Source organism: Indicator indicator, chromosome 28 (genome assembly GCF_027791375.1).
Source record: "Indicator indicator isolate 239-I01 chromosome 28, UM_Iind_1.1, whole genome shotgun sequence".
Classification (NCBI taxonomy): domain Eukaryota; kingdom Metazoa; phylum Chordata; class Aves; order Piciformes; family Indicatoridae; genus Indicator; species Indicator indicator.
The window spans coordinates 10,396,388-10,642,107 of NC_072037.1; the positions used below are offsets into that span (position 1 = coordinate 10,396,388).

Here is a 245,720-nt window from a genome sequence, read left to right on the forward strand (position 1 = left end):
TAAAGCAAAGATGTTCCAGGAACAAGAAAACAAAATCCAAACAAACAGCAATGAGAGGAAAAAAAAAAAAAAAACAACTAAGGCAATATGAAGGCAATCCACTGTTCCATCCCCAAAACTCTGCCTTTCAGGCAGTGAGATTGCAATGCAGATGAAGAGCAGGGTGAGGATTTTCTAGCACCATTGCAGGCACTCTGTGTGTTTGACAGCTGAATTCCAGACTGAAATGAAACCACATGGCCAGTTTCAGTGCCCTGTGGTGGCCTGAAGCCTGGCTGGCTCTTCTTAAAGCATTCTGCAGCTTCTGCTCACCCCCACCAAAAAAAAAAAAAAAAAAAAATCATGTAAACATCTGCTTTAGTGTAAGAGCTTCCTCAAAACCAGCACTTTATGAGCAGGGACCTGTTTCACAAAGAGCACTACAAGGCTGCTGCCTTCCAAAGCTCTTATTAAGTGTCAGAATAAAATGGGTAAAACTTGCTGGTAAAGAGAGCCTGGCTGACAACACTGAAAAAAAGTGGTTTTTATTCTTCTCCTGAAGAGGTAATATTGAAAGTAAGCAGCAACAAAAGCTCTCTGCTTTTCCCTAGCCCAGCCCTGGAGGATGATGTGCAGAGACAGAGAGAGGAAGCTGAAGCTCCCACACTTGCCAACAAATCCATGCAGCTTACAATAAATAAATGATCCTCTCTCATTGATTATCTCTCGAGACCATCACCCAAGTGACTGCAGCAGGGGCTCAAAGGGGGAGAGCTGGCAGCTGCAGCTCAGCTGGGCTGAGGTGGGACTCCCAGCACTCAGGAATTTTTGTTAAGCCTCTCCCAGTTTAGGTTTGGCTTTGAGGCATTGCTGCAGAAACAAAAGGTTGTATTTCCAGGCTTCTTTACTGGGCCATTACATGGCAAAAGGGGATGGGTTTAAGCTTGAGAGAGGGAGATTTAGACTAGATAGAAAGAGGAAATTCTATACACTGAAAGAGGAGAGACCCTGGCCCAGGTCACCCAGAGAAGTGGTAAGTGTCCCCCATCCCTGGAAGCATTCCAGGTCAGGTTGTCTGGGGCTCTGAGCAACCAGCTGTAGTTGCAGATGCCCCTGCTGACTGCAGGGGAGTTGAACTGGAACCATAGAACCACTAAGGATGGGAAAGATCTCTAAGACCATCAAGTCCAACTGGCAACCCAACAATACCATGCCCACTAAAACCTTCAAAGGTCCTTTAAAAGTCCCTTCCAAGCCATAGAAGTTTTTTTACCACCTGGGTGGTAAGACATGGGAGTTGTGGATGCCTCATCCCTGCAGGTGTTTGAAAGCAGGTTGGATGGGGTCTTGAACAACCTGGTCTAGAGGGCTGTGTCCCTGTGATTGGCTGGGGGTTGGGAACTAGATGATCTTTAAGGCCCCTCCCAACTCAAGCCAGTCTTTGATTCTCTGATTCTGTTCTATTCTATGATTTCTGTGTCCCAAAGTTGCACATCTCACCAGTTTTATTGCATTTCTAGAAGAAGGGGGGAAAGGGTTAAAACAGAACCAGAAGACACAGAGGGCTTGGGGTTTTTTTTTTTCCTCTCCCCAGCTTTCCTCACCCCATGTTCTCAGGCACATCACAGAGCTAACACACCTTTTAAATTTCCAAATAAACAAGTTATTGCTGCACAAGTACTCCAGAGCCTTCCCTCATCTCCTCCCCTATTCTTTCTTCCTCAGCTGTGTTTCTCACCCACACGATGGGAGCCAGGGCAGAGCCAAGCAAAAGCAGCAGGAGGCTAAACAGGGAGAGGGAAGCAAATCTGTTCCCTGTGCCCATGGGAGAAAGCTCTCCTCCCATCTTATCCCTTCCCCATTTATGCTCACCCCCCATTCTCCTGCTGCTAACAATGCAGCACAGCTGCAATGACTCTGTAGGAGGAGAAACCCTGGATGGGGCTCACTAAGGAATCCTTTCTGCTGCTCACACACAAGAGGAGGAAATTGCTCCTTGTCACCAGCAGCACAGCAGACACCTCCAAGAGGACTCAGGATTTTTGCTTGTCAGCCTCCAAGCTCTTCACCAGCAACAAACAGCATCATGGCATGGAGCCTTTCCCTCCTAATGCAGGCCCCCATCATTGATAATGCTGTCAGAAGAGGTTTGGATGAAGGCAAGTGGACCAACAAGCCTTAAGTAGAGGCTTTTATTTATTCCAGCAAAGCCCTTGGGTGCATGACCCTGTGAATCAGCAGGATGGTCACATCTACACTTCAGATTTAATTTTGCTTAAATAATGTATTGTTAGAAAGGGATGAGAGCTGGGCAAGTGCTGCTGCTGGTGGGGTAGGGAAATCATCATCACTGCCACCCAGCTCTTCAGAGGACAGGGCAGATCATCAATCCAGATTCGAGCCCATGTGCAGGAACACATGGAGCAGGCTGTTCTGCAAACCCCCTCCACCTCCCTGCTGACAGTGATAAATATCCCTGGATTTTTCCCCAGCGAGTTAGAGGAGTGCCAGCCTTCACTCCAGGGAAAGCAGAGCCAGAGAGACAAGTAGGACAGCAGAGGAGGAGTGAAGTGGCTGGGTTGTTTTTTTTTTTTTTTTCCTTTTTTATTTGTCAAGCAAGGGAGGATCTAACCAAGTGGGGATGAAGTGTTTTGACAAAGCTCAAAACCTCCAGAGGGCTGGGAAGGCTCTGGGTGCTGCAGGCACAGGCTGAAGCGTGCTCTGGAAGCTCAGGATGGATGCAAACCCCTCCCCAGCCCCCAACACTGCAATATCCCAGTGCATGGAGACACTCATCACACCTTGGGAGGAATGAAGCAACTCCCCTCACCGTTTTTACAGCCAACAAAGAAACAAACAAGAGGAGCTAAACACCAAACCACATTCACATTTTCTTTCAGCAAGCAACCAGCTGCAAGCAGGAGCTATTCATCACTGTCTGAAAACGATTCTCTCAGACTCTTAGGCAGTTCAAAGGGTAAAACACAGAAGTGGGCATGCTCTGCTGCACCTGAGCTGGGTTTGGAATAGCTCTGCTCTTGTGTGCATGGTTAATTACCTGTGCTGAGAGCAGCTTGTTTGGCTAACCAGAAGAAGGAGGGGAGGATAAATACAAAGCCCTTGTGGGAGTCAGTTCCTACAGAAGCCAAGCCAAGGTTTGTGCACAGCTGCCCTGCTTTTATCCAGGCTTGAGAGAATCCAGATCCAGCACAGGGGCTCTACTGGTCCAGAAACACAGAATGAGAGGGGTTGGAAGGGACCTCTGGAGATCATTGAGTCCAACCTGCCCTGCCAGGGCAGATTTCCTCCAGAGCAGGTTGCACAGGAAGGTGTCCAGGTGGGATTTGAATGTCTCCAGAGATGGAGACTCAACCAGTTCACTGGGCAGCCTGTTCCAGTGTTCACAGGATCACAGGATGTTAGGGATTGGAAGGGACCTCCAGAGATCATTGAGTCCAAGCCCCCTACCAGAGCAGGATCATAGAATTTATCACAGGTCACACAGGAATGCACCCAGGGCTCTCAGTCTCTCTTCCCAGGGGAGATGCTCAAGTCCCCTGAGCATCCTCCTGGCTCTCCCTTGGATTCTCTCCAGCAGGTCTCTGTCTCTCTTGAACTGGGGAGCCCCAGACTGGACACAGGATTGCAGCTGTGGTCTCAGCAGGGCACCTCTGGTTTCAGGCCATGGGAGCCCTTTTTCTCAGGGTGACTGAATTTTCCTGTGCTGCTCCAGGCAGCTTCCAGAAAAATCAGAGTGGGCTGAGGAGGACATTGCCAGCCCACAGAGCTTTGCTTCTGGAGCTCAGGCAAACTGCCTGCTGCAGCTTTCTTCTTCCCAGATGGTTAACTCTCCTTGGTCCTTCAGAGGTCTTCTTCCCCAAACCTTTCAACTCTCCCATCTTTCCTCTTGAGGAAGGGGGTGAAGGTTGCTAGTGCAGCAGTTGATTTGCATTACAAGATGTGAATAAGACCTTGTCCCCAGGCTGCTGAAGTGCTGCCAGAAGACTGAATTAAACTACAACGCCCCAAGTCCCTTTTGGTTTGTGTTTAATTAAGGCCTTTCATTCATCATTTATCTCTGCATCCCATCATCTTTTGGTATCTTATGGAGAAAGAGGAAAAGGAGGTTTCCTTCTGACAAAGATGCTGAGGAGGGTTTTCTGAAGGCAATGAGCACATCTGGCATCTATAGCTCTGGTGGTGATTTCTTGAACCCATGTGCATTAGAGCCAGGAGGATGCTCAGGGGACTTGAGCATCTCCCCTGGGAAGAGAGACTGAGAGCCCTGGGGCTGTTTAGTCTGGAGAAGAGAAGGCTGAGAGGGATCTGATCAATGTCTATCAATAGCTGAGGGGTGGGGGTCAAGTGAAGGGGGCCAGGCTCTGTTGGGTGGTGCACAGTGATCAGACAGGGAACAATGAGTTCAAACTTGAACAGAGAAGATTTCAGCTCAACATGAGGAGAAACTTCTTTAGAGTGAGGGTGACAGAGCCCTGGAGCAGGCTGCCCAGGGGGGTTGTGGAGTCTCCTTCTCTGGAGACTTTCAAACCCCACCTGGATGCATTCCTGTGCAGGCTGCCCTCAGTGATGCTGCTCTGGCAGGAGGGGTGGACTGGATGGTCTCTGGAGGTCCCTTCCAACCTCTGATATACTGTGAGACTGTTGTGGGAGGAGACATCAGGGACCAGGGCTTTGTATGATCACCTATGAGCCCTTTCTGTTGGATCTAATCCAGAACTGGGCTCACATGGCTCTGAGCACGTTGGTCTCAAGCACACAGCACACCTGATGCTGTCAGAGCAGGTTCAGAGAGGTGGGAGATGTCCCATCCCTGGAACCAGTCCAGATCAGGATGTCTGGGGCTCTGAGCAACCTGTTGTGGTTGAAGATGTTCCTGCTGACTGCAGGGTGGGTGGACTAGATGAGCTTTAAAGACCCCTTCCAACTCAAAACGTTTTCTGATGATTCTATATGCACTGTCAGCCTGGGGATGATGCAGAAACTTGGTTGTTGCTTCCAAGGCAGAGAAGATCACCAACATTTAAGGTCACAAAAAAAAAAAAAAAAAAAACAACCAAACAAACCCAAAACACAATAAGAGTGGTAAGAAATCACTTAGCATAACAAAGTGCTAAGAATTGTCTTCCCAAATACTTTCAGAGCTTTTGAGAAGGTTCCAGGGAGACCTTGTAGCTACATTTCAATATCTGAAGGGGACCTACAGGAAGGCTGGGAAGGGACTGTTGAGAAGGGCTTAGAGTGATAGGACAAGGGGCAAAGGTTTGAAACTGGAGCAGGGGAGATCTAGGTTGGACCTCAGGAGGAAGTTCTACACAATGGAAGTGGTGAGATACTGGAACACGTTGCCCAGGGATGTGCTCAAGGGCCTGTCCCTGGAGACATTCAAGATCAGACTTGAAGTGGCCCAGGGGCAATCTGACCTAGCTGGAGGTGTCCCTGCTCACTGCAGGGGGGTTGCACAAGATGACCTTTGAAGGTCCCTTCCAACCCAATGCAATCTGTGACTCTCTAACCATAGCACTGAGTCTTTACACCCATCTGGGGCTGACTGGAAGAGGACCTGAGATGGCAAAGGCAAAAAGCAAAGCATTCAGCCCCTGGTGTGGGACAATTCTACCACAAACACACCATGGACAACTGAAATTTTCTCACCATAAATCTACAAAGGTGTCCTTAAGGGCAGACTTTCACCTCCAGTCCACATCACAGGAAAGGAACTGGAAAAAGTCACCCCCTCCATGAGCATTTGCTTTTCTTCCTCCCCTAGCCCTTCCAGATCTAATAAACAGGGCTAATAGACAGCTACAGCCCAAGATTTACTGCAGCTCAACCTGACACTGGGCTCCAGAAAGGGAGCCCTTAAGCAGTGATTTGTATTCAGCACTTGCTGCTAGCTCAGGGAGCAGAGCCAAGCCCCAGGCTGAAATTCCCCCTTTCACAGCACAAGGCTGAAAGGGCTGCAGGCACAATGTCATCAGAGGTGGTTTGAACTCATTCAGGAGTTTTTTAATAAGCCTTCCAAGCTCTCAGTTTGGGTTACAAGGCGATTTATGGGCTTGGAGAAGAGTGGTTCTCAATACATCTTAGCAGAAGTTCAAACAAGAGGATAATAACTCTCTGGGAGACAAATGACAGTGGCCAGCCAGGGTGACAAGGGAGCTGATGCCTGCAGCTGGATGGACTCCCATTCCCAAACTCCAAGCAAGTCTCCTGTTTCCCAGAGCCAAAGACAGGGCAGAGAGGCAGGATGCTCATTCACAACCCTTTTTGTGTTCTCATTGCCTCCAGCACCTTGAACCTTTAGACATTTCCAGACCCTAGAAGCATTTCCAAGCCTTTTTTCATCATCTGGAAGTGAAGCCTTTCTGCCATAAAACCCCAGGAGCTCACTCATTTAGTAGAGATAGAATCATAGAATGGTCTTGCTTGGAAGAAACCTCCAAAGGTCATCCAGTCCAACCCCCTCTGCAGTAAGCAGGGGCATCCTCAACCAGATGAGGTTGCCCAGAGCAAAATGGCACTTTGTGGTTTAATGGCCACAGTGGGGTTAGGGTCAATGGTTGGACTTGATCCTGGAGGCCTCTCCCAGCCCAAATGGTTGTGTGGTTCTATGATAAGTTTCACAGATGTCACAGAGAGTTGAAGTTGGGAAGGATCTCTGGGGGTCCAACTCAAGCAGAGCCACCAATAGCTGCTTGCCCAGAACTTTGTCCAGAGTCATTATCATAGGCAAAAAAAAAAAAAAAAAAGAAGGCAAAGCTATCATGAAAGTCTTTAAGAAGTGTTTAAGCTCACTTGCATTTTTTGAGGGAGTGTCTCACAGAGCAATCAACATCAGAAAGGTTTTACAGGGTCAGGTTCATACAATGTATTAAATCCAAGTCCCTGCTGAAGGAAGGGCAGGTACCACTTGCATCCCAGCTGGAGCCCTCAGAGGGCCCTTCAGAGGGCTGGAGCACCTCTCCTATCAGGACAGGCTGAAAGAATTTGGGTTGTTGAACCTGGAGAGGAGAAGGCTCCAGGGAGACCTTAGAGCTGCATTTCAATATCTGAAGGGGACTTGCAGGAAGGTTGAGGAAGGATTGCTTAGAAGAGCTTGGAGTGATAGGATGAGGAGCAATGGTTTGAAACTGGAGCAGGGGAGATTCAGGTTGGACATCAGGAGGAAGTTCTGCACAGGGAGGGTGAGGAAATACTGGAACAGGTTGGCCAGGGAGGTGGTGGAAGCCCTGGCAACATTCAAGATCAGACTCGATGTGGCCCTGTGCAGCCTGATCTAGTTGGAGGTGTCCCTGCTGACTGCACAAAATGACCTTAGAGGGTCCCTTCCAACCCAATGCTGTCTCTGAACCTGTGAGCCCATCTCACCCATCTACCTCGTGGCTGGGCAACTGGAGTTGCTGAAAAAGAAGGGAAAAAAAAAGAACAAAGAAAAAAAAAAAGAAAAAAAGGATGAAACCAGCAAACCAATCTGTCTTCAAGATTTTTAAGCCTTTGACCATAGATTTTTTTCCTGCATCCCAAGCCATCTAGAGCAGGGAGGGGGAGGGTGGTGAGGGTGAGACTTGTGCAGTTAAACAAATCAATTGATGAATTTTCTCCATGACATTCAGGAGCTGAGTCCTGGGCTAATCGTAAAAAAAGCACTGCCAAGGGATTTTAATAAATCCCTTTAATTAAGTGATATGTTTTAGAATTAAATTATGATGAAAACTATAAATCCTTGCCCAACAAATGGAGTTTGGTGTGCACAGAGGGAAAAGGGCATCCTTCTTTTATCTTGCTGGGTTTTTTTCTACCCCTTAAATACAAAAAGGATTCAAACAATTAATTAGCAAACAATACAGAAAGCCATGGTATTTATCATCCTCTGATCCTGCCTTTTAAACTGGTGGGATTTAACCTTGTAGTAACTAATCCTCTGCTAGCAGAATGGTTTCACTCATTTTTTTTCCACTTCCCATCCCTCTGAAGGGCTTTGCTCCAACCTAGGGCAGCTCTGCCACCACCGCTGGGTGCAGGTGGCCCAGCCTGGGACCCCTTCATGGGAGTCCTGAACACTTTTCCCTCTTCATTATGAGCAAAGTCTCTGCCCTATGCAGCATCACCTCCAAACCAGTGTTCAACCAGCCAGCCCCAAAACTATGCAAGTGATCCAAGTCGTTAAGCACAACAAAATACCTTTACACATGAGGGGTTTACACTGGGAGACTGCAATAAGCTGGCACAAAATGGATGGGCTGCTTGTCCTTGACCCCAAGAGGCTTCCCCCAAGCACCTCATTGTTGCACCAGCAGCAGCACCACCAAGACCTGCTCAGCCCCAGCTTTGGCAGGAACAGATCTGTGTCCTCCTCGTGCCCTTGCATGGATCCCCTGGCTTGCAGCAGGTGCTTGCCTGTTTCACAGTACATGGTTTCTTGAAGTGAGAAACATCCCTGTGGGACCAAGCTCAGCCCCTTGCAAAGTCCCCCAGGACCTGTCAAGCAGGAACATGCAGATACAGCAAGAAAAATAAAATCCCAGTTTGCTCATCTCTAACCCAAAGGCAGGGAGGAGAGGAGCATCTTGCTGTAGATAGGTGGTTAAGAAGGAGGCTGGTAGTGAGATGACAACTACAGGGGGATGCAGAGGAGGAAAAGGTGTGCACCAGTACAGGTCAGGGTTTGACCTGCTGGGAAGCAGCTCCACAGAGAAGGATTCTACCCTGGTGAGGCCACATCTGGAGTACTGAGTCCAGTTCTGGGCTCCCCAGTTCAAGAGGAACAGGGAAATACTGGAGAGAGTCCAGTGGAGATGATGAGGGAATTGGAACATCAATGTGAGGAGGAAAGGCTGAGAGATCTGGGGCTCCTTAGGCTGGAGAAGAGCAGCCTGAGAGGGCATCTGCTCAATGCTCAGCAAGAGCTAAAGGCTGGGGGGGCAAGAGGCTGGGGCCAGGCTCTTGTCAGTGATGCCAGTGACAGGACAAGGGGCAATGGGCACAGACTGGAACCCAGGAGGTTCCCTCTGAACAGAAGGAGAAATTTCCTTGGTGGGTGGGGGTGCTGAAACCCTGGAGCAGGCTGCCCAGAGAGGTCGTGGAGTCTCCTTCTGTGGAGAGCTTCCAACCCCCCCTGCCATTGTGATCCTGTGCAAGCTGCTGTGGGTGCCCTGCTTGAACAGGGGGGTTGGGCTGGATGATCTCCAGAAGTCCCTTCCAGCCCCTGCCATGCTGGGATTCTGTGTGCCTCGCTGTGATGTTCACACCGCCTCTCCCTTGCATCCATGCTGAGGTTGTCTCTCAATTACTGCCTTATCTTGTAGATTAGACACAGAGCTCACAGGGCTCAGCACAGGGAAACCTTGAACCAGGGCAGCTGAGAGCAGGGAAGAATGGAGCTGCATGACAACAGTTTGTGAATGAAAAAGAGGGGAGGGGGGAGGACAACCAAAGTGTATTCAGCACTGTGTCCAAAGCTGTACCTGCTGGAGGGGTTGCTTTATCCATCTCCATTTTGGCTGTGCAATGCAAGAGCTGTCTGAATGCAGCAGAGAGAGTCAATAAGGACAGGAGGGACACTTGACAACAAGAGAGATTGTTCCCCAAGATACAGCCTTGTGACAGCAGAGGCAAGCAGAGGCTTTTTGTTAGCATATTTACCTTGCTCAGCCATCATTACACTTGCTGCATAAATAGAACTGTTCATTTTCTCTTCCCAGCAAGCTCACCTCCTCCACTGGGATATCAGTGCAAACAGCTCAGGGTAGCAGCCCACTGCAATGTCCTTTTCCAGGGGGGGACTGATGGTAATTTCAGGGAGGAAGGAAGCAAAACAAGCACAAAGCAAACAAGCACAAAGCCAAGTGGAAGAGCTGCTGAAAGGTTGCCAGCAAGGTGAAGAAATACACAAGCAAAAGAGCACAGCACTGGGAAAACAAAGAGGCTAATCAGAGGAATTTTCTTAATATGAACTTCTCTGTTGCTATAGCAAGGCCAGTGGCCAGCTGCTGGGGCTGAAACCCACAGAGGCTGCAACCAACAGGACCAACAGCACCACTTTTGCAGCTGCATTAACCACACAGCTGCTGCTTTTGGTGTTAAAAAGGTCACTTCATCACCCACCAATTTACCCCCAGGCCCAGCAGCCTTGCAGCCAGTTGCATTTTCCTCATGAATCTTCTTCAGGCAGAAAATACTTGGGGGGAAGGGGGGAGAGGGTCTCTGAAATCACAGATTTTTTTTCACATTCATTTAAAAACACTTATTTACCCATTAAAAAACTAAACCAACGAACAACAAACCCCTCAACACACCAAAACACCCAAATCTTGACAAGATTTTTCACTGTCTCAATGCTGTCCACACTAAACCTTCAGGCTTACCTCCACTTGACTTCAGAGGAGAAAAAGCAAGGCATAAGTTCAGCTGCTTCTGAGCCTTTCTCAGCCTGCAGTTCTCTGGAGGTGTTCAAGGCCAGGTTGGATGAGACCCTGAGCAATCTGGGCTAGTGTGAGGACCAGAAAGTCCATGCCCATAGCAGGGGGGGAGGCTGGAACTATGTAATCTTCAAGGTCCCATCCCACCTAAACCATTCTGTGAATCCTCTGACTCCAGGTGCTGGCTTTTATAAGGGCCAAGCACTGAGGAACCTCACCTGCTGAAATCTTGGTTTGCCACCAGGTGCTTCAGAATGAACCCTCTCAGGTCTTGGTGAATGATGCAAGTCTGGCTGCTTTTGAAAAGGAAGCCACAAGCAGCCAGCCATGAGGATGTCCCACCCCAGAAACATTTTATGGGGCTCTCCATTTCCCTTTCTACAAACATCATCACCTTTGGACCAGGGGCACTTTGCACAGGGACCAAAGTCACCTCAGGGTGGCAAGGGGCATTACCCTGCACCTTTCCTTGTGTGCACTTATACCATCTTGGCTGCTAAATGACTTCTTTTATCATCTCTCCATGGTTTCTGGGACAATTTTCTCCAGCTGAAGCTGCAGAGCCAGATCCAGCACTGCTGACAAGGGCTGAGAGCACCCCAGCTTCCAGTCTTTTGGAGGAGAATTCCTCCAAGGACCATTTTAGACTGGATAGAGGAAGAAAATTTTTACCCTTTGAGCCATTTGGTGGAGAATTCCTCCAAGGACCATTTTAGACTGGGGAGAAGGAAGAAAGTTTTTACCCTTCGAGTCCTTTGCAGGAGAATTCCTCCAAGGACCATTTTAGACTGGAGAGAAGGAAGAAAGTTTTTACCCTTTGAGTCATTTGGTGGAGAACTCCTCCAAGGACCATTTTAGACTGGATAAAGGAAGGAAGTTTTAACTCTGAGGGTGATAAGACCCTGGCCCAGGTTGCCCATCCCTGGAACCATCCCAGGTCAGATTGTTTGGGGTTCTAGTTACAGATGTCCTTGCTCAGTGCAGAGGAGGTTGGACTAGATGACCTTTAAAGATCCTTCCAACCCAAACCATTCTATGATTCCAAGTACAAATCACCTCCTTATTGCCCAGCAGCACGTTGATCCTGAGCTTCTCTCTTGCTGTCAAGTTGCAAAACCCTACAGGCATCAGAAGAAACACTGAGGTGAGAGGAGGAGGAGAAGGACCAGAAGCTGCTGTTTACCCATCCTTTAGTGAAACAGAAGGTCATAAATCCCCCAATTAAAATTCCTTTGAAAGATGGCAATGGGTGTAACATAACTAACTGCTGGTAAAACACAATTGTTTTCAATAATTAATAGAGCAGGCACCTTTAAGGAAGGCAGAGGTCTTGGAGAGTGGAAGGTGTAATTATTGTTTCATTAAAGATTGATGACATGTGTGGCCAAGTCATTTGAATAATGGCTCTGCTGACACCTGAAATGGAATGATAAATGAGGTTGGGCCCACTGCTGTGACTTGATGTGTGCAAGGCTGGCTCCTGAAGGCTAGGCAGAAGCAGCAGCATCTTTCTCAAGCCTGAAAGGTCACCTGAAATATTAAAGAGCTGAAGATCAAGTAACACTGAACAAGGTCAAACAGAGTGTTCTGGGGACAGGGCTGGAATTAATTGAGTGATAATTGTCCTACATTTATGCATTCACTTTATTTTTTTTTTTTTTTTATTTGTGAGGAAGGGGATCCAAAGGGCTGGCCTCACTCAGAAGGGTTTGTAACCAGCCAAGGCAGAACACTTCACCTGCTCAGAGGGAGGAGGAAGGTGCCTGTTAGAAATGGCAAGGGCCATCTGCAGAAGGGTGATTGCCACCATTGTGGTGTCATCTGCTGGTGGGGAAGGTGCCATGAAATCTCTCAGGAAGGAGAGGAACAACCTCTTCTTGATGGCAAAGCCTGTGGGACACTCTCTGCTTGCCCTGCTTTTGGGGCAGGGCAGAAGTGTGGTGGCATTTCATAGAATTGTAAAAATCTGAACTGTTGAGGTGAGAAGAGACCTTTGGGACCATCAAGTCCAACTGCTCACCTGGAACTCACAATCTCACTCCCACTCCTAAGCCACCACCTCTAAATCATGTCCCTCAGCACCACATCCACTCATCTTTTCAATCCCTCCAGGACTGGATACTTCACCACCTCTCTGGGCAGTCTGTTCCAGTGCCTGAGAACCTTTTCTGGGAAGAAATTTTTCCTAATATCCAACTTATTTCTGAGGCTGCAGCAAGGCAGAACCTGGCAAAGGATCAGGATGGTAAACCCTGCCTGCAGTGCTCATTAGATCCTCCATGGGCAGGTCTTCCCATGCCCAAACGATGAGCCTGCTGGGATGCTCATCATTGCTGCTTGCTGAGCAAGGCAGATTCAACCCCCCCCGGTTGGAGATGGCAGCCTGAAGGTTTGCAGGAAGAGATGAAACCCTTGATATGCTTCCAGTAGCCATTGGCAGCCACCTACACAGTCATTGCATGCCTCTGTACCCCCAGCTCCCCTCAAACATGAAAGGAAAAGCATCCAAAGCACATCTTCTTGGGGAACTGGGAGGGGGAACATATTTGTTACTAGAAGAACAGCTAACAGTGGAGCCTGGAAAAGGGAAGTGATGCTCTGAGAGTCTGCACACCACATCCTGTGGCATGGATGGGAGGGAGAGCAGCCTGGGCTGCAGATTGCAGGCACACATGAAACATCACCCAATCTTCTCCAGACACCCCTCAGTCCTCCTCACAAGCCCTTATAGCTTCATAGAATGGTTTAAGTTGGAAAGGAGCCTTCAAGATCATCCAGCTCCAATCCCCCTGCCGTGGGCAGGGACATCTCCCACTAGAGCAGGTTGCTCAAAGCCTCCGCCAGCCTGGTCTTAAATGCTTCCAGGGATGAGGCATCCACAGCTTCTCTGGTCAACCTGTGGCAGTGTCTCACCACCCTCACAGTAAAGAACTTCTTCCTAATGTCCAATTTAAATCTACCCTGCTCCAGTTTAAAAGCCTTGCTCCTTGTCCTCTACAGTAGTCACAGAGTTCTAGCTCATAGAATGCCTGATTGTGCTCAAGACAAAATCATGATGCCCATGACAGTCTGATTGTAGCATCCTTGAGCTGTTCTGGCTGCCACAAGCCATATGGGGGTGAGGTGGTCACCTCATCTCACTGGCAAAGTGAGGAGCAGGTCACCACCACCATCCTTCTGCAGCCAGCAAGGTTTGCAAGGCAGCAGTTACAGCGAGCAAGAGCAAACGTTGGAAGTAAATGCCTTAATTATATTCATGATCAGTTTTGCCCTAGCCTGCAGTGTTAAGGAGACCCTCTTCTATCAAAGTCAATTAAATGGTTGCTGTTCTCCTAAAACCCAGCAATAAAAGCAGGGCTGCACAGAGCCATTAAGCTGCAGCACACATCCATTAAACTCGCCTTTCGCAGCTGCCGTTCATTTACTGCCTGCTTTGGACTTGATTCTGATCTCCTGTAGCTGGGTTTATCCCCTGGTGTAATAGCAGAGACTCCACAAAGTCAGTCCAGCTGATTTACTCCAGCCTGGTCCAGATACTGACACAGTCATAAAGAGGATGAGACAGACACTTTCATTTCCAAGACCTGCAAGCAATCTTTGTGCATCGATGAAGCCCAGAGATTAATGGTTTGCTAAACAGCCAGGTTATTCCAGACACACACAGACACAAATCTCCTGGAGCTGGGAAAGCTTCTTCCTGCAGGCACCTTTGGGAAGTTTTTGGAATGGTGTTTGCATGCTGCTCCTGTCCCCCCTGGATCCTGGGAAATTAAATGGAGCTGAAAACCAGAATGAAGACATTTCTGACACTGAGGGTGCTGAGACCCCAACCCAGGTTGCCCAGAGAGGAACAATTCCAGGTCAGGTTGTTTGGGGCTCTGAGCAACCTGCTCTGCTCACAGATGCCCCTGCTGACTGCAAGGGCTTTGGACTAGATGAGCTTTAAGATCCCTTCTAACTCTCTGATTCTGTAGTGCTGGGACTGGCTGGGCCACCTGCACACAGCTGCTGTCCCTGCACACAGCCAGCTCCATCCCCAGGTAAGCAGCAGAACAATCCTGAGCTGAGAACCTCCCAGCCCTCAGCTGCACTCAGTTTTCAAACTAAATGTCTGCAGAAGAGCAAAAGGGTTTTCTTACCCCTTGTATGAGACTTTTGGGGGGAGTTTTCTTGTGTCAAGTGTCCTCTTTAAATATGAGCCTGAGATTCTCCTCTGTGCCTTACCAGCCCCTGAGAGCTTTACTGGGTCTTATACTCTGCTCTTAGCCACAGAATCACAGAATGTCAGGGGTTGGAAGGGACCTCTGCAGGTCATCCAGAGCAGGATCACCCAGGGCAGGTCACACAGGAACACATCCAGGCTGGTTTTGAAAGTCTCCAGAGAAGGAGACTCCACAACCTCTCTGGGCAGCCTGCTCCAGGGCTCCAGCACCCTCACACTCACCCAGCAGAGCTCCAGCAGTGCCTTGGGCTCAGCAAACATTCCCTCTTGTCTGTTCAGCTTTTACCACACAGACAGTCTCAGGGATGATGCTGAGATGGCAGATGGAGCTCAGCCACCAAGCAGGGACCCAGAAAGTTGAACTTTTAATAGCTGCTGTTGGTATTTCAAAGTGCTGGTGGGGAATCTGCTCAGGCAGTGCAAGACAAGGGGGTGAAATTATCAGCACTTTAAAGATGCCTTTGCTGGCTTGGAGGTGTCCTTAAGAAGTCTGATGCTAGTTGTCTTGAAAGGAGCTGGAGATGAGAGGGAAATGGTGCAAAGGCAGAAAAGGGAGAGAAGAAATCAATGTTTCCTTGTAGGCAGACACAAGGGAAGCTGGGCAGGCTGGGGGACAGCACAGCAGCCTCTCATATGAAAAACTTGGGTCCCAGTGGCTTTCAGATGAAGCTGAGCAGATGCCTTTGAAAGGAAGCTCCAAACATCCCAGCAGGCACCAGCACCTCCATCTTTTTGCCACCCTGGACACTGTCCCCCATTAGCTGCCCTGTTTCTCACTCCCCTGCTCTGATGAGCTGTGGGTGCACAAAGAGAAATGGCCATGGGAAGGCAGAGACCCAGGTGGAGACTCAGTGGTGTCCAGTGACAGGACAAGGGGCAACAGACACAAACTGGAACCCAGGAGGCTCCATCTGAACAGAAAGAAAAAGCTTCTCACTCGGAGGGTGCAGAGCACTGGAGCAGGCTGCCCAAAGGGGTTGTGGAGTCTTCACCTCTGGAGGCATTCAAAACCCACCTGGACATATTCCTGTGTGATTTGCTCAGGGTGAGCCTGCTTTAGCAAGGAGGTTGGGCCAGATGATCTTCAGAGGTTCCTTCCAAACCTCACCACTCAGTTGGGGATGATTTGCTTGATGTGCCTTTGGGGTAACCCAGGGTCAGGACTTTCATCTTGCCTTGAGCACCAAGCTGTAAGGCTTGCTGGTAATGAACCTGGTGAGGAAGAAAAGAAAAGGTCACCACACTCTTCTCTATTAAGGTGGCCCTGCAGAAAGACCCAGTGACTAATTAAAACCTTGGGCTTCACAGCCAGGAATACTAATCCTCACATCTCTCCTGGCCTCAATTAGCTACCTCTGTGTGCCTCTTCAAGAAGGGAAAAAACAACCCAGAGTCAGTTTAATTGGCTTAATTTTTATCACTACCTTCCCTCATCTGAGCTCTATTTCTAAACCAATTTGGACTGGGCTTTCAATTTTATTTCTTTTTTTTTTTGTTGTTGTTGTTGTTCGTTCCTGGTATCCCTGATCACCTCATCCATTCTAATTTGGAATGGAAAAAAAGAAAAAAAAAAAGCCCCCAAGTTTCTTTTCTTCCATGTTGTACATGATGTGAATTTCCTGGCAGCAGTGCTGCTGGGTCTCCTCCTCAGCAATGCTTTAAGGTTTTAATTCCTGGCTTCGATTTAAAAACTCCATTTTTAAGGGTGGAGATTACAGTCTCACAGTCTCACAGTATATCAGAGGTTGGAAAGGAACTCCAGAGATCATCAGGTCCAATCCCCCTGCCAGAGCAGCATCACTGAGGGCAGTCTGCACAGGAATGCATCCAGGTGGGGTTGGAAAGTCTCCAGAGAAGGAGACTCCACAACCCCCTGGGCAGCCTGCTCCAGGGCTCTGTCACCCTCACTCTAAAGAAGTTTCTCCTCATGTTGAGCTGAAATCTTCTCTGTTCAAGTTTGAACTCATTGTTCCCTGTCTGATCACTGTGCACCACCCAACAGAGCCTGGCCCCCTCCACTTGCCCCCCACCCCTCAGCTATTGATAGACATTGATCAGATCCCTCTCAGCCTTCTCTTCTCCAGACTAAACAGCCCCAGGGCTCTCAGTCTCTCTTCCCAGGGGAGATGCTCAAGTCCCCTAAGCATCCTCCTGGCTCTCCCTTGGATTCTCTCCAGCAGGTCTCTGTCTCTCTTGAACTGGGGAGCCCAGAACTGGACACAGGATTGCAGCTGTGGTCTCAGCAGGGCAGAGTACAGAGGTAGAAGAACTTCCCCAGCCCTGCTGGACACCTTTCCTGCTGCACCCCAGGCTCCCATTGGTGATCCCAGGATCCACCCTCTCTTGGCCACAAGAGCACATTGTTTTTCCATGCAGAACTTGCTGCCCACCAGCACCCCAAGTTCTTTCTCTGTGGAGCTGCTCTCCAGCAGGGCAGCCTCTAACCTGTCCTGGTGCTGTTGTTGTTCCTCCCCAGCTGCAGGACCCTGCACTTGTCCTTATTAAACTCCATTTGGTTTGCCTGCAGCCAGTCCTCAGCCTGTCCAGGTCATGTTGGATAGCTGCACAGCCTGAGGGGTGTCAGCCAACCTTCCCCCCAGTTTTGTATCATCAGGAACTTGCTGAGGGTACTCTCAATCCCCTCAGCCAGGTGTTCATGATGAATAGCAGCAGCAGCAGCAGCAGCCCTCCAGTGTTTGTGGTGGAGTCTGCTTGGTTTTCACAGCAAGACAGGTGATTTTTTTTTTTTTTTTGTAAATGAGGAGCTCAGAGGAATGAATTTATTCACACACAGCTACCCCTGGGGCCAGCTCTGGGGTCCTCAGTGCAGGACAGACATGGAGCTATTGGAGCAGGGCCACAGGAGCATCACAAAAATGCCCCAAGGGCTGGAGCACCTCTGCTGTCAGGCCAGGCTGAGAGAGTTGGGATTGTTCAGCCTGGAGAAGACAAGGCACCAGGGAGACCTTCTGGTGGCCTTTCAGTACTTCAGGGAGCTGAGAAAAAAAGCTGAGGATAGACTTTTTAGCAGGGCCTGTGGTGGCAGGACAAGGGGGGATGGTTTGGAACTAAAAGAGGGAGATTCAGACTAGAGAAATTTTTGACCTGAGGGTGGTGAGCCCCTGGCCCAGGTTGCACAGAGTGTTGGGAGATGCTTCATGCCTGGAACCATTGCAGGTCAGGTTGTTTGGGGCTCTGAGCAACCTGCTCTGGTTGCAGATGTCTCTGCTGACTGCAGGGGGGTTGGACAAGCTGACCTTTAAAGGTCCCTTCCAATCCAAACCAGTCTGGGATTTTGTGATTCTGGGAGCTCTGACCAGTTTCTCCCAGCCTTCTACTCCCATTCTCTGATGACTCCAAACCCTCCAGAGGTACCCTCCTAAAACTCATGGAGTTTGCAAAGAGGTTTTCAGTCTTCTTCCTTCTCAGTTTGGACTTTAATTATTCAATAAGAAAAGAAAAAGGGGAAATAAAAAAAAAAAAAGAACCAGAAAAAGAAAAATAAAAATAAGGGATGAGAGCTCTGAGATTTATAGCCTCCAATAAAGGCTCCATACACAGTGATTTACACAGCCACAGCAGTGCTCCTTGATGCCAGGCAAGAAGAATGTGGAGGGCCATAAGATTTATGAACACCCACCTGGCATTTGCAAAACTCTTAGAGCAGCAAACTCTCAGGTCAAGAACTCTGTTAGTGCTCACCACTGGGTGCTGGGTCAGGTAGCAGTCCCACAGCATCCACTTCTGAGCCTCTTTGTTTACAGGTTTTCAAAGCACATCACCACCAACACTTAGCAAGGACGAGCTGTGGGCCAGGCTGTAGGGGCACTGGAGGGCTGGAGGAGGGGAGGGAGGTGTGGACTTGCTGATTCCTGATCATAGAATCATAGAAATGTTTTGGTTGGAAAAGTCCTCCAGGATCATTGAGTTCAACCCAACACCATCAAACCCTGTCCCCATGTGTGCCATGGCCACAGGTTTCTTGAGCACCTTCTGGGATGGGGACTCCACCACCTCCCTGGGCAGCCTCTTCCAATCCCTGACCACTCTTGCAGCAAAGAAATTGTTCCAAATCTCCATCCTAACCCTCCCCTGGCACCATTTCAGACCAATTCCTCTCCTTCCATCACCTGATTCTAGGGAGAAGAGACCAGCCCCCACCTCACCCCAACCTCCTTTCAGGGAGCTGTAGAAAGCAAGGAGGTCTCCCCTCAGCTTCCTTTTCTCCAGGCTAAACACCCCCAGTTCCCTCAGCTGTTCCTCCCCAGCCCTGTTCTCCAGACCCTTCCCCAGCTTCATTTTCCCTTTGTTTTCTGAGAGCACAGGAAGCTCTGCTGGTCCTGCCAGCACCAGCACACAGCAGAAGCTCACGGTGGGGCCAGATGGACCTGGCCATGAGTCATGGTGAGAAGGCAGAAGGCAAAAGGGAAAAAACAACTCCACAGCTTGGCAATCTGCCTGTCTCTACCATCCATGCCAGCAAAGCATGGGTGAAGCTGGGTAGGAGCAGCTCCCATGAGCTGTCTGTTCCCATTGCTAGCTGCAGCCCCCTGCCACCCAGCTTGGGATGCCCAGGAGAGGAGCTGGGTTAGGTCCTTGCATGGAATCATGGAAAGGTGTGGGTTGGAAGGGACCTTTAAAGGTCATCTAGTCCAAAATCCCTGCAGCCAGGGGGGACATCTGCAACTAGAGCAGGTTGCTCAGAGCCCCAAACAACCTGACCTGGAGTGGTTCCAGGGATGGGACATCTCCCACCTCCCTGGGCAACCTGGGCCAGGGTCTCATCACCCTCAGTGTCAAGAAAGTGTTGTTTCTACCTAGCCTAAAAAGGTTCTTGGAGGAATTCTCTTCCAGATGGCTGGAAGATGGACTGCTCTCAGCTTGTCTGCAGCTCTGGAGCCAGTCCTGGAGCTTCAGCTGGAGAAAATTGTCCCAGAAACCATGGGGAGATGACAAAAAGTCATTTAGTCCTAAGTGCACACCAGGGAAGGTGCAGGGGAAGAGGTAATCAGTCAGAAATGATTTTTAGCAGAAGTTTCTTGATCATTAGCATATTAATGAAGTTTTTAATAATATCTTAACCTTTCCTTGGTCTTCCACCCTGGAAAAAAAAAAAAAAATCACACCACTTCTTTGGTTCAGTGGAAAGGGCTGCCCTGGGGGGAGGGGGAGATGAGGTTCTTCCAGCTGATAGAATTCATTAGATGTAGCATAAGAAATAAGATGTAAAACACTTTTGGAGGATGATGCTCCCCCCTGAATGGCTCAGATCCTACCCACAGGGGCAATCCAGCCCTGTGCAGCTCAAGATGCAGCTCCCTGCTCAGCCTGCTTTCCCCCACACCTCTCTATTTTCTTTTGTCACTGGCATTTATTTATTGTTTGGTGGATTTTATTGGATTTTTTTTTTTCCCTGTAAGCAAACATGAGTGGGGGAAAAACTCAGCAGGGATAATAGGTACTTTATGGATGCCAGAAATAAAATACCAGCAGCTGCTACACAGGAACTAAAGGTGTTAAAAGAGCTTTCACTGCTCTCGTGCTTCTCAGAAGCATCATTCCCTTCCCTCTCTCCAAATCTCTATTTAGTGAATGGAAGTGGAGCTTTCTCCTGCAATATTTCATAGATGAGACTCCAGTTACTACCCAAAGATGTGCACCAAGGCAAAGGAGATCTCTTCCTCAGCCTCAGAGAAAAATAGCTTTGGATGAAATTGATTTCTCCACTCCTTAAAGCCTTTTATTTCACACAGGAGGCTTCTCCAGCCCTTCCTGAAGCAGAGCCAGTCCAGGCAGACACCAAAGATGATTACAGATTATTTCTCCTCACTACTATCACTGCTACAGGCTCAGAAATCACTCCTGCACGTAACAGCAGTTGTAAAGGGCTGGGCTGGAACCTGAACTCCAGGATATGCCACAGGATTGATGAATTCAGCATCATCCCCAGCCTGGTGGGTCTTGTAAGCTCCTGTAATCTCATTTTTTTTTTTTCCTGCTGTGATTTATGGCACAAGGTGGAAGGTCCTGCTTGTGTTATTTCAGAGGAAGGTGCTGGGGGGTGGGTGGGTTGCAGACACCTCTGCACTTTGGGGGCTGAGCTGACAGGGAGAAAGAAAATCACACTGAAAGAAGCAGCAGCAGCAGCAAATTGGGAGATGCCATGAAGCTCTGCAGAAAAGAAGGGGCATGGAAATTTCTCAGCAAGGATCTTCGAGCTGTTGGTGGCAATGAAAAACACTAATCTGTTCTTGATTGCCTGTCAGCCAAAATTATTCATCCTGGGCCAGCAGATACTTGCAAGGCTGCATTTCTTTGGTATTTAGACATGTGGGCAGAGGATCCATCACAGTGATAAATGAATCTCGACAGATTTAGAAAGCCAGCTACACCCCAAAGCTGCCCAGGGACTGGGGACTTTTCCCCATCTCTGTGGGAGCTGGAGCCTCCTCATTTCATCACATTGCAAGAGAAACCTGCCCTGCAGCAGGCACACGTGAGGCAGAGCCCATCCCAGGTGGGAGATGCAGCTTGGGCTCCACTGCCACAGCCAAAGTGGGCTGGGGACCACTGGGACCTGCAGGCTGGACAGCAGTGGGTAAGTAAACCAGCAAAGCCAGAGATGTTTCCCCTCCCTGTGGCATCCCACACAGCCTTGTCCCTGCTGGACCTCCTAAACATCCTCCTGCTTGATTAACTGGGAGGTGATTCACCTCCCTGGGCTCTGGTCCTGCAAAGCAAGGGGAGCAGGGAGAGCTCCATCACAGCCAGGAGCTGTGTGGCTGGAGACACCTGGGTGCCTCTCCCTGCACCCTTCCCATCATCCCCAATGAAGCCTGATACAAATCACAGAGTCCCAGACTGGGTTGGGTGGGAAGAAACCTTTAAAGTTCATCTGGTCCAATCCCTCTGCAGTCAGCAGGGACAGCTGCAACTAGAGCAGGTTGCTCAGAGCTCCAAACAGCCTGACCTGGAATGGTTCCAGGTTTGGGGCATCTCTGGGCAACCTGGGCCAGGGTCTTACCATCCTCAATGTCAAAAATTTCTTTCTTCTCTCTAGTCTAAATCTCCCCCTTTTGGTGTCAAACCCTCACCTCACATCCTGTCACCACAGGACCTGATAAAAACTCCATCCTCATCTGTCTTCTGGAGCCCTTTTAAGTACTGAAAGGCCACCACAAGACCTCCCTGAAGCCTTCTCTTCTCCAGGCTGAAGATGCATAAAAATGCCACTCTCCATCCTGCAGACAGCAAAGCAAGCCCCCAAGAGCTGATCCTCACCTGGGGCAAAGGGACACAGTGCTGCTGGCATCAACAGAGCTCTGCAGCTCCTGGGGCTGACATCCAAGACTGACTTCACTGAGTGCAGTCAAGAAAAACCTCTTTCTGCAATCCTCTATAAATCATCTCTGCAGCACCTACAAATCTCATCAGTCAAAGGAAGCAGTGCTCAATGATTTATATTTACAGCTGGCTGGATTGGGGTTTTTTTTGTTGTTGTTGTTTTTGGTTTTTTTTTTTCCTCAAAGCATCTCTTTTAGGAGCAAATGGCTTTTTAACAATATGGACATCTGGCAAAATTTCTCGTTTTGAGAAGTTTGTCAGCCAGGAAAGAGCCATTTCTGAAGATTGCTGAGACTTCACAGGAGGAAAAAAGAAAAAGAGAATGCTTTGGCCTAATCAGGTTTTCTTCCTCTTCCCCACAAGAAAAATAAAAGGAAAAAATGCATTTAAACCCTCCTTTCATTTGGCACCAGCAGTTGTGGTGAGGCTTCTACCACATCAGGGCATCCACAGCATCAAGGATACACAAAAATCTCTGCCCCAAGATGTGCACAGCCAGGCTGGAAATAAGAAGGAAGGAATTGTGAGGAAAGAAACCAGGTAGAAAAAGCTGCAGACCTAGACATGGCACTTCAGGGCATGGTGTAGTGGCCATAGAGGTGTGGGGTTGATGGTTTGGAAAAGGTGACAGGATGGGACCCAGCCATGCATTTAGTCCAATTCAAACTCCTTGTGCCCCTCTGCTCTGCCCCAGTGAGGACTCTTCACAGTATCACAGAATATCAGAGATTGGAAGGGACCTCCAGAGATCATCAGGTCCAACCCCCCTGCCAGAGCAGCATCACTGAGGGGAGTCTGCACAGGAATGCATCCAGGTGGGGTTGGAAGGTCTCCAGAGAAGGAGACTCCACAACCCCCCTGGGCAGCCTGCTCCAGGGCTCTGTCACCCTCACTCTAAAGAAGTTTCTCCTCATGGTGAGCTGAAGTCTTCTGTGTTCATCTGGAGTATTGTGTCCAGTTCTGGCCTCCCCAGTTCAAGAGGGACAGGAAAATACTGGAGAGACTCCAATGGAGGGCTACAAGGATGCTGAAGGGACTGGAACATCAGTGTGAGGAGGAAAGGCTGAGAGACCTGGGGCTGTTTAGCCTGGAGAAAAGCAGCTTGAGAGGGGATCTGCTCAATGTTTACATTTATCTGCAGGGTGGCTGTCAAAAAGAAGGGGCCAGGCTCTTTTCAGTGGCACCCAAGGGCCAACAGATACAGACTGGAGCACAGGAAATTCCACCTCAACATGAGGAAAAAGCTTTTTTCACTGTGAAGGTGCTGGAGCCCTGGAGCAGGCTGCCCAGAGAGGTCGTGGAGTCTCCTCTGGAGAAACTTCCAAACCTGCCCTAGTTGAACCTATGTTTGCAGAGGGGGTTGGACTGGATGACCTCCAGAGGTCCCTTCCAACGCCTGCCACTCTGTGATCCTCTCCCCAGCTGCTGTTGGAATGGGTCAGGCTGTAACTCAGGTCTGCTTAGACTCAGTCTTGCTCCTGTAGCTTCTGTCCCCTTGCCTGTGCCTTGCTCCCTACTTTCAGCCCAAGTCTTTTCAGGGCTGCTGCTGCAATAAATGATACCAGTATCTATCTAATGAGATTCCCACTTCCTCCCACCTTCCATTTTCTTTTCTTTTTTTTTTTTTTTCCTCCCCTAGCCTTGATTACTGAACTCATATTTCCTCCAGATAATTTACCCTGCCTTGGCTGCAAACAAATGGGCACTTCATTATCTGCAGTTGGCCTCTGCAAGAGGACTGTGGCTGGCTTGGAGCTCTGGGTGGGATTTTTATATATTATTTATTTTTTTATATATATATATATAATTTTTTTTCTACCTCTGAATGATATTTCTGAGCCCTTTCCCCAGTGAGGAGAGGGAGTGCATTTGTTACTGATAGAATTTCCATTTAAATTGGGGATGTTGCTCAGTGCAACACGTGTACCAGTTAAATGAGACTCTTTCCTCCAGCAAAAGGCAGCAAATTACATGAAGGAAATAAAAAAAAAAAAACAACCAAAACAACAACAACAACAAAAAAAACCCAACCTACCACAAAGCCACAGCTCACAACGTTGGGAAGAGGAGGAGGGAAGAGAGAAAAGGGAGAAATCACAAAACTTAATATGAAATCCAGCTGGATTTATGCTTGCAATAAAGTGTCTAGATCTTAATAAGGCTGTGGGTAAAGCTTGGATTACACCACCCAGCTTTATCTCCTAGCTGCTATTCAGCAGCTGCTTCTCCTGAAAGCTCTTTTCTCTGCCTTGCCAATCCGATTAGTGCTCTGGAAATTCAGAAAGGAAACGTGAAATCTTTGGCTTCTTTTAAAAACTAAAGAACAAAGCAGCTACCAGAAGGGCCTTGGATCAGCCCCAGAAAAGGCTTTGTCAAGTGGATAACGACTGCACGGGGCAGACCCTTCAGGTGGATTTCCTTTCAGTTACAAATTGGTATTTGCAGTGGGAATTGATGGGGAGGGGTCCAGAGAACAACGGGAAAATGCACCTTGATGGGGGCTTGGGAGTGTCCTTCAGTCCTTCTCCTGGGAAGCAGAAGGAAGGCTCTGGAACAGCAAGGGGAGGATGAGTCTCCTCCATCACCACACACCACCAGCTCTGGAGTGATGCCTGGGCTGGGCTGCCTCTTTCAAGCAGATTTAGGTGGTCCTAACCCACCCCCCACCCCTCCCCCAGCTTAGCTGAAGCCACCTGGGTTCTCCTCTAGGCTTAAAAAAAACCAACACAAACCACTGCACCCTTGCAACACTGCAACATCCCAGCAGGTGACAGCCCCCAGAATGGGTTTGGGCTAAGCCAGAGTTCAGGTCCAGGACACTGAGCCACTTTTCATTGCTGGAGCCCTGGAGCAGACTGCCCAGAGTCTCCTTCTCTGGAGAAGTTCCAAACCCACCTGGACTTTGTGATCCTGGGCAACCTGCTGTGGGTGTCCTGCTTTAGCAGGAGAGTTGGACTGGATGATGCCCAGAGGTCTCTTCCAAACCCCATTGCAGGGATTCTGTGGTACTTCAGCAAGGGTAAGCAGTGGCCTGAAGATGCTCCTGTCTCTCTGGACTGGTGGCCCTGGAGAACAGGCAGAGGTCATCCAGAGCACAGAGGCTGTAAGAGGCAGCTTGGTCTGCCATGGGTGATTTCTAGCCAGCAGGCCCCTGTGCTCCTCTCCTCCCACCCTCATCTGCTTTCTATTTCTCATCAGAGGATAATTAAATGCCTGGCAGAGAACCTGCCCTGACAACCACATCTTATCAGCACTGGGCACCTGGGGCAGAATCTGGTGCTCACCAGCCCAAGTGCCATCATCCTGCCACACAAACCACCTTCATCTCTGCAAAATGAGTGGCAACCATCCTGCACCTGCTCCAGAAATGCATTCAGCTGGCCCTGCCTGTAGCCCTCCATTGGACTGTCTCCAATGTATTTTCCTGTCCCTCTTGAACTGGGGAGCCCAGAGCTGGACATAATACTCCAGATAAGTCCTCACTAGGGCAGAGCAGATGGGCACAAGGAGTTTGAAGTCCCTTCTAGGTGCTGGGGACACAAAGGGATGCTGGAACCATCAGCTGCTTTCTAGGAGTAATGTGCTGAGCCATGTTTCTGGGCTGGGCTGGTTTGTTCCTTCAAGGATCCATGAGCTAGGCTCTTTTTTGTTGTTGGTTTTTTTTTTTTCAATGCCATTTGCAGGGTCACCTCCAAGCCTAAATCACAGGTGTGAAGGAATCTGCTCCATACTGCACGTTGGTGGTTGCTAGGGGGGAAGCAGTGATTAATTTATCACCCATTCCAAGATCTGAGGAAAGAAAGATAGAAAAGGAAAGGGAGAAGGAAAAGGAAGAAGTGGAAGGGCAAAACCCTTCAGAATAATCCTGCCCAGGAGCATTATTTACGGTCCAGGACTTCCACAGCCATCTGAATGTAAAGCAGAATCACATCACTGATAGCACCATGCCCCTGGTCAGAAGGAGAAAGCCATCTGAGAAGGAAGAGGAGGCAAAAGGCATCTTCTCAGCTAGCTGGGGAGATTGCAAAGGGGTTTTAATTCCAAAGATGCTGAACAAATTGCAGATGAGCCTAAGAGAATAGAGAGTGGCTGCTCAGGGATCAGCAAACTTGATTTTCTCCTCTTTACATGCAAAGGGATATCAATCTTTGGAAGGGAGGGAGTGGGGGAAGAGGGGGGGAATAATAAAAAAATCCAGGTGGCAGATGAATTATTCCTCAATACCTTTCTCCTTATGCAGGAGAGGGGGGAAAAAAAACCACTAAACCAAAACCAACAACCCCTTATATACTCTCACAGTGTGAACCAGTCATGCTGCTTTGCTGGGCAGACAGCTTCTGGCAGCTGAAAAAAGTGAAATGCAAAGCAGGAAGGCAAGCAGGGTGAGGAGGGAGGGTGGTGAAAAGAAAGGTATTTATATACAATAACTATTTAACACAGCTTAGTGGTTCCCCCTTAAAGAAACTCAGAGCAGGGATTAATTTGTCCAGGTGCTGCCTGCTCTGCCAAGGCCCTTCCCAAGGTTAATCTTTGCCCCGTGTGAGTTTTGAGGATTAAACCCACAGTGGTGCAGCAAGTTCCTTGTGTTAATTTGATTCAGTTCCTCTCCTTTGCCACCAAAATGATGAATGTATTTGGAATGCACAAAATGCTTCCTCTCAGAGCAGATAATTCATGGAGAGCTTCTCCCCTCCTTCCTTCGCCCCCTCTCTCCCTGTTGTGTGTCTTAATTAAGGCTCCACGTCTGGCAGCTCTTTGATTTCCATTTCAACAGGGTCTCTGATCAGCCTGCTTGAAAGGAAAACCTTCAAGGGGGACAAGTCTTTTCTGGTGGCTGCTCCTGCTTGTTCCTGCTTGCTCCTGAAATTCAGCTTCTTGGTGGTTGCAGCGAGGAGCAGCTTTGGGATGGGGTCTGAGCTGCAGTGGAGATGCTTCAGATCTGGAGGAAACTGGGGCTGAAGGGAAGGAATTTTTCAAGCCAAGGTTCTTTCTGGGGGCCCTCAGCAGCTGTTTGGACCTGAATTATCACGTAGTGTGAGAGGTGGGGCTGTTCAGTCTGGAGAAGAGAAGGCTGCAGGGAGACTTAGGCAGCCTTCCAGTAGCTGAAGGGAGCTGCAGAGGGACTTTTGACAAGGGAAGATGAGAGGCAAAGGCTTTGAGCTGGAAGAGGGGAGACTGAGACTGGAGATGAGGAAGAAATTCTTTCCAGTGAGGGTGGTGAGGCACTGGAACGGGCTGCCCAGAGAGGTGGTGGAGACACCATCCCTGGAGGTGGCCATGAAACCTGTGGCCATGGCCTTTAGGGACACGGTTTGGTGGCCATGGTGGTGTTGGGTTGGCAGATCCTGGAGGTCTTTTCCAACCAAAACAATTCAATGATTCCATGTCCTCAAGGTCAGGCTGGCAGCCAGTGCCAACATGCTGCCCACCCACCACAATTACTGCCTTGAGCACCCCATGGTGCTCAGGGAAGGGTCCCCCAGGTGCAACCCAGAGCTGACAAAATGCAGCACCCAGCAAAATCTGCCGAGTCGAGGAGCAGCTGAAACAAAGCCAAGCACAGAAGATTCTTTTCTGTTTTTCCTTCCCTCTGAGCAAAGAAGATCTCGTTGTCAAATTAACATATTAATAATTAGGCAGGATGAGAACGTTGAGTCCCACCACAGGCCCTGAAGGTGGCAAATTTGCTCTCTGCTCTCAAGCTGTGCAGAGCAGCAGTTCCAGAGGTGCCTCTGAGCGTGACAGCCTCTGCCTTACAAGATGTAATTTCAGTGCTTCAGAGCTCTCTTAGTTATGCATCTCTTCAAATAAAAAAAAAAAACAAAACAAAAAAAACACCCCACAAGCTTGTTGGTTTCTCTCTGAAGGAGAACAACAGCTTCTTCTGCAGGGTTTTCCTGTGTTTGATTTCTTTAGGGTGTTTGGGTTTGCTCTGGGCTATTTGAGCAAAGCCATTAAACACAAGCCTTAAACTGCTGAGTTTTGTTTGCTCTGAAGGTGGAAACATGCAGGGCCTTGTCTGAACTATTGAGTTTGTGCCTCTGGAGGAAAGCACTTTGCTGCCACGATGCCCCAGGATGGGATAAAAAAAAACATTAAAGCAAAAAAAATACATCTGCAGCCAGAGAAGTAACAAGAAACAAATAAAATGGCAGTAGGTGTCACAGATAAAACTACAGCACATTAACATTCCTCCCTGCTTGGGAGAGTCAAAGCAAAACCAGCTTTCAGTGTTGTGATTTGGGGAAAACTCAACAGGAACCCCAAATCTGGAGAAGAGGAGGCTCAGGGGAGACCTCATTGCTGTCTACAACTACCTGAAGGGAGGTTGCAGCCAGGTGGGGGTTGGGCTCTTCTCCCAGGGAACCAGCAGCAGAAGGAGGGGATACATTCTCAAGCTGTGCCAGGGGAGGTCTAGGCTGGGTGTTAGGAGGAAGTTCTTCACAGAGAGAGAGATTTGCCCATTGGAATGTGCTGCCCAGGGACGTGGTGGAGTCACCATCCCTGGAGATGTTCAAGGAAAGCCTGGATGAGGCACTTAGTGCCATGGTCTGCTTGATTGGATAGGGCTGGGTGATCGGTTGGACTGGATGAGCTTGGAGGTGTCTTCCAACCTGGCTGATTCTATGATTCCAGCAGCTTGATCATGGGCCCAAGAGAAGATGCTGGTCCTGAAGCTCTCCATGGTGCAAGAGGAGACCATGAGTCCCCTCCCAGCTGAAAGTGCCAAGGAAGGGATGAGTTAAGAGTGAATTACTTCCAAGGCTGTAAAGATCCAGAGGATTGCTCCATGGTGTTTTTTGCAGGATAATCCTGATGGCCCAGAGCTTGGTGCTGGTAATTGTGAAGTGATAACCCCCAGGGCTTCCTGCTCCTCTGATGGAGAGATAGAAACCAGCCCAGGAAGAAGCATCACAGACCTGGTTTGCATCCCAGTCCCTGGCTGTGACTGCTGGATGCCAAGGCTGGTATTCAATCTTGGTGTTTCCTTATCATTACTCCTGTCATGGAGCTGCTCTTTTGTACTCCCTGGTGTCAGCTGTGCCTCCTGATTGAAAGCAGAGCTTGGATTAAGCCTTGAGAAGCACCAAAGCTCTGTGGTTTTGGGCCATTGTGGAATGGCAGGAGAGCAGAGCTGATTAAAGAGCATCTGACAGGTGCTGAGAACATCAGCCCAGGGTGGCTTCGAAGGTTGCTCTTGCCTGAAAGTGAGAAAAGGCACAGAAAGAAAACAGAAAGGAAGAAAAAGCCAGCAGTGACATCCTGATGTATGGCTGCTGCTGACAAAACAAGGCTCTCCAGCTGCTGCTGCCACACTGTACAGCAGCACAAAGCAAGAGGGGAAGGTGGAGCAAGAAGGAAAGGCAGAAGAGGTGCCCCTGTGCCAGAGGAGCTCATCTTCAGTTCTCAGCAGCAACAGGCAGCCTCAGGGCCAGATCCTGCCCCACCATCCACTGCTGCACTGGGCAGAGCCTGTGCATGGGCTGGGTGAAAAGAAGAGCCCCAACAGAAACCATCCTACAGAACCACAGAATCAACCAGGTTGGAAAAGACCTCAGAGATCATCAAGTCCAACCTATCACCTAACACCTCCTGACAACTACACCCTGGCTCCAAGTGCCACAACCAATCTCTTTTTGAACACCTCCAGGGATGGTGACTCCACCACCTCCCTGGGCAGCACATTCCAGTGCCCAATTACTCTTTCTGGGAAGAACTTTCTCCTCACCTCCAGCCTAAACCTCCCCTGGTGCAGCTTGAGACTGTGTCCTCTCCTTCTGTCACTGCTTGCCTGGCACAAGAGCCCAACCCCCACCTGGCTACAACCTCCCTTCAGGGAGTTGTAGAGAGCAACAAGGCCTCCCCTGAGCCTCCTCTTCTCCAGGCTGAATCACCCCAGGTCCCTCAACTTCTCCTCACAGGGCTGTGCTCCAGACCTCTCCCCAGCCTCGTTGCCCTGGAGCAACTCTGGGCTGCCCACACTCTGTCTTGATGATCTGCTGCTAGTTTCTGTTGTGGATCTTTCTTTCCTCTGGAGAGAAGGGGCTGGGTGGCACAGCACTGGCAGGAGCAGGATTGTGGAGTATTGATGGTTGGACTCAATGACCTTAGAGGTCTTTTCCAACCAAAGCTCTTCTGTGATTCTATAGATACAGAGACTGAGCACAGCTGGCAGCCCTCGCTGCTGCAAGATGAAACATCTCAGAGCATTTCCAGCCATGCCATGGATGAAGGTACTGGCACTGGTGCTGCTCCAGCCTTCACCTGAACCTCAGCAGAGCATAGGACATGATGCATTTGGCCAGATTGGAGTTCTTGGTGCCAAGTGACACAGGGATCAGCCTGCTGTGACTCTCTGCTCCAACACTGAGCTGTCCTGTTAAGAAAATAGTAAAGTAGCTGGCAATTGCCTGTCTGGTGGCACATCTGAGTGACAGGAGAGTGAATTTGCAGTGGCCCAGTTCCTGTTCAGGGTGTTAAGAGAGAGTGGGACACATTTGACTCACACTGCATTGGCTTTTGCTGGAGCCTCTGCAGCTTAATTTACAGATTGTGGTGAACTGCCAGGAGGCTTCTTCAGCTCACTTGCTCTCTCTCATCTGAAGTCATGGAAAGGTGTTTGTTTTTATTTTTTTTCCCCCTCAGAGCTTTGGGTCAGGTCAGTTCTTGTCTTTTGATTGAGATATTAATAACAAACCACCAAGTCAATCCAGGCTTGGCTGGGGAGAAGCTGCTGGACAAAAAAAGCAACTGAACAATGAAAATAGCTCTGGTTTGCCTTTGTGTGCTGGGAGCCTCACTCTGCTCAATGCTTTGTTCTCTTCACATTAAGGCACATTCCTCCTGGCTTCTCGTTACAGCCTCCCACCTCATCTTGCTGCTTCTCTCTTTTTTTTCCAGGAGAGCTGTATTCACACCAAGGGAGCCCAATACTTTCTATAAAACACCCATTCACAGTTTTTCTTCTAGCTTGTTTGCTCAGACTCACCTAGACCACAGCAAAGAAGTGCCCAGGATCTGCTCTCCAAATTTAATCATAGCCAACACCTCCTTTTTAGCCCTTTTTATTTTTACCAGTCTCTTGTAAGTGTGGTATTTAAAGAGCTGGGGAGGGGGAAGGCATAGCTGTGAGATAAGAATAGAGCTGGGAGCATCCCAACCAGAGCTGGTGTGTGTCTTGCAGAGACCTAACTGGGTGTGATCACAGCCTGGTCCTGCATGGCACAGACTGGGCTAGGATCAGCACGTGGCAGAGCTGTGTCTCCCCCAGTGTGCTGTATCCCCATCCCCTTCCCCTCCAAGCATCCCCATCCCCATCCCCTTCCCACTCCCAGGGTGAGCAGGAACATGTCCACCATCAGCAGCACAGCCTCAGGGTCAAAGCACTTTGACTAAAGGGAGCTGAAAGTCACTTTCATAGAATCACAGAATTGTCAGGGTTGGAAGGGACCTCAAAGGCTCAGCCAGTTCCAACCCCCCTGCCATGGGCAGGGACACCTCACACTAGATCAGGTTGCTCACAGCCACATCCAGCCTGGCTGCAAACACCTCCAGGGATGAGGCTTCCACCACCTCCCTGGGCAGCCTGTGCCAGTGTCTCACCACCCTCCTGGGGAAGAACTTCTTCCTAACATCCAATCTGAATCCACCCACTTCCAGTTTTACTCCATTCCCCTCCAGTCCTATCACTCCCTGCCACCCTAAAAAGTCCCTCCCCAGCTTTCTTGGAGCCCCCTTCAGATACTGGAAAGCCACAAGAAGGTCACCTCAGAGCTTTCTCTTCTCCAGACTGAAGAGCCCCAACTCTCTCAGTCCTCTTAGCAGAGCAGCTCCAGCCCTCTGCTCATCCTCATGGCCCTTCTCTGGACACCTTCCAGCACCTCCAGATCCTTCTTGTAATAGAAGCTCCAGAACTGGACACAGTACTCCAGGTGTGGTCTCACCAGAGTGGAACAGAGGGGGAGAATCACCTCCCTCACCCTTCTGGCCACACTTCTCCTGATGCAGCTCAGGATCTGCATCTGGTTTGCTTTCTGGGCTGATAAGTGCTCACCGACAGCTCCTGCTGAGCTTCTCATCCACCAGCACCCCAAGTCCCTTTCTTCAGGGCTGTTCTCAAGCCCTCAAGCTATGCCAGGTAGGTGCTGCCTGGCAGATGGTGAGCACAGCAGACACTAGGAGCCCTACAGCTCCATCCTCCTCCTGCCCAGTCTGGCTCAGCTGCTTTTAAATGCTGTTGGGAGCACAACTGGGCTCAGCTGCACTGGGTTAGCCTGGGGGACAGGATCTTCTCTGCTCCACCCTGGGCTAGGGTGGCTGCTGAGCTTGGTGCTCTCACTCACCAAGGTCTGAGGTGCTGCCCTTCTGCACCAGCCCCAAGGCTGGAGGCAGGCACTGTGCAGGGGCCACCCCTGAGCAAATCCCCTGGGATGTGTAGGAGTTTGGATTGAGCAGTCTTGTTCTCACCCCATCCCAAGAGCAAGTCTGAGCTGCCTGGGCTGCTCACACTCTGTTTTGATGATCTGCTGCTGGTTTCTGTGGTGGATCTTACCAAAGTCACCCTCCCATACTTCAGCTGGCAGAGTTGCTCTGTTGTAGCTCTTGCTCAGGGACTTTCTGCTACATGGAAAGAGGAGAAAATTCTGCCATGGTTTCTGCATCTGGTAGCACCAGACACAGTCAAACCTGAGGCATTTGCTAGAAGTGTTGGCTGCAGCCAGCAACCATCCAGTGCAAGGCATAACTGGCCAGGCAAGGTTAGTGTCACCTTGAGGCACCATCAGGATGCAACTTAAGACTTTCTTAGACAGGTTTAAGTGACTCAAGCTGTTTTCTCTTCCCTAGTTTCTTTCTCTGTGTTTCTGGAGTCCATCTGGATGAAGATTTGGCCACAATACCCCAGGATTTCCCAAAGCTACCCCTGAGAGCTAATTCCACCCTCAGACCAAAGGACTTTGGCTCTTTATCTGAACATCTCTCAGAGATCCACCACTAACTGCAGACAAAGAACAAAGGAGCAAGGCTGATGGGACACACAGCTTGGCGTGGGCATTGCAAAGCTTTGTGCAGAGGCAGGTTTGTGCCCAGGAGTGTGTGTTTGTCCCATACATACCTGCTGTGTTGCAGATAAGGACACATTTTCAAGGTGCAGGCATCTCCTCCAACCTGCCAACCAGCAGCACCAATCAAATGGTCTTTGTGAGAAGCCCCTGAGCCAGGGGGGTGCAAATCCAGCAGCAGCTGCCTGTGATTTCTTCTTTCCAGAGCAGCTGTGGTCTTCTTGTCCATCCCTGGAAGGAAACCCACAGCAGGTAAGGAAGAGAGGATGAGCCAAATGTCCTCTTTGTTGTTTTCCCCATCACATCCATGGAGCAGTGTCCTGGGGCTGAGACATGAGCCTGGGAGTTGAGGAGCTCAGCAAGAAGGTGGAGAAATGGTTTGTGCCCTGAAGTCATTTTGAGGTGAGATCATCAGCAAGAGCAAAGGCTGCAGTGCCAGGGAAAGGCTCCTTGGGTGCTGTTGCCACTGGGGTGGAGAAGGTGGAGAGCTGGTGGCCACTGGATCTTCTCACCCAGATCCCCAGCCAACTGAAATCCCTAGGCTGGAGTTTTTTGCACCATTGGGTCAGTTGGAGTTTCACAGTGAGAATAAAACCAAAGATTCCAGGCCTGGAAGTCCTCTCTCTGCTAGGTTTGGGTTATCATGTCCCAGATTTTATTCTCTTCTAGGCAGCTTCACTGCTCCTCTGCTGAACTCTTCAGGCTCCACCAAACAGAGGAGGTCATGGAGGGGGTAGGTAGTGGGAGGGGAGGGAGAAAGGAGCAGGGAGAGGAAAACTCAGGCTGCAATCAACTTGAAGAAGACATTCACATCAGGTTGGTTTAGGTGGAAACAGTAAACTTGATTTATTGAACCAAAAAAAAAAAAAAAAAAAGAAAATTAAGAGAAAAAGAATCTATTACATTTATTCCTTTATTACACAGGTTTAAAATATTTAAAAATAGCCCTTATGGGCATTACACTTAAATTTTAGGACACTTTTATTGGCCTTGGAAGAAATGTACAAGATGCCATTAGACATAGAAAGGGCCTCATGTACTAGAAGAGGTTTTTGTTTTCTTCTTATTCTTATTATTTATTTTTTCCCCCCCCATAGGTTTTTATTATTTTGGTTGTTTGGGGGGGGGGGGGAGTGTTTGCTTTTTTTTCTTTGTTTTTTTTTGTTTTTTTTTTTTACTTCTTATCAACATTTGTTCAAGTCAAAAATATATTAAAGGAGGGGGAAGGGAAGGGAGGGAAAATAAAATTACACAAAAAAGAATGTCTGCAAATACAAGTAGTAATTTTATTGCAATATACCGTAGAGCTAAAGTGGTCTGGGGTTGGGGAGGGTAGGGGGAAAGAAATTGGAACAGTTTGGAGCTCAAGTTACAATTACAACACTGTGGAAAAGTCGACAGAGGGATTATTTATTATTTAGTTGTTCCTTTAATTACGATGAGGATTTTATTTTTGTTGTTGTTGTTGTTCTTTCTTAAAAGCAAAGAAAATAAAAAGGAAAAGGTAAAATTAAATCATCATAATAATTAAAAAAAAAACAACAAAGGGGGAAGGAAAAAAAATAAATTTAAAAAAAAAAAAAAGTTCCCCTCGAGGAAAATTTCTAACAGAACCACATGACCTAGACAGACACACACGTGTGTAAATACATCCATTTATGGCTTTTTTGTTGTTGTTGTTGTTGCAAAGAGAAAATAAAAAAGAGCAACATTTTCCTGACCTTCCCACTCTGGTCCCCAAAGGGACCAAGCAGCTGAATTCTCCTCTGTGTTCTGCTCTCCTCCCTTGCGCTGCTTTGCTGCCGGAGTCTGCAGTTTTTAGGGTAGCACCTTGGTTTATTTTCCCCCTCCCATGTGGGAAAAAAAAAAACAACAAAAACCCAAACAAACTAAACCAAAACCAAAAGAAAGTAAAAAAAAAAAAAAAAAAAACCCAAACCCTAAAAATCCAAGAGAACACAGCAAGGAGAAGGGAGATGGATGGACGTGGCTCTCCCAGACCAAATAAAGCACCGCGCGGCATCGCCGCTCCCTCCAGCACGGCTTCAACTCCCTTCCTCGGCTGCTGCTGCTCTCTGCTTGGGAAGGAAGAGGGGGGAAAAGACATCATAGATCAGCTTTTCTTCACAGTAAATGTGATGTCTTTTCCTCTCTGGTGGATGACCCCCACTTGGCTCAAGCGTTGCTGTAATACTCCAGGTCAAACAACTATTAAGAGCCACCCTGCAACATCTACTTGGCAGCCAAGATGACCCCAGCCAAGGGAGACAACCAAGGAACAAGAGAGAGAAAAAGGAGATGGTGTCAGCAGGTTTGGAGCCAGAAATGCTGCATGGTATAAAAAAAACAAAACCAAAAAAACTCCTAAACCACCCTGGCAGAGGCAGCGTGGGAAGAGCCAAGAGAAGTGCAGGGTCCCAGGAGTGCTCAGCCAGGTGGGTGGGCACCCACCAGCCACCCAACTTCAGCAGCACGTCAGGACATCCAGCAAAGACATAAATTAGCACCACAAACACTCAGAGACTGAGGACAATCTGGAAACCACTGGGGGGGGAAAAAAAATAAATGTGGGATAAGAGGCTTGGGACAGAAATAAAAGGCAATGGAAAAGCTGGAAGCACATTTAATACTTTTTCTACACAGACCACATACAGTGAAGGGAAGGTCTTCTACATCAGGAACAGGGAGGTGGCATGCACTTGGAAACCCAAGATGGGAGGCAAGAAACCCTTCAGTCTGGGTGGAAAGTGGCTAAAAAAAGGAAAAAAGGAAAGCTGGTGGAAGATTGGACAGTGGCAGGGTATCCCCAGTGTTGTATTAAAGTTCTTCAACAAGATAGCACCACAGAGATGTATAAAAAAAAAGCACCTTTTTTTACATTTCCTTTTTTTGGCATGTTTTTCCTTTTTTTTTTTTTTTCCTCCACGCTTCACAATTCAGAGAGGACAAATGGATTTCCTCTGCCACTGCAACCTGCCACTGGAAAGTGATTTTTTTTTATATTATGATCTTTTTTTTAGTTTAATCATTGTGATTTCTTTTGAAAGAACGCTGAAGGAATTAATTTAAAACATACATTAAGGTAAGCAAGTGGATTAAAAAAAAAAAACAAAACAAAACCAAACAAGGCAGAGGCTTGAAGCAGATCCTGCTTTTAGATCAGGGTGTTGTAGAAATCTTGAGTAAAAAAAAAAAAAGTGGCTTGAAATTCCTTATTTTGAAGCAAATCATTCCTAAAGGCATCTGTGGCTCAAGGGGGCTGGTTTGTCACTCATGGGGCTGCAAAGATTCATGCCTGAGCATGACTGAACCCTCCCCCAGATCCAGGCTTGAGGTTGGGATGAGGGAGGAGAAGTGGGGCCATGGGTTGTTGCCTTCAGTCCTAGGTGGATGCTTGGCTGGGAGGGGGGAGGCTTTGATCCAGCCAGGCTCACAGGCACATTTTGAAGCCAGAAACATTCAAAGGTGTCAAACAACATCCAAGACAAATATTTACTTACAACACATACAAAAACCAGGAGCACCTTTAAGACATGGCAAAGAGAGGCCCCGCGGGGGGCTTTAAGCACTCAAAATTCGTGGGGTGCAATCTTGTGGCATGAAAAGATTTCAACAGGGCTCTTAAATATCGTGGAAGTGGCCACAAAGTCTTAAGTAGAGCTGATCCAAATCTTGTGGAGGTCAATAAAATGCCTCCAATAAGCTTGGGCAAGGCTTGGGTAGGAACCAGGACCTGCTTGGACTTCATCAAGCTTGGACACTTGGAGGAGTTTCAAGTTGTTCCATTTAGCCTTAGAAACAACCAACAACACACAGAAAGTGCTAAGTGTCCTTCATGGCAAGGAGAAGAAGAAGAGGAAGAGGAAGAAGAAGCCATTGCTGGTGGTGGGGTCTGCTGGGTGGCTGTGGAGCAGCAGTGGTGGCAGCGGTGCAGGGAGAGGTCTCCAGGCCACGCGTGTGGGGCGGTCGGTCACGAGATTCTGCCTCTGTGGTGGGAATGCTCCTCTCAGTCGGTGCTTGGGGCAGGGGGGGGATGATGTGTGGTGTGGGTGTAGAAGAACTTGGGCAAAAAAAAGAAACAAAACAAAACAAAAAAAACCAAAGAGAAAAAATGAGGAATAAACCAAAACAGCAAAAAAGAAAACCCAAAAAAAACAAAAAAAAACAAAACCAAGAACCCATCGCTGTCCAGTTTCAGAACGTGCATGTGATGAGGAATTTTTTTCCTTCTCTTTTCTTTCTTCTTCTTTTTTTTTTTTTCTTTTTTTCCTTTTCTTTCTTTTTTTTTTCCTTTTCTTTCTTTCTTTTTTTTCCTTTTCTTTTTGTTTTTGTTTTTTTTTTTTTTTCTTTTCCTCCTCTTTCATTAAGGAAATGGCGCAATGAGGTTACGAGGTTGCTCATTTGGAGACTAGTTTTCAGGTGGCTCCCTTAGCCCATGAAGCAAGCTGGTCCCACCTCGAATCCAAATTTCTGTGATGCCTCTCCGAAGTCATTGAACATGATGTCAACTATAGGAACTTGCTCTACTTTGGGTGTGTTGATTTCCAGGATGGTCTTCTGGTAGCCCTTCTTTGCCTGATGGGGAGAAGAGAAAGAGAGAGAGAGGAGCTCTGATGATGCCTTGGATCCAATGGCAGCAAGTTGGTGTGAAGCACAGAACCTGCCACGTGGAACTGATCACAGAAACATTCAGGTTGGAAAAGAACGTTTAGCCTGGAGAAGAGGAGGCTAAGGGGGGGACCTCATTGCTGTCTACAACTCCCTGAAGGGAGGTTGTAGCCAGGTGGGGGTTGGGCTCTTCTCCCAGGCAAGTAGCACCAGAACAAGAGGACACAGTCTCAAGCTGTGCAGGGGGAAGTGTAGGCTCGAGGTGAGGAGAAAGTTGTTAGCTGTTGGAATGTGCTGCCCAGGGAGGTGCTGGAGTCACCATCCCTGGAGGTGCTCAAGAGGGGATTGGATGTGGCACTTGGTGCCATGGTTCAGTAGTCATGAGGTCTTGGGTGACAGGTTGGACTTGATGATCCTTGAGGTCTTTTCCAACCTTATCGATTCTGTGATGATTCTATAACCAAGTCCAACCAATAACCCTACAAAGTTCACCCCTAAACCATGTCCCCAAGCACCACATCTAGGTGACCTTTAAACACATCCAGGCTTGGTGACTCAACCACCTCCCTGGGCAGCACATTTCAATGCCAACCCACTCTGGCTGGGAAAAGTTTTCTCCTAATGTCCAGTCTAAACCTATCCAGTCACAGCTTTAGGCCATTCCCTTTTGTTCTATCACTCCTTACCTTGTGAGATGAGACCAGCACCACCCTCTCCACAACCTCCTTTCAGGTAATTGTACAGAACAATGAGGTCTCCCCTCAGCCTTCTCTTTTCCAAACCAAACAGCCCCAAAGCTTAGGCTTCATTGCACAATTACTTAAAAGACACTGTGCAGGATCAGTATCATGCAGCATTTTGTCTTAAACTCAAAGCTATAAGGCTCCTGTTTCAAACAAATTGTTCTGGTATGACTTGCTTGCAGAGAACTGGGAAGAAGCCAGCTGGGAATATGGTGGTGGTCTTGCCCATCATGAAGAACTATTTCCTATGAGGGTGGTGAGACACTGAAACAGGTTGCCCAGAGAGTTGTAGATGCTTCATCCCTGGAAGTGTTTAAGACCAGGTTGGATGAGGCTTTAAGCAATCTGGGTGAGTGAGTGATGTCCTTACCCATGGCAGGGGGGTTGGAAGTAGATGGTCTTGAAGGTCTCTTCCAACCCAAACCATTCCATGATTCTATGAATGAGCATTCACCCCTCAGCTGGGAATACAGCAATAATCTTTCCCAGGCATCTCCTGAGCTGGATTAGAAGAACCCAACACCTCAACACCCTACAATTACCCTGCAGATACAGCAACATGTCCTCAAGAGGGATGGTGGCCACAGGACAGACCCCTGGGAAATAACTTGTCCTTTAGACTGGATATTAGGAACAATTTCTTTCCTGCAAGAGTGGTTAGGGATTGGAACAGGCTGTCCAGGGAGGGGGAGGAGAGTCACCATTCCTGGAGGTGTTCAAGAAACAGCAAAAATGCTGTCAAGAGGGATGTTTGCAGAGAGTCCAGAGGAGAATCATGAAGATGATCCAAGGGCTGGAGCACCTCTGCTACGAGGACAGGCTGAGGGAGCTGGGGGTGGAGAGGAGAAGACTCCAAGGGGACCTTAGAGCTACCTTCCAGTACCTGAAGGGATCCTCCAGGAAGGCTGCAGAAGGACTTTTCATGAGGGTGTCTAGAGACAGGACAAGGGGGAATGGGTTGAAGCTGAGGCAGAGCAGGGTTAGAGTGGAGCTGAGGAAGAAGTTCTTCAGCATGAGGGTGGTGAGACTCTGAAATAGGCTGCCCAGGAGGTGTTCACAGCCAGGCTGGATGAAGCCTTGAGCAGCCAAGCCTAGTTGAGAGATTTCCCTGCCCACGGTGGGGAGGTTGGAGTAGATGCTCTCTGAGGTCCCTTCCAACCTAAGCCATTCTGTGATGACCACAGAACAAAGCCCTGGGAGCTAACTTGTCCTGAGCCCAGGCTTTGGAACAAAACCCAGCTGCTGCCACACAAATCAGAGGACACTAAGCCTGCTGTCAGCACATGTCAGAGCTGGAGCAGGAGCCTGGTAACAAATTGTTGTGGCTGTGGTGGAGCTGTTTTGCCTCCCCGAGGACACGCATGGGCTGTTGAGCAAATGTGAGCTGTTTAATTTGAATATATTACTTTGGCTATTATCTGAGAGCTCCCCAAAAGATCACAGTTAAAGTTGGATGGAATTCACAAGGTGATGCTGTCTTCTTTTATTATTATATTTTTTTTTCTTTATGGTGCCTGGTAGCCATCCAGTCAGCTCTGAAATATAAATAATTATTAGAGGAGCAGAAGTGCCCCCCAGGGTGTACAAAGCTGCACAAACAAGGGAATTTATGGAGCAGCTTTCAGCTCTACCCCTGCCCTCTGATTTGTGTGTCTCTGAAGAACAGGCTGCAGCACAGCTGCTGTTAAGATCAGGCAAAGACACTCAGCCAATGGCCTGACCATTAGCACACTGCTGCTGGTTGCAAGCAGCCTCCATCCAGCAGGACCTCTGCACCAATGCTGTGTTGGGGCAGCCCAAGCTCATTTTTCACAAGGGAGGGCTGAAGCTTAAATCTCCCTCCTGGTGTTCACAGAGGATGATCTATCAGGGTACCAGAGCTGCTACAGGAGATGCAAAGTCTCTTTCTGCAAGGCTGCAATAAGCACCCTTGGGATGTTTTACCTCCTTCTTACAGTCTGCAAGAACAGCTGCAGAGAGGAACGTCTGGGGCACGTTGGTTTGGAAACAATGCCCAAAGTCTGAGCCAGGAGACATTTCTGTGGCCCACCATGGCACTGGGGCTTGTTGAGCCTCTCCTGGTGCTTCCACACCACTCATGCCTGCTCCTTCAGCTGCTTTAGTTCTTGCCACAGTCTTTTACTTGCAGCACTGGGACTGGCTGTGCTAAAAACTGCCTGGGAGAAGCACCCAAGGAGCCATAGCCCTTGTTCATGCAAATGTCCCTCATTAGGAAGAGGGGGGAGGAATGCAGGGCATCAGAGCCCAGCAATTCAAACTGAAAGGGTCTTTACCAGGCACAACAGCCTTAAAATCTGTCTTAAACGGTGCAATGTGTGATCCTGCAGCACCCCTGAGACTTGAGAAGGGAAAGAGGGGGGCAGGCACTTCTCACCAAGGTCACAATCACTTTGGCAGGAGATGACTCCCTGAAAGGTTTGAGAGGTGAGTGTTCAACTGTTCTACCTACTAACAAGTGATAGGACAAGAGGAAATGACCTCAGGTTGCACCAGGGAAGCTCTAGGTTGGATATTAGAAGAAACTTCTTCATTGAAAGGGTTCTTTAAGACTGGAACAAGCTGGCTGGAGAGGTGGTTGAATCCCCATCCCTGGAGGCATTTTAAAGCTGCAGAGATGCCCTGCTGAGGGCCATGGTTTAGCCCCAGCCTTGGGAGAGTTAGAGAATGGTTGGACTCAGTGATCTTCCAGGTTTTTTGCCAACCAAAACGTTTGATTCTGTGAAGTACTCGAGGACAAGCTTCCCCACACTGGCTTCTGAGCAGTTCCAGAAGCAGGCTGGATGCTGTCCTTTCCCTCTCTGTGAGAGTGTTAAGAGAAGTGGTGATTCTAAACTGATTTTTCTCATTGCTCCTACAGTTAAAAGAAAAAAAAAAAAAGTGTGTGTGGCAGAGCAGACCCACTTCCATCTCAAATCATGCAGAAGGCTTTTTCTGTCAAACATTTCAATCTTTCTGTCCTGTGGGCTTCAAGCTCTGCAGTTGCAGAGGGTGAGAATTATGCACACGCTTGCACCAGCAAGCTGGGTCCCCAAAATAAACGCAGGCAGCACCTGCTTTGCCAAATCTTTAGCTCCTGAGAGCATATTTTGCAGAGTTTAATCCCAAACCAAGCATCTAACAGGAGGCAGAAGCAAAGGGAGGATGCTGGGCCCCTTGGGAAAGTTTGGTTGTTGCTTATGGGCAAAGTGAGGAGCATGGGGAGAAAAGGGCTGCAGCATGATGCCCTCTTCTGCACTCTGGGCAAAAGAGAAGCCACATGGAACAGAGGTGAAGATGCTGAAGGCCAGATCTGAAATGTGAGCAAGGATGTGAGCCTCTGTCTCCTGCACTCCATGCCCATGACTGCTTGTCTGACTTGCTTTGGTCTTTGACAGAGCTGCACAGACAGCTCCTGTGAGGAGCAGGGGCTTGCAAACACAGAGCAACCCAAAGTGCTGTGCTGGAGCTCCTCTGGCAGCTCAGGGGATGCCAGGCCAGAGTTGGAAACTGCAGCCAGCCTTGGGGTGTCGAGGTGATGCACCTCCATGCCCAGCACAGCCCACAACCAAAGCCAGCTAACCCCATGTGTGTCACCACTCAACTCTCCCTGTGACAGAGTGAGAGAAGGGGACATTTAAAAGCTAGCAGTGGTTTTAGTCAGGTTCCTTCCTTCACCTTCTTTTGATCTCCAGAGGTCCCTTCCAGCCTCTACCATGCTATGACCCATGCAGAGCCAAAAATGAACAACCTGCTCTAGTAGAGAGCCAACCTCATGAGGTTCAACAAGACCAAGTGCAGGGTCCTGCAGCTGGGTCAAGGCAATCCCAAGCACAAATCCAGGCTGGGCAGGGACTGGCTGGAAAGCAGCCCTGAGGAGAGGGACTTGGGGGTGCTGGTGGAGGAGAAGCTCAACAGGAGCTGTCAATGTGCACTTGCAGCCCAGAAAGCCAACCAGAGCCTGGGCTGCATCAGGAGAAGTGTGGCCAGCAGGGCAAGGGAGGTGATTCTCCCTCTCTGCTCTGCTCTGCTGAGACCCCACCTGGAGTACTGCATCCAGTTCTGGAGCCTCTATTACAAGAGGGATCTGGACATGCTGGAAGGTGTCCAGAGAAGGGCCAGGAGGATGAGCAGAGGGCTGGAGCTGCTCTGCCATGAGGAGAGACTGAGAGTTGGAGCTGTTCAGTCTGGAGAAGAGAAGGCTCTGAGGTGACCTTCTTGTGGCCTTCCAGTATCTGAAGGGGGCTACAAGAAAGCTGGGGAGGGACTTTTTAGGATATCAGGTAGTGATAGGACTGGGGGGAATGGAATAAAGCTGGAAGTAGGGAGATTCAGGCTGGATGTGAGGAAGAAGTTCTTCCCCATGAGGGTGGTGAGAGCCTGGAATGGGTTGTGCAGGGAGGTGGTTGAGGCTCCATCCCTGGAGGTGTTTGCAGCCAGGCTGGATGAGGCTCTGGCCAGCCTGATGTAGTGTGAGGTGTCCCTGCCCATGGCAGGGGGGTTGGAACTGGATGATCCTTGTGGTCCCTTCCAACCCTGACTGATTCTATGATTCGATATTCTACCTATGGCCATGGGGTTGGAACTGGATGATCTTTAAGATTCCTTCCAACCTAACCCATTCCCTGATTCTACGAATCTGCTTCCTAGAGCTGCAGCAGCTTCCCCTCGAGCAGAACCACACACTCCAAGTGGAGGGAACGGCAAGCTGGGGACCACCCTCAAGCCAACTACAACAGGTTAAGGGAACTGGGAGGCAATTTGATGCGAGGGAGATGGTGCTGGCTGAGGCTGGGAGGGGGCCAGCCAGCTGCAGGCCAGCTGTGCCCACGTACCGCGCAGCCGTCGAGGGCGGCTCGGATGTAGGGGTTGTTGTCGTAGGACATCTCCTCGTCGTTGGAGCCCAGGAAACGGATGGCCTTGTCGTAGCTGTTGGTGCTGGCATCGTGCCAGGCCACGGACTGGTAGCAGTTGTAAGTGAAGTTCTGGTGGGCTGAGGCGCTCAGCAGCCGGAGGAAAGTCATCTGCACCACCCCGATGGGGTTCCCGTCCGAATCCACGTAGGAGAGCTGGGAGGAGGAGAGAAGAGCACACGCGGGGCGGTGAGGGGCACCAGCCTCACCCAGCTTTATTACCCTGTGTGTGGGGCTCAGGCTCACCCCCCCAGCAGGCTGTAGTCCTGCCTGCTACAGGATGGAGCTGCTCTGGTCCTCCAGTGGCCAGGGCATGGCTACCATGGCAGGGGGGTTGGAACTGGATGATCCTTGAGTCATCTTCCAACCCGAACAATTCTATGATTGGAATTGATTTCTCTTGCTGGTTGTGAGCTAGAAAAATAAAGCTAATAGAGGGCAGGGGAAAAAGGGGAGAGGGATTTCAGCCCTAGCTGCAATAAGGTGACAATTTGGGGCTATTTCTCTCAAGTTTAAGCCAATACTGATCATACTTCTCCAGCTTCTGAAGAGGAGAAAGTAGATTTCTGGTAAGGGGTTGGTCCTTTTTCTGCCTTCTTTGACCACTGTGAGTATTTTGTTCTGCACACACTGGGGTCTGTCCCATTCATTTCACCTGGACACCAGCACCTTGGCTTTGAAGGAATCTATGAACTTAATCTGCAGCAATTCTACTCCTGCTGCTAAGGACTCTGTGGTGCCCTGGTCCTGGTCCTCCAGGCTACACTGAGCTAAAGAGAGAATTCACTTTGGTGTCCTTGGGGCATGTCATGGAAACACAGAGCTCCACCAGCAGAGGGATTTGCTCCATTCTGCACACCAGGCTCCTTTTCTCCTTGGAAAAATGGTCTCTGGGAATCTCTTGCTGCAAGGCACAGTTGATTGACACCACACCTAAGGCACTCAGGACTTCTTCCTCTCACAGCCCACCAAGGAAGCAAATGAAACACAGCTTGCACGTAGACATGAGCTGTACTTCAGGTGGCATCTCCAGGCACGGCCCAGCTGCCAGAGCTGCTGTCCACAACTGCCCTCTGCAGACAGGGGGTTGCTTTAGAAACAACCAGGAATGGAACAGAGGCACACACAAAGAGCTTGGCTGTTCCTCGAGGGCTCCTGAACCATCGCTGCACGCTGCAAACAGTAGGAGAGGTTCATAACCAGACAATAAAATCATGAGTAGAAAGGTCATAAAAAATAAGGAAATGTACCAACCTGTTGTCAGGATACCATTGCACTGTCCTCCTGAGAGTGAAATATGACTGACCAGGAGAAGAGAGCCACACATGCCAGAGGAGCTACCAGAAAACCACCAGGACGTGGAAGGGAAGGGACACAAAGTGCTGAGTGCTTAGCACACACCCAGTGACAAGTGGCACTACCAGTCTGCAGGACTCACTTCTCTTGGGTTTTTTCCTCTTATTTGTTCTAATTTCAGCTCACTGCTTGCTTTGGGAGCTTGACTGCATGTTGTGGTTCTGCCTCTGAGGAATGCATGAAGCCCTGTCCCAGGTTTGCTGGAACTGGAGCTACAGGGAGCTGGTTGTGAGCAGAAGGCTTGCTCATGGGGAGGTGGTTTTGTAAAAATCAACCCTTTCCTGGTTTTTCTGAGGTAGTATTGCCCTGTGGCTGATGCCACATGGCCATGAAGGATCAGGACAAGATGGGTGGCAGAGCTACAGGGAATTGCTACACAAAGGAAAGCAGAGTCCAGAAGAAACCATCTGCAGCTCTTTGATTCCTCTGCATCATGAGGAATGATAAATCAGCTCCAAGCACTCTGTCTCACTGATTAGTGATGGTGTGGAAGCACCAAATCAAGACAGTTTCTTTCTAGTTCATGTTCATGTGCCCTTACTTTAGGTAGGCCCAGAAGAAAGGCAGCAGCTTCATAGCTGCACACCTCATGCAGGTGCTGAGAAGGCAGCAAATGGTCTCCTGGGGTGCACTAAGAGCATGACCAGAAGGTCAAGGGAGGCTCTCCTCCTCCTTTACTCTGCCCTAGTGAGGCCACATCTGGAGTACTGTGTCCAGCTCTGGGCTCCCTAGTACAAGAGAGACAGGGAACTGCTGGAGAGCATCCAGCAGAGGCTACAGAGATGCTGAGGGGGAAAGGCTGAGAGCCCTGAAGCTGGGGAGCCTGGAGAAGAGCAGCCCCAGAGGGGATCTGATCAATGCTCAGCAAGAGCTAAAAGGTGGGGGGCAAGAGGCTGGGGCCAGGCTCTTGGCAGTGGTGTCCAGCAACAGGACAAGTGCCAACAGACACAAAGTGGAAGCCAGGAGGTTCCATCTGAACAGGAGGATGCAATACTGAGCAGCCACATGGAAATCTTCCCCTTAGCTTTGGGGATGCCCATGGGCTCAGCCCCCTTAGAGACCACACTCAGGCTGTAGGAAAAGGCACCAGGGACCTTCATCATGGAGTAAGAGGAGCAATGCTGAACCTAGAAGGGGACTCAGACTCATCCACCCCACCCATCTACACTCAGATTTCAACCCATCTTGGGTGCAGGTAGCTGGATTTTTGCCAATTTACGAATCTGATGGTACTGACTGGGAATAAAATAAATCAAACTTGAGATCTACTAAAATAAATCAAACTTGGCATCTAAGGCTTGTGTGTTGAACAGCTTTGAGGTTTGCTCAGGCAGGTCTTCTACGTGCTGGTGGCTTCTTTTCTTTCCAAAAGGAAAATGCAGGAGAGGTAAAGCAAGGAAATGGCAACACTGCAAGGTTGGACAAAGGGGCTCCAAGTAGCACTGAAAGTCCTATTTTTAAAAAGATGGGTCCTAAGCTCTAGGTTGGCAATTCAGCCTCTAAAGTATCAGCATGAAGAGACTGGAGAAAAGAAAGAAAAGCAGACGAGATGGAGGTGATGGAGGAGATGGAGGGGATGGAGGGGGTGGAGGGGGTGGAGGGGGTGGAGGGGGTGGAGGGGGTGGAGGGGGTGGAGGGGGTGGAAGTGATGGAGGAGATGGAAGTGATGGAGGAGATGGAAGAGATGGAGGAGATGGAAGAGATGGAGGAGATGGAAGAGATGGAGGAGATGGAAGTGATGGAGGAGATGGAAGTGATGGAGGAGATGGAAGTGATGGAGGAGATGGAAGTGATGGAGGAGATGGAGGAGATGGAGGAGATGGAGGAGATGGAGGAGATGGAGGAGATGGAGGAGATGGAGGAGATGGAGGAGATGGAGGAGATGGAGGAGATGGAGGAGATGGAGGAGATGGAAGTGATGGAGGAGATGTAACTCATAGTATTAACTGCTGAAGTGCTCTGTGATTAAGCTATGAGTAGGTGCCCTCAAGGAGCCACGAGGAGCTGCAGAAGCCATGTCCTTCTTGTGGGCAGAGTCTGAGCCAAATGTGTTTAGTGGCAATGAGTGCAGCTTAGGAAAGCAAAGTGGAGATTTTCTTTGGTGTCTGCCTTTTAAGGTGGAAGTCTGGGGTGCTGCAGGAGACCTCAGCCCTGGAGGAGGGAGATGCTGGAGCAGCTCAGAGTGGTAGGTCAGAGCATCTCCTGCTTTCAGGGGCAGGTTGGTTTTACTCACTGAGTGCTTCCTTCCTCCCCAGCTCTCCTGGTTTGGTTGAGCTCATTGTCTGCATCCTGCTAATCCTACAGGAACTGAAGGAGATCTGCTGGAGATCTGTGCTGCTTAAAGGAGCTCTGCCTTACCCTGAGCAGCAGCTGCTCTGGGGAATTAGCTCCCCAGGGAAGTGGTGGATCCTCCAACATTGTACACAGTGAGGATTCAGCTGGACAGGTTGCTGACCCAGCTTGTGGAGGCTGTGATTTTGCCAGGAAAGGCTGGATGAGGCTTTGAGCTACCTGGGCTAGTGGGGAGGTGTCCCTGCCCTTGGCAGGAGGGTTGGGACTAGATGGTCTTTAAGGTCCCTTCCAGCTCAAACCATTCTATGATTATGGAAGTTCCTTCCAGCCTGGGATTCTGAGAGTCTCTTGACTTCCCTGAGCAGGGCTCTGGATCTGTGGGACTGATCTATCCACAACACAAATGTCCAGAGCTCTCTCTGCTTTTTGTGTTGCTGCCTTGCTTGCTGACATCAAACATTAACCTTATGACAGTTCTCCTCCCTTGAAAAAATCCTTGACTGGGACCAAGTCAAACTCCTGTCCCCCACACTTGGTCAATGCACATGGCTTGAAATCTTCCTTTAAACCAGAGCCTTCCTATCTCCCAGGCGCTGGGGGTGACATGGGAGCCCTCAGTGTGGTTCATCTCCAGTGTGGGAGATGAAATCCATCCTTTGGGGAAAACCTGTCCCACAGCAGAGATGCACAGATTCACCACCTCAGCCTGGGTACTAGTGAGCATGGGCTGTGACAGCAGTGTGTCCAGCCCAGGGATGAAGAATCACCTTAGGGGTGTTTCAGCTGCTGGGACAAGGCTCCACTGCTGGGGAACAGCAGCACAAGAATGTTCACTTTGCCACTGATGTGCTAGGAATTGCTTAGGAAGCAGCAAGAGCACTCCAGAAGGAGGTGTGCCCAAAGAAGGGCAGCGAAGGATCTGGAGAACAGCTGTGGTGAGGAGCAGCTGAGGGAACTGGGGGTGTTTAGCCTGGAGTAAAGCAGGCTGAGAGGAGACCTCATTGCTCTCTACAACTCCCTGAAAGGAGGTTGGAGCCAGGTGGGGACCATTCTTTTCTCTCAAGGGACAAGCAATAGAACAAGAGGAAACAGCCTCAAGTTGCCCTAGGGGAGGTCTAGGTTGGACATGAGGAACAATTTCTTCCCCAAAAGGGTTGTCAAGCCCTGGAACAGGCTGTCCAGGGCAGTGATGGAGTCGATGTGGTGCTGAGGGACAAGGTTTAGTGGTTAACAGTTGGGCTGATCTTGAAGGTCTCTTCCAACCAAAATGATCTCATGATTGTACAACTCTCTGCAGCTCTGCAGAGACAGACCAGCTCCACCTCTGCAGGGTCCCCCATCCTCTCAGTGTGTCCTCTTTTAACAGGCAAAGGCTCATCACCTGCTCTAAGCTTTCACAGTCTCACAGTATATGAGAGATTGGAAGGGACCTCAAGAGATCATCAGGTCCAACCTCCCTGCCAGAGCAGGAGCACCGAGGGCAGTCTGCACAGGAATGCATCCAGGTGGGGTTGGAAAGTCTCCAGAGAAGGACACTCCACAACCTCCCTGGGCAGCCTGTTCCAGGGCTCTGTCACCCTCACTCTAAAGAAGTTTCTCCTCATATTGAGGTGAAATCTTCTATGTTCTAGTTTGAATCCATTGTTCCTTGTCTGATCACTGTGTACCACCCAAAAGAGCCTGGCCCCCTCCACTTGATCCCTACTCCTCAGTTATTGATAGACATTGATCAGATCCCCTCTCAGCCTTCTCTTCTCCAGACTAAACAGCCCCAGGGATCTCAAGCAGACTGGAATAAAAAACATCCCCATTGGGGATTTGGTTTCTTTTTCATCATTCCACCTTAAATTTTGTTTGGAGGGTTTTTTTGGGTTGGTGTTTTTGGTGTATTTTATAGAATCATAGAATCAGCCAGGTTGGAAGAGACCTCCAAGCTCATCCAGTCCAACCGATCACCCAGACCATGGCACCAAGTGCCTCATCCAGGCTTTTCTTGAACATCTCCAGGGATGGTGACTCCACCACCTCCCTGGGCAGCACATTCCAATGTGCAATCCCTCTCTCTGTGAAGAACTTCCTCCTAACACCCAGCCTACACCTCCCCTGACACAACTCAAGACTTGTGTCCCCTTCTTCTGCTGCTGGTTGCTTGGGAGAAGAGACCAACCCCCACCTGGCACCAACCTCCCTTCAAGGTAGCTGTAGACAGCGATTTTTTTTTTTTCTTTGTTCAGGGCTGATCTCATTGCTACTTGTGACAGGTATTAGTCTGGCATGCAGAGTGCAGCAGGCCTGGCCATACCAAAGCAGATGAGGAGGCTTCTGATGGAGACTGAGAGGGGCCAAGGTCAGGGTTAGCCACTTACCAAAGACCCCCGCTTGTATTGACTATACCATGTGGCAGGCTGCTCTTTGGGCCACCGAGCCATTTTACTCTGTAAAATATGACATGGGTTAAAGGCAACTGAAAGCACCCAGCTGGATCTTACCAGTTTACCCCGCTTGAATTCACTGAACCAGGAGCCTGGGTTTTCCTTTGGCCAAGAAGTGATTCTAGCCTAGTTCGTGGAGGGGGAGGAGGAAAGAGACAAAGGAGAAAGAAAGAAAGAAAAAAAAAAAAGAAAGAAAGTTACATTCAGTTCCACCAGCAGCATCTGCATGTCTTATTGAAATTGCCAGTTGCCTTTAAAATGCTCTCTTAAGCTTTATACACCAGTAACAAGATCGTTTGGCACAGCCCTAAGGTGCCAATGGCTTCTGAAGCAGAAAGGAGTGGGGTGGTGCTGCCCTGGTTGCCCAGCACTGCCTTGGTACCAGCCCTGGTTGCCCAGCACTGCCTTGGTACCAGCCTCTTCTGCTCAGGGCTGATGGTTTTCACCTCCTAGATACTTCGGATGCAAAACCAGCAGTGCAGTCTATGGGCAGGAGAGACCAAAGGAAAGGTAAAGAGGGAAAAAAAAAAAAAAAAACAGGAAATGTCAACAGTGAAAGATGTGTGGATCTTCATGGGAGGGCTGGGCTGGAGGAGCAGTGGTGGTAAGGGAGAAGGCTGCTGTCACTCCGTCACCAAATCCAGACACTGTGGGGCTGGGAAAGGCAAGGAATGGGATTAAGGAGAAGCCTCTGCCTGCCTCCTGCATTTGTGAAGCACTAAGGTGCAGCACCAGCAGTGCATCCTCCTGAGTCAGTGCTGGACCCTGACATGTGATGGAGCTTCAGCTACCTGGGGTGATGCAGAGGGTGACCTTGAGAAGAAATAAGCTGTCAGAGCATCCTTTCTGGCAGCCCCATCGAGCAGCTGAATCACTTGTTTTGAGTCAGAGCCCAAGCAGGACGCGTGGCTGCCGCCTGCTCCCTCGCCCTCCCACCAGCTCCTTTGCTTCTGCCATAAATCTCCCCCCCCAAAACCAACAGCCAGGCTGCCTGCAGGTGGCTTGGGATTGTCCTTTCCTTCCCAGGACGTGACCCACAAAGCAAGTCAGCTCCTTTCTGCTGCAAAAAGGGTGGACTGGAAGGGGACAGGGCTCACACTCTGCTGTGGCTTAGAATAAATCCCCTCAGCCAATCTGAACGCTGGTGTGGTAGAAGCTTTCGTTCCTCTGCGTGGAGAGAGGGGAGGCAAAAAAAGGCAGGCTGAAGATTTTTTTTCTTTATTTACAACAGCACTGCAGAAGTGGAGCACAATTTGCATTTGAGGAGCATCACAGTGGTCAGAAGAGCAGCTCCACGGTGGGTGAGATGGGGGCCAAAGAGCCACTTGCAGAGTCAGAGTGGCAGGAGTCTGAGCAATGGGAAGATCTGGGCAGCCTCTGCCTTGGTTTGGGTGGTTTGTTTGTTTTTTTTTTTTTTTCCCTTTTTTTCTCAGCTGCCAACATTCTGAGGAGTTAATGCAAAGGAGAAGAAATCCATCTCCCCATTCAAACAGCCCTAACAACAACTCAAGGAAGATTTATGCTGTGTGTTGCTTCCCCTGTGCTGGCACATAATTTTGGTGGATGAAACTCAGGGAGCAAACCACTTTTGCTGGAGGAAACAGCTTCAGCCTGCACCTTAACCCAGCTGGAGCACAACTGGGACACTGGGAGAGCTCCCCTAGGCTGCTGGGCAAGGAGTTTCTGCTTGGCCAGTGCCAGGCACTGGGGAGGGCAGCTCCAGGAAACAGAGGGCATGGATAGGGGATAAAAAAAAATGTGAGTGTGGTTGAGCTAAGCACATCATGACACAGATAACTTCATCAGCCTTGTGCAGCAAGGGCCAGGCAGAGCACTGAAGGTAGCTGCAATCATTTTTAGATCATTTACACACAAGAAACACCAAGAAAAATGGCAGGAGATAAACATTCATCTGCTACACTCTGCCTAAAGATAGAGAGAGGGCAAGGGAATAAGTGGTGCTTGTGGGTGGAGAGAGAAGAGCAGCAGCCCAGCTGCAGGAGGGGGGAGATGAGGAATGAGTTAATTGGAGCTGATGAGGAGCTGCAGTTTCTGCACTAACACATTTTGGCTTTTGTAGGAAAAGGGAAAAAAAAAAATCAGAATCACAGAATAAAATAAAATAAAAAAACTTAAAATAAAATAATGAAAACATACGATGAAATGCAATGCAATAAAATAATATGCAATGCAATGAAATAAAATGCAATAAAATAAAATACAATGCAATAAAATGAAATCAAATACAGTAAAATGAAATCAAATACAGTAAAATGAAATCAAACACAATAAAATAAAATGCAATATCATAAAATAAAATTAAAAATACAATAAAAATAAAATGCAATAAAGTAATAAAATGAAATAAAATACAATAATATAAAGAAAAGTAAAATAAAATAAAGTAAAATTAAATTAAATGAAGTAAAATAAAGTAAAATAAAATAAAGAAAATAAAGATAAAGTAAGTAAAGTAAAATAAAATAAAGAAAATAAAGATAAAGTAAGTAAAGTAAAATAAAATAAAGAAAATAAAGAAAAGTAAAGTAAAATAAAATAAAGTAAATTAAATAAAATAAAGTAAAATAAAATAAAGTAAAATAAAATAAATAAAATTACTTTATTTTATTTTATTTTACTTTACTTTTCTTTAAGTAAAATAAAATACAGTAAAATAAAATAAAGTAAAATAAAATAAAATAAATAAAGTAAAATAAAAAATAAAATAAAATAAAATAAAATAAAATAAAGTAAAATAAAGTAAAATAAAATAAAGTACAGTAAAGTAAAATAAAATAAAATAAAATATGAAATAAAATAAAGGGTTTAGCATTTATTATGCCTGGGAAATCACCAAAGACTTGTCCCAAAATCTGGTTTAAATCTGACTTGAAGAAATTCACCTTGTAAACATACTCTTTGTGGTTTTAGAAGCCAACACAGTGCAACAAGCAACTGTTCTGGAACTTTAATCTTCACTTGCTGTTGTTGACTTCTCCTGAAAATTGACTCTCTATGAATGTTCATATTAGGAAACAGTCTCTTACCACTATGATACAGAGAGAGGAGGAAAAAAAAATAAAATAAGAGTTGTCTGGACTTACTCCTTCAGATTTCTTGTCAGGGAAGATGCAAGTCTCTCCACCAGCTGTGAAATTACAGTAAACTTTGAAAGAGTCCCTGGAACATCCTTGGTTGGGATCAACCCAGTATTCACCTGGATGCATGAGAGGGAAGAGAAGGGAGGAAAGAATCAGCACTGGGAAGGAAGGATGAAGGGCACTTCAGCAACCACCTTCCCAGGGGTGGGTTTTGCAGCATTTTGTGTAACTGGTTGTGCTCCGATTCCTCCCAAGATTGTGGCACCTTGCAGAATCATAGAGACAAGAAGGTTGGAAGAGACCTCAAGGATCATCCAAGTCCAACCTGTCACCCTACACCTCATGCCTATCTAAACCATGGCACCAAGTGCCACGTCCAATCCCCTCTTGAACACCTCCAGGGATGGAGACTCCACCACCTCCCTGGGCAGCACATTCCAATGGCCAACCACTCTCTCTGGGAAGAACTTTCTCCTCACCTCCAGCCTAAACCTCCCCTGGTGCAGCTTGAGACTATGTCCTCTTGTTCTGGTGCTGGTTGTCTGGGAGCAGAGCCCAACCCCCTCCTGGCTACAACCTCCCTTCAGATGGTTGTAGACAGCAATGAGGTCTCCCCTGAGCCTCCTCTTCTCCAGGCTAAACACCCCCAGCTCCCTCAGCCTCTCCTCATAGGGCTTGTGCTCAAGGCCTCTCACCAGCTGCTGGTTTTCTTCATCTGTCCCCATTCTTAGAGCAGAACAGAATGGTTCCAACTGGAAGGGTCCTACAAAGACCATCCAGCCCAACTCCTCTCTAAGTATCCTTTCTTTGTCAGCCACATCACAGAATTGATTGGGTTGGAAAAGGTCTCTAAGACCATCCAGTCCAACCATCAACCCAACCCCATCATGGCCATCAAGCTCTGGCCCCAGGTGCCATGGCCACAGGTTTCTTGAACACCTCCAGGGACAGGGACTCCACCACCTCCAGGGATGGGGACTCCACCACCTCCCTGGGCAGCCTGTTCCAATCCCTGACCACACTTTCAGTAAAGAAATTAATTCCCCAAGGGGCACCAAGGACTTCCCAAATTCCTTCCTTTCCTTCACTCTCTTTGTATTCCCTGTGTGGAGCTTGGAAACCCAGAGTGTTTGCCCCACATCCCCTCTGTCCCAGGACACACCATCTGGGAAATCAGGGTGACAGAGCTGCAGATCCTTGCAGGTTCTTGCTGGGTTATGTTGAGTGCCCAAGGGATGCTTCATTTGTTCAATTTCCAGTTTCAGGGAATTCAGAGAGCCGAAAATCTCCTCCATGCCATCTGCATAATCCATGTAGTTGTCAGCATTTCCATCATCCACCAGCTGGCTGGCATCAATGTTTCTCCTGGTCCTCTTGGAAGACTGGATGGGCAGTGGCTGGATGACTTCTCCAGGAGGACCCTGATTCGTGGGGAAAGAAGATTCAACTTCTCATTGCCTTGGCAGTGGGAAAGAGGCAGCAGAGGTGGCCAAAGCAGCCACCAATGCTGACAAGCAGCAGCACAAGATGCAGCCCAGACATGTAAACCACCCATGAAGGGACTGACAACAACCCTGCCCACCAGGCCTCAGTGCTGGGTCCATCTTCTCTTGTCATCTTCACAGAATCACAGAATCAACAAGGTTGGAAGAGACCTCAAGGATCATCAAAGTCCAACCTGTCACCCAAGACCTCATTTAAGTTTTCCCATCAGTAGCATCTTTCACACACCCTGCTTTCTTCCCCAGCACCTCCAAGAGATGCCAATCCACTGCTAGGACTCCTCACATACTGAACCTTTGTCCAGAAATCTGCTCTTTAACATCACAAAACCCACTCAATCCCATTAAACCTGCACCTCCTTCCACACTTCAGGTACTGGAGTCTACTTACAGGAGGACCTGGGGGCCCAGGAAGACCTGATTCACCCTTTGGACCTGTTGGACCCTGGGTGGAAAAAAGAAAAAGAAGGGGGAAATGTATGAGTGACTCAGGGACAAGCAATTGGCACTGATACCCCACCCCAAACCTCATTTCTATGAACAGTCTCTTCTTCCTGTCCCTTCAGGTAGACAAGAGGAGAGTCCTTGCACCCCTCCACCAGGAAAATGTTTTGTTTTGGTTCATTTTGATGTTTCAGTCCAAAAAAAAAAAAAAAAAGAGGCTCAAGCAGTCAAATTTCGCTCAGGTTTCCTACAGAAAAGGAGCTTCCAGTGCATGAAAAAGTGAACTCCCCAAAGCAATTCAACACTTTAAGAAATCAAATAAAAGAAGAATCTTAAAATTAATAAAACATTGAATTCTACAGTGGGAATGAGGGGGGGGGGGGGGAGGGAAGACATCAGGTAGTTGCCCAAAGAGGATTTTTCAGTTGCCTGCACAGATTTGCAACATGAAGCTTGCCTCAGTCTCACATTTCTCAGTGAGTCCTTCCCTCCTCAGCTTGTCACCTCCTGCTTCAGTCTATTTTTACCAGCCTCTGCTTTCCAGTGGGTTTTGTCCTCAGGACTATGCACTGGATTCCTCCTCCTGCTCTTTGCTGCACTGATGTTCAGTGAGGTGCAGCATGAGCCACAGAAACCTTCCCCAGCCTGGGCATAGACAACCTGCAAAGGGCTGCATTTGCCACAGTCCTCTTTAGCTAATTTAATGCCACTGGGGGAGTCACAGCAGGTTATGGACTTAGTAAGGGCTCTCTAGCAACTCCATTTAGCAATGGTTATACTCACTGATGATCCTTTAGCACCTTTGGGACCAGGTGGACCCTGTGTAGAGAGAAAGACAGGAAGGGGTCAGTGTGTTTCCCAGCAGAGAAGTCATCAAGTCTCTGCTTGGAGGGAGCCAGAGCAGTGCTGGACAAGGTGGTTCTTGTGACTGACTCCTTTTCTGCTTCCACTTTTCACATCCACTTGAGTTTGGAGTTGCTTTTATTTGTCAACATACAAAAGGGATCTGTGTCAGACCAATCTGTGCCACAACTCCATGATCCTGCCTGGATGGGGGTGGGAAAAGCAGCTGTGTGGTAACCAAAACCTGGGCTGATCCTGGCTCCATGTGTGATAACCACAGCCCAAGGCTGATCCTGACTCCATGTATGGTAACCCAAGGCTGATCCTGGCTCCATGTGTGATAACCACAACCCAAGGCTGAGCCTGGCTCCATGTGTGATAACCACAACCCAGGGCTGAGCCTGGCTCCATGTGTGATAACCACAACCCAAGGCTGATCCTGGCTCCATGTGTGATAACCACAACCCAAGGCTGATCCTGGCTCCATGTGTGATAACCACAACCCAGGGCTGAGCCTGGCTCCATGTGTGATAACCACAACCCAAGGCTGAGCCTGGCTCCATGTGTGATAACCACAACCCAAGGCTGAGCCTGGCTCCATGTGTGATAACCACAACCCAGGGCTGAGCCTGGCTCCATGTGTGATAAACACAGCTCAAGGCTGATCCTGGCTCCATGTGTGATAACCACAACCCAGGTCTGATCCTGGCTCCATGTGTGATATCCACATCCCAGGGCTGATCCTGGCTCCATGTGTGATAACCACAACCCAGGTCTGATCCTGGCTCCATGTGTGATAACCACAACCCAGGTCTGATCCTGGCTCCATGTGTGATAACCACAACCCAGGGCTGATCCTGGCTCCATGTGTGATAACCACAACCCAGGGCTGATCCTGGCTCCATGTGTGATAACCACAACCCAGGGCTGAGCCTGGCTCCATGTGTGATAACCACAACCCAAGGCTGATCCTGGCTCCATGTGTGATAAACACAGCTCAAGGCTGATCCTGGCTCCATGTGTGATAACCACAACCCAGGTCTGATCCTGGCTCCATGTGTGATAACCACAACCCAGGGCTGATCCTGGCTCCATGTGTGATAACCACAACCCAAGGCTGAGCCTGGCTCCATGTGTGATAACCACAACCCAGGTCTGATCCTGGCTCCATGTGTGATATCCACATCCCAGGGCTGAGCCTGGCTCCATGTGTGATAACCACAACCCAAGGCTGAGCCTGGCTCCATGTGTGATAACCACAACCCAGGGCTGAGCCTGGCTCCATGTGTGATAACCACAACCCAAGGCTGAGCCTGGCTCCATGTGTGATAACCACAACCCAAGGCTGAGCCTGGCTCCATGTGTGATAACCACAACCCAGGGCTGAGCCTGGCTCCATGTGTGATAACCACAACCCAAGGCTGATCCTGGCTCCATGTGTGATAAACACAGCTCAAGGCTGATCCTGGCTCCATGTGTGATAACCACAACCCAGGTCTGATCCTGGCTCCATGTGTGATAACCACAACCCAGGTCTGATCCTGGCTCCATGTGTGATAACCACAACCCAGGTCTGATCCTGGCTCCATGTGTGATAACCACAACCCAGGGCTGATCCTGGCTCCATGTGTGATAACCACAACCCAGGGCTGATCCTGGCTCCATGTGTGATAACCACAACCCAGGGCTGAGCCTGGCTCCATGTGTGATAACCACAACCCAAGGCTGATCCTGGCTCCATGTGTGATAAACACAGCTCAAGGCTGATCCTGGCTCCATGTGTGATAACCACAACCCAGGTCTGATCCTGGCTCCATGTGTGATATCCACATCCCAGGGCTGAGCCTGGCTCCATGTGTGATAACCACAACCCAAGGCTGATCCTGGCTCCATGTGTGATAACCACAACCCAAGGCTGATCCTGGCTCCATGTGTGATAACCACAACCCAGGGCTGAGCCTGGCTCCATGTGTGATAACCACAACCCAAGGCTGAGCCTGGCTCCATGTGTGATAACCACAACCCAAGGCTGAGCCTGGCTCCATGTGTGATAACCACAACCCAGGGCTGAGCCTGGCTCCATGTGTGATAACCACAACCCAAGGCTGATCCTGGCTCCATGTGTGATAAACACAGCTCAAGGCTGATCCTGGCTCCATGTGTGATAACCACAACCCAGGTCTGATCCTGGCTCCATGTGTGATAACCACAACCCAGGTCTGATCCTGGCTCCATGTGTGATAACCACAACCCAGGGCTGATCCTGGCTCCATGTGTGATAACCACAACCCAGGGCTGAGCCTGGCTCCATGTGTGATAACCACAACCCAGGGCTGATCCTGGCTCCATGTGTGATAACCACAACCCAAGGCTGATCCTGGCTCCATGTGTGATAACCACAGCTCAAGGCTGATCCTGGCTCCATGTGTGATAACCACATCCCAGGGCTGATCCTGGCTCCATGTGTGATAACCACAACCCAAGGCTGAGCCTGGCTCCATGTGTGATAAACACAGCTCAAGGCTGATCCTGGCTCCATGTGTGATAACCACAACCCAGGGCTGATCCTGGCTCCATGTGTGATAACCACAACCCAAGGCTGAGCCTGGCTCCATGTGTGATAACCACATCCCAGGGCTGAGCCTGGCTCCATGTGTGATAACCACAGCTCAAGGCTGATCCTGACTCCATGTGTGATAACCACAGCCCAAGGCTGATCCTGGCTCCATGTGTGATAACCACAACCCAAGGCTGAGCCTGGCTCCATGTGTGATAAACACAGCTCAAGGCTGATCCTGGCTCCATGTGTGATAACCACAACCCAGGGCTGATCCTGGCTCCATGTGTGATAACCACAGCTCAAGGCTGATCCTGACTCCATGTGTGGTAACCCAGGGCTGATCCTGGCTCCATGTGTGATGACCACAACCCAGGTCTGATCCTGGCTCCATGTGTGATAACCACATCCCAGGGCTGATCCTGGCTCCATGTGTGATAACCACATCCCAGGGCTGAGCCTGGCTCCATGTGTGATAACCACAGCTCAAGGCTGATCCTGACTCCATGTGTGATAACCACAGCTCAAGGCTGATCCTGGCTCCATGTGTGATAACCACATCCCAGGGCTGATCCTGACTCCATGTGTGATAACCCAAGGCTGATCCTGGCTCCATGTGTGATAACCACATCCCAGGGCTGAGCCTGGCTCCATGTGTGATAACCACAGCTCAAGGCTGATCCTGACTCCATGTGTGGTAACCCAAGGCTGATCCTGGCTCCATGTGTGATGACCACAACCCAGGTCTGATCCTGGCTCCACGTGTGAGAGCCACAACCCAAGGCTGATCCTGGCTCCATGCTAAGGACTCCCAGCAGCAGCAAATGCTGGTCACCCAAGGGTGTAGGCTGCAGCCTTTGGGCATCCAGTGTGAAAAAACTGCAAATAGCAAAAAGTACTCCCCAAAAAAATCACCATGTGATAATCCAAAAGAAAGAGGGAGAGAAACAGAGTGAGCTCATCTCCATCACACCATGTCCCCTGTGCCCATCTCTCAGCTCAAGCATCACTCCTGTGACTCATTCAAGAGCTCGTCATGGGCTCAGCTGGGGTAAACCCATTCCCAGCAGCACCCTCAGACAAGATCAGGCCAGAAGGACTGGGCTGGGTGTATCTGGGAGCAGCAAGGTGACCCCAGGAACGCTGTGTAGCTCCTGAGGTTTTCCAAGCCAGTGACTTGTCACATACCGGTAATCCTGGTGGCCCTGGAGGTCCAATTGGCCCAGAGGGACCTGTGATACCCTGAAAAACAGAAGCACAGCAGCAGTGGTTTGCATGCAGTGATACTGGTGTAGAGCTACACAACTAAGATGTGCTCAGAGATGCCCACTCAGGTTTGGATGGCTCTGTTCAAATCTGGAGCTTGAACTGGTTTGGAAGGGTGTGCACGACCCAGGCAAGGATCATGAGCAGGGATTCTGGTGCCTCCTTCAGGCACACAGCTCTAAAAGCCACTCCTTTGGATGCATGTTTAATGTCACCAGCCCTCCATGTTTCTTGAACCCTTTCCAGACCACCCTTGAGAATCTGCTTGCCTTTAAACTGGGTCACTTGGGAGCTTCTCTGCATTTCACAGGTAGGAGAAATTCCATGAATGCAGAAAATACTCCTCACAACTTAGCAGGAGTCTCCTGCTGCTGCTGACCATTTCTTCTAGGCCAGACCTGCTAGAAGTCAGCAACCCCCACAGCTCAAACCCACATTTAAGTCAAGTCTCCTGGAATATTTACCTGCTCTCCCTTGGGTCCTGCTGAGCCTTGGGGGCCTGGGAGGCCTCTGTCACCCTTTTCTCCTTGCTCTCCTGGTGGGCCAATAAGACCAATTAAACCTGGATGACCCTAGGGGAGAAGAGCAGATGTCAACTGTGATCTCCCACTGGAGGTAAGTGACCACAATGTTATCTTTTAACAAATTAATCTTTGATTCTGAATGCTGGTAACTATTACTCTGGAAGCTTTGGGTCCTTACTGTTAGGTTCTTCCTGATGTGCAAACCTCTCTTGAAGTTTGATGAGGCTCTTCTGCAGCCCATCCCAAGTGTGCAGTGTAGACACGTTGTGAGGAGCACGAGCTGCTCCACACATTTCAGTCAGGGATGTGGGGATGGGAAACTTGGTCTTGGATCCAGATGGGCAGCAGCACAGCCTCACCCACGTCACAATCTAGCACATCCCTTGAGCAGCACTCACAACTCTCCATCTCTCTTCTAAACCACAGCATTTTGGAAGATCATCAAGTCCACCCATTACCCAACTCTACCAGGACCATCTACACCATCTCCTTCAGCTCCATATCTAGACAGCTTTTAAACACATCCAGGGATGGGGATTCAACCACATCCCTGGGCAGCCTCTTCCAGGGCTTGACAACCCTTTTAGTATACATTTTTTTCCACAAGCCCAACCTAAACCTCCCCTGGTTCAACTTGAGGCCATTTCCTTTTGTCCTATCAGTTGTGACTTGTAAGAAGAGATCAACACCCACCTCAAACCTCCTTTCAGGGAGTTGTAGAGAGCAAGGAGGTCTCCCTTCAGCCTCTTTTTCTTCAGACTGAACAACCCCAGCTCCCTCAGCTGCTCCTCATAAGATTTATTCTCAAGACCTCTCACCATCTTGGTTGCCCCTCTGATAAAGATAGGTCCAATGCTTCCAGAGCATGAGAGACAGCACATGGGGCTGGGCTGGTGGCACTCCTTGGCTTTGTCCTGCCAGCTGCCTGACCCCTCTACAATGCCATTTTTTACCCCACACCAGGCATCATGCAGGAAGATCATGTGTGCCATTCTCACCTTCTCCCCTTTGGGACCAGAGTCTCCTTTAAGACCAGGCAAACCAGGTGGACCCTTTTGGGAGGCAGGAAAAGAAACAAAAAAGGAGAATTAATTGATTGATGGAAAAGGCGTTCCCTCATTTCAAAAACTCATGGAATCTGAAGGTCTGGACCTACCAGTGGGCCTGGAGGACCATCGGGGCCAGGGGATCCTGGGAGACCTTGTTCACCCTGTAAAACAGTGCAGTTCCCTCAGAAGAGTCTTTCATGACAGCAGTGCTCTCACCTGGGATTATTCAGATCATTCACTCATCCTCCTCTGGTCTCTGCACCAGGGAACCTTTGCCCTAGCTTCTCACAGATGCAAAAGGGTTTCTGTTCCTCTCCAGCTCAGCTCTCTACTGGAAAAGGGACTCTGGAGCTCACGGAAATTCTCACCCATGGAGGGTGAGTGAGCAGCCCCAAGACTGAAGTAAAACATGCTGGGAGATGATAGAATCATAGACTCATAGAATCAGTCATGGTTGGAAGGGACCACAAGGCTCAGCCAGTTCCAACCCCCCTGCCATGGGCAGGGACACCTCACACTACATCAGGCTGGCCAGAGCCTCATCCAGCCTGGCTGCAAACACCTCCAGGGATGGAGCCTCAACCACCTCCCTGGGCAACCCATTCCAGGCTCTCACCACTCTCATGGGGAAGAACTTCTTCCTCACCTCCAGCCTGAATCTCCCCACTTCCAGCTTTATTCCATTCCCCCCAGTCCTATCACTACCTGATATCCTAAAATGTCCCTCCCCAAGATGATCTTCACTGCTATGTTATTCTCACTGGTGAGGTTTTATCAGGCACTCAAGCCCAGCCAGAACATTCCACTGGGAGAAAGATATCTCCCAAGTCAGGTGGGTCCCAGCAAAGCACCAGGAGCAGCCCTGCCCAGAAGCTTTCTCAGACTTGGCTGAGTTTAGGAACACTCACGACTGGACCAGGGATCCCTCGAAGGCCATCAGGGCCAGGCTTCCCTGGAGCTCCTTGGGGACCAATGGGGCCAGTCTTCCCAGGAGGTCCTTCCAAACCAGCTTCACCCTAGAGGCAAGAGGCAGCATGGTTTAATGTGCATTGGGGCATCAGATGATCTTCTCAGATATGCTGTGGCTGCTGCCAGGGTGCCACAGGGAGAATGCAGATGTGTGCAAAGCAGGCAAAGCCTCCTGTCTGTTGGCTTTCCTGATGCTTCCTACCCCTCAGGCACTGAGGGCAAGCCTCTAAGCTCCATCACTTTTCAGCTTTGACCACTTCTGCTGGTTTCCAGCAGGAAGAGCCCTTTAGCTGTGAGCTCTTTGGGAGCAGAAAGCTTCCTTGTGTTTGGTCCTTGGAGATGAGCTAGCAGATGACATCCTTCACCAGCAGCCACAACAACTGGACCTCTAATTTGCAATCCCACCCTCCATCTCCCCACCACCTCCCCTCAAGAGCCAATAATGGTGTGTTTGCCCTGGGGAAGGGCATGGGGCTGTGCACACCATATTATTTACAGCACAATAAAATTGCCAAATATGGCACTTGGTCATTCCCAAACAAGAAAACAAAAACATTCCCACGACCTTCCCCAAGCCCTCATTATCTCTTCAGAGTTTGTCAAAAGATGAGGCACAAGCTCAGATTTCAAATCCAGGTTAATGTGCTGCAAAATCCAATCACTGTCTCCCAAACACTGCTGTGGGCAGAGGCTGATCCCCTGGGCACACAAAAGGCTGTGGGCAGGAGTGAAATCCCATTCACCTCTTACCTTGGCTCCTTTCTCTCCCTGCCTTCCTTCAGGCCCAGCAGGACCAGGAGGACCCTAGAGAGAGCACAAACCAGATGCAAAACACAATTAGATCCCACTGAGCTGAAATGGTCCTTTGGAATTAGCAAAACGATGCTGCAAGCCCCAGGGAAGATGACAAAATGGAGACAAACATCTCTGAAAAGCTTTGCAAATTAGCTTCTTGCTAAATGAATCCCTGGGCTCTGCCAGCAAGGCAAGAGGAGCAGCAGCACCTCATGCTTGTGTTTTCTTTTGGGTGTTAAAACAAACAAACAAACAAAAAAAAAATCCCAGAAGCAATCCTCGGGATTTAGTTGACAGCTCCTCATCAATTTCCAGTGGCTGTGGAAGGCACATCAATATTTTTTTTTTATTTTTATTATGATGATTTGTTTTGCATTGTTACTGACTGCAGACTGGGGAAGAACATCCTTCACACCAAGCCGTTCAGAGGAATCACAGAATCAGCCAAGGGGTGGAAGGGGCCACAAGGATCATAGAATCATGGAATCATAGAATCATGGAGGTTGGAAGAACCCTCCAAGATCATCCAGTCCAACCTATCACCCAGCCCTATCCAATCAACTAGACAATCACAGTCTTTTTCAGGTTGGAAAAGACCCTCAGGATCACCAAGTCCAACCAGTAACCCTACTCTACAAAGTTCAGCCCTAAACCATTATCATCCAGTTCCAAACCCCCTGGCCTGACTGAAATATTGGGGGGGGGGAATGCTTCCTATGTCCCAAACTGGCCACTCAGCTCTTTCTTGATGATCATAGAATCATAGAATCAGTCAGGGTTGGAAGGGACCACAAGGCTCAGCCAGTTCCAACCCCCCTGCCATGGGCAGGGACACCTCACACTACAGCAGGCTGGCCAGAGCCTCATCCAGCCTGGCTGCAAACACCTCCAGGGATGGAGCCTCAACCACCTCCCTGGACAACCCATTCCAGGCTCTCCTCACTCTCATGGAATCCTCCTACAGAACCAGCTTACCCTTTTTCCTGGAGGTCCAGAGGGGCCTGGCTCTCCCGTGGGACCAGGGGAACCCTAGATGGAGAGGGGAGGAGAACAAGAAGCCATGAGTGCAGCAGGAGATGTGGGAAGGAGAAAGCAACTGTGGAAAACTCCAGTTGAGAGCTGGAGTTGTGTGCTGAGCTGAGGCTGTGGGTGGCCAGCCCAGCTCCTGACACCTCCTCGGGGTGCAGGTGGTTGCTTGTTTTATCCCTTCCCACCACGAGACACCAGAAGGCATGACAAAGTTAACATGAGAGACTCAGGGTTTGTTTTGCCTCAAGTTAATTTTTGCTTGGAGGGATGAGTGGCTGAGCAGCCTGGAGGGATGGCAGCAGTCAGGCTGACACAGGCAGGAGGGACAGGCAGGCAGCAGGGGAGCAGAACAGCAGAAGCAGGGTGGAGGGAATTAGGTGTTAAAGGTCCTTGGACCTGCACACAGAAACCATGGGGACTGCTGGGGAGCAGCAGATCTCATCTATCCAGTTACTCACAGTTTGTCCAGGTTCACCATCATCACCTTTGTCACCAGGAGGACCATCTTGACCCTGAAAAAGAACCAGGCAGGTGGATTTAGGTTATGAACAGAGCCTTAGCAGCAGATGTGGTTCAACCAAGCTCCATGCCACCCAGCACCATCCCTTTCCACCTCCTGCTGAGAACATTTGGCAAATGTCCTGGGCCAAATACTGCAGACAGGAGCATTCCTGTAGCTGCTGTCCCAAAGGCTGTAGCATGGTCAGACAAATGATCTCATAGGATCACAGGATGTTAGGGGCTGGAAGGGACCTTCAAAGATCATCCAGTCCAACCCTGCTGCTAGAGCAGGACCATGGAATCCAGCACAGGTCACAAAGGAACACATCCAGATGGGGTTTAAAAGTCTCCAGAGGAGGAGACTCCACAACCTCTCTGGGCAGCCTGCTCCAGTGCTTTATGACCCTCCCAGTGCAGAAGTTCCTCCTCATGTTGAGGTGGAACCTCTTGTGCTGCAGTTTCCATCCATTGCCCCTTGTCCTATCCCAGGGTGCAGCTGAGCAGAGCCTGACCCTTCCTTCTTGACCCTCAGCTCTCAGGTATTTATAAACATTAAATCCCCTCTCAGTCTTCTCTTCTCCAGACTAAAAAGCCCCAGAGGGCCTCTTCAGAGGGCACATTCTCCAGCCCCTTCATCATCACAATCTCATGGTGGAACTTCCTGCTCTGCTTCCCCAAGTAAAGGAAGAGTAAATGCCAGGGGAGCTGCTGGTGAATGAACAGCACATGGTTGTATTTCACTCAACCAAGAGAGGGAACCTAGGTGTCCTTCTGGGAGACAAACACTTACAGCTGGGCCAGGTTCTCCAGGAGGACCAGGATCACCAGGGAAACCAACTGGACCCTGTAAAGAGAGAAGAAGGATATCCCCCAGTCAGAGATCCTGCATCTGGACACTTGCAGAGCACTGGTGCTTGCTACCCCAGTGCCAACATGGGAGCCAGCCCACCAAGCAAAACCCAACTTCTCTTCCCTCAAACACAATCCCAGGCCACAGCCCATCTTTGCATCTTTCATCCCATTACAGCCACCACTTCATCTCTGCATCCAGACCATGCAAAGCTCCAGAGGCTACTCTGGGAGCTCCATCTGGTTTTTCAGAAATGCATCACAGAATCATCACAGAATGGCTTAGGTTGGAAGGGACCTCAGAGATCATCTACTTAACCTCCCAGCATGGGCAGGGATGCCTCTCAACTATACCTCATCTAACCTGGCCCTGAGCACCTCCAGGGAGGGGATATCAGAAGTACAGATGAGAAGAGTTTGCTTTTGCTTGTAGGATGTTTCACATGAATCATAGAATCATTAAGGTCAGAAAAGTCCTCAAAGATCATCGAGTCCAACCATCAACCCAGCACTACCATGGCCACTAAACCACATCATCAGTCTATGATTTTGTATCCCAAAGTGCCACATCCTCAAGTTTTTTGAGCACCCCCAGGGATAAAGACTCCACCACCTCCCTGGCAGCCTGTTCCAACACCTGATCACTCTTGCATGAAAGAAATTGTTCCTACTACCCAACCTAAACCTCCCTCTCAAGGCATTTAATGACTAAAACATTTGACCATTCTTCCCTGTACAATGTCTATTGTGAACTTCAGATGGGTCTGAGCCCAGTGGGCACAGATGCACAGATTGCATCAGGTTGGAAAGGATCCTCAAAGGTCATCTTGTCCAACTCCCCTGCAGTCAGCAGGGACACCTCCAACTAGATCAGGCTGCCCAGGGCCACATCAAGTCTGATCTTGAATGTTTCCAGGGATGAGGCCTCAACCTCCACCTCCCTGGGCAACCTGCTGCAGTATTTCCCCAACCTCACTGTGCAGAACTTCCTCCTGATGTCCAACCTCAATCTCCCCTGCTCCAGCTTCAAACCATTGCTCCTCATCCTATCACTCCAAGCCCTTCTAAACAGCCCCTCCCCAGACCTGCTCTAAGGTCTTCCTGGAGCCTTCTCTTCTCCAGGCTGAACAGCTCCAATTCTTTCAGCCTGTCTTCACAGGAGAGATGCTCCAGCTCCCTGCTCACCAACAATAGGCTTCAACCAATAAAGCCACATCCCAAAGTCCCAACTGTTGAGAGCTGACTAACTCCCCTGCCTCCTCTGCTGTTCCCTGCCATCTTTGCTTATCACATAATCAATCTCTTCAGCCAGCAAGCATCAAAGAAGCCAGCAAGATAAATACAGTGCCATTATCATCTGCTATAAATCAGTGTAGCTCTACTGGCTTCAAGGGAACTACAGCAATTAGCATCAGCAGGGATCCAACCCTAGAGGTGCAACTCCCACGTCCTCATAAATCTCCTCTGTGTTAGTTTGGTGCAGTGGACCTTGGCAACACACAAGCTCAAGAGCAAAACAAACCTACTGCAGACCCTCTCCATAGGGGTGAGGCTTCTGATAGCCTGCAAAAAGGACTGATAAGCATTGCTGGAAGGCAGGATAGAGTTGGGTCCTTTCCTCATTAACACTCTAAAGAATCATTGAATGGGTTGGGTTGGAAGGGACCTTGAAGATCATCCAGTTCCAGTCCCCCTGCCATGTGCAGGGACACCTCCCACCAGCCCAGGTTGCTCAAGGCCTCATCCAACCTGGCCTTGAACACCTCCAGGGAGGGGGCAGCCACAACCTCCCTGGGCAACCTCTTCCAGTGTCTCTTCAGCCTCACTGGAAAGAATTTCTTCCTCATCTCCAGTCTCAAACTCCCTTCTTCCAGCTGGAAACCATTGTCCCTTGTGTTGGCACTCCAAGCCCTTGTCAAAAGTCCCTCCCCAGCTCTCCTGCAGCTCTCTTCAGGTACTGGAAGGCTGCTCTAAGGTCTCCCTGAAGCCTTCTCTTCTCCAGGCTGAACAGCCCCAACTGTCTCAGCCTGTCCCCATAGAGGAGGTGCTCCAGCCCTCTGATCATCTTCATGGCCCTTCTCTGGACTCCCTCCAACAGTTCCATGTCCTTCCCACGTTGGGGGCACCACAACTGGATGCAGCACCCCTGATGGCTCTCACCAGAGCAGAGCAGGGAGGGATTAATGTCACATATCATTGCAGGAGTAACTCTGGCTGGTAAATTATTCTAAATTTCCACAAAAATCCCTGAAAAATATATTTTTCATGTAGAAATCTCTGCTGGACAAGACAAGGAAGCACTTCTTGGCCAGGAGGAGGTACTTACAGGGCTGCCTTTGGGACCATCATCACCTGGTGGACCTTTGGGGCCAGGTGGACCAGCAGCACCAGAGGGACCTGCTTCCCCCTTTTCACCTCTTTCCCCTTTAGGACCCTGTAGAGGATAAAAAGGTGTTTCCATTAACCAGGAAAAGAGCTGACCAGTCTCCAATTACCCTTCAATCCATCCTGGGAAAGAAGTTGTCCCTGGCTCTCAGCACGCAAGGAGATGACTCCTTCCCAGGAGGACTAAGTGGTGCTCGTGTTGCTCAGCCGTGGGTAGCCCCCAGCTGATGACTCAATGCCATGCTATAAATACCCAGGACAGGCTGATTTGCCTCCTGATAGCCAAACCAAGCACACAGCTGGTTCAGTCCCTGCAGCCCCATCCACACCCACGCTCCCCTGACACCCCTTCCACCAGCCCCGCAGAGGACACCGCCGACGAAAAGCTCTCCTCCACCAGAGCAAGAGCCATCCCATAATGTACTCACCGGGAGCCCAACCTCACCAGGCAGACCAGGCTCACCAGATTCACCAGGCTCACCCTGCAGAGGAGAAGAAGAGGGTGGTCACAGTTACCATCTCTGCAGGGTGTTTTCTGCTGGGGTAGCAAAGCCCTTTCCCAAGCGCTGCAGCTAACTCCTGCAGCCTTCCGCCAGGTTTCCCTGGGTGCTTTACCTTCTCTCCTACTGCACCAGGATTGCCTATTCCCCCAGGAGGACCCTGTGGACCGTCTGCTCCTGGTGGTCCAGATGGACCTCGGGGTCCAGGAGGGCCTGGTGGGCCCTAGGAGAAAAAGAGAAACAAGTTTAAGAGATGTTTCTTGGGCCAGGGTCTGCGTCGGTGATGACCAAAGGAAGTCTGGAAGCCTCTTACCATCTGCCCAACGTCTCCTGTTTCTCCCTTCTCACCAGGGGGGCCAGGCAAGCCCTGTGGAGGTGGAGGAGAGAAGGTGTTAGCTGTGGACATCTCAGGTGGAACGTCAGCTCTCATTACTCCAAGGTGCTACAAATTACCTGCAAGCCCACTGGGCCAGGGGGACCAGGGAAACCTCGGGGTCCTTCATCACCTTTCTGACCAAAGAGGCCTTGCTGTCCTCGGGGCCCTGGCTCTCCATCAGCACCCTAGGAGGAAAGAGTCTAACAGAGCTTAGCAAAGACATGAGGTGGATGCAAAGCCTCATCCCCACCACCACTGCCCTGCTCATGAGGTTCAACAAGACCAAGTGCAGGGTCCTGCAGCTGGGTCAAGGCAATCCCAAGCACAAATCCAGGCTGGGCAGGGACTGGCTGGAAAGCAGCCCTGAGGAGAGGGACTTGGGGGTGCTGGTGGAGGAGAAGCTCAACAGGAGCTGTCAATGTGCACTTGCAGCCCAGAAAGCCAACCAGAGCCTGGGCTGCATCAGGAGAAGTGTGGCCAGCAGGGCAAGGGAGGTGATTCTCCCTCTCTGCTCAGCTCTGCTGAGACCCCACCTGGAGTACTGCATCCAGTTCTGGAGCCTCTATTGCAAGAGGGATCTGGACATGCTGGAACATATCCAGAGAAGGGCCAGGAGGATGAGCAGAGGGCTGGAGCTGCTCTGCTATGAGGACAGACTGAAAGAGTTGGGGCTGTTCAGTCTGGAGAAGAGAAGGCTCTGAGGTGACCTTCTTGTGTCCTTCCAGGATCTGAAGGGGGCTCCAAGAAAGCTGGGGAGGGACTTTTTAGGATATCAGGTAGTGATAGGACTGGGGGGAATGGAATAAAGCTGGAAGTGGGAAGATTCAGGCTGGATGTGAGGAAGAAGTTCTTCCCCTTGAGAGTGGTGAGAGCCTGGAATGGGTTGTCCAGGGAGGTGGTTGAGGTCCCATCCCTGGAGGTGTTTGCAGCCAGGCTGGATGAGGCTCTGGCCAGCCTGCTGTAGTGTGAGGTGTCCCTGCCCATGGCAGGGGGGTTGGAACTGGCTGATCCTTGTGGTCCCTTCCAACCCTGACTGATTCTATGATTCTAAGTGTTGGGCTTCAGCAGTGCCAGGCAGAAACTGCCAAATCTTGCTTCTCAGGAGATTTTAGGGCAAGCAAAGGGAATTTCTGCTAACAGGGGATAATACTCACAGCTGGGCCAGGCTGACCAATTGAACCCTGTGGGCCAGTAGGACCTGGTGGACCCTGCCATGAAACAGAAGTGTAATGTCTTAGGATCAGAGATTACATCTCACCTGGAAGAGGTGATGCTCTTCCACAAAGCCTCCATTAAACACAACACACATATGGATTCCCAAAACAGAGAGGGAGAATGGGATCAAGTGTCCCTGGACACAGCAGCACCCCTCAGTGGCACAACAGACAGGTCTAAAGCCATTGCTGCTCCAGCAAAGCAACATCACACACACACACCACCCCACTCAGCTCTGTCTGGATGCTTCTGTGCAATTCACCTCCCTCAGGCTCTGAGCAGCACATAAAAGGTGCTCCAACTCCAAAAGCAACCACAGCTCAACACCCAACTTTAATGGCAAAGGCTGCTGATGTCCCACAGGTATTTACACACTACACAGGTGACAGGGAAACATCTCAGCACGGTCCTGGGAGCTGGAGGAGAACCATGCCTCAGGCACTGACTCATTTTTACATTGTGGGGATAGCAGATGAAGATAGGGAGAAGAGGAGGCAATGATAGAAAGGGTATTGCTCTCTGTTTCCACCAAGTCACACAACATCACCCTGCTCCTCTGAGGAAGCAGCTGCCACAACCTTCCCCCCACTCACCTGCTCTCCTTTGTCCCCCTTGCTGCCCTTCTGGCCAGGCTCCCCAATCTCACCCTGCCAGGGACAAAGGGGCACAGTTAGTCCACTTGGTGACACCACCTCCACATCTCAGCATTCAAGCCATGGTCCTGCATGGTGTCTGCAGCCTCACCCCAAAGATGCCAATTGCCACAGAGATACCCCAGGAAGTTCTGACACAGGATGGAGTTTTGGCCACTCCAGGTGTAACCAAACCCTTTCACATCCTAGAACTTTCCTCAGCTGCCATGTGCTGCAAGAAGCATTTTGCAGACCTCACCAGCAGTGATGAGTTTCCCAAGATTCCTCCAGTCCAGAGGGGCTTAAGGAGAGAGTAAGGAAGGGTAATTAATTTGGCAAGACCATGCCCCCATGGGCAGGCCACCTACTATAGGCTTCAGGGGAGGCTAGATGGATTGCAGCAAGTGGTTTGGCTGGCAGAGGGTGCCCACTGCTGACCTCATGGGAGTGCAAACACCACAGAATATCCAACCCAACACAGTGGCACAGCATGGTGGCAATGGGGCACACTGCCCAGTTCCTTCCCAGAGTGACCCTGCACAGCAGGGAACAGCTCCCACCTTGTCTCCATCCTCTCCAGGAGGGCCAACAGGACCTGCTGGACCTGGCAGTCCCACTGGGCCCTGGATGCCATCTCGACCAGCTGGTCCTTGAGGACCTTTCTCACCCTGGAAGAACAAGCAGGTAGGTCACACAGGGCTCTCCTCCACCCTTCCAACCAACCCCTTACATCCCATTAAGGTTTTCTTCAGCTGCTAATGACCCCAGACTGATCCCTGGGTATGCACAGCCAAACTGGTTTCCAGCTGATATTTCACCAGGCTCTTTGTGCTCACTCTCTGAACCCTGACAGAATTTCTGTCTCAGGAGATAAAGGAAGAACAAACAACTCTAAAGGGTGAATACCCAGAACACAGCTGCAATTTCACTGCCATAGCAATAAAAGCAGATTTAATCTGAACTTCCTGCCATCTCTCTCTGGGTGACAAACAAGACACCCAACTAATTTCCACTCCCACAAGTCAGTTTCTACTGATGCTGGTCCTGGCTCCCTGCCTCATCCCCAACTACAAAGGGTTTCCCAGGGGGCTCTGAGCTTCTGGATGAAGAAAAACACCCAAAGTATTCTCAAAGCCATCTCCTGCACTCACCCCCAACTAAATGTCTCTCAGGAAGCTCTCAGTTCCTTCTTGAGCTTCCAGAATCTGAAGGGGGCTACAAGAAAGCTGGGGAGGGACTTTTTAGGGTGTCAGGGAGTGATAGGACTAGAGGGAATGGGTCCAAGCTTGAGGAGGGGAAATTTAGATTAGATGTTAGGAAGAAGTTCTTCCCCAGGAGGGTGGTGAGACACTGGCACAGGTTGCCCAGGGAGGTGGTGGAAGCCTCATCCCTGGAGGTTTTTGCAGCCAGGCTGGATGTGGCTCTGAGCAACCTGCTGTGGTGTGAGGGACTTGATGATCTTGAAGGTCTTTTCCAACCTGGCTAATTCTGTGATTCTGTGTCCCTGCCCACTGCAGGGGGGTTGGAACTGGACAGTCCTTGGGGTCCCTTCCAATGCTGACAATTGTGTGACTATCTGATTCTGTGTGACTGTCAGGGTGCTGTGCTTTCAGAGGGACAGAACCAGGGCAGCCCAGCCCAGCCCAGGCTCTCCTGGCCACACATGAGAGCTGTTCTGTGTGCCTGGGGAGTCACAGCTGTGCCAGGGCTGCCTGCTGAAGAAGGCTCCTGAGAAGGACCAGATGGCAGGGCTCAGCCAGGGCTCCTGCTGAGAACAGCAGCCAGCAGGAGTGGGGAAGTGATTGTGCCACTCTGCTCAGCCACACCTCCAATGCTGGGTTCAGGTAGGCACCACTCACACTGAGGGGCTGGAGGGTGTCCAGGGAAAGGCAACCAAGCTGGTGAAGGGTCTGGAGAACAGGGCTGGGGAGGAGCAGAAACAAAGCTGCTGGTGAAGGGTCTGGAGAAAAAGTCTTATGAGGAGCAGCTGAAGGAATTGGGGTTGTTTAGTGTGGAGAAAGGAGGCTGAGGGGAGACCTCATTGCCCTCTACAACTCCCTGAAAGGAGGTTGGAGTGAGGTAGGGTTGGGTCTCTTCTCCTTAGTATCAGGTGATGGAAGGGGAGGAAATGGCCTGGAACTGTGCCAGGGGAGGGTTAGGTTGGAGATTAGGAAAAATTTCTTTGCTGCAAGAGTGGTCAGGGATTGGATAAGGCTGCCCAGGGAGGTGGTGGAGTCTCCTTCTCTAGAGACTTTGAAAACCTGCCTGGGTGTGTTCCTGTGTGACCTGCCCTAAGTGATCCTGCTCTGGCAGAACTTAATGATCTCCAGAGACCCCTTCCAACCCCTGACACTGTGATTCTGTGATTTGGGCTCAGTGGAAACTGCTGCTGCTGTTGTGTCCCAGTAAGTGGTGCTGGGGTTGGATCACCGTCCTGCCCAGAGGCTTGTCCTGTGGCTGCTGTCACCAGGAGGTCACATCTGCTGTCATTTCCCCTGTTCAGTTCTCATCTCTTCTTGTTGCCTGAAGACATCTTGGTCCCTGGGACCTTGCCCATTTTTGAGGGCACAGTGTCAAGGACAGTTGAGCAGCCAACCTTAGGTGGTTTGATGCACCCAAGATGAGAAAATTCCTTCCTAACTGAACCTTCCTTACCCCCACCCCAGGGAACACCTCCATGCTCAGCTGCCTACTGCACACATTTCTATGTGCTCCCACAGCTGTTCCTCTTTGGGCTGGTACTTACTGGAGCTCCCTTTTCACCAGCAGGTCCTGCAGGGCCCTGGGGGCCAGGTCGCCCTGGCAAGCCTATGGGGCCAGCTGCTCCCGCAGGACCACGCTCACCAGGAGAGCCCTGTTGGGAGAAGAAGGAAGGAAGCATTAACTGCAGCACTTAGCTCCATCTCCATACAGACAGAAAGCAATCCAGCAGGAGGATGCTGCTGGCACATCCTCAGGAAGTGAGGGCATTTGAAGGGGTGTCTACCACATCCTGCTTTGGTACCATCAGCCTAAGAGGTCACGCAGAACTTTTCTTAATTAAAACCCCTGGAAGGGATGGATGCTCCCCTGGGTGGTGCAAAGGAGCTCAGTTCCTGGGGGGGTCATTATCAGCTTGAAACAAGAGCATGAGCCACTCCATGGCCAGTGCAGCAGGGGGGTTGGGTGATGGCTATTTCCTTCCAAGGAAGGCTGCACTAAGCAACGAATCTCAAGCAAAGACAACTTTTAGCAGGGGGCTTAGAAGCAAAACACTCAGTGTTCACAGTCACTCTGGTTCCTTCAAGCTTGTCATGCCTGTTCCCAGCTGACACCAGAAAAAGGCTGAGCTGCTACACCCATATCTGGTAAAAGAAAGCAACAGCCAGCAGGTCCTTGGTGAGAGCAAAGGAAACAACAGCTCAAGCACCGAGCACTGACTAACCCTCCAGGCTGCCTTGCCAAGCTTGTAAATGTCTTAGGTGGTGCCTGTAAGGGCAAAGATACTCACTGCTGGACCTGGAGGGCCTGGAGGACCTTCATTGCCTTTCAGCCCTGGAGAACCCTGGAAGGAGGAGAACAAAGTTATGGTGGGAGGTGAGCGCTGCACCACCTGAGCATCCTTCTCGCTGGAAGGACGGAGCAGGCTCTACTCACAATGGGGCCAGGGAGACCTCTCTCTCCAGGGAAACCTCGCAAGCCAGGGGGACCATCCTTCCCTGGGAGGCCAGCAGGACCTGGGTCACCCTGCAATGACAGTGAGAAAGAGCTGAGGAGCTGCAGACTCCAGAGAGACCCAGCTCCTCCCTCTGGGCTCAAGTCGTGGTGAGATGCTGTGCCTGCTCTGACCCATCCCTCTCCAGCTCTGGGAGAGGGGCAGGTGGCCAGGCTTGCACAGCAGTAGGCTGCTGGTCCCTACCTTTGTCCCTTCTTTTCCAGTGAGGCCAGGAAGACCTTGTTCACCTGGGGGACCTGGAGGGCCAGGATGGCCCCGTTCACCCATTGGCCCAGTCTCACCAGTCGGACCCTGAAGAAAGAGATGGAGGATATCAGCCCAACCACCAAAGTGCAGTCTATCAGTTCAGCCCTTCAGGCTGCAATGGGATGGAAGATGCTGCTTCTCCTAGCTGTCCCTTGCAGTGCCACCAGGAATCCCTGCACAGATATCTCCTTTGGTATCTTTGAGAAGGGATCTGATCAATGCTGATCAATAGCTAAAGGGTGAGGAGCAAGAGGATAGGGACCAGACTCTCCTCAGTAGAGTCCAGCAACAGGAGAAGGGGCAACAGGCACAAACTGCAACCCAGGAGGTGCTGCATGAACACGAGGAGAAACTCCTTTGGTGTGAGGGTGCCAAAGCCCTGGAGCAGGCTGCCCAGAGAGGTTGTGGAGTCTCCTCCTCTGGAGAGATTCCAAACCCAGCTGGACATTGAGATCCTGGGCAAGCTGCTGTGGGTGCCCCTGCTTTAGCAGGAGGGTTTGCCTGGACAATCTCCAGAAGTCCTTCCACCCTCCCCACCATGCTGGGATGCTTTGATCTAAAGGAACCTTTGTTTGGAAGTGAGCAACATTGCCCTTGACAGAGCAGAGGCCCTGGGAACCCCTGGAATGAAAATGTTCACATAGAGGAGATATTATTACTACAATTATTATGCTTAGGCTTGCCTTTTTTTTTTCTTTTTTTAATTGAAGACTTCCCAAGCACTCTACAACAGTGATAATTCTCCCTTATATGGCCCATAAATAATGGATGAGGCCATTACTCCACCACAGTTACTGCCTGCCTCTGTGCCACATGCAGGCACTAAGGGTGCTGAGTCTCACAGAAGCACAGAAGGTTCCCAAGTGGCCTATTTTGGAGGAGATGGGGGGAAGAAAAATCCCAAATAACCCAGATGCACAAGCCTAGAACATCCCAGCACGCTGGTGTTCACTGGGATGGTGGTTGGGACTCATGTCCTTAGTGCAAGCACAACCACAGCATCACCAACCACAGAGCAGGGGAACCTCTGCAGCACAGCCAAAGAAAACTGCCAGAGAACCTAATTTGCACTTGAGAAGACAAGACACAGGGCAGGGAATTGCCCTTAATCAGGGAGTTTACAAACCAGGGACCTTACACTTTCATTAAAGAGGACAAATTAATTGCATTCTAATTAAAGAGTAACCTCCCAAGCAGTTCAGGAAAGAAGACTCAACCCAAAGCCTGCTCCTGCTCACTCCAGGGCTCTGCCTACAAAGTTGATCCACGAGCTTTGTGGGCTTGTGCCTAGGGGGCACAGATTCTGCTTGTGCAGTTACTACTTCCAGACTGCAGAAGGGGTTTTTGGTTTTCTTTTTTGGTGACTAAAAGAGAACCAGCCCAGCTCTGACAGAATCTGGCAGCACTTTACACTGAAGAGGGATGGATTTCCTCCCCATGACAGGCAAGAGCAGCCTTGCATCAGGCTTACACTGCCCTCAATGCCCCAGCAGCTGTACAGCCCTCTGAGATCTCCTTCATCTCTCTGCCTGCTTAAAGTCTTTTGCTCAGCTTGTGTGCAGCTGGGCTCTCTCTCATCCTACACCAATTTGACACCAATGTAGCTCTCCTGAGCTCACAGGAGCCACCTGATGTACAGCAGCTTTCTAAATGCCACCCTACCCCCTCAAAACAAGGTAGGCTGGGACCCACTGGGGGAGTTCACAGCCTGCTCAGGAATTTCAAAGCCATGGAGCTTGCTTCAATGTGACTTTGCCTTCCCTGGAAGAGGGGCCTCTGTGCTGCACAACTTGTGGTCCCCATCAGCTCCAGGTGAGTCACCAGAGCTGTGAGAGCCCCCTGAGCCAAACCAGTGGAGATGAGTTGGTCTAAGCAAGAGTATTTGTTTCTTACCTGAGGGCCTACAACACCAGGAGGTCCTGGAGGGCCAGTCTTGCCTTGGAAACCCTGTTAGAGAAAGGGAAAAGGAAAAGAGATGAGACTTGTGCCAAGAAGTGCTCCAGTGAGGGTCAGAGACTGCCACCCAACTGTTCTTCTTCTGTGGAACTGCTGACCAGGAATGGATGGAGAAAAGGAAAAGAAAGAGATGAGACTTGTGCCAAGAAGTGCTCCAGTGAGGGTCACAGAGTGCCACCCAACTGTTCTTCTGTGGAACTGCTGACCAGGAATGGATGGACACCCAAAGAGAAAAGAAACAAGAACTCAAACAGAAGGTGGAAGGTCTTTGTAGATCTCTACAGGGGTGAAACAGAGGAAGGAAAAGGAATTCTCCAAGCTCAGCTCTGCTGTGGTTTGGCTGAAGGACTGGCCATATATATATATATATATATATAATATATATATATATATAAACATTTGCTGTGCTCATAAAGCCTACAGAGGAAAGGGCTGGTGGAAAGTCAGAGTGGAAAGTGCTGAGAAACTCTTAAAAGCCATTTATTTCCCTTCTGCTCCCTGTTCTGGCACTGCTTGTGGCTTAGCTTTGCTGTGAGGCTTAGCTTTACTTTAAGGCTTAGCTTCCAGGAGCTCAGAGGCTGGGTAACCATCTTAGAATCATAGAATCAGTCAGGGTTGGAAGGGACCACAAGGATCAGCCAGTTCCAACCCCCCTGCCATGGGCAGGGACACCTCACACTACAGCAGGCTGGCCAGAGCCTCATCCAGCCTGGCTGCAAACACCTCCAGGGATGGAGCCTCAACCACCTCCCTGGACAACCCATTCAGGCTCTCCCCACTCTCATGGGGAAGAACTTCTTCCTTATGTCCAGCCTGAATCTCCCCACTTCCAGCTTTGTTCCATTCCCCCCAGTCCTATCACTACCTGATATCCTAAAAAGTCCCTCCCCAGCTTTCTTGTAGCCCTCTTCAGATCCTGGAAGGCCACAAGAAGGTCACCTTGGAGCCTTCTTCTCTCCAGACTGGACAGCCCCAACTCCCTCAGTCTCTCCTCATCAGAGATGTGCTCCCACTTTTGGCACTGGCAGCACCAATCTCCAGCCCCACTGAAGCCCACAGCCCACCAGCCTTGGGGATCAGTGCTGCATGAAGCTTTGATTTCCTCCATCAACACTTGCTGAAAGAGATTCCCAAATGTGGCTCTCTTCAGCTGCTGAGGAGCAGCAAAGTCCCCAGGACAGCTTCCTCTGAGGCCATTTTGAAGAGTGACAATAAGGAACTCTCAGCACTGCCATTGTTTAGCTCTCCTAAGCCTCTCCTGTTAAAAGCACATTAATTACCATTCTAGCTCAGGCTGACAAGCTTGAGAAACGTCACTTAGGGCACTTAGAGGCTATTTTCTCACTGCCACAAAAGAGGATCAGATAAATCCCAAGCCAAGAGGGAATGTGTCATGTTGGAAAAAAAAAAAAAAGAAAAAAAAAACCCCAAACCCCAAAACCCTACACTCAATGCTATTTGAGCTGTCTGCAGATGACAGAAAAGATTCTGTCATCGAGGGGTTGGGTAGGGGAGAAAAGAAAAAAAAAAATCATCTGGGTGAAATAAATGTAGAATTGAAGCTCTTCTTGTTGAAAAAGATCTCAGCCAGTTCTGTGCAGGACTTTTCTTATTAAGCTGAAAGAGAAGAGGGTGGAGGGGTGGGGAGGGAAGAGGTGAGGGGGGTTCAGTTTTATCCTGTTTGAGCCTTGGGCACAAGGGGTTTGAGTATTTTTCATGGGGTTTGGGGTGTTTTGGTTTGTTTTTTTTAGATCTAATCTTTGTAAATCTAATATGGGCAAACATTTCAGCATCCTTCAGCATGCTGGCAAATGAAAAGGCAAATGAAAAAGGGAGGCATTTGACACACAGATTTCAGGTCTAGCTTTTTTTTTTCTGAGGCAGCTGATATGGGCATAGTTTTTAATGTGGGTTTGTGTTTCTTTACTCATCTGGGTTGTTTTTTTTTTTTTGGCATTGGGTAAGGAAAGGGGGACAAAAAAAGAAATAAAAAAGGGGGGGGGCTTCTGCTAGCTGGGTCTGTCCCCCAAGGGGATGCAGGGGAAAGTGATCTGTGCAAGCTTGTAGATGGCACAAATTAACAGAGAGTTTGTCTGCTGGAGGGATTTTCAGAGATTGCACTGGGTTGGAAGGGACCTTCAAAGGTCATCTTGTCAGGTTGAAGGGGCAGCTCCAACTAGAGCAAGCTGCACAGGGCCACATCAAGTCTGATCTTGAATGTCTCCAGGGATGGGGTCTCAACCATCTTCCTGGGCAGCCTGTTCCAGTATTTCACCACTCTCATGGTGAAGAACTTCCTCCTGATGTCCAGCCTAAAACCACCCTGGCTGTAGTTCCAAACCACTGCCCTCATCCTATCGCTGTAAGTCCTTCTGTGCTTGTGATAAGCAAACCACTGCTGCAATGGCTCAAGAGAGACATTAGAAAGTACTTCCAGGACCCCAAATAACTGAAAGTCCATTCCCCATTCCTGTCCAAGCAGACTTGGAGTTTGATGTTTTATTTCAGTCTCAAAAGTTGCTCACAGCAGCTGCAAGCAGAGTTTTCACTGCTCCTCCCAATCTGCATGGAGGTCTCCTGGCTGCTGTAAGAGAACGAAGACTTTGAAAGGTGAAAACTCTCTCTTCATCTCTAAGTTAATGCTGGCCTGAGAACTTTGAGAAGGGGAGGCTGAGGGGAAACCTTCTGGCTCTCCACAGCTCCCTGAAAGGAGGTTGGAGTGAGGTGGGAGTTGGCCTCTCCTCCCTAGTAACAAGGAAATGGCCTCAAGATGTGCCAGGGTAGGGTTAGGTTGGATATTAGGAACCATTTCTTTGCTGCAAGAGTGGTCAGGCATTAGAACAGGCTGCCCAGAGAGGTGGTGGAGTCCCCATCCCTGGAGGTGTTCAAAAATACGTGGCCATGGCACTTTGGGACATGGTTTAGTGGCCATGGTGGTGTTGGGTCAAGAAACTCAAGGATCTTGGATGTCTTTTCTATGACTGTATGTTCAAAAATACCACAACCACTGCCTTCAAGTCAGTCTTATGCTGTATAAATAACTAGCTGGTGTTGTGCTGAGCAGTATTTGCATTGCCTGGCATAGCAAATGCCAGACAAGTTAATTAAACTGTTCTGTGATGTGTTATAGAGGGGGGAAAAATGCATCATGTGCAAAGCCTTTGTAATGCTCCTTTGCTGGGGAAGGCAGTGGAGACAAAAAGCAAAGCTGAGCAGAGGAAATTTGGAGGTTTTCTCTTGTAAAATAAACACAGAACAAAAAAAAAAAAAATCTGCCTGCATGCAGTGTCGGGGAGAGGGACAAACCAACCACAGCCAATGAGCCAAGGAAACAGAATAAATAGCCCCAAAAATGCCTAAGAGAAAGACAGTAATTACTGGATGCAGAGGGCTGCATGGCAGAAGGTTCATTTCTGTCCAGGGTGTATCCTTCAAGCAATAAAAGGTGCAGGAAACAGACCACCAGAGACACAGGGTTTCATCCTTTCCACGTGCCTCATCCTCCTCCTCTGGTGTGAAACAAGGATTGTGTTGGTGCAAGAAAACTTTTGGCAGTGGACAAAGCAGAATGGGGACAACACAGGAGGTACCTCCACAGCCAAGGGCTGCTCCCTGGGATTATTACTTAAGCAAAACTTAGTGAGGCTCTTGTGCATAGCTTGGACCAAAAGGCAGCATCAGCAGAGATGTTTTTCTTCCTGGGATGCTAAGAGAATGACTGAGTTCTCTGCAAGACCCAGTGTGGATAGAAAGAACAGAGCAAAACCATTGCACCCTGAGCTTTGGCCAGGAATTGCCTTCCTCTCAAAACAAGCACTGGCAAAACAGAGCTGTAACTCATTCCTCCTGTGCCACACTTCTTGGCATTGCCCACAAGGTGCATCCAGAAGTGGAAAGTGCTCATTTCTCCCCATTGCAGGCTCCAGAGAAAATAAAACTGCCCCTGACCTAATGCAGCTGGGTGTGGAAAGCTCAGTGAGGGATGGAGCCTGGCTTGCATGAAAAATTTCTGCTGTCACAGCCCCAGAGCTGTGTCTCTGGAAGAGAAAAACCTAAACCCTGCACACCTCCAAAGGACAGAGTGAGAAAGAAAACAGAGATTTGACTTGTAAAGCTCCAAAGAGCAGAGGCACAGCCTTCCCCTCTGGGAGGCCAAAGGGATGAGTGCTTCAGGGAGTCCTTAGGGTACAGAGCCCTTCCAGAAATCATCCCCCCACTGCTTCTCCACCTCACCAGTGCAAGAGCCACACCAAGTGCTGGTGCTGACCCACCCAACATCCTCCCACCTCACAAGATGCTGCATCTGCTGCAGCCACCACGGCAGAAACTGCCTCCAGTGCTGGTCACTACACCTCCATCCCTGTTCTCTCTCTGTGCATGGCATTGTGTTGACCTCCACAACCTACTAAAGGGACAGAAAGAGAGGAGCTAGTGGAGAACCTCCACATGAACCATCACCACAGCAACCTGTCCTGCTCAGAAGAGGGCTGCTTCTCACAGACCCTCCCTGGGGAAGCTGGGGAGACACAGACCTCCAGGGGAACCAAACATGTGGCCACATCTCCCCAGCTGCACAGGAGGGTTTAGAAAAACTCAATAGCAAGGCAAGACTCAGGACTAGTGAGCTGCCCACAATATTTTGGCTACTTACAGTTTCTCCTCTCTGCCCAGGGTGACCAGGCAATCCATCCTTCCCAGGAGGACCCTGCAGCAGAAAAACAAGTTGAGAAAGAACATCACCAAGTGCTCAGCAGTAAAACAGTGATAAGGACTGAATCAAACCTGTCTGCCTTCTTGCACTAGGTCCCATCCATTTTACAGTGAAATGGTGTTGCTCAGAACCCTACAAGATGTGTCCCTCTTCCCACACATCTCCCAAAGGAAAGATTTATCTTGCAGGTTTACAGTGGGAGCAAGCTGCTCACCCCTGGGAAAGAAATCACTCCAAAGGAAAGGTTTCTGAGGTCTCCCACCAGTGGATAATCATTGCAGAGACACAGGAGGTACTCTGCTGTGCTGTCCTCCCAGGGGAGGGAGGGGAAAGAAAGAACAGAGCAAGAATGAAAGATCCCAGAGATATTGAGTCATTAGGAAGTGAGCATTTAGAATCAGCTGCAATTTACTTGGCTATTTAAAAGCTGGAACTGTGGGGTTATTATCAAGATGTCTCAGTAAAGCCTTTTTTATTGGGCATGTTCCTGCTTGTCAGGGAAGCAGCTAAGACTGAGCTGGCAGAGGCAGCCCACAGCTGGGTGGGGAAAGCTTTCTCTATCCCTTTGCAGTGTTCTAGAAAGAGAGTTACTTACAGGGGGGCCTTTTGGTCCTGGAAATCCAGTTGGTCCTTGAGGCCCTGGTGGTCCCTGGGATGTAAAGCAAGCCAAAGAAACAAACCAAAACAAAACCCAAGGTGGTTAGGGAACATTAAATGCTTTACTCTGCCACACTAGCTCTGTGTGAACAGCAGATGAGCACAAAGAGCATAGAATGCATTGGGTTGGAAGGGACCTTTAAGGGTCATTAGTCCAACCCCACTGCTGTGAGCAAGGACAGTCCCAGCCAGGGGAAACTGCAGCAGATGAGGCTGAGCTCATGCAAGTCCCAAGGTTTCAATGCTTTCCACCTGGTGTGCTGTGATCTAGGACAAGCAGCCTGAGGTCCCAGAGGTGGTCCTCCAGAAAAGCTCTGCTTGTCTGCCCAAGCCCCATGGGTGGCTTTTCCCATGGAGTGAGGCTTACACAGCACACCCAAGGTCCCCTTTGAGCCTTCCTTGGAGAGCTCAGCAAGAACCTAAGTGGTATAGGTGACCTGTGAGACTTCTCTCCACACAAGCACCTTCCACCTCCTATCTCCAAACTGCTTTGTCCTTTTTGCTGCCCAAGAGATGTGCTAAGCTGCATCCTGGCTCCCACTCTCTGCCCACCCAATGTGGGACTTGATAGGGGCTTGCTTGCCCTAAGCACCATCCCATGGCAGGGAGGTTGAAGCAGATGATCCTCAAGGCCCCTTCCAACCTAAACCATTCTCTGAATCTATGAATCTCAGCCCTGCAAAGCCTCCCTGTCTGCCCTGTTAAACCAACAGGCGTGGACCAAGCCCTGCTTTATCCCCACTGAATCTCCTTACCCTTTCACCAGGAGGTCCAGGGGGGCCATCACCACCAGAGTTGCCCTTTTAGGAGGAAGAAACAAAACAACACACCATTAAAAACAGATCTATACCTGCTGCTGCACACAAAGACTTCAAATGGCACCAAGCCCCATGGTGACACCACATCCCACCAGCTCCCCTGGGCCCTCTTGATTAATAATTCTGCCTGAGGAGCAGCACCCAGTGACAAATGAGCAGCTGCTCCTTTCTCCCCCCACCCCCCACCTTGCTTAATAAAAATCCAGGAAAGGTAAGATCAGAGAGCTCAGGATATCTCCAGCACATCAGGATACCTCCCCTCTGAGAGATAAATGCCACCACAGAGCCCCAGGTATTTATCAAAACTTGATGCCAACACAAAGCTGGGACATTTATTTTTAATGCCAGCAGCTTGCTGGTGACAACAACTCACTACAAAAGCTTTGTTCCCAGCATGACCAGAGATTGATGGTCACTTAATGGAGCTCTGCAGCAGGTTCTGAAGCTGAGTGTGGCTGGTAGAAAAAGACTTCTTTTGCCCAGTGACCAATCCTGGGCACAGAGTGTGCAGCTCAGCAAGGTGCAAGGTTCTGGAGTCCAGAAGCAATACACAGCCCTGTGCCCAGGGCACAGCTTGAGGCCTCCAAGGTGCTTCAAGTGCTGCTTGAACACCAAGAAAAAGGGCCTGGGGGAAGTGTCAGAGGATGGCAGGGTTGTGCTGGTTCCTGAGGTGGGAGTGCTCCTTCTGGTTGCCACCTCCCTTCCTTCCTGCAGGCATTTGATGTCCTGCTGAGGCATGGGCCAACACATTTTTAGGACCTGTGCCTATACTTCAGGGGTGGGTTAGGAGCCATCTGGCTGGACAATGAAGATCAGGGGAGAAGGGTCTCTTAGCAGAGGGTCTCTTATACCAACACTTCTTCAGAGAGATCCATCCAACAGGCTCCCCAAAACTCACCTTTGGGCCAGGTTTCCCAGTGCTTCCCCTAGGGCCTCTTTCCCCACGTGGACCCTTAAAAAGACACAGAAGATGACATTTTAGGGTCCTCTTGCTCCCCACTTTGTGACCAGGCAAAGCAGCCAAGCTACACCAGGTCACCACAAGCAGTCCCACCAGCAGCAGGGAGAGGATAGGAGCCTTTGGCACTGCCTCTAAAAGGTCTGAAGACTTCAAACTGTGTTTGTTGGTGACCCCAGCCCCAAATCACTCTGCCCCCTCTGCTTAGCTTAAGCTGCTGAAGGCCAGGTCCTCCCCAGTGAGGACACAAATCAGATCACCCTTTCCCCCCTGGCCTGAGGAAGCTTTCAAAATGCACAAGGGTGAGGAAAAGGCTCAGTACCGTTGGACCTCGCTGCCCCCTTGGACCTGGTTTGCCAGGTGTGCCCTGCAAGGAGAAAGAAGCAGAGAGTTAGTGGTCAGCACCACAAGGTGAGCTCACAGCAGATGAACCTGCAAAGGACCCTACTGCACACAAACTGTCCCCAAAACCTCTCCAGTTTGGCAGTTCCCATTTGCAATGAAAAAGGCAAGAGAGGGTTGGACTTTTGTCTCCTGATTCTTGGATTTATTTTCATTCATCCTCCTTGGGAGAGGTCTGGATGGTAAATCCCAATGCCTAGGTGATGTAGAATGGCAGAATCCTTTTGGCTGGAAGAAAGCTTTCAGCTCATCAAGTCCAACCATTTGCTCAGCACTGCCAAAGCACCACTAAAGCACGTCCCTCAGCACCACATCTCCACGGCTTTGAAACCCCTCCAGGGATGGGGACTCCACCACTGCCCTGGTTCAAGGCAGTTCCTGTTCCGGGCCTTGAGAACCCTAGTGAGGAAGAAATTATTCCTCATGTCCAACCTAATCCTCCCCTGGCACAACCTGAGGCCACTTCCTCTCTTTCTATCACTTTTTACCTGGGCTGAGACCAACCCCTGCCTTGTTCCAAGCTCCTTTCAGGGAGGTGTAGAGAGCAATGAGGTCTCCCTTCAGCCTCCTCTTCCCCAGGCTGAACAACCCCAGGTCCCTCAGCTGCTCTTCACAAGACCTGTTCTGCAGACCCTTCACCAGCTTCTTTGCCCTTCTGATAAAGGCACAGGACGAGGCACAGCACAGTGGAGTTGGTGGCACTGGTCCTTGGGGAAGGGCTGGTGCCTAGGGAAGGGCTGATGCCTAGGGAAGGGCTGGTCCTTGGGGAAGGGCTAAAGCCACACAGGACTGTGCCTGTGGGTGAATATAGAATCAGTCAGGGTTGAGGACCTCAAGGGACCTCAAGGATCATCTAGTTCCAACCCCCCTGCCATGGGCAGGGACACCTCACACTAGGTCAGGCTGGTCCTTGAGGAAGGGCTGGTGCCTAGGGAAGGGCTGGTCATGGAATCATAGAATTGTAGGGGTGGAAGGGACCTCAAGGATCATCTAGTTCCAACCCCCCTGCCATGGACAGGGACAACTCATACTAGATCAGGCTGGTCCTTGGGGAAGGGCTGGTCCTTGGGGAAGGACTGGTCCTTAGGGAAGGGGTGGTCCTTAGGGAAGGGCTAAAGCCACACAGGACTGTGCCTGTGGGTGAATATAGAATCATAGAATCATAGAATCAGTCAGGGTTGGAAGGGACCTCAAGGATCATCTAATTCCAACACCCCTGCCATGGACAGGGACACCTCAAGCTAGATCAGGCTGGTCCTTGGGCAAGGACTGGTCATAGAATCATAGAATTGTTAGGGGTGGAAGGGACCTCAAGGATCATCTAATTCCAACCCCCCTGCCATGGACAGGGACACCTCACGCTAGGTCAGGCTGGTCCTTGGATAAGGGTTGGTCCTGACACCACCACACACACATGTTCCAAGCCCTGTGCTGATGAGCGTCTGAGGAGGGCCAGCAGCAGAGCAGGGCTCCTGCTCCCAGCAGTTGTTTTCCACCACACCAGTCAATTAAGCTGCCCCACATGTTTACAAATCTGCCTTCATCTCCCTGAACTTGGAGCTCCCCAAGTAATTGAGGACATTGTTTTGCAGCAGCGCCCCAGCAGCAGGCTCATCAGAGCTGACAGATGTGCCTGGCTGCCCGGAATGGGGGACTGTGATTAATCCTGACAGCAGGGAGACAGAGATGGCTGGGGCCTAAAGCTGGCAGCATGTTAAGCTCCATTACCCTGAGCCTCACAGAAAACCAATGGCCCAGAGTCTGCTCCCTGGAAATGCTGCTTCGGGGAGTGCCAAGGTGCTGAAATCATTCCCACGGCTTCAACTTTCTCCTTTGGGTTCTGCTGGCCACTACTGCTAGTCAGCATCTGGGGAAAGGGAGGGAAGGAGGGATGGGGAGAGGGAAGAGGGGAAGGGAAGGGGGGAACGGGGAAGGGGGAAGGGGGAAGAGGGAAGGGGGAAGGGGGAAGGGGGAAGGGGGAAGGGGGAAGGGGGAAGGGGGAAGGGGGAAGGGGGAAGGGGGAAGGGGGAAGGGGGAAGGGGGAAGGGGGAAGGGGGAAGGGGGAAGGGGAAGGGGAAAGAGGGAATTGGGAAGGGAAGAGGGAAGGGAAGAGGGAAGGGAAGAGGGAAGGGAAGAGGGAAGGGAAGAGGGAAGGGAAGAGGGAAGGGAAGAGGGAAGGGAAGAGGGAAGGGAAGAGGGAAGGGAAGAGGGAAGGGAAGAGGGAAGGGAAGTGGAATGGGGAAGAGGAATGGGGAAGCGGAATGGGGAAGAGGAATGGGGAAGAGGAATGGGGAAGAGGAATGGGGAAGAGGAATGGGGAAGAAAGAGGGATGGAGAAAGGGACAAGGGAAGGAAGAGGGAGACAGGGTGAAGGGGGAGGAAGGGGACTTGCTTTCTGTTTCTATGTAAGGAACACAGGCTGCTTAAAATATCACTTGCCATTTTCTGCCCCAAATCCATCATCTCACAACATTGCCTCCTCCTAGTTGGAGCTCATTAACCAGGCAAACATAAAACAGGAGCTGGAAAACTTTACAATCAACTTTCCATAACCTACTAAAATTAGTCCTGCTGAATCCTCCCCTTGTTCTGTGGCTCCATTTAACAAACCCTGCTGGCTTACCCTCTTCTTTTCCTTAATTTTAATTAATTACAAAAATCAGTTTCAAGTGCTCCAGCTGCTTTTCCTTGAGCTACAGGAGGCTAAATCCAGAGCAGGTGGAGAGGAGTGTGTGCCTCCTCCCTGCAGGTACCCCCCTACGCTCTTCTCCTTCTTCCTCAATTCTATTTTTAAGCAGATTTTTTTTTTCTTCCCCAACCTCCTCCCCCCCTCCTGCTTATTGCTATCATTAATCATGCATACAGCACTGTGTACTGTTGCAAAGAATTTATGTAGCACTATAAATGTGCACAGCCCTATATTTTTCAAACAGGGAGGTGGGGGGAAGGCATCTACATTCAGATTCTTTTCCTAGGCACCCAAATAAATGGTTGGATTTTGGTTCCTCCACACACCCCTCAGGCTCTGTCAGAGCAGGGAGATCTATTACCCCATGCTAATGGCTGGGGTCTATTAGCTCTAAAAATAAGATCACTTATTCATGTCTAACTATTGATTTCATGATCAGCTTCTGAAAAAAACATCTCAAGCAGGCTCACCCCAGCTGCAGGCAGCTGGGTGAGAAGAGGCATGGGACCACCAGCTGCTCACCAACACTATCATCACAACTAATAGGTCACACTTCTCCAAATGCACTCAATGACTTCTTTCGGGGTTTTTTTGGGGGTGTTTGTTGTTTGTTTTTTTTTTTTTTTTCTACCCCTTTCCATTTTTAACTCTGCCAGATGTTCTGTGCAACTGAACAGCCAGGAGCTGCAGTCCCAGCTTTGAGGAACTTCAGCGCTGCAGCACCAAAACTGAGCTGCCCACACTGGTGCTGGTAGGATTCATAGATTCAGAGAATGGGTTGGGTTGGAAAGGACCTTAAAGATCATCTGGTTCCAACCCCACCTTCCACTAGCCCAGGGTGCTCAAGTCCTCATCCAACCTGGCCTTCAACACCTCTGGGGAGGGAGCATCCACAACCTCCCAGGGTAACCTGTTGGCAGCATCTCCCCACCCTCACTGTGAATGATTTCTTCCTAATCTCCCCTCTTCCAGCTCCAATCCATTCCCCTCTCATCCTATCCCTACAAGCCCTTGCAAAAAGTCCCTCCCTGGCTTTCTTGCAAAGCCACTTTCAGGTGGAGGAAGGCTGCTCCAAGACTCCCCTGGTGCTGCTTTTCTGCTTTTGTGTTTCGTTTTTGTTATTATTTAAAGGCTTGGGAAGCCTGTTTAGGCTGCTGAAATAATGAGCTGGAAAGCCTTCCTTCCATCCTGAGCTGAAAAGCCTTCCTTCCACCCTGAGCTGATGAGAAGCATAAGAGAAATGTGTGATCCATATTAGTTTGGACACATAAACAACAGCAGCAGAGTAGCAGAGCAGTGATGCCATGTTAAAAAAAAAAAAGAAAAAAGAAAAAAAAAGGAAAGGCAAACAAATGATATTTTTTTTTTTTTTTTTTTAGGGAGGGAGGAAGGGGGGAGTTGTTTCAACTGCAAATTGTCTTATTCCACAATGCACTGGAGAAGCAAATCTTAGAAACTCTCTTTCTTGGCTCTATGGTGAACGTGCTCATAAAGAAAGAGCAAATTGAGTGGGCAGGGGAGAAGCAGGGGGGTTATCAATCAGCCTCCAGGAGGCTTCCATTAAGCTGATGGCCTCTGTTTGGGTTTGGTATGCTGGGATCCCAGCTCAGTCTTACTGGTCTGGAGGGAATTGGTTTGCACTTGTTTAAAGTCAGGAGGGGCAAAAAAAAAAAAAAGGGGGAAAAAAAGAGAGGGGGGGAAAGGAGAGGGGGGGGGAAAGGAGAGGGGGGGGAAAGGAGAGGGGGGGAAAGGAGAGGGGGGGAAAGGAGAGGGGGGGAAAGGAGAGGGGGGGAAAGGAGAGGGGGGGAAAGGAGAGGGGGGGAAAGGAGAGGGGGGGAAAGGAGAGGGGGGGAAAGGAGAGGGGGGGAAAGGAGAGGGGGGGAAAGGAGAGGGGGGGAAAGGAGAGGGGGGAAAGGAGAGGGGGGGAAAGGAGAGGGGGGGAAAGGAGAGGGGGGAAAGGAGAGGGGGGGAAAGGAGAGGGGGGGAAAGGAGTGCTGATCCCTGTCTCTGCTCCTCACACACAAAATCTACCCAATTTTTCCCGAAATTCCTGTCTCCTTCCTTCACACCAAAGGTTTTGGGGATGGCAGCTGCACTGTTGCCCAATCCAGAGCTCACCATGGCCAAGGAGAGGGACAGTGGCCAACAGGCACTTCTCAACCCATGAGCCAGACCAGTAGAGCTTCTGAACTTGAAACACAAAAATGCCTTTTTAGTTCAAACTGAAGGAGTGTGTGACATGGAAAAACATCCTCATTGCCTCCTCCTAGGAGCACAAACCTCATTTAGGATCCAAGTGAGCAAACTGCTGATTTTCTGTCTCATTACTTGATCCTGATGTTGGGCCCCATCCCAGCACACCTGCTCCCTCCTCAACCTCTTTCAGGCTGGACATTGCCAACATTCAACCAACCTAACCCCTGGGGGGGGTTCCCATCTTATAAATGACCAGCCCCTGATCCCTGAAAGGATTCACATCCCAGTGAATGGCTTGAGTTGGAAGGGACCTTAAAGATCATCTAGCTCCAACCCCTCTGCATTGGCCAGGGACACCTCCCTCTAGAGCAGGTTGCTCAAAGCCTCATCCAGGCTGGTCTTAAACACTTGCAGGGATGAGGCATCTACAGATTCCCTGGGGCAACTCATTCCAGTGTTCTACCACCCTCAGACTAAAGATCTTTCCAAATGTCCAATCTAAATCTGCCCTGCTCTCATTTCAAACCATTGCCCCTTGTCCTGTCTCTAGGACCTCCGCTCTCCTATGAGGACAGACTGAGAGAGTTGGGGCTGTTCAGTCTGGAGAGGAGAAGGCTCTGAGGTGACCTTCTTGTGGCCTTCCAGGATCTGAAGGGGGCTCCAAGAAAGCTGGGGAGGGACTTTTTAGGATATCAGGGAGTAACAGGACTGGGGGGAATGGAATAAAGCTGGGAGTGAAGAGATTCAGACTGGAGGTGAGGAAGAAGTTCTTCCCCATGAGAGTGGTGAGAGCCTGGAATGGGTTGTCCAGGGAGGTGGTTGAGGCTCCATCCCTGGAGGTGTTTGCAGCCAGGCTGGATGAGGCTCTGGCCAGCCTGATGTAGTGTGAGGTGTCCCTGCCCATGGCAGGGGGTTGGAACTGGATGATCCTTGTGGTCCCTTCCAACCTTGACTGATTCTATGATTCCATGATTCTGTGACAAGTTCTCCTGTCCTGTCTCTAGGACAAGTTCTCCATCCCACCAGAATAAAATGAGTGGAGCAAGAAGGGATGCAAAGCAGCACATCCCTTCCCTGCTTGTGGTGCTGGTGCTCTGCTTCACACCACTCAAAAACTCAGCCCAAGGATTTTCCTGCTGTGTATGTGATAAGGTGGGTGGTAATTACAGGGCTAGACTGAATTCAAGGCTGTGGTGGCAGCTGCCTTATTCATGGCCACCCTTCTGCCTGGCCAGAGCAGAAGGAGAGGAGGAGATGCTGCATTTGTAGTTCAGAATGAAATGAAAATTACTCAGTAAGAAAAAAAAAAAAACAAAACAACAACAAACAAAAAATCAAAATCCACAACCAGAGGGATGGATATAAACCAAATTTCAGTGGCATGATATTAACGCAGCAGAAAATGATTTGTATTTTCTGGGCTCCTATCAAACACAAAGTCATTTCTATTTAAATGAGAGAAAAAAAAAAAAAAAAACAAAACCACCCTAATTCATAGATTGGGTTGGGTTGGAAGGAGCCTTAAAGATCATTTAGTTTCAACTAGACTAGCCATGGGCAGGGGCACCTTCCACTTCCACCCTGAGCCCAGGGTGCTCAAGGCTTCATCCAGCCTGGCCTTGAACACCTCCAGGGAGGGGACATCCACAACCTCCCTGAGCAACCTGTTCCAGTGTCTCCCCACCCTCACTGTGAATGTTTTCTTCCTAATCTCCAGTCTGAATCTCCTCTCCTCAAGCTTCAATCCATCCCCCCTCATCCTATCACTACAAGCCCTCATAAAAAATTCCCTTCCTGGCTTTCTTGTAGGCATCCTTCAGGTACCAGAAAGCTCTCCTCAATCCCCACTATATTTTTTTTTTTTATATATGTCTTTGTGACCAGAGCTGGTGCAGAAGTTTGGACTCTGAATCCCCTAATTCAAACATATCTTCCATGACATGAAAAAAAAGGGAAAAAAAATAATAAAATAAATCAAAACCAGTGCATTGAGACAATTCCAACTCAGGAGCAAACCCTGTGGGGGTGGGATGAGAGGCAGAGGGAAGTCTGGAGGAGGAATCCCCCACATTTTAAAGGTGCTGATGAATTCAGAACAGCTTTACTGATTCAAAAGTGAAGCTTGTAGGAGGGTTTTTTTTTTTTTTTGGTTGTTTTTTTTTTTAAGCTATGTTTTTTGAATCCCAAGTTAGGCTAAAGATGGTTCTTGCTGCTTCTGAACAGATTCACCCATCTCTAATAATTAGTGTTAATTAAAAAGCTCTTCGTGCCCCCGAGCAAAGTCTGACAGCGCAGGAAGGATTTGGGTTTAGAGAAACCTCTTAAAATGTCTGGAGGGAAAAATTGCCACTGCTTAATTGGAAAGCTGCAGAGCTGCCTCTGCTCTCACTGCCATCCTCCTCCCCCAGCAGCTGGCACCAGGAGCTTCTTGCTGGTCCCTGGGCTGGGGATCTCATCCCAAGCTGAGAGCCGCTCGGGTGACCCTCTTTGGGCATCCCCTTAGAATCATAGAGCTGTTGAGGCTGGGAGAGACCTTGGAGGTAGAATCACAGAATCACACACTTGGAGAAGACCTTAAGGTCATCAAGGATAACCATAACCTAACCCTGTACACAACTGTTAGACCATGCCCCTAAGCTCCTCATCCAAATGACCCTGAAACACCTCCAGGTATGCTGACTCCACCACCTCCCTGGGCAGCCTGGGCCAGTGCCTGAGAACGTTTTCTGTGAATAAATGTTTCCTAATCTCCAGCCTGAACCTCCTCTGGCACAACCTGAGGCCATTTGCTCTTCTCCTGGTGCATTTCACAAGAGGCCAGCCCCCACCTATCTCCAACCTCCTTTCAGGGAGTTGTAGAGAGCAATGAGGTCTCTCCTAAGCCTCTTTTGAAGGCTAAACAACCCCTCAGCCATTCCTCATGAGACCTGTGTTCAAAAAGATTTTATTGGCAGCAAAAGCAACCAGAGCACCAGCCCAGCAGTTGCCTGAGATGGAGCATTCCCCACATCCTGCCCAAGGACCTTTTTTTGGAGAGGAAAGAGAAAAAAAACACTCAGCAAAGTGTCCAGATGAAAGCAGCTCTTACCCTTGTGCCCTTCTCACCGTTGGCACCTGGAAATCCTGGGAAGCCAATTGAGCCCTTGGGGAAAGAGCAAAGAGAAGAAAAAGGACTTCAAGACACAGAGAGGCACAACTCACTCCATCCACCCAGCCACCTTCTGGCCTGGAATAACCCCAATAAGAGCCCACTGACATCTACAGCTCCCAAAGCTTTTTTGGTTTGTTTTCTAAGCATCCTTTAATAAAAACAAACCCAAAGACAGACCTGAAATAACCCCCAGAAACTAGAATTCATCCCAAAATAACAAAACAACAACCAAAAATCCTCTCCATGCCTCATTAGGAGGCCTTGCAAATGTCCAAGCCCATAGGTGCCTGGGGAACAAGCAGCCTTTTGGGATATTTTTTTAGCTCCTAAGTCACTACATTGCACATGAAAATTTAACTCCTGGCTTGTTCTTTTCTGCTGGGAGTGCCTGGAGAACAGCTGCTGCTGCTGCTGCTTTTAAAACATGAATTAGTCAAAGAAATGCCATTAAAAACAAAAAAAAAGAAAAGCCAAAACTAACCTCAACCCAACCAACAACCCAACCCTTCCCCCAGATATAAAATGCATATTAAAAACCAACCCAACACCACCACAAGCAGGAAATGAGATAATGAGATAATGAGGTCTCTCCAGTGCTAAACAACCTCTGGTGAGGTTGGGGTTTGGCCTTTTTCTTTTCATCCCAAGTGATGAAAATGAATAATAAGAGAAGGCTTTTGCAAGTAATTAAATAAATAAACAAAGGAATAAATAAGAAAAATCTCAGTCCCCAAAGGCTTCAGGGAAATGGAGAAACTGGGCTGGAGCCTCAGTGTATGGAGGGGAATTCCCAGCTTTGATTTCAAGAGAAGATCTGAGCATGGCCCAAAGGAAGGTGGGTGTCTAGAGAAGGTACCAAGGATGGCTGCAAACCTGCAAATGGCAGCTTTGGTTGAATTTGAATTTTAAACCACCACAGGGGGAAAACCCTGAGTCATTAGGGTATTGTCCTCAATTAATTACTTAACACCAGCTCAGTTCTTCGAAGATACAGAACATAACACATGGAGATGAGACCATTCCACCTATCATGAGGTGTGAACAAGCTCACTTGCAGCCTGTTTATTTTATCCCCATCACCAAAGCAGCCTTGCCCACCCTCTGCCCCACTGCACCTACTTTGCAGGAGACTGAAGTGATGCAGAACCAGTCCCTAAGGGCTGGGAGCTGTTTTTACCCCTCAATAAAACCATCCTGCACGGGTGGGAAGGAAGGACCATGCAATGGGAACTGCTGGTTCCACCTCATCCTACCAGCAGGGGATTGAGTTGGTTGCATGACCCCAGCAGCAGAGCTTAGTGGGTGTCCATGGGGCTCCCCAGCACACCCCAGACCTCCTCAGGGCTGAACCCCTCTGAGTTACCTTTGGGCCCTGCCTGCCTGGGTAGCCGGGCAGTCCTGGCACGCCGAGTTTGCCCTGCAACACACCAGAAAAAAAAAAAAAAGCTGTGTTAGAAGTGGGCAGGAGAGACCTTGCCAGCAGCTTCAGGCTTGGAGATGCCAAGTGCAGAGAAGTCAAGAGCAAAGCAGATGTGACATGGGGGGGAATAAAGCTGTTGGGGCACTGACAGCCCTTTCCTGGGGGAGCCCAGGAGGGTTGAAGCAGGGTGAGCACTGGAAATGTGCTGGGGATCTAGTAGGGAATGGTTATTTTTTGCTACCTTTTTGGGTTTTTCCCAACTGGGAGCACCTAGAAGCTCTACTGGAGCTCATGATACTTCCCATTTCTCCATTTTTGTCCCCTGATATCTTTTTTCTCTCCCCCAAGACATTGAACCCAAGCAGATAACCCCAAAGAGAGCACTGCCTCAACACACTCCAGTCACACCACTGCAGTAAAACCATCCCACTTGGGTCTCCTCTGGTCTTTGTGTTGAACACCACAGGGCAGCCTTCACACAAAGCTCCCACAGCTCCTCTTCATCCTTTTGCCCTTAAAGTGACTGATTACTGCCCTGGCCACCCACCTGAGACACCCAAGTGGGTTTGGTTGTAAAACATCCATCCTCAAGACTCACCTTCTCTCCAGCAGGTCCAAGAGGACCAGGATCTCCATTAGGGCCAGAGCGACCTTTGGGACCTTCAGGACCATCCTCACCACGGGGACCAGGAGGTCCAATTTCCCCCTGTTCATCACAAGAGAAGGGTTGAGGAGCCAGGCACGTCCCAGCCCCCCATGTTTGCTGACAGCAATGCCCTCACAGCTGCAATCAGATACTCCATGGAGTTGCTGATACAACCCTTGGAGGAAGTTGGGCTTCACCAAGAGGCTCAGATGAGACTGTAAATTGCAGAGCATTATCAGAGCACCAAGTTTTCATTCATCCAGCCTGGCCATTATCTCCAACAACAGCCAGCCCTTCCTGCAGCCCAATTATCTCATCTCCATGCAGCACCTCTCCATCAAAACAACCTTCATTAGCTCTGATAGCAACTCACCCTTTTCCCCACCTCCCCCAAGCTCCCAAAGTGCAGTTGGATGTGCAAGCAAAGCCTGGGAAGTGTTTAATTGAGGGTGGAACCAAGCAACTGGAGAAGAAAGCCTGGGCTGGAGTTTTTGTGCTGAAAATCATTAGGAAATCTGAGAGCAGGCAGGACCAAGCTATTAATGTGGATTGCTGTGCCACAGGCTGGCTTGGCACACAAACCAGCAGTTGTCATTTGGTCCCACAGGGTAACAGGAGATGCTGTTTCCATGCTGCAAACACAGGCAGCCTTCTTCTGGCTGCCCAGGAGCTAGGGGGGATGAAGGTTTCGCCGTGAGGCTCTTGAGAACCTCTCGTCCCTTTCGTTGCTCAGCACAAAGCACAGAGAGCTTGCTGGTGGCAGCTGGAGTCCTGAGCTTGGTTTGAAGGAGCTTGGCTCTGCCTGCATTTGGTGAGGACAAGGATGTCCCCTTTGGGCCTTCTTCCTGGGTGAGGGAGTGGGGGTTGGGGAAGTTTCCAGTGATTTTCACTGTTCAGTCATGCAGCTGAACAGAAGAACAGCAGAAAAGGAGGATTTGATGTCTGCTTTTACAAGCCTTCACACAAGGCACTCATCATTCCTTTAAACACAGGGAGGAATGCTGACAAAGCTCTCCTGATCCCTGTGAGGGCTTCAGAGCTTGGAGGGGCACCAAACTCCAGGCCATGCATCACTTGGAGAAGGGACAAGGATAGGATCCTGTCCCTCTGGCAGACACAGTCCTCTGTTGTAATCACACAGTTTTGGTTTTACCTGCAAGGTGGGATTAGCAAATGTAGGGATTTACAAGGTCAACACGAAATTCCTGCACTCCTGCCTCTAGGTCAGACACAGCAGAGGAGCTGGGATGGGAGCCCACCTTGCTGCTCTCCCCAAGCTGGGTTTGCATGATGGGCTTCCAAGGCAAAGCACTACAAGATCACATTGGCCACAGAGTCTTACCCGGTCTCCTTTGATGCCCATGTCACCTTTGAAGCCAGGGAAGCCATCTTCACCCTGAATAAAGGAGAGGGGGGGAAAAACAGACAAGGTGTAGAGATGGAAATATAGAAACAAGGCTCCTCTAGCCTGACAGTCCCCCTGGCTTCCCACTGCCTCTCACGCTGGCTTCTCTGCCTTTGGTGTGCACAAATAGCCACTGAGACCCTGCCACGGTGCCCAAGGGATCCCTGCAAGTATTCCCTACATCCCAACCTGGCTGCCAGTCAGGATCACAAGCCAAGCCCAAGGTAAGAGCACCCCACCAGTACAGGGAACCAATTATTTCTGAAGTAGCTTCAGGGAGGATATTCCTGGCAACCTCCAGGCCAGTGGCAATATTTCTCTCAAGCAAGCAGGTTTGATTGCAGAGCTCAAATCAATCATGCATTGCTTCCTACAGCAAAGCCCTCACAGGCAGTCAACTCCCTGAAGGACTTTTCAACTTGGGAAGGTCCCTGCCAGGTTTCTCTGGGATTGCTGGCTTTGCTGCTGAGTTGCTGAGGGTGGGAACAAAGGAACATGGATCTGCTGCTGGGACCAGGAATAAAGGAACATGGATCTGCTGCTGGGACCAGGAATAGAGTAATATGGATCTGATGGTGGGATCAGGAATAGAGGAATATGGATCTGTTGATGGCATCAGGAATAAAGGAATATGGATCTGCTAGTGGGATCAGGAATAGAGGAACATGTATCTGTTGGGACCTCCTGCTCTCTCTCCTGCTTTTCTTTTGGGAGAAACCAGTTGAATCTTTGAGACAGGCAGAGACAGACTGCATTGACTTTCTGACTGCTCTGGGTCTCACAAGCTGCTCTGATGAGCAGGCTGGGCAGCACATCCTCTGCACCAGCTGCACCACAACACAAACCCTTCACAGCTCCACTCAATCACTCCAGCTGCAAATGGAGGAGGAAATGATCCTGGGACCCTGGGATCCTGATCTAGCAGTAACAGCTGGACCAGCAAAACAGCTCAGACCTGAGCACACCATGGAGGCTCAATTATTTCCAGGTCTGAGCCAAGATATGGTAAACATCCTGGCAGGTACCCAGCCTACACCCACCCCACAAATAAAGAGGTTCCAAGGTCCTTTGGGTGCTTCACCCCCAGCTCATCTAAGAGAAATCCCTGTGCAGCAGAAAATGTCACAGGAAAGCATCCTGTGGATGGGGCTCTAAAAACGCTGAGAGGCTGTAGAAAAAACATCAATCCAAACAAATAATATCAACTCACCTTTTCACCTTTGGTGCCCTTCAACCCACGAACACCATCTGCTCCCTGGCAGGAGATAAGCCAAGACGTTACAAGGGTATAGGCAAAGCTTAAGAGTGAAGAATCATTAACTGTGGTGGGGTTTGCTTCCTCCCATGTTGACTGTGGCATCTGCACACTGTGATGCTCCCAGACACATTGCTAATCAAACATGAGCCACTGGTATCTGGCTTTTGGGTCACCACTGAGTGCCTCATAGCCACAAAGCTCTGCTGACTTGATCTGAGAGGGGAGATTGGTGCTTTATGCCCATTCTCTGCCCAGCAGCTGCGTTTCCAGGGATAAAACTATGGAAAGTACATTTTCCACAAACCCATTTCCACGCCCTGAGTTCACCTGAGTGTTCACAGACAGCCCTGTGCATGGACACTGGGGAAGAGAATCCATTTGAGAACCTCTGAGCACACAGCCAGGGCTTTCCACACTGCTCTGCTGTAGGCAGCAGCACCATGCCCAACATCCCAAAGGTTTCATTTGGCTCTTTCTGACCGTGGGGCTCACCTCTGTGCATGCATTTTCTTCTTTAAAGTACATTTAGGCACCAAAAGGTGGGGGACAAAAACCAAACCCCAACCCGGTAACACAACTGGTGTGGGCATTTGTGACATGGTGCAGGAGCCCTGCAAAGCTTCACCAAGGTGATCAGTCATAGAATCATCACAGAATGGTTTAGGCTGGAAGGGATCTCAGAGATCATCCACTCCAAGCCCTCCACCATGGGCAGGGACACCTCTCAGCTAGACTCAGCTGCTCAAGGCCTCATCCAACCTGTCCTTCAACACCCACAGTGCTCAGCTTGGAAGTCCTGAGAGTGGTCAGGATCTGTCCCTTGCTATGCCACCAGCTCAAACCTTTGGGCCACCACACTTCTCACCTATAAACCACCACCCTTGGGTACCCACACCAGCTGTACTCTGCAGTGCAGCTCTTGCAGTGAAAACCAGAAGCTTGTTTGCTTTCAGCAGTACCATTCTGCTTGGGGTGTTTTACATTTTTCTTCCCTTTAGCACATCAGGAAGAAATATAATTAAAAGTACATCAACAACAGGGCAGCAGGACAGGGTTCTGGTAAATGAGGCAACATTTAAAAGTCATTTATAGCTGCAAACCCAGGCAGATGCTTTTTTTCCCCTCTCCCCTCACTGAACTGGAGGTTTGTGCAGTTAACAGAAGGCTGCTGAGAGGAAGCAAAACCTTGTCTGCACATAGCAAGGCTTTGGTGTATGACACACCTTTCCTAGCTCACTCTAATGTGGAACAGTTCCACTTTAGTGGTAAACACAACAACAAACCATTCCCTAATGGACCTCTACATCTCAATCTGCAGCCTTGCAAATAGCAAGATGCAAGCTGGCTCTGGCTAAACACATCCGGCCTACATTTGGAAGGCAGAACAGCAAATGGGTTTTTGCTGTTGGAAAAGAAAAGAGGAAAAAGGGGGAAAAGGGGGAAAAAGGGGGAAAAAGGGGAAAAAGAAAGGGGAAAGGGGAAAGGGGAAAGGGGAAAGGAGAAGGGGAAGGGGAAGGGGAAGGGGAAGGGGAAGGGGAAGGGGAAGGGGAAGGGGAAGGGGAAGGGGAAGGGGAAGGGGAAGGGGAAGGGGAAGGGGAAGGGGAAGGGGAAGGGGAAGGGGAAGGGGAAGGGGAAGGGGAAGGGGAAGGGGAAGAAGGGGAAGGGGAAGGGAAGGGGAAAGGAAGGGAAAGGGGAAGGGAAGGAAAGGAAAGGAAAGGAAAGGAAAGGAAAGGAAAGGAAAGGAAAGGAAAGGAAAGGAAAGGAAAGGAAAGGAAAGGAAAGGAAAGGAAAGGAAAGGAAAGGAAAGGAAAGGAAAGGAAAGGAAAGGAAAGGAAAGGAAAGGAAAGGAAAGGAAAGGAAAGGAAAGGAAAGGAAAGGAAAGGAAAGGAAAGGAAAGGAAAGGAAAGGAAAGGAAAGGAAAGGAAAGGAGGGGAGAGGGGAGAGGGGAGAGGGGAGAGGGGAGAGGGGAGAGGGGAGAGGGGAGAGGGGAGAGGGGGAGAGGGGAGAGGGGAGAGGGGAGAGGGGAGAGGGGAGAGGGGAGAGGGGAGAGGGAGAGGGAAGGAAAGGGAAAAGGGGAGAGGGGAGGGGGAAGGGGGGAGGGGGAGGGGGGAGGGAAGGAAAGGGAAAAGGGGAGAGGGGAGGGGGAAGGGGGGAGGGGGAGGGGGAAGGGGAGGGGGAGGGGGAGGGGGAGGGGGAGGGGGAGGGGGAAGGGGGAGGGGGAGGGGGAGGAAAAGGAAAAGGAAAAGGAAAAGGAAAAGGAAAAGGAAAAGGAAAAGGAAAAGGAAAAGGAAAAGGAAAAGGAAAAGGAAAAGGAAAAGGAAAAGGAAAAGGAAAAGGAAAAGGAAAAGGAAAAGGAAAAGGAAAAGGAAAAGGAAAAGGAAAAGGAAAAGGAAAGAGAAAAAAGAAAATAAAAAAGAGAATAGATATGCAGGGGTTTAACTTCACCTGGAGTCAGTCCCTCAGCTGTGTTTGTATCTGCTGGCACAAACCCCTGGCACAAGAGAGATGTGGAACTGCTGGAGTGGCTCCAGAGGAAGGCCACAAATCAGGGAGCCTGAGCACTTCTCCCTGTGAAGACTGGCTGAAAGAACTGGGGCTGTGTAGCCTGGACAGAAGGCTCCAGTGAGACCTTAGAGCAGCATTTCAGTATCTGAAGGGGACCTACAAGAAGGCTGGAGAGGGACTGTTGAGAAGAGCTTGGAGTCATAGGATGAGAGGCAATGGTTTGAAACTGGAGCAGGGGAGATTCAGGTTGGACATGAGGAGGAAGTTCTGCACAATGAGGGTGGGGAAATACTGGAACAGGATGCCCAGGGATGTGGTTGAGGCCCCATCCTTGAAGACATTCAAGGTCAGATTTGATGTGGCCTGGGCAGCCTGATCTAATTGGAGGTGTCCCTTCTAGGTGGAGGATGACCTTCAAGGGTCCCTTCCCACCCAATGCAATCTGTGACTCTGGGTGAATCTATGAACCCCTGCAGACTCACTGGACTTTGGGATGCAGGATACACCTGCACCTGAACTAACACATCTTGATGGGCACAGCAGCCAGAGCTGAATGAGGGAAAAAACCCACCCAAATAAATAAATCCCTACTGCCATCTTATCAGCATGCAGGAGCTGCAGGAGCGAGGAAAGAGCTGGAATCCAGTCCATTGCTGAGCTGTGAAAGCTTCATCTCACAAGGTTTTGGATCAGGAGCATGAAAAGCTTGCTTTGTTTGGGTAATAGGCTGTTTTGTTTTATTAACAAGCCTTGTTAAAGTCTCCACATTCTGGCTGAGATTTACTTTGGTTGTAAACTGGAAACGATTGGAATGGGACTGAGCCAAGCTCACAAAGCATTAAAAGAGAAAGCTCTCTCCAAAGAGCTGAGCAGTGCCAGCAGGGGTTATTGGACAGCAGAGGACTTGCAAGCCTCAGAGAATCACAGGATGAATTGGGTTGGAAGGGACCTTTAAAGGGCATCTAGTCCAACCCCCCACCTTCCTGCAGTGGTGAGCCCAGCTAGATCAGGCTGCTCAGAGCCTCATCAAGCCTGACCTTGAATGTCTTCAGGGATGGGGCCTCCACCAGCAGCCCTCTGGGCAATTTGTTCCAGCAGCCTCATAGTAAAGAACTTCTGAATCCTAATATCATGGCCTGTGAGAAGATGCTGGAGCAAGGCTCACTCAAGCAGTAAATCTGATTGGTCACTGAGGTGGTCCTAAGTGCCCTGGTAGGGCATCTCTGCCCACAGGCAGTGTTCATCTCCAGCACAAGACCAAGAACTCAACTTGAAGAAGCAACACCATGGACACCACTTCTGCGTCCTTACCTTGACTCCACGTGGTCCTGGATAACCGATAGGGCCCTGAGGACCTGGTGGACCCTGGGGGGAAAGAAATGCAAACAAGAAAAAAAGCCATCAAAAACCCACAGGAAGTGGCAGCAATCAGGGGAAGGTGTGGAAACCAAATATCCCACCCAGCTTCTGCTCCAGACCAGGTGGAAATGGCAGCAGCCATCTGAAAACAGCTCACAGTAACACAGAGAGCTCCAATGGCATCACCTTGAGCAGGTGCATTGAGCTGAGCCACCAGCCAAGGTCCATGTGGTAGGAAAGGAGGAAGAGAAGAGACAAGACAGCAACAGCTTGTTAGAAAGGGGATTTATACACAGGATTGGTGAGCTGGGTTTGGGATCAAGGCACAAGTTCTCTGAGAGAGGAAGGACATGCTCTGTTGTCTCCTCCTTTCTAACCCATCCTGGGTTTGCTGTAATGCAGCAGAGCTTGTGATGAAGATGATCAGAGAGAGAAGTTACTGCTTGAGGCACTTGAGGGTGAGGTCCTTTAGCCCCATCTGTGTGGAAGAAGAGATGCTCAAAGAGCTCCTTTCTGGCACCAAAAGCTGCAAATCCCCACAGACACCAGGAGCTGTGCTGGACACCATGTCTGACACATGCCCTGCAAACCTCTCCTTCCCACCCTCACTACCTGGTGGAGGGTTGGAAAGGACCTCTGGAGATCATTCAGTCCAACCCCCTTGCTAAATCAGGGGCACCCACAGCAGCTTGCCCAGGATCACAATGGCCAGGTGGGGTTGGAATCTCCCCAGAGAGAGAGACTCCAGGATGGATCCATGAAGATCTTAGTTAACACTTACCTGACTCCCCTTCTCTCCAGGAGGACCTTCCTTGCCAGGATGCCCCTGTTGATAAAATAAACAAAGGAATGAGGGGAATGGCTTTAGTGCACACCTAATGCTTCAGAAGCCACTGAGCTTGCTCAGGCAGCTAAGATTTATCTGTGAGAGAACAGCTGCTCCCCAGGAAGCTCTTCCTGACACAAGTAGCCCCCCACAAAGCCAATTTGCAAGGGTAAGCTTTCTCCAAAAGGAACAGAGCTGCATTTGGGGCCTTGGTGGTACTCAGCCTGGTTCTTTTACACTGGCAGTCTTCAGCACCTCTCAGCAGAGAAGCACAAACCATTTTGCACTCCTCTTCACATATTAGAACACCTCAGTGGGTTCAGCAGCAAGCAGCATTGAAATTTTGCAGATAGGGAAGCAGATAAAATGAACTCCATGTGTCAGCAAACTTGTGAAGGTCACAAGATGCCCAGACTGGTCAGAGCCTCTCATTAATTCCCTAATTCCTAGAGTCTGTTACAAGATCTCATGACAAACACTCAGCTAACCTGCATCCCGGTTAGGAGCCAGCTGGCTGGATGCTGGCCAGCATTCCTCTTGGGATTTGATGCTGAATAACTCAACATCCAGGAGTTTCCAACACATTCTCATCATTCATAGCCTTTAGAAGCTTTTTGCTTCTGGGGTTGCAGTCAGTTTAAAACAAGTATGAATTGCCTCAGCTATAGCTTGGAGGATTAGGGAGAGGTGGGAGAAGTCCATTGAAGTGGTTTTTAGTGATGAGTTCCCTCCTGTTGGAATCCAAACAGAGGCAGGATGAAGATGAGCCCTTGGTTGGCAATGTCTGTGCAAGAAAAACTAAGCCCCTGCAAGGGCACTGACAGCTCACCCAGGGACTTTTAGTCTTATAAAGCTGATGAAAGCACATCTCCAGCCACTAAGACCTTCTGCACTCCACAGCTTCTTTACTTATGAACTCTCCTCCTAACACACAGCTGATTGCCTACCAGTAGAAGAAGGAAAACCCTAGGAGTGCTTTCCATCATCAGGCTGCAGAATGTGGGTGTCAGAGGAGCTGGATTTCAGCAAACAAGCTGCTTTAATAAAGAAGCAAAACCAGAGCTGCCATTTTCCCCAGCCACAAAAGGCAGGAGAAAACACAACCTGGATTTGTCCCGAGAGTTTAAATGGCACCAAGAGCATCCCTGCATGCAATAAGGTGATAGCACTTCAGCCCCTGATCTCTCTCTGCACCCCAGGGGTGGTGAAATGGAAGTGCAGTGAGATTTTCAAAAGCTTTTGTGTGCTCTGCACTAAACCATCACTGTTTGCAGAATGCTCATTTCCATCACTGCTACTGATGAGCAGCTTGGTTGGGTTTCATAGCGAGAAGCTTCAAGCCTCAGGGACTTTCAGGTATTTCTTAAGACCAATTTCTACATGGAGAACATGGCTGGGGTTTTGTCCTTGGAAAGAGCAAGCCACATGCATGCAAACCTCCAAACTGCCTGCAAGCTCCCTGACTGCTCATGGCACAGGACCTGTGTCCATGCAGACCCAGACGTGCTCAGCTTGCAGGTCTCACACAAAGCCTTCAGTCTGCATAAAAATAGATCCCTGCCTGTGTCTGCTCTAGCTGAGCTTCCCTGAGGGTTGCTGCAGGAATTTCACATGGAAAGCTACAGCTTGAGAGATGTCCTGGGCTTTGCTTGAGCTGCTCTGTTGACTCAGCTAACAATGGTACGAATGTTCCAAGTGCCCTCCCTAGGAATGATAATCCCAGGGTGGGAGATGGAATTTTTTTTTTCCTTGGCTACACTCTTGCATTAGCATTGGTGCAATGTAACTGGTTCCCATTTGTCACTCTTAAAACCAGGCACCTCTGAGGTGTGTGGAAATGAGATCAGGCTTTAACAGGCAGAGCTTTTGAAGACCAATTTCCAGAGCAAGAAGCAAATGATGTTTAAAGTAGGATTAGGAGGCAGCTGCAAGAATACGACGACGACAAACAAATTCAACCTGTCCTTATCACTGCTCTGCAGCAGTGCCCAGCAGCCCCAAGTGACATGAGGACAACCCTGTGCTGCTGCTGTGGTATGCATAACCACACAGGCACAGGCAGTCCTCCTGAGCTGCCAACCTGCCTGAAACAGAGGAGAGAAACAGGAGGAGAAGAACGAGAGGCCCCAAGAGATGATGCCAAGCACCTAGTGCTGCACTGGGAGCTTGGAGCTTGGAGCTGGGGCAGGGCTTCTTAAACTCGACCCCTTCAAGCCAGCCCTGCAGGCTGATGTGCTTCACAGTGCACCCCAGGGTTAGAGCCCTGGGGCAAAGCAGAGACCCAGGAGAAGATGACTTACCGGGGGACCATCTGCACCAGGCATGCCAGGCAGGCCAGGTTTGCCCAGTGGGCCCTAAAAACAAAGAGAAAACCAACAGCTGCAATGGTCACAGGCTCCAGAGCATCACAGGATGGGGCTCTTCAGGCACATTTCCTGCTTCTCCTAGCTGTGAAAGGCTGTGGGGAGGTGAGTCTGTTGGGAAAGCTGCCATGACTTGCAGGGACTCTGCTTTATTTCTGCAGGCAGAGTTGTTCCAGCATCTTGGATGCTGCAGTGTTGTGTTGGCACCTCGCCCATACAGACGTGGTACTGAAACCAGAGCTCAGGGGGTGAAGCTGGGGCATGAGGCACCAAGCTGGTGTCCTGCTGAAAGGACAGGATGCTGCACATGTGTGTGAGCCTTCCACTGCCTGAATGAGGCCCAAAGGGAAGATGGGGAGGGACTTTATCAGGGGACTGTAGGGACAGGACGAGGGGCAACAGTTTGAAACTAAAAGAGGGGAGGTTTAGATTTGACACAAGGCAGAAAATCTTCATTGTGAGGGTGGTGAGGCACTGGAACAGGCTGCCCAGAGGAGTTGTGGATGCCCCTTCCCTGGTAGTGTTGACAGCCAGGTTGGATGAAGCCTTGAGCAGCCTGGGCTGGTGGAAGGTTGGAACTAAGGGCTTGGAACTAAGTGATCTTTCAGGTTCCTTCCAACCCAGAGTTGGAGGATATCAAACTTTGAGGCTCACTGGACCAAGAAGCACCCATTCTGTGGTGACAAATGGCAAAGCAATTAACTGCAAAGGGAAGACTGGAGCTGCCCCACTGACTGTGTGGTGCTTTGCCACCATCCAACGTTTGCCTTTTTAATTAAGCAACTCCCTGATTTCCCACCCTGTGAGGAGTGCCTCTGCTGTCACCAGTGTGTGACTCAGCACTGCCACCTGAGAGCCCTTTATCTGGCAGAACTGCTCCTGTGCTCCTTCGCAGGGGAATCATGGAATCACAGATTTGTCAGGGTTGGAAGGAACCTCAGGGATCACCTAGTTCCAACCCCCCTGCCATGGGCAGGGACACCTCACACTGGATCAGGTTGCCCAGAGCCCCATCCAGCCTGGCCTTAAAAACTTCCCAGGGATCATGTGAATTCTGGATCATCTGAATCCACTCTGTGTTGCCAACACAAGGGAGGAATTCTCCTGGGTCACACTCTGGGACACAGGCTGTGTCCCACTCAAGGGCAGCTGAGCAAACACCCAGAGAACTCCTGCTCTGCTGGGAAAGCTCTTCCCATGGCTTACATCCTGCCTGGGGGAATCAAGGTGAGCATCTCCCCCACCTCAACAGCACGGAAAAACCTGAGAGAGCTGGTGGGGAGCCGGGAGGAGGCAAAGGGAGGGGGGATCTTGGTTGACTGAGCCAAACCCATGGGCTTTTCCTATTACCATCCCACTCAGACTTCCAGGCATTTAGCCTACAGATAAAGGCAATCTTGGGCCCTCTCCTTATGTTTTACCATAGGCTGCCTTCAAAATACTTCTCTGAAGAGGGGAAATGAATGCAAATATTATGAATTAGAGGTAAACCATTGCTTTCTTGTCTCCCTTCTGTCTGGTATGAGAGGCATTAGACTTTCATAGGCACGGCTGCAAACAGATGTTGCATATGGGGCAAAGGAGCAGCTGAAGTAGCAAATGCATATTAATGGCAACAGTTGTTTTAAGGCAAAGCTGCAATATTCAAACCTACTTTCTCTCCTGGGGGACCAATTGCTCCTTGTGGACCTGGAAGACCCTGTGAAAAGGAAAAAAAAAAACAAAAACAAAAAGACCAAGCTAGAATCATTAAGGAACAAGTTATTCCTTCCAGCTGCAGTTTGGCAAAGCCTCAGCTGAGCATCATTCTGGTGCCTGCAGTGGCTGGGGATTTCCCCAGCTCCATTCATTCTCACAATGCCTTGCAAGAGACCATCAAATTTCATCTGTGCACAGCATGCCCACCCCAGAGAGCTGCACTGCTCTGCTGTGCACAGCCAGGCTCACCCCCAGCATGGAGACAGAGAGGCTCAGAGGAGCAAGACCTGCTGAGAGTCATGGGGAAGGCTGACAGCAAGGCTTGGGCATCTCTAATTCCCCATCTGGCTTCAGAGCAAGTGACTTGGGGGATGCTGAAAGCCAGACCTGGGGTACAAGATGTGGCTCAGCTGGAGAGACTGCTTGGACCTGGGTTTGGCTTTGCACCATGGCAGCAACAGCCAGGTGAGAACTGGAGGGAGCCTTTTCAGGAAGCTTTTGGGCCAGTGATGTATCCTCAAGCTAATTCCCAGCAAAGCTCCATCTTGCTGGTCCCATCTGGGATGGAGGAGCCAAGCTTGTTCAAAAGGACCATTCCTTTTTCTTCCCCATGGCAAAAGAGTTTTCCTCTTACCTGAGCACCTGGGTTACCCTGCTGTCCTGGGGGACCTGGTTCACCTTGAGGACCCTACGAGGAGACAAGGGCAGAGCTGCAGGCAGGAAAGGTGAGAGTGGAGCTGGTGCTTCCTTGGGCACCATGGCTCCTGGCCCTGAACAACCTTTCATCCTCCCACAGCACATCAACCCCATCTCCAACCCAAGAGCTCCTGGGAAAGGCAACACCAGCTTCCGTCCGTGGTGGGAAAAGGAGGGGTGAAGTGATTCCAGGGTTCACTCACAGCTCTGCATGGATGTGCAGCCCAAATGAGCTGAGCAGAGCAGAGCTTTAACGCTGCCTGGCTTGGCTCTTCTGCAGGGAGCCCATTTCACCCCCTGAGCACAAAGTGTGAGGCACAGGAAGATTTTTCTTTCCTCCCCCTTTCAGCCAAAGGACTGAAACACACATCTGGCTGAAAATGTTTGATCTTTCAAGGGGAAAAAATGTGTAATCCCACCAGAAATTACAATAAATTAACATCCATTTGCTGCAGGAAGATACTCTCCCTGTTTTTTATTCCCACAGGCTCTGATAGGAATCTAGACCAAGCTAAAAAAAGCAATTAGCATATCCAATTTCAATCGAGTCCATTTTCCATTTCACTTTCTGTAATACCAGGACTGCCTGGAAAAGCTGCAGTGAAAAACTTACCTGATTCCCCTTGGGACCTGTTTGTCCATCCATCCCAGCCACACCCTAAGAAAGGATGGGGGGAAAAAAAAAAAAAAAAGGCACTGTGAGAAAATAAAATAAAATAAATTAAAAAATAAAATAAATAAAATAAAAAAATAAAATAAAATAAATAAAAATAAAATAAATAAAATAAAACATTAAAATAAAAATAAATAAAAAATATAAAGCGAAATAAAATAAAGAAATAAAATAAAATAAAGCAAAATAAAATAAAATAAAGCAAAATAAAACAGACTAAAGCAAAATAAAATAGAAGAAAATAAAACAAAATAAAATAAAACAAAATAAAATAAAATATAAAATCTCATTCTTTCTTACCACCCCCATCAGAAAAAAAGCACTAAGAGAAAAAAAAAATCGTTCTTTTTTACCATCCCCCCAAAAAAGCATCAAGAGAAAAGAAATAAAATAGAATCTCATTCTTTCTCATCACCCAAAAAAATAGCACTAAGAGAAAAAAAATAAATAAAATCTCATTCTTTCTTCTCACCAAAAAAACACATTAAGAGAAAAAAAAATAAAATAGAATCTCATTCTTTCTCACCAACCCCCCCAAAAAAGGCACTAAGAGAAAAAAAAAAAAATCTCATTCTTCCTCACCACCCAAAAAAAGCACTAGGAGAAAAAAAATAAAATAGAATCTCATTCTTTCTCACCACCCCAGGAAAAAAAAGCACTAACAGAAAAAAAAAATAATAAAATCTCATTCTTTCTCACCACCCAAAGAGAAGCACTAAGAGGAAAAAAAAAAATCTCATTCTTTCTCATCACCCAAAAAAAAACACTAAGAGAAAAAAAAAAAATTGAATCTCATTCTTTCTCATCCCCCCCCCAAAAAGCACTAAGAGAAAAAAAAAATCTCATTCTTTCTTACCACCCAAAATAAAGAAAAAAAAAAAAAGCAAAGAGATTGCCATAGAAATAACAAAGCATCAGAAGATCCTTTGGGACCATGTGGAACAGCTTTCTAAAGGAGTTCCAGGAATCCAGGCAACACTTTAAGAAGTCATTTCAGCCTTTCCCCCACTGGTTGAACCTGTGAGGCAGAATCAGCAGCAGGTTGGGGAAATCTTGGCTGGGGAGCTGCTGGATCATCTCTGACAGTAGCAAAGGAAAAGGAGGAACTGGACTGAAGACCTCACTGGGGACACAAAGGAATCGTTCACCAAGGCAGAGGGTGAAGGCAGCAGGGTTGTGCTGCCTCATGACAAAACAAAGCTGTGGTCAGACATTCCCTGAGCATCTTAGAGAGCCCTGGAGTCACAGGATTGCCTGGTTGGAACAGACCTTAAGATCACAGAGTCCAACCATAACCTGTACACAGCTGTTAGACCATGTCCCTGAGCTCCTCTTCCAAATGTCTTTCAACATCTCCAGGGATGGGGACTCCATCACCTCCCTGGGCAGCCTGTTCCTGGGCTTGACAACCCTTTCTGTGAAGAAATTTCTCCTAATATCCAAAGTGAACCTCCTCTGGTGCAACTTGAGGCCATTTCCTCTTGTCCCGTTGTTAGCTACTTGGGAGAAGAAACCAACACCAGCCTCACTCCAACCTCCTTTCAGGTGGCTGTAGAGAGCAATGAGGTCTCTTCTCAGCCTCCACTTCTCAAGGCCAATCAATCCCAGGTCTCTCAGCCTCTCCTCACAAGAAATGCTCTCCAAACCCTCAGCATCTTCCTTGTCCATCTCTGTACCTGCTCCAGCACCTCAGTGTCTGTCTTGTACTGGGGTGCCCACAACTGAGCACAGTACTCCAGGTGCCATCTCAGCAGTGATGAGCACGGGGGCACAATCACTTCCTTCTGGTACAGGCCAGGGTGCTGCTGCCCTTCAGGAGGACTAGACTCAGAGAATCATACAATGGTCTGGGTTGGAAGGGGCCATCCAGTTCCAACTCCCCCACCACAGACAGGGACACCTTCCACTAGATCAGGTTGCTTGAGGCCTCATCCAACCTGGCCTTCCAAGACCTCCAGGGAAGACACAATCACTGTGGGCAACCTGTTCCAGTGTCTCCCCACCCTCACTCTAAAGAATTTCTTCCTGATCTCCAGTCTAAATCTGCCCTCCTCAAGCTTCAATCCATCCCCTCTCATCCCATTGCTACTTGTAAAAAGGCCCTTCAAGTGCCCAGCAGGACTAAGCTCAAAGATGTCTTTGCACCCCAGGAAGGGTTAAGGACTTCCCAACTCTCACCACTAAATGCTGACCCCCTCCAGCTCTAGCAGCAGCCCAGGTTTTGCTTTTAACACTGTGAGCCTTGAGCGAGCTGCAGTGATTTAGGGAGCGAGCTCCTGCATCAGCACTTCCAGCAGAGCAGGACAGATAAGGTGAGTGCCTCCTGAATCCAAACCAGCTTGTTCTTCCCTTGGCTTTCACCCCAAATATGAACAAGCTGCTTGAAAGTCTCACCAGCCCTCAGGCAAAAGTTAATAGCAAAGCCACTCACTGTGCTAATAACTCTCATTCTTCCCTTTCAGCCTGAGCCAGGCATTAATATTTACTCAGACCCAATCTTGAGCTGCCCTAACCAGACGTGACACCACTGAAAATGGGGGAGAAGACAGATTTGGAGCCAGAAGTTGTGGGGTTTTTGAACACCAGTTTGTTGCACTGCACTGATGTGTGAGGTTCTGCAGCTCTGTTGTCTGCTTGACTGATTAATGTGGGCTCAGCTGAGGATGACAGCAGCCCCAGAAACTCACCGGTGGCCCTGGGGGTCCTGGGGGTCCCTTTGGTCCCAGCAATCCTCGGGGGCCCTGTTGGGGGGAAAAGAAGTGGGGTTAGTGTTCCCAGTGCCCCTCAGTGCTGCCATGAGCATGGATCAGGGTGAGCATCACCCTGCCCAAGGAAGCCCCAGGGCTGGCACGGCAATGACCCTGCTGGTTTGGCAGCACCAGCAGCTATCATAGCATCACAGAATGGCTCAGGTTGGAAATGCACCTCAGAGCTCATCTACTCCAACTTTCCTCCCATGGGCAGGGACACCTCCCTACTAGACTCAGCTTCTGAAGGCTTCATCCAGTCTGGCCTTGAGCACCCCCAGGGATGAGGCATCCACAACCTCCCTGGGCAGCCTATTCCTATTCCACGCTCATACTGAAGAATTCCTAAGCAGCTTTCTTGGTGTACAAACCAGTAATGGAAATCCTGTGTGCACATCTCCTTGAGCTACAAAGATAAATAATAGAGGCACAGACATTGAGTCTTTGGATTGGAAGAATTCCCACTGAAATATTTTTTTTTTCCTCCCTCCCCTATTAATTGAATGACATTCCTGGGATTTCCCTGTAATGTACATGGTGATGTAGACCACTTTGCAGCCAAATCAAGGCCACAAGAAGACCTCCCCAAAAGAAGTTTCCTCTCCTTAAAACCACTCAGTTTTAAACCTGTTTTCAAACCACTGTTTTCAACCACTTTTACTCTGGCCAGCAGAGAGATTTTTCACTTGTTTTGCTGCAAGAAAACCAAACCTCCCTGCATGCATTATCATCATTTGAGTCCCTCTTTCCTTACTGTGTTACCTGAGCACATAAAAGCTTTTAAGAAGTTAATAACCCATAAGTTATTGCTTAGACATGTGCTAAGGAGATAGCTGAGTTGATTAATCTTTCCCAGAAGTTAATCAGACATCTCGTCTATAATTGAGTCCCAGCGAGTCCCTAAATGCCAACCCTTCCCTTGCTCACATGAAGTGTGTCCAACACTTCTCATCAATTACTCTCAGGCCACCATGCTGGGCCTTCAAACAACAAAATGAGCCATCCTGAAAGCCAAGCTGATGGTAAATGATAGATAATGGTCTTTTCAGAACAAAAGGAAATGCATTTTGGATTAAATAAGCAGCCGGCAGCTAACTGCACTGCAGAGCGAAACCTACAGCCAGGCAGCAGCAGGCTTCAGCCTGCCAATAGAGTGAGAAAAGAGACTGGAATACTGGGGGGGAATGCTTCCTATGTCCCAAACTGGCCACTCAGCTCCTTCTTGATGATCATAGAATCATAGAATCAGTCAGGGTTGGAAGGGACCACAAGGCTCAGCCAGTTCCAACTCCCCTGCCATGGGCAGGGACACCTCACACTACAGCAGGCTGGCCAGAGCCTCATCCAGCCTGGCCTTAAACACCTCCAGGGATGGAGCCTCAACCACCTCCCTGGACAACCCATTCCAGGCTCTCACCACTCTCACTCTCATGGGGAAGAACTTCTTCTTCATGTCCAGTCTGAATCTCCCCACTTCCAGCTTTATTCCATTCCCCCCAGTCCTATCACTACCTGATAGCCTAAAAAGTCCCTCCCCAGCATTCTTGGAGCCCCTTTCAGATACTGGAAGGCCACAAGAAGGTCACCTCAGAGCCTTCTTTTCTCCAGACTGATGCCTGAAAGCAGTTCTCTGGGTTAGTCAGGAGATTTTTTGTTCACACCACTCGCTTCTGTTTAACCTTATCAGTACTGGGAACATAGAATCACAGAACACCAGGTTGGAAGGGCCCCTAAGGATCATCTGAGACAACCTTTCTAGGCTGAAATGAGCTGGCCCAGCACCCTGGCAGGCTGACTCTTCAAACTGTCCAGTGCAGGGGAATCCACTGCTTCCCTTGGAGGATGATTCCAGTGTCCAACTCTTCTCATGGGGAACAACTTTCTTCTGGAATGCAACTGGCATCTCCCCTGCAGTGACTTGTCTCCATCACCCCTTGTCTTCTCCATGGGACTCCTTTGTAGAAAGGGAGTCTCTCCATCCTCCTGGTAGCCACCCTTTATGGACTGGTCCATGGTAATCAGGTCTCCCCTAAGCTTTCTCTTCTCAAGGCTAAGCAAACCCAGCTCTCTCAGCCTTTTCTCACAGATCTGAGCAGGCAGATCTTCCTTAGGAGACCTTATCAAGACCTTGAGCAAAGCAGTGCTGCTGTACATCAAGCCAAAGGAAGAGGTACTCACAGGTTCTCCAGGAAGACCTCTGGGTCCAACTTCTCCATCATCTCCCTGATCATCAGCAAAAGAGAGGGGAGAAATCAGTTCTATTTCAGTCACATCCCAGGTGTTTCGTTCTTGTTAGACAATAATCACACACAAAGCCAGCTCCCCTGGAGTAATGAAGGGGTAGCCATGCATGAGAAAGACCTCATAAGCCTGCAACACTAATATTGTATGGCAGAATTTACCTGAGATTAGCATTGCTGGGAGCCTGCTCCATAATTCATCTCCCATGTTTGTAAAGAGGGATTTTGCTAATAGAGAAGATGTGGTAGAAACCATTCAGGGCATGTGAGGCAATAATTGCAAGGGTTAGGACCAATGTGAATGGGAAACCAGCATGGGAGCTGCCCTGGCAATGTGATTTAGCCAAACTGGGGGTTCTCAGGTAAACCTGAGGCAGAATCATAGAATGCATCAGGTTGGAAGGGACTTTCAAGGATCACCTTGTCCAACCCTGCTGCAGGAAGCAGGGACATCCCCAACCAGAGCCCCATCAAGCCTGAGCTTGAATGTCTCCAGGGATGGAGCTTCCTCCAGCTCCCTGTGCAACCTGTTCCAGAGAAGGGCTAAATCTTCATCCCTCCTCTCCCCTCTCCTGATGATGCCCTACTAATGTGCCAGGAATACTGGATGGTGCCCCAGGTGTACAGGATGGTACCCTAGGAGGACTGAATGGTGCCCCAGGAGGATTGAATGGTGCCCCAGATGTACTGGATGGTGCCCCAGGAGGAGAGAATGGTGCCCCAGGAGTATTAAATGTTTGGTTTCTTTTTTTTTCCCCCTTTGAGTTGCCTTTAAATCACCCAAAACCTGAGGCTCCCTCTTAAAAAAGTCAATTCCTCCTTCCCCAGCCCCTGCAGAGCCTCCTCTTCTGCTGATAAAATCCATGTTCCTCTACCCAGTTATCCCCTCCAAGCTTCTCTCCCTGCACACCTTGCATGGTTTCTTTTTCTCCCTGGGATTAAAGTTCTCCAGACACAGGTTTGGTCTTTCCCTCTTCAAAGCACTTTCTAGCTGCAACTAATTAATCCTCACAGCCCACAGGGGTGTGGAAGGTGTCAGAGTCTGTGCTTCACAGAGGAAACAAACAGCCCAAGGTGGAAAGAAAACATTGCAGAGGAAGGATTAGAGCCTGGCAAATCCATACTTGCTCCTCTGATTAAACCAAGAGGCACCTGACAGCCACAGGTTCAGCAGCTTCAATCTTTCCTCTCAACACAGCCCTGCCAGGGCTGCAGTCACTTGGTTGGAGCTTTGCTAAAGGTCTTTGCCTGTTGACTAAAGAGTGTGGAGGGAGAAGTGAACAATTTAATCTCCATTGCCCACCTCTGGCTGGAATTTCTCTTCCCCAAGCTTTGCTGGATCTTAGCAAAGCAGGAGTGAGAGCTGGAAAATTCATTTTTTTTTCCTTGTCTGTGAGGTTTTGTTGGCTTTTTTTTTTTAATTTGTTTTTTTTTGGGGGTGGTTTTTTTTGAGTGGGTTTTTTGCTATTGATTGGTTTGGTTGGGTTGGGTTTGGGGTTTTTTTTGGGTTTGGGTTTTGGGATTTGTTTGTTTTATTTGGTTGGGGTTTTTTCTTTGGTTGGTTTGGTTCTTCAGGGTTTTGTTTGGTTGGTTGTTGGTTTGGTTGGTTGGTTTTGGGGGGGTTTTGTTTGGGGTTTTTTGTTGTTTTTTTGTTGGTTGGTTTTGGGGGAGGTTTGGGTTTTTTTGTTGTTTTGGTTGGTTGGTTGGTTGTTTTAGGGGGGGCTTGTTTTGGTTTGTTGGGGTTTGGGGGGATTGGTTTTGGAGGGTTTTGGTTTGGTTTTAGGGGTTTTGTCTTTTTTAAAACAAAACCCAGAGTTTTCTGATCACAGTCTCACAGTGTATCAGAGGTTGGAAGGGGCCTCAAGAGATCATCAGGTCCAACCCCCCTGCCAGAGCAGGAGCACTGAGGGGAGTCTGCACAGAAAGGCATCCAGGTGGGGTTGGAAAGGCTCCAGAGAAGGAGACTCCACAACCCCCCTGGGCAGCCTGCTCCAGGGCTCTGTCACCCTCACTCTAAAGAAGTTTCTCCTCATGTTGAGCTGAAATCTTCTCTGTTCAAGTTTGAACTCATTGTTCCTTGTCTGATCACTGTGCACCACCCAACAGAGCCTGGCCCCCTCCCCTTGACCCCCACCCCTCAGCTATTGATAGACATTGATCAGATCCCTCTCAGCCTTCTCTTCTCCACACTAAACAGCCCCAGGGCTCTCAGTCTCTCTTCCCAGGGGAGATGCTCAAAGTCCCCTAAGCATCCTCCTGGCTCTCCCTTGGATTCTCTCCAGCAGGTCTCTGTCTCTCTTGAACTGGGGAGCCCAGAACTGGACACAGGATTGCAGCTGTGGTCTCAGCAGGGCAGAGTAGAGAGGCAGAAGAACTTCCCCAGCCCTGCTGGACACCTTTCTTGATGCATCCCAGGATCCCATTGGCTCTCTTGGCCACAAGGGCACATTGCTGTCCCATGCAGAACTTGCTGCCCACCAGATCTATTAAACAAATTCTTGCCACTTTCATTCCCATCCCCTTGGCTCTGTTTTCTGTTTCCCTCTCACCATAGCCACCTGCAGCATTCTCAGCACACAAGGTCAGGGTGGATGATGCTGCTGCTGACCAGCACCAGATGCCATGCCTGGTGCTGGCTGCTCTGGCCACATCTCTGGTTGGCTCTACATCTGCTTCTCCTTTACAGGGCTTAGTTATGAATTCAAAGGACTGCTGTAACCAGAGATGGACTTACCCTCTCTCCATCCTCTCCAGGTGCCCCTGGGGGTCCGTGGGGGCCTGGCTCACCCTACAGAGAAACAACAGAAAAGCTTTAAAGGAAGCAGAGACACTCTGGGCACCAGAAAGTGGTGGGTAACGTTGAGAGGCCAAAGCTTGATGTTTGTCTGCACCATGTGGAGGAACTCACACCCTCATGGCTCCTGTGCTTTCTGAAGCAGCAGCTCCTCTCTGCCTACTCACACACAGGCTCCAGCACTGACAAATTGCTGTTCTCCAGGGATTAGAGCTCATGGGATTTACTGGGGACACTTTGCAGCGAGGTCTGGCAACCCAGCAGGTGCTGCAGCTCCTTCAGGAGAGGGAACCTGGGCTCTGCACACAGTTCTTGCCTTACCCAGGCCATGCTATTCCATTTCTGGCTGATTAAGCATCTCTCTCAGGCACTGTCTTCCCTCTCCTGTGCAGCTTGTAATCATGATGCCATCTCTGCTGTTCAAACACTCCCTTTGCTTTATAAAGCAATAGCTGCACTCCCCAGGGAGGGGAGGCACGAACAGCCTGCCAAAATAACTGCCTGCTTGCATATTTCCCCTCCCCCCCACCCCCCAGTTTAATTATAAAGCAAAGAGAAGGATCCCATTATAATTTTGGGCCATTTCCATCCACAGCTTGCACTGTCTAGAAGCAGGTTTTGCTTCTTGCTTCCTCCCCCACCCCCCCTTTTTTTTTTTTTTTTTTTGTTTTAATCTGCATTTCATTAAGGCAATTTCCCCCTCTCCCTTCTTTCCAATTTCAAGCAGGCCCAGAAGGGTCTTGTAGCTTCCTGGGATGTGGATGCTGTGCCTGGGAGGGATGCTGTGACATCTCACATGCTGTTATGGGACATTCTCATCCTCTCCTAATTGTGGCTTATCCACATAGATATAGTAATAGAATCATAGAATAATTTGGCTGGGAAGGGACCTTTAAAGCACACCCAGTCCAACCCCACTGCAGTCAGCAGGGACATCTGCAACCAGAGCAGGTTGCTCAGAGCCCCAAACATCTTGATCTGGAATGGTTCCAGGGATGGGGCAGCTCCCACCTCTCTGGGCAACCTGGGCCAGGGTCTCACCACCCTCAGAATAAAAAATATCTCTTCCATCTCTTCTAGTCAAACCCATCAACCCTTGCCTTGCTGCAACAGGCCCTGCTAAAAAGATTGTCCCTACCTTTCTCATAAGCCCCTTTAAGCAGAGCAGCTTCCCAACTCCCTGAAACCCCTTCCTGTCAAGGTTTCATCACAGACCCTGGCCAGAGGACAAGTGGAACATTACTTACTCTATTTCCCTTCTCACCAGGCAAACCAGCCAAGCCATCAAACCCTCGGTCACCCTGAAAGAAAAAACCAGTTTAGTTCCCATTTCCACCTGCTCTGGAGTTATCTTTCCCCAATTTGTTTCCTTTCTGTGTCAGGAGGGATCAAATTTTCTCCCTCAGACATTCAGCCTTCACCTCCCATCAGACCAGTGATGATTTCAAAGTTAGAGATTAAAACCACACACACACAAAACCCCCTCAAAGTTATTTCACTTCCTCCCTCTTCCCCCAGAACCTTCACTTTTCACTTTTTTTTTTTTCCATGGGGGTTTCAGGGATTCTCCAGGATCTAAACCATCTCCACTTCAGGTTGAGTTCTTCCAGTCCAATTGTTTGTTTATTCTTATTGATTTATTTGTACTGCCATGGAATTACAAACAGCAACCCACTGGTGAGCAAAGTGCACACCTGGGGACAGGAATAGTCCCATGGCTGCCAACAGGTCCCCAGACACCTCCCTGAGCTTCACTGGAATCCATCCCACACATCCCTCTAACCCTCCTGAACAACTCCAAGGAAACAAATATTTACACAATCTTCTTCCTGGCCTCCTCTGCACCCCCCCTCCAACAGCAGTTCACAGAATCAACCAGGCTGGAAAAGACCTGAGAGATCATCAAGTCCAACCTATTACCACCTAACCCCTCCTGACAGCTAAACCATGGCTCCAAGTGCCACATCCAAGCTGTTTTTGAACACCTCCAGGGATGGTGACTCCACCACCTCCCTGGGCAGCACATTCCACTGTCCTTCTTGTGTTGGGGGCCCCAGAAGAAGGCCATTGAACTGTTGGAGCAGGTCCAGAGGAGAGCCACAAAGGTGCTCAGAGTCATTACACCTGAGCAGAGCAGAGGCCAGAGCAGTCTGGCTGAGGGGCATGCAGGGTGACCAACAGCTCTTTCCTTGGGGCAGGTCCTGGAGCATCACTCCAGCTCTGCTCACAGCAACTTCCCTCCTCCTTTCCAGCACTGCTCATTACTCTGTTTTCCTTCTTCCCTGGCATCCTTGGAGGGCAGTTGATGCTCATTAAAGCACTTTACTGGATAAATGATTTGCAGTCTCCTGTCTCTGTATCAAAACCCCTTCATCTATTCCAGCTTTAAGTAGCTACATAGTAAAGTACTTAAACCTTCTCATACATGATTCCCTGAGCAAACTTTCCCTGCATTTAATTTCAGAGCTGCTGCTTCTTTTCTTGCCTGGTAATTCCACAGCTGAATGAAAGGATTTGGGTCTCAAATGAAAAAAAAAAAAAAAAAAAGAAGAATGAAAAATAAAAATCAGGGCATTAAAATTCTTCACCATACCTTTTACATTTCCTCACCCAGTTAATAGGTAATTTTTTTTTTTTGTCTCTCTCTCTCTCTGTGTTAGTTATATTTTAGGATGTTTCCAACAGCTCATTCATGTTTGTTTTTCATAATTGGGATTCCAAAGTATTTGTTCTACAACTGCAGCCAAGGGAGCAGATTTCATTCTTGAGAGGATGCAGTGAATTAAAAAAAAAAAAATTGCATCCATAAAAAAAGATTAAAAAAAAAATAAAAAAGGAGAAGAAAAGATTGTGACTGTGCCTTCTAGGTGTGTGTTTAACTCCCCACTCTCAAACAGGGAGCCAACAACTTCACAGGGGTTGCTGGACTACTTCAACAACCTCCTCCAAGCAAGGTGGGCTCCTCTTGCCAAGGGTTCCTCACCTCATGCTTGCTAGAAAGGAGCTGAAGAGTCCAAAAGCAGATAAAGAAGATTCCAAAAGCAGATAAAGAAGATTCCAAAAGCAGATAGATATGATTCCAAAAGCAGGTAAATACTATTTTAAAGTAGATAAACATGATTCCAAAAACTGATAAACACATGGCACTACCTTTGGTCCTGTCTGGCCTGGCATCCCCCGGGCACCATCGCTGCCAGCTCGGCCCTGCAACAGAGGAAAACAATACCAAAGGGTAAGGCAGGCCCACAGGGACATCTGCTCCTTGCTCTGTGGTTGAGTGAAGCCTGATTCAAGCCAGAGCTCCCTGGATGAGGAGCAGGGAAAAAAAACCTGCTGCTCTTGTTCTGATGCTGCTCTTGTTCTATTGCTGCTCTTGTTCTCATGCTGCCCTGGTTCTGATGCTGCTCTTGTTCTGATGCTGCTCTTGTTCTCATGCTGCCCTGGTTCTGATGCTGCTCTTGTTCTGATGCTGCTCTTGTTCTATTGCTGCTCTTGTTCTCATGCTGCCCTGGTTCTGATGCTGCTCTTGTTCTCATGCTGCCCTGGTTCTGATGCTGCTCTTGTTCTCATGCTGCCCTGGTTCTGATGCTGCTCTTGTTCTCATGCTGCCCTGGTTCTGATGCTGCTCTTGTTCTCATGCTGCCCTGGTTCTGATGCTGCTCTTGTTCTCATGCTGCCCTGGTTCTGATGCTGCTCTTGTTCTGATGCTGCCCTGGTTCTCATGCTGCTCTTGTTCTGATGCTGCTCTTGTTCTCATGCTGCCCTGGTTCTGATGCTGCTCTGGTTCTGATGCTGCTCTTGTTCTGATGCTGCTCTTGTTCTCATGCTGCCCTGGTTCTGATGCTGCTCTTGTTCTCATGCTGCCCTGGTTCTGATGCTGCTCTTGTTCTCATGCTGCCCTGGTTCTGATGCTGCTCTTGTTCTCATGCTGCCCTGGTTCTGATGCTGCTCTTGTTCTCATGCTGCCCTGGTTCTCATGCTGCTCTTGTTCTGATGCTGCTCTGGTTCTGATGCTGCCCTGGTTCTGATGCTGCTCTTGTTCTCATGCTGCCCTGGTTCTGATGCTGCTCTTGTTCTCATGCTGCCCTGGTTCTGATGCTGCTCTTGTTCTGATGCTGCCCTGGTTCTGATGCTGCTCTTGTTCTCATGCTGCTCTTGTTCTCATGCTGCCCTGGTTCTGATGCTGCTCTTGTTCTCATGCTGCCCTGGTTCTGATGCTGCTCTTGTTCTCATGCTGCCCTGGTTCTGATGCTGCTCTTGTTCTCATGCTGCCCTGGTTCTGATGCTGCTCTTGTTCTCATGCTGCCCTGGTTCTGATGCTGCTCTTGTTCTCATGCTGCCCTGATTCTGATGCTGCTCTTGATCTCATGCTGCCCTGGTTCTGATGCTGCTCTTGTTCTCATGCTGCCCTGGTTCTGATGCTGCTCTTGTTCTCATGCTGCCCTGGTTCTGATGCTGCTCTTGTTCTCATGCTGCCCTGGTTCTGATCCTGCTCTTGTTCTCATGCTGCCCTGGTTCTGATGCTGCTCTTGTTCTCATGCTGCCCTGGTTCTCATGCTGCTCTTGTTCTCATGCTGCCCTGGTTCTCATGCTGCCCTGGTTCTCATGCTGCTCTGGTTCTGATGCTGCTCTTGTTCTCATGCTGCCCTGATTCTGATGCTGCTCTTGTTCTCATGCTGCCCTGATTCTGATGCTGCTCTTGTTCTGATGCTGCCCTGGTTCTCATGCTGCTCTTGTTCTCATGCTGCCCTGGTTCTGATGCTGCTCTTGTTCTGATGCTGCTCTTGTTCTCATGCTGCTCTGGTTCTGATGCTGCCCTGGTTCTGATGCTGCTCTTGTTCTCATGCTGCCCTGGTTCTGATGCTGCTCTTGTTCTCATGCTGCCCTGGTTCTCATGCTGCTCTTGTTCTGATGCTGCCCTGGTTCTCATGCTGCTCTTGTTCTCATGCTGCCCTGGTTCTGATGCTGCTCTGGTTCTGATGCTGCCCTGGTTCTGATGCTGCTCTTGTTCTCATGCTGCCCTGGTTCTGATGCTGCTCTTGTTCTCATGCTGCCCTGGTTCTGATGCTGCTCTTGTTCTCATGCTGCCCTGGTTCTGATGCTGCTCTTGTTCTCATGCTGCCCTGGTTCTGATCCTGCTCTTGTTCTCATGCTGCCCTGGTTCTGATCCTGCTCTTGTTCTCATGCTGCCCTGGTTCTGATGCTGCTCTTGTTCTCATGCTGCTCTTGTTCTCATGCTGCCCTGGTTCTGATGCTGCTCTTGTTCTCATGCTGCCCTGGTTCTGATGCTGCTCTTGTTCTCATGCTGCCCTGGTTCTGATGCTGCTCTTGTTCTGATGCTGCCCTGGTTCTGCAGCAGCATCCTGGGCTCTGCCTGCTGCTAATGAGGGGTGTGAGACAAATGGCAGTGAAGTTGCTGCACTCCATGGGCTGCTGGGACAAGGTTATTCATTTTAAGTTGCCATAATTCTCTCCCAGCACATTTTAAGATCCGCTGATGGTTGATGGCTGCAAATTGAAATGAGACAGTTCTGTTTTAAGAAAGCCAGAAGTAGGTCACACAAAAGACTCTCTTGTTTCTTCCCCTGGCAAGCTGAATCATGACTCCAGAGGATGGAGTGAAATAAAAATCAGCATCAGGGATGTGGACAGAGCAAGTGAGCAGCAGTTACAGCAGCTCCAGCAAGCCTCTGGGGACTGGATTCTCCTCGTGCACTCCCAAGGCTTGGGGATGGTCCAAGCCAGCCTGGAGTGTTTATGCAGCTACAACCTCAATACCACCAAAAAAAAAAAAAAAAAAAACCAAAACCACCACAAAAACCCACCCACAAATGAAGATAAACCAGGAGGAAGTGTGGACTTGCAGTGTCCCCACACCACCCAGCTTTTAATTCCCATCCTCATTTGTGTCTGCGCAGATGGACGGAGAGGTCCTGGACAAGCCACCAGCTGGCCACCAGCCTGCTCTTGTGCAATGCTTTTGGCTCTCAAGAGCTAATTGGCAGCAGAGGCAATTTCTAGCAGAAACTGTAGTTAATGAGGTCATCAGTGCAGCTCCCAGGACACTCACCCTGCGGCCTGGTTTTCCTGCTGGACCGGGAGGACCCTGGATGCCTCGTGGACCCTGCAAGGATTCAAGGAGAGAGGAAGAAATGGCATCACTCAAAGGCACGACAGATGGACCCAGAGTTCAGATCAGGTGCTGCTGGGGCTGTCAAGGTCACCAAGCTACAACATGGGAGATGAATCCCTCGAGCAGAGCCCAAGGTTCAAAATACAGAGGGGAGAGCCAGGACTGAGCATCCCTGAACGCGGGTTGCATGTGATTATCCATGGTGGAAGTAAATCACTTCCTCTGTCATTAGAAAAATGGGAATTTTCCCTTCATCCAGGGTTTGCAGCTTGGAAGAACAATTTCCTGAGCATCAGGAACTCCCCACACTCTGACCTATCTCCCATTTACAGGACTCTTCCACAGATGTCTTTGCAGGCAAGAACAACCACCTGCAGAACTCTGTGCTGCTGGTGTAAAGTTGCAGCTTGAGTCTGCATTTGGAGAGCTGAGGGGACATTGTCAAGCCAAACAGATGTTCCCACACCTTCCTGCTTTCAGCTGGCACTGGGTCACTGAATCTCTCCCTTCACAACAGTCTCTAAAGCAGGACTGGCTGCTCCATGCCTGCCTTTCCCCCAGATCCTCCCTGGTCTCACCCACTTTGCCCATACTCACCTGAGGTCCCATTTCTCCAGCTTCTCCCTTCAGTCCTCCACTGCCAGGGGGTCCCTTTGGACAAAGAAGACAATTCAATACATTTTTCCACCAAAGAGCCAGGAGGATGATTCATACCATGTTAAGGAAGAGCCATTCCTGGGAACCCAGGAGCACCCATGGAGCTGGTGCCAACTGGGGCTGCTCCATCCTTGGTTGCCCATTCACTTACCATGGGGCCTGGGCGTCCTGTCAGACCCATTGGACCTGCTGGTCCTCTCAGTGCCAGCTGCAACAGAAAGAGAAATGTTGCTCAGTTGGTGTCTCTGAGAGTTAAAGCCACCCTTGTGCCACCAGCCATGTAGAATCATAGGATACCAGGTCGGAAAGCACCTCAAGAATCATCTAGTCCAACCTTTCTGGGCAAAACACAGAATCCCAGCATGGTAGGGCTTAGAAGGGACCTCTGGAGATCATTGAGTCCAACCCCCCCTGCTAAAGCAGGGTCACCTAGATCAGCTTGCACAGGAGCATGTCCAGAAGGGGGTTGAAAGTCTCCAGAGAAGGAGACTCCACAACTTCTCCAGGCAGCCTGCTCCAGGGCTCCAGCACCTTCACTGCAAAGAAGTTTCTCCTTGTGTTGAGGTGGAACTTCCTGTGCTGTAGTCTGTACCCATTGCTCCTTGTCCTATCACTGGGCACCACCAAAAAGAGCCTGGTCCCTTCACCTTGACAGCCACCCCTCAGATCTTCATAGACATTCATCAGGTGCCCTCTCAGCCTTCCCTTCTCCACTCTAAACAGTCTCAGTCTTTTCTCACAGGCGTGATGTTCAAGTTCCCCAAACATCATTGTAGCCTCTGTTGGGACTCTCTCCAGCAGGTCTCTGTCTCTCTTGAACTGGGGAGCCCCAAACTGGACACAGTATTCCAGGTGTGGTCTCACCAGGGCAGAGCAGAGAGGGAGAAGAACCTCCCTAGCCCTGCTGGCCACACTTTTCTTGCTGCACCCCAGGATGCCATTGGCCCTGTTGGCCCCAAGGGCTCATTGCTGTCCCATGGAGGACTTGCTGCCCACTAGGACCCCAGGGTCTTTCTCCATGGAGCTGCTTTCCAGCAGGACAACCTCTGGTCTGTACTGGTGCCTGTATCCCACTAACAGAACTCCATAATTCAGGAGTCCCCTAACCATGCATCAAGCCACTGATCTCCATGGTGGGTAATGGGGCAGGTCCACACTTCCAGACATCTCTTGGACAATTTGTTCTTCTGGTGACTTTCCCAGGGTGGTAATTATCTGTGTACTCCAGTAATTAAACCCCCCCTGTGACTGCACTTGGAAGGCCATAAATCTTGCCCAAATGCTATGTTCTAATGGCAGCATTTTTACAGCCCCCCCATTAAAAGGGAAGGCTGCTGCCTGGGACAATGCTGAGTGCCTCCTGAAAACCAAATTTGAAGGGAATAAATCAACCTAATAATGCAATTAACAATAATGGTGACAAGAAAAACAACCCCCACAGAAGGAAAGAAGATCTCCTCCCTCTAGGGCTCCTTTTCTATTCTTGCCATGCTTCTATCCTTGCCATATCCTTCAGTTCTTTCCATAATTCTCCATCCTTTCCATATCTTTCCATCCTTGCCATATCTCTCCATCCTTTCCACATTTTCCCATCCTTGCCATATCTCTCCATCCTTTCCACATTTTCCCATCCTTACCATACCTTTCCACCCTTTCCATATCTTTCCATCCTTGCCATATCTTTCCACCCTTTCCATATCTTTCCATCCTTTCCACATCTCTCCATCCTTGCCATATCTCTCCATCCTTTCCACATCTCTCCATCCTTGCCATATCTTTCCACCCTTTCCATATCTTTCCATCCTTTCCACATCTCTCCATCCTTGCCATATCTCTCCATCCTTTCCACATCTCTCCATCCTTGCCATATCTTTCCACCCTTTCCATATCTTTCCATCCTTTCCACATTTTCCCATCCTTGCCATACCTTTCCACCCTTTCCATATCTTTCCATCCTTGCCATCTTCCATCTTTCCATTCCACCTGCTTTCCCATATCTCTCTCCATCCTTTCCCCATTCCCTTGCCATATTTCCCCTTCCATATCTTCCATCTTGCATATCTTCCATCTTCCTTGCCATCCTTGCCATAACTTTCCATCCTTTCCATGTATTTCCACCCTTTCCATATCTTTCCATCCTTGCCATCTCTCCCCATCCTTTCCACATTTTCCCTTCCTTGCCATACCTTTCCACCCTTTCCATATCTTTCCATCCTTGCCATCTCTCTCCATCCTTTCCCCTTTAAATTTGACCTTGAATGTCTCCAGCAATGGAACCTCAACCACCCCTGAAGACATTGTCCCTGCTCATTGCAGGGGGTTTGGACTAGATGACCTTGAAAGGTCCCTTCCAACCCAAACCATTCCATGATATATTTCCCTTTCTGCTGTGCCTTCAGGGGGGGGTCAGCTGAAATTGTCTGCCCACAGCTTCAAGTTAAAAAAAAAAAAAAAATTGATGCTTTTCCTTCAGCTTCTCATCCACAGCCCAAAAGTCACCCAGAGCTTATTTAGTGTTTAATTTCTTTCCCCTCAAAATGAAAAAATAATGGGAAAACTGAGAAAAGAGACTTGGAAGAAAGGGAAAGGTTCATAGTTTGTTTGTTTGTTTTTGTCATACTTTTCAACAGGACAGAAAAGGAGAAAAAAAAAAAAGAACAAAAATAGAGAGGTTGGGAAAGCAGAATGCTTCTCATGAAGTGTTCATCTGGTCAGAACCTCTATTTCCCAACAAAATAAAATGCTGATGAAAAAAAAAAACAAACAACCCAACCCTGTAGGCAGCCTTGAAATTAAGACTGACAAGGTAACACCAGTAACATAATTCACCAATATTCTTCTCAGAGCAAGGTTAATGGCCAGGAAAACGCAGTGCCTGGTGGCACCTGGGACCTGAATATGTATAAAATCCAACTCCTTTGTAAAAGGGGAGTTGGATGGAAACCAGAACAGCCCCAGCTATGCCAAACTCCTCATTAGAAACCTAAACAGGGCATGTGCCACCCAGCTGGGTGAAGACCCCTGATGGATTTTATCACAGTCAGAGGTGAAATCAAATGGGATTCAGCTGATTGCATCAGGGCAGCCCAAAATGTCTGTGGGAAAGCAGCTGCCAAGAGCTCAGAATGACAAACTCTGGCTAAGGCCAAGCCACGCATCCCAGCTGCAGACAAATGTGGACTTCAGACCTGAGGAGCACAGTAAGCTCCATCTCTGGATGATTGCACTTGGCAGGGAGAGGAGCAATGCCCCCAAAGTTCTGTCCCTTTCTCAGCTGCTTCCTTCTCTTGTCCCCTTGGATAGAATCATCATTTTAGTTGGAAAAGATCAGTTGGGTCCAGCCATCATGCAAGGGTGTGCTAACAGCCAGAATTTGGTCCCTGCTGGGCACTTGTGAGGTCCCTTCTGCTGCAGTGGTGCCTCCTGCACCTCTGCTCTTAGTACATCAATGATCAAATGGAGCTTCACACAAGCACTCATGGAAGGAAAACTTCCAAGCTGTGCTGGCTAGGAATTATTTTGAACAGGTGAGTATGAAGCCTCATCATGGAATGTTTTGGGTTGGAAGGGACCTTCCAAGGTCATCTAGTCCAACCTTATAGACTCATCTAAGCAGGCAACAGGAGCTGTACTGGGAATGTGCATGGTTGATCTTCTTTCAGCAGGGAACCTACCTAACAAACACTGCCAGGGTTGATCTGATCATCAGCCAGTGAGGGCAACCAAGGGAAAAAAAGGTTGCATAGTTGGACATCATGGGTTTCTAAATCTATTAAAGAAAATTGCAGTCTGCCTGCTGAGATTGGCAGAGCTAGGGACAGCTTCTGTCTGTGATGTAGATTTAGATTGGATGTCAGGAACAAGTTCTTTACCATGAGGGTAGAGGAACACTGCAACAGGTTGTCCAGGGAGGTAGTTGAGGCCCACCAATCCCTGGAGATATTCAAGGTAAGGCTCTGGGCAACTTGATCCAGTTGAGGATGCCTCTGCTTACTGCAGAGGGGGTTGGACTGAGTGGACTTTGGGACTTCCAACCCAAACCATTCTATGATTCTATGCACGTTTAGTTATGATTTACTTGGGAAAAACAACCAACCAACCAACCAACCAACCCCCAAATCAAAAGAAAGCAACCCCCTGCAGCACACAGCACAGCTGCTCACAGGCACTCTCCAAACTGTCACCACCAACTCTACTGAAGCCCACAGGTCTATGTCATCTGGCACCAGCAAAAGGTCTGCCCCAAGGCCTGTAGGTAATTAAAATCCTTGTTTCTAGGGGCTGGCCCTAAGTAAAAGGCTAAGTCACTCAGATGTCATCACCTCAAGCCACACAACCAGCTCTGGCTTGGAGGAGAGGCTGTTACCAGCAGCAGCTCCAGGGATGGTACAAGCAGCAAGACATCTCCTCTGACATTTCTTCTGGTCCTCTCCTGCTTCCTTGGGCACCTGCTAGAAGAAAACAACCCCCCCACCCTTCACCTACCCTGGCCTGCTGCAGGATGGCTTGGGCTTGGGCCTCCTGGGCTGAAACAAGAGGTCCTTTCGAGCCAGCATCTCCTCCTCCACTAAAGCGGAACTGATGGGAGCAAGACAGAGAAGCAGGTCACAGGGTTGCTGTCCCTCCACCCTCACTCTAGCCTGACTTCTAAACAATTCTGTTCAGCCTGGCTGACCCCACTCCATCACTGTCCTTCCAGAGCATCCCATTAACCCTCATGCTCTCAGGACACCCTGGCACAAGCTGGCTGTTTCCCACGTCCCTGCCCACACAGCAAATTCTGCCAGCTGAAAGCCAGGCACAATGAGGGGGATTGTAGGCTCAGGATTGTAAGGACCTCACACACCATCATTCAAACCCAAATGCAGAGTTCTCACAGGGCTGAGAGTCCCCTGTGTGGATGCTGTTGGCCAGGAGATCCCTGGAGCTGGGGCTGCATCAGGTCCTTTGGCTCTGGGCACCCCAGACACAGGCTGTGTTCCTCAGGTGAGGCTCTGGGTGCCCCAGACACAGGCTGTGTTCCTCAGGTGAGGCTCTGGGTACCCCAGACACAGGCTGTGTTCCTCAGGTGAGGCTCTGGGCACCCCAGACACAGGCTGTGTTCCTCAGGTGAGGCTCTGGGCACCCCAGACACAGGCTGTGTTCCTCAGGTGAGGCTCTGGGCACCCCAGACACAGGCTGTGTTCCTCAGGTGAGGCTCTGGGTACCCCAGACACAGGCTGTGTTCCTCAGGTGAGGCTCTGGGCACCCCAGACACAGGCTGTGTTCCTCAGGTGAGGCTCTGGGTACCCCAGACACAGGCTGTGTTCCTCAGGTGAGGCTCTGGGCACCCCAGACACAGGCTGTGTTCCTCAGGTGAGGCTCTGGGTACCCCAGACACAGGCTGTGTTCCTCAGGTGAGGCTCTGGGCACCCCAGACACAGGCTGTGTTCCTCAGGTGAGGCTCTGGGCACCCCAGACACAGGCTGTGTTCCTCAGGTGAGGCTCTGGGTGTCCCAGACACAGGCTGTGTTCCTCAGGTGAGGCTCTGGGCACCCCAGACACAGGCTGTGTTCCTCAGGTGAGGCTCTGGGCACCCCAGACACAGGCTGTGTTCCTCAGGTGAGGCTCTGGGTACCCCAGACACAGGCTGTGTTCCTCAGGTGAGGCTCTGGGTGTCCCAGACACAGGCTGTGTTCCTCAGGTGAGGCTCTGGGTGTCCCAGACACAGGCTGTGTGGATGCTGTTGGCCAGGAGATCCCTGGAGCTGGGCTTGCATCAGGTCCTTTGGCTCTGGGTGCCCCAGACAAAGGCAGCATGCCTCGAAGAGCAGACTTTGGCCAACTGTTCAAGCCAGGATCCTTCAGCACACAAAGGATTTAACACACCCCTCCCACCCCCCAAGCATTCATATTGGTTTGTTTTTTTGGTTCCCCCCCCCCCAATCTTGAAAGTGAAGGATTTTAATGTTTTCTTCTGCCTCTCCCACCCCCAACAGCTCCCAGCCCCCTTGCCAGGACATCCAGCCTTCTCCTGCATGTGTGTCTGGGCTTCTGCAAGAAGGACTTTCCAGTCCAACCTTCTTGGATGGCTCTTTCCCCTCCTTTTCACCTCTGTGTTTCACTTGGTTGGGGCAAGCTATGACCACAGGGACTTGGCAAGGAGATTCCAAGGGATGCAATTTATAGGCCTGTGGTTGGTTATTGTAGGGGACAACAAATGCATTGTCATGGCCAACTGAGCTCCATTTAGGTCCAGACTTGTCCTAAGCACCTTGCCAAGAGCCTACCCAAGTATCAGCCAGCCACTTGGAGCCTGTACAAGAGTGCTGTGGCTCTGCACTAAAGGCTCTTTCCCTTTGGTACTCAACCATTGATTTTCAGCAGCTGGTGTCCTCAGGGCTTGCTCACATCAAAGCAGACCCAAAATAAAACCTATCATCCCAGGACCTAGAAGGCTGCCTTGCTGCCTGCTCTCTTCATGGAGGAGGGAAAAAAAAAAAAATCAATGCAAATTAACCAGTGGGTCACCAAAAGAGATCAATTCCTTCAGGTGCTTACAGTTTTGGCACCTGCTTTGAAGAGCTGTTGGAGCTTCCTCACTGCAGGAGGGGAGACTCTGCCTGGAAATTAGATCTTTGGGGGTTGCTTCTTAGTGACTCTCACCCTCCAATATTATGGCCAGTGAGAAGCCATAAAGTTCATCCACCACTTGTGGGAAGAATTTTAACCTCCCTGCCCCGTGCTTTTGACCAGTGCAAGGAGTAGTACATTTACAAAAGGAATAACCCAGATCCAGCTTGTCTACCAAGGAAGATGTGTCCTTGGTGTAAAGGAGATGGGAGAGGTCTGCAGGAAGAGGAGCAGCAGCAAAGCCAAGAAGCTTTTCTCAGTTACACTTCACTTCTACTCACAGGCAACATGAGCATTGTCCCTGGTGGTCCTGGTAAGCCATCTGCTCCTGGAAGACCTGGGCGACCAGGTGGGCCCTAGGGAAAACAAGGGAGGAAACAAAAATAAGCTTCTACAGCATCACAGAATCATCACAGGATGGCTTAGGGTGGAAGGGACCTCAGAGATCACCTACTCCAACCTCCCCATCATAGCCAGGGATGCCTCTCAACCAGACTCAGCTGCTCAAGGCCTCGTCCAACCTGGCCTTGAACACCTCCAGGCAGGAGTTTTGATTTGCAAAGGCATATGTCACGATTCAAAAGGCTTCCTGTCTTGACAGAGAGGCATTGACCATGAGGAGACACCCCAAAGCCATGGCAAATGTTGTGCAAGCACACCTGTAGGCTTTCTTACACCCAATAGTGACTTATTTACATTCTTTAACTTTCTCTGCTTGAACTTTGCAGGGAAAAATTAAAAAGACAGTTTCAAACCATCACATCTTCTTTCTCCATCCTGCCCTCCCCTTCCCCCTGTTTGCAGGGTCTGCCAGGTGCAGTATTCCATTGAGCAATCCAAGTCTCCAGAAGGTCCCCAGTGAATGGAATCAGTGCTTGGTGGGGCTCTGTTAAAACCTATTCAACCCAAAATAGGAAGCTCCATAGCTCAGATCAAGGAGAGAGAAATGTAGGAAGACAAACACATCTCCATCCCTGTTCAGTCATCTGGGTCATCCCATTTTTCTCTCTTCTGCCTCTTTGTTTTTCAGCCCTAGGAGATTGCTTCCATCTAGAATGGAGTGATACCTGTCAGCAGCTGTAAATCAGCAAAGCTCTGAGGATCTCAGTGGAGCTCTGCTGATTAACACCAGTTGAGCAGCTCTCACTTGTCCTAAAGAAAGGAGCATGCAGTGAAAAGAATAAAAAAAAAAAATCTATTGATGAAGCTATAAATAATCAAATATGGCCAATTTTCCTAAGGCAGCCCATGGATTGGTGGTATTCCCAACTGTGTCCTTGGCAAGAAGCTGCAGTTAACCCAAATCTGCACATCCAGCCAGCAACCCTCCATGGAAATGAAGACAACATCCAGCTCTACCCAGTGTGCATGCCCAACTGCAACCTTCACACCAGCTGTAAGGCAAGAGTGACTTGAGCATGCCCCAGTGAGGCCAAGAGCAGCCCTGCTGCTCATTTCATGGCATGATGCCAAGCCTGCCTGGGCACAGCTTGAGCTGGAAGACTTGGCACTCCCCTGGTTAGCAAACACCAATAACAAACCCATCTGTGGGGAAATAAAGCAAGCACTGAACATCTATGTTAGCTCTCTCTGTGTTAGGGGCTGTGGAGTCTCCTCCTCTGGAGAGAATCCAAACCTGCTTGGACACAATCCTAGGCTCTGGGCAAACCTGCTTTAGCAGGTGGGTTGGCCTAGATGATCTCCAGAGGTCCCTTCCAGCCCCTACCATTCTGTCATTCTCACTCTCTTCAGCCTGCCTGAAGGCCTCCAGTCCATGTAGTCACCAAACAAATGTTCAACTCAGCCCCTGCCACAAATCACAGATGTGGGAGGTGTCCCTGCACAGGGAACTAGATGATCCTTGAGCTCCCTTCCAAGCCTAACAATTCCATGATTCCATGGATAGGGACAGAGAAGAGCCAGACCTTGCCCCAGAACATCACACACTCACCCCACAAAGGGTGAGGGAGGTGAATAAAGAAAGGAAAGGGAGAAAGGAAAGAGAAATAAATAATGAAGCCCCAAACCAACCAACCAACCCAATCCATGATGTGTTATCCCTGCCCACTGTCTTCCAGCAAGACGTTGCTGCACCCCTTTGCATCTCTCACATCCCTTTGTTCCTTCTTCTTCCGTTCCCTCTGCACTACATTCAACTTTTTCCTTCATCCTCTCCTTTTTCCAAAGCAACCCAAACCATCCCAGCCAAAGTTTCAAGCACTAAATTAGAGCCCAGCCCCAGGGTGGAGGTGAAGAGCTGCTGCTACTCCACCCTGCCCATGGCTTGGGCTGGTCCTGCACCACAATTACAGGGCAGAGGTGGAGCAGGAGCTGAGCTCTGCACCACAGCTGGTCCAGAATAACAACACTGCTCCCAGCACTGCAGCAGACACCACTGCAGCCACTTTGTCAGCAAGAAACCCCAAGCCCAGTCCAAGCCCAGCAGCTCCCTCAGCACCAAAGGGAGCCTACAAACCACCCCAGCCCAGCCATCTGTCACAGCAGGCTCAGCATCTTGCATTCATGGAATCACAGAGCTGCACTGAGCTGGAAGGGACCTCCAGAGGTCATCTTGTCCTACCCTCCCACAGTCAGCACGAATGTCCTCAACTAGATCAGGGTGCTCAGAGCCCCACCAAGCCTGACCTTGAATGGATGGAGCCTCCACAGCCTCCCTGGGCAACCTGTTCCAGTGTCTCCCCACCCTCACTGGAAAGAATTTCTTCCTAATCTCCACTCCCCATCTCCCTTCTTCCAGCTTCACTCCATTGCCCCTTGTCCCATGTCAAAAGTCCCTCCCCACTCTCCTCCAGGCACTGGAAGGGCTCTGGTTTGATCCATAACCCCCTCTTTATGTTTCAGGCTGGGAGTGTGAAGTCTTATCCTTGTTGGGTAGAGCAGCAAGGGCAATGATCTGGAGATTAAAAATAAATAAATAAATAAACAAATCCCCAAACCCCATAAAGCACTTTGCAAATTTAAATTCATGAATGCCTTGCAGAGATGCAGCATCCCAGCACCTCTGCTGGTGTAAATCTGTGTCACTCTTGTTATGTAAATAGAGATTTGCTGATCTATAGCAGCCAGGGATGGGGACTTCAACTTCCATTTGGTGCAGTGCTAGAAAATGCCATGCTGAGTGCAAACAGCAATGCAATATTTCAAAGGGATGTTGAAACTGAAACCTCAGTGTGCTCAAGCTCAGGCTCCTCGAGCAGCAGACAGTGACAGAGTGGTGCCCAGCAGTCCACAGTGTTGAGCCTCCAAATTTCCTTTAAGTCTCTCTCTCTCGCTCTCTAGGATTATTTTTCTGTCATTTTTCAGCCCTGGTCAGAAAATTATGCAACAGAAGAGCTTTCTGGCAGTGTTTGAGGTCTTCCAGGGAAAGCAGAGCTTGCTGTCTGATGGGGAAAAAAAAAAAAAAAAAAGGGGCAGGCTGAAAGCCTTTGAGAACCCCAGTACAGAGGGACACAAAAATAGTGAGAAGGCTGGAACCCTTCTGCTGTGAGCACAGAGTTGGGGTTGTTCAGCCTGGAGAAGAGAAGGCTCCAGGGAGACCTTCTGGTGGCTTTTCAGTGCTTAAATGGGATCTATAAGAAAGACGAGGACAGACTTTTAAGCAGGGTTTATGTGGCAGGGTAAGAAGTGATGGCTTTCAATTAAAAGAGAGGACTTTTAGATGAGTGAGAAGGAAGAAAATTTGACACTGAGTCTGGTGAGACTCTGGTCCAGGTTGCCCAGAGAGGTGGTAGATGTCCCATCCCTGGAACCATTCCAGGTCAGGTTGTTTGGGGCTCTGAGCAGCCTGGGGAAGTCCCTTCCAACCTGTGTGATCTCCTGCTCTAAGTGAACCTTCTCTGGCAGGAGTGTTGGACTCACCCTCCAGAGCTCCCTTCCAACCCCTATCCTTCTGTGATTCTGTGACCTCATTCCAAGGAGCACATCTTGCCCACTTCATTCCAGCCTTGAGTAGCCATAAAATAGCTCTCAGCTCTCCTAAGTTCCACATTTTCCTCCTTCCCACTTCTTGAAGAAACCTAAATCACCCTAAACCACCCTCACCCTTCAACCAAGTCCTCTGAAACCTCCCACCACCAGGCTGCTCTGCAGCTTTGCCACTGACATCAGCTGCAGAAATAAACCCCCCCCCCCAAAACCCCACTCAACCAAAACTGGGCTAAACCAAGCAAGTGAGGTGCTGAAGAGAGCAGAGCTAAAGGAGTGCTGGCCAATATCTGGAGGTGCTCAAGAGGGGATTGGATGTGGCACTTGGTGCCATGGTTTAGTAGTCGTGAGGTCTTGGGTGACAGGTTGGACTTTGATGATCCTTGAGGTCTTTTCCAACCTTATTGATTCTGTGATTCTGTGATATTAGCAGAGCTGGATATTGAGGGAGGGAGTGTATTAATTCAGTGCAACCTGCCTGGTTGCAGATAAAAAGTCATTCCATCAGCTGCAGGCATTCTGGCTGCACTCTCAGAAGTGTGATGTGAATTCCTGAGCTCTGTGTGCAGGGTTAACAATCAACAAATTAAAAGAGGAGCTGCCCTAATTGCAAAGGAGTCTTTCAAGAGAGTTGCAGACCCTGGCTCTGCCAGTTCATCACTTCTCTCTGCACAAGATGTTGTATCACATTCTGTTCTGGACACTTGGGATGTGCTAGAATGCAAATGATGCTTTTCAGTTCAGGGTGTGGAGCAACATCAGCCAGGGACACTGTGTCTGCTGCTGATTGGCTTTGCATGGCTGTTCAAGAGGAGCTTGGCCAGCAAATGTCTGCATCTGCCTGGACAACTGGCAGAGATCCAGGCTGCCTCATCACCAGGGTCAGCATCCACCCTGCCAGGCAACTGAATTCTCTGGAGCAGAAGCAAGGAAGAAGAAGAGAAAGCTGAGCCACACAGAGTTATAGAATTGTTTTGGTTGGAAAAGACCTCTAAGATCAGCAAGTCCAACCATCAACCTGAGACCACCATGGCTGAGAGGAAGAAGTTCCCCATGAGAGTGGTGAGAGCCTGGAATGGGTTGTCCAGGGAGGTGGTTGAGGCTCCATCCCTGGAGGTGTTTGCAGCCAGGCTGGATGAGGCTCTGGCCAGCCTGCTGTAGTGTGAGGTGTCCCTGCCCATGGCAGGGGGGTTGGAACTGGCTGAGCCTTGTGGTCCCTTCCCACCCTGACTGATTCTATGGTTCTATGCAGAGTCCTCTCTTGGTCCTTCTGCTGGAGGAGTGCAGGAGGACCCAGGCTCATGGTGTCTGAGGAGTTAAGCCAACCTCTCTGAGCAGTGGCTCTGGCTGCCAGCTGGGGGCTGAGCCCCCAGGTGCCTACTGACTTTGTGAGCAATCCATGGAGCACAGTCAGGGCTTCTCATTCCCAAGTCATGTCACCACCACAAGAAATGTCATCACTGTTCCATCAAAACCCAATAAATACACCAAGAATGTAAAAGAGGGGGGAAGTGTCTTTACAGCAATACCCCAGTGAGGATGCAGGGGGCCAGGGCACTCCCACCAAGTCCCCAAGGACCAACAAGGCAACAAAGAGCTCTGAAAGTTGGACCAGGAAGGACTTAGAGAAAAATATTCATCCTCTCTAAGTGGTGGTTTCATATTTTGACACATCCCTTCCTGTGTCCTGCCTACCACTTCCAGAAGTACCTCAGCTGGTGCTGCCATGCCTGTAGCCAGGCTGAGAATAAGAAGAAATAAAAGCCAGAGGGTTTGAGAGACAACTCATGGTGACCACAGAGGAAGCTGCTAGCATCACTCCAGCATCAAAAATGAGTCTAAGGTGAGATCCTTGTTGGGCAGGGATCCCAGCCTGCAAATGGAATGAATTCTCCCTCCTGTTCTGTCTGAGCCTGCTGGGACACACATCAGAACAGGACAACATCTCTTCTTTATCCAGACCTTCCCAGTTGAACCTGGGCATCAGCTTTCCCCACCTTGTCCATGCAGAATTCCATGAAAACCTGCCTTAGGAGTGTGAATCCTCATGAACAGAGAGAGCTTCACCCCAGCTCATCCTTCCTGGGCACCCAGGAGGCAAATGGGGTGCAGATCTCCATCTGGAAACCAACTGCTGGGTCAGTAGAGGATGCTGCAGTGCACACAAGTAGCAGGCTGCCTTATCAGCCAGAAAAAGCTGCTCAGGGCCTTGCTGATCAGATTAGAGAAGTGTTTGCTGATAAGAGCTCCCTTCCTCTGCAAGGTGTTTTGCATTCTCTGGGTGACAGCAGTGGGATGTTGTGTGTTGGGTGCATCTCCTCCTGTGATCTGTGTCACTGCTGCTCTCCTGCCTCCTGAGCTTTCCAGGAGAAACTCTGGGCACACAGCCCTCCAACCCAGCCTGCCTATAGGCACACTTTTTGCCAACAGGGCTGTTGGGATGCCTCAGGCCACACTAAATCATGAGTGGAGGCTGAAGTTAGAGCTGTTGGGAGCCTCATTCCCCAGATGAATGTGTGCCAGAAACTGTTTTGAAAGCATCTTTGTGACTGCACTCAACATCAAGATGCTCTGAGGCACCAAAGTGCTGTCAAGCTCCAAGCTCCATTTGTTTTGCCCACACAGACCTGCTGAAATCAATGAATTTACTCATGCAAGACAACTGCTGCTGGTACACAGGTCCCCTGTGCCACTGCTGCATCAACCTGCAGCCCCACATCCTGCTCTGCTGGGCTGCATTGAGGCAGGAACCTCTCTTCTCCTGCCAGCACAGCCCCCATGCTGGTGATCCATCATCCAAACCACAGAATGGTAGCAAGGGACCTCTGGAGGTCATCCAGCCCAACCTCCCTGGCTGCTCCCCAGTCTTTCGATCCTGGATGGAAAGGTCTGCCCTGTCCCCTGTCATAAGCTCCTTTTGGAGCTGACTCAGAGGAGATTTCTGTTAAAGGATGAGAAGCATTTTAAGTGCTCCAGAGACACGCCACAGCCCCATTCTCCACACATAAAATGACCTGAGGCTTTAAAGAGAAATAAAACCAGGAATACTCACTCTTTCCCCAGGGTCACCCATTAAGCCCACAGGTCCAGTTGGTCCTGGAGGTCCTGGAAGACCCTAGCAGAGAAGAGACAGGGAGGGGGGAAGGGAAAAATCAGCCAGTAAAGGAAAATGTGTTCTTATTTATAACATTTGTACAATGAGCAGGAAGAGAATGAGAGCTTTCTGTTTATTTTTGCACCAGAAAATCCACCCTGAAGCACTCTGTCCACATGCTTGGCATATGGAAGAGAAGGAGCCCAGGAACAGCTGTGTGCTGCTGAGCCCTCCAGGAGCCTCCAGCACCCCACAGCAAAGGCTGAAAGGAGTAGACAAAGTGCCACTTACTGCTGGACCTTCAGGACCAGGTGGGCCTTCCACCAGCATACCCTAAGAGGAAGAAAGAAGAAGTGGTTAGCAAGGCAGATCCTCAGAGTCACTTTGACTGCAGTGTTTAGTTGGAAGAGACCATCCAGTCCAACCCTTAACCCAGCACTAAACCATGGCCCTCAGCACCACATCTCCAAGGCTCTTCAATCCCTCCAGGGATGGGGACTCCACCACTGCCCTGAGCAGCCTGTCCAGGGTTTGACAACCCTTTTGGGGAAGAAATTCTTCCTCATGTACAACTTAGACATCCCTTGGTGCAACTTGAGGCTGTTTCCTCTCATCCTGTTGCTTGCTCCTTGGGAGAAGAGAGCAACTTTCACCTCGCACCAACCTCTTTTCAGGGAGTTGTAGAGAGCAAAGAGGTCTCCCCCTCAGCCCCCTCTTCTCCAGACTAAACACCACCAGTTCCCTCAGCTGTTCTCCAGCCCCCTCAGCACCTTTGTTGTCCTTCTCTGGACACCCTCCAGCCCCTCAATGTCCTTCTTAGAGCGAGGGGTCCAAAACTGAAGCCAGTATTCAAGGTGTGACCTCAGCAGTGCTGAGTACAAGGAGACAATCCCTACCTCATCTAAATATATATATTGAAGCTCTTGCTGCTAGGTCTAAGTATCCCACACCTGCAGAGCTTCCACTCTCTCTGGATGACATCTCCTATGTCACTGCCCACTGGGAACCCCAATATTTTCTATTTGAATCATACAGGGCAAAAGCAAAACAACTTTTTCCCCAGGGTCACTACAACCCTTCTCTCTTTAGCTCCTGGCCAAGGAAAGGCCAAACCCTGGGGCACATCCAGCTTCAGTGGTGCTGGAGCAGGAGGAAAGCTTTTCTTCAGGCAAAAACTGTAGACCCAGGCAGCTTCAAAAAAAAAAAAAAAAAAAAAACAAAAAAAAAAGGAAAAAAGGCACAAACCCCTCTTAACAATCAAATTGCAAGGAGGTGGTTGGTTGTTGGTTTTTTTTTTTTCCTCCCCTTTAAATTACTTTCCCAGCAGACTGCATGCTGTGATTTACTCTGTGTACCTAGGAAATCACTGTGTGGGCAAAATGCAGGAATAATGTTGTTCCATTCCTTTTAATCTAAATATTTTGTCATAACTTTAAATCAGCTCTATCATAGATTCAGGAGAATTGAGCTGCCTCTTTTTTTTTTTTTTTTCTTTTTTTTTTCTTTTTCTTTTTTTTTTTCCCTCTTCTTCTTCCCCAACCCCTTTTTTTTTAAAAAGGGTTTGTAAAAAGCAGGAAAGAAATCTCCCAAGAAACCTGGCAAATACTTTCCAGAAGGGATCAGGACTGGGAAGAAGCCCACAGTGAGCACTGTCCCAGTGGCCCCAGGAGCACCCAAAGCAGTCCCAGCTCTTGCCAGCTCAGCTGGAGCCAACAGGGGATGTTGGCTCAGATGGGAGAAGCCCAGAGGAAGCAAGTGCAAGGGCTGGTCTCAGGTCTGGTGTCCTGCACTGAGGACCAAAAGCCTCATCTGACCCCACAGCAGTGACTACCACAGACAGAGCTGAGCGGAACCAAGCTCGAATGTGGAAAGGAAAATCCAAGCATTCCTGCCTCCAAACCCACAGTCCCCAAGGCCAGAAGAGCCAAACCCAGGGTGAAACGTTCTGCCACGGACCATCCCTGCTTCCATGAGTGAGCTGCATGTTCCTGCACCACTAGTGCATGGCCAGCACTGTTTGCTGTCTTTCCCAGCATCCACACTACTCATTAGCACCTCATTTAAAATCTGGCTCCTGCTTCACTTGGATGAGTTAAAGGACATTTGCTGCTGCTGTGCAGTCTTCTTCAGCACTCTTTAGGAGATGGCCTTTGCCCAGTGCCCATTCTGGCAGCAGTTTTGTTGTGTGCCATGGAGAAACTGGGTGGGAATCAAAGGTGAACCCTCCACCACATTCCTCGAACCTGTGCTGAGCAGGAGCTGTTTGCTGTTGGAGGCTACCAAGAAGAGGTGAAATATGATGCTGGAGGTGTCCTCCATGACATTCCACTAAGCACTGGATCCTTTCCAGGCATGGAATGAGGACATTGCAGATGAAGCTCCAGAGGCCCCAGCAAAGCTTTCACCATATGGACAGCTCAAGGTCCATCCTTGCTGAGACCAATGGCACGTTTTGGTGCAGCAGGCTCCAAACCAGACAGTAAGGATTGTCTCTGGGCTGGTGCAGAGATCCATGGCTCACATACATCTCCCCAGGACTTTCCTGGGCTGCTGGATACCAGCATTCCCATGGCCTGAGCACGCAGAGCACTGAAGCTCTGCTTCCCATGGCTGGCTGCAGAGCCTGGGGACGCTCCTCTGCACGGGAAGAGCCTGGGCTAATTAGCCAATTTGCAATGCAAACACCCTTGGCATCTTCCCCTAGTTATCTGTTGGGTTCTGTTGAGCTCTGGGTTTAGGGACATCTGGAGATTCTCTTCAGTGAGAAACCTTCACTGTTTATATGAGTGAACAACATCGACAAGGGTGATGGAAACTTGGGAGGGTTTGGGTATCAAGCCCAGTGGGAGGGAAGCCACCAAGGGCGATTGCCTTGGGGACAGCAAACAAATCCTGGGTTTGGGACTGTCCCAGGGGGAAACAAGGGCTTGCTTCCACGCAATCAACACCCAGATGCAAAGCAGAACTTGAAGCTGATAGCACAGAAACAGCCCAGAAGGTGGCTGCAGCACACAAAGCTGCCACAAAAGGTTGAGCAAACCCTCCCCAAGGGCAGGTCCCCCTCAACAACAAAGGCCAGAGGGTTTTGAGGAGGGGAAGGAAGCTTAGAGCTGGCATGTGGAAGGGTCCCAGCCGTCCCCTGGCTGCACCCTGAATCCCTCCTGCGCTGCTCAGCTGCCTCCAGCGAGTGTCAGCACCGAGCAAGGATTGAAGGTTTGAAGGAAAAGGAGAGAAAAGGCAGCAGAATCCAACTTCAGGGCTTGACGTAGCTGACATCAGGATTAAAAAAAATTACAAAAAAAAAAAAAAAAGAGCTAAAGAGTGCAGCAAATCTGAATTTGTCTCTGCTGAAGAGGAAAAGCATTTGGTCTTGTTTACTTTCTGGCAAAAGCTATACGTGCTCCAGTGTTTTGAAATAGCAAAGGCAGCCAAATTCTTTCTGGATGATTAAACTTAACTATTTTGTTGGCTCTAGCTGCAGTTCAGATTGGTTCTGGACAAGGCAAGCTGAGTTTTGTGCTGTTGCTTTTGTGGGGTTCAGCTGCCCACCCCCCAAATCTTTCCCATACCTTCCAAATGAAGGCAAAGCAACTCCTCTGGGTTGGGGGGTGAGAGTGAGACCCAGAAAGGAAGGCAAGGTCAGGAATGCTTCTGTAAGGTCCTCAGTTCAGGCTTTTCATGCCCTCCTGCTGCACCCCAGCTTCTCTTAGACTCCCTTCTTCCCTCCCCCTGCTATCTGCAAGTGTCAGGAGGAAGGAAAAGAGGATTTAAAAGAAAAACAATGGCCTCTGAGTGAAGGGAAGTGCCACCTCGAGGCTGGGTGCTGGGCTGGCCCTCTGCCAAGCAAAATTAGGTTAATTGAGTTGCTGGTGTGCAGTGAGTGTGTGTGGAGGGGTGGTTGCAAGGACCTGAAGCCCTGTTTCCAGCCCCTGGAAGGGGAGGCATGGGGGTACCTTAGCATCCTGACATGTGATGAGGGACAGACACACAGCCATCAGTCAAGAGGCACTCTGGGCAAGCACCATTGTGAGGACAACTGGAGAGGGAGTCCAGCCTCATCTAAGGGGGTGCTCCATGTTTTTTTGCAGGCTACAAAGGGCACAGGCACTCTGTAACTGTTCTTCAGAATGAAAAGCAACCTCAGAAGCAGGGCAGGGCAGAATGGTAAAGAGAGAGAGAGAGCACCAGGTCCCACTCCCAGCACAACAGAGGGCTGGAAGGAGAAGGCTGCTGGGACCCTGGAGCAGGCACAGGAGCAAACCTCTCCCCTCCCACAGCTGTGTGCAGGGAGAACCCTTTTATTTCCACAGAGATGAATCCATTAGTTGTACAATTAAAGCCAGCCCCAAGCTGCAAGTTCAGGTCAGGATATGACCTGGCCACCAGCTGCAGGCACTCGGGGAGAGGGTTCAGCACCGAGCTGGGGACACATCGAATCCCCTGAAGAGAGAGAGAGAGAGAGACAGAGAGAAGCAGCCCTGCCCTCTGCCTAAGGCTGCAGTTCTGAAAGGTTTAGGTTTTCATTTGGAAAACGAGAGATTTCATGGGAAATTTTGCACTTCCTTCAGAACTGAGGTCACTTCTTGAAGTCGAAAGGAAAGAAAAAACTAAAATTACAGCGTTTTATGTTTCCAAGTGTGCAAATGAACCAAGTCATTCCTCCCTGGGGAGATTTTCCTGCCAGCTGCACCACTGAGAGCACCAAGCCATACCAAACATACCTCCCCCTGGTACTTTTTTTTTCCCTTGGGGAAAGAACCAAACCAAACCACCCAAATCCCAGCTGGTTCTTACCGGCTCGATAATGGCAGGCTCCCCCTTCTGCCCCTTCTCACCCCGTGGGCCACCAATCTGCAGCACACAAGGGAAAGACAAAGTCATACAAAGAGGACATCACCTGCATCAGCATCACCACTCCAAGCAGGAATCACAGAATCATTCCAGTTGGAAAAGTCCTTTAAGATCATTGAGTCCAACCATTCTCTAACTCTACCAAGGCTGGGGCTAAACCATGGCCCTCAGCACCACAGCTCTGTGCCTTTGAAACAGCTCCAGGGATGGGGATTCAACCACCTCCCTGGGCAGCCTGTTGCAGGGTTTGAGAACCCTTTCAGTGAAGAAGTTTCTTCTAATATTCAGTCTAAGGAACTGGAGATCCTGCACAACCTCTGCAGCCAAAGGGCTGCTGATGTTCACAGACAGAACCATAGAACCATTCAGGTTGGAAAAGACCTTCAAGATCATCCAGTCCAACACAACCTCTGCAGCCAAAGGACTGCAGAGGTTCCCAGACAGAATCATAGAACCATTCATGTTGGAAAAGACTTTCAAGATCATCCAGTCCAACCATTCTCTAACTCCACCAAGGTTGGTGCCAAGCCATGGCCCTCAGCACCATATCCCTGCCTCCTTGAAACACTTCCAGGGACAGGGCAATAAAGTAAATGAGGCATCCTGTGATCTCCTCCTCACCTTGTGCAAGGCACAAGGTTTGCAGGTGGATGAATCCAAGGGAGGTGCCTGGCCTGGGGTTTCCATTGCTCATCTGCAAGCTCTAAAGCATGGGATGACAAACATGGATTCCTAGATGGAAAATCAACTCTCTTACCCCTTCATAGACAGTGTCCTGGTTAGCAGGCATGCCAGGGCCAATATCAGGAGAGACTGTTCTGTCATAATAGCTGTCATAATAATTCCCATCATATTCTTTTATTGTTTCCTCAGTGAAATCTTTATCCAGATCCTCTCCTCCTTGAGTATCCTGAAAGGCAAAGAGCAGCAACGTGTCAGGATGCAAACCCCTTGAGGATGCAAGCACTGCAAAAGGAAAGGGAAACTTTGTGGGCTCTGCAAGTCAGGAGGATTTATGATAACAGTCGCAAAGGAAGAGCACAAGAAAAGTTAATTTCTGGAGTTTTAAGGTCTCCAGTGACCTCCAAGAGCAAGCAGGGAGGATGGGAGGATCTTTCTGTCAAAGCACACACCCTGGCCTTCCCCAGGAGTTCTCTGCTGAACTCTTGAAATATCACTGAGTGTAAAACTCTGAGTGAGGAAAGCAAAGCACAGCACAAAGCAACAGCTCACGGCAGGAGGACCCCTCAAAGGCTGAAAGTCTGAAGAACCAAGGGATGGAAGGCTCAAACTCCAAGCCCCACTCATCACTGACTGCCTCAGTATTTGAGAGACTGGATTCTGAAGCATAAAAGAAAGTCACACATCCAGCTGTACATTTGAAATGCACATCAAAACCACATCAAAATCTCCTGAGCAACCAATGAAGGGAGAAAATGTGGAAAAATTTGAGTTTGCTTCTAGAAAAACCTTCTGTTTGTTTAGTCTGGGATCCAAACTGGGATTGTCCAAAGAGCAGAAGCAGAAATTCTTCACAGAACTGATGCATTAATCCCTGAACCCTCTCTGAATTCTTACAGCAACAGATGTTACAGACCACAGGCAAAGGCTTCTAGACAAGTATCAGAATTTCCTTGCTTCTCTCACACCCCTGGGCTTTCTGCAGCAGCCTGGCAGGCAACCAGCTCTTGACATCCTTCAGTCTGCACAGCACAGTGAAGAAGAACATGTGCTGATAATATTTTTTTTTTTTTTTGCTTCTTTCCCATCCAGGTAATGACTAAAATACTCCATAAATTGATTTTTTCCTTCCTTTTTTTTTTTTTTTTGTTCTTTTTTCAGTGCTTCCCAGAGAATTATTTCCTAACTACTAGAAATTCAAAATCACTTCAATGCCATTACTACTCCTGGACCTTACTGCTGTGCCAGCACTGCTCAGAAGCAAAGGACAGCTCAGTTAACTGTTTTAAAGGAAGGATGAGCCTAGTGCTAAGGCCATCATCATAAAACCACAGAAATGAGTTAGAAGAGACCTCCAGGATCATCAACCTAAGACCACCATGGCCATTAAACCACATCCCCAAGTGCCATGGCCACACACTTCTTGAACACCTTCTGGGATGAGGACTCCACCACCTTCCTGGGCAGCCTGTTCCAATCCCTGACCAATCTTGCAGCAAAGAAATTTCTCCTAATCTCCAATCTAAAGCTCCCCTGGCACAATTCCAGGTAATTTCTTCTCATTCTGTCACCTGATACTCAGGAGAAGAGACCAAGCTCCACCTCATTGCAGCCTCCTCTCAGGGAGTTGTAGACAGCACTGAGGTCCCCCCTCAGCCTCCTCTTCTCCAGACTAAACAGTCTCATTTCCTTCCACACTAGGCCTGTTCTCCAGACCTTTCACAAACTTCATTGACATCCTCTGGACTGGCTCCAGCTCCTCAATGTCCTCCTTGGAGTGAGGGCCCCCAAACTGAACCCAGTATTGTGCTGAGCACAGGGGGACAATCAGTTCCCTACTACTGGCCACACTATTCCCAATCCAGGCCAGGATGCTGTTGGCCTTCTTGGCCACCTGAGCACACTGCTGGCTCATGTTCAGATGGCCACTCCTCCATCCTCTTCTACCTCTGCAAATGCCAACTGGTCTGGTTGGAGATGACTCAATTAGAACACTTGGAGAAGTTCACATTGTTTTTCCTTTCAAGTGGACCTAAAGCAACCGCAGACATCATTTATCCTCAGAATCTTTTAGCTTGGTTTGTGCTCTGAAACCTTAAAAATCTCTTTCTCTTGCTCTAAAGTTTTCTTTGGGGGAGGCTAACAGAAGAAGGTTTGTTCCAACTGCATCTCTTGAAATGAACCTCCCAAATGTCTGCTTTGATATGGGGATGGAGAAGGAAAAGTTCTCCACACCGACATTTGCAGGTGCTTTGGAGCCAAACCAAACCAAAAGCCTAAAAATAATCTCCTGAACAATTGCTGTTAGATAACCTGAAGCAGAAAACAGTCCACAAAGAAAAGAGGAGGTGCAAAAAGCAGTGTGCAAAAGCACTGTGGCTCTCCTTTGCTGCTAACAGCTTCATTTCCATCACCTTTCAGTCCTCCCTCTGGAGAAAGCGATGCAGGTCTGAAGCCCTTCTAGATGCACCTGGACAAGCAAAGCAAACTGCCTGATGGATGGCAGGCAATGAACAGAATCTATCTGTCCCCAGCTCCTCCTCTTCACATTTAGCATTGCTGTCTCCTAAACCTTGGACTTGCTTCACTGGCATCCATCACAGAGTTATTAACCAGAGCGAGACCCAAGCCCAGGAGAGCTCTGTGCCTGCAACTGCATCCCAAAACCTCTCCCTCTAGCCCCAAGAGGTTTCACTTGTGTAAAAACTAAACTCTTTGAAAGGCCCCCTGTAGGGATTGCTGAAAGCAGACAGAGGAACTTCAGCAGGGATGGTCACCTCCTGCTCTTACAAGGAATCTGTGAAGGGATACTAAAAATTACCCTCCTGCACCAGGCTGACATTATCCTGCTTGATCCCATGACCTACACTGGGCAGTGCCAGGGCTGGCACCTCTGGCAGCCCAGGAGATGCCTGTCCCAGCTCACTTCTGTCCCACCACATGCCTGCATCCAGGCTCTGGCTGCAGACAGAAGCCTGGGACTACTGGAAATGATGTCATGCTTACTCATGACCACAAGCACTATTATGTTTCCTAAACTAGCCCCAAAAATCTGAGGAGAATTGTTAGATCTGTTTTCCTAAGAGCAAATGGACCTCCCCAACCACTTTAGCAGGCTGTGTCTCCTGCTCAAGCCCTGTTTCTCAGGCCAGGTCTGAGCCAGGCACTTACAGCAGGAGATCCTGATGCTCACTGCCATGTCACTCAGAGAGCAGCCTGCTCTGCTGCTGGCTTAAAGGATTCAGTTTCCCCAGGAGTTCACAGCTGCAGGCAGGGCCCTCAGCTTCCTCTCCAAGGTGCTAATTTGAAATCCATACCCTCTTGGGCATCTATCCCTTGGGCTGGCACTGCCGGGGAGTCTTCCTCACGTCAGTGCTGCGTTGGCCTTCACCTCAGTGCACAGGAACCTCCTCCAGCCATTCAAAATTGTGTCCTTTACTCTGCTCATCAGCTACAAGATTCAACCTCCCACTCCAGGAGCAGTCCTGCAGCTCTGCCCAGCCCCATGCTGTCTCCTCTGGAGCTGCTGGAGGTGGACAGTTTGCACTCTCTCCCCGGGAGATGCTCTGCTGAGAGCAGGCAGAGCTTTCACAGAGGAAAGTGTTTCCTTGCCTGATCTTTCCTCCTCTTGTAGTTCCTTTCCCTAACAACTAAAGTAGCCTTGAGCCTCTTGTTTCCTCTTCCAGCTTTTTTAAGGTCATGCTCTCCAATCTCTAATTCCTCTCTATTAGAAAGTTCAAGCTTGGCCAAAGATTTCTGGCTTTTTGTCAGGAAGCAGGAAAATTTCCCACCCATGGGCTCCCTCAGGTTGGCACTGGCTTCATGGAGCCTTTCCTGTTTCTCTCTGTGTATCACTTTGGGCTGTTGACCCTCCTCCTCCTTCTCCTTCCCATTTTTGATGCCCAGTTGGCTGAACTCAATCCCTGCTGTGCCACCAGCCCTCAGGGCAGCTGGCTCCCTCCTGCCTTGCTCCAGCTCCTCAGCTCTTTGCTTGGACACTTTCCCTGACACCTTTCCATTCAAGCTTCCAACTCCAACACCAGAGAGGTTGGCCAACTTCTGCTGTCTCTTGTGCCACCCTCCAACACCTCCCTGAAAGCCTTGAGCTTTAACAGTCCCATAGCAGAGTAGTTCTGCTCCATTTGAGGAGGAACCACAAAACTCTGCCAAGTCCCATTCTAGGAAACATGATCCCACTATCAACCCCCCTTGCTGATGCTCCTGGATAACAAAGGATTTGGCTCTTTTGGTGCAGTTATTGCCTTGCACAGAGCTCTGCACCACACAGCTGCACCACAGCTTAGCTCGATCTCACCTGAGAGTCAGAGCAACATTCATCTCTTTGAGCATCAATTAAAAAAGGCAAAGAACTTGGCAAAGAAGGTTAGAGGAGTATTTAAACATATTTAAAGCGTGGGTAACTCCACCAGAATCCTTGGCTGGGGGCTGTGGACTGATCTCATCTTTGAGCATGGGGACAACCACCTCTCCTCTGCTCTCAGTGCTATGAAATAGCAGAATTAGCAAAAAAAAAAAAAGCACCCAAAGAGAAAGGGGGGGGGGGAAAATGAATGAAAATTACATCAGTCTCATTGTAGGTGATGACAGCACTTGTGGGGAGCTCAGCTTCCACTGTGTTCTCAGTCAGTCCTCCCTGAGGGTCTACCCCTTCGTTGTAGTTGACATCTTCATAGGGGAGAGGGGTGAAGTACTCTTCATTGATGGTCTCATAGTTGTACTCATCTACAAGGGGATCATCTATCGTTGTATCTTCTTTTGTTGGCTTGCTAGGGTTCCCTCTGTCAGGTGCTGGGGTAGGGGCAGTGTAGTCCTATTGCAGAGAGAGGAAAAAAAAAAAAAAGAAAAAGAAGCCAGAATTAGAGAAATAGAAAGAAAATTGTGCATCCTCCTCCTTCTCCTCCCCCTCTGTCCCGGTGCTGTTTAGCAACCACATCACTGCCAGGCCCCCTCCTCGGTACCAGCTTGGTTTCAGGTCTTGCTCCAGCAGGCACTTCAGGAGTGATGGGTTTGGTGGTTGGTGCTTCTGGTTTTACTGCCTCCTCCACATCTTCATAGTAGGGGTACTCGTAGTAGTAGGTGTCACCTTCCCCCTCCCCATCGGTGTACTGCAAAGAGAAGGGGAGAAGCAGAAAATCAGCTGGCAGCACCTGAGGGTGTTGCTACCAGCTCTTGTAGACAACATTTCATGTCAGTGGAGCCATGCCATGCCATGCCACAAACAGGCAGTGAGGAGGTCTTTGCCTTCCTCTTGCTCATCAGCTTCTGTGGAACCTTCAGCAGGAGCCTGCCTTTGGGCTGGTTTGGCAGGGAGTGTGATTTGAGAAGGCTCCTGATCATCTCGGTCCTGGGGCAGGTTCTCTCTGATCATAGACTCATAGAACTGTTTCAGCTGGAAAAGATCCCTAAGATCATCCAGTCCAACTGCCAGCTTAGACCACCATAGCTGTTAAACCTGAACTGCCATGGCCACAGGTTTCTTGAACACCTTCAGGGATGGTGACTCCACCACCCTCCTTGGCAGCCTGTTCCAATGCCTGACCAGCAAAGAAATTTTTCCTCATGTCCAACCTAAACCTCCCCTGGCACAATTCCAGGCAATTTCCTCTCATTCTATCACTTGATACTAGGGAGAAGAGACCAACTCCCACCTCATTCCAACCTCCTTTAGGGATCTGTAGGGAGCCAGAAGGTCTCCCCTCAGCCTCTTCTTCTCCAGGCTGAACAACCCCAGCTGCTCCTCACCAGCCCTGTTCCCCACACCCTTCACCAGCTTTGTTGCCCTTCTCTGGACCCACTCCAGCCCTTCAATGTCCTCCTTGGAGTGAGGGGCCCCAAAACTGAACCCAGTATTCGAGGTGCAGCCTCCCCAGTGCTGAGCACATGGGCACAATCAGTTTCCCACTCCTGCTGGCCACAGGAGGCCATTCCCAATCCAGGCCAGGATGCTGTTGACCCAGTCAGAGAGGGGAAGCAAACCCTTGAGGCACTCAGCTGCTGTGAGAGCCCAGGATGCTTTGACATCCATCTGCCTGCACCAACAGCATCCCTGTGACTCCCCAGCCACCCGCAGCCCACAGGGCATTCCAGATGAGATCTTTCCAGCTGTTTGCACAGGGCATCAGTCACTCTGCAATCCCAAATGCAAATTCCAGCTGTTTGCACAGGGCATCAGTCACTCTGCAACCCCAACTGCAAACCAAACCCTTTGGTGACAGCAGGGCATGGCCAAGCTCTTCACCAGTCCCTCGCTCTCTCCCTGGCAGCAGACGTGGCTGAGTTGTTCCTACATGCAGCAGCACAGCCCCAAGACAAGCCAGCCCTTGTTGAACTCCTGGCTCCAAAAGAGGAGCTTTATTTTCCTCCTACCACCTATTTTGATCACACCAAAGTTTATTTTGCATTGATTGTTTCTCCAGAAGTGCTGGCAAGGCTGGGTGGCTGTGCCTTGCCTGCCAGCATCGCTCTGTGCCCCGCAGTGCTGCCAGGCACAGGTTTTAATTCAGTCCTAAAGCTAAGTCTGAGTGGGCTGAGGATTCATAGAATGGGTTGGGTGGGAAGGGACCTTAAAGATCATCTAGTTCCAACCCCCTGCCATGGGCAGAGACACCTCCTGCTAGACCAGGTTGCTCCACAACTCATCCAGCCTGGCTGTGAAGACATCCAGGCATCCATGACCTCCTCAGGCAACCTGCTCCTGTGGCTCCCCACTCTCACTGTAAAGAATTTCTTTCTAATCACCAGTCTAAACCTACCCTCCTCAAGCTTCAATTTGGCAGGATTCAGCAGGAGCCTGCAGATCTCAGACCAGCTGAAAGCAACAGAGTGCGTGGACCAGGAAAACAGACCAAGAGAGCAGCCAAGATGCTGGGAAGGAACTGAGGACTCCAGGCATGCTAATTGCTATGAGCTGAGCTAAGACCTCTTAAAAATGTGTAAAAATCAGGTGATGCTCTCCTGGACATCATCCACATATTTCTAATGGAGCAGTAGAAATGAAAAGGTATTTTGTATCAGCATTCTTTTAAAAAAACATCAAAGAAAGGGAAAAAAAAATCTGAGACTAACTCTTAGTAGGAAAAAAAAAAAACCAAAACACTGAGGATAGCAGCTGAGACAGATTTCTGCCAAAATGAAATTCAAATGTCAAATACATGGGCAAAAAAAAATTGCTTCCCTGCTCCTCCAGCACCTGTTGATTCAAAGAATACTGAAAGGACTGCTTCAGCTTTTGACAAGTTCCACAGTAAAATCTGAAGTGTGGAAAGCAGGTGCCTGCTTTGGACAGAATTGGACCCATCAGGGAAGGTCAGGATTTCACACTCAGCTCAAGTTGTCCCTCCTGCATGCAAGTTTTGGAACTCTAAGCAAATATTCATTTCAGTCTCTGGAAATGGGAGGAGTACAGGGGGGAAAAAAAGGGCAACTCCCGGGGGCAAGAACCAAGCCCAGAACCTGCAAATCCTACAAACAGCCTCTCTTGGCCATTACAGATGAGTCATGAGGAAGCTGAACGAGAGGAAGAAGCCAAGTGTGCTTGCAACTGCAACGTGGAGCTCCCCAAAGCATCCCCAAACCCTTGCCAAGAGACTTACATATTCATCCTGGTTGGGGTCCTGGGACTGGGGGGAGTCGGGGACGGCGGTGTCACAGTCGGGGCTGTAGTGTTCACAGTAGTCGTGGGCTGCTCGGGGGTCTGCCACGATCAGGAGCTGCTGGATGTCACCCTGGGAGGAAGGAAAGACAAGAGGGGTCAGGAGGACAGATAGTGCACATGGAGCCACCAGCCCAAGCCTTCAGTCAGACGGATAAACACCACCAAGAAAAGCAAAGCAAAAACCCTTGGCAGGCTGCCTCGCTGTCATGGGGATGCTGCCCGAGAGGAGCCAGGTCAGACAGCCTCTTGTCTCTGGCTGCTCTGAGAGCTGTGAAGCCACAGTGCTTCACACCTGGTTCCAAATGCACCTTCCCACAAGATAAGCAGAGAGGTCACCCCCACACCTATTGTACAACAGCACTCACAGCCCCGAGCGAGGCAGGTGCAGTAAAAAGAAGAGGAAAGGGCACTTTGCACCTCAAATCAGCAGTGGCCTGGGGAATCACAGAATCACAGGTTGGAAAAGACCTTTAAGATTGAGTCCAACCATCAGCCTAAGACCACCACAGCCATTAAACCAAGTCCCAAAGTGCCATGGCCACAGGTTTCTTGAACACCTCCAGGGATGTGACTCCACCACCACCCCCAGGCAGCCTATTCTAATCCCTGACCACTCCTTCTGTAAAGAAACTTCTCCTAATATCCAATCTAATAAAAGCCTCCATTCCTACTCTGTCCCATGCAGCTCTGCAACTGTCCTGCACAGCCCAGAAAGCTGTTTATTGGCCTCAAAAACTTCTCTGCTTCTTCCACATCACCATTTGGTATCATGAAAAGGCATCACCCTCCTCTTTGAACAACTTGCCTCACCTCTATTTCCCACCCACAGCTGTGCAGACATGGAAAGAGATTAGAAATGCATCTGATCATCAGAAAAGGAGAAAAGAGAAGGGGAGGTTTGTGGTGGATTATTGAATTCCAAGTGCAGAATGAGCTCAGCAGGCACCAAGGGTGTTTAATGGACCATAGATAGGGATACATAGGGAAGAAAGCATGGCACAATCCAAAGGTCAGAGCAGGAATTCCTCTTTAGTTTCCTAAAGCACCACCACACTGCTTAACCACAATGCCAAAACCCCAGCTTGTTCAGTAGACAGTTACATAAGAGAAGCCTTCACTACTTGGATTATTGGAGCTGATACTTTAATTAGGGAGGGAAAAAAAAGAGTCTTATTTAATAATAGAAAAACATATCTAAGGCACGAGGGAAGTCAAAAAAAAAAAAAACAGCATTGCAGCTAAACTGGGAGGATGACTTGGGTACATAATAGGAACCAGAAGCTCTGATCAGTGTCTGGCCAGATGGGCAAGCAGCCCCATGGAAAACCAAAGGATATTTATGGAATGATGGGCCAAGTGCTTGTGCATGCAAGCTGCTCATGGTCCAGCCACGGGTGCTGCTGGATCCATGTGGAGCTGAGCCCCATGGAAAACCAAAGGATATTTATGGAATGATGGGCCAAGTGCTTGTGCATGCAAGCTGCTCATGGTCCAGCCATGGGTGCTGCTGGATCCATGTGGAGCCGAGCCTCCCACAAACACACACCATGGCCTCACTCAAAATAAGGGCAGAGATCCACCAGGAAAGAAGGTTGCAAGGGCCAGGAGATGGGACAAAAGGAAACAGCCTCAAGTTGCACCAGGGGAGGGTCAGGTTGGACATGAGCAACAATTTCTCCTCCAGAAGGGTTGTCAAGCCCTGGAAGAGGTTGCCCAGAGCAGTGGTGGGATCCCCATCCCTGCAGGGGCTTCAAAGCTGTGGAGGTGTGGTGCTGAGGGCCATGGTTTAGTGGTGACCTGGCTGTGCCAGATCAATGGTTGGACTTGATGATCTGAAAGGTTTCTTCCAACTAAAATGATTCTGTGATGCTATTCCACGATTCTGTGCAGAAATGGCCACATCCTGCCCAGCTCTGAGGGGCAGGGGCACCTTAGGACTGCCTGAGGTTTCCCTCCTCGATTTTCAGGTGATCACATCCATCCCTGCTGCAGCTCCCCATGACCCCTGGGCACCTCTCAGATGCTCCACAGCTTAGCCTCAAGCTGAGCATTGATCTAAGCTTATTAGCCTCTGTTTCCTGCGAATAACCTTTACAAAACTAAGAGAGATGTCTGCAAATTTGGTTTCAGTTTTCTGTTTTTAATAAAGAGCAAAAGTCTTTCCTTCCCTTTCTTCCACAGAACAGCTCTGTCAGTACCCTTCCAGCTTTTTGGTTTTCAATGTAACCACCAAAAATATAGCTACAGTCCTGGGAAGCCAGGAAATGTGAAGTTTTTGTCTCATAGAACATTTCCCATTTCCAGCCAGCTCTGACAACGTGACCTGCACTGAGTAACTCAGTTGTGGTGTGAGCTAGAGGACATTGCCCAGCCCTGAGCAGAGCCTTGAAGGAGCTGGGAGGTGTTATGGAGTTGTTCACACCACATATTTTATCAGCCCTATCTTCAAAGGCAAACCAAGCTGCTCCTTCAGACCTTCTTCCAGTGGAGGATTTCCAACCTGGCCAAGGAAATGTGCTTAAAGTAGATGATGTGAAGATCCTTCCAGCTGCTATTTCTGCACACAGCCCCTCAGCCACTCCTGCCCCTCACTGACACCTGAGTTAAGCCATTTATGCCCTTCCCTCACTTCTGTGGTCAAAGCTTCCCAGTTTCCACAGGGTTACAGGAGTGTCCAGCACTGTTGGGATAAGCTGAAATAAACCAGCCCCAAACAGACTTGGTATTTGTCTCTGAGAGGCAAGGAAGGAAGGCTGAAAGCTTTTTCTTCCTGATAAGGTTGGATTTACACCTCAAGGAGAGCTGATAGCCTGCATCCTTTAAGTGAGCAGGACTCTAACTGTGTTTCCTCCAGGAACAGATAAAGCAAGGAAAGGCATCTTGGCTGAAAAGGTTAAGGGGGAGAGAATTTGCTAAAGCTGGGCTTGCTTTTAGTCTCAGCTGATGGCAGCTGGGGAGAAATCCTGGCTTGAGCCCACTCTGCCTCCCTGCAGCACAACAGGAGCTGAGCATCCTCTGGGGCTGATGGCTCAAGGCACTGGCAGCATCTTTGAGTACAGGAAAAGGCATCACCTGCAAGTCCCAGGAGCCACAGATTCAAGCCTTGAGGCCATGGCAGACACCTCAACCTCACTCAGCACACCAAAGGGCAGTGGTGGTGTGCCTGCTGCTGCTGCTGGATGAGTGGAGGAGGATATAAATACTTCAAGGGTGGATGTCAGGAGAATGAGACCAGTCTTTGTTTCAGTAATGCCCAGTGGCAGGACAAGGGGTAATGGGCACAAACTTGGACAGAAGAATTTCCATCTAAACATGAGGAGAAACCTCTTTAAGGGTGATGGAGTACTGGAACAGGCTGCCCAGAGAGGTGGTGGAGTCTCCATGTCTGGACACACTCCAACCCCACCTGGACATGTTCCTGTGTGACCTTCTCTGAGTGACCCTGCCTCTGCAGGGGGGTTGGAATTGATGTTCTCCCCAGGTCCTTTCCACCCCCTGCAATTCTAGGAACAAGGAGAAGCTTTCTGCTAGTTGTAGGTTGAGAACCTGGGAGAACCAGTGCGGAACTGAAGGCATTTGGTACGTGAAGGGTGCTGGGGAAAAGCAGGAGCCGCAGCAGACAGCTCCTTCAGAGCTCACCACGCTTCAGGAGCACCATTCAACGTGCCTATTTCCCCACTTCCTTTCCAAACCCAATCAATCACCCTGCCCGACAAAGTTCATCCTTTTTCTCCCTGTTCCAGCAGCAGCAGCAGCAGCAGGCAAGCAAGCAAGCATGCAAAATCAGAAGGGAAACCAACTCAGCTCCTCTGATTTTGGAGGCATGAAAACCCCGGGGAGCATCTGAGCTCAAGAACACCGACGTGGGCTGAGCAGCTCCGTGGTGGGGAGGGGGGGAAGGAGAAGGTTGCTCCAGACCATTCATCTTTGTTTCATTAGCAGCAAGTGCAGGGCGCTGGTGGATACTCCACGTTAACACTTGCGGGAAGCAGACAGGAGTAAAAACCTTGTTAGCAAGATTCTCAGTCAACTGACCTCATCCCTCAGCACAAAACAATCAACTGGGCTAATTTGGGCTGTAATAAAGAACCTCCCTCCCCGGCTCCCAAGCTCCACAAAAGCCGCACAAAGCTCTGCTGTCAAGAGCCCCATTTCTTTGATTTAAAAAGCCGACTCTAAATAGAGCGAACCAGGCTGGGAGGTTCCTGAACCTTTTGTGTCCTCTCAAGTGTGTTGCTGTTAATAAATGTCACCAGGAGATCGCTGCCCCCCAGCCCCGGCGGGGGCTGACAAAGGCGGCAGCCAGCCCCGCTCCGCTCCGCTCCCTTTCCTCGCTCAAGTGTCTCATTTGTTTCACTCTTACGGTTACACAAAACACCCAAAGCCTTCCCTCCTCCTCCTCCCCATGGCGGCCGTCTGCTGTTTGCAGCCAGAGCCCTGCTAATGAAGGTGCCGCTGATTTCCACACAGCTCCCTTCCGCGCACAGGCAGCAGCGATGGATTTTCCGGGAAGAGTTTGTAAGAGAGATCTCGCAAGGATGCTGAGAGATGGGTTAAAGACTTTCTACCCGAGGCGTTTTGGGGCTTTAAGACTTCGTTTCAAGTAAAGAAGTCCAGGAGTGAGTCAGTAACACCCTGATAGTGCTTTGGAGGAGAGGTCACCAGCAGGGTGTCCTCCAGCCACCCATGGAGATGCTGAGCAAAGTCCTCTTTCAGAGAGCCACAGAATTGCCTGGTTGGAAGATCATCAAGTCCAACCATAACCTAACACCTCCCTGCACACAGCTCTTAGAGCACATCCCTAAGCTCCTCATCCAGACTTCCTCTGAACGCCTGCAGGGATGCTGACTCCACCACTTTCCTGGGGCAGCCTGCTCCAGTGCCCGACCACCCTTTCAGTGAAGAAACTTCTCCTAATAACCAACCTAACCCTTCCCTGGGGTAAGCTAAGTCCATCTCCTCTCATCCTACTAACTGGAAGAAGCAGCTGGCCCCCACTTTGCCACACATCTGGGCATCCAGGACTGAAGAAAGCACCCCAGGAACCAAGGTAACTTCTTAAAATGCAGAGGCAAGGCACAGTTGTACTTTGCTGGTTTGACAAAAAAAAAAAAAAAAAAAGACAATTTTGAAGTAGAGGAGGAAAAAAAAAAAAAAGAGGAGGGCACCTTTTGCCTGCAAATAACCAATATTTCATCCATCAGAAGAAAGAGTTTAGGGGAAAAAAATGGAAAGAAGAATAAATCACATTTTGACCTTTATTCCTACAGCTTCCCATGGAGAAGAATGGGCAGGGCAGCACATTTCTGAAAATGATTGTGAATTGTGAGGCTTTTATTTGCTCCACCAGATGGAAGTGCTAAGTGTCAGGGACCAGTAAGAATCTCCCTGACATTTATGGTGAAGCCATTTCTGCCTGATGACTCACATTTTGCTTTATGGATTAAGTTCCATCAAGGCCAGTTTAATTCAACTCCCCAGGCAAGACTGGAAAAGGTCTTCAGGAGCTTTTTTTTTTTTTTTTTTTTTTAAAAAACACTTATTCTATATGTGTGCAAAAAAAAAACCCCAAAAACCCAAGGAAAAAAAAAAAGTCACATCACTTCCAATGACATCAACTTCAGTAACTTGGAGAGCTCACTGTGGTTCAACAAAACAAACAGCTGGGTGAGGAGGACTGGAGTGACTTCATCTGGCACATTGGCAGCAGCTCCAGGAGTCCTGGGATTCTTCAGGTCTCTCACTCCACTGCACCAGTAATTAACTGGACTTGTTCTAGTGCACTACCCCAGGAGCCTCAGAGACTCTAAACATCTTCAGGCCATGGTTTAATGGCCATGGTGGTGTCAGGCTGATGGTTGACTTGATCTTAAAAGTCTTTTCCAGCTGAACCAATTCTATCCATAGATGCTTGATGTGCAGCCTGAACATCCCCTAAGATGCTTGATGTGCTTTTTTTGAACTCCCACATTTAAACTGGATAACCACAGGCCCAGGATGGACAATTGTAACACACCACTCCCACCCCCCACCCCAAAAAAAAAAAAAAAAGTCACTAATTGGAAGCATTTAGGATGTTGTTGGAGTTTGACTACAACAAACTCACTCCATAAATGCAAACCCACTTGAGGGGCTTAAGTGTGGCAGAGGTTCAGTGCTGCTCTCTGATGAGGTGAAAGCTTTGGGATCCCAGCCACCAGTGAGCTTCCAAAAAAACCTAATCCCTGTCTTGGAGACAGTCTGCCAGCCTGCAGATGTTCCACTTGATAAAAGCTGTCATCAGCACTTGCCCATGGATGGAGGCTCTCTGCTAAGGACACAGTGGCTGCCCTGACCCAGCCTCTGAGCTGCTCCTTGTCTGCACAGTACTGGAGAAGTCATAGCACAGAATCATTCAGGTTGGAAAAGACCTTCAAGATCATCAAGTCTTCAACAATTGAAGAAGGGAAGCAAGGAATGATCAAGTTCTCACCATGCTGCCAGCATTGTGAAACCCCAAGTCAGGGGTAGAGAACCCCTCAGAGCATCAGTGTGTCCTTTGTTGTACTGGCATCATCCCAGCATCCCTCATTTAAAGACAGCTGCTCCAGGAAAGAAGCCAAACTGCAGGAATGGGGTCAGACAAAGTTTCATCACCCTGACCAGCCCCAGCACCCATGTCCTGAATCCCTCTTGCTGACCACAAACAGGAGCAAGCTCACCAGACAGAGCAACCTGTACCTAAAGGGCACCCTTTGGGCTCCCTCAAAAAATTTACACTACAAAAAGGGAAAGGAATTATTGGAAATATGGCTTTAAAAAAGCCAAAAATATGGCTTTAAAAAGCAGCAACAAAAGCCACAAAGAGCCTTGACTCACAGAGTCATGAGTCAGCTACAAATAGTTGGTGGTTTGGACAAATCCAACCCGGATGTTTCCTTCCCCATCCTGCACAGAGGGGCTGCAGGAATGGACAGGGCAGCTTTGCCTCAAGACCTCTGCTCCTTCCCCTTCTCAGGTTTCTGTTACCACAAGAAAGGCTCCCTCTGGCTTTTGGCACTCAGAGAAGAGCCTCTTCTGAGCCCTCTTTAGAAAAAAAAAATACAAAACAAAAAACAAAGCAACAAAACAACCCACCCAGGTTTAATTAAGCAGAAAAGGGACAGAAGTTTTGCTAAAAGCAAAAATGGCTTCAAGGAAAAAAAATCTCTCTCAGGGGCTAAGAGTTTCCCTTCCTCACTGCATCTCCACCTGGAAGAGGAGGTACCCTAAGGACCTCTCATGACACATCAGCCCAGTCTTGCATCCCCACCCCAAAGCTAAGCTTTTAACATTTCCAGTATTAAACTTACCCTAGTCTGTGTGCTGAAATTATTTGGCCAACCCACGTGCCTCTTTCCCTGACCACAGCAATGAGAGGAAAATAAGCCCTGGGGCTCAAAGGTAATCAACTTCCCCAGTAATTTTCAACCCTTGCATTTTAGAATTCCAGAGAGGAACCCAATTTCCTATCACAGGAGAATCCATTAACTCACTCTTAGCCCTGGCTGCTGCCTTTGAAGGAGCAGGGCAGGGAATTAGCGTGTCTGTGCCTCTTCCCTTTCCATGAATCCCACTTCCCCCAATTCTGAGCTGCCCTCACTCTGCTTTGATGGCTGGAAACACAGTCAGGCAATGCCACATCATACTTCACCCATCCATAACTTCCCCTTCCTGAAGCCAACTCTCCTGCTCCCTCATCACCTAAGCCCTGCTCTGATGGATAAGAAACGTGGCTGGGCAATGCCACATCCCTAGCCCTGCTCTGATGAGTGGAACCATGGTCAGGCAACACCACATCAACACAGCTTTGGGTTCCTCAGGTCAACTGCTCCATGGCTGCTGCTTCTTGGAGCAAGGGGCTGTGTTTTGGCTGGGCTTGCAGAGCCCACAGCAGGCTGTGGGGCTGCGGTTGTGATATCACAACACAAACTCCAAGTGTTTAGCAAAGGCTCCTTAACTGGAGGGGAAGGACAAGTGGCTGTCTAAGGGAAGAACAAAAGCCAGATGGCTTTGCTAATTCTGGAAGGCTCTCCTGAAGAAGCTGTCCCTCTGCCAATACCCAAACACCACTCAAGGACTCAAGTCATCAGCAGAGCAGGAGACACTAACACAAGGCTCATTGGCAGGCAGCTGCTTCCACCCCCATCTCTGATAACCATGCAAAGTTGATAACCCTCTATGCTAACACAAACACCCCTCCAGCAGCAGCCACCAACCCCACACCAAGCACCTTCTGAGCAACACTCAGCATGCCTTGTGCTCAGAGGAGCACTTGTGAAGCCAGAGTTCATGCCCAAGTCCTTTGCAAGTGACAACACAGAGCTGATCCCCAAGGGAAGCACTCAGGGTGTTTGTCAGCAGGATGGATTATTTCCCCAGGGGCTGGACAGACTCATCCTCCATGCCTGTTTCCCCAGCAGGTGAAGGATTTCCTTGCCTTTCCAACTGGCTGAGTTTGTCCAACCCATTAATCTTTGCTGACTTCTTCCTGCTGCTTTCCCTGGGGAATCCTCACCAAATCCTGAGCCCCTTTGCTCTCTCCAGTCTCAAGATGCAGAGATGTGCTGAGGGACATGGCTTAGCACCAAATTTGGGAGAGTTAGGATCATTAAATCACTTGATTGGAAAAGATCATTGAGTTCAACCATAACCTAGCAGCTCCCCACACACAACTGTTAGACCCCCGAGCACCTCACCCAAAGGCCTTTGAAACACCTCCAGGGATGGTGACTCTTCCCTGGGCAGCCTGTCCCAATGCCTGATGACCCTTTTGGTGCAGAAAATTTTCCTCATGTCCAACCTAAGCCTCTGCTGGTGCCACTTGAGGCCATTTCCTCTCATCCTGTCACCTATTACCTGGGAGAAGAGGCTGATTCCCACCTCCCTTCACATAGCTGGAGAGATCCTCCTCTTCTCCAGGCTGAACATCCCCAGCTCCCTCAGTTGCTCCTTACAGGGCTTGTGTTCAAAGCCCCTCACCATTCTTGCTGCCCTTCTCTGGACATGCTCCAGCACCTCAATGTCCTGGTTGGACTTCAGGTGCTGGGATTTCATCTTACAGGTATCTTTCAACCAAAACAATTCTATCGTCCTATGAAACATCTCCACAGCCACCCTTTCCTCAGCCCTCTGTCACCCCAGGCCACTTAACCATCCTGTCATAGAATCATTAAGGCTGGAAAAGACCTTTCAAATCATCAAATCTAACCACATGGCCTGCATTGAAAGCTTCTCATGTAGGGGCTGACAATGATGCCCTGGAGAGAACAGAAAAGGGACAAGATGAGGAAAAAAAAAAGAAAAAAAACAAACCTGACCAAGCTCAAATGGGACATTTAATGATGGGGCAAGAGCCCAAGCCAAGCTCCAGACAGACCACCCAGTCCCACCCTCCCTGCACCAGCTCCCCATCTGCCAGCACTGATTCATTCCCAGGCACTTTGCCTAATTGAAGCCTCCATCCTTTCACAAGAGACATCTAATCACCAGCTTAAAGATTCCCCCAGAAGCTCTGGGGCTGCTTTATGCTTTGAGACAATTGAACTTCCCCTCATTCAGCCCCTGACCCTGCCTGACTGATGGGGCCACAGCACTGGCATGGAGCTTGATGAACATGCTCATTGCACAGTTTGCCACCCTCTGCCTCCTGCCATCAGCCATAAGTGAGCATCACTTCCAGTGGGTGAAGTGTCTTTCCTAGCTCAAAGCTGATGCCCAGACCTTGGAGGACAGTCTTCTGTTCAAAAAAATTCACCAAACAGGTGGGAAAAAAACAAAACAAAACAAAAAAAAAAAAAACCAAACCAAAACATCACAGATAAGGCAAATTAGCAACCTGTCATTTAATTAAGATCCAAGAACTTAGGGGATGCAGGGCAGAGAGGAAAAAAAGAAAAACATCCTTAAGAAAGAGGCAGCTTGGAAAACAGGTGGTGTTGGCAAGAGCACAGAAAGCATCACATCCACAAGGGATTTACTGCAAGGCTAGATCACAGCAATGTGCTTCCTCAGGGGGGTTTCATCTGTTTCAGAGCTGGGAAAGTCACTGTGGGGACAGAGCAGAACAAACAAACGATAGAATGGTTTGGGTTGGAAGGGACCTTGAAGGTCATCTAGTTCCAAACCTCCTGCCATAGAGGCAGGGACACCTTCCACCAGCCCAGGTTGCTCAAGGCCTCATCAGAACTGCTTCAAGTTGGAAAAAATTTCTAAGATCAAGTCCAACTGCCAACCTAAGACCACCATGACCATTAAACTGTGTCCCCAGGTGCCAGGGCCACACATTTCTTGAACACCTCCAGGGAGGAGGCATCCACAGGCTCACAGGATGTGAAGTCTTGGAAGGGACCTCTGGAGATCATCAAATCCAACCCCCCTGCCAGAGCAGGACCACAGAATCATATAATGTAGTGCAGGTCACACAGGAATGCATCCAGACAGGTCTTGAAACTCTCCAGAGAAGGAGACTCCACAACTTCCCTGGGCAACGTGTTTCAGTGTCTCACCACCATGACTGGAAAGAATTTCTTCCTTATCTGCCCTCCTCAAGCTTCAATCCCTTCCCTCTCATCCTGTCACCCCCAGCCCTTGTCAAAAGTCCCTCCCCAGCTCTTCTGTAGCCCCCTTCAGGTACTGAGAGGCTCTGAAGGTCTCCCCAGAACCTTCTTGCCCTCAAGCTGAACAGCCTCAATTCTCTCAGCCTGTCCTCCTAGGGGAGTTGCTCCAGCTCACTGATCATCTTTCTGACCTCCTCTGGACCTGCTGCAACAGAGCTTCAATCCCTTCCCCCTCATCCTATCACTCCCAGCCCTTGTCCGAAGTCCCTCCCCAGCTCTCCTGTAGCCCCCTTCAGGTACTGAGAGGCTCTGAAGGTCTCCCCAGAACCTTCTTGTCCTTAAGCTGAGCAGACTCAATTCTCTCAGCCTGTCCTCCTAGGGGAGCTGCTCCAGCTCACTGATCATCTTTCTGACCTCCTCTGGACCCACTGCAACAGCTGATGTCATCCTCCAGCCCTCCTGGGACTGGTGGGACAGGACTTGCAGAGCTGGGCTGCAGAGCTGCTGCTAGCCAGGAGGGGTTTCTCCAGTAAATAGTAAAATTCAAGACAGGGGAAGAAAAAAAAAAAAAAAAAAACACCACAATCTAAAACCAAAACCAACAGAAAAAAAAGAAAAACAAAAACCCAAACCAACCAAAAAAAAAAAAACCCAAAACCCTGAGGTAGATGTGGCCAAGAGAGCAGCAAGTGGGCTGTGGGTAAAGCTCCTGTCCTTACAATGCTGGCTGAGAGGCTCCTGCAGGAGCATCCCAGGTCAGGCAGCAGGCAGCAGCCGTCCCACGCACGTAGCAGAGGCCACGTCCAGCTTTCCCTTGACTCATGTCTGGTGCTGCAACCCAGCAGACAGAGGCTGCCTGCTCCACAGCCTGCCCTGCAGAGCTGACAAGCACTTCTACTCACAGTTGCAGCTAACTGCACAAGGGAGCAGGACCCACCCAGAGGAGAAATGACTCCTCCCGGCTTCTGTTTCTCTTCATGCCTTGCAGCTGGGGAGGGCAGGCAGCCTTGCATCAGCTGCTGCCAACGTGGTGGCATCACCATCCCACTGCAGGCCTTTGGAACAGAGGATCTGCAAGATTTTTTCTTTTTTTTTTTTTTCCTCCTTTGGAATAGGTTGCCCAAGAAGGTGGTGGAGTCACCACCCCCAGAGGTGTTTCAGAAACCTGTGGACATGGCACTTGGGGATGTGGTTTGATGGCCATGGTGGTCTTAGGTTGGTGTTTGGGCTGGATCTTAGGAATCTTTTCCAGCTGAAACAATTCTATGCTTTTTCTGCGAGTTCTCCTTCAAGCTCCCTGCTCCTCTGCCAACCCAGGTCCCTCCTGAAACTGCTGCCCTCCATGGGGCCAGCTCTCCATCGCTGACCCCTCTGCTTTCCTCCTCCTCTGAGCGAGCACAAACAACCCTAACTCTTTTGATGGGATGGGAAGGTACAGAGCCAGGGCAAAAGCAGGAGCCAAGCAGTGGGGACTGCAGGAAGGGAAAAGGCAGCCAAGATGCCTTTAAAAAAAAAAAACAAAAAAAAAAACACCCTCAAGCAAATACAAAGAACCAGGCTAAAAAACACCCAAGGAGACAGATCTGCTTAGACCAACAAGCGTCATGCTCAGACGTTCAGCTCCACTGGCTGTTTTGATGTCTGCTCAAACAACCACAACCTATCTGCTAGGCTTTTTGGGTGTAAAACAATCAGTTAATGGGCACAGAAAAGGGGATGTGCCTCAACAGCTTCTCCTACCCCTTGGCCCCAACCTGGAAGGATGGGTGGATAGGGAGAGGGATTGCATAGACTGGTGCGACAAAAGGCTGCTTTATATTCCTTCCTTCTCTCCAGCCTGGCCAAGAGCTGTGGTAAGAGAGGCAAAAAAACAATACCAGAGGTTTCTGCAGCTATTTTGCAAAGAGGGGGGAAAAATAATAGTGTACAGTTCAGGTTAAGAAAGAAGGAGAGGGAGGGAGGCAAGGAGAGGGAGGGAGGCAAGGAGAGGGAGGGAGGCAAGGAGAGGGAGGGAGGCAAGGAGAGGGAGGGAGGCAAGGAGAGGGAGGGAGGCAGGAGGGAGGGAGGCAAGGAGGGAGGGGCAAGGAGAGGGAGGGAGGCAAGGAGAGGGAGGGAGGCAAGGAGAGGGAGGGAGCAAGGAGAGGGAGGGAGGCAAGGAGAGGGAGGGAGGCAAGGAGAGGGAGGGAGGCAAGGAGAGGGAGGGAGGCAAGGAGAGGGAGGGAGGCAAGGAGAGGGAGGGAGGCAAGGAGAGGGAGGGAGGCAAGGAGAGGGAGGGAGGCAAGGAGAGGGAGGGAGGCAAAGACAGAAGAACCCCCTGACAGCATCACCTCTCTGCACACAATACAGAGGGGCCACAACCCTCACATTTCATTTTCCTATTCTAAAGTCAGTCTTCAGCTTTGCAAAATGAGTATTTTTCAACCTTTTTTCCTAATTTTTTTTTTTCTTTTAAATTGTGCATTCTGGGCAGATGGTCTGAACTAACCACCCTCCCCACCCCCTGCCAAGCAGATTGGAAACATATGTGAAGAACAAGGAATCTAAACCACATGGGTGTAGGAAGCTGCAGGACTCCTAGTTCAGATTTCACCACACTCAAGTAAATATTTGCTCTCTAAAGCTGCAGCTGCAAGTTGTGCTACCCAGAAGAGATGTGCCCTGCGTGCACACACGTGTGCAGGTGTCCAGCCAGGGATGTCTCCCATGCCTCCTGATGAAACTTTATGGAAGTTCATGAGAGACTATCTGGCTCAAGCTGATTTTGAAGGGTTTTTTTTTCCTTTCAAAAACCTGCCTCAGCAAACACAAGTCAAAAAAAAAAAAATCAGTGGTGCATTCAGGAGGTCAAGGGAGGTTCTCCTCCTCCTCTACTCTGCCCTAGTGAGGCCACAGCTGGAGTACTCAGTCCAGTTCCAGGGTCCCCAGTTCAAGAAAGACTGGGAACTGCTGGAGAGAGTCCAGCAAAGCCTACAGTGATACTGAGAGACCTGAAGCATCTTTCTGATGAGGAGGGACTGAGAGACTTGGGGCTCTTTAGTCTGGAGAAGAGCAGCCTGAGAGGGGATCTGATCAGTGGTCAGCAAGAGATGAAGGGTGGAAAGAATTTCTTTCTAATCTCCAGTCTAAATCCACCCTCCTAAGTCATGCTCTAAGAATTTTGTGGTTTCCCATCACCTGCAGATGCAAAGCCAAGCCACAGGCCTACTGATGGCACTCATCAGTGCTCTTATTTCAGCCCCAGCAGTACAAAACTAGAAGTGGGTAGATTCAGATTGGATGTTAGGAAGAAATTCTTCCCCAGGAGGGTGGGGAGACACTGGCACAGGTTGCCCAGGGAGGTGGTGGAAGCCTCATCCCTGGAGTTTTTTGCAGCCAGGCTGGATGTGGTTGTGAGCAACCTGATGTAGTGTGAGGTGTCCCTGCCCATGGCAGGGGGGTTGGAAGTGGCTGAGCCTTGAGGTCCCTTCCAACCCTGACAATTCTGTGACTCTAAGAAGCCCAAACCTTCAGCTGGTGGACACCAGCTCCAGTGGGACCTTAGGGGTAGAAGATGAACTGCATCTATCTACAAAAAGCAGCCTGCTGGGTCTCTCCTGGCCAGCTGGGGACCATCCTCAGCTGACACTTTTCCTCTTGAGGAACCATTTACAGCTCTCCTGTGGTAACACCTTCCCCAGGAACAGAAAATGGGACAGGAGCTGGAGTCCTTTGGCTCACCAGGACTGAGCCATCAAAGGCCCCAGAGGTTGTCACAGCTGTAGGATGGAAACCTTGCAATGTGATCTATCTAGACCAGGCTATTAACCAGGCTTGACTGGAAGAAATCACTCCTTTGATGGCTTATTTTTGAACTGCTGGCTGGGCAAAGGTGTTCCTTCTAGTTCAGGGAAAGAGTGAGAAAAAAGAGAAAAAAAGAAAAGGAAAAAAAAGGGGGGGGGGAAGGAAAAAAAGGGGGAAAAAGGTGAACAAGGGGAAAAAGGGGAAAGAAAAAAGGGAAAAGAGAGGGGAGAGGGGAGAGGGGAGAGGGAGAGGGGAGAGGGGAGAGGGGAGAGGGGAGAGGGAGAGGGGAGAGGGAGAGGGGAGAGGGGAGAGGGAGAGGGGAGAGGGGAGAGGGGAGAGGGGAGAGGGAGAGGGGAGAGGGGAGAGGGGAGAGGGGAGAGGGAGAGGGGAGAGGGGAGAGGGGAGAGGGGAGAGGGGAGAGGGGAGAGAGGAGAGAGGAGAGAGGAGAGAGGAGAGAGGAGAGAGGAGAGAGGAGAGAGGAGAGAGGAGAGAGGAGAGAGGAGAGAGGAGAGAGGAGAGAGGAGAGAGGAGAGAGGAGAGAGGAAGAAAGAAGAAGCAAAAAAAAAAAAAAAAGAAAAAAAGAAGGGGGAAGGGAAAAAAGGGGGGAAAAAAGGAGAAAAAAAAAAAAAAGGTAAAAACCTGCCTGCAGAGAACCCTTCCAAAGTGACTCAGTTTGCTTTGGCTGCTCCAAAACTCCCATGAACATGGTCAATAGTCTGACTCTCTTTCCTCCTCTCCAGTTTTGACTGAAAAATAGGAAATAATTCTGAGAAGAGCTGGAAGGAGAGAAAAGCAGGTTTAGAACTCTGCTGGCAGGGCCAGTTTGGCAGAAGGATTTGGCACACTTGCACCAGCTCCTAAGCAATGTGTGAGATGTTAAGGTCAGGCCTGGTGTAGGTCCTTACCAGCCCTGATCTGTGCATGCTCCTTAGGTGGGATCTTAGATGTTGCCCCCAATCAGCTTGGCAGAACCAGTGCTTGCTTTTTTTTTTTTGCCAGCACAGGGAGCTCAAACACAGCTGGGGCTCTCTCTACAAGGATTCCTCTTCCTGAAGGGTGGCTGGAAGAAGGATGGAGTCAACCTCTTTTCAGTGATACCCAAGAGCAATGGATGTGAACTCAGTCACAGGAGATTCCATCTCAACATGATGCATCCTAATAGCAGCCTTCCAGGACCTGAAGGGGGCTACAAGAAGGCTGCAGAGGGACTGTTTCCCAAGGCCTGCAGTGATAGGATGAGGGGTTGGAATGGTTAGAAATTGGAGAAAAGCAGATTTAGGTTGGATGTTGGGAGGAAGATCTTTACCATGAGGGTGGTGGAACACTGCAACAGGTTGCCCAGGGAGGTAGTTGAAGCCCCATCCCTGAAGGTATTCAAGGTCAGGCTGGACAATGCTCTGAGCAACCTGCTCTAGCTGGGGATGGCCCTGCTGACTGCAGTGGGGTTGGACTGGATGACCTTTGGAGGTCCCTTCCAACCCAACCCATTCTATGAAGAGAAGCTTCTTTACTGCAAGGGTGACAGAGCCCTGGAACAGGCTGCCCAGAGAGGTTATGGAGTCTCCTTCCCTGAAGATCTTCAAAGCCCACCTGGATGTGTCCCTGTAGGACCTACTCTCCTGCTTTGCTGGGGGGGTTGGACTCCACCTCTGGAGGTCCCTTCCAACCCAACCCATTCTATGATCCCAGCAAACATCTGGGGCAGAGCTGCTGTCTGTACAGCAGGCATGCTAGAGGGAACCACCTTCACCAAAGAAACCACCCAGCCTTCTGGGCCACCTCTGTAATCACCACTGCTAGCAACTAAATCTCCATTTCTCTCTTCTTGTCTACCAGAAACCACATGGAGAGTTAAATTGAAGGTTTCAAGCAGCACACCACGAGGAAGCATTCTTCTCTAATGAAGTCATTAGGCCAGCAATGCATTTTTGGGGGGTTGGGTCATTTTTTTCCCCTGAAAGCAAACCATCTGTGATCTCTTTGTGCAGCCACAGGTGTGTCCATCTCTCTCAATAACTCTCCAATCTGATAGCTGATTTCAATCACTTTTGACAGAGGGAGGAGGAAAAAAAAAAAAAAGAAGGCTCAAAATAATGAAATTCCTATAAAGGTCCTGGAAGCAGAGAGCTAGGGAGGAGAATGGCAACCTCCAAGTGTTTTGTCCAAAAGGAGGCTTTGCAGAGGGTTCCCATCTGCTCAGAGTCACACACACACGACAGGAGCACAACTCCTTAATGTTGCCTGCCACAAGAAAAGCTGAAGCAACCATGAGACACAAATCAGAAGGAATCTAGACCCTGCTAAACTGAAGGCATCTCTGACATTCCCAAATTCCCACAGAAACAGGGGGGGGAGGGGGGAAGATCAGCTTGAAGCACCACACTGATGTAGTGTGAGGTGTCCCTGCCCATGGCAGGGGGGTTGGAACTGGATGATCCTTGTGGTCCCTTCCAACCCTGACTGATTCTATGAAAATAAGCAGCACTTGCTTTCCTGCTGTACATGGAAAACAGCCTCTGTTCCTCAATTTTCCAGACCAAAGAAGAGTGAAGGAGCATGTCCAGGTCTCAGCCAGCCAGCTCCCCTGGCAGCTCTTGGAAGAGCATCACAGGACACAGCAGTGTCCATGTGTTTGTTGCTGCCTCTCATCAGATGCTGGTCAACATTCAGGCTGGCATTGCCACCCAGGCAACCTCAACTGAGCTTTTACTCCAAGAAAGTGACTTCCCCAGCTGCACACCAGCCTTGTAATCACATCACTGCTTCTCCAGCAAACACACCAGCATCAAACCATTAGAGTTGTTTTTGTTTTGTTTTGTTTTGTTTTTTTTTTTGGTCCCTCTATGACCACACAGCAGCTTGTCACTCTGTGATTTCTGCCTTCCAACTCTTCATTTGGTGACTTCAACTCAGCATTTATGTCACACTCCCCCACAAATTACAGCACTGGAGCCTAAAAATAGAGGTCCCACAATCACCATGTGCTCTGTGGTCATGGTCTTTACATCTAGCCCCCCCAAAAAACCACACCCTCTCTGGCATGGTCACAAGGGGTCTGCTGGGGTTTTTCAGAGATTCATAGGATGGGTTGGGTTGGAAGGGACCTTAAAGATCATCTAGTTCCAGGGACACCTTCCACTAAGCCAGGTAACTCAAGGCTTCATTCAGCCTGGCCTTGAACACCTCCCAGGGAGGGAGCATCCACCACCTCCCTGTTCCAGTGTCTCCCCAGCCTCACTGGAAAGAATTTCTTCCTAATCATAGAATCAGTCAGGGTTGGAAGGGACCACAAGGCTCAGCCAGTTCCAAGCCCCCTGCCATGGGCAGGGACACCTCACACTACAGCAGGCTGGCCAGAGCCTCATCCAGCCTGGCTGCAAACACCTCCAGGGATGGAGCCTCAACCACCTCCCTGGACAACCCATTCCAGGCTCTCACCACTCTCATGGGGAAGAACTTCTTCCTCACATCCAGTCTGAATCTCCTCACTTCCAGCTTTGTTCCATTCCCCCCAGTCCTGTCACTTCCTGATAGCCTAAAAAGTCCCTCCCCAGCTTTCTTGGAGCCCCTTTCAGATATTGGAAGGACACAAGAAGGTCTCCTTGGAGCCTTCTCTTCTCCAGACTGAACAGCCCCAACTCTCTCAGTCTGTCTCCATAGCAGAGCAGCTCCAGCCCTCTGCTCATCCTCCTGGCCCTTCTCTGGACACCCTCCAGCATGTCCAGATCCCTCTTGTAATAGATGCTCCAGAACTGGATGCAGTACTCCAGGTGAGGTCTCACCAGAGCAGAGTAATCTCCAGTCTAAGTCTGCCCTCTTCCAGCTCAAAGCCATTGGCCCTCATCCTATCACTGCAAGTCTCCCCCTTCCCCACCTTTCAAATGACAAATGCTTAGGCAGGAATAGGATACATTCATGGGATGAATCCTGACAGGAATGCTTGAAGAGGTGCTCAAAAATGGCACTGCTGAGGTCACTTGTGTGCTACAAAAGATGCACCCAGCATCTGCTGGCAATACTCCTCCCATCAGCTGAGAGGGACTTCAGAGCAACAGGGCATTCCAAGAGCTATCCATCAGATTTCCACTCAGAACTCAAAGCTGTGCTCTCTTCTCCTTCTCCTCTCCCTCTCTTCCTTTTTTCTTTTCTTTTGTCTACTTCTAGTTATTGTCTATTCCAACAGAGTTGCAGAACAAGTATGCAGAACAGCAGAAGCTGCTCACAGAATGCTCTGGGTTGGAAGGGGCCTCCAAAGCTCATCTAGTCCAACCTCCCTGCAGCCAAGCTGGGACATCCCCAACTAGATCAGGTTGCTCAGAGCCTTGTAAAGCCAGACCTTGAGTATATCCATGTATGAGGCCTCAATTCCCTCCCTGGGCAACCTGTGGCAGTGTTCCACCATCCTCATGGTGCAAAACTTCCTTCTAACATCCAACCTAAAATCTGCTTTTCTCTCATTTCAAACCATTGGCCCTCATCCTATCACTCCAGACCTTTGGAAACAGTCCCCCTGCAGCCTTTTTTGTAGGTTCCCTTCCAACTGTAGGTTCCTTCCAGTTGTTTTCCAACAGGAGCTGCTGCTTTGGCTCAGGTCTACTCACACAGTGTGGTTTTGTTCCCTAATTGAAGCATCAACTCAGATTATGCTTCTGAACCCTTACAAGCAGCAAATTAAACTATGTGGGGGAGAGGAAAAAAAATAGGAAAAAAATAAAGAAATCTCTTAACACTTGCTCCAGAAGTTTGCTTCCATGGATATGCTCAAGTAGGGCAACTCAGGAGGCACCTGGCAAAGGGTTTGTGCAACTGCAGCCTTCTTTGGGCAGTCAAGGAAACGAAGGTTGGATCAGATTGATCCTTGGGGTCCCTCCCAACCTGGCACTCTGTGACTCTTGTGATTTGCATGCAAGGGTTGGACATTGTGACAAGGTGATGCTCTCCCTGACAGCCATTACCAATGCCCAGTGTGACAGTGGGGCTCAGATCACTCCCAACAGCAATGTCCACTGATGGGACAAGCTGGGGAACATACCAGAACCAGTTTAACTTTGTATTGCTGGTTGGAGTGTGTGTGGGGGGGAGGAAAGGATCTATTTTGCCCTCTTCTGCATGCACACCCTGCCTCCTGCACCTCCAGCACCATCAGGGTGCTGATGACTTTGGTGGTGCCCCAAGGGTGGGCTGAAGGGCCAGCTCAGGCCAGCATTGCAGGAGAACAGCCCCATGGGCAGCATCCCCAAAGCCCTCACGTTCAGAGCTGCTGGAAAGCAACATTAACCAATAGGCTGCACGTTGTGGGAAGCATTTCCAGACCAGGAGGGGTGTCCCTGCCCATGGCAGGGGGGGTTGGAACTAGATGATCCTTGTGGTGCCTTCCAACCCTGACTGATTCTGTGATCAGCCTGACCTTCCACTGTCCAGTATGGAAATTAAACAAACAAACAAACAAATAAAAAGCAAAGAAAAACAAAACAAAACAAGCAGAAAAAAAAAAAAATCCTCCACAAAAGCCCAACCCAGGCCTCTGAATAGGAGAAAATGAATGGATGTCATTGTCCATCATGATCTACCAGCCCTTTAACTAGCAGTTAATAAAGCTGACAGGGAGAGAAGAGATGAAGAAACAAGGAGGAAGCCTGCAATAAGTGCCTCATTTTGCACCCAGGGTGTCCCAGGGCAGCACTGTCTTTTTGCTGCATCTGCTTGGTTGGGATCCTGTGCTCCACAGAACAGGCTCCACAAAAAAAAAAAAAAAAAAAAAACAAAAAAAAAAAACACAAAAAAACACAGCAAAAACAAACAAACAAACAAAAAAATCAAACCCCAACAACTTCCTAAGTTATTTTCTCAATTCTCCTCCTCCCTCTCATTAGGAACCCCTGGAACAAACCCAAGTTCCTATTTTCCCTCGTCCTCTCCAAGGTCCCAGCTGCCACCATGCAAAGGTCATCCTCATCTCAGGAAAGCCCAACACACACAGCCCAAGCAGCCCCAGGTCCTGGCTGGTGTCCCCATCCACAGTCTGAGGGGCACCTCATTTCTCAGAGGAAATGGAAGAATTTTCCTTGAAAAGGAGATGAAGCCTGGAGGGGAAACACCAAGTCCTCATTTTGCCTTATCCTCCACTGCTCTGGAAGCACCAAGCAGAGCTCAGGGCAGCTGGGGCTGGGAAATCTAAGTCCCCATTTTGCTTTATCCTCCACTGCTCTGGGAGCACCAAGCAGAGCTCAGGGCAGCTGGGGCCACCACTTTCCAGGTCCCAGTTTTCACCACCTGAAGGTCATCCCTATTGCAGCAGCTCCCCATCCTGGCTGGTGTCCCCCTCCAGAGTGTGAGGGTCAGCTCTGGGCAGTGCCTACATTTCCACGAGGCAGCATTTTCCTTGCAGGAGGAGATGCAGCCTGGCAGGCAGCATGCAGGCTCCCAAAAGTCCACGTAAGCCCAAACCAGAGCCTGTAAAGGCTGCCAAAAGCTGCCCAGCCCTCCACATTTCTTCTTGTGGCTGTGCAGACCTGACCACATACTCAAGTTCCCTATTTTCTTTACCATTTCATTCAGTGCTGCATTTCCCCCATCCAGCTTTCACCTCCTGATGTCACCACCTTCCCAAGGGCTGATTGCACAGCTTCCAAGTTTCCCCCTCTCCATCCAACTCAAATAAATCCACTAATAGCCCAGCTCAAGGGCTGGCTTGTGCCTAGAGAAGTGATTTTTCAATGACATATGTGTGAACCATCAGGGATAGCTTAAAACCAGATTCCCTCTCATTACAAGCTGCGTTGTTCTTTTGTGTCTTCCCCCTCCAAGCGATGCTGTTTCCTGGCTCTGGTTTCAGGTTGATTTATTTCATCTATGGAAAAATGAGGGCTGAGATCAGCTTCTGCTGGCTGGAAACATCAGCACAGTGGTAAGGGGAGGGGGGACTCTGTCACAGTGGAAAATATGTAGTAAAGTGAAGATCTTGGCTTCAAGTTACACATTCTGTTCTGCTGGAGAACCCACCTCCAATCCTGCCTCCAGTTCTGGTGTCCCCAGCAGGAGGAGGATGCAGAGATGTTGGAGTGAGTCCAGAGGAGGCCAGAAAGATGATCCAAGGGTTGGAGCAGCTCTGCTGTGAGCACAGGCTGAGGGAGCTGGGGGTGTGCAGCCTGGAGAGGAGAAGACTCCAGGGGGACCTCAGAGCTGCCTTCCAGTACCAGAAGGGATCCTCCAGAAAGGCTTTTCCTGAGGGTGTCTAGAGACAGGCCAAGGGGGAATGGTTTGAAGCTGAGGGAGAGCAGGGTTAGACTGGAGCTGAGGAAGAAGTTCTTCAGTACAAGGGTGGTGAGACTCTGGAACAGGCTGTCCAGGGAGGCTGTGGCTGCCTCCTCCCTGGGGGTGTTGAAGGCCAGGTTGCAGGATGTCTTGAGCAGCCAAGTCTAGTTGAGAGGTTATCCTGCATCCCACAACATCTGGAGCTCTACTGAGTTCCAAGGTACATAAAAGCTCCACACTCCTTGCTTTTCCTCCACCTTTTTTGCCCCTCACAGCTGAATTAATCTGGAATCTGAGCAGCCCTGCAGATGAGCTTTCCATCACCCAAAGTGCCACAACCCCAAGCTCTACCCTGAGGTTTTCTCCTCAGCCCTCCACACACCAAGATGGCTCAGGATCAAGGGCTTTGTATACACAGAGGATTTTAATCAGGACTTGGAACGTTTTCTGCCCCAGGAGGTAAATACAGAACCCAGGTTTTGTGGATTAAAGGGAATGGGAGGGAAAATAGACCTGGCTGCCAAAATGATCTCAGGATATAAGTGGGATTACAGGCTTAGCCAAGGGGGTATCTGCTGACACACTCAGAATTTAACTTAACACCAAATTTTGGTTGGGAAAGAATTTTCCTGCCTTTGGCTGGTGACAATCACCAAGCTGTGGAGCATGAAGCAGGAGACATCTGCTGGGACCACCTGAGAAGGAAGCTTTTGTTCCTATTGCTTTTCCCCCACCATTGCTGCACATTTGGCCAGCACTACTCAGGAAAGAGGTGAAAATGGAGAGCTGAGCATGTGTGGGCATGAGACCTTTTGTCACAGAATCCCCACATGGTGAGGGTTGGAAGGAACCTCTGAAATCATCCAGTCCAAGGGCACCCACAGCAGCTTGCCCAGCAGCACAATGCCCAGCTGGGGTTGGAAGCTCTCCACACAAGGAGACTCCACAACCTCTCTGGGAAGCCTGCTCCAGGCCTCCAGCATCCTCACATCAAAGAATTTTCTCCTCCTGTTCAGATGGGTTCCAGTTTGTGCCTCTTGGCCTGCCCCTGGGCACCACTGACAAGAGCCTGGCCCCATCCTCCTATCCCTCATCCTTCAGCTCTTGCTGAGCATTGAGCAGATCCCCTCTGGGGCTGCTCTTCCCCAGGGCTCTCAGCCTTTCCTCCTCCCAGAGCTGCTCCAGGCCCTTCATCTGCAGTTGTCTCCACACTGCAGCTGCCCAGAGCAGATGATTCAGTTTAACTCAAGAAAACCTCTGTGCAGCATCTCCCATCTCAAATTCAGCCTTCACAAACTCTTGCATCTTAACAAAAAGCCTTAAACACAACACCCCCAATAGTAGCTCCCATAACAAAGCTCAGTGGGCACCATTCCAGCTTTCCATCCCAGGAAAGGGCTCTGGATTTGTATACCCCACAGCCTGAAGACCAGCCCAGAAATGTGACTATCTGAAAAAAAAAAAAACAAAACATTCAGGCACAGGAATGGAGGCAGCACAACCAGCAGCAGCTCAGCATCCCAAGCTCAGATTGCAGCATTCTGAGCAGCAAAGCTGAGAGAAAGAGTAAACAAAATCCCTTGTGGATAAATTTGCCTTACGGAAGGCATCAAAGAGCAGGAAAAACCTCACTCTGTTTGCAGACATTCCAGAGCAGAGAACAGGGCACAAAAGTAATATTCACCACAAGACTCTCTCATCTTCCCCACACATTTTGCTTCAGTGGCCAAGGCTCTGTTTGTTGAAAGCAGATTTGACCTCCTGAACCACAGCCAGTGTGGGGCTACGTGTGGAGAACAATGAGCCCACGGTTAGACTTCTTTTTGATTTCCTCCCCTCCCCTCTCCATGTTCTTGGAGGGAAGAGCAAACACACATCCCCACACAAATCCCCATTCCAAACCTTCTGCACAACTCATTAGGAATACCCTCTCTTCCAGCTGCCATCCCCAGGGTGATGTATTTATTGGTGGAACCTCTACACTCGATCCTGCTTGGGTCTGTCCAAGGCACTACACCTGCACGCTGGGGATGTCTGGAGTGGGCTAGGATTTTCCTTTGGGTTTTGGCAAGCAGCCCAGACTGCTCAGAGTTTAAAAAAACTAAAATTAAAAGAATAATCATGAAATAATTAAAAAAAAAGGCCTCAGCATGGGTAAGGAATTTGTCTTTCATTTGTTAGTACCTAAACAACAGGGGAATGGGTTGAACACGAAGTCAGCTAAGAGGCTTCTAAGTTTGGATGGTGTTTTCTGCCCCTGGGTTTACTCTGCCCTCCCTTCTGTGAGAGGTTGTGCAGAAAGGTCTAGCCTAGAGAGATGCCAGACTTCAAGCACTGCCTTCTAAAGCCAGCACAAGAGCAATAAAGAGCTAATTTTCAAAGAAGTGCAGAATGGTTTTGGTTGGAAGAGACCTTTGAGACCATCAAATCCAACCCTTAACCCAGCACTGCCAGGGCACCACTAAGCCATGGCCCTCAGCACCACATCACCACATCTTTAAACCCTTCCAGGGCTGGAGTCTCTACCACTGCCCTGGGCAGCCTGTTCCAGGACATGACAACCCTTTGGGGGAAGAAACTGCTCCTCATGTCCAACCCAAACCTCCCCTGGTGCAGCTTGAGGCCATTTCTTCTCATCCCATCTCTTGTTCCTTTGGAAAGTGACCAACACCAACCTCACTCCAGCCTCCTTCCAGGGAGCTGTAGAGAGCCAGAAGGTTTCCCCTGAGCCTCCAAGCTAAACACCCCCAGGTCCCTCAGCTGCTCCTCCCCAGCCCTGTTCTCCAGACCCTTCCCCAGCTTGGTTGCCCTTCTCTGGACACACTCAATGTCCTTCTTGGAGTGAGAGGCTCAAACCTGAACCCAGCACTCAAGGTGCAGCCTCACCTCACCAAGGGGAAAAAGAACTCTCTTGAAACATCAGCTTGAGCACTGCCAGGCTAACAAGGACACAAGCTCACCTCCCTGTCTGCCCACCTTCTGGGTAGAGCTCTGTGCTCACCATCCTCTTCCTCATCACAGTGGCTCTGCCACCAGTTTGGCTCAGACAAGCCTGGACTTTCTATAACCCTTTGCTTCAACAATGCAAATCACTGAAGCATTTTGTACACAGAAGATGTTTTGTTTGGTTTGTTTGTTTTTTTTTTTCCTATCTCCAGGATTCTGTTCCAGAAATTCACTTTTATGCAAATAAGGCTAATTGGTGTCAGCCCAAAGCTCCCAGGTTAGCAGGGAAGGGGAACCATGTCCCCAGTAAGGGCTGGGGGCAGGCTGTGGTTCTCCACTCTCAATAATCACTTCTCCATATGGTGCAGCCATGCTGCCAATGAAGTTCAGCTGGAAACTTCTCCCCACTAACACCACTATTTGGCTTCTCCCCCCATGCTCAAGCTGAGGAAAACCATCTTCCCCAAACATGTCAATTTGTTCTCCTCCTTAGTGTCTTTCTCACACACTCCAGCTCCCTTTGTGGTGCCTTTTGCTGCTCCTGGAGCCCTGTCCTGCTGCCTGCTCCCTTCAGACAACCTGGAAAACCTTGGCATGATGTCACCAGAGAGGAGCAAGCTTCCAGCATTACATCACCCTGTCTGGGCTCAGCAATCAGCCTTCTGCTCCTCAGAGTTTCCATGGAAGAAACTGAGCCCCCTCCTCTCCCTTCCCCTCCCACTATCCAGGGTTGCAGGGGGAGGGGGAAGCAAACTACAAACGAAGCCATCAGTGCAAGAGGAATGACACTGCACCAACCAGCAGCCACCACAGGTAAGGAGCCTGCCTGGGCTGCTGCCTGCCAGCATTTAACTGCAACACTCTGCCAGGGGGATGTCAGGAGCAACCAGACACAACTCTGCTCCCCAAACCTCACCAGTCCCCACGCTGGATGGAAATTGTTTTGAAGGATGAGCTTTGCCTTCCAGAGAATGTTCAGGTCAGGTTTTCCTCCTGAGCAGTTCCAAGTCATTACCCTGCTCTGCAGGAGGTACAGCCCAGGCCAGAGAAAGCTGGGCAGCAGCATGCCTGTCCTCTCCATGCCATGACCCATGAGAGCAGTGATGCAGAGCTGTGTGACAGTGCTCAGCATCCCCCTCCACTGACAGTTCCCCCCTGCAAAGCTCCCATTCATCACCCTTGCCCACGCCCTCCGAACCAGCAAAAGCTCATCCAAACCATCTAGCCTGCAAGTGTCCTTGGAAAGGCAACCATCAGGCTCCAGACTGCTCATCTGAGCCATAATAAACCACTTGTTTAGTTCTCCCTTTGCTAGCTCCATGAGTCATGGCAGACAGGCTGTTGTGACCTCTGCCCAGGAGCAGGCAGGGAAGTCAGCAGGCCCTCAGAGCAGGGGAGCTCCCATTTAACTCCTCTGCTGGACACAGGGACTATGAAGTGGTTTGGATGAGCACAGCTTCCCCTTGTTGCTGCCTCAAGCAAGATCAGTAGGGCACAGGAGCCATCACTCTACCTTCTTTTTTTAATTACATCACACCCCATCCACTACTGGTTGCAAAGACCCAGATTACTCCCACTAACCCATCACAGAATCATTTCAGTTGGAGAAAGACCTTCAAGATCATCGAGTCCAACCATTCCCTAGCTCTACCAAGGCTGGTGCCAAACCACAGCCCTCAGCACCACAGCTCTGCAGGTGTCAACCCAAAACCCAACCCCCCCAGTGTGTCAGTGTGAGCATCAAACCATCACACCCAATCAGAGCCCATTTGTCACAACAATGCTGGAAGACAGCAGCAGCTCCTAACCACTAAGAGACATCTCTTGCCTTGAAGATAACACCCAGCTGGAGATGAAACCCATGCAAGGTCCTCCTGGGAGACTGGGGCTTGACTGTGGCCAAGCTACAAGAAGCTCTAAGACCATGCAGCTCTCTAGGCTGCTGTGAAACTTGGCAATAGGAAAAGCTAAATGTGGCACTGCACACCTGTCACCCAGCAATGAAAGCACTTCTGTGGCCTCTTGGAGCACCGAAGCATCATCTCCCTACACAGCACACCCAAGGCCTGAAGGCATTTGATAGCAGCAAGCTGTGGTAAATCATCTACGCAGGCCAACAAAGTTTCTTTTGCAGTTTCTCAAGTGGGATTTCTCAGGGACCAAAGGAAAAGAAAATAAAAAATAAAAATAAAAAAATAATTTAATAATAATAATAATAATAATAATAATAATAATAATAATAATAATAATAATAATAAATATTATATAATAATTATATAATAACTATTATAGTACTATATATTGTATTTATTGTTATATAATATATACACATAATCTATTATATCGTATATATAAAATATGTAATAATAATTATTATAACTACCATAAATAATAAATACATATTATATAATAATTATATGAAAATAATAATTATATAATATTTTTAAATTATTATTATTATTATTATTATTTAGAAACATTAAAGCTGTGTATTTTGTAATCCTGACTAATAAAGGCTGGAAGGTGTCCAGAGAAGGGTCATGAGGATGAGCAGAGGGCTGCAGCTGCTCTGCTCTGGAGACAGACTGAGAGAGTTGGGGCTGTTCTGTCTGGAGAAGAGAAGGCTCCAAGGAGACATTTTGTGTCCTTCCAGGATCTGAAGGGGGCTGCAAGAAAGCTGGGGAGGGACTTTTTAGGGTGTCAGGGAAGGATAGGACTGGGGGGAATGGAGCAAAACTACAAGTGGAGAGATTCAGATTGGATGGTAGGAAGAAATTCTTCCCCATGAGGGTGGTGAGACACTGGCACAGGTTGCCCAGGGAGGTGGTGGAAGCCTCATCCCTGGAGGTTTTTGCAGCCAGGTTGGATGTGGCTGTGAGCAACCTGATCTAGTGTGGGGTGTCCCTGCCCAAGGCAGGAGGGGGTGGAATTGGCTGAGCCTTGTGGTCCCTTCCAACCCTGACAATTCTATGATTCTAAGGCTACATCAATACAAGCAACCCTGACCCAGCCTACCAAGCTCGACTGTGGTCCAGCTGGCTAAACTACCAACTACCCAAGAAATCTGCCTGAAAACCAAGAGTTCCAGCAAAGTGTAGGCAAACAATTCCCCTGAAGCTTCCACCCAAACTCTCCCTTCTCCTTGCTTGCCACCTGGCAGCGAGAGGTCAGCTGCAACTGTGTCAGCTTAGCTTCGACACCAACCCACCTGAGGCACAGAGCAGCTTTTACAAGCTGTTCTGCAATTCTTATTCTGGATCTGATCCTGCTCCTCTCTTGGTCCAGACATGCTGATAAAACCAGCTGACGTCCCTGGGCACCTGTGTAAGATGATGCTGCACAGGAGGCTTTGCCAGCTGCAGCCAAGGAGCACGTTGTAGGTTTTGATTAGCCTCTGACTGCATGGCTTGGACTCTGGGCCATTAATTGCAAACCCATCCAGAGGTTTAATCCTTCAAAGAACTGGAGACATTTTCTAGGCAGCATGACTGCCCTGGAAGAGCCCAGCTCTGTGATTTAATCCACATGTCTCAAGGGCACCATTTTTTTTTTTTTTTTTTTGCTAAAGAAGCTCCCTTTAAATACATAGCCAAAAAAAAAATAAAAAGCAGAAGGGATGAGGAGAAAACCAGCAGCTAAATGGAGAATGATTAGGAGGCTGGGGAAAGCTGCAGACATCTTCAATAAAGAAATCTTAATGCTGGCTCAGAGTGTTTTCTTTTCCATCCTCTCACACCTTGGTAGATGCTGCTGGTGTAAAACATCGACTCCTTGCACTCCCTGAAAGGCTCTACAGCAAAAGAGGTGAAATCAGATTTGGCAGGGCCAGGCAAGCAGGCAGCCAGGACTGTAAATGAGCTGCCTTGAGCTGTCTCCTGAGGTAGGGAAGGACACAAGGAGCATGCATCTGGGGCGCATCTCGACAGAGAAATTCAGGGTAGGTTAAATCCTCTATTAATTAATTAACAAAAAAATTTAAAAAAGATAATTATGCTTTTTGAAGGTTAACAAAAACTTCTGAAGTGTGAGCTCTGCCCAGTTCCTTCCTGACCCTCTGGGCTCAGCTCACATCTTGAAGAACATGATGGGTTCAAAACCATGCTCATGAGAAGCTGCTTTGAGCTCAGTGGAACCCTTGTGATGTCTCTGGTCTGAGGACATGTGGGACCTTGTGGCTTCTCCTGGAAGCAAGAGTTCCTACATGGTTTGTTCCTTGCTGTTTACATTTGGGGGTGACCTCAAGTTGTGCAAAGGGAGCTTCAGGTTGGATAGGAGGAAAAATTTCTTCACAGGAAAGAGTCTCAAACATTGGAACAGTCTGCTCAGGGAGGTTGTGGAGTCACCATCCCTGGAGGTGTTCAAGAGACTCATGGATGTGGCACTGAGGGATGTGGTTTAGTGGGAGATTCTCAGCAGCAGTGGTGGGATCATGAGCTCTAGGGCAAGTGGTTGAACTTGGTGACCTCAACAGTTCTGTGATTCTATGACCCTCCTGCCAAGAGGAATAGCAAAGACAGCCATGCCCAAGCAAGCCTGGGTCTAGATAGAATAGAATAGACTCAGTCAGGGTTGGAAGGGACCACAAGGATCATCTAGTTCCAACTAGGTGAATCAAAGAGTCAGCCCTGAGGTCCTCACACTACGTTTGGCCCCATGACCTGATGTGGAATGCAAATTTTGCTGTTGCCACCAACCTGGCTTTCCCTGAAGCCCATGGTAGCAGCAGCACAGCACAGCTACCCTCCTGCAGTAGCAGAGAGAGGTTTATTTGACACATTGCCTGCAAAAGGGGAGCCCTAAATCTCTCCATCCTCAACCCAAAATCCCCTAAGATGCACTAGGATGGGAACTTACTGTCATTTGTACACCTTTGGCTAGAGCAAAACTAATTGATCCAACCTTCCAACCTCAGAGGGGCATCCAGGAAAAAGAGTGGAGAGAAACCTTAAAAATAAAAACACTTTCCAGAGCTGGAAATGCTACAGCCAAGAGCATGGGAAGGAAAGGAGGGAGGGAGAAAACTCTGATGATAGTGAAATGAAATCTGGGATTATCAGCCCCAGGGATAATTGGGTTTGGGTTTTTCAGGTGTAAACAAGGCAGGTGATGAAAAGAGAGTTGGCATTTCAACCCAAGAGCAACACAGCACCTGAACAACACCAATGTCCCTGCTGAGAGCACTGAAGAGTCTATTCTGCTTTGTCTTGGAGAGCCTTGAAACACTCCACAGCCCTAAGAGCACCTCTGGCATCTTGCCTGGGCTCTCTGGCTCACCCCAGCACAAAATTGCTTTCCCCTCCCATTTCTGATGTCTTGATTTCACTGCTGCTCTTCAAAAAAGAAAAAAACACCAAAACCAAACCAAACCAAACCACCACCACCACAAAGGAGGAAAGAAAATACAAAGCCTCCCCCTTTCAGCATCATCCAAACCCCAGCACCATCTCAGGACAAGGTTTGGCAGAAGCTAACAGCAAATACTTTGTCAGCCCCTCATGGGTTCACTGTGTCTTGGCAGAACTTGTCTGCAGGATCACAGATTGCATCAGGTTGGAAGGGACCCTCAGAGGTCATCCTGTCCAGGGACACCCCAACTAGATCAGGGTCAGATGTCCAAGATTTTGTCCCTTTGCACCTTTGTTGGCAGGATCAGAGGAAGCCACTTGGTTTTACAGTGCTAGCTAGACCAATGAGACAGTTTCTGTACCTAGGTGGACAAAAGAAGCTTTCCCTGGCTCCAAAAGAGCTAAAAGTAAAGGATATAAACCTTAAAAAAAGTAATATATACCTGCACTGAGCTTTCCCACTCATGGAAAAAACTCATTTCATCCAATACTGCACACCAATGTTATTTCCAGAGGGTCAAAACACCACTTACCTTGTGGGACAGTCCTGCAAGATCTTAAAGAGGGGAACCAGAAAGGGTTTTACATCAAAGGTGCTCTCCTGTAGCATCCTCAGCACTCTGACCAAAACCTACCCATGCTGTCACCAATCTCTGCACCACAGTCTTCATGAGCATAGAATGGTCTGGGTTGGAAGGGACCTCCAAAGGTCATCTAATCCAACTCCCCTGCAGTCAACAGGGACATCCCCAGCTAGATCAGGTTGCCCAGAGCCTTGCTGAGCCTCACCTTGAATATCTCCAGGGATGGGGCCCAAACTACCTCCTGGGGCAATCTGTTGCAGCGTTCCACCACCCTCATGGGGCACAACTTGTTCCTAACATCCAACTTAAATCTGCTCTTCTCTGGTTTCAAATCATTGCCTCACATTCTGTCACTGCAGGCATTTAGGAACAGTCTCTCTGCAGCCTTCTTGTAGCCCCCTTCAGGTACTGGAAGGTAGCTCTAAGGTCTGGAGCCTTCTCTTCTCCAGGCTGAACACCCCCAGTTCCCTCAGCCTGTCCTCATAGCAGAGGTGTTCCAGCCCCCTGATCATTTTCCTGGCTCTCCTCTACACCAACTCCACCAGGTCCATGTCCTTCCTGTGCTGAGGGCTCCAGAGCTGGACACAGTACTCCAGGTATAGCCAAGGCTCCTCTAGCCAGGTGCTTCCACCAGCACAGCAGCCTCACACCACAGCCCCCTCCTGACAAATCCCAAGACAAAATGGGGTAGGCAGCAGAAATATGGAATACATCATGACCTGGGGCTTTGCCAAGGGCTGAGCAAATTTCATTCCATTCCCCAGCCCATGGTTGTGAAGTTCTGCTCTACAGAGTGATGCTGAGCAGCAAACCAGGGCTGGGCCACACACTGCTGCAGAAATCAACCTTCTGGCTATGGGATTGACATGAAATGTGCCAAAACACCTTTGCAAAGGAGTTAAATTCCCCTAATCCAGCTCAGAGACACTAACATTTACCTGCCACAGACGTTGTGCAGCACTTTCCATGCATAAAGACCCTCCACAGCTAGGGGTTATGGGATTCCTCTGCTCACTGCTGTAATCCAGCCACACTTCTGGGACTGAAACTTAGCACCAGTGACCTTAACTGAGCCAGGACCTGAACTCTGGTTCAACCCACATCTGCTAAATCAGAACAACTGCTTCAGCACCAGGGCTGGCTGAACTGCTTTTGCACCAGACCACCAAGGCAAAGAGCAAAGTGGAAAACTCAACCCACAGGGAGGTGCCATCTGCATGGTGCTGGGACATGGTGGTCAGATGGATTAAGAGAGCTGCATGCTGGGATGGCTAAACACCTCCAAAGCTGTGCCAGGCTTTGGTTTGGGATGGAAGAGAGAGTATTAAGAGAGCTGCATGCTGTGATGGCTAAACACCTCCAAAGCTGTGCCAGGTTTTGGTTGGGGATGGAAGAAAGACCACATTCAATCTTGACTGCTCACCTTGATGGACTTAGGTGATCTTAAAGGTCTCTCTCAAACAAAACCATTCTGTGACTCTATGAGTCTAAGCCCTAGGGAGATAGATGCTGTCCTCTGAAGCTAGCAATGAGTTTTGCATGGAGCAGAAATTCCTTTGCATGAACATCTGCCATGGTCAGTCTCAGATGAAAGTCCACAAAGTACCCAAATGGCCCCCAGCCATGGCTGATGGGTACAGTGTGTGTGTAACAGCCAAGAACACCTCAGGAGAGCAAAGCTTTGGTCTGACAAGAGCTCAACTTACAGAATCACAGAATGTTAGGGGTGGGAAGGGACCTCTAGAGATCATCCAACCCCCCTGCCAGAGCAGGATCACCTAGGGCAGGTCAAGCAAGAATGTGTCTAGGGAGTGGTTGAAAGTCTGCAGAGAAGGAGACTTCTCAGCTCCTGCACCAGCACAGGGATCAGCACAAAGGCTGGCACAGCAGTCACAGGCTCACCCTTCCAGCTCCTCACTATCCACACAAGAACTGATGAGACCCTGCACAAAAAGGTGACTCCACAGTAGGTTGTGGGTGCTGGAGGGGCAGCTCCTGCAGAGCAGGGAGAGGAGCAGGGAGAGGAGCAGGGAGAGGAGCAGGGAGAGGAGCAGGGAGAGGAGCAGGGAGAGGAGCAGGGAGAGGAGCAGGGAGAGGAGCAGGGAGAGGAGCAGGGAGAGGAGCAGGGAGAGGAGCGGGAGAGGAGCGGGAGAGGAGCGGGAGAGGAGCAGGGAGAGGAGCAGGGAGAGGAGCAGGGAGAGGAGCAGGGAGAGGAGCAGGGAGAGGAGCAGGGAGAGGAGCAGGGAGAGGAGCAGGGAGAGGAGCAGGGCCATCATCACATCCCATCCCATCCCAGGGATGTTCTGGAAAGTCTCCCTGGGTTTCAAGCAGACAATTTGCTTTCTGAGAAGGGGACTTTCCCAGACTTCATCCTCTCTCTCACTCCTACATCTCACCTTTAGCCTGTTGTAGGACTTGGTTCCTAATGCCTGTTTAAAACACAGGCACAGCAGCAGAGACAGTTAATCCCCCACAGCCAAGAGGGATTCACATCTCTGACTTCCTTCCAGTGCTGCTGGAGCCACAGGAACTCTGCTTACTCCAGCCTGCAAGCAGAGAGGCTGTGTTTATCCTGCTCCCTGGGCTATTTCTTTTCTCTCCCCCCAGCCCTTTGACTGCAAAAAGCCTTTTGCTGTCTCACAACAGCATCCTCTCAGGCACAGCTTGAACCCAGTCACCACTTCCCAACCCCGGTGCGGGAGCCTGTCCTGACATTTGTAAACTTCTGTTTTAAACAACAGCTCAGCACAAAACTCAACTTGTGGAACCTCAGCTCCAGGCTTTGGCCCTTTTTCAAATGTCCCCAGCATTCCCTCAGCCTTACAGAGGGATCCACACAACCTTCCAGCTAATTGAATTTTAATGAGAGGAAGTAGAGTGGGGTTGTTGTTTTTTTTTTTTTTTCACCCTACATTGGAAGAATGTTGTGCTAGAAAAATATTTTCAAGCTCCTCTAAACCTTTCCTGCCAGGCTTTTTTCTTGCCCTTCTGGATACTTGATGGACAAACACAGCAGAGCTGCTCTTTTTGCATCCCCACCTAGACCTGGAGCAGAGCTTTTCCTTTTGCATCCCCACCTAGACCTGGAGCAGAGCTTTTCCTTTTGCATTCCCAGCAAAACCTGGAGCAGAGCTTTTTCTTTTGCAACCCCAGATAGAAGACCTGGAACAGAGCTGTTCCTTTTGCAACCCCAGCTAAACCTGGAGTAGAGGTTTTCCTTTTGCATTCCCAGATAAACCTGGAGCAGAGCTTTTCCTTTTGCAACCCCAGCTAAACCTGGAGCAGAGCTTTTCCTTTTGCAACCCCAGCTAAACCTGGAGCAGAGCTTTTCCTTTTGCATCCCCAGCTAAACCTGGAGCAGAGCTTTTCCTTTTGCATCCCCAGCTAAACCTGGAGCAGAGCTTTTCCTTTTGCATCCCCAGCTAAACCTGGAGCAGAGCTTTTCCTTTTGCATCCCCAGCTAAACCTGGAGCAGAGCTTTTCCTTTTGCATCCCCAGCTAAACCTGGAGCTTAAATAATCATAACTTTCAAAACCAAACAAAAAGCCTTTGGGGTTTTATTTGATTTCAGTCCTGATGAGGAGTTCCCACCATGTACAGCTCTTGCTGAGACACAACCTATCTAATCCCTCCCCAATGCTCCCTCCCATCCCACTCCCAGCAAAAACTACAAATACATAGAGCCAGGCAACCCCACAAGTGCAGGAGGCACTGAGGAACATCTGAGCTGAGGACAGCAGCAGCTTTATCTCACCCTTTTGCTCTCAGTCCAGAAATGATCAGCTTCCCAGGCAGGAATAGGTAACTTTGAAGGGTTTGCACCCAATTCCCATTGTTCTGAGCCACAGTTTTCCCTCTACAGTTTCTGCTTAGGCTTGCAGAAAGAAGAAAGGAGGCCCAAAAGGAAATGAAGTTGTTGAGATATGAAGGAAATTAGGTTATAGTCCACTGCCTTCATGAAGCCTATTAATTATGTGCAGTTTAGAGCTGCTGGTATCCTGACTGGGGGTAAAGACACTGAAAAGCCTTTGTCTGCTGAGGATGACAACAGAAGAAAGAAAGAAAAAAAAAAGGACAAACAGCAGAACCAGAGAGGAGTTTTTATATGCAGGCTGCATAATATCAGTACATCTGCTATAAAGACAAGGGGGGAGCAGAAATTCTTGCTAATGATCCAATTCTCAGTAAGTGCCTGCAATGATCTGCCTCTTGCACCTAGAACAGGCAACAAGCTCCAGTGGAGGGGAATGTTTGCTCCATTTTACCTCACCTCCCCCAAGACTCAAGGAGGTTTCACAAATTCTCTGAGCTTGTACCCCTAGAAAAGTCTTTTTTTAGTCCTTTTCAGTCCTTGGGAAGGGCTGAGTGGAGCTAGGAGAGCATTGTCACCTCTGTCTGTTCCCTTTTCAGGCAGTCCTAATAGCCAGGTGAGCATTAAAACCCACCTGGGAACATCTCAAGCTTCAGGAAGAGTTATGGAAAGGGAATTTGCAAAATGAAGACATCTGAAGTGCAGGTTTCTCATCCAGCTTGGATGTGATCCCAAACTCTTTAAGTGGAGCTGCTAGATCTCTGGGTCCATGCAGCTCTCTTTTAATACAACAAATCCAGCATCTGCTGAAGTTTCTGGCAGAAGCTCTGGCCCTTGCAAAAAAGACACTCCAGTGCCCATTCAACCCAACTTTTACTTCCCCTTCTAACTGTTCAACTTCCCAGGGAACATCAGTTAATTTCCTACAATCTAGAGATCCAGCTCTAACTCCAGAAGTGAGATTTTGGCAGCAGCATTCAGTCCATGCATTCTTGCTCTGTTTACAACAGGCCAGCTCCCAGATGTTGGTAATGCTAAACAGACTGGAACTTTCCTTCCAAGTGACAGCAAAGTGCAGATGAGAGCTGGCTTTGCTTTAATCATCCACCAGTAGATGTTCCCCATCCCTTTGCTGGGTTGGGGAGGCCCATGAGATGCAGCTCTTCCTCCACACAAACACAATATGAGGAAGGAGATAGGGATCAACAGGTCTTAGCTTACACTCCACTGCACTGCTGCTGATTTCAGGCAAGCAATTGTAGCTTGCAAGGAAGATCAGGGACAAGATTCTCCTCCCCATGAAAGCCTCAGAAGCGCAGCAGAGCAGAGAAGTTGAGCTTGCTGGTGAAATGCATATATTAAAGTGGCTGCTGAGGGATGGGAAGAGCTTTCTGCCATATGTACCCTCTCTATAAATAATCCCCTACCTCTTTGCTCAAATCAGAGCAGCTCATGGGAACATTCCACCCATCACACTTCTGGGTTGCTTTGATCAAAGCAGTTGCTGCATGGGAGGCGAGAGGGCTGCCAAGCAAGCTGCCGAGGAGAGGCCCTTTCTGTCACGGTGCAAGCAAGCAAGACCCAACAGCCAGCACATGGGGAAAGAGCAACTTCCTGCAGCCCCAGAGTGAGCTGGGCCTTGCAAGGCAGCTGCTTTCCTCAGCCCTCATTTGCTGCCCCTAAAACTTTATCTAAATCCTCACCCAGGGATGAACAAAAACCTCCGCGAGCCCTTCCCACGCTGAATGAGCCAAGACCGTGAGAGCTGCAGACCTACAAAATCCCAGCACAGAGGCTGGTTTAGAACCCCAGCAAGGGCAGGAAACCAGAGGAGCTTACTCCAACAGGTCACTGTTCCCATCCTTACTGCAAGAAACATTTGCCTGGTCAAAATAAAATCTTAAACTAACGTGAAATAACTCAGGACAGCGTTCTGTGATGCAGACAGCCAAAACAAGTTCCAGAAATGAGCTGCAAAGGCTTCACCAACCAGAACCCATCTCATCATCTCTGTGGCCCTTCTCCAGAGCTGGTTCATTGTCAGGACTTACCTCAAAGACTTCCTCATCCAATATCCTGGTTCCAAACACAATGATGCCATTGACGTCGATGATGGGGTGGTCGCTTCGGTCCAAGAACTTGGTGATCTTCTTTTTACAGTCCAAAATCAAGGTGACATTTTTCTTCTGCACACTGAGAGCTACCCTGTGCCACCTAGAAGAACACAGCCATGAATGTGTTAAACAGAGCCTTGGGATTTCTCCAAGCAGCAGCTAACAATGAAGCTGCCACAAACTGATGTTCTGCAGACCTTTCAGTGCCAGCAGACATGGAAATCATCCATGGGCAGACCTAAAGGTTTCATCTGAAACAAATCAAATCAACACTGATCACTCCCTTGCTCCCCCACCTCATGTCCTGCAAGAGGCTCAGTAGGGACTTCTGCAAGACCAAGTGATTTCTCAAGGCCCTCTGGAGCAAGTCAACGGAGTTCCTATGCTTGTGTCAGGTGATTTCCATTGACTAGCCCAAGAGTCACATTTTTTACTTAAATTGTATTTATTCCAAGAGTAAAGCCCAAGAAAGGGACTCTTGGAAGTAGCCCTAAGTGTGCATGCACATTTATTTATTACTAGATACATTTCCTTGAGAAGGATGTGGCCAGCAGTTCAAGAGAAGTTCTCCTCCTCCTCTACTCTGCCCTGATGAGGCCACACATGGAATACTGGGGCCAGTTCTGGACTCCCCACTTCAAGACAGACAGAAAACTACTTAAGAGAGTCCCAGTGGAGGCTACAAAGATGCTGAGGTGCCTGAAGCATCTCTGTGAGCAAGAAAGGCTGAGAGCCCTGGGGCTGGTGAGCCTGGAGAAGAGCAGCCCCAGATGGGATCTACTCAATCCTCATCACTATCTACAGGGCAGGGAGCAAGAGGCTGGGGCCAGGCTCTTTTTAGTGGTTCCCAGGGACAGGACAAGGGGCAATGGGCACAAACTGGAAGCCAGGAGGTTCCACCTGAACAGAAGGAGAAAATTCTTTGGTGTGAGTGTGCTGGAGGCCTGGAGCAGGCTGCCCAGAGAGGTTGTGAAGTCTCCTTCTCTAGAGATATTCCAAGCCCACCTGGGCACTGTGCTCCTGGGCAAGCTGCTGTGGGTGCCCTGCTTGAGCAGGGGGGGTTGGGGTTGGACTGGATGATCTTTGGAGGTCCCTTCCAACCCCCACCACGTTGGGATGTATGCATGACTCCTATTCTACACAAGGTTCAACATGCTGCTATCAAGACACACAATTAATTGGTTTTTCCTTTGTGCACAAAATGTCACTTACTTGCCATCTGCAAGGTTAATGCCTCTAAAGAGAGGATAGTCTTCTGGGCCTGGCTTTCCTGTATGGTCTTCATACAGGAATACAGGAGATCTACCCATCTCCACACCAATTTGCTGGATCCCTTGCTCATTGTAAATTGAGATCAAGAAGGACTGACCTCCTTTCTTCGCTTTTACAGTGGTTAAAATGGAGAAGTCCTCTGGGAATGGGGAAGCTGGAGGGGAAAAGCAAAAAGGTTAGTCAGGTTTCCTCAAAAATACATCCCTACAGAAACACTCCTGCTGTCTATCAACCCATGAGGAGGCCTCTGGTTTGTCCTTCCAGAGGTGTGCACACCAGCAACCCTCTTTATGAAGAGCCTGGTGAAGAGACTTGGCTTTCCCCAAAGCCTTTTGCAGTACAGGGTTGGGATGGGCTGCAGCCCAAAGCAGGTTGAACCAAAGCCACTGTAGATCAGTGGCCCCTCAAAGGCTACCTGCTCTAATGGCACATGAAAGTCCAAGCAGAGAGCTGAGCATCTCTGATCATTCTGTTATGATCAGAAAGCCTTTTTTGCAGCCTTTACTGCAATCAGCCCCAGAGCCAAAAGCCACCCCACAGTTGAACTTGCAAGTAAAGGATGGCCAAGGGTCTACTGATGTGAGATGAGACCACAATGCTGGGGAAACAGAGGTTTCAAAAGAGCTGTTGGTTTATACCTGCACTATTTGCACCTAACCCTTCACAAAAAGCTTCCCCTCTCCCCCCAGAATTGTTTTGTGTTTCACATATCATAAGATGCCCAAATCAACTTCAGATGTCAGAGGGACAGAGGAAATGAAGCATCTTGTGCCAGCTAGGCACACACAATTTGGAAGGGTTTTATTTAAGGGAGTGGGGAAGTTGCATCAGGTTTTGTCTATTCCAGTGGGGAAGTTCCATCAGGTTTTGTCTATTCCAGTCAGGAAGTTGCATCAGAGCAGAGCATTCTGTGGCTTTGGCTTTCAGAGTTGGTGCAGACACAGCAGGTCTGAAAGCAGAAATAAAGCTGTCAGTCAGCAAGAGATGCTAACGTGTCTGCACTTTAGGAAGCATCTAACACAGGTCCCAGCTTTTCCTTCACTTGGGAAAGCCACACTGCCTGATCTCAGGTCATCCCTGGCTGTAATTTGGTAGGGTTTGGAGGAATAAAGCCTTTGAAGTGTGGAGCAGGTACAGTCACAGCACTGAGGCAAAGGGTTTTATAAGGGCAGGCTGGATGTGGCTCTGGGCAACATGGTCTAGTGGAAAGTGGCCCTGCTCATGGCAGGGGGGTTGGAACTGAATGGTCCTTGAGGTCCCTTCCAACCCTGCTGATTCTGTGATTTTGCTTCTAAGCTCTGCACAGGAAAAAGGTCAATCCCCTGAAACTCCAGGCAAAAAATTTTCAAGTCCCATCCTGTGGCAGGATACAGCTCCAATTGGGTTTTGCTCTGCCATTCAAACTGGAAAGATGAGCCCAGGCTGAAAAGATGTCCCAAAGAGGATGTCTTAAACCACCAGAAGCATCAGCACAGAAGCTCCCTTGATCAAACTGTGTTTGGATGTGGGACCTGTTGAAGCAGAGGGGACCTGCAGGGCACAACCTCCTCACACCCTGCACAGCAGCAGCCTGAGGCTTGCAGGACCTCTCTCCTTTAAGGTCCAGGCCTTTCATAAAAACAAGGATTGCATTGTATCACTGGGTATCTGCTTGGGAAATCTTAAACCACAGCAGGGCAGAGCAAAGTGGGGCAGAGCCCAGCCCTGGGCACCGCGGGGGGGCGTGCCAGGGACGCTCTGCAGGCAGGGGAGGGAGCAGCACAAAGGAGCAGTTTTAAACTGCAGATGCACAGCCATGTAAACCACAGCAAACAAGAAAGAAGAGTCCAACCCAATGTCCAGAAGCTTCTCATAGATTTCCCCCCTGACACACACCCCCAGACCCCTCCCTTTAGGCTGTTCTTAGATGGGCTGCTGGGGCTGCACAAGGCATTTCGACCCAGGGATGGGACCAGGAATGTGGGAGTGGGGAATTCTTCCAACCACAGCAAAGGCAGCAAGTTCAAATGAAGAGAGGCCATGAGCTCACCACCCTCTCCTCTTCTGCCTGAGAGCTGCTTTAACTCTTGTTATTAAACCAGTGGTTTGAATGCTGGGCAAGGGAGGAGGCAGGAGCAGGCTGGGATGCAGCAAAACCCCAGCTTGGCCAAACAGGAGACTGAGGAGGAGGGTGGCCACTGGAGGAGGTGGAGAGGGTGGCCACTGGAGGAGGTGGCCACTGGAGGAGGGGATATCTGAAGTTACCTGCAGAGTCTGCATCAAATTAATACCCCTCACCTTAATTACACAACATTTGGAAAGCCTGAGTAGAAGACTCCCAGCCAGTAATTAAATGCTATGATTCTAGCTGGATTCCCCCCTCAGGACACAGAGCCAGAGATCTGGCAAATGCAAGCATCCAATTGTGTCTCCCAAAGGATGCACTGAGCTTTATCTTCCTCCTGCTGTATACGAATCCTCCTGCAGAGCTGAATCAAGACCATATGCCCTTCCTGGTTCCAATTACAGGCTACAGTTTTGGACCTTTTATGTAAAATAGTTCATGACCAAAACTTCATTAGGAATCCACAATGCAGTACCTTTCAAGCTGCCAACTCATTAAAAAGCTGCTTTTAATTTTATTTTATTCCTCCCCCCCACTACCCCCACCCCCCCTTCATTATTATTAAAATGTCTCCATGGTGATGGGAGTTTCTCAACCCAAATAATCAGGATGGATGAATTGTAGCTGACATGACTCTGTTACTGCTCTGCTGTCCTGGCAAAGCAACAATGCCTTCACTGTCATAGCTAGAAGTGACCCAGGCTAGTGAATGAGGGATGAAACCCCAGCAATACTAAATAAATACATCATCATAAATATATGAAGCACAGAGAAATTGACCCAAATCCTGCTAAAGACAATGGAGATAACCCCCCCACACCCCACCCCACCAGTGAGGTTGGGATTCAGCCCTTATATTCTGTTTGCTTCTTCAAATGAGCTCATGCTGGGAGATGCTGCACATCCCTCTCATCACTTAATGATGCTGGATTTGACTCAGCATCTTCCCCCCCCCCCCCTCCACCTCCATGGCCAAATCCATTCAAATTCACCATGTGCAACCTCCTGCAAGGCAGCAAAGGGTTAAGACCCTGATTCTTGCAGATGGAGCCATGGAAAGAGGTGAGGAGGACATCCAGGGTGGGCACAGATTCCTCTCCACCCCACACAGCTCCTCACACAGCAGCCTGATGCCATTAGCTTCCTTTGTGCAGGTTGCACCTGGAACCAGTATGCCCCAATATGCAAACCAGTAGAGTTAGGTTGAGTTTCTAAGGGAGGAAAAGGGAGGAAAAGGGAGGAAAAGGGAGGAAAAGGGAGGAAAAGGGAGGAAAAGGGAGGAAAAGGGAGGAAAAGGGAGGAAAAGGGAGGAAAAGGGAGGAAAAGGAGGAAAGGAGGAAAAGGGAGGAAAAGGGAGGAAAAGGGAGGAAAAGGAGGAAAAGGGAGGAAAAGGGAGGAAAAGGGAGGAAAAGGGAGGAAAAGGGAGGAAAAGGGAGGAAAAGGGAGGAAAAGGGAGGAAAAGGGAGGAAAAGGGAGGAAAAGGGAGGAAAAGGGAGGAAAAGGGAGGAAAAGGAGGAAAGGGAAAAGGGAGGAAAAGGGAGGAAAAGGGAGGAAAAGGAGGAAAGGGAGGAAAAGGGAGGAAAAGGGAGGAAAAGGGAGGAAAAGGGAGGAAAAGGGAGGAAAAGGGAGGAAAAGGGAGGAAAAGGAGGAAAGGGAAAAGGGAGGAAAAGGGAGGAAAAGGGAGGAAAAGGGAGGAAAAGGGAGGAAAAGGGAGGAAAAGGGAGGAAAAGGGAGGAAAAGGGAGGAAAAGGAAACCATCAAGACTCAAGGAGCTGATCCAGTTCCTGCCACAAACACAAAGCAGAGCTGTCCTGTGAGGTGCTGTCATTTCCAGAGCCACTTCTCAAATGACAGAACATCTCTTCCACAGTCTCACCAACTTCTGGTGTTTTTTTTTCCCTTCAGCTGAGAAGCCTCTCAGTTTTGGAACGGTTTTGTTTTCCTCAGAGACAACTGTTCAAGCTCTAGTAGAGGTTTTTGAGCTCATATCTATCTATATATCTATCTATCTAAGCAGACACCCACAAGGAGTGTGGAGAACACAGAGCTTGCTAGAAGTATGCAAATGACATTTTGCTGCCTGTCACTAAAAAAAAAAAAACAACAACAAAAAAACCAAACAAAAACCAAACAAACAAACAAAAAAAACACACACCAAAAAAAAAAAAACCAAAAAACAAACACAACTTTGCCTGTCTTGCCTCTGCTGGAAGAACACTTTTTGATGGGAAGCAGAACTTATTTAAGGCAGCAAGGACAAAGAGCATCTCAGCAGATTTTCTCACCCTTGTGGGCTTGAAATAAACACAAGCAGACAAGCTTTTATACAGAGAGATAGATAGAGAGATCTAGCTTGCTTTGCTGGCTCTGGCTGCAGAATGCAAAGGCCATCAAATTACCAGTTTAGAGAAGCACCAGTTTCTAATTAGCAGAAAAATATGATGCAGAGTGCACCCAGGGGGCTCCACAGCAGAGAGGGAAAGTCACAACTCATCCAGTTGGTGATGGGAGATCACTAAAGCCACGTTTCCCCTGGTGCACTGCACTGCAGTTGCTTTGTTGTCTTGAGCTCCTCTCTCATTCATTTGGTGGTGTGAGCTGAAGTCACGTCTCGTGATGCAGAGGCACTGAGGAAAACATCTGGGGAGCTGATGGCAAACACTGGGAGTTCTTCACTTTGCTCTTCCCTTCCTTTTTCCTTGGCAAGCAGCAGAGAAGACTTGGGATGCCTCCAGAGTTGGACAGAGCTGCTTGAATCATTCCGTGGTTGTCCAGATGAGGAAATGATTGAGAAGTGGTTTGCTGACACCAAGGAAACACCAGCCAGCCAGAGTCACAGAATCATTTTGGTTTGAACAGACCTTCAAGATCCAGTCCAACCATTACAAGATGATCCTATATATTATGGTGTTAAAAGATCTTCTCAGCCAAGGCAGCCAGCAGATGCAATCCAACAACTCAACGAGGACATACAAGTAACAAGGAGGACCAAAAGCAGTACAGTCCCTAATGCTGAATTCTCTCCTGTGACCATGACTCAGCTCTGCATGCTGTCTTCTTCTCTTAACCTTTGTCATCAGTGCTCTCATTCAGTCTCCTTGCTACATTCATCAGCCAAAAAAACCTCCATTCTTGGGTTGGTATCTTGGGGTCACCACTGTTTGCTGGTTTCCATGACACAAAGGTGATCAAGGCAAGATTTCACAGCAACTACCAGAAAGCTCTCCAGTTCTCCACAGTTGGATATTCCAAAGTGGAACCATTTCCTTCAAAGCACTTCTGAGCTTGAAGAACCAGGTGGTTCTTCAAAGTCACTTCAGACACATTGGAAGTACATGAAAATGGTGAAGCACATGCTGGTTAGGCTGAGCTCATCTTGCCTTGGGACACATGGATGGACTCAGGAGGCACTGCAGGGTCCTTGCAGCCTGTCCCTGGGATGATGTTCCGCCAGGCTTCCAGGACATGAAGCCACAACCTTGCAGAGGCGTGCAGTTAGGCACTTGGTGATGTTATCTATAGTCAGGAAGGACCATCCTGCCCTGGGCAGCAATGGAGACACATTTGGGGTCTGGTTCTGCACTTCTGCAGACACTGAGACAGGGCTTTAGGCAAAACTGAGCCCAGGTGTGGCTGCTCTCATCTTCATCTCCAGCTCTCAGTTCATCTCAGACCCAAGGTCTGCTCCTGTTCACCACTGACTAAACACAATCCACCTGCTTCTTGCCCCAGCAGGATAACTATGAAGGCTGAGAATAACCTTAGTGAAGGAAAGGCAGGACAGGAGGATGCAAGCACATCAGCAGTCCAGCCTCCAAGTCCTCACTTGGGCCACTGAGAGGCCATGGCTGATGGGTACAGCATGTTAATTAAAAAGCACTGGTAGTGACATGCCACATTACCCTCAATTTAGCTAATGCATTTGCTGTCATTAATTCTCCCTCAAACAGCAAGGGAGAATGTGTGTGTGTGTGTCTGTGTGTGACTGTCTGCTGTGCTCAGGTCATCTGCTCCTTCATGGGCAAGTTGCATGCAGCCTTCTGGAGAGGTTGGGGGGGAGCCCAGGTGAACCTCAGGAAGGTTCAACAAGACCAAGATCAGAGTCCTGCACCTAAGGCCAGAACATTGCCAGTACAGGCTGGGGGATGAGGTGATAGAAAGCTGCCCTGTGGCAAAGGACTTGGGAGCTCTGGTGGGTGAGAAGCTGGACATGAGCCAGCAACAAGCACTTGCAGCCCAGAAGGCCAAGAGCATCTTGGGCTGCATCAAAATGAAGTGTGGCCAGCAGGTTGAGAGAGAGGATTCTGCCACTTGGCTCTGCTCTGGGGAGACCTCACCTGCAGTGCTGTGTCCAGCTCTGGTGCCCTCAACACAAGGAGGATGGAACAGGTCCAGAGAAGGGCCACAAAAATGATCAGGGGGCTGGAACACCTCTGCTACAAGGACAGGCTGAGGGAGCTGGGGGTGTTCAGCCTGCAGTTGAGAAGGCTCCAAGGAGATCTTGGAGCTGCCTTTCAGTACCTGAAGGGGGCTACAAGAAGGCTGCAGGGGGACTGTTTCCAAAGGCCTGCAGGGATAGGACAGGGGACAGTGGTTTGAAATCAGAGAAGAGCAAATTTGAGTTGGACATTAGGAGGAAATTCTTTACCACGAGGGAAGTGGAACACCAGAAGAGGTTGCCCAGGGAGGTAGTTGAAGCCCTATCCTTGGAGATACTCAATGGTCAGGCTCAGTGGGACTCTGGGCAACCTGATCCAATGGAGCATGTCCCTAATGCCTGCAGAGGGGTTGGACAAGATGACTTTTGTCTTCCAACCCAAACCATTCCATGATTCTATGACTGATGGACCTCCTTCAAAGGCTAGAAAGCCCTGCCATGCCTACTGCCAGCATTCCTGCTCCCCCCATGAAAACTAAGGATACAGGAGAGCTCCTGCATGGAAGGAAGACTTCTGGTGGTGGCTACATGTTCAAGGCTGAAGCTCTCCAGCAGTGAGCACTTTGGGTCCATAATGTGTCCAAATCTTTTTACAGGCACATTTTACTCTATACTAGTGATTGTCCCTTGGGCTGACAAGGAAGCTCCAGGGCATCCTCAGTGACAAATACAACAGTCAGCAGCCCACCTGCTGCTCTGCAAGGGCTTTGTGAACTCCTACATCTCAGTGGCTTTGCTTAAGGAACCTCCAAACTCCTTCAAACACCATTTCCTGGGACATCTGTTCTGGTGGGGCAGTCTGTTATTTTTAGAGGGTGATTATTTGTGTTAAGAGAGACACCAGAGCCACAGAAGAAGAGCCTACTGTGCTTGGCACTCCACAAACAGAACAAAACACAGTCTGCATTCCTCTGCATCTTCCAAGTCTACCTCCCCAGCTGGATGTCCCTGTGTGATAATGAGACAGCAGAAGCTTTCTCCTGCAGGAGGGAGCAGATGTAGACATTGGCTGCATCATCTGCAGAGAACCCAACCCACCACGTGCAGATGCAATGGTTAAAGAACAACTTACTGCAGTCCTATTTTAGGGCTGACAGCTTGCAGGACCTCTCCCCCCACCCCTTGAAACAGCAAAACTCTCTCCCTGCCAAGGGAAAACCACTTGGGAAAGTGAGAGATTCCTGTGTTTGCCTGCAGAACCTGAAGAAAGGTTCAGCTGTGTTGCAGGAGAACAACAACAAAAAAAAAAAAAGCTGTGGACTCACCAGGGTAGAGCTGCTTTGTTGGTGCACTCAGCTGAGCATCTTTTGTGACTCTGTAAGCAACGTCTGCTTCTTTTGAAGACCTTCTGCTTGTGCAAAACCCTGTGGTTTTTGTGATCCCATCAGGAAAATTGTGAAAATCTAACACCTTCAAGAGGTCTGCAGGTTCAGCTGTTGAAGAAAAAAGGAGAAAAGAAGAAATTAGCAGGCCAGGGGATTGGTGCTTGCTCAGATCCAGGTCTGGATGAGGCTGCATCACATAAATCAAGCAGCACACTTGGAAAGGCCAGATGGGTCACAGAGCACTGGAACAGGCTCCCCAGGGAGGTTGTGGAGTCTCCCTCTCTGGGGACTTTCAAGCCCCATCTGGATGTGCTCCTGTGTGACCTGCAATAACTCTGGCACAGGGGTTGGACTGGATGATCTCCAGAGGTCCCTTCCAACCCTAACACCCTGTGCTCCTGTAAAATACCTGTCCAGGTCATCTGCAAGCACAATGTCAGTACCAGCTTCAAAACTGAGCTGCTGGGCAAAGCCACTAAGTCAACCCAGACAGAAACAGCTCAGCAGCTGTCTGCAGCAGGGCAGAAGGGAGCAGACACTCCCTTATTAGCTGCAGGAGTTGTGTTTGCTGGGTGTCTTCACCCAATCTCCATCATTCAAGCACATCCTGAAGATTAAGCTTCAGACAGGGAATTCATGGGCTGGGAGAAAGGCTTTAAATCAAGGATGTTGCCATCATGCTGGTGCAAACATTTCCATGCCTCTTTTTTTCTTTCCTTAGGTTGGTCGATTCAAAAGGGTTATTTTGAAACTAATCCCTGAGCAAGCTCCCCTGAAGGACCTGACACACATCCCACCCAAACCCACCACAGGTGAAGTCACACAAGCTGGGATTCCAGGCAAACCACAGCCACAGGGCCCAGAAGGCAAATCCTGTCCTGGGCTGCACCCAGAGGAGTGTGGGCAGCAGGGCAAGAGAGGGGATCCTGCCCCTTGACTCTGCTCTGCTGAGACCCCACCTCAAATACTGCCTCTAGTTCTGGTGTCCCCAGCAGAAGGACACAGAGCTGCTGGAGTGAGGCCAGAGGAGGGCACAAAGATGATCCAAGGGCTGAGGACAGGCTGAGGGAGCTGGGGGTGTTCAGCCTGGAGCAGAGAAGACTCAAGGGGGACCTCAGAGCTGCCTTCCAATAGCTGAAGGGATCCTCCAAGAAGGCTGCAAAGGGACTTTTTCTGAGGGTATCTAGAGACAGGGGGAATGGTTTGAAGCTGAGGGAGAGCAGGGTTAGGCTGGAGCTGAAGAAGAAGTTTTTCAGTACCAGGGTGGTGAGACTCTGGAACAGACTGCCCAGGGAGGTTGGGGCTGCCTCCTCCCTGGGAGTGTTGAAGGTCCCTTCCAACCTGAGCCATTCTTTGATTCTGGTGCTGTCTGGGGTGAAGCAAGGTGACAAAAGGCAGGGATGCAGCACACAGCCAAGTGCCTCCCCTCTGTAAATCAACCCAAACAAGTCCCATCAAACAATTTCTTCTCTCTCCCATGAGACTGGGATCACTGCACACCCACCAGTGTGGACAGGCATGCAGCTGGAGAGTCAAAATATAACTTCACAGAAGAGAAATCCACACACATGGAGCAAAAGGCTCCTTTCCTCACCAGCCCTCCTCCACCACCTCCCAACAGGCTCACATCCTGAGACTCTCACTGCTGCAGACATTAAAGCAGTTAATGAAGAGAGCTCATCTGACAGCCAATGCTCCTCACACCAGCAAAGTCCAGGCTGGTTCACCTCCAGATGTTCAGGTCTCCAGCACATCCATGAAGTGATGCAAGTGATACCTCTCATTAACTTGCTAATTTGGGGCTTGCTGCTGCCAGGAGAGATGGTGTCTCCAGAAAGGCAATAACCAGAGCTGACTTCAGATGCTTGAAAGAAATTATTTTGAATTTTGACTTGGCACTTGGAGCAAAGTGCTGTCAGAAGCAGGAAGCTCCCAACCCAACCAACCTCTTGCAGGGCTTGCAGCAAGTATCTGCCTGACAGCTTCATTTAACCTTGCCTGGGCAATAAATCCATCACAGCTGTGTTCTGCCACTTGATGCATTATTTTCCCTAAGAGTGATGTTATTCAGATCCTCAAGGACAGCCACACATCAGACACTGATGTCTGCAATGAAAGCCAAGCTTAACCCCTGGGGTAGCTGCTCCAGCTTCCAGCAGCCCCTCAGGGCACCTTGTCACCCTGGGTGGCCAAGGCTGCAAAGCTCCCAGCTCTCAATGCTCACCAACAGCCCTAAGGGCACTCAGGAAGGTGCATGGCATCAGGGCTCCTGTAACAAAATCATTGAATGCTTTAGGTTGGAAGAGACCTTAAAGATCATCCAAGTTCCATCTCCCCCACCATGGGCAGGGACACCTCCCACTAGCCTAGGTTGCTCAAGGCCTCATCCAACCTCCAAGGAAGGAGCATCCACAACCTCCTTGGGCAACCTGTCCCAGTGTCTCACCACCCTCACTGTCAAGGATTTCTTCCTCATCTCCAGTCTGGATCTCCCCTTTCCCAGCTCAAAGCTATTGCCCCTCATCCTATCACCCCAAGTCCTTGTTAAAAGTCCCTCCCCAGCTATCTTGTAGGCATCCTTCAGGAACTGGAAGGAGACATCTCCCTAAAAAAGGCAGGAAAATACAGGAAAATCCCTAAAATCTGGTCTCATGTTGGGATCAAACACATCAATGGGAAGACCAGAGGGAAAAGATATGCAAGGGATGTGCCATATGCAACTGGCTGCATCCACAGGGGAGGGCTACAACATGGGACATCAGCACTGCAGACAAACACCCCAGCAATGGAAAGAAACAGCAGGAGAGGAAGAGAGGAAGAGAGGAAGAGAGGAAGAGAGGAAGAGAGGAAGAGAGGAAGAGAGGAAGAGAGGAAGAGAGGAAGAGAGGAAGAGAGGAAGAGAGGAAGAGAGGAAGAGAGGAAGAGAGGAAGAGAGGAAGAGAGGAAGAGAGGAAGAGAGGAAGAGAGGAAGAGAGGAAGAGAGGAAGAGAGGAAGAGAGGAAGAGAGGAAGAGAGGAAGAGAGGAAGAGAGGAAGAGAGGAAGAGAGGAAGAGAGGAAGAGAGGAAGAGAGGAAGAGAGGAAGAGAGGAAGAGAGGAAGAGAGGAAGAGAGGAAGAGAGGAAGAGAGGAAGAGAGGAAGAGAGGAAGAGAGGAAGAGAGGAAGAGAGGAAGAGAGGAAGAGAGGAAGAGAGGAAGAGAGGAAGAGAGGAAGAGAGGAAGAGAGGAAGAGAGGAAGAGAGGAAGAGAGGAAGAGAGGAAGAGAGGAAGAGAGGAAGAGAGGAAGAGAGGAAGAGAGGAAGAGAGGAAGAGAGGAAGAGAGGAAGAGAGGAAGAGAGGAAGAGAGGAAGAGAGGAAGAGAGGAAGAGAGGAAGAGAGGAAGAGAGGAAGAGAGGAAGAGAGGAAGAGAGGAAGAGAGGAAGAGAGGAAGAGAGGAAGAGAGGAAGAGAGGAAGAGAGGAAGAGAGGAAGAGAGGAAGAGAGGAAGAGAGGAAGAGAGGAAGAGAGGAAGAGAGGAAGAGAGGAAGAGAGGAAGAGAGGAAGAGAGGAAGAGAGGAAGAGAGGAAGAGAGGAAGAGAGGAAGAGAGGAAGAGAGGAAGAGAGGAAGAGAGGAAGAGAGGAAGAGAGGAAGAGAGGAAGAGAGGAAGAGAGGAAGAGAGGAAGAGAGGAAGAGAGGAAGAGAGGAAGAGAGGAAGAGAGGAAGAGAGGAAGAGAGGAAGAGAGGAAGAGAGGAAGAGAGGAAGAGAGGAAGAGAGGAAGAGAGGAAGAAACCACTTTGGTTACCAAGCTCATCAGCCTAATATTTGCATGGAAAATTCATGTACATTGTCAGGCAGTTTTTCAGAGTTTCCACAATCCTGTGAAGCTGAGCTCTCAGTGAGAGATTACAAACACATGGCAAGGCAAAGCCAACACTGCAGATCATAAAACAGCTGAGAGAGCCTGGCCTGGGCAGTGGACAGCTGTAATATTTCCTTGCTAGACAATATATGGATGACACACACTTGTCTGAGCTGTCCTTGCTGCTTGGTCCTTCTCACTGCTCTTAACCCTGTTGTATTTCACACAGAAATACCTCCACACACAGCCCAGGGTCTGTTTCAGCATCTAAAAATGACAAGAAAACTCCACCTCTGCTTTCAGTTACCTCCCTGTGCTCCAGGAGATTCAAATCAGCCAGCTCCTAAGCTGGCTCCAACATTTATTTAGGGAGGAGATTTGGGGGAAAGGCAAAAGGCAAGGGGGAGGGGATGTGAATTCCAGACTCCTGACATCAGCTTGGTCCCCAGAGTGGGGATTTGAGCCTCACAGCACTGCACATCGAATGCTGGGGGTTGGAAAGGACTTCCAGAGCTCATTCAGTCCACCCCACCCTCCTGCAAAGCAGGACCAGTTAGGACAGGTCACACAGGAACACATCCAGGTGGGTTTGGAGGATCTCTATAAACCATCCCATGGAGAGTGGCAGGGCTGAGGTGTTTGCAAGGACAGAAACGTCTGCAGAAGGATCCACCATCCAAAAACTCAGTCCTGACAATGGCAGGGCTGAGGTGTTTGCAGGGACAGAAACGTCTGCAGAAGGATCCACCATCCAAAAGCTCAGCTGCTGTTATGACAAAAGCTGTGTGAACACCATTCCCCTCTGGCAAGGGAGCTGTGGCTGATACCAGAGCCAGCCCTGCTCACCTGCTCTAGTTGAAGATGTCCCTGCTGACAGCAGAGGGATTGGTCTAGATGACCTTTAAAGGTCCCTTCCAACCCAAACTAGTCTGGGATTTTATGATCTTATAGGAATGGAGTCTGTGGTGCTGGATGAGCTAAGTGCTGCCCCATGTTGTGCCCTCACAGCTAAAATTGTGCTCTCTACTGGCAGGAAAAGATTTCACCAGCTCTGTAGTGGTGAATGGAGAATGATGACAACACTTGCAAGCCACATTGGCAACTGCTTGCCAAAAGCTCCTTCTGTGATTATAGCAAAGTGATAAGACACCTAAGAGGAGCTGGATGTCCTCCAGAAGTGACTGGCCATGAGCAGGGAGCAGGTTTAGTGCTCCATGCCCTTCTTAGAGCCCTCTGAGCAACCTCCACCCTTCAATCAGTGCTCTGGTGCAGCACTTTTTGTTTGTAAAGGATGATCCAAGCATCTGCCTGCCTCCCTGGGCTGCTGTGAGCCTCCAAACACAACCTGCAATTCATCTTCATTTTGAAGGAAGATGCTCTGTACCTCCATAACTATGATGGATTAGGTCAAAGTGAGATATTAAAGCAGAAGAACAGCTCAAGCAAACTGCAAACCACACAGGGGACACCCAAGCAGGAGACGAAATAACCTCTGCTCAGATGGGCATGAGTGTCTCTCCTCTGCTTGCTCCTGGAAATCAAAGAGGATGTGAGGAGCCAGCTGAAGCCCTGCAGACCACTCATGTTGCACTTCATCACCTGGAGTAGGACTCGAGCAGCATGAAAGCCTCCAGCTCCTTGCAGAAAGATGAGCTCCACACAGCAGCACAGCTCTCCTCTTCCTGCCCAGCTAATCAGTTTATTTATTCCCCCTCACTTCTTCAGCCACATCTAAACTCAGCAATCTCCTCTTAGAAGCTGTGGCAGCATCATGCACAGGAGGACAGAGACCAAACTGACCCAAATCAGGCCCCAGCAGGGTATTTCTTGTAAGCCTGCACTGCTCTTGGCCTTTATCCAGGAGCTGAACTAGCTTTAGGAAAGCTTTGGGTTTCAGCTGGAGTTTTATGAATAACATCACTATGCAGCATCACACAAGCATCCTTCTTTCACTTGAGATGCACAAGGGCTCCCCAAACAGATCTTCCTGTGTCAGAGGAGGATGGCAATACACCCATCACACAAAAATTCGACCAAAATGAGCCCAGAAGTTGCCCCCCAAAGCCTGCAGCCAGCAGTGTGCAAAGCCCTTGAGCGTGCTCAGAACAGGAGCATCACTTCCCATGCTCAGGGTGGAGGTGAAGGAGTCAGTGATGAACCAACAGGGGCAAAAGGAAGAATTAAAGCCCTGATTCCTGTGTGTGTGAATAAAGGCTTTAACCACAAAACCAAACTTTGTGTTAATCTGATTACTGATTATTTAATTACCTGTTAAAACCTGCAACAGAGGCAGCTGGGATTGAGTCTTTAACTCTCCCCCCCGCCCAGCAGTGGCCAGGAGCCACTTCTGCCTTTCTTGCAGATCAATACTAAAGCAAATCCAGCAACACTCACTGCAAATTGTGCCCCTGTGCTTGGCACTGGTGAGGCCACACCTTGCATGCTGGGTTCACTTTTGGGGCCCTCACTCCAAGAAGGACATGGAGAGGCTGGATGGGTCCAGAAAAAGTCAATAAAGCTGGGGAAAGGGTCTGGAGAGCAGGGCTGGTGAGGAGCAGCTGAAGGAATTGGGGTGGTTTAGTCTGGAGAAGGCTGAGAGGAGACCTCATTGCTCTCTACAACTCCCTGAAAGGAGGTTGGAGCCAGGTGGAGGTTGGTCTCTTCTCCCTAATATCAAGCGATAGAGGGCCACAAAGATGATCCAAGGGCTGGAGCAGCTCTGCTATGAGGATAGGCTGAGGGAGCTGGGGTATTCAGCATGGAGAATATTCCAGAGTGACCTCAGAGCTGCCTCCCAATACCAGAGGGGATCCTCCAAAAAGGCTGCAGAGGGACTTTTTATGAGGGTGTCAAGAGACAGGCCAAGAGGGAATGGTTTGAAGCTGAGGGAGAGCAGGGTTAGACTGGAGCTGAGGAAAAACTTCTTCAGTAGGAGGGTGGTGAGACTCTGGAACAGGCTGCCCAGGGAGGCTGTGGCTGCCTCCTCCCTGGGGGTGTTGAAGGCCAGGTTGGATGAGTCCTTGAGCAGCCTAATCTAGTATTAGGGAATCTCTTGACATCACAGATCTTGAGGTAGAGGATGAAAGGACTGAGTGCCTGTGGGTTAAAAATCAGAGGGAGGTCATGAGGTGGTGGGCGATAGGTTGGACTTGACGATCTCTGAGGTCTTTTCCACCCTTGTTGATTCTATGACCCATGGCAAGGAGGTTGGAGTAGATGATCTCTGAGGTCACTTCCAACCTGAGCCATTCCATGATCTTAAAGTACATCTGCAGCTTATTGAGTCTTACCTGACATCATCAAGCACATCTTCAGCACACTCACCAAACACATTCCTAGAACTAAGAGTCAAGAAACTCCTCTTGCTTCAACTTTTTGGCTTAATAAACCCAATTCCTCACCAGCACGCTGGGACACACAGGCATTGTGCTCAGCTGAGCTGTCACTGTGACAACACAGCAGCTGAAGACATTTGGATGTCTGGAGAGGTACAGGTCACTCTCCTCTACTGGTGGAGAACCATGCTGCTATATTTGGGTTCCAGAGGTCATCCAAAGACCTTCAGGACTTAATGACACAGCACTTAGTCACACTGTAGCTTGTGTGCAATTACTGCCAAAGATTGGAGGTTATAAGGTGAAGAATGAATAAGCACTTCATGTTCCCAGCTCATTCTAGGTGCCCTCTGCAACCTTCCCATGCCACATCCCCAGTGAAGCAGGGTTACTGGGAAGCAAAACCTTCCCAGAGGAACAAGCACCAGAAAATAAACTTGTCAGCTTGTCCCACAGCAATAAAATGAAGGAGGATTATTTCAGGAGCAGCACCTCCTTGAAACGTGCCACAGAAAGGTGGAAAGAATCCATTTCCACTGACAAAGCAGATTGATGCACTCCACTTAGCCTGCCCACAACCAACCAGCTGCCTCAAATCGCCTTCTTCCTCCTGCACACATGTCCCTAACGGCATCCCCACCCCTGGAGGTGCTTCAAAGAGGCAGAGATGTGGTGCTGAGGGCCATGGTTTAGCACCAGACTTGGTAGAGTCAGGGAATGGTTGGACTGGATGACCGTAAAGGACTTTTGCAACCAAAGCAATACTGTGATATATCACAGAGGCTGGAAGGGACCTCCAGAGATCATCAGGTCCAACCTCCCTGCCAGAGCAGCATCACTGAGGGGAGTCTGCACAGGAATGCATCCAGGTGGGGGTTGAAAGTCTCCAGAGGAGGAGACTCCACAACCCCCCTGGGCAGCCTGCTCCAGGGCTCTGTCACCCTCACTCTAAAGAAGTTTCTCCTCATGTTGAGCTGAAATCTTCTCTGTTCAAGTTTGAACTCATTGTTCCTTGTCTGATCACTGTGCACCACCCAACAGAGCCTGGCCCCCTCCACTTGCCCCCCACCCCTCAGCTATTGATAGACATTGATCAGATCCCTCTCAGCCTTCTCTTCTCCAGACTAAACAGCCCCAAGGCTCTCAGTCTCTCTTCCTAGGGGGGGATACATGATCCAGCCTGGCTGGAGTGGCTCTGCTATGCCCACCCTGCTGTCCTGACTCCTCAGGACCAGCAAAGTGAGTGACTGGACCCTAAAGTCCTGGCCCTCTGCTCCAGCCCCATGGCTGTGCATGGAAGCATAGTGCTTGAGACATCTGCAAGGGCTTTCCTGGATCTCCTTAACTGCCCATCTCACTTCAGACCATAACCAGCAGGGCACTGTCGTAACATTTCAAAGCCAAAGAGGGTCACTGTGAACTGACAGAACCCAGTGGATAACTGGAATTGCACTCAACAGATGAAGAATAAGGAATTGTAAAGGATGAAGAGTTGGTTCCTGGGCTCACCTACACCAAAGTAAATTCAGAGAGCTAAGAGCTGGCCCAAGATTCCACCACCACCTCCAAGAGCAAATACAACCCCAAGCATGGGCAGAGACAACTCCTTGGCTGCTGTCTCACCCACACAGCCTTGGCCAAGCCAGTTAGCAGCAGGTAACTCAGTAGACATAAGGTGGAGCTAAGCATCCCAAGCTTTAATAAAACAAGGTCCCCTTAAGCCACCAGAGATCCCACTCTCTAACATCCCCAGCTCTCATTTTTGTCACCTTTAAGCCAGAAAACTCACCAGCATCTGGGTTGTGAGGGATAAAAGAGAGGGTTTGGTAAGGTACTTGCGAGGTGCTGAGATGCTTTCAGGTACTCAGATGCCAAGTGTGAAGCTATCATCATATTTTCTCCCAATTAATATCAATCTGTCCTGCACAAAACCATTAGGCAGAGCACTGCCCTGGCTCACTGCATCCCCTTCTCAAACAAGAAAGGAGGATTCCACAGGGCAGCCTGAATGCACAGCAAAATCCCCACCACCCCTGGCAGGAAAGTTGATTCCCAACAGAAGCTCAAAAAGCCTTTGAGCTGCAAGAGGTCAGAGCAGGGTGAATTTACCATGAGAGGGGCCAGGAAGAGCCAGCTCTGACCCAGCACCACAGTTCAATCCTGACCCAGGAAACCCACCTAAGGTCCTTCCAGTGAGCCTCTGCAGACAGAGCTACTGCCAGGGCAATGTGCTGAGTGCCCAGTGTCAAACCAGCAAGGGAAAACACACCACAGAGACCTTTCCCCCCTTCCACCTTTATCAGCTTTTGCTTCTTTCAATACTTTCCAAGGCAGTTCATTCTTAGTGCCTAAACAAACACTCAGTTAGGTCCTTGGAGGACCAAACTCTGGCCAATAAGGTGGAGCAGAGTGTGCAGGAAGAAGGATGCTCCTTTCATTGTGTTTGGGGTTTCTTACTTCCCCAAGATGCTGGAACTGGGTTAAACTAAATTAAATACCAAGGAGTAAACATCCCTGTGCTGAGATCCATAAGAGAAAGGCAACCACAGATGAGAACAGGAAGCTGCTCCACTATTTTTTATGGAGCTTGGAGCCTCCAGGTCATGTCTGGGGGATTGCAATGATTTCCACTCTTTATCTAAACACTTTTCACCACTGTTGCCCTCCTAGGATGCAGTCCTTGGCTAACTGACTTAGAGAAAAAAAAAAAAAAAAAAAAAGATGGCAGAGGCTAAGATAAAATGCAGACAAAATTGAGAATATAAAGCCCTGGTTGCTCAAGCATCTTTTGGATGGACTTAATACAGCCCCTTAAATTCCTCAGCATCCCAGCAGCCCAATAAAACTAAATGATCTATTGGGACAATGAGAAAAAGCATTTTGAGGAGGAGAATCAAGGAACTGGGACTGCAGGATTGAAGATATTCAAGTTTTGTGCCTAGGAAGGGGCCCAATACTGGAAGAATAGGCCAGCTGCAAAAAGAAGGGGACAAGACCCCAAGAACAGGCCAGCTGCAAAAAGAGGGGGACAAGACCCCAAGAATAGGCCAGCTGCAAAAAGAGGGGGACAGGACCCCAAGAAAAGGACAGCTGCAATAAGAGGGGGACAAGACCCCAAGAACAGGCCAGCTGCAATAAGAGGGGGACAGGACCCCAAGAACAGGCCAGCTGCAATAAGAGGGGGACAGGACCCCAAGAACAGGCCAGCTGCAATAAGAGGGGGACAGGACCCCAAGAACAGGCCAGCTGCAATAAGAGGGGGATAGGACCCCAAGAACAGGCCAGCTGCAATAAGAGGGGGACAGGACCCCAAGAAAGGGACAGCTGCAAAAAGAGGGGGACAGGACCCCAAGAACAGGCCAGCTGCAATAAGAGGGGGACAGGACCCCAAGAAAGGGACAGCTGCAATAAGAGGGGGACAGGACCCCAAGAACAGGCCAGCTGCAATAAGAGGGGGACAGGACCCCAAGAAAGGGACAGCTGCAATAAGAGGGGGACAGGACCCCAAGAACAGGCCAGCTGCAATAAGAGGGGGACAGGACCCCAAGAACAGGCCAGCTGCAATAAGAGGGGGACAGGACCCCAAGAACAGGCCAGCTGCAGAAAGAGGGGGATAGGACCCCAATAAAGTGACAGCTGCAATAAGAGGGGGACAGGACCACAAGAAAGTGACAGCTGCAATAAGAGGGGGACAGGACCCCAAGAAAAGGACAGCTGCAATAAGAGGGGGACAGGACCCCAAGAACAGGCCAGCTGCAAAAAGAGGGGGACAGGACCCCAAGAACAGGCCAGCTGCAAAAAGAGGGGGACAGGACCCCAAGAACAGGCCAGCTGCAAAAAGAGGGGGACAGGACCCCAAGAACAGGCCAGCTGCAATAAGAGGGGGACAGGACCCCAAGAACAGGCCAGCTGCAATAAGAGGGACAGGACCCCAAGAAAGGGACAGCTGCAAAAAGGAGGGGGACAGGACCCCAAGAACAGGCCAGCTGCAATAAGAGGGGGACAGGACCCCAAGAACAGGCCAGCTGCAATAAGAGGGGGACAGGACCCCAAGAACAGGCCAGCTGCAATAAGAGGGGGACAGGACCCCAAGAATAGGCCAGCTGCAATAAGAGGGACAGGACCCCAAGAAAGGGACAGCTGCAAAAAGAGGGGGACAGGACCCCAAGAAAGGGACAGCTGCAAAAAGAGGGGGACAGGACCCCAAGAAAAGGACAGCTGCAAAAAGAGGGGGACAGGACCCCAAGAAAAGGACAGCTGCAATAAGAGGGGGACAAGACCCCAAGAAAGGGACAGCTGCAAAAAGAGGGGGACAGGACCCCAAGAAAAGGACAGCTGCAATAAGAGGGGGACAAGACCCCAAGAACAGGCCAGCTGCAATAAGAGGGGGACAGGACCCCAAGAAAGGGACAGCTGCAAAAAGAGGGGGACAGGACCACAAGAACAGGCCAGCTGCAATAAGAGGGACAGGACCCCAAGAACAGGCCAGCTGCAGAAAGAGGGGGACAGGACCCCAAGAAAGTGACAGCTGCAATAAGAGGGGGACAGGACCACAAGAAAGTGACAGCTGCAATAAGAGGGGGACAGGACCACAAGAACAGGCCAGCTGAAAAAAGAGGGGGAAAAAAAAAAAGTCCCAGGAAAGGGTCAGCTGCAAAAGGAGGGGGACAAGACCCCAAGAAAAAGCCAGCTGCAAAAAGAGGGGGAAAAAAAAATCCCAGGAAAGGGTCAGCTGCAAAAGGAGGGGGACAAGACCCCAAGAAAAAGCCAGCTGCAAAAAGAGGGGGAAAAAAAATCCCAGGAAAGGGTCAGCTGCAAAAGGAGGGGGACAAGACCCCAAGAACAGGCCAGCTGCAAAAAGAGGGGGGAAAAAAAATCCCAGGAAAGGGTCAGCTGCAAAAGGAGGGGGACAAGACCCCAAGAACAGGCCAGCTGCAAAAAGAGGGGGGAAAAAAAATCCCAGGAAAGGGTCAGCTGCAAAAGGAGGGGGACAAGACCCCAAGAACAGGCCAGCTGCAAAAAGAGGGGGGAAAAAAAATCCCAGGAAAGGGTCAGCTGCAAAAGGAGGGGGACAAGACCCCAAGAAAAAGCCAGCTGCAAAAAGAGGGGGGACAATATCCCAGGAAAAGGCCAGCTGGAAAAAGGGGGCAGACACTCATTTGGTGCACATCAGCTCCTTGCAGAGGCTGCAGCAGAGCTGTGTCAATAATTCCCATCGCTCTGGATTGCTGAATATTTCACCAGTGACTCATGGCATCCCCTTATGGGGTTTGCCTTTTTTTTTTTTTTTTTTTTTTAAGGGCCCAAATAGTCCCAACTGTGAACAAAGGAAACCATTATGCAGAGTCAGATTTGAAAGATCTCTCTGCATAATCCCAAAAGGGAAAGAAAGAATCCCAGAACTGATATTGGAGCAGCTCTGCAAAGACTACATTGAACTGAAAGAATCAAATAATCTTTGTTCTTTTGAGTGTAAATCTTTCTGCTTTCCTTTTTCTTTTTTCTTTTTTTTTTTTTTTTTTTTTTTTGGACTTCTCCCCTCTCCCTCTCTCTCAATAATCAATCATTTGGGTTGCTAACAAAGCAGTGGTGTTAGCAGCTAGCAGCAAGCAAGCAAAGCCTTTCCTCCACAGGATGGAATTAAACCACACGAAAAATCCTTTGCTCTGCTGCAAACTCTCTGCAAAACTTCAAAGACACAAAGCACAGAACACAGGTAAACTCCCAGGATTTTGGGGGGAAATGCCAGCCCTGGCCAAGAGCAGCCAAAAAATCTCATTCATTTCAAAGAGCTGAGGATTTTTGGATTCTCCCCAGGTAGGGGGAAAAGGAAAAACACAGCAGTGCAGGGCTGGCTCTGTGAGCACAGGGGTTGCTCAGGGCAGGGAAAAGGATGCTGAAGGGTCAAGAAGGTGGATGGGCTTCACTTCAGGCATCACAGCAGCTCTAGCCAGGGTGATTCCTGCCCCATGCCAGCATGGGAGCCAGGGAATGGATCTCCACAAGCCAGAAAGTGACCAAGTGACACTTCCAGCACTGGGAAGTTAGGGGCAGCTCACTGCTGCACTCCCAGAGCACCAGGGGGATAGAGCACAAAGGGCTTTCTGCCCCTGTCAAGGAGCTGCTGATCCCCAGCCCTACAAATCCCAGGGCAAACAAAAGTAATGGACGAGGTGCAGAGCACAGGGCAAGAGCAGCAGTGGGGGCTCCAGAAGGGCAGGGCTGAGGGTGCAAAGCCAACACACAGGATCCCCTTCCCTGCCCAGGAGCAGCCTCCTCCATCCCTGCAGGGATCATTGGGATGTGCAATGGATTTCAGAGTCACAGAACTCCTGAGGTTGGAGGAGACTTTTGGAATGATCAAGTCCAACCACCCCCCCAGAGCTCACAGTCCCACAACTGCTACATCACCACCACTAAGCCATGTCCCTCAGCACCACATCCACAAGTCCTCAGAACACCTCCAGGGATGGTGACTGTACCACCTCCCTGGCCAGCTTGTTCCAATGCCTGAGAACCCTTACTGTGAAGGATTTTTTTCCCAATATTCAACCCAAACCTCTCCTGGCACAACTTGAGACCACTTCTTGTCCTGTTACTTGCTGCAAGTGAGAAGAGCCCAACCCCCACCTCACTCCAACCTCTTTTCAGGGAGCTGCAGAGAGCAATGAGGTCTCCCCTCAGCCTCCTCTTCTCCAGACTAAACAACCCCAGTTCCCTCAGCTGTCCTCATAAGACTTGGGCTCAAGACCCTCCACCAGCTTAGCTGCTTTTCTCTGGAACTTCTCCAACACCTCAAAGCCCTTCTAGAAGTGAGGGGCCCAAAACTGAACCTAATATTTGAGGTTGTTCCCAAGAAGAGAGCCACAGCAAGGCAATTTCTCCTTCTCCACTGCAGCAAACCATTGCATCAGCTCAGGAGACAAGCACCAAACCTTTTAAGGCAAGCTCTGCCACCCCTCCAGCCCACACCAGCACAACTGTTCAGTGTCCAAGGAGTTTTTATGAGCCCATCCTGACAGCAGGGTCAGGAGAAGGAGGTGAGTCACCAGCTTCAGTGGCCCTCTGCTCACACACACACACACACACAGAGCCAGGCTTGCAGCAGAGATGCCTCACATACCACCCTGCCCACGGCCCCACGCTGCTCCCATCCCACCCAGCCCAGAGCCAGGGAGAGCTTTCCATTCCCCAACCAGCCAGACCAAGCATTTCTGGGTCACTGTGACATTTTGGGAAGTTTTCCAGCAGAAGGTTGATTACTGGCTGGAGTTTTGTCCTTTCAAGAATAAGAATAAGAATAAAAAAAAAAAAAAAAAAAAAAAAAAACACACCAGCCTAACTCTGAGATTGAACAGAGCCTAAAATCTTGTGGTTATTAAAAACTCCAAACTCACAGGCTCAGCAGATCTGCAGAAGGAGACTGTGACAGAGCATGACTCCATCTTTCCACACAATCACACAATCAACAAGGTTGGAAAAGACCTCAAAGGATCATCCAAGTCCAACCTGTCACCCAAGACCTCATGACTACTAAACCATGGCACCAAGTGCCACGTCCAATCCCCTCTTCAACACCTCCAGGGATGGTGACTCCACCACCTCCCTGGGCAGCACATTCCAATGGCCAACCACTCTCTGTGAAGAACTTTCTCCTCACCTCCAGCCTAAACCTCCCCTGGCACAGCTTGAGACTGTGTCCTCTTGTTCTGGTGCTGGTTGCCTGGGAGCAGAGCCCAACCCCCTCCTGGCTACAACCTCCCTTCAGGTAGTTGTAGACAGCAATGAGGTCTGCCCTGAAGCCTGCCTCCTCTTCTCCAGGCTAAACACCCCCAGCTCCCTCAGCCTCTCCTCACAGGGCTGTGCTCCAGACCCCTCCCCAGCCTCGTTGCTCTTCTCTGGACATGTTCAAGTCTCTCAATGTCCTTCTTAAGCTGAGGAGCCCAGAACTGGACACAGCACTCAAGATGTGGTCTAACCAGTGCTGAGCACAGGGCAGGATGAGTTCCCTGCTCCTGCTGGCCACACTATGCCTGATGCAGGCCAGGATGCCATTGGCTCTCTTGGCCACCTGGGCACACTGCTGGCTCATGTTCAGCTGCTGTCACCCAGTACCCCCAGGGCCCTTTCTGCCTGGCTGCTCTCAGCCACTCTGACCCCAGCCTGTAGCTCTGCATGGGGTTGTTGTGGCCAAAGTGCAGCACCTGGCACTTGGATTTGTTCAATGCCATCCTGTTGGACTCTGCCATTCTGGTCAAGGTCCCTCTGCAGAGCCCTTCTACCCTCTAACTGATCAACACCTGCTCCCAACTTGGTGTCATCTGCACATTTACTGATGACTGACTCAATCCCCTCATCCAGATCATCAATAAAGATAATTTTGAATGGCTAGCTGAAAGCTCTCAAAGAGCTCAGCTTAGGGGCAGTTCCTGAAAGCCAGGCAGCCATAAAGAGATCCAAGCTATGTGCAAATGAATGGATGTCCTCCTCCTCTTCCCTCCTGTCCCAGGTTTCTGGTTCCTTTCCTCAAAAACCTGACTCAAATCCTTGCATGGGCCCTGGGTGGCCTCAGCCCTGAGGATGTTCCAGCAAGAGATGAAAATCACATCCAAAGAGTTCATTGTTCCTCCCTTGGCACAGTAGCTCTGTAGGTATGACTGAGGTCTTCTAGGATGAGGTGGGAAGAGGAAAAGTCTCTGGGTATGAGAATTGTCCTCTCTCTGCCTATCTGCAGAAGGTGATGAGGAGCCAGCCAGTATCTCTGCAGACACCTGACCACATGGGCCCAGCCTGGGGACAAAAAAGGACTTGAGGTCCACAGGCAGCATCTCTTTCACATTGAGCTGTCCCAACACAAGGCTCACAGCTCAAGCCCAGGACCACGTGTGCAGGGCAGTGCTGCAGGGACTGCAGACAGCAGCAGCTGGGAATCTCTAAGTCACACTCCACCATCACCATAGAATCCTAGGATGTTAGAGGTTGGAAGGGACCTCCAGAGATCATCAGGTCCAACCCCCCCTGCCAGAGCAGGAGCACCCAGGGCAGGTCACACAGGAACACATCCAGGCAGGCTTTGAAAGGCTCCAGAGAAGGAGACTCCACAACCTCTCTGGGCAGCCTGCTCCAGGGCTCCAGCACCCTGACAGGAAAGAAGTTTCTCCTCTTGTTCAGGTGGAACTTCCTGGGTTCCAGCTGGTACCTATTGTTCCACTGGACTGCCAGGGGACTCACATCTAAGCCAGCTTCAACCTACACAGGAGCTCCTGCAGCTCTCAAGCAGGTGCATTTGAAGGGGGAAAAGGAAAAGCTCAACCTTTTGTGCTTGCTCTGAGGAGGACCATGTGTTTGCAGTTGATTTGGCACTGAGACAGCATTCTGCAAGCACTTTGTAATGATCACCCACTGCAAGCTCCACAGGATTTCATTAGGGCCTGATCTTGCAGCACACTGAAGTCAAAGGAAGTTTTGCAAGCAGTTTGAATGGGGTGCAGGAGAGTTACTCCTGCAAGGAAGGAAGAAGCTGGCAGGGTCACCTTCCAGACAGGGGGAATATCACAAGGAGACCTGACATAAAAGCCTCTTTGTCAGAGCAAGTGTGAGCATCCTCCTGCAGCTGCTGCCAGGGCCACCATCTGCTCCAGCCTGCTGCTCCTGGATGCTGCAGCACATCAGAGGGCACCTTTCCTCCTCTTGTTGCTATCCAGAGTTACTTGGCATTGAATCAAGAAAAGGAAGAGCATCAGCCTGTGACGAAACCAAGGAGACCTCATCTGGAACATTGTGTCAAGTTCTGGGCCCCTCAGTTCAAGAAGATCCTCAAGGAACTGCTTGAAAGAGTCCAGCACAGAACCACAAAGATGCTGAAGGCAGTGGAACATCTTCCAGTGAGGACAGGGGGAGGGCTTGGAGCAGGAGCCTGAGGGCTGCCCTCATTCCTGGTGATAAAGATGAGCAGGGCAGTGTGGGAAGGACAGAACCAGACTCTGCTCAGGGATGTCCAAGGACAGGACAAGGGGCACTGGGGGCAAGTTGGAGCAGAGGAGGTTTCATAAGAGCAGAAGGAAAAACTTTTTCACTGTGAGGGTGCTGGAGCCCTGGAGCAGGCTGCCCAGAGAGGTTGTGGAGTCTCCTTCTCTGGAGACTTTCATAACCCATCTGGATGCATTCCTGGGTGATGCTGCCCTGGCAGGGGGGTTGGACTGGATGATCTCCAAAGATTCCCTTCCAACCCCCAACATTCTGGCAGGAACACCTCCCATCAGCCCAGGTTGCTCAGGGCCTCATCCAACCTGACCTTGAACACCTCCAGGGAGAGGACATCCACAACCTCCCTGGGCAGCCTGTTCCACTGTCTCACCACCCTCACTGTAACAATTTTCTTCCCAATCTCACCTCTAAATCTTTCTTTCCACAGCCCCTTCGTTTCTGTTGTGCTGCTGCAAGCGGATCACCCAACCTTGAGCTTCATTAAACACCTTGACAGAAGCACCCTACATAACCACAATCACTTCCAGCATGCCAAACATTGCAGCTGGAGTCACACCAGCAACCAGCATCCCAGAGCTGGCACATCCACACCAGGCTCTTAAAAAGGCAACAGAACCACAGAGGGATTTACTGCAAGGCAGGACTCTGCACCCCTGTAGAGGTAGCCCAGCTGGGATGCTGCCAGGGTGCAGTCATTGAGGAGCTAAAAACCTCCTTGCCCTGCACTCTAGGTTTGCAGTTGTTCATCAAGCCAATAGGACCAAGCATAATCTTGATTTTTATTTATTTTTTTTTTTAATATTTAACTGGATGATTTTTAAGCAGCCCAGCAGAGAATCATTTCCAGCACTGCTGAACACTTCATCTTGAGATGAGAAATGTAAAAATCAATTCCTCCTCAGATGGTTAAATCAATGAGTTCTTCGCCTTCACTTTATGTCTGCCTCTGATTTTCCTCATCAAGATTGCAGCCAACAGGCAAGTTTCAACTCAATTTCTGCTTGACTTCACTGCAAGTGGTTCTGCAGTTTCTTTTCCAAACCTTTCTCAGGAGCCTTGGGATCCTTTGTGGATTTCTGCAGCCCACATCTGCACACTGCAGGTGCTGCCTGCAGTAGGGAGGAGAGGAATGAGGTTTGTGAAGGGCCTTGAACACAAATCTGATGAGGAAGAGCTGAGAGAACTGGGGCTGCTTAGCCTTGAGAAGAGGAGGCTGAGGGGAGACCTCATCACCCTCTACAAATAACTTAAAGGAGGTTGGAGCAAGGTGGGAGTTGGACTCTTCTCGCTTGCAACAAGCAACAGGACAAGGGGAAACAGCCTCAAGTTGCACCAGGGGAGGTTCAGGTTGGGTATTAGGAAAATTTTCTTCACAGGAAGGGTTCTCAGGTGCTGCCACAGGCTGCCCAGGGAGGTGGTGGAGTCCCCATCCCTGGAGATATTTAAAAGACTCATGGGTGTGCTGCTGAGGGATGTGGTTTAGTGGTGGGGGCTTAGCAGTAGTGGTGAAGGGTTGGAAGCAATGATCTCAAAGGACTCTTCCACCCTTACCAGCTCTATGATTCCATCAGAGCAGAAGGAGGATGCAGACCTGAATTAACCACCCCCAGCCAAGAGCTTCCTGAGTTCCCAGCAAGAACCACAAACCAGCCAGAGAGCTGTGATGCTCTCAAGGGAAGGCTGCAAGCAGGGAGAGATTCACCACTGAAGTTACTACTTCCTAATGATTTTCTCAGTTCCAATCCACATTTATTCAGCAGGTCTTCTCCCAAAAATAAGTGTTTGAATGAATTTCTTTGTTACCCCCCTACCAGGGAGTGAACATTATTTTACTTTAGGCCAGTTGGTTGGGTTTGCTTTTTATGGACCAGCTAAAATAATATAGAAGCTGCTGCTGCCCAAACATGCACAAGAAGAGGCTCATCCAAACACAACACTCCAGCTCCCATTCCTTTCCCATTTCCAGTCCCATTATAAACAAAGCAAACCCATGGTCCATCACTGCCCAAAGCAAGAAATGGCTCATTTGGCATTAAAAGCACAAAATTCCTTCCCCACCCACCCACAACACCCCCTTGGTCCCAGCAGCACCAACTGGTGCAAGAGGATTTATTGCCATTAACAGAGCACATCAAGAGCCATTAGGGGAACAGCAAGAAATTCCTCTTCAGCCTTGACAGAGCTTTGTGATCTCTGACCCTTGGTCATTAGGGGAGGAAGGACACTCATCAACCCTCCCTCCCCACCCTTCATACATCCAGAGCAGCATCTCCATTACCAACAGCTACCAGGAGCTAATTACCCAGCACCAGACATCATCTCCCTGCACCATCCTACCACAGAGTCAGAGAATCACTTAGGTTGGAAGAGACCTTCAAGATCAAGTCCAACCATTAACCCTACTCCACCAAGTCCACCACTCAGCCATACCTCCAAGCACCACACCTCCATGGCTTTTAAACCCCTCCAGGGATGGTGACTCCACCACCTCCCCAGGCAGCCTGTTCCAATGCCTGACAAGCCCTTCAGTGAATTTATGTTTCTTTATGTCCACCCTGAACCTCACCTGGTGCAGCTTGGGGGACATTCCCTACCAGAAATTCTCTCACTACTGTTCCAGGAGCTAATTTAAAGGGAGAAGTTGTGGATGCCCTCTCCCTGCAAGTGTTCAGAGCTGGGTTGGAGGGGGGGATTGAGTATCCTGGTGTAGCAGAAGGTGGCTCTGTTCATAGCAGGGTGGGTGGAATCAGATCTTTCAAGGTCTTTTCCAATTCAAACCATTCCACGAGGTGGACTTCTGCTCCCCATGTGCTAATATTCCTGTAAAATCATGGATTTATCTGCTTGAAACCCATGGCTGCCACTCGAGTGCTTCACAGCAGTCACGCGGGGACAAGAACTGAGTGGAGAAAATCTGGGTCACAGCTGCATGATCACTTCCCTTCCCAGCTCAGCTAGTTCCAAGAACAATGTCCAAATCACCCTGTAACCAGTTTAATAGGAAAAAAAAAAAATATATATCTGCAGCATTTAAGAGCTGAGATGTCATTTCAGGTCCTCCTTTATCCATGAAGGAGAACTCAAACCCAAAGATAGCATCTGAATTGAAACATGCTCCTATAAAAGCTCCCAAGAACCAGCCAAGAGATACCCATCCAAAAAGCTTTCCCAAGCACTCAAACTAACACTGGCCCAGACAAATATTTACTCAATTCTTCACATGGGTTTGTTTTAAATAAAAAGCCTTTTATTATTATTGCTTTGGCATCAGCCATTTAATGAGAGGCAAATTGCAGTGGTGAATAAATAAATAAATAAATCCCTGGGAGCTCTCGCAGCAGCACTGCCAAGGAGAAGTGGGACTTGAGTGATGGGCAGCACCAGAGGTGGTGCTCTCCTCCTGCTTGCCTGGGGACAGCAGGAGAGGGGACAGGCAGTTTGGGCAGGGACTGGCTTAAGAACAGCCCTGAAGAAAGGGACTTGGGGGTGTTGGTGGAGGAGAAGCTCAACAGGAGCTGTCAATGTGCACTTGCAGCCCAGAAAGCCAACCAGAGCATGGGCTGCATCAGGAGAAGTGTGGCCAGCAGGGCAAGGGAGGTGATTCTCCCTCTCTGCTCAGCTCTGTTTGGAGAGGAGAAGGCTCTGAGGAGACCTTCTTGTGGCCTTCCAGGATCTGAAGGGGGCTACAAGAAAGCTGGGGAGGGACTTTTTGGGCTGTCAGGTGGTGATAGGAGTGGGGGGGAATGGAGCAAAACTAGAACTGGGGAGATTCAGATTGGATGTTAGGAAGAAGTTTTACACCATGAGGGTGGTGAGACCCTGGAACAGGTTGCCCAGGGAGGTGGTGGAAGCCTCATCCCTGGAGGTTTTTAAGGCCAGGCTGTGAGCAACCTGCTGTAGTGTGAGGTGTCCCTGCCCATGGCAGGGGGGTTGGAACTGGCTGATCCTGAGGTCCCTTCCAACCCTGACAATTCTCTGATTCTGTGAAAAGGGACAATCTCCCTGCAGATGGGAAAAGATGGAGGAGGGATGGATTCTGGATCTGGCTGACTGCACAGGGGGAAATGAAAACTGGAAGGGTAAAGAGGTCTCCTGGTAGAAATGTCCATTCATAGAAGAATCATAGCATGGTAGGGGTTGGAAGGGACCCCTGGAGACTATCCAAGCCCCCTGCCAAAGCAGAATCACCTAGGGCAGGTCACACAAGAACATTCCTGTGGGGCCTGCCCTAGAATTACTAAGGATGGAAAAAGACCTCTAAGACTACCAACTCCAGCCCAGAACCACCACAGAATTATTGAATGCTTTGAGTTGGAAGGGACCTCCAAAAGTTCAACCTCCTTGCAAGGAGCAGGGAGATCTTTAACTAGATCAGATTGCTCAGAGCCCTGTCCAACCTGACCTTGAATCTTTCTAGGGATGGAGCTTCCACCATGTGTCTGAGCAACCAGTTCCACTGTTTCACTGCCCTTATGGTAAAGAGTTTCTCCCTAATATCTAATCTTTGAGTGTGAAACCATCACATCTTGCCCTATCACTCCACCATGACCACTCAAACACTCTTCTTTCTCAGGCTCTAACACCAGTGGTGTGCTATGACCCTGAAGCAGTCACTTTTCTGCCTCTCTGTTCTGCTCATCAGCTTTTGGGACTAGCCTTTGCTTGAGTGCCATGCAGGCTACCCAAAGTGGACCTCCATTCTGAGGTGCCACCATAGCACCCAGACAAAACAAGGCTAAAAGTAACCCACTGAGCAGAGAAAGAGCAGGGTAAATGCATGCCAAGGTACTTATGGTGGTCCTTACTGAGGGTAACAATGTGCACAACCCAGTCTGAAGGTGAGGTTTCAAACAGTCTGATGAAGGGGGAGATAAGGAAAACCACTCCTGGCTTGCAGGAAGAAACAAGCAGGAGATTAGTTTGGAGCCACTTCTGTGCACGCTTCCAGATAACACCACTGGAGGTTCTGGGAGCTCCCTGCCCACACAGGATCTCCTCAACCTCGTTATTAAAATTGCCTCTTCCCACTGCTAGAAAGGAACCAAGCTGGTGGCACTATGTCCAGCTCCTCAGGTGCCTCCAGGGACCATGTTTCACCAGGGAGCAGAGCAGAGCAGAGCACAAGCTGCAGGAGCAACAGCTCTGCTGCTCTGCAGCCCATCTCCTGCCAAGAGGGCACTCTTCCTTCTGGGCATTTTTCCAGCTCCTCTGCTTCGTGCAGTAGCTGGAGAGGCCCCCAGAGCAGGTCCTTCAGGACTTCTCTACTTGGTCCCTTCTCCCTGTGGCCTGCCTCAAGCACTCAGCTCTCCAATTCAGTCAAGTTCAGCACCTCAATGCCTTCATGCTCCTGAGCCTCTGGAAAGGACCTGAAGACTTCTTTGAGTCTCTCCCTGTCCAGCCTCCAAGCCCTATCACTGTTCCAACTGTTCTTAAATCCCTGCCAGCTTTGCCAGGTCTCCTATGAAGGCAGCTGAGAAGCCACTGTCCCTGTCACAGCCTTGCTCACAGCATGCAAGGAGGGACCCAGTGCCCACTCTTGCCCCTGGGCATGACCCTTGATTTGCAGATGTAGTTCAGGTTTCTTTGCCCACCTCACCCTCACACACACACTGCCAGCACCATGCCACCAGCTGGCATCTAGCAATGGATAACTGAAATTTTCAGCCGCTTGCTGAATATCCTGAATATCTTTCTTTCCTTCTCTTTTCTCACAGTTTTATTGTGCTCCTGAGGCCTTTTGAGCTAGAATTCAAGTTACTGAAAGCAAGGCAATCCATCAGAGCATGGCTGAGAAAGAATAAAAATGAAGCTATCCAGGGCCATAAAGCTCAGCTAGAACAGCAAGAAAAAATTCCTTACCCCTCCCATTACTCTTTCCACCCCTCAGGACAGATGTGAAAAGAGGGGAAAAAAAGCAGCAAATGTCATCTTTAGAAGCTGCTACCTTCATGAGAGGGCTGGCACTGAGACCTGGTGCCTCATCATGGGTTGCTTGGTCAAACTGAAGTCTCTGAGGATGCTCCTGGGGAGCCTGCTGGAAAGGTGACCCTTCCCTATTTGCATTCACAGGGAGAACTTGAATCACTGCAAACCCATTCAACTCAAGCAAGAAAGCAATTAGTGCTCCCTCCCAGTCAAAAAGGTAGATAAAATACCAAGTCACCTTCCCATGAACCAGCCCCAAAGCACCAATAAAAAAAGTATAAAAATATATTTTCCTTTGCTGACCCTTTTCCAGCTAATGCAGGGCAGCAACTAAAGACTTCCTTGCAACTAGCCTGGTGACCAGTGTTGCATTTCTGTCCCTAGGCAAGAAGAGGGCTTTGGATTTTAGTAGCTCCATCTCCAGCCTCTTTTCTCAGGCTGTGAGCAAAAAAAAAAAAAAAAACAAAAAAAAAAAAAAAAAAAAAAAAAAAAAAAAAAAAAAAAAAAAAAACAACCAACAACCAAAAAAAGAAAACCCAACCCAAATCTTGCATCTGGGAAAGGTCAATTCCAGTCTTATTTTCACTTGCCTGGAACTGGTTCATGGCAGGACCTTATCTGGAGGTTCAAAGAACTCCATCACAACTTTGATGAGTCAGGCTGCTATCATGATGCTGTCTGTATCCTAATACATAAATACTCCCAGGGCCTTCAGGAAATGCTGCTTCCAGCTTCTTAAACTGCAAGGAACTAACTGAGATGAATTGAAAAAGGAGTTTGGCAGCTGGATAAGGTGCCTGGCACTGCTGCAGGGTGAGCCCCACCAGGGGTGAAGGCAGCCAGAGCCTGGCAGCAGCAGGATGCTGAGCCCTTCAAATCACCATGGCATGCTCCTGACAGGGCAGCTGGGCAAATTCTCTTGCCCTGGCAGGAGACAAGAAAAAAAAAAAAAAAAGAGAGAGAATAAAGTCCCAAACAAACAGGGTGCCAGGTGCATGCCCTTGGCAAAGGGAACCAGGGGGATCAACATCCATCCTGCACACCTCTGCAGGGCAACTTGGCCCACCCTTGGCACACCCAGCACCACCTTTTCAATGCCCCTGCCCTTTTTCAGTCCTGGGCAGTGGAAAGAAGCCCAGCAGGACCTTGCCCTTCAATGCAAGTTTCCTTCTCCCAGGTTGCCAGTTCTTGTTCTTCAGAGCATGGAGCATGCAGCACCTTAAAGCCAAGAGCAATTACCAGTACATAAAAAAAGCAGACACTTAGGGACTCTGGGTGTAAAGAGTGATGATTCATCCAGGTTTGAGCTATTTCAGAGCTCTGTCAGGGGTCAGACACAACAACAAACACAAACCAAAGCCTTGGTGCCGCTTTAGGAAAGGATCAAAGAAAACTGAGTCTGGCTGCCAGCAGAAGTGAAAAGTAATTTTCATCCCAAACACAAACCCTCCCTCACCTCGTCAACCTAAACCAGAAAATAGATTAAAGAGATGCTGAAAGATTAATTTCACTGCAGGGCCATTCTCCTGACGTCCCTCAAGCTAAAACTGGGCTAAATTTGGAAGGAACTCAGTATTTTAGCAAGGACCAAACAGTTCTCAAATTGTTCTCAGTTTCCAGAGCACAAGTCACAGACAACTACACAGAGATCGTCCATTTCAAGCCAGTGAAGGGCACAAGAACAATACTTTTGGTACTAAAAGCTGAGCTTTTGGGGGGTTGTTTTGATTTTTCCTCCCCCTGAAGAACCAATTCTCCCTCAGACAACTGAAGTCTCTAAAGGGAAGCAACCAAGCTCCAGCTATGCAAATAAAACTGCTCAGCAGAGCTGAGAGACCCTCTAGAAGCCCAACATGACTCCCACATGACTCTTCCAGACCCTATTCCCACCGAGCAGTGGGATGTTGCTTTGGGAGAATATATGAGGGTTGTTTAAAAGCAATTTACTTCAGGGAAAGTGATAGGACTGGCAGAACCTGCCCCTTAGAGACAAACAGTGAAAAAATATACATCTGGACAGGAGAAGACAACACAACAAACCTTCACCTCCATGATATTGAGCAGTGCAGTCACAGCAGAGACCTCACACAGCAACCTCACAGAATGGTTTGGCTTGGAAGGGAGCTTAAAGATCATCCACCTCCACCCCCTTGTTAAGGGCAGGGGCACCTCCCACCCAACCAGGTTGCTCAAAGCCTCATCCAAGCTGGCTCTGCAGCATTTGCATGAATAATGGAACTCAGGTGAACTGACAACTGGCTGCAACCCTCAGGTGCTCTCCCAATCAGCCACCTTCAGCAGCAAAAGTCACTGCCCCAAAGGTGAGGAATTCAGCAGCTCCTGAAGGCTATTTGGCTTCAGATGATCAGCCTAGGGCTGAAGGTGGATTGGTATTGATGTGTTCTCTACCTGTCTCTTAACTACAGTAGGAGCAGAGCCTGCATCATTCTCACCTTTTCCAGAGGGTGCAAAGATGCAGCAGGTGAAAAATAGTGAGGAAAGAGCAGCAGAGGGATCAATTCTGTGACCTAGTAACCACTTTTGTAAACTGAGCCCTCTGCACCATCAGGCATTTACCTTGACATCCTCCCCTGTATTTGAAAAGCTCATAACATTTACTCCATTTCTTCTCTTCCTTTCCCACAAGCAGGATAAGCCAAGTGGCCTTGAGCAAGGTCATGGGAGTCCTTGAGACAGAAGAGACATCTCATCTCCAGCTCTAACCTGACCAGCCAATAAACTTCCCCTTAATCACCTGTGGTAGACACTAAATGTTAATTAAGCATGTGCTTTAGAAGCCTTAAACTGGATTTTTTTCCCCCTTGTCACTCCTATTCAATCCCAAATGCATCATAACCTTCCCCCCCCACCCAGCACAGCCTCCAGAACCTGCCTCAACAACCAAGCCACTCAGCAGAGCTTCCATAATGATGTGTCAGTCAGCCTCCAAGGATGACTGCTGGCTTGCCCTCTTGCCCTTTAACAGTCCTTAACAAGCCCCAGGGCTGCTTTGTGCAGTCAAGCTCATGAGGCAGGAATCTGCTCACACAGTGTCTGCAAGAAGCAGCTGTTGGCCACCTCCATCCACACAGCTCAGCTGGGCAGCTCCAACCCCCTGACCTAGGTGGGAAATTGAAGCATAGAATGGTTTGGGTTGGAAGGGACATTAAAGGTCATCTAGTTCCACACCTTGCCCTGGGCAAGGACACCTTCCACTTGACCAGGCTGTTCAAAGACTCATCCAACCTGGCCTTGAACACCTCCAGGGAGGGGGCAGCCACAACCTCCCTGGGCAACCTGTTCCAGTGTTTCATCAGCCTCTCTGGAAAGAATTTCTTCCTAATCTCCAGTCTAGATTTGTTTGCTTCTTTCCACTAAATGAAGATCTAGCAGGAAACACACCTGACCTTCAGAGCAAAGCACTAGAAGCCACTTCTCACCACTGCCACATCCACCCTTCTCCCAACTCCATCCCCCACCCCCTGGAGGAGTCTGTCCCATTCCAGCAGAACTGCAAGTAGAACCAGAGCTTCTATCCCCACAGCCCAACCTCTCAATCTTTGCTCCTCCTCACATTTCTGCAAAGGGCAGGGGGCTGACATCCCCTTTCAGGCCCTTGATCTGCAGAGCAAACTCACTTTCTGGTTCTTTCTCCTGGAGAAATTGTGCGGCACCTCAAGCTTTTGGAGTTTGGGAAGCACCACAGTTACACAACGTCAACACTGATCTCCTCTGCCAAGCAAACCTCTGCACTCAGAAATAAATGAGAGCATCATCCAGGCAATGAATGAGCTCTTCACAGCGTGGAGGGAGGCACAAGGATGCTCTGGAAGGACTCCAAGATGTGTTCAGAAGCGTTGCCAGTCTACATCACATTTACACCAAGTGGCAGCAGCCACCGCAGGCACCAACTCATGGCAGCAGCTAAGAGAGAAAGGCACATGGAGGAAGAGGAGTGAATTTCTCCTCCATGTAGAGAAACCCCAGTCTCAGCACATGACAGCTGGCACATAAGAAGTCAGCAGGCCCTGTGTTTGGACAAGATCCTTGAAAAGCAGCCAGCTGGGATGAATGAAGATGCCACTGAGTGTGAAATCCCAAATCCAACGCTGACAGCGGTACCAAAATACCCACAGAGGTGAGTGCTTGGGGCAGGCACACAAATAGCCCCCAGCTTCAGGCAAGAGCAGATGGAATGACAATCTTGACCTCCAAGTGTGCAGCCCCATCCCAGGGGGATGCTTACAAGACACAAGCAGGAAATATTTTGGGAGCACTTGGGAGCCTTGCAGTTAAAAGCTCCTCCTCGCTTGATCCGAAGAGAGAAGATTCGTGGGAGCCCAGCACAGCTGGGTGTGCACAGGTAGAAAAGGGAAGCTGCAAAACTCTTTCCAAAGCTTGATCCAAAAGAAGGGTGAGAGGTGGGAAGAGGAAATTCAAAACCAAGTCTAATTAAAGGAGCAAAAAAATAAATGACAGCTACAAAAAGGCAGGGGCTATTTTCATACAGAGCAAAGGGTCGCTGGCTTCTATTCGCAGAGCCCCAGCACCCAGAAGGCAGGGGGGGAAAGAGTTCCTTTGTGAGAGGGATGGGGAAGCCTGGGAAAGCAGGAGCCCTGGGGTAGCTCAGAGGCATTACTGTACTTAGCACAAAAGAGAGAAACAATAGAGGGCAAAAGGAGACAGGGCTGTTTATTTTTCTGGGTAGGGGTAAGGCAAAGGAGGGCTCACAACTAGTGTTGGGAGAGATGTTTTTGCCACTGAGGAGGAGAGGAGCAAGCCCAGAGAACAGCCTGAGAGGCACAGGGAGCAGGAGGTTAAAAATGGGGGAATCCTAAATGAAGCATGGAGAGAAATTCCCTGGCAACAGCTCTTTGCCCAAGGTGAGCTGCAAACTGGTGAGCTGCTTAGGTAATTGCTGCAAGGTGACTTCTGAGAGGAGGAACAAGGATGTTGCAGAAAGGCAAAGGAGTATTAGGAGGAGCTGGCTAGAAAAGCCTTTAAAGAACATGCCCCCCTCTCTGCATAGGAAGCAAAATGCAGGGTGGAAATCAAACATTTTATTGGTTCTCTGAAGCATCTCAGCTCTGTCTCTGACCCAGGAGCTGCACCAAATGCTGAGCAACTCCCCACAGCTCTGCATAGTTCCCAGAGCCAGGGCAGCCAACAGACCCCAGGAGTGAGACCAACAACTACATTTGCTGTTAACTGCTTTGACTTCAGGATTATCTTGAGGTTGATCCACCTCAGCTTCCAGAAGTGCCAAGAGCTCAGAGCTTCCATTCAGAGAGCTCTCAGGCTGAAACTCAGTCCCTCATTGGCCCAACCTGGGCAGCCAACTCCAGCATCCATCCCTGGAGCTCTACCAACATCTGGCCACAGCAACTTTTCTGCAACCTTGCCCATGTTTCTACAATTTCTGTTCCCAGAGAGTTTCAGAACTTACCAAGAGGTTGTGCAAACAGAAGAAATACCTCAAGAGCATCATCTTGCAGATAAAGTAGAAGGGCAGAAGATAAAGGTTAGATCTGGAGCTCACTTCAGGGCAGTGATAGCTGCCAGAGCAAGCACCAGGATACCAGCACTGCAAGCACAAGGTGCTTCCCAGTAAGCTGCACTTGTGCCATGCAGAGTGGAGAAGAAATCCAAGATAAAGCCAAGTCTTTCACTCCCCAGAGTCATTCTTCCCCCAGGAGATATCCCTCCATACCCTGACCAAACACCCAGCTTTCTCCATGCAGCCAAAGAAAGGCTGCCCATCCTGCTGCAGACCCAGCTCAGCCTGGAGAAGAGAAAGCTCCAAGGAGACCTTAGAGCAGCCTTCCAGTACCTGAAAGGGGCTGGAGGAAAACTGGAGAAGGATTTTTTACAAGGGCTTGTAGTGAGAGGACAAGGGGCAACAGCTTTAAACTGGGAGAGGGGAGACTTAGACTGGAGGTTAGGAAGAAATTTGTTACAGTGAGGGTGGTGAGACCCTGGAACAGGTTGCCCAGGGAGGTTGTGGCTGCCTCCTCCCCAGCTGGAGGTGTTCAAGGCCAGGTTGGATGAGGCCTTGAGAGGTGTCCTTGCCCTTGGCAGTGGGTTGGAACTGGATGATCTTTAAGGTCCCTTCTAATCCAACCCGTTCCATGATTCTATGATCCTGGAGTCACAGCTTAGTGACTGCATTTCAAGTCCTGAAGGCTGTTCCTTGCTCTGGAGCGTGCAGCTTCCCCCTGCACGGGTGAAAGGGAGACAAGGATCACTCTGTCACTTCAGTTCAAGTCTGCGAGTGATTAATTTCATTGAGCTTGACACTGGAGATAAATGAAGGAAGGAACATGCTTCCACCATCTGGAAAAGTGCATGCCGACACTTCCAATCATCTGTGCATCCACTCGTGAAGCTGGATCAGAAATGTTTGGTATTTTTATGTGTAGGGAGAGAAGGTAAATGACACATCAAGGCAGCAGCCCATGCTGACAAGCAGAGCAGCCTAGCACCACTCATCATACAGATGTGCAAAAGGCATGCTGAGGAGTGGAAGCAAGCCAAGGGAGGGAAGAAAAGATGTGGGGAAACTGGAGACCAGGCAAAATAGCAGGAGGAGTTATCAGGATATTTTGAGAAGCCTGATTTACATGTGGAGCACGCTTGATATTCTCTCCAGCACTAAAATAAGGAGTTACAATGAAGTACTTTTATACCAGGGTGTGGACAATGGCTTCAGAGTAATCTGTGTACATTTGCTGTGCCTCATTTATTACTCAGAGTTTTCTTAGCTACAGGAAGGCAAAAAATGTATCCTTACAAAAGTGCAAGGAGGTCACTTAGAGTGTGCTCCTCTTCCCTTCATTAACATGCTGAGCTATCTCTGCCAGGGCAAGGAGGGAGGGGACTTTCCCTGTGCTATTAAGACAGACAATCAGAACATCAGCTGCATGCAGGACTCAAACCCATGAGAGTTTAGAAGGGACTTTGCCTTTTTTCCTGGGCCATGTCGGCTCCTCCTGCCTGTTCCTGTCACAAACCATCAGGGTGTGCATGCAGAGAAGCTCCCAGTTGCAAATGGATTTAGAGGAGTTCCAGCTGCAAATGGATGCAGGAGCTCTAGTTGCAAATGGAAGCAGAGAAGCTCCCAGTTGCAAATGGATTTAGAGGAGTTCCAGCTGCAAATGGATGCAGAAACTCCCAGTTGCAAATGGAAGCAGAGGTCCCAGTTGCAATGGATAAGGAGGAGTTCCAGTTGCAAATGGATGAAGAAGCTCTAGCTGCAAATGGAAGCAGAGAAGGTCCCAGTTGCAAATGGATATAGAGGAATTCCAGCTGCAAATGGAGCAGAGAAGCTCCCAGTTGCAAATGGGTGTAGAAGCTCCAGTTGCAAATAGAAGCAGAGAAGGTCCCAGTTGCAAATGGATATAGAGGAGTTCCATATGCAAATGGAAGCAGAGAGGTTGCCAGTTGCAAATAGAAGCAGACAAGGTCCCAGTTGCAATGGATATAGAGGAGTTCCAGCTGCAAAGAGAGGCAGAGAGGTTCCTAGTTGCAAATAGAAGCAGAGAAGGTCCCAGTTGCAAATGGATATAGAGGAGTTCCAGCTGCAAATAGAGGCAGAGAAGGTCCCAGTTGCAAATGGATATAGAGGAGTTCCAGCTGCAAACAGAGGCAGAGAAGGTCCCAGTTGCAAATGGATATAGAGGAGTTCCAGCTGCAAATAGAGGCAGAGAAGGTCCCAGTTGCAAATGGATATAGAGGAGTTCTAGCTGCAAATGGATGCAGAGAAGTTCCTGTTGCAAGTTCCTCACTAGGTGCATGAGTAACAGAATAAAATACTTTCCTATTAAACCAGGATATAATGAATCAAATTCACCACCCTGCCAACTCAGAGCAGCCATAACCCCAGTTTACTGTTGCTGAGATTGGTGGCATGAAACAGGAGTTCACCACTGAGCAGGACCAACCAAGCCCTGTGCAAACACTCCTCCAAGGCTGGAGCTGCAGTGCACACATTGAGTCCTCCTCCTTCCAGCCCTGCACTCTTGCCATCCGGCTCAACTCTTGCTCCTGCAAGCACCTCCAAAAATCAGTGGAAAGGAAGAGGGCCTCTGCTCTTCACACCCAGTCCTTGGTGGAACATTGGTTCCTCCAGCAGCAGCCACCTCCTCTCCAAGAGGAGACAGCTTGCCTCACAAAACAGCTCCTGCCCCCACATCCATCCCTTCCTCTGCTGATGCTGGAAGGTTTTCATCCATGCCAAGCCCTTTGTGAGCATGGTGAGGCAGAGCTGCAGTGTCCTCTCAGCAGTTCAGGACTTGCTCTCAGACCAGCAAGCCTCACCCACACCAAGTAGGCTACTTCCAAATTGCTGATCCATCACTTGGCAGATCTCCAGGGGCACAGAGGAGGATCAGGACTTGTCTACAGGAGGTTATTTCACCTCCCAAGCCCTCCACTGATTATTTCTCACTGGACTTCCCAGAAGAATTTTCCACATGCCTTGTTTAATCCTGTGTCAAGTGACACTACACAGACATGACATCCCTGCCCCCACTGGCACCCCCTCTGCTGCCACCCACTGCTCACTAAAATGGAAAGAAAAGTGTTCCAAGAGATCTGTCCCCCCCCAAAAGAGAGCCCATTTTGATGTCACAAAAGCTCCCCCTCATCTCCCACATCTATTTTCAGCCTTTCCCTTGACTCAGATTTCCTACAAGATCCTCTGAGGTTGGACATTTTGCCACCATCAGATAAATAATTGACTTGAAGGCACAACAGGAGCTGGAATGTGGGACCAGGTGGATATAAGGGTTGGAACATACAAGGTGGTGGTGGTGGAGGGACCCAAAAGGTGGTGGTGGTGGAGGGACCCAAAAGGTGGTGGTGGTGGAGGGACCCAAAAGGTGGTGGTGGTGGAGGGACCCAAAAGGTGGTGGTGGTGGAGGGACCCAAAAGGTGGTGGTGGTGGAGGGACCCAAAAGGTGGTGGAGCATGTAAGGTAGGTATGGTCTTAGTGGCCACATGAGCTCTAAAAGCAAAGCTGCAGCAGATTTCACTCCCCACCCCCCTGCCCTCCCCAAGCAGATGTTTCAGCTTCACCCATGAAAAGTGCAGTCCCAGGCCACAAAGTGGCCAGCTCTGCTCAAGCAGAGGAGCCTCAGCTATTTCCAGCATGCAGGAATGGTGCTCATTTTAGCAGCAGGGCTGTTCATTCTTTGGGATGAGTGTCCCCAGGGCAAGGAGGGCCCCAGCTTGTCTGGCCAAGGCTTTGGAGAGAGAAGGGAGCTGCAGGGAGGGAAGCAGCCTGGGTTGCTCAGTTGCTCTCCAACTGATGGTCTGAGGCTCCAAAGTTTCACAGCATCTCTCACTTTATGGGTGTGAATTTCTCAAGTACCTTCCAATAAGGAACCCAAAGTTCTTTACAGGCATTTCCACACCCAAGGCAAGCTCTACTTTTGGGTCTGGTTCATAGGAAAAAATCTTCATCAGCTTGGTGTTATCCAAGTCTGTTCCTCATTGCCACAAGAAATCACATCTCATTTTCCTAGGCTGAATCCCAACCAGGACCATAAAATGCTCCATGGGCTGCCAAAACTATGCAGGCCTGTGGGCAATGAAGGCAGCAAGTCAGGAGCAGTGGCAGAAGAGAGATGAAGGGTGGGTTTGTTTTAGGTCTGAGGATGCTATGCTACCTCACTGTCTAAATTCCCAAGGTCAACAGCAGTCAGACCCCAGGCCTGCATCCACCCACACCTCCACGTAGACAGACTCCCTAACAGTGCTGCAAGAGCTGCATCTGCAGCCAAGAAGCAGAAGTCCTCTCTCTGCCCAGCCACAGGGCCCTGGGCCAAGACAAAACTCAGTGTTCAAGTGCCAAAGGGTCAGACCTGAAGTCTTGGTCCATGCACAGAGATGATTTCCCCTTCAGTGCACAGGAGTCCCTGCAGCAGGGCCCATGGCTGCATTCAGAGGCTGGATGCAAAGCATCCCTGGACACTGCTGCCTGCAAAGCCTGAAAAGCTTTTGGGGTGCATTCAGAAGTGTGGGCAGCAGGTCAAAGGAGATTCTGCTTCCCCTCTGCTCTGCCCTAGTGAGACCACGTCTGGAGTACTGGGTCCAGCTCTGGGCTCCCCAGTTCAAGAGAGGCAGGGAACTGCTGGAGAGAGTCCAGAGGAGGCTACAAAGCTGCTGAGGCCCCTGGAGCAGCTCTGTGAGGAGCAAAGGCTGAGAGCCCTGGGGTTGAGAGCCTGGAGAAGAGACAAGATCTCAGCAGTTCTGATCAATAGCTAAGAAGTGGAGGTCATGAAGATGAGGCTGAGCTCTTCTCTGTGGTGTCCAATGACAGGACAAAGGGCACAAACTGGAACCCAGGAAGTTTCACTTGAACATAAGGAAAAAACTTTTCCTTTGAGGGTGCTGGAGCCCTGGAGCAGACTGCTCAGAGAGGTTGTGGAGTCTCCTTCTCTGCAGAGCTTCCAAACCCCCTGGCCATTGTGATCCTGGGCAAGCTGCTGTGGGTGCCCTGCTTTAGCAGAGGGGTTGGACTGGATCATCTCCAGAGGTCCCCTTCCAACCCCTGCCATGCTGGGATTCTTGACTGTGCTTTCCCATTTAAAGAGTAAAGGACTGATCCTGCCCAGCACTTAGCTCTCCTCACAGGCAGCATCTCACAGCCCCATGGTTGGAAGGGAAAAAGAGGAGACACTGCAGAGGCTTGAACCCTCCATGCCAGCTCTGGCAGAGGGTTCAGCCATGGCTGCTGCCTTTTCTATACATAGTCTTGCAAGACAATGGTCTGCACTGCATAAGGGCTTCGCTGCTTCCTGATATAGCTCTTTAATTACAGAGCACTGGGAAACTTGCTGTCTCCAGAGCAGATATGGCCCTTACTGGTTTTCTGGTTTGCATCCTGCAGGGAACCAGGCCTGCAGTTTAAAAGAGGCAGTTGTAAGCACTGGGGGCTGTTTGCTCCTCCCAGTCCCAGCTCCTGAGGTCAGCAGGGAAAGCATCCAACAGCTGCAGAAGGACAGATTGTTTTAATTCAAACATTTGAGAGAGGCAGAGTGAGGACTTTCTCCCAAAGTGTACAAGACGTGATAAAATGCCTCTCCCAACCCTCATAAGCCCTTCCCAGAGAACATTCCTAGCAGTTTTCCCTACATGAACACTGGCCAGCCTGTGCCAGAGGCAGTGACCAGGATGAAAGCCTCTTCCTCCTCCCAGCCTCGCCTCGCTTCTGGAGCGCAGCAGCGTGGAGGGGATTCTTCATGCTCTGCCCTCCCTGTTACAAAAAGCAGAATTCCCCAAGGGGATCAAGAGGGGAAAAAAAAAAAAACAAAAAACAAACCAACCACCACAACACTGGCCTCAAGAAAAGCATCTGCAGCCCTGGGGCTCCAGGCAAGCAGTCCTTATCCTTCAAGGAATCGACAGCCTTCCCAGAGGAGATGCTGAGCAGCCCACGGGCAGGGAGCAGAGGGGAGGGACAGATTCCTATCTTCTAAGAGAAACCAATTGAGGGATGTGCCCAGCATGGCTCCTGCCCTGCAGCAGGCTTGCATGGAGTCACACCCCACCAGCAAGCAGAGAGCAGCTCTGCTGCTCCCAAGCATCTCACAGAACCTCCTGGTTGGAAAAGACCTGAAGATCCCTGAGTCCAGCCAGGACCTAACATCTCCCTGTAGCATCTCATGCTGCCTGTCAGTGACCAAACACGACTTCCACACACCTCATGGAGCTGCAAAAACCTTTAATTACCAACACCAGGGTTATAGACTCAATGTTCCACCCCCACAAACCAGACACAGGCTTCCCCATGCACATGAGCCTGCAAGCCACCATCTCCTGCCTTGCTACCTACAGCCCTAAGGCTGCATCATGCTATTGCATCAGTAGTAAATGAGTCCCAGTTCCCAGACATTTGATATCAAATGGAATCTCTGCTCATTGGTTTTTTGGCCACTTTGGATCAAACCTCTACTGGCAAATTCATTTGGAAGTTGTCTGTGGGAATGATCTTGCATTAGGTGGGCAAGGCAAACAGTTGGCTTCCTTAAGGTTCCTTCCAACCCAAACCATTCTGCTGAAGGTTTATTATAATGGGGGAGGATAAACCAAGATTCTAAAGCTTTAGTTATTTCTTGGGAGGAGTATCTAGGGTGACTTCAGAACAGAAAAATCCAATGGCTGGAAGTCAAAAAGGGGAATATTTCTATGGACTGTCTTTCTGGATACACATTCTGCCAGAACACCAAAGCAGTGCTAGTGAATATGGGGATGAATGTGTCCACAGCACATAAAATCACAGACTCTGAGTGGTTTGGCTTGGAAGGGATCCCCAAAGGTTATCCAGTCCAACCCCTGTGCACTGAGCAGGGACATCCTCCACTACATCAGGTTGCTCAGAGCCTTGCCAAGCCTGACCTTGAGTATCTTCAGGGATGGAGCCTCAACTACCTCCCTGGAAAACCTTTTCCAGTGCTCCACCACCTTCATAGAGTAGAACTTACTCCTAACATCCTATATCTGCCCTTCTCCAGTTTCAAACCATTGCCCCTGGTGCTATCACTCCAGGCTTTTCTGAACAGTCCCTCTGCAGCCTTTTTGCAGGCTCCCATCACCATCCCAAATGCTCTGTGGACATTTCTTTAGCAGGACAATGAAAACCATCAGCCAAGATGCTATGACCCCAAAAGGGAGGTGTTTCAGTGTGAAAAAGAAAACCCACAGGTACAGGAGCTCATCACTTAAACTCTATCCCATCAAAACAAAACCCATGCATCCACAACTTCCAAACTGCCTTCTGTTCCCTTGCCTCCTGGCCACCACTGCTGGTTTACTGAAATTGCCCCAGCAGTATCAAACTGAAGGAACATTCTGGCCAAGTCCCCATCCTATCCCACCCCCACTTGGCATGAACCCATCCACAGCTCACTGCTCTCCCCATCCCACAAGCCACATTTCAATTTCCAGGGCTCTGCCAGTGTGGTTAAGCAGCTGCCTGGGGCTTGTTGAATGAAGCTGTCAGGCAGGAAATTAAAAAAGCTTCATTTACAACTGGGCATTGACTGGTGCCAGAGCAGGAGGTGGGTTCAGGCTTACCTCTGGGCACCCTGTGGTCACCATTCCACCACCCTGCTCCAGGTCCTTTCCCCAGGAGGGTGCAGGAGCCAAGCTGAGACCCTACTGACAGCTACTGCTCAGGTGGCACAGGTTTCCTCACCAGCACTTCAAGAGAAGGCTGCCCCAGGGCAGCACCTTCACCACATCACTCACTTCTGCTCTGAGTGTTGGAGGAAAGTGGCCTGGCTGAGTTTTAGGAGTTGCCACCACTGATATCATCATAGAATGGGTTGGGTTAGAAGGGACCTTCACATCACATCTAGTTCAATCCCCCTGCAGTCAGCAGGGACATCAGCAACCAGAGCAGGTTGCTACCATCTTATGGAGCACTCAAGATGGGTCTAGCTTGAGGAGCAGAGTTCAAGGCTTGGGTTGGTTCTACTCCTTGCAGCTTTCAGGCTCTAAATGATGACATGCTGTGTTTATCATGAGTGAAAACTAAATGCACCAACACCTGAGGCTTCTCTGCTCTGGGTGCCTAACTCAGTGAGCCAAGCACAGGATGGCTTCAGGAGGGCTGTTTTTAGAGGGGAGTAGAAAGATTTCTCCCAGCTCTTTTCAGCAGTTCAGCTGCAAAAGTATCTCCCACCTTGCAGAGGTGATGGGAAGGATCTGCTGGCTCTGGGCACCCCGAGCTCTGCTCAGCTCTAGGCAGCAGCCCAGAGCCACACACACTGCTCTCTGCACCCTCCTCAGCCTCTAAAACCCTCAGGATTTATCCATCATCTGGCTCTGGGGTCTCCTTGATGGCTGGGCAGTGCTTTGAGAGCCTCAGAACCAACCTCAGCTGGAATGGTTCCAGGGATGGGGCATCCACCACCTCTCTGGGCAACCAGAGCCAGGGTCTCACCATCCTCAGCATCAAAAATTTCTCCTTTCTGCCCAGCCAAATTCTCCCTCCTCTTTTAATTTCAAACCATCACCCCTTGTCCTGTCACAACAGGACCTGCTAAAACATTTGTCCCCAGCTTTCTTTCTCAGCCCCTTTAAGCACTGAAAGGCCACAAGGAGGCTTTCTTGGAGCCTTCTCTTCTCCAGGCTAAACAACCCCAACTCTCTCAGCCTGGCCTCACACAATCAGGTTCCAGATTTGGAGAAGGTTCCTTTTTTTTTTTCCCTAGGTACATAGAGAAGCTGAGAACCAGAACTCACCAACCCTGCAAGTTCCAGCTGTTTGCTTCACACAACAGCAGCAATGAGCCCAACATTCCAGGGTCTCACCCTGATTTTCTGTACCCAAAAAACACCACCAGCTGCTTTTAGAGCTCCTGGCAACCCTGGTTCCAGCCTCCTGCTAACTCTTGGGTGCAAAAATCCTTCAGCAGATCTCAGCTGAGGTTTACTCTTGCAACCCCCTGACAGCAGAGTGAAACAGAGCTGGTTGGCACCAGCTGAAACACCTCACTTGGAAGCTCCTTTTTTCTTTCTTTTTTCCATTTCTTCTGAGCAGAATGACACTTGTATTCACTGTGACTCATCTCCTTGACCTTTCCATTCACTTTTAATGGTGCAAGCTGGAAATAAGGGCACACAAACAATGCATTCATTATTCAGCTGGTGAGCTGCAGCCCTCAAGCCCAAATCTCTACCCTGCAGCAGACAAGAGCACACTGAGCAGATATCTTGTTCCAACCCATCTAGGAGGAGCCCCTTCAAGGCCCACACACAAACCCACTGCTTAATTCACATTTGAAGGATGCAGCTGAATGAGTTTCACCCCCTCAAAAAAGAAAAAAAATTAAACATTACTGTGAAAAAGCTGCAGGAGTAGAAGAGATCCTGGGAAACTGGCAGTGTCAGCTCCAGGAATTCAACTGCAATGAATTCTTACTTAAGTAGTGTCTTGGAAACAACAACAAGCAACAAAAAAATAAATAAATAAAAATAGAGGGGGGAGGGGGGTGGGGGAGGTGGAGGGAGGAACAGCAGTGGAAAAGAGGCAAGCAAGGCTCTCCATGAGGATCCATGAGCTCAGCCAAAGCACAGCTCTCTCCTCTACATCCATGCTCAAAAAATAGCAATTCCAGCTGACACACAAATGAAACTCTAAATCTGGCCACTCAAACTGCCCGACAGCCCCCTTCAAGCAGGGGCTCCAGCAGCCCCCCTTAGTGACCTCTTCTCTCTAGGAGGGTCCCCCCCCCCCCCAATCAACTTCTTTGCAGCGTTTCCAGCAGAGCTGCAAACTCCCCCTAGATCTTTGCAAGTTACAGAAGAGAAGTGCAGAAAGGCAAGGGATAGGAAAGGGCTTTAAACAGTTGGCTTAAAAGCTGAGCCAGGAAGGAAAAAAAAAAAAAAAAACTTATTACTTTATTTACTCTGAAAGAATTAGCATCTCCCTGGCTGCAGATGCACAGCTTGATCCAGGCAGGGATGGATCCAGACAGGGTCAGCCCAAGCTAACAGCAAGATTTAACTGTCTTTAAGCTAGGCAGGTCACTCAGGGCTTCAACAAGCTGTAGCCTCCTAAGGAGAACAAGAGCTCCTCTGAATTTGCATCCCCACCCATCATTAGGTAAACAGGGTGCCCAGATCCTCTGGGGGGACATCAACCCTGGAAAGCTGTCCCTGAATACAACAGGACTGAAGCTTGGCCTTCAAACCTTTCTCCAGTTTTTCCATGGTGCAAGTTGCCTTTCAAACCTTCCTCCAGTGACTCTGGAGCTGCAGGGCTGAGCACCATAAGAAATACAGCACCAGGAATGGGAGGCTTCACAAGAAATCAAACCAAACCCTTAGGGACCAATGCACTTAACCCACAGCCTGTGGCAGAGCACTCAGCCACACAAAACACACTGGAACTGCTTGCTTGCATCAGCACAACAGCTGAATGCCCCCATCCCAAAGCCAGCTAAGAGGCAGGCTGACACCAGCTTCCCCTACCCTCCTACCCACAGCACACACAAAACCCCATGGAGGTTATCCAACTTCAGGAGCCAGCACCCCACTTCCATTTGCATCCTTCCTCCTCCCAAAGGTTGGGTTGTTTTTTTTTTTCTCCCCCCCAGAAACTCAAAAGTAGGCATGTGGCTGCCTAAGGGATCCTCTGCCTGCTTTGGATTTCATTTATAGATCAAATCACAGGGTTTTTTTTTTCAGTTGGAAAAGATCTCTAAACTCAAGTCCAACCATCAACCCAACACCACCATGGCCATCAAACCATGTCCTGAAGTGCCATGGCCACAGATGTCTTGAACACCCTCCAGGGATGGTGATGCCAGCACCATCCAGGGCAGCCTGTTCCACTCCTGGGAAGGAAGGAATGTTTTCTTAATGGCCAGTCCTCAAAATGCTGCTTTCAAAGTGTTGTGAGAGCAGTCATTGCAACAGCATGGTGCTTCTGTGCTGTGCTCCATCGTGAGCTGCAAGGAATTAAGTCTAAACCTCAAGAAAATCCAAATCACTTTCTGGATTCACAGTGCGAGGCACTGATGCTGCTAGACAGGAAGACACCACCCCAGAAAGGAAAAAGTATTTTTCACATACAAAAATCATCATGAAACCACAGAATGGCTCAGGTTGGAAGGGACCTCAGAGCTCACCTACTCCAACCTCCCCACCACAGGCAGGGACACCTCTCAACTAGACTCAGCCATCAGAGCACAACCACTACCATCATCACCTGAAGCCCAGGGATGAAAAGAGACCCTTGGAACACTTCAGTGCTCAAACCTACACATCTTGTAGGAATATCAGCATGGCATTTGTGTTAAAGCTACAGCTCAACACCAAGTTCCATAGGAGACCAGCCTGAAGGGCATGGGAAGCAGAGACTTGCCTAAGGGCTGGGAGAAAGTCATAGAATCATGGAATCAGTCATGGTTGGAAAGGACCACAAAGATCATCCTGCTCCAACCCCCCTGCCATGGGCAGGGACACCTCACACTACAGCAGGCTGGCCAGAGCCTCATCCAGCCTGGCTGCAAACACCTCCAGGGATGGAGCCTCAACCACCTCCCTGGACAACCCATTCCAGGCTCTCACCACCCTCATGGGGAAGAACTTCTGCCTCATGTCCAGCCTGATTCTCCCCACTTCCAGCTTTATTCCATTCCCCCCAGTCCTACCCCTCCCTGACACCCTAAAAAGTCCCTCCCCAGCTTTCTTGGAGCCCCCTTCAGATCCTGGAAGGCCACAAGAAGGTCAGCTGGGAGCCTTCTCTTCTCCAGACTGAACAGCCCCAACTCTCTCAGTCTCTCCTCATAGCAGAGCAGCTCCAGCCCTCTGCTCATCCTCCTGGCCCTTCTCTGGACACCTTCCAGCATGTCCATATCCCTCTTGCAATAGAGGCTCCAGAACTGGATGCAGTACTCCAGGTGGGGTCTCACCAGAGCAGAGTAGAGGAGGAGAATCACCTCCCTTGACCTGCTGGCCACACTTCTCTTGTCAGCAGCAGAGGACAGGAATGAGCACTGATGCAGCTCATTGCACTCATTCAATCTCCAAACCATCCTTTTTCTCTTCCCTCTCCAGCTTATTACACAATCCTGAAGGAAAACTCCAGCATTATAAATACTTCAATTCCATCTTCCTCCTTGTACCCAATGACATCTCTCAACATTGTGAAAGCTTCCAGATGATCCTAAAGAACCCTCTTGGCTTCTAGAGAAAAAAAAAAAAAAAAACCCACACCATAAAATTACCAGACTCAGAGCACCCAACCTCAAAAATGCCTTTTGTGTAGCTGCTTCACTTATTTATTTTAGTTCTCAGGATTTTTCCAGACACATCCACAGAGAAACCACGGCATCCTTTGGATGGTTCACTCAGTGCTAGGCTTCATTTCAAGACCCTTGAAGCTTGCCAACAGTAACCCAGTGGCTAATTACACCATGCTGCCAGCTTCAGTTTTTTCCATCTAACAGACCATTTTAACAAAGTTTTTCCATTCTTTCACGTCTCAATTTTTTTTTTTGGGGAGGGGGTCTTTCCTGCTTTTTTTTTTTTTTACCTCATTCTTCCCACACTGAGTTTTCCTTTGTTTCACACAAAGGTTTGCTTTCATTTCCTTTTGAAGGGAAACTGCCAGCTTGCAGATTTAGGATCTGTCACATAAGTTCTAATCTTACCCTTGCCTGTTAAAGTCTTTGATGGACAGTACAGCCAGGAGAAGGCAATCCCAGGAATCTCCCTCAAGCAAGGCAGGAGGGAAAAGGAGAGAGAATGCACTTCCTAGACTACCAACAGCTGAAGTAGGCTACAGACAACACCAGGAGGAAGGAAAAAAATAAAAAGTCTTAAAGGACCTGAAGCTGGTGATTGTTGATTATCATATGGGTCATTGGTCAACAATTTGCATCCACAGCCAAACAGTGAAGCTGTTGAAGGGGGAGCCAAAGGGGATCATCCAAAATTCCAGCAACAAAACTTTCCTGCTACAGATGTGAGGCTCTCTGCCTTCTCTGGAGAACACAAGACAGAGTCCACCTGGAAGGGTTGTCTTGCCAACAAATGTACCTTAAAATCTCCCCAGAAAGCCACCATGATGTTAGCAAGGAATGAAAGCTTATGAACATCTTCAGACTGCTGCTCTGGACAATAGCTGCACTCCAGAGGGGTCACAACTAGAGAGAAATCCAAATAAAAATATAACCCAAAAGGCACTGAGCAGTTGTGATCACAAGCAAGCACTAAGAAGCTTCCAGCAGGACCAGAGCTTGGGAGGAAGGACAGGAAGAGCAGTGCCTGAGGCTGCACCAACCTTCCCTTGGAGCTTACCTACCACATCAGCTGATTCCCCTTTGCAGGGATGATGCTTCCCAGCATGGTGCCAGTGCCATGTCCTACTGCTTCTACCACACAGGCTCCAGGATGCATGGTTGCCCTCCACACTAACAAGAAGCTAAAAGTCAAAGACCTAAAACCAGTGCAGAGAAACCAGTGGATGTTCTCATACTCAACTCCAGTGACACTGTTACTTGTAGGACAAATCCTGCAGATCTTCAACTTGACCCAATTCCAGCAGGCCTCAGCATTCCTAAAATATCCTCAAGAGCAGGAGTAGCAGAGACATGCAGCAGAGTTAGGGCTTTCCTGAGTAAGTGATGAGTAAAGTCGACACAAAACAGAGAGGAAGAAGTCTTCCTCAACATGAAAGAAGCCTGGGGAGAGCTGTGTTTTGTGTTTCATTCCTGGTTTATTTCCCAGACAATTCTCCCACTTTAAACAGCAGTTTCCATTTAGCAGAACCCAGGCACTGAGAAGTTAGAATCACATTTTCAAACAGAACCCAAACAACCTTTCTCTGCAAAACAATTTGATTTTTGCACCATGATGGCTGCCTCCTGAGGGTGAGACTCCTGCCAAACAAACCAGGCAAGAGCCTAGGTGGGCAAGTGTGCCAGTGCAAGGTGAAGATTCAACTTTATCCTTGTAAGGCAGCAGGGATGTTCCCTGTCTCAGGAGCTGCCACACTTCAAAGTCAACTCACACAACAGCAGAGCACCAGCTCCAAATGGAATCTTTCTTCCCAAATCACTCCAGACCCTGGGTACCTCCACTCCAAACCACAGCACACACAGACCAGTCCTTACTGTCCAACACCGGTGACAAGCAGGGGGTCAGGGAGGCTCCTAACCCAACCCTTTGGAAGTCCTTTAAGGCAAAACATTATCATTTGCTTGACCAAAGTCCTAGACCTATCTCAGCACCTGCAGTGTGTGCTCCCACCCAGTAATTTAGGGAATAAGCTTCCCATTTTTCCCAAGTCCCACACCATTCTCCAGATGTATCAGCAGGCAACCACACAAACACAAATAATAAACCCATTAATCACCATAGTGATGCCTCATTTAATCACCTTCTGACATACACCATCTCCCCAGGGGGCAGCTGGCCTGTCCCCCCCCCCCCCCCTTCATCACCCCTTGGAGGTTTGCTGGGCCACAAAGCCCCTAAATTCCTCACTCTGATTGTGTGAAGCCTTCACAGCAGCACTGTTCCCTGTCCCCTAAATTCCTCACTCTGCTTGTGTGAAGCCTTCACAGCAGCACTGTTCCCTGTCCCCTAAATTCCTCACTCTGCTTGTGTGAAGCCTTCACAGCAGCACTGCTCCCTGTCCCCTAAATTCCTCACTCTGCTTGTGTGAAGCCTTCACAGCAGCACTGCTCCCTGTAGCTTTTCCAAGGGTGGACTTGATTTTTTTTTTTTACACCAAGTGATGAGCATCCTTCCTTTACCTGCTTTGGGAAGGGCAACACCACAAGGCAGCCTCAGCATCCAGATAGTATGGGGGAGCAGGGTAGGCAAGGGAAGCAGGCTGAAGAATCAGAATGTGAGAAAATGATGGAAAAAGTAGTTCTTGTAAAGCATATTGGCAATCCTTTAAACTACAGGAGGAAAAACTCCAGCCTGAGGAGCAGTTTCCTGGAAAGTAGTCCCACAGAATCTACTGAAGTCCAGACAAAACTCAAATTACCTAAAACACATCTGGAAATGGCACTTCACACCACTGCCTCTGCATTGCTGGCACATGCCACAGCAGCACCTTCTGCTTCCCAGCATCTGTGGCCACACTTGGTCTCATCATAGAGAGCATAGCAGTAATTCAAAAGCAGTTGTGAGCACCTGAAATCAAGCTGCTGGACAGAAGGGTAAAAGCAGTCAGCAGAGATGGACAGGCAGCACCAGGACCAGATCTTGCTGTTAGAAGGAAAGCAACCAGACAGAATCCTAAAATCATTGTGGTTGGAAAAGACCTTTAAAGGTGGGCTCCAACCATTATCTGACTCTACCAAAGCTGGAGGCAAACCTCTATAGCAAGGGCCAGAGCCAAAACTCTACCAAGAATGGTAGGACATCCATCTACATGCCGTTAAGGTACAGGAGTAAAGATTTTCCTGTTGGAACTCTAAGAAGAAAGAAAAGATGATTCAAACTTAAAATTGTTATACTGAAGATCACATTCAATACAGCTGCTGGTACCACACACAGAGAGAAATGGAAATCAAATTAACCTGGGAACCACCATCAGGGTATATGCCCAGTTAAGCTGCTGCTGATTTTCAGGGATCTTCTTCAACCTTAAGGATTCTAGGATTGTAAATAAAGCTCCCACCTCCACATCTCCATCACCATCCCATAGCACAGAAGTGGAAGACCAGAGCAGGAGCCACATAACTGAGTCACACCCCCAAAGGCTTTTGATATTCTCCTTCTTCTCCATCCCCTACACCTCCTTCTCCCATCCCTTACACCTCCTCCTTCTCCCATCCCCTACACCACCATGGTGTGACTGGTAGACTACTAGTCTCAGGATAAATTACTAGGTAGACCTGCTCCATGTTTCAAGAAGGAATTAACCTGAAAAGTCAATTTCCAACAATAAAATGCAAGGGACAGGGACAGTATCCATTTAAAATAAGGATGCACACCCCTTTCACAGTCCCTTTTTCCTCTAGGGCATATCATGTCTACAAGCAAGGGCAGTAATACCAAGACAGTTTTTGTTTATTGGGCTACTTTTGTTCTTAAAAAGAACTTTTATAGGTGAGGAGCCAGCATTAAAGCAAGTCCACACTGATGTCCCTCTGTCCACCAAAACTCAGCAGCTCTTCAGCAGGTTCTACCTAGAGATCAGAGATGAAATGGGGATTTCTCCAACCCCCAACAATTATTGCCCAGCCAAGCCAACACTGTGATGTTTCCCACAGGAGAGCTAAAGTTCTCATTAGCTTTGGTGGAAGCCAACAGAAGTCCACACTGTTGTCCCTCTGTCCACCAAAACTCAGCAGCTCTTCAGCAGGTTCTACCTAAAATCCAGAGGTGAAATAGGGATTTCTCCACTCCCCAACAAATTATTGTCCAGCCACAGAAGAGGCTAAAGCTCTCCCTTAGCTTTAGTGGAAGCTCAAGCAGGAGTCTGAAACCATCTCCTGCATCCAGCTCCAGCACTGCAGGGAGCAGCTGTCAAAAACCACCTCGGAGGGAGCAGTCAGCAAAGAGTTTTCATCTTGACCCCAGCTTGGATGGAAGAATAATATATTACCTCAGCTGAAAGCCTCATGGAAAGGGCATGTCCAACAGCTGGGTGCTTTTCATTTACAAAGCCCTGTTCCAATCTGGCAACACATTGACAGCATAATCCAGGTTTTACATTGGAAATCAGACCTACCATCAATTCCAGACTTAGAAAGTCATATTTCTTCTTGTAAAACGATATCAAACCCTTTTGATTGGCAAAAATATGAAACACAACACTTCTAACTGGCTGGATAAAAGGGGTTTTTTTTTTTTTTTTCTAGATGACTGGGGAAAAGCCAAAGGGAGAAGCAACAGATGGTAACTGGATCCTTCATAATTTCCAGTATTTTTTATTTCTTTTAAAGGGAACACCATGTATTCTTACTACACTTTTCTTTACCACTAAAAGGAAACTACTGCTTCCAAAATTTCTCATCCAGAAACCCCATTCAACTGTAGAGGGGTTTGTAAAAGCAGAGGCAGATCCCAACTCTGTCTGTGGGTTAAGATGTTTTGTGTGACATCATCTGTTAAAATATGGGAAAATCTGAGCTGGAAGGGCAGTGTTCAGAGGGAGTTTGGTTCATGTTGCCTTTGACATTGCTCTATTGTTCTGGAAACATTCTCTGGAAGGTGTATTCCCCCTTGCTTTGGAGCCACCTGATGGATCTGCTTCTAAAGATGACTACAGAGGAGTCACCTCTCTTCATACAGAGAAGCCAACTAAGAGGAAACTGAAACAGAAGTAATCTGAACTGAAATAAAGCTAAAGAGAACTTCGAAAGGTTTGGTTGTTTGTTTTTTTTTTTAAAGCTATAAAGAACATTCCTCAAACCCATCAGCAGTCCCAGTTTGACTCCTCCCCTCAGCCAAATTATTTGATGTCCTGTTAGGAGGTTCATTAGGAAAACCTCAAAGCCTTTCCCAGCAAGGGTCATTACTTGGAGCTGCACATTGGCCCTGCAAAATCTCTCCAGCCACCCCACTGCAGGACCAGCTCCAGCCAGCCCTCTGTACCCAAAAGCTTTAGAGATGTTATCAGGTACCTTTAAAAGAAGGTTGGTCTTGTGTTGGAGCTGCCTGATGGCTATACACCAACAGGCAAACTGCCTAGGGATGCTCTGAGCCCCTTGGAACATGAGCAACACACAAAAGGAGAAGGAAAACTTTTGTCATCTGTCTTTTGAAATAGTCACAGAATTGTTTCAGTTGGAAAAGACCTCTAAGATCAGAGTCCAACCATCAGCCCAACACCACCATGGCTATTAAACCACATCCCACAGTGCCATGGCCACAGGTTTCTTAAACACCTCCAGGGATGGGGACTCCCCCACCTCCCTGGGCAGCCTGTCCCAATGCCCTGACCACTCTTCCACTAAAGAGATTGCTCCTAATATGCAGTCTAAGACTGGCAATAATTCAGCTGCCAGCTACACAAAGTCTGACAAACTGGCTGCACAGAAAGGGAGTTCAAGGTGAGCCAGAAACATTCCAGCCCTCTTCTAGCCAGCAAACTGCTCTAACAGTCCCACACAGTTGCAGCACAACTCCCCAACTGCTGATCGCTTTCCCTGCAGTGATGTTCTAGAGACGTTTTATCCACTGATTAGCAGCTTCTTTCCCGTCTCGCTCAGCCTTTGCAAGCAAAACCATTACTGCAAGCATTCCTCACCCACCCACCTCTCCTTCTTGAAGGTCATTTGAAGAACCTAGAAATTGCACTAACGTGCAGCAATCAGGCTGCCGTGTGAGCAATCCCACGGGCGTTTGTCCTGCTCACGCACAGCCAGCCCTGCAAACGCCACTGCCTGAGCTTCCCAGCAAGGAAAAGGAGGGGGGGGGGGGGAAAACAAAACCACCAACAACAAAACCAACACACACACACACAAAAAAAGCCCCACAAAACCTTCCCGGAGCACACAAAAATCAGGCATGAAAGCTGAATCCCAGACAGCTCAGCTCTCCGGGCACTTCTCGGTTTCTCAAGTTACTCTGCAGAACTCCAGCTACTTTAACTTTTCTGATTGCAAAATCAGCTTTGTCAACAAAGTCTTTCCCTTAAAGTAGGGCATAAGAAAGACCTCAGAGCCCTGATGCCTCCACTACAACCTCAGAAAACACTCTGAAAACGCAGGGAAAAACCTTCCCAGCCGACCCCAAACACACACACACAGAAAAACCTTCCCAGCCGACCCCAAACACACAGGAAAAACCTTCCCAGCCGACCCCAAACACACAGGAAAAACCTTCCCAGCCGACCCCAAACACACAGGAAAAACCTTCCCAGCCGACCCCAAACACACAGGAAAACTTTCCCAGCAGTTTTACCTCCCCCCCTCCTCAGGTCTCCAGCTGCCCTGCTCTGGCATTTCAGAGCCCGAATTTCAGGGAGACATTTGGAAAGCAGAACTCTCAAAACTCATTTAAAACCCACAGCATCCACTTAGTGAAATAAAAGTGCTTAGTCTCAACTCCTACACGACAAAATGACATTCCAAGGGTTTATGTTTGGTGGTTTTTTTTTTTCCTCCCTCCCCGACTGCACGCCTAGTGGTGTTGCACATCTGGGATTTCACAGCTTCCTCATCAGGGGCACTTTTTAGGGAGAAATCCCTTCCAATTGGGGCTGGTGATGCAAGGGACAGAGTGAGCCTTGGGGTCCAGGGCTGAGGTTGCTCCAAAGCTTTTGTGCAAGCGAACTCTGAGGATGGGACGTGAAGAGGGGAAGAGAAGTTGTTGCCGGACAAAAAAGTTTCTTCTCCTCACGGAGGAGGAACTACACAAGGCGAGAAGTTTGCAGCCGACTAAATATACATTCACACAGATCTACCCGCGGGTATATAAAGAACTGGAGCCTCCAGAAACACTGTCCCTGACTTTTACTCCAGAAAAGAGCCCAGCAACAGGCAACTCTGCTACAACAACAACAAAAAAAGGGGGAGACGAATAAAGTATTGTTTTAAGGTTGAGGTTTTTTTTGTTCCCCCCTTTTATGGGCCCCCTGACAAACGGCATTCAGAGAGTCGGGCAGCTAAAGGAGGTTGGGTGGATTGTTGCTTTGCTGCCTTTTTTCCCCCTTTTCTTTTCTTTTTTTTTTTTTTTTTTCTCTTTACCGGAATGCATTGAGGAAAGAACAAGACAAACGTTTTGCCCCTCACAAAAGCCACTTTCCCCCGGCTACCCCTCACCCCGGGCCCCTCTCGCCCGCTGACACCCGCGTCCCTCCCGCACCCACCGGGACGCGCAGCCCTGAGGATGAAGGGTAAGGAAAGGAACGGTTTGGGGTGTCGGGGTTGGGGGGGTGGGAGGGTCACCTACCTGCCTGCCCAAGGGACAAAGCACCCAACAGCACCAAGGCAACGGGTCCCGACCAAATTCGTATCCAACTTCTCCTTTTCCACCGCGTGTGCGTATCCATGGTCCACAAAAAAAAAAAAAAAAAAAAAAAAAAAAAGGAAAAAAAAAACCCAAAACACCAAAAGAGGACACCAAGGCTGGAGATAACTCGAGGGGGACAAAAAAAGAAAAAAAAAGTAATAATAATAATAATAAAAATAATAAAATATATATATATATATATATACACACAAGCGAAGAAAAGCAGCTCAGACCCCCCCCGCCAGCCCCCCCCGGGAGAGCAGCCGCTTTATAAAGCCATGGGGCGGGCGGAGGGCTGCCGGGGGCTCTGCTGCGCTCACTCCCGGCCCCTGCCTGCTCCTGCAGCGGAAAAAAATTTTCTTACTCCCCCCCCACGCCCCCCCTCCCCCCCCCCCCCCCCCTCGCTTTTTACTTTTTTCTTTTTCTCTTTTTTTTTTTCTTCCCTTTTTTTTTTTTTTCTTTGCTCTCTTCTAAACCCAAGGCAAGACTTTGTCAATCTTGGAGCCGTGCAGCAAATCAGGACAACGGCCCGGCCCCCCCCCCAACACACATACACACTCCCCCCTCCCCAAACTCCCCCCCCAAACCCGCCCCACTCCCGGCCCGGCCCCGCGGCAAGTTCGAACTTTGCAGGGCTGCAGCAGCGCGGCTGCTCCGGCCCCCTGAAAGCAGGGGGTTTACCCCCCACAAAAGTTAACGCCATCCGGAGTTTTGTTGCTTTTTTTCTCTCCCTTTTCCCTGCTCTTTCCAGATCCTTAAGGAGATAGGGCATAGGAAGCATAGGAAAATGCAAAGATTTGGCAAACAGTAAAAGAGTAAAAAAAAGTGAAGCTGCTGCTGCAAAAACGTGTAAAGGGTAAAAGTGAGAGAAGGAAGGAGGAGAAAGGGAATGGGCTAGATGGAAGCTGGGCTGGTGAAACCCTGCTTTGGAAGGTCAGCAAGGAGGTCAGTGAGGGAGAGAAGCTGCATCCAGAACCCCACACTGCTCCCACAGAATCCCAGCATGGTGAGGGCTGGAATGGACCTCCGGAGATCATCCAGTCCAACCCCCCCTGCCAAAGCAGGGCACCCACAGCAGCTTGCCCAGGAGCACAATGGCCAGGGGGAGTTGGAAGCTCTGCAAAGAAGGAGACTCCACAACCTCTCTGAGCAGCCTGCTCCAGGGCTCCAGCGCTCCAGCACCCTCATACCAAAGAAGTCTCTCCTCCTGCTCACATGGAACCTCCTGAGTTGCACCTTGTCCTGTTGCTGGGCACCACTGAAAAAAAGCCTGGTCCTAGCCTGTTGCCCCTCACCCTTTATCTCTTGCTGAGCATTGCTCAGATCCCCTCTGGGGCTACTCTTCTCCAGGCTCACTAGCCCCAGAGCTCTCAGAGTTTCCTCCTCACACAGATGCTCCAGGCCCCTCAGCATTGTCATTGACCCTCTGTTGGACTTTGCCCCATAGTTCTATGTCCCTCCTGATCTGAGGAGCCCAGGACTGGACACAATACTCCAGATGTTGTCCTGGGCTCCATTCATCACTCTTCCGCCCTCTGCACTACTGACCACTGATCACCTTTGCACACTGCTGGGTTCATGGCACTAATGAACATCAACTTCAAGTGATTTTGCTTGTCCTGACATTCTATAGCAGTAATAGTAGGACAGCAGTGAAAAAAAATAACCATAAAAGCTGGTGTGGCTTCCCCATAGCAGATCCTTTCTTCCAGAAGTGTCTTCATTCAGGTGCCAGAAGAGGATGGCTCTCACATTTTAGGAGTAGGTGATACACAATGCTGCACACCCCTCAACAAAATCATCTGGAGACCAGAGAAGGGAGGGTAACCAAATGGAGCCCTCTGCCTTCACTGAAATGCTTTGAAGACACTTGCTGGTATCAACACTTGCTTTGTTAGTGCCATCAAAGATCTGAACACAATTGTTAGCACACATCCAGGTGACAGTCCCAGCTCCTGTGGCTTTGGTGGTTGGAGGTGTACTGATATCCATGGAGCAGTGATTTCACCTATAGAATCACTTTGGTTGTAGCAGACCTTCAAGATCCAGCCCAACCATTAAGCTCATACCCTGAGCCACACCTGAGCATCCCAGTCCACCCCAATCCTTGCACAGCAGCATCCTTAAGGCCATCATCATCCACAGGAAAAATAACCATTGCCATCACCAGAACTCCCACACTGCTCCCCCTGGATCCCAGTCTCTTGGTCACTCAGCACTGCAAGAACCTGGGCAGCCACTGGCCATTTATCAGGTGCAAGGGGGCAGGGTATGAGTTAGAGGTCACTCATCCTGTCCCTGCTGTGGGCTTTCTGATGGAAGAACTCAGCAGAACAAGCGCTTATGTTGAGCTTTAGCTATTCACTCAGCAGAAATCTGCTGCAATGAAAGTTTCTTAGCTGGGTAATGGATATCAAACTGGCACATCAAAACCTACCAGCACAGGAAGCCAAATCCTACCAGACCAAGCAAGAGCAAAGGGGTGTTGCCAGTCTGCTCAGCTCATAGCCTAATGAAGGAGTTATCCAATGGTTCAGTGGAAAAGAGCTGTAGGAAATATCTCTCTTTACCTCTGAACCTGCTGAGATGCCTTCTCCCTCCCACCAGGCCCCCTGTGAAAATGGAAAGGCTGGAGCATGAGCCACACAGAAGAAGAGATTCTCTGCTGAAAGAGCCTTTCACCAGAGAGAGGTGAAAGGCAGATTGGCTGCAAGCCCCTGAGCTGGGAGGAGGCACACAGCATGCATGTGCTGGCTGCAGCCACGTGTAGGGTGGGTACGGTGCCAGTGGCACTCCCGGGCAAATCTCTCAGCTGAAAGCACCTTCCAGTTGTTGCCTTTCATGAGCAACCAGATGGCTAGAGGCTGGCTAGACAAATTAAGTGATGCTCCATATCCAGGAGGAGCCTGGAGGCAAGATCTGCCAGCACCAGTAACACCTGCACAACACTGCAGAGCACCCACTGGAGGCAGCCCAGCCATGATGGTGTCCATCACCACTGCACCTCCCTCCTGCTGAAGGCATCCCACTGCTCACAACAGCCCTTTCCATGGGCTCACATCTGCCTCTGGTGTGGAGCAGAGGAGCTATTCTCCAGCCCACAGGAGCACTGTGTGATTGGAGATGCTTCCTCTTCCTTCCTTTTGTTTGGACTATGAAGCATCTCAGGCACGCAGATATGGAACTAGGACACCTCAAAGCACCTGCAGTCCCTGTGGGTTGCAAACACTCTCCCCTTTCCTGTTTATTACCACATCCAAGTAATAACTTGCTCCACAGTATTTCTATGGATACCTCATCACCCCAGAGAGGCACTTCCAGCCTCACTGACAGAGATGGTGTCCAGTTTCAGCCCCAGTTGCACAGGTGCCAAGATCCTGGGTCTTCTCATCCCAGAGTGGCATTTCTGTTCATACAAACAGCTCATTGTTCTGGAATGAGACCCTGTTTTGTCTTCTCCAGCTGCAAGTGAAAAAATCCCACTGACACCTGAATGCTGTAACCAAAGTGTTGACATTCCCTGCCCTTCCAGAGGCATCCACAGCTCTACCATGGGAGATGACTAAAGCATCCCCCTTCCAGAGGCACCCACAGCTCTAGCAAGGGGGATACCTAAAGCATCCCTTTTCCAGAGGTATCCATAGCTCTAGCAAGACGGATACCTAAAGCATCCAAAGCACTGCAGACAAGGAAATACAAGCAGCTCAGAGCAGCACACTGACACACCACCCATTTTCCAAGGGCTTTCAGCTCCAGCTTACTCAAACTTTGCTTTACACCAGTCGAGAGCTTGGCCCAGGCAGCTTTTTGCTGAGCAGCAAGTCTGAGTTTCCAGTTGCTTTCCAGGTGACTTCGAAGCTTGCACAGACCTGTTTGCCCCTCCTTGACAATAACAGAAATACAGAAATGAGCTTGTAATGTCAAACTGGAAAATTCCAGCATCTGCATGCCA

General features: G+C 49.5%; 1 protein-coding gene across 2 annotated transcripts; it reads right to left on the reverse strand.

The window, feature by feature from the left end:
* Nucleotides 1-37,472: 37,472 nt before the first annotated feature.
* On the reverse strand, nt 37,473-241,808 carry COL5A1 (collagen type V alpha 1 chain). 2 transcript variants are annotated; one of them, XM_054393640.1, is made up of 66 exons: nt 241,709-241,808; nt 193,189-193,356; nt 185,322-185,535; nt 184,047-184,209; nt 147,637-147,768; nt 145,003-145,149; nt 144,606-144,854; nt 140,100-140,252; nt 139,286-139,342; nt 134,783-134,824; nt 134,450-134,512; nt 127,734-127,808; nt 125,327-125,419; nt 120,993-121,049; nt 120,782-120,835; nt 120,122-120,175; nt 117,202-117,255; nt 115,299-115,352; nt 113,992-114,045; nt 111,196-111,240; nt 108,958-109,011; nt 106,211-106,255; nt 105,536-105,589; nt 104,858-104,902; nt 103,141-103,194; nt 100,796-100,840; nt 99,967-100,020; nt 96,103-96,147; nt 94,830-94,883; nt 93,440-93,547; nt 92,785-92,838; nt 91,359-91,412; nt 83,306-83,350; nt 82,924-82,977; nt 81,963-82,007; nt 81,146-81,199; nt 80,491-80,544; nt 75,777-75,830; nt 73,821-73,928; nt 73,559-73,648; nt 73,413-73,466; nt 72,669-72,776; nt 70,483-70,590; nt 69,884-69,937; nt 69,230-69,283; nt 68,153-68,260; nt 68,013-68,066; nt 67,815-67,922; nt 67,628-67,681; nt 67,141-67,248; nt 64,756-64,809; nt 63,923-63,976; nt 63,411-63,464; nt 62,391-62,444; nt 61,580-61,687; nt 60,779-60,832; nt 60,621-60,674; nt 59,563-59,670; nt 59,021-59,074; nt 55,216-55,251; nt 54,380-54,433; nt 53,649-53,907; nt 52,490-52,602; nt 49,320-49,388; nt 43,228-43,461; nt 37,473-37,619 (listed from the first exon to the last, which is right to left on the reverse strand). In XM_054393640.1, the coding sequence occupies exons 1-66, from the start codon at nt 241,806-241,808 to the stop codon at nt 37,473-37,475; spliced, it is 5,514 nt and encodes a 1,837-aa protein (XP_054249615.1). The 2 variants fall into 2 exon arrangements, with proteins under 2 accessions (XP_054249615.1, XP_054249614.1); XM_054393639.1 differs by lacking the exon at nt 49,320-49,388 and adding an exon at nt 49,443-49,511.
* Nucleotides 241,809-245,720: the final 3,912 nt, after the last annotated feature.

Excerpts from the sequence above, each read along its gene's own strand:
- COL5A1 (XM_054393640.1), bottom strand. The coding sequence starts at position 241,808 with ATGGATACGCACACGCGGTGGAAAAGGAGAAGTTGGATACGAATTTGG. Across the intron at positions 127,809-134,449 it reads TGGGTGACCCTGGGGAAAGA|GGCCCACCTGGTCGCCCAGG; the intron begins GTGAGTATTCCT and ends TGTTTTCCCTAG. Across the intron at positions 111,241-113,991 it reads CTGGAGAGGATGGAGAGAGG|GGAGATGATGGAGAAGTTGG; the intron begins GTAAGTCCATCT and ends GCTGATGATCAG.